Here is a 286659-nt window from a genome sequence, read left to right on the forward strand (position 1 = left end):
TAGTGGCCTGAGTGGCATTCGGAATGCTGAGTTCAGGGCTGCCAACAGACAGTCACCTGGGTGCAGAGCAGTAAGTGGACTAATTCATGTGTGTGTGTGTGTGTGTGTGTGAACAAATGGTCAGCTGCAATATCGCTGGAACTACTGAACAGGTGCTGTGGGGTTTACTATCTGCTGGTAGAGAGACTGAGCCTTTTAGGAACTGACCATACAGCCATCTAATAGCCTTATTGCTGCATGCAGGCTTGACTGGGACTATTCTTATGTGCACCAATTTTACAACTGGGCCCCAACACTACCTGGCTGAAGAGTTGGCTCTAAAGACTGTCTCGTTACAGCTGCTATTTTGAGACCGTTACATATTGCTTATGCTAAGAGTTACCTCTTAGAGGACATTGAACCATATCCTTGCCATTCTCCTAGAGTGCATTCTAGACTAGCTATAGTACTATTATTCGCATTGCAGTTAATGCTTATATGTGCTGTTTATTGCTAATTCATGAGTTAATCCCAGTGTAATGGTACAGAACTCTATTCTAAGTTACTTTGGCATAGTGATTATACTGTCTAGTGGACTGTGTCTGAGCCTACTTTCTGTGTGTTTATTTATGCTCAAACCACCATTTATTCTAACCCATACCAATACATTTAATTTAGTTAATTTACCACTAAACATTCTCTTTGTGTTCTTATGGGTGCTTTAAGTAACTTTCATTCAACCAGATGTGTTAAGAGGGGCTTAGGTTGTTCTTGGAGTCAGGCACTTTATGGTTCATACACACTGATGTATTGTAGGCATAAAATATTAGCCATATTAGCCAACTCCAAGTTTTGTTTTTCAAGTTTGAAGAGCTACAGTTGGAGCATGCAACCTATCTTAGAAGGGAAAAGCTGTATGGCCCCGTTCTCGTAAAATTGCAGATGTTTCATTGCATTGGTATTTACCCTTGCATGCTCACGTGACATGTTCGCGGTCGGGAAAATACACTGTACACTGAGTTGCTGTGCGTATGAGGCCATTTTTAGCCTAGCAACTAATCAGATTCTAGCTTAGCTGACATTCCTCAGGTCAACTCAAATCTTATTGAGCAGTAATACAAATATCACTCTGTGCCAGTGGTTCTACATTAGGCCATGTGCGTCCTTTTCCTCTGAACCAGATTATAAAAATAAATACTTAAAAACAAATGTATGTTATTGTGAATGTATCCCTTACTATCAGTGTATGCTTAGCAAAATTAAGTATTAAAGCAACTGCTAACTGTAATCTGGTTACTGAGTAATTAAATCACCTGTTTGGGTTGGTCATTGCTTCTTCTGACCCATTGACTTTCCTTTTTCCTTTCACGCCATCAACTCCAGTGCTCTGCTTACCTGCCATCTCTTCCACACCTACAAAATACAAATATCTTATTAATGAAAAACTGAAGAAACAAAGAAAACCTCCCTTATGCTGTGTACACACAATAGGAATAAAATCCGATGGAATTTTTAGTCGGAATTCCGATGAAGCGGACTTCCATCAGTCTTGCATACACACTGTCAGACAAAATTCCGACCCTCCAAAATGCGGTGACGTAAAACACTACGACGAGCCGAGGAAAATGAAGTTCAATGTCGAAATTCCGATTGTGTATACGCGGCAGGGCTCAAGTCCTGCGGGAACGCGTGGGAACGGAGTCCCTGCACTTTTTTCACAGCAGGAACGCAGTTCCCTTTGCAGTACTAGAGCAGCCGAACCGCCCGAGCCAATCCTTCACAAAGCAGCGATGCCCAGCTCGAGTCACTGTCAGGGGCAGGCGAATTTAGAAAGAACTTGCTTAAAATTTCTTTCTAAATCCCACGATAACTCGCGGCAGACCTCCGCAATGTCTCCTGGGAACAATGACAAAAGCTCCCAGGAGACATTGCGGCATCGAGGAAGTGACGGAATACCCGCACACTACCCAATGAATCCATATACAGGAAGCGGCCAGTAACATAAAGGATTACTAAGGTACAGTGGATCAAAAAAAAAAAAAAAACATGCGGTTTAGTAATTATGCATTTGAGCCTATTATTTTTTCATTTTTTTTGGTGGGGAAGTGGATCTTGGGTGGAAGTTCCCACACTTTTTTCCCCAGGACTTGACCCCTGATACGCGGCATTAGTCATACATCTTTCTGAGATGACAAAGAGAGACCTCTAAAGTAAGGAAACAGCCCTAGCATACCCCATATCATGGACTAAGAAGAATGAATGTGCAAGAAATTGTTGGAAACCTCTGGCTTTTTTAGCACAAGCTGGCCCAGGATTGGTGGGTCAGAATATCTGGTGAGTGAGATGTGAAGGTGGGGCAATTCACGTGGAGAGGAGATACTTGATGGTTATGTGATGGAGGACACCATGTTTGGACACCTAGCCTACATTCACACTACAGCGTTTTGAACCACAGGCAGATTTGACAGCAATCTGCCCGTGAGTTGAAAGCGCAGATCGCGGAAATCCGTATAGCGGGAAGCATGTCGCCCAAAACACGTTCCTGAACTTTTTTAGGCGACATGCTTTTCGCGATGCAGATTGTCGCACATTTTATTGCGCGACTATCGTGGTAGACCCTCACCACGATTTGAGGTGTCATTCAAATAAATGGCATCTCGAATGCAAGTACTGCAATTTGTCATTCACACATCGGCCATACACCAAGCATTGTCTGAGCCAGGACGCAGCAGAATACACCTAACCGAATGTGTGAAAGGGGCCTTTTTAAATGAAAGGGTCTAGCTGTGGGAAAGAGTGGAGGATTAGGCAAGTACATTTTTTTTGGTGTTGTTTCCCTAGACCTCAACAAATAATTAACCAATACAAGGGATCATTATTTAGTTGCCCAGAGTTGGCTTCAGGTTCCTATTTAATGTATGTAAGAAAAACAACCATCTATGTTGCAAATAACAACAAATCAAATCATTGCTTTTACATACACAGCAGAAAAGGGACAGTTGGAACCTGGTAGCTGTGGTCAGTAGAGGTCATAAAGGCAGACACAATAAGGGCTTGAATGCAAAATGCAGCGTATGATAGACATGCAGTTAATTTTAATACAAATCAAAATTTGGACAAAATATTTATTATTCGGATGTATCTGAATCTCCAATTCACAATATTAACGCATTTCAAAGAATCCAAAATAAGTTATAAGTAAAGAAACATATTCATTCGTATTCATTCTTATGCTGCGTACAGACGATCGGACATTCTGACAACAAAACCGTGGATACATTTCCAATGGATGTTGGCTCAAACTTGTCTTGAATACACACGGTCGCACAAATGTTGTCGGAAATTCCGAACGTCAAGAACGCTGTGACGTACAACACGTACGACGGCACTAGGAAAGGGAAGTTCAATTTCAGCCTTATGCTTTTCAGTCTATTACAGTGTGACGAATGTACTATCTCCATTACGAACGCTAGTTTTACCTGACTGAGCACTTCCATCTCGTACTTGATTCAGAGCATGCGTGGAATTTTGTGCGTCTGAATTGTTCACACACGATCAGAATTTACGAGAACGGATTTTGTTGTCGGAAAATTTGATAACCAGCTCTCAGATTTTTGTTGTCGGAAATTCCGACAACAAATGTCTGATGGGGCCTACACACAGTCGTAATTTCCGACCAAAAGCTCCCATCGAACATTTGTTGTCGGAAATTCAGAGCGTGTGTACGCGGCATTATAATTCAGGTGACATGATGCAAACATTTGGGCCTTTTTAAATGTTTGACGCATCCGAAAAAACGTAATAAAGAACGAATGATCCAAATTGACTTAGATTCATTTGTTTTTATTCTAGTGAGTGTACCGTGAATTATAAAACATGCACTACATGATGCATATGAAACTGAATAAATAGTTGTAATAAATAGTTACAGGAAGGTATAAAAGTTAAATAAGATTATTCCTACTTATTGTGGATGGAGTTGAATCCATCAGAATCTTTGAATGATAACAAAACAAATGAATCAGAATATTCTGAAATTAGCTTCTAAAAAATACTAATTGATTCAGTACAATGAATATATGAAACTAATCCGATTATACAAAATGAATTTCGAAAACGAGTCATTCTAACATAACAAATATGACTAAACTAAATTATTAACTTAACAAATCAATCTAAAAAAGGAAAATTTATATGAAATACTTACCGTAATTTTCCTTTCCTGATGGACTCCATGGCAGCCTACGTGTGGGTTAATCCCGCCTCTCATACCTCATAGGACCCTACTCCCATAAAGCTTTGCTTCTCCCAATAGACTGTGTTCCGTAATATAGCCTACTCCAGCAAAGGGGAGGGAACTCCGGCTGCCATGGAGTCCATCAGGAAAGGAAAATTACGGTAAGTATTTCATATAAATTTTCCTTTTTCCTGACAGACTCCATGGCAGCCTACGTGTGGGAAATGACTAGCCAAACACACCCGGGTGGGCAATTGCTGGTTAACAAAAAGGTTTAATTGACATTGTCAACAGATAAAACATGCAAACCAAAATTAACCGACGACAAAGAAGCCGGTTCTACGCAATAGTGCGTCACAAAAGTATTTAAAGACGACCAGGAAGCTGCTTTGCAGATGACTTCCGGAGAAACATGTCGGGCAGCCGCCCATGATGTCGAGATGCTCCGAGTGGAGTGAGCAGTTACCGCTTCAGGAGGAGCCAACCCTTTTGCCTTATAAGCCCTGTGAATTGCTTGGACGATCCATGTTGAAATGGTTCTGGAAGAAGCCCGCATCCCTTTGTTCTTCCCATGAAAAGACACGAACAAATGATCCATTTTGCGGAAGGGTGCTGTAGCTTCCAAATATTGTTTCAGGACTTTCCCAACATCCAGAGGATGAACAATAGAGTCCTCAGAGGAACGAAAAGTGGGGAGGACAATTTCTTGGTTTTCGTGAAAAACTGATGTTACCTTGGGCTTGGACCCCAGCATCGGGACCAACACAACACGGTCTGGAAAGAAAGTGAGAAATGGTTCTTTGAATCCTAGGGAACCAATTTCAGAGACTCTTTTGGCAGATGTTATGGCAACAAGAAAGACAACCTTGAGGGAAAGATCTTTAATAGATAGATGAACCAGATTTTGTTCTTCTGAGAAAAAGTCCAAAACCAATGGGAGGTCCCATTTGGAGAACCTTGGTCTTCTTAGAGGTCTCAGCCTCATAGCTCCTTTGAAGAACTGTCTGACAAGGACGTGTTTAGCCCAGGATATTCCTGTGAAGGCAGACATCGCTGACACTTGAACTCTCAGGGAACTGACTGACAATGGTAGATCTAGCCCTGTCTGGAGAAAACCCAAAACATCTTGAACTCTGGGATCCTTAGGTGAACCGTTCATGGAGGAGGTGTAAACCGAAAATTTAGACCATATTCTTTGATAGATCCTGTTGGTACTTGGTCTCCTAGCACTTAGTAAGGTAGATAATGCTTGACTTGGACAACCTAGTTCTTCCAACCTTTCCCTCTCAAGAACCAGACCATTAGATGTAGATGGTCCGGGCAAGGGTGAGGGGTCGCTCCCTGCAACAGGAGATCTGGTCTGATCGGGAGTGGAACTGGATCCCGGAAGCTCAGCTGGCATAACAATGGAAACCAGGGCCTGTTGGGCCAGTAAGGAATTATTGCCACTACCTCGACTTCCTCCCACCTGAGTCTCGATAGGAACCGGAGAACGACCGGGACTGGAGGGAAGGCATAGGCTCTGTGGAACATCCACTGGTCTGTTAGGGCATCCACCCCGAACGCCTGGGGACAGCGACTTCTCGTAAAGAATTTCTCCAGTTTGAAGTTGCATGGGGATGCAAACAGGTCTACTTCCGGCACAAACCCTAGTGATAGGATCCAGCTGAATACTTCGCTGTGGAGAGACCACTCGTTGTTGTTGAGTGTCGTCCTCGATAGGAAATCTGCTTGTAGATTCTGATCCCCGGGGAGAAAAACTGCTGTCAGATCTGTCAGATATGTCTGAGCCCAGGACATGATCGGCTCTATCTCCTTCAGTAGAGAAAGACTGCGAGTGCCTCCCTGTCTCTTTATGTATGACACCGCTGTCGTATTGTCCATCCTTAGGAGGACTGACGACCCCTTGGTTAGATGAGAAAAGGCTTGAAGGGCACAGAAGGCTGCACGGAGTTCCAGGACATTGGAAACCACCTTCCGAGGTGACCAGTCCCACTTCCCTTGAGCTACTTCCTTTAGGCAAAGAGCACCCCAGCCTTTGCTGCTGGCGTCGGATGTAATTGTGACCCAAGAGACAGGGGTTATTGAAAGACAGTTGAGGAGATTCTCTCGTAGAAGCCACCAGAAAAGACTTTCCCGCATTGACCAGGTTATCCGAAACCAAGTGAGGCTTTGAGAAAAGGAGAGTCCAGTGCTAGTCGAATCCTGTCCCGAACTATTGGGATTTTTTCCAAGGGTAAGGAAATGGTGCTCTGGACCGTGTCGAATTGGGCACCGAGGAAAACAAGAGACTGTGTGGGATCTAGATGACTTTTCTCTTTGTTCAGAAGCCAACCAAACTCGGTTAGAGTAAGGATGACTTGGGCCCGATGTGTCAGTAGTTGTTCTTTGCTCTGTGAAAGTAACAGCAGGTCGTCCAAATAATGGTGAAGACGAATGCCTTTTGTCCTGATCAAGGCCACGACGGCCAGTAAGAGCTTTGAAAACACTCGAGGCGATGTTGTAAGCCCGAACGGGAGACAAGTAAATTGGAGATGAGTACTGCCCACTGCAAAGCGAAGGTACTTCTGAAACTCTATCGCTACTGGGACATGAAAGTAGGCGTCTTTCAAGTCGATAGATATCAACCAATCGCCCGGTAGAATCGTCTGGCGTATTGTGAGTAAGGACTCCATCTTGAACTTCTCTTTTTTGATGAAGGTGTTCAGGTGTGTCAGGTCTATCACTGGCCTCCAGGAGCCAGTCTTCTTTAGGACCATAAACAGAGGTGAGTACATTCCTTGAAATTTTTCTGCCGTTGGAACGTGTATGGCGGCACCCTGGGCCAAAAGAGTGTTTGTGTATGTTAGAAGAATCTGTTTTTTCTCTTCTGAGCAGGGTAGATTTGTGGGAATAAATTGGAGTATAGGTGGACTGACAAATGTCCAGGAGTGTCCCGTGGATACTGTCTTGATTGTCCAAAAGTCTTTGATTGAGGCTGCCCAGACATGGCGGAATTGCAGAAGTCGAGCTCCAACTTGATCCGTCTGAGCCGACCCTATATCAAAAGGACTTAGAGGTGTCACGGTTACCAGAAGATGCCCCTTTTGCGGACTTCTGACCAGAAGGCTGGTTTCTTCTCCAGTTCTTCCTGAACTCTCTACCAGGTTTGTACCGACGAGCCTCCCTTGAGCGATCCTGGTCTTGTCTGGGAAAAAACTTTCTTTGATTGAAGGGACGGCGATCCTGGGGAAGGAACCCCGACTTACCCCCTGTGGCACGGGTGATAGCACTATCAAGTTTGTTCCCAAACAGGGAGGACCCCTGAAAGGGAATCCGACACCATGCCTGCTTGGAGGCTGGATCGGCTACCCAAGGACGAAGCCATAGGGCACGTTTAGCTGTGACAGAAGAGAGCATGACCCGTGGCTGTCCACTCATCAGTAATCATTTCTCCAAGTTCCCCTAGGAGAGGAAAACTGGGACGCTCCTTTTTGAGGTGCTTGAAATATTTTCTCTGTTTGGAAGGCGCTTCAACCGGATCTTCCCACTTTAATGCGGCTTTAACGGCTTTAACTAGATTTGGAACAAGAGAGAAATCAAATCCTGCAGAATTGACAATACTTTCTACTTCACTAGTAGAAGACAGACTTGGTGAACGATTACGCTGAGAAGGACCCGGTAATTCAGAATCATCCTGAATATGGATTGGAGCTGGGACAATTGGAGAAGGAAAGCTACAATTGGGAACAGGTTTGTTCAGAGATTCCTGAACCACTTTTCTGACCAGAGCCTCCACCTGTTGATCATGATTTTCTCTTTCACCAGCAGCACAAGCATAACAGGGATCACAGAAGGATTTGCCTTCTGGAACTTGAGCTCTGCACCCCCAGCAGAATCTCCTATCAGAATGGCTGGAATGACGGTGGGAATGACGGTCAGATGTGGTTTTAGTTTTATCACTGTGATGTTTAGAAGGTGATCTTGGATGTCTAGAACTTGATCTGGAGTGACGATGTTGCGATCTAGAAACAACAGTTTCTTCATGTACTGAGGGCTGTAGATCAGACCTAGAAGGGCTGATGGTAGGGAAATAATTAAAAATTGCACCTAAAACCCAACAGACAGGTAGAGGAAATAAAAATTCCATCCTACCTGCGGCGTGCGGGTTGGCCACTGGGGGGCGGTGACACATCCATAATAGGCAGGGATACACACTGTAATTGATGCATATAGAGAAAACATGACCATAAGGGTGAGGCATTCAAAGAAGGCAACAGTATGGATATAAAGCAGAGTGCCAATAGGCACCTACCTTAAACGACAAGCGATGTGCCTGGAAGCAGAAACAGCATGCGTCAGGAGATCCCAACAACATGCTGAGACTGACAGCTTTTTAAAAGCTGCCGCTTCCTGATGATGTCACCGCGCCCCGCCGTGTACTCTGTGCGCCTGCGCAGTGTCCGGCGTGACTGAAAGTACCTCGCGCGCATGCGCGAACAGCGGTACTAGCCGTAACTGCGCATGCGCGAACCGGAGGGGGCTCGCACACGCGCAGTAGACTCAGGGGAGAGAGGCTGGAACGCAGGTGCGCTCCAGCCGCCATAACCAGGAAGGGCACTAGCGCAGACAAACAACAAACATAAACAGGCTGCCAATAACAAATGCAGATAATACGATACCAAAAACGATCCGTCCAGTCTGGGAACCATGAGGCTCAGAGATGCACCATCTGGGATACCGTCTGTGGGGGAAGGCCTCCTGCTAATAGCTGGGACGTTTGGCCACAATACTGCTTGCCTGCCAATGGCTGGTTCAAAAGCTTTACAAGGCATTGGAGTTTTGAATACTGCCTCTATCCACCCGGCTAATAGCTGGGACTTGTTGGACTCCAGAAACTGAGATCTCCCATGAGTGCAACGACCAGGACTGGAACTTCGAGAAATCTTCATATTTAAAAAGGTAAGACTACCTAGGTCCTAGGAGGAGGACAAAAAAGGAACACAGTCTATTGGGAGAAGCAAAGCTTTATGGGAGTAGGGTCCTATGAGGTATGAGAGGCGGGATTAACCCACACGTAGGCTGCCATGGAGTCTGTCAGGAAACAATTTTTTTCGTCATGCACATCTCTAGCGTGTGACAAGAAAGGGCTGTGTCTTAATTGCTTTGCCTGTAATCCAAACGTGTCTCAATGGGACCGGCTGCACTAGAAGAAACACAAAGCGGTTAAATTCCCTCCTCTGAGCTGTCATCCACACTACTCCATTAAAGTCAATAGGAGATGTCTGACATGCATAAAACATGCTTTTGCAGTGTTTCTGGCAATGCCAGGTTATGGAATGCTTCCAGGAGACCGATAGCTAATACCAACCCTTTTACCCCAAGCATAGTACACAGACACGATGTTGAGGTAAAATCCAAAGGAATGTCTGTTTATTGAACAGAAATACCGTTTTTTATACACTTCAAATGTAGATCAGTCACCACATGAACAATAAAACCAAATATTACCCAAAACACCACACAGTGGTTAGATAACAAGCTAAAGTTGACACAAGGCTAATCCCATTAGGCCTCGTACAGACCATCGAACATGTCCGATGAAAACGGTCCACCGACCGTTTTCATCGGACATGTCCGCTCGGAGATTTCGGTCTGATGGCTGTACACACCATCAAACCGAAATCCCAGCGGTGACGTGGCGGTGACGTTGAAGCTGCCACGTCACCAAACCAGGAAGTAAGATACTTCCACGCATGCGTCGAATCCATTCGACGCATGCGGGAGATATCTGTCCGCTGGTTAGGTGTACTAACCAGCGGACATGTCCGCCGGACAGCTTTCCAGCAGACATGTTTCATGCTAAGAAACATTTGTCCGCTGGAAATCTGTCCGCTAGCCTGTACACACGATCGGATCTGTCCCCTGAAACTGGTCCGCGGACCAGTTTCAGCGGACATGTCCGGTCGTGTGTACAAGGCCTTATAAGATCCTTCAAGAGTTAGCCAATTTAACCACAGACTCGATTAACTCAATTAACAATTGGAATTTACACCTAGGAGGCACACAATAGGAGAGACACACATAACATAAATGGTGATCCCACCCCACCTTAGACTGGCCGACAACAGTCTATGAGACCAATTCATACAATGTTCCAGCAGTCTCATACAGTGGAATCAATTTGTCTCTATATATTTCTTGAGGGAGAGTGTGATCAACATTTCTGTCCCAAGTGAAGCAGCCTCTCAAACTCATTCTGCAGTAGAGCCATCATATTCCCTCTGACCATTAACCTGTACAAGATTATTATTACACCTTTCCATCCACTCCAGAAGGAAAGCTTTATTTTCCTTATTCAGAAAATGTATTCAAGTCTCGCTCTCAGCGTTCATCACAATGTTGTCCATCTTTGGAGAATGATCTGCTCTCTAATGGACCATAAGTGGGTCGGAGGCTTGCCCCTAGTCTTTTCCAAAAGCCCCTGTCCTGGTTGGGTCTATCACACCAGGTTTAAAATATTTTCTAGTAGCTCCCTGAAACTTTTTATTCATGCAATAACATTAAAGCCAATTTTACAGAAAACTGTTAGAAGTACTATATTTGGGTGTATGGCCCTTTAAAGAGTTTCTGTATTACACTTTTTTTCCCCTCTTGGGTACCATTACACATACCTCCAAATTGTCCCTTATATGGAGGAACTGTCCCACTTTTGGAACCAAACCCCCCTTTCTTTCTTGGTTGTGCCCATTTTTGACCTGATGTAAGGTCCTCTATAAAAAAAATATGTATAATTTACCTATAAAATGTGTTTTACTTCACTAAACATTTTATCCAACCTTTAAGATCTTGAAAACCCAAAATAACAGAAAAGTAGTGATAACAAAATTGAGTTAAATCAATCATTTTTTTTAGTACATGTTACTGGTTATTTGTCTATATTCTTTGTTCTATAATATGTCCCTCTTTCCCATCTTACAAAGCTGGGAGATATGCCGTAACCGTTACACACAAAACTTCTTCTGCTGCTACACAGAAAACTGGAACTAGAATAAACACAAACGTCACACGGAACATTATGCAATCCTACCTTAAATGCTCTTCAACAAAGGCTTAATTCCAAATCCTCTCGTACTACAATGAATTGGCTCATGGTTTATATACTCCAGATTTGGCTATGAAGTGATGAATCCAGCTCCTCCCTTTCTAAGGATGGGTTAATATTAATGAAAGGAACCAGCCCCGCCTTACTCCCAGTGCACATTAACCAGGAATTACATCACAATGTCCTCTGTATTCTGTACTGCTGATAACTTCAAAATACTCACCACACGTGTGAAAATTAACTTGAGAAAACATTTACTTAGAACAGACGGAGAGGTTGTCAAAAGGACAAATGGGGCCCACAAACATTTCAAACATTTCAATCTGATCTTTCAACATACCAGCAATTGAATTTCTTTAAATTTTCAGATGTTTTTTTCGGGGTCCTCAAATTCTTTAACCACTTCAATCCAGAGCACTTCCTGTCCAGGCCAATTTTCAGCTTTCAGTGCTGTCATAATTTGACAATTGCGCGGTCATGCAACACTGTACCCAAACTAAATTTTTATATTTTTTTTCACACAAATAGAGCTTTCTTTTGTTGGTGTTTAATCACCACTGGGTTTTTTTTTTTTGCAGACAGTCCAAGGTACTTAGTAAAAGGCATGGATATGTATCACGTACATATATGTCGGCAGAATGGCACGGGCAGGCAAAGCAACGTCCCAGGCCTAGGGTAGCACTTTGCAGGGGGACAGCATGAAAAGAGTTCCTGCCATTGATGCTGTTCCAGTGGCGAACCGTGAGGCTGGCCATGCAGGCTTGGTCCCCCAAAGCGCCCGTGCTTTGGGGCAACAATATGTCGATTATTTTATGGGTACGGGGGCAATTCCAATGCCAGATCTTGGCTGAATAAATTCATTTTTTTGCAAAGAAAAAGTCTGTTATTTTTCTTTGTTTGATTATTTTCTAATTTGGGTTTATTTTAGCTTTCTCCTAGGTTATCATAGTGCCATGTTTATTTTCCTGTACTAAATACCCATCATTGTCAATGTAAACACTACAAATCTAGATTTGTTCTTTTAGGCAGCATTGATATAATAATAATAATAATCCACATATTGTTGAGTATCCAAAAATATTTATTGTTTCACATTGAAAATGTGTCATTTTTTATTTTTCTTTATCCCAAAAATATCTTGTTTGATTTATTTTTTATTTTTTTATTATCAAGATATATATTTTTGGCTAGAAATATTTGCCAACATAATTATTATTATTTTTTTTTAAATCATTTTTTTTTTCTAGATATCTTTTTTATTTTTTTTCTGAGAATCCTAAAATTAAATTTTTTTGGGTTAAAACGCATGAACAATGACCAACTTTTTAGCATTTGTCATTGTTCATGCGTTTTAGCCAGAAAACTAGAGATATAGAGCATATAAAAACACATAAAACATTAAAAGTATGTTTCTTTTTTTAAACCCTCCCCAGAACATCCATTACATTTGTTAGTCTTCGCTCCACCGTTTTTGTTTTTTCTCTCATCTGTTCCAAACATATATTGATGTCCTCTATGTCAGCCCTGCAGGCCAACATCTCTCCAATTAACAGCTGGGTGCTGTATGTGTCCAAGCCGTCACCAGCCCGAAAAGCTCCTGAAATTTGTAAACAAACCATGTATTAAAAATATGCAGGCCTACATCTATTACCTGAAGCTGTGGTGTATGACACTGACCTGATGTGGTGGCAGTTTCCACTTCATCCAGATCCCGCGGGAGTGGGGCTTGGGTATGATGTGTGAGGTTTCGCTGCTCCTGTCTGGAAGCTTGATTGCACCCTATGAGATTGTAAAAAAGGGAAACATGATTCAAAAAGATCAGAGGCCTGAAAGAGGAATATGAATCATTCTTTTTATAAAGTGTGGTACAATTGTCTGTTTTTACAATCCTTCTAAGCTGAACACAGGATTGTATCCATTACCAAAGCTGCTACATTTCTCTATCTTTGGTCAAGTTTCCTACATGGAAAACAACCAAGTATCTACTGGATCACCTGTGTGTGACACCCTAAAAAGGTTGTTCTTGTGGCCAATCTTTGTGCTACTGAGTCCTCATGTGTAACTAACTGCTGAGCATACTCTCCTTTTACTGTATATTGACTTAAGTTGGATTATTTAAATCTAGTTAAGAACATATCTACTTTAAATAAAAAATTGGTCTCACATAAATAGATCAAGATGTCTCAAGTTTCATGTTTGTGGGCACAATAATTGGTCGTATGAGTTGTCGTTCATTCGCTCACTATTAATAAAATACGATCTTTTTGTCTGATACAGTGTAAACTCCCATTTGTCCATGCCTAAATAGGCATGATGACATTTCCTAAACACTGTATCAGACAAAAAGATCGTATTTTATTATTAGTGAGCGAATGAATGACGACTCATACGACCAATTATTGTGCCCACAAACATGAAACTTGAGACATCTTGAACTGTATGTACAACCTGAAAGAAAAAGCGCATGCCGCACAATAATAAAATACTAATCTGAGTACACAGGAAAATTTCTTACTTCTTCTAATGAGTCTTTTAATCTTCTGCATTTGCTCCGGCTCCCTTCGTTTTAGGTCAGACCATCTTTTGCGGAGCTGTTCTTTTGACCTGCGCATCCCAAGTTTTTTGTGGAGACTTTTTGCCACTTTTTCCATGATTTGGGCCTTCACCTTGTTGGGAAATTTGTAAGGGCCATGTTTTCCATCGTAATCCTCCCTCCTTAATATTTCCACCATTTCCACCATCTCCTCAAACACCATATTTGTGACCTTGTACCTCCTGCTCCTGGATCTGGTGTGTGCTACCGCCTGGCCTCGCTCCTGGCTTGAGGTTGCCACTTGCTCTACGTCCTCCATGTTGTATTGCATTAAACGAGCAAGAAGGGGCAAGAAAGGTACTAGAAAGAACGTCAGGGGCGGGGAAACGTGCAGAGCTTCACGCATGCGCAGTGTATAAAGGGATACCGCGTGAGTGAAAACGGCGTTCACAGTCTGTGGAAGAAGGTGGAAGAAACGACCGAGTACAATGACGTTACGTAACTTGATTTTATGAGTTTGTGGCCTAGATATGGGGAGAAAGCTTAGTAGTAGAGGCTTGACTGACATTAGCTTTTTTTGATTAATTTTGACTAAAAATAATGGAGGCCTTCAGAGAACAGGAGTTCTTTACAGAATTTGTTCAAAGGTGGAGGGATCTCCCTATATTGTGGCAAACTAAAAGCAAACTTAATAAAAACAAAGAGACCAGGAAGAAAGCACTGGAGACCCTGCTTGTATTTGTAAAGACAAGGGTCCCCAACGCAACAATCAAGACTGTGAGCAAGAAATTTTTGACCATTAGGGGCACCTACAGGACCCAACGCTCACAAGTCCTGGCCTCAATAAGATCTGGAGCTGCAGCTGACAGTATCTATAGGCCAAACCTGTGGTACTATAGTCAGCTCCAGTTCCTGGATGACCACCTGGAGTCCAGGAAATCCCTTTCTACCCTCCAGCCTTCCCTGCAGGCAAGAGCAGCCAACCTCAGAGGAAGAGCCGGAGTTCCTGGAGGAGCCTCATTGTGACCCATGGAGCCAGGTATTGCATTTTGCTAACAATTTTTGTGAATCAAAGTGATGTCAAATTGATGTTACTAGTGCTTTACTGACCACCAATGTTGGGGGGTGTAACTTTCACTTCCCTTGACCACCATTTTAAGTGGGGTCGGGGGTTATTACATTTCCCTGTCACTGATGGTCAATTTGGGGGAGGGTTTAATAGTACTGACACCAGTGCTGGGGAATATTGTTGTATTCACTGACACCAATGCTGGGGGATTAATATTACTGCTACTGACATGAATGCTAGGCATACCTCCCAACATTTTGAGATGGGAATGAGGGACACCTATTAGCAAATGTATGTAGGGATAGGACAAGACCCCCTTTAAAGGAGAATTAACCAAAAAAAAGGTTAATTAAATCCACAAGTGCTTTTTTTTGCCACTGCTATTCCTTTTATATTGGCTTTAAAACTTACAAATGCAGCCATTTAGAAATTGGATGAAAGGTTTAACACTAGGAAACACTTTTTGAAGGATAAATAGTGTATTTTATATACAACTAATATAGATCAGACCAAAATGAGGGGGGAAGAGGGACATTGCTCCAAATCAGGGACAGTCCCTCGATATCAGGGAGAGTTGGGAGCTATGATGCTAGGTATTATTGTACTCCAGCTTCTTCAATGTGCATTGTGATACGCTGCAAAAATTGCCTTGGTACAGAACAAATATTCTTGGATGACAAATGATATTTTGGCAGGTAGTTGATGTGTGATTTATGAATTTCAGAGTTTTGTTTCCAATTTGAAAACCACTGATAAAATGTGGCAGAGCCTATAAAAGTCATGTGAGTTGATGTTAATGTAACCTGCGTCTCCTCGCTCAAGGAGAGGGTGTGGAATCGGGTAATATTTACAGTAGATAAAGATGTGAATGCGGTAACGTGAAATTTCCATTCATCACAGACTGTCCAGCCCAGACCTATTCCCTCTCCTTCCTTCACCTCTGATAGTAAAGCACCAGAAGAGTTTACATTTCACTGCATGACATCACTGGGGTGACCTCATCCCTGCACTCTCCCGCTTCATTTGTGATCGTTATGGCAGAAATCCAAGGTCATAGTTCCTCTGTGTGAAGTAATACTGGATGAGTCTGGACATGTTCAGAGCTCTGTCTATCTATCTGTCCATCTATCTATCTATCTATCTATCTATCTATCTATCTATCGATCTAGTATCTAAATATTTAACAACTGCGATGCTTAAAATAAAACTTCTTCTGTTATTATTGTTATACAGGATTTATATAGCGCCAATAGTTTGCACAGTGCTTTACAACATGGGGGCAGACAGTACAGTTACATTACAATTGAATACAGGAGGAATCAGAAGGCCCTGCTCCTTAGAGCTTACAATCTAAAGGGGAGGGGCAAGTGATACAAAAGAGCTGATGAGAAAATTAAAGAATTGAAGTCTTATGTAGAAAATTCTCCAGTAATCGGTGTAAAATGCAGTGATAGGTGTTCCATTTTCCATCACCATATACAGATGTAGCGCCTGGCTACTTTCATAGCAGGTGCTGCTCTAAATTTAGAGGGTGGTCAGAGAGTTAGTTGCCTCTGACTGTGTTTATTTGGCCAAATTTAGGGCCTCTGTTCTAGCTTTGACTGTACTGTGTCTGTACAATGTCGTTGTCTGAGGAGCCTCATATCCCCAGATCGACAGGTGGCAACAGTAAAGTCAGGGTAGTGTGAATACTTCTCCTCGGCAGCCAATCAGGAGGGTTGATCACCTCACTGTGCATGCTGGTGAGGGGTATTTAGGGGGCAGACATTATTGGTTCTGGGTCGTCTTTGCCGCCACCCGCCTGGGCAGTTGTCCCACCACCCCCGTGTGTGGCCCTCCTGGCCGGGGTGTGTGTGTTGCAGTGTTCCTGGCTCCGTTGGTCCGGAGAAAATGATCTCCCTTGTGGGCTCAGTGGGTAGACTGAGTCTGCAGCTACAAACTCCGGTGCTGTCCGTCCCGTGGGAGGAAGCCGATTGATGGAGAACCAGGCTTGAGGCCTATGCACAGGTGACTCTATTGAACTGAACTGTTCCGTGGAACTACTGGTCCCAGCAACACTATGCAATCAGTCTAGGTGTATGAAAAGCAGTACAAAGTTCTGAGCATCAGCCCTCTCACCACACGAGGTCCAGACAGATGGATGTCTCCGCTCCACAGGATCTCAGTCTGTTTGCTGCGACCACACTGTCACGCTGTTCTGTTTCACAGACGACTGGGAGTCTTCAGTTACCTCCTTCAAGGGTCTCTGGTTCGACCACACTGCTGCTCCAGCACGCTGTGGTATAAAGCAGAATCAAAGGGCTGCTGTTCTGCTCCGCACGATGTAGGCCAGAGCTCTATGGAACCCACACACAAACAGAGCTCTGCTGGCAGGCCATGCGTCCCAGGAACAAGAGACCCAAGATGGCCACCTTAGGGCCTTTTATCTCCTACCCAACATGCACTTCAGCCCCGAGTGTTCATGGGTAGGTCATTTGCATAATATTTCACCATGTTCTTGAAAACAAAAATAAATGAAGTCCATTTCAGGTTTTAGCCACTGCTAGCTCATATTTGGGCTTAAATATTTGGGCTTAAATTTCGGCTCGTGTTATAGTAGATTGATTCAGTGATCCGCCTATCACACGAGCCGGTCTAGGAGGGTAGGATCTTGTTACACGGAGCCGCTGAACAACAGACCTAGCTCCGTAACACACAGTGGGAGATGTCCACTGTGTGCGTGTGAGGAGGAGATGGCAGTGGCTAAAACCTGAAATGGACTTCATTTATTTTTGTTTTCAAGAACATGGTGAAATATTATGAAAATGACCTACCCATGAACACTCTGGGCTGAAGTGCATGTTGGGTAGGAGATAAAAGGCCCTAAGGTGGCCATTTGGATGATCTGTACCACTGGGGGGGGGGGGGGGTTTGTGTCCTGGGGACACCTAAGAAATCAATATCATTGTTGTGGCTGCTGGTTGTTTCCAGTTCCAAATGTTCCGTTATAGTGATTATTGAGCTGGCCGATTTTGGCCCCCAAAAAAAATGCAATTTAAAAAAAAAACCTGATTCACGCTTCGAATCAAGTTTTTTTTTCCTGATGGACACCATGCCGATCCTAAGTTTTTAGGCGAGGTCGCAGCTTCGGCCTAGTCCGCCGTGATCCTGATTCAAGTTTCAAATCAATTTTTTCCCCAGCACTAAGCAGGGGCGTCCCTAGGGGGGGGCCAGAGGGGGCCCTGACCCCCCCAACATCATGCTGTGCCCCACCATGTGCCCCCCCACATGTATTTTGCTCCCTGAGAGGGAGAGCGTCCCCAGTCAGCTCTGCGGGAGATTCCTCCCCCTCCCTGTGCTCGCCGACACTGCATAATGCAAGCGCTCACACAACCAGATATTTTAGCCTGGGCCGTGTTTAAGTATGTGCACTGCAGACTGCAGTACACTGTAATCACTGAACTACATTATCTCCATCCATTCTCCCCCCCCATCTGTCTCCCTCCCCCTCTCCTGTTCTTTCAAAACATTCACAATTTACTTTCACTTTCAGTTAGGCAGATAATATACAGTGCAATTTTTTTTCCTGCATCCACAGATTGCAGGAAAGAAACTTGCATGATTCCCCCATCAACAGACAGTGCTGACAGGGGAATATCCCTCCTGCCCAGCAATTATATTCTCCCGACAAACAGTGATTATATCACTAGTGACTATACAGCAACCACTAGTGATAATTATAAGAGAATCTGCTCATTAATGGTTCAAATCTCAGCCAGTTTCTGCTGAACCAGCTGAGATTTAAACTGTCTATGGCTGGTTTTAGCTCTTAGGCAGCCCATACATTGATTAGCACTGTGGAGTGTCGGCTTCCTGGCGTGATCGGGCATGTGGGATTTCAAACACACCCAACCCCATCTCTATTGGTTGTAGACAGTTGAGCTCCCTGCAGGTTGCTTAGTAGCAGTGGATCTTCTCTGACATGCTGATCGGGATGCAATCCAGGTGATGCTCCCAGTCAAATCCTAGTCATAAATATCAGTGATTTTATTGATCAAAGCCCACACTTTACAGGCATAGAGCCCACATGGCTGCGGAACATACGTTTGATTATATATATATACAGGGCTCAAAATTTCAAGTCCTGAGCTACTAGCCAGGCCTCAAGAGTTACTCGCCACCAGTTGCCCCACCTAATTCATACACTGCCCTGCGCCTAATTGCACCCGTAAACACGCCCTCATAGATTATCTAATGGAATGACAATGTTTTATGCAGAATCAAGTTACAAAATTAAATATTACCAACAACAACTTTAACAAAATGGGACAGGGCACTGTGCGCAGACCAGAGGGACAGGGCACTGGGGGCAGACCAGAGGGAAAGGGCACTGGGGGCAGACCAGAGGGACAGGGCACTAGAACTGGGTCTCTTCCCCATTCTCTCTCTGTCTCCTCTGCAACTCCCATCCATCCTCTCTCTCTCTCCCATTCATATCATCATCAGGAGCCCGTGTGTGCGGCTCCACGCTTGCATGTCCCCACTTCCCCCTTTTATTCAGGCTGGCAGAGAGGAGAGGAGCTGCAGCACAGCGGGAGGGAGTACAATCCAGCGCTGAGATCCACACAACTGCACAGCCATTGACACCATAGCACAGCACACACTGACAGCGCACAGCACACACTGACAGCGCACAGCGCACACTGACACTGCACAACACACATTGAGACCAGTCTGTTCACAGTGCTCAGGCTAAACTGTTGGACACTTACATAGAGCACAAGGAGAAGAAAACGGCACAAACTAGAAGGCTGCCGCTCTCATGTCAGGGCAACTTTCAGTGAGCGCTTCACCGGAGTGGTAATTTTTGCAATCCTCCACCTCACTCATTACTTTCTGCTCTCCAGCTACATTGGTCGGGGCCCGGGGGAGGGGGGAGGCTCAGATAGGTCATACTGTTAGGTCCCATGGCTTAATGAGAATTGTAAGTAGAGCACCTGTGTACTGCTCTGCCTGTGCGCGACTACTTTTCCCGAGCATGCACCTTTCCTCTTCGGCCGCCAATCTCTTCGGGACTCTAAGTGTAGGCACAGATTGGAGGGAGATTGGTCATGCAGCCCTGTCATCACTCGCCCCCAGCTTAAATCCACTCGCCAAATGCTAGTAAATTTTGAGGGCTGATATATATATATATATATATAGTTGTACTCTTGATGCTAATAAATACTGTGTTTATTAGATCTGACTGGGAGCATCACCTGGATCACATGCCGATCAGCATGTCAACAGAGAAGGGTATACAGCATTACTGCTGCTAGGTGACCAGCTGGGGGCTCTGCTCTCTATAACCAATAGTGCCAGCCTTCCCCTGCGTGCATCCATAATGTCACCAGCACTAGGTCCTAATAGACTGCCGCCGCTGCCAAGGAGACAGACGCCAGACCAGCGCTGTAAATAGCAGGGACAGGACAGCTGGGGATCCCCACTGTGGCAGAACACCAGGGCCCGGTGGCAAGACAACCTTTGCAACCCTAATAGTTCTCCCACTGCTTTGGACCCTTATATTTTATTGGTGTGCTGGTGACATATATCTCTTGTTTTCTGCCACCCTGGGGGGCCCCAGTATAGTAGGAAGGGAGCTCACTGCAGAACATGTGAAAGGGCCCGTTGTGGGATCGTAGTAAAGGGCCCCAGGATATATATATATATATATATATATATATATATATATATATATATATAATTGCATTTTATAGTTGGCCCCCCTACTTTTGTCCCTGTCCCCCCATGTGCCCCCCCTAAATATGAAAGCTGGAGACGCCACTGGCACTAAGTGATTATACCATATATAAGTGTACACTGCTCTCTACCATCTGGGATCCATCTTTCTGGTAAGCCTATTGTCTGTGTAGCACTACACCCGAAGGAGCTGCTAGTTTGATTTGGGTGGCATGTTACCTCCGATTCTCCGCCGTCTAGGGTACTGGATGAGAGCTGTAATAAAGTCAATGTCCACATTGTAGATGTCTTTTTCTGTGCTTCATTACCCAACGGGGTACAAATGGTAAAAGTATTAGTAGGTAAGATGATAGAAGAAGTGTTAGGTAATGGATTCAGGCGTATAACAGGGTTTCGGAAACAGTCCTGCTTCCAACGACAACTTGCGTCACCACTCTAGCCAGAGTGGGTATAGTGCATCTGGATAGGCCGCTCTCACCGGTCTAGCAGTCAGAGTATAACTCGGAACTTTAGAAAAAACAGAGCTGGGGCTTTACAGACAGCTAAAAAGATTATTGGCTTTATAAAGCTGGCTCTGTCAAATGGCATTGACCCCAGAACTATGCAAACACCAACACATGGGAGGTCAATCAGCCACAGCTCTACTGTCAGGTCACCTGAGGCCAGGTGACAGATGCACACTGTTGGGGTCAGGAGTGCACCACTGTGGTAGTGGACCCTACAGCTTACTGCTGCGGATGGAACCCTGGGTGGTACAGGAATGCAAGTCCACTGGGGCACCAATACGGATCCCACAGGGAGCTAGAGCATAAGATTCCCCAGGGGGCGGAGTCTAAGATCCAGCTGGTGTTCACCAGAACCTCTAGTGGTGAGGATGGACTACGCTGCAGCTGACTCCAGGTCGCGGCCCCCAGGGTCTCCGAGCACATGCACACGGTAGGGCTATAGGAGGATAAGCTCAAGGTCGGGGCGACTAGCAGACAAGGATAAACGGAGAACAAGCCAAAAGTCAGGATCACAAGCAGGCAGGGATAGTCGAGAACACGCCGAGGGGTCAGGGTCAGGGTCACAAGCAGGCAGGGATAGTGGGGAACACGCCAAGATCGGTAACAGAGACAAACGTAGAGCACACGGCAAGGAGGAAACAGGAAACCAAACACACAATAGCTTAATGAATGAATGAATGAATGAATGAAAAATTTATAGAGCGCAACACATGCGAACTGAATCGCTTCTGGGCGCTAGTTGTCTGTGACTCATGACCTCAAAAGAGCAGAGTTTTGATCCGTCTTCTGAAAATCAGGTGGTTTTCCTCCAACCGAATGCTGGTTGGTAAAGCGTTCCATAGTCTAGGACCCTGGAAAGCAAACCTTCTTTCTCCTTTGGACTTGTATTTAGTTTTTGGTATCCTGACCAGATTTTGGTCGGTGGATCGCAAAACGCGATTCGAATTGTGAGGTTCTATCTTGTCGCAAAGATATTGCGGAGCCTTCCCATGGATGCACTTATGTGTCAGGCAGAGTGCTTTAAATGCAATTCTGTCTTTTACTGGCAGCCAGTGAAGGGTTCTCAGCGAAGGTGAGATTGATTCCCATTTTTTTTTCCCAGTCACCAGTCTGGCGGCCGTATTCTGTACGACTTGCAGGCGGGAGATTTGGTACTTTGGGAGTCCGAGGTACAGTGCGTTGGCATAGTCCAGTCTGGAGTTTATGATTGTTCCCACCACGACTGCTACGTCTTCTTTAGGGATAAATGGAATAAGTCTGCGTAGTAGGCGCAACAGATAGTGCGCTCCGCTGACTACTGACCCTATTTGTGCGTCCATTGTCATGAAGGTGTCAAAGATGACCCCGAGACTTTTGACTTTGGAGCTAGGGTTGATGATTTGCCCCAGAATGGGCGGTGGAGTCCAAGTTGTTACCACTTGACTCTTTCGGCTGGCCTGAAACACAAGGAGTTCTGTTTTAGAACTGTTGAGTTTAAGATGGCTATTGGTCATCCAGTTGTCAATCAAAGCAAGACATTTCTCTAAACTTGGATGATGATTCTTTTTGTTGCAGATGCGAAAATACAGTTGCGTATCGTCTGCATAAGAGTGATAAAGTAGTTCTTGGCTACTGATAATATCAAAGAGAGGGCGCAGATAGATGTTGAAAAGCACCGGTGACAGGGGGGATCCTTGGGGGACTCCACGTGACACTGTGCGCCTCTCAGACGTGAAAGAACCCAATTTAACTGTTTGTGAACAATGTTGATCAGCACGGCTGGCTTGCAGTGCACAGGTTAATATAGAGTTCCCTGATAGGGCCTGGGGTGAAGCCATGCCAGAGGAGAGATTACTTAAGCAGCCAGGTGAGAGTGGCTGGCCCCTAAAGCTGAACACATAAGGAGAGGTAAGCTGACTAGGGTGACCAGGTGTCCAGGATTGCCCGGGACAGTCCCGCATTTTGCAGGTCTGTCCCGGGCACCTTCATTCCAGGACAATACAGTGTCCCGGAATGAAACTGACACAGCTAACCCCGGGCCAATCTGATGCCCCCAAGAAAGGCTGTCACATCACCGCTTTACTCACTGACAGTACTTGCCCTGGTCGGGAATGCCTGGAAGAGCACAATCCCTGCCCCCTGCTTGTGATTGTAGAAATCATAAATCCCACCTCTTGTGTCCAATCACTGTGCTGTGATTCGTTACAGCACAAGCTGATTTTTGGAAAGGGAGGGTGTCCCTGAATGGTAGTTTGGAAATGTGGTCACCCTAAAGCTGACAGACAAACATTACTGCATAATCATGACTATAGTATAACAGATGTCCAACTGAACCAACCTTACCCTTAAAACCACCCAACCTTCTTCCCATTAACTGGAGACCACACCATCTTTGTTGGGTAAAATATATAGGCCGTAGCAGCCTGCTTTTATTAAAGGTAATAATAATTTAACATTTTCTTAAAGTACGGTAAAACACACCTGTCACACTAACTGAACTGACGTTGGTCTCCGCAGGCAAAAGGCCTCTAACTGTAAACACTAAGTATATATATAAACATATATATACATATAAATAACTTCTCTATAGCACTGCGGTCTCTCGTGCACTTCTGCCTGGCCTCAAGCCGATGCTGGCTCAAAGACCCTCCCGACCGCAGTGCTCCATATTCATTCCCTCCAGTTAACCTCCGTTATCTGGGCACCAACATATCCACTGTCACCGACAGGTCTTAAAACACTTCTTTTAAACGGCTCTTTCTTCACCCGCAGAGACCAAACCACGCTGCCACGACAAAAAAATTCTGCAACCTATGGATGACAAAAGCACACACAAACAACACCAAACACCACAATACAGACATACACCTCGGCAAACATAAACGAAAAACAAAATTAGGGGAGGGTGGGTGGGAACTTTCCTCCGCGCTGTGCTTACCCAGGGGGCGGGGACTTAACCTTTTATAGACTCCTCTCTCCGCCCCCCCCGCCCCCTGGACGGCCAATCATTAATTTTTGTTCCCCTGTTCACATAGTCATGTGCCCTCCTTCGATTCCCTGCGGTCCTAGCTCCGGGCTGTCTTGACTATAGTATAACAGATGTCCAACTGAACCAACCTTACCCTTAAAACCACCCAACCTTCTTCCCATTAACTGGAGACCACACCATCTTTGTTGGGTAAAATATATAGGCCGTAGCAGCCTGCTTTTATTAAAGGTAATAATAACCGGACCCGTTCACTGATTTCCCTGTCGCCTTCTGCGGGCCAGGGAGGGTGCCCCCAGCCCCGACCGCTGATGGTACCCGCGACCTCTCCATCCGTCCCATCAAGAACCAAACTGCAGGTCGCGGAGGTTGCAGGCCCTGCAGTCGCGTTTCTCGGCCTCCCACGCTGAGGCCCCGCACCCCGTGGGGGGAGGGGCCCGCTGGCTCGGACTCCACACACCGGGCAGGGGTAGGGGCCGCCCCAGGGCTGACAGAGCGGCCGCCCGCCGAGCCCCGTCCACGAGGGGGGTTTCCACCCGGTCCCCCCCTTTCCGGTAATGCTGCCCGTTTTGCGGGGGGGCCCGGAGGGGCCCGCAAAGGGGGACTCCCAATTTAACGGTGGGCTCTAGGAGATGCATCGGGGGAGAAGCGCTCCGGGGGATGGGACCTCCGAGCTTGTCCCGATTCCCGCCCCCTCTCAGTATCTGACGCCGTCGGCCCCCCAAGAATCGGCCGCAGCTGCTCCTGCAGCCAATCCGGGCCATGGATCGCCGCCTCGGCTTGAAGTTGGGCCCAGATGCTGGCTAAATCAGACATGACTCCTTCCCTAGCAACTTTCCTCCGCGCTGTGCTTACCCAGGGGGCGGGGACTTAACCTTTTATAGACTCCTCTCTCCGCCCCCCCCCGCCCCCTGGACGGCCAATCATTAATTTTTGTTCCCCTGTTCACATAGTCATGTGCCCTCCTTCGATTCCCTGCGGTCCTAGCTCCGGGCTGTCTTGACATCTACCTCTTGAGAAACCCTAGTTGAGAATAGCAGGTAAAGTGTTGTCAGACAGGTCTGTCTATCGTCCCCCCACCGATGGAGCACCAGCTACCTCTGCTTCCTACCCATCAAAAAAAAAGTAAAAATTTACAATTTAAATTTTTTTTTATTGTTTTTGTTATCCAAGATTGAATAGGATACAGAAATCTCCACAGTCACATGTCTGGTGGAGAGGACATGTGGCAATATCTGTGGTTTTTAGAGGAGACGATTCACACACAGATTGGAGACGATTCACACACAGATTTTTCTATAGCAGGAACTGATGCCTGTGTCGTGAGATGACCTTAGGACCTTAGTCAGAGGAGTGAAAAACAGAAATGAAACAGATCTCTTCCTTTTTTTTATATGGTCACACTATCTGGAAGGGCTAACATGATCTCTATGATGTCATAGCTGTAACATTGCATATAAAGTGGATTTAAAAAGCCTACACACCCCTGTTAAAATGTCAAGTTTCTGTGATGTGAAAAAAAGAGAAATCATTTCAGATTGTCACCTATAAACTGTACAACTCAATTGAACAACAAACTAAAATCTTTAAGGTAGAGGGAAGTACTTTACTGTTAAAAAAAAAAGGTAGAGGGAAGTAAAAATAAAAAATAAAATAATATGGTTGCATACGTGTTCACACTCTTAAACTAATACTTTGTTGAAGCACCTTTTGATTTTATTACAGCACTCAGTCTTTTTGGGTATGAGGCCCCGTACACACGACAGAGTTTCTCGGCAGAATTCACCGAGAAACTCGGTCAAAACCCGGATTCTGCCGAGAAACTCTGTCGTCTGTACAGTTTTGGATCGATGGAGCCGCCGAGGAGCTCGACGAGAAAATAGAGAACATGTTCTCTATTTTCTCGTTGTTCTATGGGAGAAGGCGGCCCGCCGAGCTCCTCGGCGGCTTCATCCCAAAACTCGACGAGGCAAGCACGTCGAGTTCCTCTGTCGTGTGTACGGGGCCTGAGTCTATCAGCATGGCACATCTTGACTTGGCAATATTTGCCCTCTCTTCTTTGCAAAAACACTCCAAATCTGTCAGATTGTGAGGCCATCTCCTGTGCACAGCCCTCTTCAGATCACCCCACACACAGATTTTCAATATAGGATCTGGGCTCTGGCTGAGCAATTCCAAAACGTTAATCTTCTTCTGGTGAAGCCATTCCTTTCTTTATTTGGATGTCTGCTTTGGGTTGTTGTCATGCTGAAAGATGACGTTCCTCTTCATGTTCAGCTTTCTGGCAGAAGCCTGAAGGTTTTGTGACAATATTGACTGGTATTTGGAACTGTTAATAATTCACTCTACCTTGACTAAGGCCCCTGTTCCAGCTGAAAAAAAAAACAGTATCAAAACACGATGCTGCCACCACCAGGATTCACGGTGAGTATGGTTTTATTTTGGTGATGTGTAGTGTTGTTTTGTGCTAAACATATCTTTTGGAATTATGGCCATAAAGTTCAATCTTGGTTTCATAACACCATAACACATTTTCCCACATGCTTTTGGGAAACTGTAGATGAGTTTTTGCAAAATTTATCTAGGCTTGGATGTTTTTCCTTTGTAAAAAAAAAGGCTTCCGTCTTGCCACTCTACCCCATAGCCCAGACATTTAAAGAATATGGGAGATTGTTGTCACATGTACCACACAGCCAGTACAGTACCTCAACATTAAACCATTAGTCCACCCCCGTCAGACCCAATTTTTACTTGAAATTCTAGGATTTTGTCTTACACACAATTATTTTGAATCTAATGGAGATTTCTATATCCAAACTCAGGGGACAGCTATAGGGGCTAATTTTGCCCCCAGCTACGCAAATTTAACCTTGGGCCATTGGGAACATCATCATCACATATTACGCAATAACCCATATGCGTCCCATATCGTTTTCTATGGGCGATACATAGATGATGTTGTAATTATTTGGGACGGTCCAGAGTCCTCCATCCCCACATTTGTCCAGCATTGTAATAACAATAGCATGAGGCTATCATTTACTTCAGTCTCCGACAGTGACAAATTGATCTTTCTGGATTTAGAACTTTTCCACCATAACGAATAATTCTGTGCTACCAACTACACTAAACCCACTTCAGGAAACTCCTATTTACATTTTAACAGCTGTCACCACCCACGGTGGGTGAAAAACATCCCCAAAAGCCAGTTCTGCCAGCTTAAGCACAACTGTATGCGTGAATAGGACTACAACACCCAGGGTCAAATACTTAAAACTAAATTTAGGAATAAAGGTTATCCAGACCAGATTGTTGATGATGCATTCAGCCGCCATTACCTTAACAATAACGTTAGGACCACCAGAGAGGAAAATAAGACCGATATCAATAAGGACATTATACAACCTGTCAGATTTGTGACCCAATTTCATAATAAATTTAAATGAATGGAGAAAATATTTACAAAACATTGGTTGATTTTGAATGAAGCCCTCCCACCTTAAATCTACTCTAAGTGATAGACCCTTGGTGACTTATAGATGGTCAAAAATATAAAAACCCAAATAGCCCCCAGTAAAATAAAACCTTTACACCCCACAACAAGTGTTCCTCTTATGTTCTTCAACATCAAAGGCATGTACCAGTGCAAGAAGCCCCTCTGCCTCACGTGCGCCCATGTCATGCACAGGCAGAGGGACTTCTCCCAAAAAGGAAAACAATACACCATTCCGGACTTTTTGTGGACCAGAATACGTTGTATACTGCCTTACATGCCCATGTGGACTACTTTATGTAGGCCACACTATACGTGCACTCCACAAACACTTTGGAGAACACCGCAACCTGGTTGAGAAAGGTTCCGACAAGCATAGTGTGCCTAGACACTTTAAGGAATGTCATAAAAAACTCTCCTCAGGATTGCGTATTTGGATTATTGAGTCAATCCCCCACATCGCTGCTGAACGCTATAAGAGATTGTGTGAGAGAGAAAACTACTGGATATACACTCTAGATACTTTATCACCAGGAGGCCTCAATGAGGGCATTGAAATGAAAGGGGTTATAAAGGTACAATTTTTCCCTAAATAGCTTCCTTTACCTTAGTGCAGTCCTCCTTCACTTACCTCATCCTTCGATTTTTGCTTTTAAATGTTCTATTTTATTCTTAGAAATCCTCACTTCCCCTCTGCCTGTAACTCCACACAGTAATGCAAGGCTTTCTCCCTGGTGTGAAGTGTCATGCTCGCCCCCTCCCTTGACGCGCTCTACATTGCAGATAGAGAAAGAAGCTGTGTGTTAGTGGGTGTCCTGACTCTCCTGCTCACCCCCTAGATAGATAGATAGACAGACAGATAGATACGCAGATAGATTTATAATTAAACAGACAGATAGATAGATAGATAGATAATTAGATAGATAGATAGATAGATAGATAGATAGATAGAGGGACACGATAGAGAGAGAGAGACACACACAGATAGATAGATAGATAGATAGATAGATAGATAGATAGATAGATAGATAGATAGATAGATAGATAGATAGATAGACAAATAGATAGATAGACAAATAGATAGATAGACGGATAGAAAGAGAGACAGACAGAGAGAGAGAGAGAGAGGCAGACAGAGTGTCATGAAATACCTCAGCCACCAGATGGCGCTAGCGGCACATCGGCGCGCGCGGGGCACACGCAATCGCGGCAACGGCGCGCACGGGCACGCGCACCGGCGGCAACGGCGCGCACGGGCACGCGCACCGGCGGCAACGGCGCACGGGCACGTGCAAACGGCAATTCGGCGCCAAAACAAGGTACTTAAGGCGTCCTGGGAGTCTGGCCCCTTGCTGTCCGGTCTGAAGTGTTTCCTGAACCTGCCAGTACCTGTTACCCCTGCTTGAATCCTAATCCTGATACCCGGCTTGCTCCTGTTGATCCTGTCTTCCGCCTGCCCTGACCTTTTGGCTTGCTCCGACCATCCCTCTGCCTCATCCCTGGTACTCTGCCGCCCGCCTGTTACTGACCCGGCTTGACGACCCCTCTACCATCCTGACCTCCCTGCGCCTGATCGGCTGGTCCAGCTTCTCTCCGGCTTCTGGGACTTGCACTGTCTTCTGGGACTTGTTGCTGCTTGATCTTCCAGACCTCTTCCCACCGGTCTGCTACTTGCCAGGCTGCACCTGCCTTCCAGAGACTCCATCAGATCCTGCAGAAGCAACCAACAGCCCCTGCATCAGCGTCTCTCCAGGCGCTTGTGCGACTCTGCATTTCCGTTCCCCCTGTCTACTCTATCAGGGGTCCCGGAATCAGAGGAGTAACGGCTGCCACTTCCTGCACGTCGGGCTCACCCTCTGAGGTACGTGACAGTACCGGACAGCCATGTCCGAGCCCGCGCAGGGAGTGGATCCTATGCAGGAACTTTGCCGCCATCTTGAGGGACTGACCCAGGCCGTCCGAACCTTACAAGAAGGCTACACGCGTTTGGAGAATCGTGTCCAGGCTCTATCTACTCCCACCACCGCTGCAGCGGCTTCTGGGGCATCTGCTTCCCCATCCGTGATCATGCTACCGCCCGAACCCAAAGTCCCTATGCCCGAGAGGTTCGCGGGTGAACGTAGTAGATACCGGGCCTTCCGCAATGCTTGCGAACTGTACTTTGCTCTGCAGCCACGGACCTTTTCGTTAGAAGCCACTAAAGTGGGTTTCGCCATCTCACTGCTGTCTGGCGAACCGCAAGCTTGGGCCCATCGCCTCCTGGAAAACAAAGATCCATCACTTGACAATGTTACTACCTTTTTCCAAGCCATGTCTCTGCTGTATGAGGACCCTCACCAGGCCGCCTCCGCGGAGGCCGCTTTGCACGCCCTGCAACAGGGTCGCAGACCAGCAGAGGACTATGTGTCCGAGTTTCGCAGATGGAGCTCAGACACAACCTGGAATGACTCGGCCCTCTGCTACCAATTCCGCCTTGGTCTTTCTGAGCCACTGAAGGACGAACTGGCCCGGGTAGGAGTTCCAGGGACCCTGGAGGCATTAATTAACCTGACCATCCAGATCGATCGGCGCCTGAGGGAGCGCCGAACGGAAAGGACCACTACCCCATCTCGTCCGGTCTGGATGCTGCCACGGGTGCCTCCCGTTTCCAGTATAGTTCCTCCGGTTCCTTCAGCCTCATCTATTCCTGACACCTCAGAGCCCATGCAGTTGGGTCTCCTCCGTCCTTCCCTGACGCCCGAAGAACGACAACGCCGCAGGGTCAACAACTTATGCCTGTATTGCGGAGAGGCCGGGCACTACGTGAAGACCTGTCCTGCCAAACTTCGTAAGTGTCTGTCCATGTCTTCCGTTCACCTACCTGTTCTGCCAAGTAATTCCGCTCATCTGGCTATTCCTATTCTCTTCCAGCTTCCAGGAGAGTCCATCCAAGTCAGCGCTATAATTGACTCAGGGGCCTGCAGCTGCTTTTTGGACCAGTCTTTCGCCATCAAGCATCGGATCCCTCTTCGTCCCAGGACTACTGGACTCTCTGTTTACCTAGCGGATGGCTCGGTGCTAAAATCCGGACCAGTCACCCGAGAAACCCAGCCTCTACCCACCACCATTGCTGAAAATCACCATGAATTGCTATGCCTAGATGTGATTCACTCTCCCCTGTTTCCTGTCATACTGGGGGTACCATGGCTTCAAATTCACAACCCACAGATTGACTGGACCACGGGCAAGGTCAGCTTCGGTTCTCTGTTCTGCCGACAGCACTGCTTACAAGTGTCACCTCCTCCTCTGCCTTTACTTTGTATGGACTTCGACATCGAGACCCGTCAATCTGTTCCAGAAGCTTACCACGACTACCTGGATGTTTTCAGCAAGAAGGGGGCTGAGACCCTTCCACCACACAGGGCCTACGATTGCCCCATTGAACTCCTTCCAGGTGCTGAAGTTCCCTTCGGAAGGATCTTTCCCTTAACAGGACTTGAACTAGAGACTTTAAAAACATACATCGATGAAAGTCTGAGGAAGGGGTTCATCCGCCCATCCACATCACCCGCGGGAGCAGGCATCTTTTTTGTGGAAAAAAAAGACCATTCCCTTCGCCCTTGTGTGGACTATCGGGAACTTAATAAGATAACAATTAAGAACCGGTACCCTCTCCCCTTGGTGCCTGAACTGTTTCAACGTCTTGGGTCCGCGGTTGTCTTTACCAAACTAGACCTCCGTGGGGCCTACAACTTAGTCCGCATACGTGAAGGGGATGAGTGGAAAACCGCTTTTCGTACCCGTTTCGGGCACTTCGAATATTTAGTCATGCCCTTCGGGCTCTGTAACGCCCCAGCAACGTTCCAACACTTCGTGAATGACATTTTTAGAGACTACCTGGACCTCTTTGTCATCATTTATCTGGACGATATCCTGATCTTCTCCCCTTCTCTGGAAAAACACCGGCTACACGTCAGGAATGTACTTGAGCGTCTCCGAACCCACGGACTGTATGCCAAACCCGATAAATGCGAGTTCGAACGCTCAAGTATACAGTTCCTGGGGCTTATAATTTCCATAAAAGGCGTTGAGATGGACCCCCAGAAGGTCTCAGCGATTCTCGACTGGCCAGCACCTACGGACCGAAAGGGCGTTCAGCGATTTGTCGGCTTCTCAAATTTTTATAGGAAATTCATCAGAGCTTTCTCCAGCATCATTGCTCCTATAACGGATTTGACCAAACAGACTGCTCGTTTCCGCTGGACTACAGAAGCCCAAACAGCCTTTGAAACCCTGAAGAACTTGTTTACTTCGGCATCCATTCTCAGACACCCCGACGCGAGTTTGCCATACATTCTTGAGGTGGATGCGTCTGAAACCGCGGTTGGGGCAGTTCTTTCGCAGAGACAGGGCCCCAAGGCTCTGTTACACCCCGTTGCTTACTTCTCCCGTAAGTTGTCTGAAGCAGAAAGAAATTATGACGTCGGGGACCGAGAGTTGTTGGCAATAAAGGCCGCTCTGGAGGAGTGGCGTTACCTCCTGGAGGGCGCAGCGCACCCAATTTTAATTTACACTGACCACAAGAATCTCGAGTACCTGAAGGTGGCCAAGAGACTTAAACCACGCCAGGCCAGATGGGCACTTTTTTTTACGAGATTCTCTTTTCATATCACATACAGGCCAGGGTCAAAAAACACCAAGCCGGATGCTCTTTCCCGCATGTACGGAGATTCAGGGTCTCTCAGTCCCCCTGACACCATCTTGTCATCTGGGAACTTTCTATTGTTACAAAGGGACTTATTACCGCAAATCAGGCAAGCCTCTGCTGGAATTTTCCCTTTATCTGGTTCGGAGCTGCAGTCCAGGGACGGTTTGCTATGGCATCAGGACAAGATCTTCGTGCCCGAGAGTCTACGAATTGATGTTCTGAGCTCTTGTCACGATCATGAGTTGGCCGGTCACTTTGGGATACAAAAGACCTCGGAACTTTTGCAACGCACCTTTTGGTGGCCTCAACTTCTGAAGGACTGCAAGGACTATGTGGAGTCTTGCACCACGTGCATTCGCAACAAGGGAAGCAAGCTTAGAGCCTGGGGACTCCTTAAACCGTTATCAGTGCCAGAGAGACCATGGAGAATGATCTCCATGGATTTCATTGTGGAACTTCCCCCATCAGAAGGCTTCACCACTATCTTTGTGGTCGTGGACAGGCTCTCAAAGATGGCACACTTTGTCCCTTTGAAGGGCACACCCTCTGCCCCGGAAACAGCCAAAGTTTTCATCAGGGAAATTGTTAGGCTTCACGGCGTCCCAGCGGACATCGTGTCCGATCGGGGGGTGCAGTTCACGTCTAGGTTCTGGAGGGCACTCTGCAGTAGTCTCAAAATCGGTCTCTCCTTTTCATCAGCATACCACCCACAGTCAAATGGGCAGACGGAGAGAACAAATCAAACTCTTGAGCAGTATCTCCGCTGCTTCTCCTCGTTCTCTCAAGAAGATTGGGTGTCCCTGCTGCCCTTAGCGGAATTCGCTTACAATAATTCTATTCACTCCGCCACCAAACAGTCACCCTTTTATGCCAACTACGGGTTTCATCCTCTGTTCCTGTCTAATTCTATTCCGGAGAGTACGGTACCCGCTGTCCAGGATACTCTAAACTTTTTCAACACAAATAACAGGATCCTGCAGGAGACAATGACTAAGACACAGGAACGCAATAAAGAGATCTTTGACAGGGGAAGAAGAGGAGAACTCAATCTGGAACCTGGAACCAAAGTTTATTTGTCCACTCTGAATCTAAGACTTGCATGTCCCACGAAGAAGCTAGGCCCTAAATTTGTGGGCCCCTTCTCTGTTAAAAGAAAGATAAATGAGGTAGCCTACGAACTTGATTTACCAGAAACCTTTCGAATTCATCCAGTCTTCCATGTTGCTTTGCTCAAGCCGGATGTTCCCAATCCCTTTCCTGAACGAGATACTGGTCCCCCAGAACCGGTATTAGTCAATGGGGAAGAAGAATTTGAGGTAGAATCCATCCTTGATTGCAGGAGGAGACGCAACCAAATTCAGTTCCTCGTTAAATGGAAGGGGTATGGGCCCGAGGAGAATTCATGGGAACCAGAGGACAACATACATGCTGAGAGACTAATCCAATCATTTAAGGACTCGCATCCACTGGAGATGTCTCGATTGGGCATCCGGAGGCTGCCCATTGGAGGGGGGCAATGTCATGAAATACCTCAGCCACCAGATGGCGCTAGCGGCACATCGGCGCGCGCGGGGCACACGCAATCGCGGCAACGGCGCGCACGGGCACGCGCACCGGCGGCAACGGCGCGCACGGGCACGCGCACCGGCGGCAACGGCGCACGGGCACGTGCAAACGGCAATTCGGCGCCAAAACAAGGTACTTAAGGCGTCCTGGGAGTCTGGCCCCTTGCTGTCCGGTCTGAAGTGTTTCCTGAACCTGCCAGTACCTGTTACCCCTGCTTGAATCCTAATCCTGATACCCGGCTTGCTCCTGTTGATCCTGTCTTCCGCCTGCCCTGACCTTTTGGCTTGCTCCGACCATCCCTCTGCCTCATCCCTGGTACTCTGCCGCCCGCCTGTTACTGACCCGGCTTGACGACCCCTCTACCATCCTGACCTCCCTGCGCCTGATCGGCTGGTCCAGCTTCTCTCCGGCTTCTGGGACTTGCACTGTCTTCTGGGACTTGTTGCTGCTTGATCTTCCAGACCTCTTCCCACCGGTCTGCTACTTGCCAGGCTGCACCTGCCTTCCAGAGACTCCATCAGATCCTGCAGAAGCAACCAACAGCCCCTGCATCAGCGTCTCTCCAGGCGCTTGTGCGACTCTGCATTTCCGTTCCCCCTGTCTACTCTATCAGGGGTCCCGGAATCAGAGGAGTAACGGCTGCCACTTCCTGCACGTCGGGCTCACCCTCTGAGGTACGTGACACAGAGAGAGAGACAGATAGATAATTAGATAGATAGATAGATAGATAGATAGATAGATAGATAGATAGATAGATAAATAGATAGATATGTAGCGCCCCCTTGCTTTCAGCATGGGCACTACGCTAAAGTTAGTGGGAATGGGAGAGTTACTTTGCTCCCATTCGTGGTTTGTCTAAATTTGGGACTTTTGTCATTCCAGGAATGTCCACTGGGTCAGTCTGTGGTCAAGGGGTGCAATACCACCTCTTGCCGGCAGTTGGCGCCAGAGGGGTTCTGGCAGAGCAAGTTTTCCCCAGCAGCCAATTAGAGGAGTTTTCCCTCGCAGGGCATGCTGGGGGAGAGTATATCTGTGACAGAGGTCATGTGTTGAAAAATCTTTGCGGGGTCCCCGTTCCAGGTGCGGTATCCACCTTCAGGGTACGCGCATCCATGGACCCCGCCAGCGCGGCCCACCTGGCCAAAGCTGAAAAATTTATCGAACCTCATCCTGGGAAAAAAAGGCACCCCAGTGTTTCGCTGGGTTCCATAACCTGTTGAGAGAATCCCAGTCTGGGATCGGGCGTCCGGACCACTGACAGGTATGCTTGCTGTCATCCGGGGGCCTATATAGGAAAAGTCAACTGGGAGGATTCGCTCTCTTTATTCACCTAAGTCCTTTATTGAAATTGGCCTGTGGCAGAGGCCCTAGAGCCGGGTCTGTGAGAGAGGCCTGTTCCTCCCAGCTAGTTCAGAGTGACACTTCGGCTGCCAGGCCTATTATAGGGGTCTGTCCGGGGGCACTTTACCCACTCCAAGCAGAGTGGCGACGAGTTACAAGATTGGTGTTATGCAGAGCAGTATTGATTGCTCCATTTGATATCCAGGCCTGATACCGCAATGTTCTCTTCTCTTTCCTTCATCAACCTTGACCTTCCCAATTCATGTTGATGTTGGCTATGTTTGGCCTGGACAATAAAGCATTGGAAACCCTTTTATTGACTGTCTGGACCTTCGCTCTCTATCGCTGTTCTCACAACTACACCCCTAGACACCGCCAGGGTAACTTAGAAGGCCGATCCCAAAATCAACCAGCGGCTCCTTCGGGGGTGAGCGCTACAGATAGATAGATAGATAGATAGATAGATAGATAGATAGATAGATAATTAAACAGATAGATAGATAGATAGATAGATAGATAGATAGATAGATAGATAGATAGATAGATAGATAGATAGATAGATAGATAGATAATTGGATAGATAGATAGATATAGATAGAGCTATAGATAGATAGATAGATAGATAGAGCTATAGATAGATCGATAAACAGACAGATAGATATAGATAGATAATTAGATAGATAGATAGCGAGACAGATAGATAGAGATATAGAGAAGGACCCAATGAGAGTGTAGAGTGACTGGAGAGGTGCAGTTCAGAGCGCCATAGAGCATCAAAAAACCCTGCAAATGAAACATCTTGCCTGCAATCATGGGATTGCATTGGCATGACGCTTCAATCGTTCACTGTGCCCGGTGCCCGCCCCGAACACAGTGCACTTAAAGGACATTTAAGAAATAGCAAGATGGAAAAACTACATGAATGGTATACTGTATGAGTCCCAACATCACATTAAAAACATCTATACCTGCAACCATAATAGTTACCAATAGATGGCAATCATGCTTAAGAAGAGTATTCAAAAGACACAATGGGGGTTATTTACGAAAGGAATATCCACTTTGCACTACAAGTGCAAACTAAAAGTGAAAAGTGAACTTAAAATTGTACTGAAAGTGTGATTGGAAGTGCAGTCGCTGTAGAAGGGGAAAATGCAAGGGGGAAAAAAAAACAGCATTTTAGTTTGCATATGATTGATAACAAAATCAGCAGAGCTTCCCCTCATTTCAGATCTACCCCTAGATAGATTTACAGCGACTGCACTTCCAAGTGCAATTTCAAGTGCACTTTGCACTTGTAGTGCAAAGTGGATTTGCCTTTCATAAATAACCCCCAGTGTTTCTATAACAGAGAACTGAATCTGTATTCTGTGGGACTGCTCTGTAAATGTACAAAATCCTGGGTTGTTATTACATAGTGTACCTAATATGCCGAAAGTATTGACATACATTTATCTTTAATCCCTTCCCTTCTTTTGTGCTATGATTTTTTGTTAACAGAGGTTAGAGAGTTGGGCCCTTGAGGCTTCTTGGATTGGTCTTTTCTTTCACTGTCCTGGCCTCCTTATCCCTGCGGTCTTCCTACGGGCTGGACGGGGGTCTTGGTGGGGGTGTAATTTGTGTACCATATGTGCGTGTTTCTGGTCCTGGTATTTTCTGCAAGGTGGGTGTTTTATTCTTCCTTTCATCCATTTTTTTTCTCTTCTTTGCTTCTTCCGTTGTCCTCCCTCTCCTCAGCTGAATCTGGACAGTATTATTAATGTGTCTTTTTATATTTATGCAAGGTTTGAACATTCTAATATCTTAGACATCTATACAGCTCCAATTAATGTCCCGAGGAATCGGATAAACTTGCAAAACATGTACACATGAGCGATTATGTCTAGTATAGAATAACATCCTTTCTGATTGTCACGGAATGCCCGTGAGACGTCTGGCGCATAGATGTGCGCATATAGGTTTGCCCATACAACGGCTATCAGGCGCACGCATGCGCTCCGGAGTCCGCAATTGCGTGTGCACACAATACAAGGCACTTTTACACCTTCCTGCCCAAGCCAATTTTCAGCTTTCAGCACTGTCGCAATTTGAATGACAATTGCGTGGCCATACTACACTCTACCCAAACAAATTTTTTATAATTTTGTTCTCACAAATAGAGCTTTCTTTTGGTGGTATTTGATCACCTCTGCGTTTTTTTATTTTTTTTGCGCAAAAAAGAGAGATTTTTTATTTTTTTTGCCATTTCATAGGTGTGCACAGTTTTAAGGCTTGACATATTCGACATCTATCAACTTGACACAGTCTTATCTTTTATATCTTACCCAAAAAATACGTAGTATATTGTGTTTGTGTACAGTAGAATTCATTGCAGTGTATTTATTACTGAAGATATGCATTTGATAAACAGTAGGTGGATTGAGAAAGAGTTAGGCCGGCTTATCTACAGATAAGCGGTGTAGGTGTAAATATGCGCCAGCGCGCTTTTGTTCCGTACCCACAGAAGAAGATACGCCTGAAAATAGGCTTTTTCCGAACGACGCAACTTTTCTAAGCCGGGCGCATATTTAGGCGCGACGCATCTTCCGCTTGCATTGATTTCCTATTTAAATATGCAAAATTACGGAGATACGGCGATTCGCGAATGAAAGTGCGCCCGACGTAGGCTAAGCCCGGTGCGCGCAAGTGTTACGTCAGGCCTAAAGTTATTCCACCAAAAAGGTGGAATAACTTTGCACCAGGACACAGGTCAGCTGGAGAGCAGCTCCAGCAGCAGCGTTACGGACGAGCTGAGCAAGCCGAGCACCCACACTTGCAGGACAACACATCTGTGTGCCAACATGCCAGGGGCAGGCGTGGTCTTAGCACTACTAATGGGTCCACGGACTCGTAGGAGTTACGGGAGCGGATTTACCGAACGCGCATTAATGTCTTTGCCATGGGGGAATCAGAGGTGTATCGCATCTACAGATTCAGCCGTGAAGCCATCCTGGATTTAACCAGAACCCTGCAGGATGACATCACCAGCAAGACACATCGTACACATGCAGTGCAGCCACTGGTCAAGGTATTAGCAACACTGCATTTCCTTGCCAGTGGATCTTTTCAGCGCACAAGTGGAGCTGTGGCTGCGATGTCACAAACCACCATGAGCAGATGTGTGCACCAGGTTGTCCCCGCAATCCTCAGACGCATGTCCCACCACTTCATCAGACCCACCCAGCAGCATCTGCAGCAGAAGGCAATGGAGGATTTCTATAGAATTGACAGATTCCCACGCACCGTGGGGGCCATTGATTGCACACATGTGGCACTACGGCCCCCCGTGAGACAGAGCACATATACCGCAATCGGAAGCACTGGCATTCCATCAATGTACAGGTGATGGCCGATGCCCAATGCCTCATATGGCAAGTCCGTGCCAAACACCCAGGATCCAGCCATAACAGCTTCATATACCGTCAAAGCGACATCCCAACAGATTTTGACCAGAACATTTATGGGGACAGCTGGCTGGTTGGTGAGTGACATGGGTGTCAGGCAGGACTGTCCCCCCCCATGATGCAGACATCACAAGGGGCACATGCATGACTAACATCCTCCTGTCTTTTGCCTTCCAGGTGACTCTGCATATGCACTTGGACCCCATCTCATGACTCCATAACGGACTCCCCAAACCCCAGGAGAGCGAAGATACAATGAAGCACACGCACGTACCCGTGGAGTGGTGGAACGCACCTTTGGCCTCCTGAAGTCCCGTTTCCGATGCCTGGATAAGTCTGGGGGTACCCTGTTGTATGCCCCAAACTTTGTGTGCCAGATCATCGGGGCATGTTGCATTCTGCACAACTACGCCGTGAGAAAGGGCCTGCAGATTGATCTACGTGATGACCTGACCCCTGAGCTACACAATCCCCCCCTAACTGAGGATAACCCGTCTGCTGTGGGAGCCGCAATCAGAAGACGCCTCACAGAAGAGATATTTTCACGTTAAAAACACACATTAATCATGGCACAAGTAGAATGCATGCATGCACACCACTGGGGTCCCTAGCACAGACACATTTCATCCTCATCTAATTGGATTAGACCAAAGTACACCGCACGGGACTTTGGAGCAGCAACGCCATGCCAAGGCTCCAATTATGTCACTGTACATTCATACACCTTTCACACGGCAGAGGGTGACACCCCTTTGCCAGCAGGAGTGACACCCTCCCCCCCCCATTCACACACCAGTCACACTGAAGAAGCACTCCTCACCGTGTGATGGCAGAAATCAAAGGAATTCATCACCTGAGCAAAAAAATAAATTAAAAAGCTCATCACCTGAGCAAAAAAAAAAGGCTTTTATTTAGCCTTCCTTTGGCTGCGCCTGGTGGCAGATGATTGGCTCCTCAGCTGCCTGGGCGGAGCCTGGGGTGGTGGGGGGGGGGTGGTTGATCGGGAGGTGGCTCATCTGCAGGTGGCCCACTCCTGCCAGGTGACGGCTGCCTGGCCTCCACAGCAGCGGCTATCCTGCTGAGGAAGAGGTTTGTCTGGGCCTGCATCCTCAATTGTCTGGTGAGGTTAGCCCTCTCAGTCCGCTGCCTCCGTCTCCCCTCCTCCTGTATGGCAGCCTGTACCGTAGTGGTATTAGCCTTTACTGCCTCACTAAGGCAATCCACCTTGGTTACAAGGTTGGCCGTGGTGGCCTGCAGGTCAACCATGCAGGTGTTTACTGCCGAGCTGTTACAGCTCACCTCTTCAACTGCCTCCCTCAGATGACCAGCATCCTCAGAAATCTTACGCAGATGGACGGCAATATCCCCCATATGTCGGGTCTGCATGGTTTGATCCAGGGCTATCTGGTCCTGGACATCGCCATCTACACCCCTGGTCTTCCTGGTCGCCTTCCTGGGGCCAGAAGAGGCGACTGAGCGGGTGTACGGGGAGGTCCTGGAGGTGGTTGCCCTGCTGGTTGGTGAGGGAGAGGGCTTCCTATCATGGGGGTGGAGGTGGTAGAGGGCCCAACCATGAACATGGTCTCCTCGATAATCAGCCCGATCTGGGCAAGGTCCACTGATTCATCCAGCACCACCTCTAAAGGCGTGGTGTGGACAGTCCCCTCCACCACAGTATCTTGGGGGTCTTCCTGTGGCTCCTCAGATGATGTGGTGGGCCGGCCCCCGACACCAGATGTGCCCGCCCCCTCCTGCACATCTGTGGATGACATAAAGCAGTCACATGTAGGAGGACCCACACACTTGTCACATGTTCCCTTCCCCCACCCACACATGCTACACACCAGATAGGAAATATAAAACACACTTACCTGTCCTCAAGCCCTCTTGCCGGGAATCAAACCCCTCAATACCCTCCACCTGCTCCCTGTGCAGACACCGGGCGATCCGCTCCTCCTCCGGGGTCAACTCGACAGCACAGGGTGGTCCACCCCCAGTGCCAGTCCTGTGCTTATTAATTTTTGCGACCTTCTCCCGCACCTGAAGCCGCATATCATTTATCTTTTTTAAGATGTGCTTGCCAAGGCGGGGGACATTGTCAAGGGCATTGACCCTAGTGGCAATGGTGTCAAAGATCTCCTGCTTCCTGGCACGTGTGGTATTCCGGCTTTCAGGGCCATGGAGGGACTCATGAAACTCCTCCATCCCTGCGATAATAATAGCCCTCTCCTGGGCAGTAACATTTTTTTTTCTATGGGTGACAGGAGCAGCCACGGGAGCAGCCATCATAAAGGTAAATTAAGAAGCCAGGGGCAAAATTACCAAGCTCGGGGGGGGGGGGGGAGCAGGATGTAATTTTGCGTCGGACGGACGCATGTCTGGCCGTATTTATACGCTCGACGCAAGCCAATAGGCCGGCGTACAACAGGAAGTTCGGCCGACCTAGATGCGCGCATGCGCACAAGAAAGCGCTCCGGCTAAAACATCACTGCACATGCTCCGTTGTAGTTAGGCCGGGCGTAAACCACTGCACCACGCTCAGACAATCATTTGCATAGGTTGACACCCACTTCCACTTACACCGGCTTAAGCCTCCAACTTTAGGTTCGGTCGGCGCACATTGGCACGCAAATGGTTTCTGAATCATCAACTTTGCTCTCCGGCTTATCCCGGCGTAGTGCAAATACGTTGCGTTAGGCCGGCCCAAATATGCGCCCATCTAGCTGAATCTACCTCAAGTGCGCAAATATCATGCAGCCTTAAAAATTGCAACTGCCGCCAATTTATTTTCCAGGGTCTCTGCTTTCACAAAATATATATTTGACATTTTAAAGTAATTTTCCAAGCAAAAATCCAGATTTTAACGTGTAAAAAAATCAAACCACGCCCTGATAGAAAATGGGTTAAAATAAAAAAACTACAACACACACCTAGACTTTCATGTAATTTATCACACTTTTATTTATTTATTGACCTGGTTAAATCATTACTAACACTGCAATTCTCTCTTTTCAATGTCATAGGATATTTTTTTGTGGAACAATGATTGCCAATAATCTGGGGAAATTATATCTTATCTCCGCACAGGTCAAAGTTGGCAAAAACAATCATTTATGTGTGGCAGTAGTGGGGTGAAATGAGTTTTCAAACAGGAGTGCTCTCTGTGTCACTCACAGCATTTTATGGTAATAATTACAGCAGTGGGAACAATAAGTGAATTCTCGGTATGGGCTCAGATGTCTTCACCTTACATAAGTAGTTCAGGAACTCCAGTGACCCATATCTGCCACTTGTCAGTTGCCTCTGACTGCTCTACACAGTTCTCTGATGCCAACAACTGGAAATGATTCCTTTAATGTTTTGCAGCATTTCACAATTTAGGTCTCATGTCCACTGGGCGTTTAGCCCCGCTGCGTGAGATCCTGGCGTTTTAGCTGTGGGTGGAAGGTACAAGGTGTACTGTAAAACTGCTGCTGCTAGACAGGGCTGGGTAGTGCACAGAGTGTTACTAATGTTTAGGGCAGTATGCGCCCAGGGACAAATGGCCAAAATGCAGACTGCTTATGTTCCGGGCATTCAGCTTTGGGCATATACTGCCCTAAATGCGAGTAGCACTTGGTGCACCATCTAACCCCATCCAGCTGCATATAGTGGGGGAAAATAATTATTTGATCCTCTGCAGATTTTGTAATTTTGCCCACTGAATGAATGAAGGGTCTATATTTTTTATCATAGTGTAGCGTTCCCTTACTTTCAGTATGGGCACTACGCTAAAGTTAATACGGTAGGGAATGGGAGAGTTACTTTGCTCCCATTCACTATTTGTTTAAATTTTGGGACTTCTGTCATTCCAGAAATGTCCACTGGGTCAGTCTGTGGTCCAGGGATGCAATGTCATCCCTGGCCAGCAGTTGGCTCCAGAGGGGTTCTGGCAGAGTAAGTTTCTCCAGCAGCCAATCAAAGGAGTTTTTCCCTCACGGGCCGTGCTGGAGAGGAGTACCGTACTTATCGGCGTATACACACACTTTTTTGCCCTGAAAATCAGGGCAAAATCGTGGGTGCGCGTTATACGCCGATACCCGCTTTCCCACGCCGAGTTTGAATACTGCGCCGGCATATACCGAGCGCAGTACACTCGTGTATAGTCGGGCAGTCTCGGCTCCTCTCGCGCTCACGTCCTGGACGTACAGGACATGAGCGCGAGAGTACGCCGCAGAAGGACGCCGGACCCGACGAAGAGGACACCCGAAGCCGCAGACAGACGCCGGACCCGACGAGGCCGCCGATGGACGCCGCGCAAGACACCAAAACTGTAAGTACAAAAATCTTTTTTCCACAGGAATGCGGGTCCACTTTAGGGGTGCTCGCTATACGCCGGAGCGCGCAATACCCCAATAAATACAGTATATCTGTGACAGGTGTCATGTGATCTAAAATCTTCGCGGGGTCCCCGTTCCAGGTGCGGCATCCAGCGTGCATCCATGGACCCCGCCGGCGTGTCCCACCTGGCCATAATTGCAGTCTACTTGGAACCTCATCCGGAGGTACAAGGGGACCCCAGTGACCTACTGGGTTCCCGGTTCTACTGAAAGGATCCCAGGCTGGGTGCCGTTCGATTGGGGAGTCGGTTTGAGGGGGACCCGGAGGCAGGTCGTCCAACAGAGCCTGAACAAACCAATTGGGGTCCCGGCGACCAGAGTGCTGACAGGTATGTTTGCTGTCATCTGGTGACCAACGCAGAAATCTACTGGGAGGATTCACTCAATTTTCTACCTAGTTCCGTTATTGTAATTGGCCTGTGGCAGAGGCCCTAGAGCCAGGCCTATAGACGGGCCTGTTCCTCCCAGAAATCCTAAGTGACATCTTGGCTGTCAGGCTCATAGAAACGGGTCTGTCCAGGGGCACTTTACCCACTCGGTTGGAGTGGCGACGAGTTACAAGTTGGTACTATACAGGGCAGTACTGACTGCTCCATTTAATATCCAGGCCTGATACTGCAAGGTTTTTCCTCTCTCTCTATTCATCAACCTCGACCTTCCCAATTTATGTTGATGTTGGCTGTGTTGGCCTGGAAAATAAAGCATTGGAAAACCTTTTGTTCACTGTCTGGACCTTCGCTTACTGTTTGTCTTTGCCACTGCACCCCTGGGCCATATTAAGGTAACTCAATATGCCGATCCCAAAAACAAACCAGCGGCTCCTTCGGGGGTAGCGCTACAATAGGTATATTTTAAATGATAGGGACAGAATATCAACCAAAAATCCAGAAAAAACACACAATATAAATTTTCACCTTAATGCATCCAATACATTAAGGTGAAAAAACATCTGACAAATTCCGGCCCCCCCAGCCCCCTGTTTTACTTACCTGAGCCCTGGAATGTCCCAGGACGAGGACGCGCACCAGTGTATCAAAGTATTATAACAAAAGGGTCAGCTCTCATGATCAGCCTAATCCCCATAGACTTGGGTAGAATGTCGGGAGACATTTGCCGGTACAAATAATCCGGCTGACATTCTACCCGCGTGTATGTCGACAATCCCCCTCAGTGGGGGAGATTGCGGTATTAACCTCACATGGTTAGTACAGCTTCTCCGACTGGCACTGTCAGTTTTTTTTAGTGCAACCCTGATGTTGCATTAAAAAAACTGTAGTGTGTACTAGGCTTTATTTAGACCACTTTCACACTGGGGCGTTTTTTTAGGGGCTTTGGTGTTAACCCCTTGACGACCGAGGACGTCCATGGACGTCCTCGGCTTTGTGCGGTGATATCTGAATGATGCCTGCAGCTACAGGCATCATTCAGATATCGCCGTCTTCAGCCGCCGATTCTGTGCATGATAAGAACGATCAAAGCGGCAGTTCCGCCTCTTGATCGTTCTTATAGGCTGCGGGAGGGGACGTCCCCCCCCCTCCCGGCGCCATACAGTGCTTCTCCGGGCTCTTCCTTGCCATCGGTGGCCCGGAGGGCAAATCGGCTGGCGCAAGCTGGGAAAGCATAGAGATGACTAGTGACCAGATGGTCACCAGTCATCTCTATGACCGTCGGAGGTCGGGCGCGATGTTATGACTTCACGCCGGTACCCGGAAGTAAACAAAGCCGCAATCGTGGCTGTCGGCATTAGATCGGTGAATTTTTTTCACGATCTAATGCTTGTAAGCCTGGAGGAGAGATGTGAGGTCTTATTGACCCCGCATCTCTCCATAAAGAGGACATGTCACATTGATTCCTATTACAAGGGATGTTTACATTCCTTGTAATAGGAATAAAAGTGATCAAAAAAAAAATGTAAAAAAGAGTGTAAAAATTAAGTAAAATTAAAATAAAATTAAAATTTAAAATGTCCCTGTCCCCGGTAGCTCGCGCTTAGAAGCAAACACGCATGCAAGTCCCGCCCACATATGTAAACGCCGTTCAAACATGTGAGGTATCGTCACGTGCGTTAGAGCGTGTGCAACAATTCTAGCACTAGACCTCCTCTATAACTCGAAAATAGTAACCTGTAAAAAAAATTAAAGCGTCGCCTATGGAGATTACCGAAGTTTGGCGCCATTCCATGAGTGTGCGCAATTTTAAAGCGTGACATGTTAGGTATCTATTTACTCGGCGTAACATCATCTTTCACATTATACAAAAAAATTGGGCTAACTTTACTGTTTTGTTATTTTTTTAATTCATGAAACCGTATTTTTTTCCCAAAAAAAGGCGTTTGAACAATTATTGCGCAAATAACGTGTGAGAAAAAAAGTTGCAATGACTGCCATTTTATTCCCTAGGGTGTCTGCTAAAAAAATAGATATAATGTTTGGGGGTTCTGATTAATTTTCTAGCAATTTTTTTTTGATTTTTACATGAAGGAGAGAAGTGCAAAAATAGGCCCGGTGGTCAAGTGGTTAAATAAAAGCCTGTAAAGCACCTGAAAGAAGCCTCATCTGAAATCCCAATGTGAAAGCCTGAGTGCTTTCAGAGCCCTTTCACACTGCCAGTGCCTGAAAAACGCTGGTAAAGCACCGCTAAGACCCCTTTCACACTGGGGCATTTTTCAGGCGCTTTGGGTTTTAAAAAAAGCTCCCTCAATGGGAAGGGGGCTTTAAGAGCGGTGTATTCACTGCTCCTAAAGCGCTGCAAAGATGCTGCTTGCAGGACTTTTTTTTGACGCCCTGCCAGCACAGCGCCTCAGTGTGAAAGCACTCAGTCTTTCACATTGGGATTGCAGGTGCACCTTCTTTCAGGCGCTTTTTTTAACGCTAAATCGCCTGAAAAACACGCGTGTGAAAGGGGTCTTAAATCTGCAGATATGGCCATCCTTGAAATGACAAAGCAATGTGTGGGACATAGAAATGACACAACATACTTTGTTAACTTTATTACCTCATTGAATGAACCCAATGACTTCAATGTAAGAGATAAGAGCTCCTAAATAACCCTGCTGTGAGCAATTCTATAGTTAACCGGGAATTTACCTGGATCTACACACAGATTGTACCAGGAATTCTTATACTTTTTCTAAGGAATAGCCTGCCATAGCAAAAAACTGCTGTACATGTACCATTTAAAGTGGTTCTAAAGCCAGGTGTCTTATGGTGGTGCAGGGAGAGTAGGAGGAGCCAAGAGCACCAGCATGGGGACCCCAGAGGAGGAGGTTTGGGGCTGGTCTGTGCGATACCACAGAGCAGGTAAGTATAAAATGTTTGTTATTTTTTTAATATATATATATATATATATATATATATATATATATATATATATATATATATAGTTGTATTCAAAATTATTCAACCCCCACTGAAATTTATTGTTTTGCCAAGTTTGACATTGATTTTGATCATTCAGTAATCCTGCTTACAATTAAATCAAAGAGGCACGTGTAGGTCAGACAAATATAACATAACATTTATAATGAAATAACCACAAATGTCTTTTCTGTGCTCACATCATTATCAGTTTTATTCAACCCCCAAGTGACATTCAATCTTAGTACAACATCCTTTTACAGTTATAACAGCTTTTAAACGTGAAGCATAGCTTGACACAAGTGTCTTGCAGCGATCTACGGGTATCTTCGCCCATTCGTCATGGGCAAAAGCCTCCAGTTCAGTCACATTCTTAGGCTTGCGCACTGCAACTGCTTTCTTTAAGTCCCACCAGAGGTTCTCAATCGGATTTAAGTCTGGTGACTGCGATGGCCACTCCAAAATGTTCCAGCCTTTAATCTGCAACCATGCTCTAGTGGACTTGGAGGTATGCTTGGGATCATTGTCCTGTTGAAAGGTCCAACGTCTCCCAAGCCTCAGGTTTGTGACGGACTGCATCACATTGTCATCCAATATCTCCTGGTACTGAAGAGAATTCATGGTACCTTGCACACGCTGAAGCTTCCCTGTACCTGCAGAAGCAAAACAGCCCCAAAGCATGATTGACCCCCCGCCATGCTTCACAGTAGGCAAGGTGTTCTTTTCATCATAGGCCTTGTTCTTCCTCCTCCAAACATAGCGTTGATCCATGGGCCCAAACACTTCTAATTTTGTTTCATCAGTCCAAAGAACACAATCCCAAAACTTGTGGTTTGTCCACATGATTTTTGCATACTGCAGTCGACTCTTATTCTTTGGAGACAGCAAGGGGGTGCGCCTGGGAGTTCTGGCATGGAGGCCTTCATTACGCAGTGTGCGCCGTATTGTCTTAGCAGAAACTTCAGTACCCACATCTGACAAATCTTTTCTCAGTTCCTCAGCAGTCACACGGGGACTTTTCTCCACTCTACGCTTCAGGTAGCGCACAGCAGTCGAAGTCAGCATCTTTTTTCTGCCACGACCAGGTAGCGTTTCAACAGTGCCCTTTGCCTTGAATTTGCGAATGATGCTTCCTATGGTGTCTCTTGGTATGTTTAACATCTTTGCAATCTTCTTATAGCCATTGCCCTTCCTGTGAAGAGTAATCACCTCTTCTCTTGTCTTCCCGGACCATTCTCTTGACTTCACCATGTTTGTAACCACACCAGTAAATGTCTAGAAGGAGCTGAGTATCACAGTCATTTTAAAGCTGCCTGATTGGTGCTAATTAGGCTTTATTGCTGCTCCCTGACATCCACAGGTGTTTTCAATACCTGATTGAAAACACTTCAATGAACCTCTGTTCTTCAGAGTGGTAGTCTTTAAGGGGTTGAATAATTGTGTAAATGAAGAATTCACAAAATAAACATTTACTACTGTATTACAAAACCAATTGATGTCATTTTAGTTGCATATGGTTCTTTAAGAAGTCCTTGTAGGATTTAATTCTGAATACAATTACAAATGTACACTAAATTCCCTAAAACCCTTTACAGCATTGGGGGGTTGAATAATTTTGAACACAACTGTATATATATATATTAGCCTTTACAATCACTTTAAAGGGGAGTTTCAGCCTTTTTATGTTTATTAAAAGTCAGCTACAAAAAGTGTAGCTGCTGACTTTTAATAAACAGACACTTACCAGCTCCACGGTCCAGCGACGCGACCCCCCTCCGGCCGGCGCCTCCATTCATAGTTTGGGCACCCGGCCGTAACAGCTTTCGGCTTCACGGCCGGGCACTCACTGCGCATGCTCGAGTCGCGCTGCGCTCTATGAATGGACAGACGATCTCCTGGGACCGGTCAAGTCTCCCTGGAGATCGCCTAAAGGGAGGGGCCACCTAAGGCGAGAAGAGAAGTCGCCGGGGCGGTCCCTGGGCGGAAGGAGGAAGTGGGACAAGAAGTCCCACTCCTACATAAGCCCCCCTTCCCAAAAATGACATGCCAGATGTGGCATAAGGGGGCGAGGAGTGCTTAAAGTGGAAGTTCCACTTATGGGTGGAACTCCACTTTAGGTAGATCAATGTTAGCATTAACATAATCAAATTTTTAAATGTTGTTTTTAGTCTTTTTTTAATCTGCAACCTTCAGTAATACAATACCAGGTGATCGCGGCTCTTGCCTCCCAGATGTGCTCCTGCCCTGTCACACTGTTACATGGAGATCACACGCCAACGTGCCAAGTTCATTGTTGTTACTCTTAAGGTGGCCATACACATACAGTAGATTTATGAATGAACGTTTGTATGAAAATTCTGATCAGTACATCCAATGACTTGACATCGAAGTATTTCAAAATGTTGTTTGCTTCTAACATTCAATGTTGGAATAAATGTAATTTCTCAGTTCGTTTCAGAACTTTTATTTATCTTGCTCCTTCAAATTTTCTTGTCACTGCAGTAGAAAACGGTTGTTGATTTTATCCCACTGAAATTTTTCTAGTGCCTGGCCAGTTTTACTCTAGACATGTCTTGACTGGAGTTGGGCTTTACATAAAAACTCCAGCCAAAAAAAAGGTTTTCCCATGTATCGGGGCAGTGAGTGAGTGAGTGAAAAACTTGTATAGCACTACATATGCGAACTGAATCGCCTCAAGGCGCTTGGCATCCATTTCCATTCTATTTATCCTTCAGAATAAGTAGGTCTTGAGTTTTTTTCTGAAGGCCTGGTGATCAATTTCCATTTGGATATTAGTCAGTAATGCGTTCCACAGTCGAGGTCCTTGGACTGCAAATCTTCGTTCTCCTTTGGTCTTGTAGCAGGCTTTGGGGATTTGCAGTAGTTTCTGGTTAGTAGATCGAAGAACGCGATTGGGGTTTTGGTATTTTATTTTCTCAAGTAAATATTGGGGGGCACTACCGTGTACACATTTGAGCGTCAGGCAGAGGGCTTTAAATGTGACTCGGTCCTTTATGGCCAGCCAATGGAGGGATCTCAGGGACGGGGTGATTGGTTCGCAGGGTTTTTTCCCTGTCACCAGTCGTGACGCCGTGTTCTGGACACCTTGGAGACGGGCAATCTGGTATTTTGGGAGTCCAAGGTAGAGAGAATTTGCATAATCTAGTCTGGAATTAATAATTGTCCCTACCACTACTACTGTATCCTCTTTCGGGATGAAGGGAACAAGTCTACGTAGTAGACGTAGAAGATGGTGAGATCCGCTAACTACTGATCCTATTTGTGCATCCATTGTCAAAAATTACTCTAAGGCTTTTGACTTTGGTGCTTGGGGTGATGGTTTGTCCCAAGATTGGTGGTGGTGACCAAGTAGTTCTGGCCAGTCTCTTTCGTTTTGCATGGAGTAGGAGTTCGGTTTTTGCTCCGTTGAGTTTGAGATGACTCTCTGTCATCCAGTTGTCTATCTGTGTGAGGCATTGTTCTAATACGGGGTATTGGTCCTTTTTGTTGCCGATTCGAAAATAAAGTTGCGTGTCGTCCGCGTAGGAGAGATAGAGTAGGTCTTGGTTACTAATAATTTTTAGGAGTGGGCGGAGGTAAATGTTGAATAGTACGGGCGATAAGGGCGATCCTTGGGGGACTCCGCATGACACGATACGTGTCTTAGACGTGAAAGGTCCTAGTTTCACTGTCTGGGATCGGTTTTCCAGAAATGATGAAAACCAGGGTTGATCCGAGTCTGCAACTCTGGCTACCTCTGTGCAGTGCCTGCTTGTTCTGTTCAGGGGAGAGGAGAAAGCTGTTTACTCTGATCCTCCACTCCACCAGCAAACGGGGCTCCCCTACAATCCAGCGGTGGGCTGTTCCTGACACCCTCACATCCAGAGCAGGTCTATGGGCATGATGATGTCAGGAATAGTCCACCCAATGCTGTATCCTGGCCTAGGCCAACAAGGCCCAGGCCTAGCACAGCACGTTGCAGGGGGGCAGCACAAAAAAGAGTCCCCGGCTTGCGTTATGTCTAGCGCCCCCATAAAGTGGCCGCACTGCTTCCAGTATGCGGGCGGTCGGAATTCCACAACTGTTGGGGGGGGGGGGGGCGCTTCTAATTTTGACTGTCCTATCATCCTGGACCACAAACCTTCCTCACTGTGCTATATGTTTCTGCTGCCCCATCTACTTAAAGTAGAACTATAGGCAACACTTTTTTTTTCATTTTGGATAGAGTAAGGGAGGGTTATAGCCTCTGTCAGTTTATTTTTTACCATCCCTGCCCCATTGCGGAGATTTCCCTTCACTTTCTGCCCCATAGCCAAATAGGAATGGAGAGGAAATCTATGCAAATTAGGGGAATCCATTGCCCCCCCAGGCCCTCAGAACTAGTGTACCCACTTGAAAATTTCAGGGCGGGCCTTAGACAACACGGGGTGTGGCCTTGACAAGAAGGGGTGGGTCATATTTAAATTAGGGGGTGCACAAGTTTAGTCAGGCCTAGGGCAGCACAAAACCTAAATACCCTACTGAGTCCACCACAAAGACCACTAGACCGCGGGAAAGAAGGAACCGCAGAGACTGGACTGGTACACAAGTAGGGATGATCGGAGAATTAAATAAGACAAAAACGAGCAGTTAACCTGTGTAGTACGAGGACAGCCTCACTGCAAAGGACAACTTTGGGTTTTAAGGGTTTTCACAAATTATCTGCAAATTCTAAACACAGGATGCAAGAATTATGTACACATGTTATAATGTTTACATTTTCTAAGAAATTCTGCCTAAAGGCTCAATTCCAGGTCCCCCATTTACCCTTTTCCAACCCCATTTTTACCAAAAAATCTATAAACATGCCTTTTTTTGTGTCTTTGGTTTGGTCGTTTGACAATTGGCTGATCTTGAATGCTGCAAAAAATGACACTACATCATAAGTTAATGCAAGTGACAGGATGGCAGGTAGAAAGCTGGCCTTACACTGATCAAACCTTAACTCAGTTCAGAAGGGACCTGTCAAATTTTGATCAGTGTGTGGCGGTTCAGGCTAGAAGTTGTTTACTTTCTTCGATCAGCAGCTGGAGCCAATTTGCAGCTGCTGATCAATGTAGACCAGAACAAAATTGAGTCAGCCTTAAAGTGTTACTAAACCCAAGACCCTGCATTTACTATATCTGGTCTCCCACAGTACACAGAACATGGAAATGCAATTATTTTAGTAAATATAAAATGCCAAATACCCTTTCTCATCAGCAGTATAAAGCAGTCTTGTGACTTCTATCAGTGTCTGGTTAAAGCTTGTAGGAGGAGTTTTCATTCTCCTCTGACTCTACCATGAGGCTGCTGGACCCTTGACCCTGTCTGGACAGTGCTGTTGGTCCTGTGCTGATCACATGCACCCCACCAAGAAAAAAAACTCCCTAGCAATACGCACCAAACTGAGCATGTGCAGAGTCCCCCCAAGGCTCTGTTCTATCAGCAGATGGATTGAGGACAGTAAAGAGGGGGAGGATCAGAGAAGACAAGATCAAACAGCCTTTTTACACAATGCGCAGGATTAACCTCTTAGGTGTTACAGTAAGTATAACAAGCATGCTTTACTGCATATACAGACTGATTTTATTGTTGTGGGTTTAGTCACACTTTAACTTACAGTATTTGAACTGTGTATTTAGCTATTTTCTGGAATTTCCCTTTACTGTAGATTTATTTAATCTATATTTAATAAAAATATCTGCAGCCACTTTGATGTTTGAGATACAGTAGTGCTAAGATGTGTAGGGTTTCATGTACAGATTTATTTGTTATCCTGCTCCCATCGTTCAAACGTAGTCACTTCTTACCAAAATTTCTGCTACATCTGATCCTATAGCTAAGGTAATATATTGCAGCACTGTGCTGCATGTAGGCTAGTGCAGTCTATATTCTCCACTGCAGGTAATGCTGGACCGCAGCGGTAATCGAGAGGAACTCGATTACCGATGCGTTAGAAACTATGGTTTTCTATCCTAGGTCACAGGGAGGCAGCTATAATATTGGATTCTGGTGCCCTGTGTGACTTCAGCAGCCATCTTGGTTGAGGGCATGGCCTATTTAAGGCCTTCACTCCCTGTATTGGAGGCAATCTTGTGTATGGCTAAAGTAGGGACAGGTCTGGCAGGCAAAGTGCTTAGCGTCAGGAAGAGGTTCTAGAGGGGTAGGGAAAGTGCAGTGCAAGCCTACCTGGAAACCTCCCCACTTGGGTACAGAACCCCTAGAGACTGACGCTGTTGGCACACTTGAGTCCTACTTCTGAAACGTGGCTGTTACCTGCTGCGAATGCTCCCTTTCGGGTTGCCTTCCTTTATTGCCAAACTTCTGTTACAATACATACAGTAACTGCAGGACCAAAGCATTGGCCAGGCCACATCTTTGAGGGGCAAAGCTCATTTGCATTTCTTTTCTGGCAGTGGGTGAGTAATACAGCCAGAGCTCATGAAGGAGGGGATGGAATGAATAACTAAGCCTTCATCCTCCTCCTTCACCCAGGCACAGACTAGCGCAATTGCAGATCATCTGCAACTGCAAATGCTTCCTTGTCTTCAACATCTAATACAACTGTAGCCCTGCAAACTTTAACTGAGGAATCGGCTGAATTATTTGGGCACACCTTCACTTGCAGGAGAATGTGCATTTTTTTCTGATGTTGGCAGACCATACCTGGGTGATCAAATTCAACAAGGCAGGATGTTGTCCAGGGAAGGCTTGTAGAAGAAATGCAGCCACCCTTACACAATGTGCAGTGTCTCACTGCAATATTTCTATTTTGCATAGGTCTCTGACCTAATCCACTTTATTATTTCAAGGTAATGCCCTGCCGTCTCATCTCTTGTCATGTTCTTTCATCACACTAGACCACTTGAGTGTTGATTGTGATCTATTTAAATGTATAATTTCTTATTGCAAAAGTGGCCTTTTTGTACTCATTTTTTATTTCTCCCTCTGTAAATGCAGCCCCCTAAAAGGCTTACGTGATGCTCAGTGTGTCTCTGTAACATTTCTGCTTTGTATCTCTGACATGATCCAAAGCAATTTTTAATTCTTACTAATAAAATCATTATCTCTGCCTGTTCAAAAGTGGCCTGCTAAAAAGTATGACATGATGTGCAACATGTCTTTGCAATACCTCTTCCTCTTATTCAAAATAATCTACTGCAATTTTTATTTTACATTCTTTAACTGTCTTGTCTCTCCCTTTTATGTTCATGTTCAATTAAGCTGCTTACATACTCTTCAGCCACCGTGCTCTATGTCTGACTATTGTCTTTGAAATGGTTGTGTAATACAGTATTTATTTCTTTATAACATTTGCTTTATCTCTGGGAATGTGTGTTTGGGGTTTTTATAGTGTTTTTGTCAACTTCGTATTGAAACAATACAGTGTGGCAATGCACTAAACAAAAAATCACATGCTATTCTAAGAAACATGTTTTGCCAGTATTACAAAGTCCAGGGATTTGTCTAAGTTTTATTCGAAGTGTTAATCTTCCAATAGATTTTAGATCTGTTCTGTCTGCTACTTCCGCTGCTCAATTCTGGCCTGTCATGGACCTTGGAATGCAGAAGTGTTCCTTCTTGAAAGCTGTTACACAGTGGGGGGTCTTCTTCCCTGTCTTAAAGCTCCAGACGGCTCCATTGTTCTGTGTCTGGCTATTGTGTACATTGATTGCCCCCTGGGGCTTCCGTCTCATTACACATAACAGTCCCTCCATTCAAGCTATCGGACCAATCCCTGCTGACTTATTTTCAAGTCCTCCATTTGCATGGCTAAGAGGACTACATGTACTTTACAACTGACCAATAGGAAAGCGATTGTTGGGGGCGGGATGTTCCAAATTCTGTTTAAAAGTGTGTTGTGTACTTCCAATAAAGTCTTCCTGTTTGAACTTACATACAGCCTGCCTGGTGTTTGTTCTAATGGATCCCGAACGGCACATAGCTGTAGTTCGGATCCCGGAAGCCTTGGATGACCGAACCATCAGATGTTGCGATCTGCAAGCTGACTCAATAGTAGCAGAGGAGTGTCGGGAGAGCGTAAGCGAGCGAGCAAGGGTCTCGTTACATGGCCTATTGCTGATTTTTTTTTCTGTCGAGTTACAATTAATTAGATGGGTGTGCGTCTGTTCTATGTAAGCTAAGGAGTCGTGTATAATTAATACAGTTTTTGTGATGCCAGAATACAGTGTTGTTCTGCAGAATTGTACTGTCCAGTAACCCATGTATAACGTAAGGTATCTCTGAAGCACTATGGATTAGTGTTTTTACCATAGATGAACTTGATGTCTTTGAAAACAAACAAAATCAATTTCTTGTGTTGTTGTATTATATACTCCAACACAATGCATTTAGGTTAGCTAGCTCCCACTACCTCCAAGTACAAAGTTCTTCTATGGGTACCTGGGGAGTAGCAAGTGGGACATAATTTCCCAGGCAGATCTCTTGATGTACCTGTGCCATTATTTATCATAACACAGGTACATCAATGACATCTGTCTCATTTGTACTGGGAGTAAAACCCAGTTGAATCAATAATGAATGATAATGATTTCACTTTGAAGATTATGTGTGATTTTGATCTGATGTCTCTACCTTTACCCTTAGCTTCTTTAGCAAGGCAGTGGTCATCTTGGAGGTGTGTTTGGGGTCATTATCATGTTAGAATACTGCCCTGGGGCCCAGTCTCCGAAGAGAGGGGATCATGCTCTGCTTCAGTATGTCACAGTACATGTTGGCATTCATGGTTCCCTCAATTAATTTTAGTTTCCCAGTGCCGGCAGCACTCATGCAGCCCCAGACCATGACACTCCCATCACCATGCTTGACTGTAGGCAAGAAACACTTGTCTTTGTACTCCTCACCTGGTTGCCGCCACACATGCATGACAACATCTGAACCAAATAAGTTTATCTTGGTATCATCGGACCACAGGACATGGTTCCAATATTCCATGTCCTTAGTCTGCTTGTCTTTAGCAAACTGTTTGTGGGCTTTCTTGTGCATCATCTTTAGAAAAGGCTTGATGCAGTGTGCGGCGTATGGTCTGAGCACTGACAGGCTAACCCCCCACCCCTTCAACCTCTGCAGCAATGCTGGTAGCACTCATACGTTTATTTCCCAAAGACAGCCTCTGGATATGACGCTGAGCTTGTGCACTCAAGTTCTTTGGTAGACCATGGCATGGCCTGTTCTATGTGAAACCTGTCCTGTTAAACAGCTGTATGGTCTTGGCCACCGTGTTGCAACTCAGTTTCAGGGTCTTGGCAATCTTCTTATAACCTAGGCCATCTTTATGTAGAGCAACAATTCTCTTTTTAAGATCCTCAGAGAGTTCTTTGCCATGAGGTGCCATGTTGAACTTCCAGTGACCAGTATGAGAGAGTGAGAGCGATAACACCCAATTTAATCCACCTGCTCCCCATTCACACCTGAGACTCTGTAACACTAACGAGTCACATGACACCGGGGAGGAAAATGGCTAATTGGGCCCAATTTGGAAATTTTCACTTAGTGGTGTACTCACTTTTGTTGTCGGTGGTTTAAACATTAACGGCTCTGTGTCGAGTTATTTTGAGGGGATAGCAAATATACACTGTTATACAAGCTGTACACTCACTACTTTACTTTGTAACAAAGTGTCATTTCTTCAGTGTTGTCACATGAAAAGATATAGTAAAATATTTACAAAAATGTGAGGGGTGTACTCACTTTTGTCTGTGATGACAGCTATTAGGTCAAAGGCAATGGTAAAGCTGTGGCCAAAAGTTTTGAGAATGACACAAGTATTACTTTTCACAAAGTCCGCTGCCTCCGTTTTTATGATGGCAATTTTCATTTACTCCAGAATGTTATAAAGAGTGATCAGATGAATTTGCAATGAAGCCCCTCTTTGCCATGAAAATGAACTTAATCCATTAAAAAACGCTTTAAGACAAATATTTGCAAAGGTTTCACTTTACCAGGTAATTTTCTCCAGTGGCAGTGTCACTGATCGTCTGTTCCCTGATATAGGGAAAGACGATCAATGACATCACAAGTCCAGACCTGCCCCCCTACAGTTAGAAACACATATGAGGTTACATATAACCTCTACAGGGCCCCCTAGTGGTTAACTCCTAAACTGCAATTGTCATTTTCACAGTAATCAATGCATTTTTATAGCACTTTTTGCTGTGAAAATGACAATGGTCCCAAAAATGTGTCAAAATTGTCCGATGTGTCCGTCATAATGTCGCAGTCACAAAAAAAATCGCTGATCATCACTAGTAAAAAAAAAAAAATATTAATAAAAATGCCATAAAACTATCCCCTATTTTGTAAACGCTATAAATTTTGCGTAAACCAATCGTTAAACGCTTATTGCGATTTTTTTACAATAAATAGGTAGAATATGTATCGGCCTAAACTGAGGAAAAAAAACGTTTATTTATATGTTTTTTGGGGATATTTATTATAGCAAAAAGGTAAAAAATATTGCATTTTTTTTTTTAAATGTTGCTCTATTTTTGTTTATAGCTCAAAAAATAAAAACCGCAGAGGTGATCAAATACCACCAAAAGAAATCTCTATTTATGGGAAAAAAAGGACACCAATTTTGTTTGGGAGCCACGTCGCAGTACCGCGCAATAGTCAGTTAAAGCGACGCAGTGCCGAATCACGAAAAAGGGGCAAGGTCCTTTAGCTGCATAATGGTCCGGGTCTTAAGTGGTTAAAGTAACCTATTTAGAAAATAAAAAACAAACCTTTACAACACCTTTAAGCCAAATAGACTGTTCACTTTGCAAAAGAAGTTTCACTTTACCAGGTCATTTTCTCCAGAGCTTAATGAATGAGATGAAGCCCTGCTGACTTGCATCATCCAATCATGTGCAAGCAAAAATGCTGTTTTTAAATTTTCCTGGCACGTAATTGGGGATTCTTTGCAAAGTAAAACTTCACTAAATGCACAAACTGTTAGTGCTATATAAATCCTGTATAATAATAATAATAGCTACAGGGTCACTTTAAAGTAAAAGTGTAATAAACCTTAGAATATGTGCTCTGAAAATACACTATACTTTTCGTTGAATGACATGTATGTTGATGTTTGGTCATTTTCTTTGTATAAAACCACATTTACACCCATAAGCAAAAATATGTCATGTAAAACACATTTTTGCTGCCACACTTCAATGTGCCTCTAAGCTTTAGGATAATGAAAACGACTCATGTGTGAATATAGCATAAGGAAGCATTCTGAGGGGCAGACCTGGGATCTCCTAGCTAGCAGATTCAGAGGCTCAGGATTAGGTGTTCCCAGCCCAGAGTATGAAGACATATAGCTAGATTCAGGTAGAGTTAGGTCGGCTTATCAGTAGATACGCCGACCTAACTCTGAATCTGCGCCGACCTAGGTTTAAGTGTATTCTCAAACAGAGATACACTTAAACCTATCTAAGAAACGACGGCTAGCGCCGTCCTATCTTAGGGTGCAATATTTTGGCTGGCCGCTAGGTGGCGCTTCCATTGCGATCGGCGTATAATATGTAAATCACTAGATACGCCTATTCAAGAACGTACGCCCGGCCGACGCAGTACAGATACGCTGTTTACGTAACGCTTTATCAGGCCCAAAGTTATTCCATCAAATAGTTGGAATAGTAATGTTAAAGTATGGCCGCCGTTCCCGCTTCGAAATTCGAAAATTTTACATCGTTTGCGTAAGTCGTCCGTGAATAGGGATTTACGTCATTTACGTCCACGTCGAAATCAATAGGTCTGTGCGGCGTACTTAGCCGCAATGCACACTGGGAAATGTAGGCGCACAGCACAGCACATAAAACGTCAATCACGTCGGGTCAAAGCATATTAACATAAAACACGCCCCCTCACCCGAATTTGAATTAGGCGTGCTTGCGCCCGCCGCATTTACGCTACGCCGCCGTAAGTTAGGAGGCAAGTACTTTGAGAATACAGTACTTGCCTCTCTGACTTAGCGTAAATACGCTAAGCTACGCCGCTTTACAGTTAAGGCAATCTCTGTGAATCTAGCTAACAGTCAGAGAACTAAACATTAAACCAGTCTTAAATGCTAGGAAAGACATTTTTTTTTTATTTTACTGCCAACAATACAATTTAGTTCAGAACTGAAATTACGTAAAAAAAAACTAACAAAGGATGTAGCAGCAAAATAATCTTTCTTTTGGAATCAAATTATCAAGTAATCAAAAACATTTATTAAATAAGAGGTATATGATGTTCTCAGTGTACAAAATATGTTGTCAAAAAAAAAAAAAAAAGGCACCAGGGTTAATGTATGTTAGAACGGAAAATACAGACAACAAACATTTTATCAAAACATTTTTGCCCTCAGGAGTGGAAAATCGTCGTACGAAACACATCTCTCATTCATTTATCTATGTCTTTGGCAACTTTTCTGCAGCCAATATACTCTGAACAAATCTGCAATGCTAAAGGAGACCTCCAGACAAACCACAGCACTCAATGATAAATATACAGCATACATAACCAGAACCGCTTTTATTGTACTTTGCACTGTTTAGTAGAAATGTAATGCCATTTTATTTGCATATAACAACTCCAAAAGCCGCTTACTGACGGGTACTTTTTCTACGAAGCATGGACACAGCGAGTCACTGTGACAAGGTGAACTGTTAATGGATAAGTGTACTATTGTGGAAAAAAGCAAATTACATACCGTATTTTCCGGCGTATAAGACGACTGGGCGTATAAGACGACCCCCTAATTTTCCAGGAAAAATGTTGGTTTTGGGATATACTCACTGTATAAGACTACCCCCTTCTGGTAACCAGAACCGCTGACAGAAACAGGCTTTTTCAAATCTCACTGTGCCATTACATTACATTCCTCACTGTGTCATTACATTACATTCCTCACTGTGCCATTACATTACATGCCCCCACTGTGCCATCACTTGCCCCTCACTGTGCCATCACTTGCCCCTCACTGTACCATCACGTATCCCTCACTGTGCCATCACTTGCCCCTCACTGTGCCATCACTTGCCCCTCACTGTACCATCACTTACCCCTCACTGTACCATCACTTGCCCCCACTGTGCCTGAACTTGCCCCCCAGTGCAATCACTGCAAACACTCACTTTTTTCTCAATAGACTTGCAGGCGTTGACAGTCTCCGTGCTGCGAGCGTCAATGATTTGAAAGCCGCGCCATCTCTTCAGAGTGTTCTGTGATAGGCGGAACACAAATTTTCCCAGCAGCGCCTCTGTTCTGTGTTCCGCCTATCACGGACGTCTTCTCATCTCGTCCGAGGATGAGAAGGCATCTGTGATAGGCGGAACACAAATTTTCCCAGCAGCGCCTCTGTTCTGTGTTCCGCCTATCACGGACATCTTCTCATCTCGTCCGAGGATGAGAAGGCATCTGTGATAGGAGGAACACAGAACAGAGGCGCTGCTGGGAAGATTTGTGTTCCGCCTATCACAGGACACTCTGAAGAGAAGGAGCGTCTTTTAAATCATTGGCGCTCTCGCAGCACGGAGACCGTCCCCGGCGTATAAGACGACCCCCGACTTTGGATGCATTTTCTTGCATCCAAAAAGTCGTCTGAGGTCTCGTACACACCACCGGATCTATCCGCTGGGATTTATCCGCAGATCAGTTCCAGCGGATAGATCCTGTGGTGTGTATGGCCCAGCGGATATTTATCCGTGGATATTTTTCAGGCCGATGAATTTCCAGCGGATAAAAATTTCTTAGCATGCTAAGAAATCTATCCGCTGGAATCCTGTCCAGCGGTTTGATCCGGTGGTCTGTACAGACTCACCGGATCAATCCGCCTGATCCCGTCCCTCGCATGCGTCGCAATGATTCGACGCATGCGTGAAAGTCTTTACCTTCCAGCGTCGCGCACGGCGACGGCGCGACACGTCACCGCGGATGGATTCCGCGTGGATTTCGATCTGATGGTTAGTACAACCATCAGATCAAAATCCGCCAGAGGATTTATCCGCGGGAACGGTCCCCGGAGGACCGTTTCTAGCGGATAATCCTCTCGTGTGTACGGGGCCTTATACGCTGGAAAATACGGTAATCATTTAGAATCCTCATTGCTATCTTTGTGTTGATGTGTGGCCTGCAGTACACTTCAGTGTAGAATGCAGACACCTGACTGTAAACAAAGCAACCTTTTTACTGATCTGTCTGTGATGACAGCTATTAGGTCAAAGTTAATAGTACAGCTGTGGCCAAAAGTTTTTGCATGTGTGCGCTATAATCTGCTTTGTACTGTCTTTGGTCTTATAGCAGCACCATCTTAGATGTATAGCATTTTTAGGGTGTGCCCCCCAAGTATATGTTTTTGCAAAAGTTTTGAGAATGACACAAGTATTACATTTCCATAAAGTCTGCTGCCTCTGTTTTTATGATGGCAATTTGCATATAATATACTCCAGAATGTTATAAAGAGTGATCAGATGAATTGAAATGAATTGCAAAGTCCCTCTTTGCCATGAAAATGAACTTCATCCCATAAAAAAAACATTTTCATTGCATTTGTGAAGAAGGCTTCAGGGCGCCCAAGAAAGTCCAGCCACCGCCAGGACCGTCTCCTACAGTTGATTCAGATGTGGGATTGGGGCACCACCAGAACAGAGTTTGCTCAGGAATGGCGGCAGGTAGGTGTGAGGGCATCTGTATGCACAGTGAGGAAAGAATTGTAGAGGATGGCCTGGTGTCAACAAGGGCAGCAAAGAAGCCACTTCTCTCCATGAAAAACATCAGAGACAGGCTGATATTCTGCAAAAGGTCCAGGGATTGGACTGCTGAGGACTGGGGTAAAGTCATTTTCTCTGATGAATCCCCTTTCCGATGGTTTGGGGCATGCAGAAAAAAACCTTGTCCAGAGAACAAAAGGAGAGCACTGCCATCAGTCCTTTGTCTGGCCAACACCACAGTGTGTGGGGTTGCTTCTCAGCCAAGGGAGTGGGGGGCTCACTCACAATTTTGCCTAAGAACACAGCAATAAATAAAAAATGGTACAAAAACATCCTCCGAGAGCAACTTCTCCCAACCATCCAAGAACAGTTTGGTGATGAACAATGCCATTTCCAGCATGATGGAGCACCTTGCTATAAGGAAAAAAGCAATAACTAAGTGGCTTGGGGAACAAAACATTAAAATGTTGTGGCCATGACCAGAAAACTCCCCAGACCTTCATCCCATTGAGAACTTGTGGTCAATCCACAAGTGTCAGTGAAGATGTGGCCCAGAAGTTGGCTGACAGCATGTCAGGGCCCCGGGGGAATTGCAGAGGTCTTAAAAAAGAAGGGTCAACACTGAAAAAAATGGACTCTTTGCATAAACCTAATGTAATTGCCAATAAAAGCATTTGACACGTACAGTATGAAATTCTTGTAATTATACTTCAGTATACCATAGAAACATCTAACAAAAAGGTTTTAAAAACACTGAAGCAGCAGACTTTGTGAAATTAATATTTATGTCATTCTTAAAACTTTTTGGTCACGTCTGTATAAGTTACTGGGTATTAGACATGTGCACTGCCAAAAAAATCGTTTTTTTTCGTTTGTTATTTTCGTTTTTTTATTTTTTCGTAAATTCGGGAAATTCGAAAAATTCGTTTTCCGTTTTTGTTTCATTCGTTTATTTTTTGCAGAAATTCAGAAAAAAAAAAAACGTTTTTTTCATTTTATTCGTTTTTTTGCGTAAATTCGGGAAAGCAAAAAACGCAAAAAACGGAAAAAACGAAAAAAACGAATGAAACGAAAAAGAAAAAAAAAAATCGGAAATTTGGAAATTTACGAATTTTTGACATTTGGAATTTTTCAGTTTTCGAATTTTTAAATTTTTCAGTTTTCGAATTCATTAATTTTTTAATTTTCGAATTTTTAAATTTTCAAATTTTCGACATTTCGAATTTTTAAAATTTCGAAATTTCGATTTTCGACATTTCGAATTTTTCAAAATGCCACATTTTTCGAAATTTCGAATTTTTCAATTTTCGAATTTTTTAACTTTCAAATTTTTCAATTTTCGAATTTTTGAATTTTTCAGTTTTCGAATCTTTGATTTTTGAAATTTTCAATTTTCTAAGTTTCGATTTTCAAATTTTTCAATTTTCTAAATTTCGAAATACGAAAATATTTGGAAATACGAAAAATCGGAAATACGAAATTTGAAAATTTAGAAAATTAAAAAATTCGAAATTTCGAAAATTAAAAAATTCGAAATTTCGAAAATTTTAAAGTTCGAAATTCAAAAAATTTTAAAATTCGAAAATTGAAACATTCCAAATTCCAAAAATTCGAAATTTGATACATTCGAAATTTGAACAATTTGAAATCTGAAAAATTTGAAATTGGAAAAGTGAAAAATTCTAAAATTCTAAAATTGAAAAATGTGAAATTTGAAAAATGTGAAATTTGAAAAATGTGAAATTTAAAAAATTTGAAATTTGAAAAATTTGAAATTTGAAAATTCGAAAATTTCGAAAATTGAAAAATGCGAAAATTCTAAAATCCGAAAAATTTTCGTATTTCCGAATTTTCGAAATTCGAATTTCCGAAATTCGTAAATACGAAAATTCGTAAATAAAAAAAATCTTAAAAAATAAAATAGAAAAAGTGCAGCGCAAAACTCAAATATATAAATGATACTGGTATACTCAAACACCAATACCATAAGTGTGAATATAAATATGCAGAAAAAAAAAAAAAAAAAAAAAAAAAAAAAATATATATATATATATATATATATATATATATAAAAAATTAAATACAATTCAAACAAACAGTCCAAAAGTCCATAAGTGTCAGAAGATGAGTGAATTAAACGAAAATAAATCTCCACCACGTGACAATCCACCAAAATTTTGAAGTGATCCCTCCACCGTTGTAGATGGCTACTCTCACCTTCATATATGGACCACTGAGTTAACAGATGGTCAATAAAGCAAATCAAATAGGCAGGTCATGAACAGGAACCAGGCTGATGTATTAGATCCTCATAAGACAACCAAACCGCAAAGGACAGGTGCATGTAAAGAGATAATCACATACTAAGTGCTCACTGTTGCAATGTGTGGATTTATTCTTTAAAAGAAGCAAAAGTCAGGCTACTCACATTTGGCCAGACAAAAAACGGCATGAAGTAACAATCTTTAGGAATGAACAGCAGATGAGCGACGTGATGTTTCAGGCTCCTAAACCACCGGACGCGTTACGTTATATCAACTTCCTCAGCGGGGAAGCGCCCCGCTGAGGAAGTTGATATAACGTAACGCGTCCGGTGGTTTAGGAGCCTGAAACATCACGTCGCTCATCTGCTGTTCATTCCTAAAGATTGTTACTTCATGCCGTTTTTTGTCTGGCCAAATGTGAGTAGCCTGACTTTTGCTTCTTTTAAAGAATAAATCCACACATTGCAACAGTGAGCACTTAGTATGTGATTATCTCTTTACATGCACCTGTCCTTTGCGGTTTGGTTGTCTTATGAGGATCTAATACATCAGCCTGGTTCCTGTTCATGACCTGCCTATTTGATTTGCTTTATTGACCATCTGTTAACTCAGTGGTCCATATATGAAGGTGAGAGTAGCCATCTACAACGGTGGAGGGATCACTTCAAAATTTTGGTGGATTGTCACGTGGTGGAGATTTATTTTCGTTTAATTCACTCATCTTCTGACACTTATGGACTTTTGGACTGTTTGTTTGAATTGTATTTAATTTTTTATATATATATATATATATATATATATATATTTTTTTTTTTTTTTTTTTTTTTTTCTGCATATTTATATTCACACTTATGGTATTGGTGTTTGAGTATACCAGTATCATTTATATATTTGAGTTTTGCGCTGCACTTTTTCTATTTTATTTTTTACTTGCTTAGGATTTTTGCGAATTTCCCTTAGTGTTCAGCTGGCATTACCAGTGATCTGAACCCTGGGGGTCTGTATCACATAAATACACTTTTAATATCATAATTTTTTGATCTATATATTTGCGCTGATTGCACCTTGTTTTTTATAAAAAAAATCTTAAATTCGAAAATTCGTAAATTCGGAAAATTCGAAAATTCAAAATTTTTGGAAGTCCGAAAATTCGTAAAAAAAAAATCGTAAATACGAAAATTCGTAATTAACGAATTTCTGAATTTTCGTAAAAAAACTAATTAGAAACAAAACGAATTGCACATGTCTACTGGGTATCTCCTGATATATTATAAAAGCTAAAGTGCACTTATCCTTTAAGAGTAGGAAGTAATTGTCCGTGTCTCTTAACCACTGCAGCAAATTCAATGTATTCTTACAGTGGAAACTCCCGTGTATTATCCAGTGCAAATTTACACAGTTGCTAAGAATTGATTTTTACATTTCAATGCAGATACAAATAAAGCTATAACGTATGCATAGATATAAAAGTTTTCTGGAAACTGGAATTCACTTTTAATAAATGTCAAACTTCAAAATGATGTTCACAACAACAGGTGGGTTCAGCATTGGAGCAGCAAAGAGAGAGCTCTGTATTTGAATTGGTACAGTAGGTTGGCAGGAACATTGTCCATAGAGCTGGTCCCCATGAGATCTTTGGCTTCGTAATACAATCCAAGTCAGTAAACTTCGAGCTATTCCTGACATGTCAGGCAGGGTAACGCTATCTCCACTCATGTGGATCCCAGCTGTATACTGACCAAAGAGTGGTAGAACCCCTTTATCTGCAGCAGTTGTTGATGTGTTCCCAGTTCTACGACCTTCCCGTTTTGGATAACAGCGATTTTGTCTGCGTTCTGAATGGTGGAGAGTCGATGGGCGATCACTATACAGGTGCGACCCTCTCGAGCTTTATCCAGAGCTTCCTGTACAATCTGGGGGGAAAGAGCACATGCACTGAGTACGGGGTCGAATGACAATTTGCCAGGGGTAGCCGAATCCTGGGCTGTTCCTGAATCCCGCACCGCTCTCCCAGCCTTTTCATGGCTACCCTAGAGCTTCCGGTGGCCCACTCAGCCTCTTCGCAGCCACCCATTCAGTTCACGGCGTGACTGGGGGGCAGAGACTAGATGTCAGCTGGCTGAGTGAGAAATGTGAAGTGGGAGGGGCTGGAGGAGACCCTATTTCCTGATTTTGGCATAGGTGTCACTGCTGCGGAGACACAGTGAGTACCATAAGGGGTTTTAATACCGTACGAGCGCTAAGTATCTGTGGGTTAGGGGTGCAAATTACTTGTCTTGCCTTGGGTGCTGACAACCCATGCTACAAAAATAATTTTACTGTTAGGGGTCCCCACAACCTGGGAAATGTTATCAAGGGGTCACGGCGCTAGAAAGGTTGAGAACCACTGGTTTAAAGGGAATCTGTCATGGAGGCCAAACATTCATATGCATAATACTAATAAAAAAACACAGGGGACCTAAAATGTTCAAATCCCTTGACTCCCATTCTTATCTACCAGCATCTTCATCTTGTAGCTTCACCAGTAAGGGGAGTGTACAGGCAAAAAAGTTCAACAAACCTCCAATCTTGGTTTTCATATTTGACAGTAGGTTGGTGTTTATATTAAAGCCCTGTACACACGATCGGTTTGTCTGATGAAAACAGACCGATTGACCGGTTTCATCGGACAAACCGAGTGTGGGCCCCATCGGTTTGTACTTAGTGGGGGGGGGATCTATACTGTGGGATGGGGGTCTGCACTGAGGGGGTTTGCACTGAGGGGGGGTGTCTGTAGTAATGGGGGGTCTGCACTGAGGGGGGTGTCTTTAACTGAGAGGGGTCTCCACTGAGGGGGGTGTCTGTACTGCTGAGGGGGGTCTGCACTGAGGTGGGGGTGTCTGTACTGATGGGGGGTCTGCACTGAGATGGGGGTGTCTGTACTGATGGAGCGGTCTGCACTGAGGTGGTGTCTGTATTGAGGGAGGGAGGTTTATACTGAGGGATGGGGTCTATATTGATGGAGGGGGGTCTGTACTGAGGGAGGGGGATCTATACTGCGGGAGGGGGGTCTGTACTGTAGGGGGGACTATAGTTGGTGGGGGTGACACCATTTTTTTTTGCACCGGGTGACACCAACCCTAGTGACGCCACTAGTCAATACGGACCTACATTTTTTGAGAACAGTCAAGAGTACTGCAAAAATGTACTGCTTTACCTTTTCGCTCTCAGTGTCCAGAGCAGATGTGGCCTCATCCAGCAGCAGGATTTTAGGCCTTCGGATAAGGGCACGTGCTATGGCGATCCTCTGCTTCTGACCTCCAGACAGCTGTGTGCCCTTGTCTCCAACACGAGTGTTGTATTTCTGTAGAAAGGCAACCCATAATTAGAGATGCAGACTGTAATTATGCACATAACAATCACAACACACATGTTAATGCACACATTTTTTCGACTTTGATAAAAAAAAAAAAAAATCTTTATTTTTCTAATTATTATTTATTATAGGATGAACTCGTGACTCTCTGAAAATCATGCTAGGCTTTCAAATAAGAAAGCCCAGTACTAATGCTATGATTTCTGGCAGAAAATGGTAGCGGGGTGATGTGAGTTTTCATTGAGGAGTGTTCTCTGTGTCGCTCAGTGTACCCATTCATGGTTATATAATTACAGAAGTGGGGGCAATAAGCAAATTCTCTATATGGGCTCAGACCCTTTGACCTTACAATAACCACTTAAGCCCCGGACCAAAATGCAGCTAAAGGCCCAGGCCAGGTTTTGCGATTCGGCACTGCGTCGCTTTAACAGACAATTGCGCGGTCGTGCAACGTGGCTCCCAAACAAAATTGACGTCCTTTTTCTTCCCACAAATAGAGCTTTCTTTTGGTGGTATTTGATCACCTTTGCATTTTTTTTTGCGCTATAATCAAAAATTGAGCGACAATTTTGAAAAAAATTCAATATTTTTTACTTTTTGCTGTAATAAATATCCCCCAAAAACATATATAACATTTTTTTTCCTCAGTTTAGGGCGATACCTATTCTTCTACCTATTTTTGGTAAAAAAATCGCAATAAGCGTTTATCGATTGGTTTGCGCAAAATTTATAGCGTTTACAAAATAGGGGATAGTTTTATTGCATTTTTATTATTATTATTTTTTTTTTTTTTACTACTAATGGCGGCGATCAGCGATTTTTTTCGTGACTGCGACATTATGGCGGACACTTCGGACAATTTTGACACATTTTTGGGACCATTGTCATTTTCACAGCAAAAAATGCATTTAAATTGCATTGTTTATTGTGAAAATGACAGTTGCAGTTTGGGAGTTAACCACAGGGGGCGCTGAAGGAGTTATGTTTCACCTAGTGTGTGTTTACAACTGTAGGGGGGTGTGGCTGTAGGTCTGACGTCATCGATTGTGTCTCCCTATAAAAGGGATCACACGATCGATGCAGCCGCCACAGTGAAGCACGGGGAAGCCGTGTTTACATACGGCTCTCCCCGTTCTTCAGCTCCGGGGAGCGATCGCAAGGGGGCGGCTAGAAACGAATAGCCGCGCCCTCATCCCGGATCGCTCCCACACATGTACCGGGGGGGGGGGTCCCGATCGGACCCCCGACCCGCGGAAAGGCAGGGACGTACATGTACGCCCATCTGCCTGTACGTGCAATTCTGTGGACATATATATACATGCGGCGGTCGTTAAGTGGATAAGTAGCTCAGAAAGCAAGGTCCATAAAGGACATGGATGAGCGAGTTTGGGGTGGAGGAACTTGACTGGCCTGCACAGAGTCCTGACCTCAACCTGATAGAACATTTTTGGGATGAATTAGAGCGGAGACTGCAAGCCAGGCCTTCTCATCCAACATCAGTGCCTGACCTCACAAAGGCGCTTCTGGAAGAATGGTCAAACATTCCCACAGACACACTCTTAAACCTTGTTGACAGCATTGCCAAAAGAGTTGCCACGGACAAATTGCGGAACACGCATTTGAGATGCCATTCATTTGAATGACATCTCAAATCCCAGTGCAGGTCTGCCGCAGTTGTCGTACGATAAATCACACTGCAATTGCGACAACCCGCATCGCGAGAAGCATGTCGCCCAAGTAGCTCCTGAACTTTTTTTGGGCGACATGCCTCCAGCGACGCGGGTTGCCGTGATTGCACCGCAATTTATCGTGCGACAATCGCAACAGGCCCACACGAGGTGTCATTCAAATGAATGGTATCTCCAATGAGAGTCCCACGATTTGTCATTCACACATCAGCGTTTTCAAATCGCAGGGGAAGATTCGCGGCATATCTGCCCCGCGATTCAAAACGCTGAAGTGTGACGGCAGCCTTAAAGTTTACAATGTTATGTCATATGGTGGTCATGACCATCAGACAATAAGACAGTACAGAGCTGAGACTTACATCAGGGAGAGACTCGATGAAGGTCTGGATATTGGCCTCCTTGGCCGCCTGTTCAATCTCTTCTGGTGACACCGTTCGGCTGTTGTCGCCATAAGCAATGTTCTCTGCTATGCTGCAGTCAAACAGCATTGGCTCCTGGGATACGATACCCATCTGTGCCCGCAGCCACTGGATATTCAAAGCCTTCACATCAGAACCATCTATGCACTGCAAGAGAAACACAAGGATAGCTGTCACACACTGGATCGCGGCTTTACAATGCAAGGCATCACTCAGATTTCATACAATTCATGCTGCTGAACGATCTCTATCACATACATTCAATATTAGGACTGAAGAGACCTTTTATCTCCACAACAGAGTTCTTATTATTGAATTTTGCTTTGTAAATGCTGTTATGAAAACACAAGACTTAGGCCCCATACACACGATAGAATCCATCCGCTGAAAAATCCCAGCGAATGGGTTTCAGCGGATAGATCCTATGGTGTGTACACTCCAGCGGATCTGTTTCCGCGGATATTTCTCCCCTGGGATGGATTCCAGCAGATCGAATATTTGCTGACATGCTAAACAAATCTATCTGCTGGAATCCATCCCAACGGATGGATCCGCTGGTCTGTATAGACTCACCGTCCGAAGGGATCCCCCGCATGCGTCGTAATGATTCGACGCATGCGTGGAATTCCTTATATGACAGCGTCGCGCACGTCGCCGCGTCATAATCGTGGCGATGGCGCGCCACGTCATCGCCAGAGGATTTCGGCGCGGATTTCAATGCGATGGTGAGTACACTCCATCGCATGGAAATCCGCTGAAATCCTCGAGAGGATTTATCCGCGGAAACGGTCCGCTGGACCGTATTCGCGGATAAATCCTCTCGTGTGTATGGGGCCTTAGGCCCCGTACACACGACCGAACATGTCTGCTGAAACTGGTCCGCGGACCAGTTTCAGCAGACATGTTCGGTCGTGTGTACGGCCGATCGGACAGGATTCCAGCGTACATTTGCCCGCCGGACCGTTTTCGAGCGGGCAAATGTTTCTAAACTTGCTGCTGCCGAGTATACCGAGCGTGTGTACGAGGCTTTCAGGTTCCTCGTCAAGAATCTGCCCAGAATCTAGACAAAAAAAAAAAAAGAGAACATGTTCTTTATTTTCTCGTCGTGAGATTCTCTGCAGTGTTTTCCTGCCGAGATACCTGAGCGTCTGTAAGTACCTGTCGCCGTGGAAACCCGCGCATGCTCGAAATGACTTTGATGCATGCGCAGTAGCTTCCTAGGCATAGGTAGAATGCAGCAAGATGGAGGCAACGACATTGAATGTGACGAGTGCATGCTTGTCGTACGCAATGACGTCACCGCGTTCTTGCCATTTTTTTCCTGACGAGATTCTGGCCCGTGTGTACAGGGCTTAACAGTTGAAGGTTTTACATCTTGTGTGGACATTGCAATTTCTACAGACTTTCTCCCTGGACAACGAACTTAGAGGTAACGTGCAAAACCCAAATCTAACCAGCATCTCCTTTGGGGGTAGTGCTACGTGTCTAATAATGAGGGCACCCTAATAACTGTTTGTCATTCTATACTTGGCATTCCTATCGGTGACATAAGAAGAGGCGACCTATCCTCTGAGTTTAAGTGAACCTCGTCTCCCATATATTTTTTTGCTAAAAATGAGCCAATACACGCACAACAAAGCTATAATCAACAAGGACATGATATAACCAAAACAATACTGGTATGACAAACAGAAAAGGTAAAAAAACAACACAAGGAAATGGGAAAGGTCATTAAAGGATTTTAACCTCTTCCATACCGGGCTTTTATACACAAACATCCATACCAGGCCTATTCTGGCACTTCTCTCCTACATGTACAAATCATAATTTTTTTGCTAGAAATTTACGCTGTACCCCCAAACATTATATGTGTTTTTTTAGCAGACACCCTAGGGAATAAAACGACGGTCATTTCAACGTTTCATCTTGTACGGTATTTGCGCAATCATTTTTCAAACGCCTTTTTTTGGGAAAAAAATGTTTCATGAATTAAAAAAATAACAAAACAGTAAAGGTAGCCCAATTTTTTTGTAAAATATGAAAGATTAGGTTACACCGAGTAAATAGATACCTAACATGTCACGCTTTAAAATTGCGCACACTCATGGAATGGCGCCAAACTTCGGTACTTAAAAATCTCCATAGGCAACGCTTTGAATTTTTTTACTGGTTACCAGTTTAGATTTACAGAGGAGATCTAGTGCTAGAATTGTTGCTGCCACTCTAACGCACGCGGCGATACCTCACATATGTGGTTTAAACGGCATTTACATATGTCGGCGGGACTTGCGTGTGTGTTCGCTTCTGCGCGCGAGCTACCGGGGACAGGGGCGTTTTAATTTTTTTTTATTATTATTATTTATTTATTTTACATATTTATTTATTTGTTTACACTTTATTTTATTTATTTTTTTAACGACGTAATCAACGGAAAATTCGACGCTGGCCCGACATCCATACTTAACATAGGATACGCCTCATTATAGCAGGGGTAACTTTACGCCAGAAAAAGCCGAACGTTAATGACGTAAAAAAATGCGCCGGGCGGACCTACGTTTCTGATTTGGCGTATCTACCTATTTTGCATATTCCTCGCGTAAATCGACGGAAGCGCCACCTAGCGGCCAGCGTAAATATGCAACTAAGATACGACGGCGTAAGAGACTTATGCCAGTCGGATATTAGCCAAATTCCAGCATATCTTGTTTTCTGAACACAGAAAAAAGATACGCCGGAGCAGGTCAGACGCCACCCTTTGCTTGCTTTTATTTGACCCTCGGAGCACTATTTCCACTGATATGAGGCATTATTCCTGCCACTGACACCAATAATGACACACCATTTCTTTCCCTGACACCAACAGTGGGGCATTATTGCTCCTACTGATACCAATGATGGGGCACCATTCCTCCCACTGACACCAACAATGGGGCACAATTCCTCCCACTGTCATCAACAATGGGGCACCATTCCTCCCACTGACACCAACAATCAGGCACTATTCAACCCACTGACTCAAACAATGGGGCACCATTCATCCCACTGACACCAACAATGGGGCACTATTCCTCCCACTGACACCAACAATGTGGCACTATTCCTCCCACTGACACCAACAATGTGGCACTATTCTTCCCACTGACACCAACAATGTGGCACTATTCCTCCCACTGACACCAACAATGTGGCACTATTCCTCCCACTGACACCAACAATGTGGCACTATTCCTCCCACTGACGCCAACAATGTGGCACTATTTCTCCCACTGACACCAACAATGTGGCACTATTTCTCCCACTGACACCAACAATGTGGTACTATTCCTCCCACTGATACCAATTATGGGGCACCATTCCTCCACCTGACACCAACAATGGGGCTATATTTCCCCCACTAACACCAATGATGGGGCACCATTCCTCCACCTGACACCAACAATGGGGCTATATTTCTCCCACTGACACCAATGATGGGGCACCATTCCTTCAACTGACACCAACAGCAGGGCACTTTTCCTCCCACTGATACCTATGATGGGACACCAGTTTTCCCACTGACACCAACAATGAACTGGCCCTTTTTTTTTATTTTATTTAAAGACTCCTGGCTTATAAATATCAAGTATCAATTTTAAATGATCCAATGTGATCTGTAAAGTCTCTTTATTGTCAAAATATGGCTGCATATTTACCACATCTCCATTGAATGGATCATAGAATCTCTCCAAGAGTTGGACAGTGGTACTCTTCCCGCAGCCACTGCTGCCCACTAGTGCCAAGGTTTGCCCCTTGGTCACATTGACGTCCAGTCCTTGGAGTACGGGCACATCTGGTCGAGTTGGATAATTGAACTGGACTCCCCGGAATGTAATATTTCCATCACAGTCTGACTGTAACCAAAATGAATGTTTTTCATGTCAGTAAACGAATATAAATCGGTAAGATGTATATAAATTGTATATACCATATAACATGAGGCAGGCAATTACATACAGATTCTATGAGTGATACTCCTATCTCCTTTGTAACACTACTACGGGTATTTATCACCAGCTGCGAGTTTCCTACTTCTCTCTCTCTCTGTGTATGTGTATATATATATATATATATATATATATATATATACACACACACACACTGTATATATATATTGTATAATTCCCTAACCTTGTGATTGTTCAATGTTGGAAAAAGTAGTTCACCATGTCTATTATTCGTATTGTTCTTTATCTTCCTGACAGTAAACTAGAACTACAGGAATATCAGTGTTGCCAACCTACCAGATTGAAATTTACTGGCACGACACCCGAAATTTACTGGCACTGCCAACGTTTTTACTGGCAGTTACTAAATTAAATTTTTAGGTGCAAATTTCAGTATTTAGGCTACAAACAAGTATGCTAGACAAATAGCAATGTGATTTAAGGTAGATATTAAGGTAAAAAAACATATTTTTGTTATTTTCGATATAATAAGGGCAAATTATTTAGTCACAGCACCCCCTGCCTCCATCCCCCTCTGGCACCAACACCCCCTGCCTTCACCCCCCTCTACGGTGCCACAATCTCCCCCTGCCTCTAATCTCCCCCTGCCTCCAATCTCCCCCTGCCTCCAATCTCCCCCTGCCTCCAATCACCCCCTTCCTTCAATCACCCCCTGCCTCCAATCTCCCCCTGCCTCCAATCTCCCCCTGCCTCTAATCTCCCCCTGCCTCCAATGACCCCCTTCCTTCAATCACCCCCTTCCTCCAATCACCCCCTTCCTCCAATCTCCCTCTGCCTCCAATCACCCCCTTCCTTCAATCACCCCATTCCTCCAATCTCCCTCTGCCTCCAATCTCCCTCTGCCTCCAATCTTCCCCAGGCCCCCTGCCTCCAAACACCCCCTGCCTCCATCATCCCCTGCATCCATCCCCCTCTGCGGTGCCACCAACAACCCCTGTCTCCATCCCCCACCCTCTGCGGTGCCACCATCCCCCTCTGCGATGCCTCCAATCACCCCCTGCCTCCAATCTCCCCCTGCCTCCAATCTCCCCCTGCCTCCATTGCCTCCTGCCTCCATCCCCCTCTGCGGTGCCACCAACACCCCATGCCTCCAATCTCCCCCTGCCTCCAATCTCCCCCTGCCTCCTGCCTCCATCCCCCTCTGTGGTGCCACCGCAGCCACCATCACCTCCTGCCTCCAATCTCCCCCTGTCTCCAATCTCCATGCGCAGTTCCAAGCCGAACCAATCTCGGTTCATTTTACTGGCACATTCCCGCAGCCGCGGACATTTACGAATGGGGGGAAAAAAGTGCCCGTTTTTACGAACTGTCAGTAAAAATACGGACGGTTGGCAACACTGAGGAATATATAAGAGACTCCCATTTAATTCAGTTATATATTCAGGGCACTTTTTTGTTAGCCAGTGTCCCAATCTGCTGTAAACGGCAGTATAACCCAATAGTTTCTGAATTCTTGTGTCCCTCAATGGATGACGGTAAAACATATACTGCAACTGTTATTGCACAATACACATTGATTATTGGTTTATTGTCATCCTACAAGCTCGAGCATATAAATCACCATGTTTAATACAATGATAAAAATAAACTGTTAACTAAAAAAATAAGAATCTCACATACAGGAGCGTGTCCAGCAGTACTATAGCTGTCTATGAGAGGCTCTCTCTCCACCATGCTGAATATGTGAGCGGCTGATATCTTGGCTTTGGCGTAGTCTGGAGCGAAGGAACTGGTCTGACCCAAAGCCATGGCTCCAAACACAATGGCGGAGAACACCCTGCGGAGAAGGAAACATTTTTCTTGAGCAAATCTGTGGGAAACTCAGCACAGCACACATATTTGGAAAGCGTCAAGGGAAACGCCAAAAATAATTGAATCTGTCATCCATAAAAGAACCTAAAATAATTTTCAGCAGGGTATAGATCAGCAGCAATTGAAAGTAACACTTTAGACTTAAAGGGGCAGATTCTCGTAGAATCGCGCAAAACTGTGCGGGCGTAACGTATCTCCTTTACGTTACGCCGCCGCAAGTTTTCCAGGCAAGTGCTTTATTCACAAAGCACTCGCCTGTAAAGTTGCGGCGGCGTAGCGTAAATCACCCGGCGCAAGCCCGCCTAATTCAAATTAGGCGGGTAGGGGGCGTATAGCATTTAAATTAAGCGCGTTCCCGCGCCGAACGTACTGCGCTTGCGACGTCCGAAAAATATCCCAGGGTGCATTGCTCCAAATGACATCGCAAGGACGTCATTGGTTTCGACGTGAACGTAAATGGCGTCCAGCCCCATTCACGGACGACTTACGCAAACAACGTACATTTTTAAATTTCGACGCGGGAACGACGGCCATACTTAACATCGATTGCGCCTCATATACCCAGGGGCAACTTTACGCCGGGACAAGCCTAACGTAAACGTCATAACTTTACTGCGTCGGCTGCGCGTACGTTTGGGAATTTGCGTATCTAGTTAATTTGCATACTCGACGGGGAAAACGACGGAGGCGACACCCAGCGGACAAAAAAAAAATTGCATTTAAGATCCGACGGCGTAAGAGCCTTACGCCTGTCGGATCTAATGGATATCTATGCGTAACTGATTCTTAGAATCAGTCGCAAAGATACGATGGCCCAGATTAGGACTTACGACGGCGTACATGGCGTTGCTTTTGAATCTTAATACATTCTATGCATTAAGATAAAAAGCCTTCTGTGTGCAGCAGCCCCCCTAATACTTACCTCAGGTCCATCTAAATCCAGCAAGGTTGTAGGAATGTCCCAGCTGCCCCAGACTCCCCTCCTCATTGGCAGAGACAGCAGCACAGCGTCATTGGCTCTCGCTGCTGTCAATCAAAGTCAGTCAGCCAATGAGAAGAGGAAGGGGGTGGGGCCGGGCCAGAGCTCCATGTCTGAATGGCCGCAGGGAGCTGTGACTCAGCTTGGGTGTACCCCATAGCAAGTTACTTGCTGTGGGGGCACTCAACAGGAGGTAGAAGCCAGGAGAACTGAAGAACGACCTGAGAAGAGGAGGATGTGGGCTTCTCTGTGCAAAACCATTACACAGAGCAGGTAAGTGTAACATGTTTGTTATTTTTACAAAAAACAAAACGTTACTATCACTTTAAGTCATCCTCTGCAGCACATTTGGTTTGTGGTAAAATGTGAAATAAGGGGTATCCTAAGTCATTGTTGTGGAGCAAATATGCGGATCAGGAAAGTCAGCGGCAAGCCGCTTGCTATGGGGCACTCGTGTAAACTTGTTCATGAGCCACACTGTGAAAGGGGGGCGTTGTAAATTTAATTGAAGCATGTTTCATTTAAAGTCCCAAAGCCCCCCCCCTTGTTTTCTCTCAGAATTAGGGATGGAGGTAGGGACTATTTTGTCCTTTACCTCAATCAAAGTCCCAACCCCCCTCCTCTTCACTGTTTGTGCCCGTTGACATTAGTTTGGCCCTGCCCCCGCTCCCTCCTCACTGGCTGTGATTGGCAGCATCGGGAGCCAATGACTCCCACTCTGAGACTATGAGGAGGGAGAGAGTGGAAGGAGTCACTACTCTCGTGCACAGGGCTGGATTGAGATTGGGCTCAGGTAAGTATAAGGAAGGGGGGGGGAGGGGGAGCTGCACTCAGAAGGTTTTTTACCCTAATGCAAAGAATGCATTAGGGTAATGCCACTTTAAACCAACCTCAAACCAAAGTCATATGCCGCGTACACACGATCGGAATTTCCGACAACAAAACCTTGTTTTTTTTTCCGACGGATGTTCGCTCAAACTTGTGTTGACGCGGTCGCACAAATGTTGCTCGGAAATTCCGAACGTCAAGAACGCGGTGACGTACAACACTACGACGAGTCGAGAAAAATTAAGTACAATGATTCCGAGCATGCGTAGAATTTTTGTGCGTCGGAATTGGATATACACGATCGGAATTTCCGACAACTTTTGTTTTCGGAAAATTTGAGAACCAGCTCTCAAATTTTTGTTGTTCGGAAATTCCGACAGCAAATGTCCGATGGAGCTACACACGGTCGGATTTTCCGACAACAAGCTCACATCTAACATTTGTTGTCGGAAATTCAGACCGCGTGTACACGGCATTACAGTGTATTTTCCTCAATAATAATCCATCTCCTTAAACCAAGTAGCAGAGGAGACATCTCCAGAGAGTTTGGTTAGCAGTCATAAATTACACAGATTACTGAACATTAATCAGAAGGCAAAATGTTTCATAGACATTAATAAGAAATACTTACAAGAATACATCTTCAATATTCATGTGATTATTCGCCACAAGCCATGCACCAAATCGGAAGCACCCGGCGTAAGCAAAGTACATGATGGCCTGAGAGAGCCCAAATGTCACTCCATGGATGTGAGCCTTTTTAATGGCATTTCTAGGAAAAAAGATTACGTTTTAATAACTTTTACAATAAACATTTCCCAATAGTAACATTCTTTGAAAATATACAGGACAACGAGCTTAGGCTTCGACATAGATAGAAAAGATTCGACATTATAGAGACATGAAGAAGAGTCGACATAGATAGAAAAGATTCGACATAGAGAGAAAAGATTCGACATAGAGAGAAAAGATTCGACATAGAGAGAAAAGATTCGACATAGAGAGAAAAGATTCGACATAGAGAGACATGAAGCTTCGACATAGAGAGACATGAAGCTTCGACATAGAGAGACATGGGGGCAGATTCATCAAGAGATCCGCCGTCGTATCTGTGAGAGCCGACGGTCGGATCTATAAGGGCTGATTAATAGAATCAGATTCCTCATAGATCTCCCTTAGATCCGACTGGTGTAAGTGACTTACAGCAGTCGAATCTTAGGCTGCAATCTACCGCCGCCCGCTAGGTGTCGTCACTTTTTTTTACGCGTCGGATATGCAAATGAGTAGAACCGCCGATTCAAGTCCGTACGCCCGCCCGTCGCTTTTTTTTAACGCCGTTTGCGTTCAGCTTTTTCCGGCGGATAGCTACCCCTGCTATATGAGGGGTAGCTAATGTTAAGTATGGCCGTCGTTCCGATCCGTTACGATCCGACGATGCAATTTTCGAGGTAAGTGCTTGATGAATACTGCACTAGCCTCGCTAAATTGCACCGGCGGATCGTAAAACACGTAGATCGAGCGGATCTAAAGATCCGCTGATCTACATGAATCTGGCCCACTAAGATTTGACATAGAGAGACATGAAGATTCGACATAGAGAAACATGAAGATTCGACATAGAGAAACATGAAGATTCGACATAGAGAGACATGAAGAGTTGAAATTTTTTTAAATTTTTTTTTAAAGATTCTTTTTTTCTTAGAACATTCGACAGACACCATAAGCCTTCAATGACAGATTCGACCTTAATTTGGATTTTCAGACAAATGCATTTTTTTAACGAAAAACAAAATAAATAAAAACAAATTTCGGGAGTAACTAATTAAATTTAGACGAAAACAAAATTACGAAACAAAATATTTCAGTGTGCTCCCAAATCACCCTGCTCATTGGAATGAATGGGCAGCGATCCGAAGCACCTGAAAAGCGCTTCGGAAGAACCACAACACAGGAGTTTTTAATCCCTTCTTTGGGGGTTAAAATTGCCCCACTAGTGGCCAAAAAGCCCCGCTTATACATCGGTAAAGTGAACGCGGCCACGGCCCCAGTGTGAAAGGGGTCTTAAAAAGGTTTTAAAGCTTCCTGTTTTTTCACCTTAATGCATCTTATGCATTAAGGTGAAAAAAAAAAAACAATGCTTCAGGCCCCCCAGCCCCCCCTTTTATTTACCTGAGCCCTAGAAAGTCCCGCAACCTTTAGTACCCCTTTAAGCTTTGCCAATAAAACCTGGAAGCGGATTGGTTTTTATGCAGAAGTGAGCCTGATTTTGAACTCTAGCTCTAGTAAATTAACCCCACTGGCCAGCTTAGCCCAATGTAAGCATGCATATGTGATACTTGATCGGCCTCCATAGAAGCTGCAAATGACTGTAGTAGCCCAAGCTACTACAGTGATGGCCACAATCTTCTGGCTGCCATGCGTTGCCTTTCTGCATTGTAACCACAAGAGGTCGCTTACTCTGAACGACTGCCATTTAGAGATCACCTTGCATTTTTCTCACTAAATGCAAAGAGTTCTCTGATTGGATGAGGTGGAGATCATGATGTCACTGCCCCTTCTCTTCACTACACCCAGGCAGAGAACACCGTCATTGAGAAAAATATATTTTCTGAATGTTGGCCGTGCCGAGCCCCCCCTGTGCTTACTATGCAGAAGGGCTGCCAGTCGGCACGGCACCTGGAAGATATTGGAAATGTAGTAGCTCAGGCTACCACTGTGATTTACAACTTCCACAGAGGCAGATCAGGTATCACTTATGTAGATTACATTGGGCCAAGCTGGGCCAGCTAGTAGTTTGGCTTTTCGATAAAGAGAAGTAAGTAAAGCGCAGTAATCCAGACCAATCAAAATTCATCTTTCCTTGATCTGATACTTTAATTGGAAAGTTGATTGTATTCTATTACTTGTATTGTTTTTTTTGTTTTTATTATATACTTGTTTACGTATCTTCACACATCGATCTGCTCTCTGCACTACCTTATTGAATAATCCCCGAAAAAAAGGATTTGCTGATAGCAATAAGCTTGGGTGTCCTCCAACCTCATCTCTAGCTGAACTCCAGACGTGCAAATTTTTTTTGCTGCGGGACACTCTAGCAAAGAGGTTGGCGGTGTGGCGGAATTACCCGGCCCGCAGCTCACTGGAGTAAAGAAAAAAAACACGAATCCGGCTAGAGTTGAGTTTGGAGGATACCCAAGCTCCTCTCTATTTACTGATATGAAAGGTGACACATTTGGAGACTGCGGCTCTGCCAGACACACATATCATATTTTCTTACTTGTAGGGTCCCACCAGTTTCTCATCGTACAAAGCCTCAAAGGTCCTCTCCCGTGTTAGAGAAACAACAGTACGGATATTTTCTACAGCATCAGTGGCAATCTGAGAAGAAGGGAAACAAAATGATATTTATTAGACAATGGGTCACCAGAGACTGAGGAGACACTTGAGCCTGTCTTTATCTCTGTCCATCTAGTCCTGCGATTTACACATTCACACTGTCTGATTTTTTTTGCTACAGGTCTTGTCTCCTCAGATGTCCAATATTCGTGGGTTATGGGCGGGTCACTTTTGATACAGAACTGCTCGTCCTGCATGTTACAGGCAGGGCCGTTTGAAGGAATTTGGGGGCCCCAAGCAAAATGGGGGACCCCAAGCACCCCCCCTGCACGCAAAGCCTACGTTAGCGCTTCACTAATTTTTTACACCCATGTTCTTACTCCTCCCTCCCACCCCCCCAGTCCCTATGTTTTTCTATTCTCACCTCCCCTTCTTCCCTGTAGGCTGCTGCTGTAGCGTGGCCAAGCTTCTGTTACTCCTGTCAGATAGTGCCTGGGCCGGACTGAAAGGAAGTGAGCACTCAGTGTGCACTTCCTGTCATTACGGCCGGGAACAGGAAACTGAATCTTCTGTACCACGCGCGGTACCCAGCCGGACTGACAGGACTCCATGAGGAAGGAAGAGGAGCTCGGCCACGCTACAGCCTGGGAAGGGGAAGTTGGGGGCCCCAGGCCAGCTCGGGGCCCCAAGTAATTGTTTGTTTTGCCGGTCCTGTGCGACGGGCCTGGTTACAGGATGACGTCAGAGAAAGACCTACACTACTGTATATTACCCAAAAGTATTGGGACGCCTGCCTTTACACGCACTTGAACTTTAATGAGATCCCAGTCTTAGTCCGTAGGGTTCAATATTGAGTTGCCCCACCCTTTGCAGCTCTTCTTGGAAGGCTGTCCACAAGGTTTAGGAGTGTGTCTATGGGAATGTTTGACCATTCTTCCAGAAGTGCATTTGTGAGGTCAGGCACTGATGTTGGACGAGAAGTCTCCGCTCTAATTCATCCCAAAGGTGTTCTATCAGGTTAAGGTCAGAACTCAATTTCCTCCACCCCAAACTCGCTCATCCATGTTTTTATGGACCTTGCTTTTTGCGCTGGTCCAAATCATTTGGTGGAGAGGGGATTATGGTGTGGGGTTGTTTTTCAGGGGTTGGGCTTGGCCCCTTAGTTCCAGTGAAGGGATCTCTTAAGATGTCAGCATACCAAGACATTTTGGACCATTTCATGCTCCCAACTTTGTGGGAACAGTTTGGGGACGGTCCCTTTCTGTTCCAACATGACTGTGCACCAGTGCACAAAGCAAGGTCCATAAAGACATGGATGAGCGAGTTTGGGGTGGAGGAACTTGACTGGCCTGTACAGAGTCCTGACCCCAACCCGATAAAACACCTTTTGAATGAATGAGAGTGGAGACTGAGAGCCAGGCCTTCACTTCCAACACCAGTGCCTGACCTCACAAATGTGCTTTCGAAGAACAGTCAAACATTCCCATAGACACACTCCTAAACCTTGTGGACAGCCTTCCCAGAAGAGTTGAATCTGTTATAGCTGCAAACGGTGGGCCAACTCAATATTGAACCCTACGGACTAAGACTGGGATGCCATTAAAGTTCATGTGTGTGTAAAGGCAGGTGTCCCAATACTTTTGGTAATATAGTGTACATGTCTGTCTGCAGTCAGCTTAACACTGTAAGCATGTTTGCAGGAGATGAGTGCATACCCGCAACAGTGTCCTGCATTTTCCAATTACAGTCTGGGGTGGCCTGGATGTATTGTTGCTACAGAACCTGGCTGTGTTGTCTGCCAGGGGTTTCTGGATTACAAAATTGGCCGGCCAGAGTTTCAAGTCCTTTGGCATGTAAAGCAGTTCACATCTTGATTATTATTATTATTATATACTTGAATTGTGTATTTAGTTGTTTGTCTGGAGTTTAGATTCAAGAGATCCCTGCTTTCTTGTCCTAATGAAGAACACTTGTACTATTTAGTCTATAAGGCTTCATTCACACGTGTGGCAAGGGGTCAGTAAAACCAGGCGGTTGAGCTTTACCACCCCCTAAGCACCAGCGCACTCTGGCGCTCAGGCTGTTTACATGTTGCAGCAAATGCGGTGCGGTGGCATAAAAGGGGTTTTCCACCCATTTTTTACGTTTATTAAAAGTCAGCAGCTACAAAAAGTGTAGCTGCTGGCTTTTAATAAACTGACACTTACCTGCTCCTGCATTCCAGCCACGCGCCGGCCGGGGGTCCGCTCCTCTCCCCCCCTCCCCGGCCGGCGTCTTCATTGTCACTGTGGGCACCCGGCCGTGACAGCTTTCGGCTTCACGGCCGGGCACCCACTGTGCATGCGCGAGCGGCACTGCGCATGCACGCGCGGCCCGGCGCTGCGCTGCTTGATTGGACAGGCGATCGCCTGGGACCTGTCACGTGTCCCAGGCGATCGCCTACAGGGAGGGGCTGCCAAAAGGCGATATGACGTATCGCCTTTGCAGCCCCTCGGCGGAAGGAGGAAGTGGGACAGGAAGTCCCCTTCTCCTGAAGCCCCCACTCCCCCCCCAAAAAAATTACATGCCAAATGTGGCATGTAAGGGGGAGAGGAGTGGGTTAAGAGGAAGTTCCATTTTTGGGTGGAACTCCTCTTTAAAGCGCTGATCAAGCCGAATAATTTTTTTTTTAAAAGTCAGCAGCTACAAACACCGTAGCTGCTGACTTTTAATAAGGACACTTACCTGTCCAGGGAGCCTGCGATGTCGGCCCCCAGAGGAAGATGGGTCCATCGGATCAGGTGCCGGCGCCGCCATCCTAACTAAGGGAAACAGGCAGTGAAGCCTTGCAGCTTCACTGCCCGTTTCCTACTGCGCATGCACGAGTCGTGCGTCGCTTTGTGAATGGCCGACTGTCTTCTGGGAGACACACAGGTCCCAGAAGACAGCGGGCCCCATTTCCCAGGAGACAACGCGAGGGAGGAAGAAAACGAAGAGCTCCGCGGAGAAGGAAATGGCAGATTAGGAAGACTGTCTAGCAACAGGCTTTTCTGGTAAGTAAAACATTAAAAAAAAATTCAAATGTTTTTTTACAGATTTTAAAGTGGATGTCCACACAAAAATGGAACCTCCGCTTTTTGGAACCCTCCCCCCTCCAGTGTCACATTTGGCACCTTTCAGGGGGGAGTGCAGAGACCTGTATAATACAGGTATTTGCACCCACTTCCGGGCATAGACTCGCGCCGGGGTCACACCACTTCCCGCCCCCCCTGCTGTCTTCTGGGAAACACTCAGGTCCCAGAAGACAGCGGGGACCAGTGAGGATGCGCAGCGCAACTCGCGCATGCGCAGTAGGGAACCGGGAATTGAAGCCGCAATGCTTCACTTCCTGATTCCCTTACCGAGGATAGAGACGGGGGCAGCCGAGAGACGAGCAATTGATCGGCTTCGGCTGCCAAAATCGCGGGCACCCTGGACAGGTAAGTGTCCATTTATTAAAAGTCAGCAGCTGCAGTATTTGTAGCTGCTGGCTTTTAATATTTTTTTTTAGGCAGACCTCTGCTTTAAGGAGAATGTTTTTTTTTTAGAGTGGACCTCCACTTAAACGGGGCAAATCAAATCAGTGAGGAGATGACATATGGCCTCTTCACCACCTGTCAAGCGTCCTCTGAAAAGCGAGCCACTAGTGGGGGCAGCAAGGGCTACCGCACATATAAACGAGCCTGAAGCCCTACTCATTTGCATCCACAATCATGGGCGTCCGCTCCATAGGGCAAAGGGGGGCAATTGACCCCCCCCTGGAAAATCGAGAAGGTGTTGAAGAGTCTCGCGGCTGTGGGCTGTCTGAGCAGTCCCGGGCCGGATGTCACACAGACAGAGCGAGCAGAGTGAAGCCGCCTCCCCCTCCAGTGTTTATGTGTACACAGGGGAAGGGAACATGCTGTGCCCATGCCGTGCTGATGGCTGATCTGAGGTACTGAATGGGATGGGGGAGGGGGGTTCGTCTGTGCTGAAGGGGGGGTTTGTGCTGAATGGGGGTCCATCTGTGCTGAAGGGGGGGATGTGCTGAAGGGGGGTCCATCTGTGCTGAATGGAGGGTTTGTGCAGAATGGGGGGCCTGTGCTGAAGGGGGGGGTCTGTGCTGAAGGGGGGTCCATCTGTGCTGAATGGAGGGGTTTGTGCAGAATGGGGGGCCTGTGCTGAAGGGGGGTCCATCTGTGCTGAAGGGGGATCTGTACATTCTCTAGGCTATATTTATATGGGCATGGAGTAAAGCTGAATTATCTCAAGAGCAATTTCACACTGCCAGCTGGCCGCGTTATCGGTAAAGCGCGCTTTACCATTGTTTTAGCTGTGCTAACAGGGTGCTTTTAACCCCTGCTAGCGTTTGAAGAAAGGGTTAAATGCGACTGTGTATTGCCACTGCGGAAGCGCCCCCCCCCCCCCCCTGAAAAAATTTCAGCGGACGCCCATGTCCACAATTACTATTATCAGTGGCCTTTCTGAACCAGACCCAACTCACTTTTCCAGCAACTTCCAGCTCCTCTTTGTCCTTCTTCGCATGGCCAGCAAATGTCTTCATTTCAATGAGAGCCGAGACAGCAATGACCGGCACAATCGCCAAAATAAGAAGAGTCAACTGCCACCCGTAAATAAAAGATATTATAGTGGCAGTGCCCAGGTTTGCGATGTTCTGAGCCAGCAACGCCAGCCTGCTTCCGGTAGCCTGGAAGAGATTGACACATTGAATTAGATTTAGGTCACAGTGAAACTCCAATCTTGATGGTGCTCAACCTGGTGGCCCTCCAGCTGTTGTGGAACTACAAATCCCATCATGCCTCTGCCTTTGGGAGTCATGCTTGTCAATGTCAGCCTTGCAATGCCTCATGGGACTTGTAGTTTGGAATAGTTTGAGGGCTACAGGTTGAGCACCCATGATGTACAGTATATACATTACATTGCACGCATTTTCGGCAACTTTTACAAGAGATTCTCATCTGCTTCTGTTCTGTAGATACTGAGACAATTAGTGCAACTGCTAAGCTCTTTCTCAGGTTTGTGAATAAAGGAAATCTTATTGATTTGAGTTGCTAATGCCAGGAATAATATTTTTTCTGCCCGAACTGGCCTTAAAATATGATACGTTATGATTTTGTATGTTAGCAGTAAATAAAAAATTATTTTTTCTTCTATTATATCCAGTGTTAATTTCATCGACTAAAACTAAAATGCTGACTAAAACGACTTACGCCTCATACACACGACGAGGAATTTTGTGCGAAGGGCGTTGCCCGTGAGCATAGGTGTGCCCAGCCTATTGCATTAGGGTGTGCCCCCCACAACTCAAACATATGTGTGGGTATGTGTGCTGTGTATATATATATTCAGACACACACACTCTTGTAAAGAGTTTACATCTTATGGCAGAATTGGTCAGAGGGGGAGAGAGAGGGGGTAAAAGGAAAATAGAGGGGGGTGAGAGATAGGGGTGAGAGAGATGGGGGGTCAGAGAAAGAGAGAGGAGGTAAGAGAGGGTGAGAGAGAGAGGGGTAAGAGAGAGAGAGGGTGAGGGGAGGTAAGAAAGAGGGGGGTTATGGGGGTGAGAGAGAGAGGGTGAGGGAGGTAAGAGAGAGAGGGGGGTAAGGGGGTGAGAGAGAGAGGGTGAGGGGGGTAAGAGAGAGGGGGTTATGGGGGTTAGAGAAGGAGGGTGAGGGGGGTCAGAGAGAGAGAGAGAGAGAGAGAGGATGGGGTAAGAGAGATATGGATTACCTGAAGATATGGATTAATCTGGGTATGTAGTGCGTGATAGGGCACAGTGGGCCCCCTTTCCCTCGGGTCCCATTCGCCCTGCACACTTCTGTACACTGGATGATACACTGGGTGGCACTAGTGCATGGGGGGATTAGGGTGTGCCCAGGCACACCTGGCACCCCCCCTGCGCACGCCTATGCCCGTGAACTTGTTCTGCATACAGACGGCAGAACTTTTTCAGCCAACATACACAAAACTGTGTGGTTTTTCTGCTCTTTAGCGCCACCCTTTGGGCAACTTTTGCTAATGTTGTCTTATGGTTAGCATTGGTTCAGAGCATGCGTGTTTGTACTTTGGATTTTAGTTTGACGGACTTGTGTACACACGATCAGATAATCTGACAGCACATATTTGTTGTTGGAAAATTTGAGAGCATGCTATGCAACATTTGTTGTCGGAAATTCCAACAACAATTGTCCAATGGAGCGTACACACGGTCGAATTATCCTACAAAAACCCTGCCAACACACAATTGTTGTCGGAAAATCCGATCATGTGTAGGGGGGGCCTTTAAACATTAAAGTCGACTAAATGAATACTATTTTAGTTGACTAAAATACGAATAAAACTAAAAACAATTGAGATGACTAAAATACGACCAAAACTAAAATGGCATTTTAGTCAAAAGACTAAAGCCTGGTACACACGATCGAATTTTCCGCAGACAAAGCGGAGGACTTTTGTCCAAAGGGCGTTGGCTACAATTTTCTTATTCAATTTTCATTAGATTTACCTTCAACTGTGTAGTAGAAGGGCCTGCCTGGTTGCACACAAATTGAAAGCGTTTAGATTTGACCTCATATTGCCGTACATACTCGAGCCGACCCGAATATAAGCCGAGGCACCGAATTTTACCACAAAAAACTGGGAAAACGTATTGACTCGAATATAAGCCTAGGGTGTCCATCTGCATGCCTCACTGTGTCCATGTTCATGCCTCACTGTGCCCATGCCTCACTGTGCCCATGACTAGACTGATGTTTAACATAGGAGTCTATGGAAGGGGTGCCCGGATTTGAAAAAGCATTGCTCCCCAGCCTTAGGTCCCCCAGACAACACACTTTTCACACTTATAGAGGAGAAATAGGGCTACATGTGTACCAAGTTCCGGGTCCAGGGGACTTACGAGCGGCCGGTACCGGGTACCCAAAGTCACCAGAGAAATTACCATTTAACATGGGAGTCTATAAAAAGGGGTGCCCGGCTTTAAAAAATCAGTGCTCCCCAGCCTTAGGTCCCCCAGACAATACTCTTTGCACACTTGTAAAGGAGAAATGGGGCTATATGTGTGCCAAGTTCCGAGTCCAGGGGACCTACGACCGGCCGGTACCCGGTCCCCAAAGTCATCAGAGAAATTACCATTTAACATGGGAGTCTATGGAAGGGGTGCCCGGCTTTGAAAAAATCAGTGCTCCCAAATCTTAGGTCTCCCAGACAACAAACTTTGCACACCTATAGAGGAGAAATGGGGCTACATGTGTACCAAGTTCCGGGTCCAGGGGACCTACGATCGGCCGGTACCCGGTCCCCAAAGTCATCAGAGAAATTACCATTTAACATGGGAGTCTGTGGAAGGGGTGCCTGGCTTTGAAAAATCAGTGCTCCCAAATCTTAGGTCTCCCAGACAACAAACTTTGCACACCTATAGAGGAGAAATGGGGCTACATGTGTGCCAAGTTTCGGGTCCAGGGGACCTACGACCGGCCAGTACCGGGTCCCCAAAATTACCAGAGAAATTACCATTTAACATGGGAGTCTATGGAAGGGGTGCCTGGTTTTGAAAAATCAGTGCTCCTACGGCCGGCCAGTACCGGGTCCACAAAGTCTGGGAGATCAGACGCAAAAAAAAAACGCTGAAAAACTTGGCTTATACTCGAGTATATACGGTATATGGTTTTGGTAAATCTAAAGGAAATCTGCAGAAGAAAATGGTATAATGTATGGCCAGCCTTAGTCGCCTTAAATGTACTGGAGATATAGGCGACCAAATAGGACTAAAACTAAAACAATTAGAAGAAGACTAATATGGGACTAAAACTAAAATGCCATTTTAGTCCTAGGACTAAAACGAAATCGAAATTTGCTGCCAAAATTAACATTGATTTTATCCCTATTTCCAGGCAGAGGTGATAAAATAGACAACAATGTAAAACAATGTAATAACAATGTAATAACCCACCCCATGAACTTGAGAAGCGTCTGTAGCCAGCCTTGTGGTCAGGGCTCCGGTGCTGTTCTTTTTGTCATCAAACCATCCAATTTCCTACAATGTATGGAGGAAACAACAACTTCCATTTAAAGAACTCCAAATGTGATAATAGACAGACACTGATTATACAAGGATGCAAATAAAACAAGTCACAGGGCCGGATTCAGATACATTGGAGTATCTTTCCACCTGGCGGAACGTATCTTAGATACGTTACGCCGCTGTAACTTTGGGCGCAAGTTCCGTATTCAGAAAGAACTTGCGCCCTAAGTTACGGCGGCGTAACGTATGTGGGCCGGCGTAAGCCCGCCTAATTCAAATGGGGATGTTGGGGGCGTGTTTTATTTAAATTTGCTTTGACCCCGCGTATTTTACGTTTTTTTTTTAACAGCGCATGCGCCGTTCGTAAAAAAATCCCAGTGCACATGCTCGAAAATCCGCCGCAAAACGTCATTACCTTCAACGTGAACGTAAATTACGTCCAGCCCTATTCGCGAACAAATAAAACACGCCCACCTCTTCACAATTTGAATTAGGCGCGCTTACCCCGGCAGATTTACGCTACGCCGCCGTAACTTAGGGCGCAGGTTCTTGATGAATACAGAACCTGCCTCACTAAGTTATGGCGGCGTAGCGTATCGGAGATATGCTACGCCCGCAGAAAAATAAGCCATTCTACCTGAATCTACCCCCATAGCTTCAGAAGCATAAGTTAAATCCGAAGTCCTAGTTCCCTGTCACTTTAAATGTTTGTTTTGGGCCAAGCTGCCCTATTAACAAGCGGTTCAGTTGCTCTGCGTGCCGTGATGAACTGTAGTATCATCAGCTCGCTCTTGAACACAGCGCCACTTACTGTATGCAGCTGGTGCTACTACAGTATTCTTATGGGATGAATCACTTAGTAATGCAAATAGTTCACTTGGGCCAGCTTGGCTCAAACAAACTGACATGACAGGGAATCTGAACTCTGGAGAGAAGCCCAATACTTATCTTGAATAAAGTCGTCCTTTAAGGGCCCAGATTGGTGCATTACGGTACCGTGCAGTAAAATGTAGTAGTGCTGCAGTGCATTGTGGTGCCATTCATTTTGATACAATAGTGGGAAAGGCACCTGCACTCCAGATCACCACAATACACCTACCATGCGTTGTGTTGCATCTCAATGATCTGCGTTAAAGAAAGGGTCGGGGGAGATTTTCTGTGGGTTAAGGTGTGCTGCCAGTTTTTTTGGGGGGGATTGAAAGTTCAATAGCAGCTAATAAGTAACAAAAACTGGCGACACATTGTCATTTTTCAGGACGGACCTCTCAATGGTTTCAGGAGGCATCAAAAGAACTTTCCATTACCTGTCTTAGCATTGCTTTGAAGGTCATCAGCCTGAGTCTCATTGTCAGAATCTCTCCCGATTTTCCAAATGTAAATCCCTGTAATGGGGAGAAACAATCTACTTAGTCTGTATGGAACTGCTTTTATCTTTACATGTCAGTTTTTATTGCTGTCTGTGCCCCCGTCAGGAAGATTCACCTTCTCTTTTTTATCCTGAATATTAGGGTTGTCCCGATACTAGTATCGGTATCGGGACCGATTCCGAGTATTTGCGGGAGTACTCGTACTCCCGCAAATACCCCCGATACCGAAATAGAATACTTCCCCCCCCCCCCCGCCGCCGTCGACGCATCCCGCCGCTATGCCGCATCCCCGCTTGGTTAATACGGGCGGGGAACATTACAGCTTTCATTTGAATAGCTGTAGTCTTTCCCGCCGTGCCACGTATAGACACTCCCCCTTGCTCGGGTGAACTGTCCAATCCCGAGCAAGGGGGAGTGTCTATACGGGGGGGGGGGAACATGGCTGCATATGGGGGGGACATGGCTGCATATGGGGGGGACATGGCTGCATATGGGGGGGACATGGCTGCATATGGGGGGGGGACATGGCTGGATATGGGGGGGACATGGCTGCATATATGGGGGGAACATGGCTGCATCTGTGGGGGGACATGGCTGCATCTGTGGGGGGACATGGCTGCATATATGGGGGGGACATGGCTGCATATATGGGGGGGACATGGCTGTATTTGTGGGACACACGGCTGCATTTGGGGACACATTTAAAAAAAAGTATCGGTATTCGGTATCGGCGAGTACTTGAAAAAAAGTATCGGTACTTGTACTCAGTCCTAAAAAAGTGGTATCGGGACAACCCTATATCATCAAAAGCAAAAGAAAAACCAACATTTTGGGTTGACATCAGAACATTATTAGAGGGGGAAAAGGTCCAATGGGGACACTAGTTCTGGTGAAGACAAGGGATTCCTTCACTGTGGGGGATCTCCTCTAACTTCTTGTTTTGGCTATGGGACAGAAAGTGACGCAAAATCTCCCCAATGGAACACAGAGGGAGAAAAAAAAACAGACAGGGGTTATAACCCTTCCTTACTCTATCCAAAATGAAAAAAAAAAGTGTTGCCTTTAGTTACACTTCAGGATTTCATACACTTTATAACGCTTGTTTTCCTCAATACCAGGAGGGAGCAAAATCTCATCCAATCTGCCAGTATATAACTACAGTGGAACCTTGGTTTACAAGTGACACGGTTTACAAGCGTTTTGAAAGATTGCGGTTGCGGTTGTTGTCTGAGCAGGATTCAAGCCTCTGCGGTGTGCAGTACCGCATTTGGCCTGAGGTGCGGGGCGCCAGTGACACTCGGAACGGTTCGGAGCCGCCTCAGAAATACTTGGTGTAACAGAATGGCCCGTGACACCCAGAGACTTTTGAAGGATACGGGGTACATCTGTGCCAGCTTCACCAATGACTCTTGGGTCTAGGATCATCCTATGTCCCTTATGCCTCGTACACACGACCGAACATGTCCGCTGAAACTGGTCCAGCGACATGTTCGGTCGTGTGTACGGCCGACTGGACAATTGTCCGGCGGATCGGACAGGTTTCCAGCGGACAAATGTTTCTTAGCATGCTAAGAAACATGTCCGCTGGAAGCCTGTCCGTCGGACATGTTCGGTCGTCTGTACGACTCACCGGACATGTCCGCTCGGCCGAAAGCCCTCACATGCGTCAAAGTGATTCGACGCATGCATGGAAGCATTGACCTTCCAGTGTCGCGCACGTCGCCGCATCATCGGCGCGGCGACGGCGCGGCCACGTCACCGCGTATCCTGTTCGCCCGGATTTCTGTTTGATGGTGTGTACAACCATCAGACAGAAATATCCGAGCGGACATGTCCGATGAAAATGGTCCGCGGACCGTTTTCATCGGACATGTCCCCTCGTGTGTACGGGGCCTTAGGGGCATAGGATGACTAAGAACTGATATCGCGGATTACAAGAGATGGGACATTAATGATAATTCATGTATTGCAGGATCTTGACATATTACAGGTGATTTATTCTGACCCCAACAGGTCAATGAGGCCGCGTACACATGACCGAAATTGTCAGATGAAAACGGTCCGCGGACATGTCTGCTTGGAGCTTTTGGTCTGATGTGTGTACACACCATCGACCAAAATCCCCGCGGGCAGAGAACGCGGTGACGTAGACGACACCGACGTTCTCAAACCTGGAAGTGCAATGCTTCCAAGCATGCGTCTAATCAATTCGACGCATGCGCGGGATTTCGGTCCGATGGTTAGACGTACTAACCAGCGGACATGTCTGATTAGTCATACTAACCAGCGGACATGTCCGACGGACAGGTTTCCAGCGGACAAGTTTCTAAGCATGCTTAGAAACTTTTGTCAGCTGGAACTTTTGTCCACTGGAAAACTGTCCGCTAGGCCCTACACACGATCGGACATGTCCGCGGAAACTGGTCCGCGGACCAGTTTCAGCGGACATGTTCGGTCGTGTGTACGCGGCCTGAGAGTGTCTCATTCAATGTATAACATAGACTGTTGAGGTGCTAATTAAGTCTGCTACTGTTAAGATGTTAATTGATGGTAATCACATCCAGCTACCTGGCTGTAGTGATGAAAGCTGTGATTGCATTCTATTGTCTATTGTGTTAATTAGGTCTGCTCTTAAGATATTTCATTGTGTATGCTAATGACACTGTTTTGTGTGAAAAGTATATTGATAATAGATGTGGAATGTGACTTGTCAGCTGTAGTAATTAACTCCTCTAGATGCGGTGCCAGAATGTCTGTCTGGGATGTGGATTGAGGGAGGAACTCGTTAAGCACCCATTGTGTGATGTTTTGGGTGGAGAGTTTCATTGTCCCTGTGATTACTGTAGCATGCTTGTAACTGTATATAACAAGGCTGAGTTACCATTAAAGCATTCATTCGTTTGAACCAGAGACAGAGTGTGTGTCTCGTCATTCTGGGGAATGGAATGGGTCCTGTCTGCTGGATTGTGGATTGTCGGATAAGCTGTCGTGGGTTGGTGGAATGGAAGATCGTAAACGGTGTTAACCCCTGACCGTTACACTTGGAAATACGCGGAAGCACTCAGAAATACTCAGTTCCCGAGTATTTCCGAGCGTGAGGGTTTCCAAGTTCAGCCGAGCTGTGTCCGAGTATTTCCGAGTCTCTCTGGCACCCCACACCTCTGGCCACATGCGGTATTGCATGCAGTAGAAGTCAATGCGGAACTAATTATCTTTGTTTGCATTGATTTCTCTATGGAAACTCGCTTTGATATGCGAGTGCTTTGGATAACACGCATTCTTCTAGAACGGATTATGCTCGTAATCCAAGGTTCCACTGTATATATGTGACATTTCTGTCAACTGTCTTCATTGAAATATACATTATATTACCAAAAGTATTGGGACGCCTGCCTTTACACGCATATGAACTTTAATTATTATTATTTTTATTTCCGGTACTTATATAGCGCTGTCAATATTACGCAGCGCTTTACATATACATTGTACATTCACATCAGTCCCTACCCTCAAGGAGCTTACAACCGAAGGTCCCTAACACACATTCATATACTAGGGACAATTTTAGATAGAAGCAAATTAACCTACCAGCATGTCTTTGGAGTTAATGGCATCCCAGTCTTAGTCCGTAGGGTCCGGTGTTGAGTTGGCCCACCCTTTGCAGCTAAAAAAAACAGCTTTGACTCTTCTGGGAAGGCTGTCCACAAGGTTTAGGAGTGTGTCTATGGGAATGTTTGATCATTTTTCCAGAGGCGCATTTGTGAGGTCAGGCACTGATATTGGACGAGAAGGCCTGGCTCGCAGTGTCCTCTCTAATTCATTCAACAGGTGTTCGATTGGGTTGAGGTCAGGACTCTGTGCAGGCCAGTCAAGTTCCTCCACCCTAAACTCGCTCATTTATGTCTTTATGGACCTTGCTTTGTACACTGGTGGGCAGTCATGTTGGAACTGGAAGGGACCATCCCCAAACGGTTCCCACAAAGTAAGGAGCATGAAATTGTCCAAAATGTCTTTTTATGCTGACGCCTTAAGTTGTCCCTTCACTGGAACTAAGGGGCCAAGCCCAACCCCTGAAACCCCACACCACAATCCCCCCTCCACCAAATGATTTGAACCAGTGCACAAAGCAAGGTCCGTAAAGACATGGATGAGCGAGTTTCGGGTGGAGGAACTTGACTGTCCTGACCTCAACCCGATAGAACACCTTTGGGATGAATTAGAGCGGAGAATGTGAGCCAGGCCTTCTCTTCCACATCAGTGCCTGACCTCACAAATGCGCTTCTGGAAGAATAGTTAAACATTCCCATAGACACACTCCTAAACCTTGTGGACAGCCGTCCCAGAAGAGTTGAAGATGTTACAGCTGCAAAGGGTGGGCCAACTCAATATTGAACCCTACGGACTAAGACTGGGATGCCATTAAAGTTCATGCGCGTGTAAAGGCAGGCGTCCCAATACTTTTGGTAATATAGTGTATATTGTTTGCTGTACACCTTGAAAACCTTAAAAAAAAATTGAAAATAGTATTAAAAATTGCCAAAACTAGAACTCACCTCTAAAGCCGCTCATATGTGGATCGAAATTCGGTCAGTTCAGGCGGTGGTCAGTTGTAAAGAAGTCGATCCACCAACTGACATCTGTACAGCCAGCCTGTTAGATTTTCCCTGCTTGATCAGAGACAGCGGCTGTAGCCGGCAGTGCTGATTAGTGAATTCTGATGGTGGGGAGGCTTCCCCTCAGTCAGTGGGGAGGATTCCCCCATCCACATGGATGGGCGAATTGAGTCACTTTTTGGCATTCAACCTCTGTAAAATGGGGGAGCAGGTACCTGTCAAAATCAGGTACCCCCCCTAAAAAATATCAAATATAAAGGAGGAGGAGGGGGTTGAGGGAGAGTGGAACTTTCCCTTTTGGATGCAGTTCTTCTTTAACCTCTTAACTTTAGGTGGACGTCATATGACGTCCTTGGGTTGAAGTGGGGATATCCTAATGATGCCAGCATTAGACATTTGTTTAGATTTCGGATTTCTGAATTTCCGAATTTTTTTATTTATAATTTTCGAGAAAAAAACGAATAAAACCAAAACAACAAATTTTTCGGCAGTGCACATGTCTAGCCTGCATCCAGATTACGTTTTTTTTTTTTTCAGCCGGCAATTTCCTCACATGAAAAAGCAATCATAGCGGCTGTTCCCACATCAGGAGATGCATGGCGTGTTTACCTGAAGGAAAAATGTGATAAAGGAAACTCCTCCAAGAACCAGGAACAGCACGCAATACAGGTTACTTCTGGATCTCACTTCATTGGGGTCTTCATATGTAAATACCTAAAAAATAATTTCACACGATTAGCTAATTATTTTAAGATTAAGGGTTTGATTCACTAATGTTTACCGCATGCAATAAGGGTATCATGTTAGTCATTTGCATAAAATATCGAATGCGGTAAGTTAAGTACAATTCACCAAAAAAATATAAAGAAATTAAGATTTTGTGGTAAACAACGAAAAAAAAAAAATAGTCTGTAAATATCACAAAGAGTAGTGCGGTAATCTGTTAAATCCAATTCACAAGGGAAACTGGAACTCAAAAAAGGTGCAATATTTAACACCACCCTTCGGGTGGCAGTAACCAGTGCGGCATCAGAAAGAGGGGCCTATTCAAACCCTCAGAAAGATGCATTAAACCCACCAAGAGCCTAATTGAACCCACAGAACACCCACAGGAAGGGGCACTATTCTACCCACAGAACACCCACAGGTAGGGGCACTATTCTACCCACAGAACACCCACAGGAAGGGGCACTATTCTACCCACAGAACACCCACAGGAAGGGGCACTATTCTACCCACAGAACACCCACAGGAAGGGGCACTATTCCACCCACAGAACACCCACAGGAAGGGGCACTATTCTACCCACAGAACACCCACAGGAAGGGGCACTATTCCACCCACAGAACACCCACAGGAAGGGGCACTATTCTACCCACAGAACACTCACAGGAAGGTCACTATTCTATCCACAGAACACCCACAGGAAGGGGCACTATTCTACCCACAGAACACCTACAGGAAGGGGCACTATTCTACCCACAGAACACCCACAGGAAGGGGCACTATTCCACCCACAGAACACCCACAGGAAGGGGCACTATTCCACCCACAGAACACCCACAGGAAGGGGCACTATTCCACCCACAGAACACCCACAGGAAGGGGCACTATTCCACCCACAGGACACCCACAGGAAGGGGCACTATTCCACCCACAGGAAGGGGCACTATTCTACCCACAAAACACCCACAGGTAGGGGCACTATTCTACCCACAGAACACCCACAGGAAGGGGCACTATTCTAACCACAGAACACCCACAGGTAGGGGCACTATTCTACCCACAGAACACCCACAGGAAGGGGCACTATTCTATCCACAGAACACCCACAGGAAGGGGCACTATTCCACCCACAGAACACTCACAGGAAGGGGTACCATTCCACCCACAGAACACCCACAGGAAGGGGTACCATTCCACCCACAGAACACCCACAGGAAGGGGCACTATTCCACCCACAGGAAGGGGCACTATTCTACCCACAGAACACCCACAGGAAGGGGCACTATTCCACCCACAGGAAGGTCACTATTCTATCCACAGAACACCCACAGGAAGGTCACTATTCTACCCACAGAACACCCACAGGAAGGGGCACTATTCTACCCACAGAACACCCACAGGAAGGTCACTATTCTATCCACAGAACACCCACAGGAAGGGGCACTATTCTACCCACAGAACACCCACAGGTAGGGGCACTATTCTACCCACAGAACACCCACAGGAAGGGGCACTATTCTACCCACAGAACACCCACAGGAAGGTCACTATTCTACCCAAAGAACACCCACAGGAAGGGGCACTATTCTACCCACAGAACACCCACAGGAAGGGGCACTATTCTACCCACAGAACACCCACAGGAAGGGGCACTATTCTACCCACAGAACACCCACAGGAAGGGGCACTATTCTATCCACAGAACACCCACAGGAAGGGGCACTATTCCACCCACAGAACACTCACAGGAAGGGGTACCATTCCACCCACAGAACACCCACAGGAAGGGGTACCATTCCACCCACAGAACACCCACAGGAAGGGGCACTATTCCACCCACAGGAAGGGGCACTATTCTACCCACAGAACACCCACAGGAAGGGGCACTATTCCACCCACAGGAAGGTCACTATTCTATCCACAGAACACCCACAGGAAGGTCACTATTCTACCCACAGAACACCCACAGGAAGGGGCACTATTCTACCCACAGAACACCCACAGGAAGGTCACTATTCTATCCACAGAACACCCACAGGAAGGGGCACTATTCTACCCACAGAACACCCACAGGTAGGGGCACTATTCTACCCACAGAACACCCACAGGAAGGGGCACTATTCTACCCACAGAACACCCACAGGAAGGTCACTATTCTACCCAAAGAACACCCACAGGAAGGGGCACTATTCTACCCACAGAACACCCACAGGAAGGGGCACTATTCTACCCACAGAACACCCACAGGAAGGGGCACTATTCTACCCACAGAACACCCACAGGTAGGGGCACTATTCCACCCACAGAACACCCACAGGTAGGGGCACTATTCCACCCACAGAACACCCAGGCTGGCAAATGCATTACAACTCAACCTATGCAAACCCTTGTGTTGTGGTGCAGTATTTTCAGGTGTGAATGGACCCTAAAGGTCCTTTCATACCAAAGTATATGGCGGAAATGCATGCGCCATAACGTGCACTGTCACACATTGTAGCACGCTAACCTAAAGTATGCCATTCATTTACCATTAGCCACAACACCGAAAGGTCACTCCTGCAGGATTGTTTTCACCACAGTGCAGTGATGCACTCTAACGCAGGAGCATTGTCCATTTACATTGGGGTGTTACAATTACTAAAGTTCTGCGTTAATACTAACAATAACCAAACAAATAACAAACTGAAACCTACTTCAATTCATTCATAAAAAAAAAAAAAATTACTTAAAATATTAAAATCTGTACGCACCGTGACAATTTTGGAGAATATAATGGCAAAAGCTGGCTGGGTAGCACCATTGATAGCCGCACAGATTATTCCCACCACAAAGTAAGGCCATTCAGGTTTATTCAGCCTCATAATCTTCAAGAACGATACCGGTGGAAGCTTTTCAATCTGAAAAAAAAAAAAAAAACGTTGAAATTCTTACTGAATAATTTACTTCCAAGATGCATTAAGTGACCTTATGCAGGGGCATAAGCAGTGGCGGCCACTCCTAAGGAGCTCAGCGGCGCCCCCCCCCCCCCCGCCGAATCCATGCGGCCGGCCCCTAATCTCCATGCAGGGCGCCGGATGGATTCCAATGTTTTTTTAGAAGCACATGATTAGAGCCTGGGGCTCTAATTGGCTACAAAAAGGGTGGGATCTGGGCGCACAGTACTGCGCCCTGAGGTCATCCACTTGTGTGACAAAAGCGAATAAATATTCACTAATGTCTTTTTGCTCTCCTCCCGGCCAATCAGGAAGTGGGTCCTGAGACCCAATTGACTGGTAGTCCTGACACTCGATTGGCCTGGGAGGAGAGGCGACCGTCCATGACTCAGGAGGAGATGCAGGGGGAAGCCGCCTGAGCCGTGACCTGGATGGGGTAAGTGCGGGGCTGGGGGATGGCCTGGTGGGTGACAGGCGAGTGAAGCGGCGATCGAGCTACAGAGAGGGGTAAGGGGGCAAGGTTTGTTTGCCGCCCCCCCAAAAAATTGAGCACCAGCTGCCACTGGGCATAACAGAATCATTATGGCTTAACCACTGTGCAGCACTACTAAAAACAAACATTTTGTATAGTTACTGAGCAAACATGGTTGCCACAATGAACATAAACAATTACAAACTAAACACAGCCTGAGGGCTTTCACACTGAGGCGATATGCTGGCAGGAGAGAAAAAAATCTCCTGCAAGCAGCATCTTTGGAGCGGTGAGAGGAGCGGTATGTATACCGCTCCTTCACCGCTCCTTCCCATTTAAAACAATGGGAAACCGTGGTAATGCCACCCGCAATGCGCCTCTGCAGAGGCGCATTGCGGGCGGTATTAACCCTTTATCGGCCGCTAGCGGGGGTTAGTACCGTACCGCTAGCGGCCGAATCCTGCGGCAATTCCGACGGTATAGCGCCGCTATTTTTAGCGCCGCTATACCGCCACCGCACCTCCCGCCCCAGTGTGAAAGGGGCCTTAGTGAGCGTGGCATGACTAAAAATGCACTACATAATATTGTGAAATGGAAATATATTGCAATAAATAGTTAGAGTAAGCTAAAATATTTAAATAAGATGATTCCTACTTATTGGCGAATTATATATAAAAAAGGGGAAAAAAAGGTATTTATTATTTTCTTTTATATCTATACAAAATATATATAAAATATAAATATTAATTTCCATTTTAAACGGAATGTTTTTTTTTTACAAGGTGATCGCTTACAATCACTTTAACTTAAAGTGGAGGTCCACCCTAACAAAAAAATTAACATTACATTGACTCCTTTAAATCTCTTAAAAATCATTGAAAAAATAAATGTTTTTTACTTACCAGAAACGCCTGTTGCTAGGCAGTCATCCTAATCTGCCACTTCCTACTTCGTGGAGCTCCTCGGTCACTTCCTTCCTCACCTATGTCTTCCGGGACCTGTGTGTGTCCCAGAAGACAAGCTGGCCATTCACGAAGCGCCGGGCGACTCGCGCATGCGCAATAGGAAATGGGTAGTGAAGCCACAAGGCTCCACTTCCGGTTTCCCTTAGTCGGAATGGCGGCGCCGGCACCCTATCCGATGGATGGATCGGCCAACATTGCAGGTTCCCTGGACAGGTAAGTGTCCTTATTAAAAGTCAGCAGCTACAGTGTTTGTAGCTGCTGACTTTAAAAAAAAAAAAAAAAAAATTACCGGGCGGAACACCACTTTAACAAATTAATCAGAGACTAAACAAAGCACATTTTTTTCCCATCTTGCACATCTTTAAATGAGAAGTCCAGCCTGAGCTCGTTTGGCTGGGCTTCTCTTATGGATCACAGGAGTGCAATTCGTTTTGCCCTCCTATAACCTGTCCGCTCTCTACCGACGTCACTGCAATCAGTCCAGGCACCACGACCAGGGCCGCCATCAGGGGGGTACAGGCAGTACACCTGTAAGGGGCCCGGAGGTCCCCAGGGCCCAGGATTTTTAGGGGTCCGGAGGTCTTTATTAAAGGCCCAATTTTTTTTAGAGGTCTCCAGGGCCCAGGATTTGCAACCCCCCCTTTTTTTGTATTTTTTTATAAAAAAAAATGTAATATATTTTTATTTTATTTTTTATTAAAGGGACAATTTTTTTTTTTTAGGGGTCAGGCAGTCACCAGGGGCCCGGAGATCCCTGGATGTCAACCCCCTTTTTTTTATTTAAAAAAAATCTTTTTTTTATATATATTTTTTTATTTCTTTTATTTTTATATATATATATATATATATATATATATATATATACCCCTTTTTTAAAAATATATATATATATATATATTTTATTTCTTTTCATTAAAGGGCCCAAATGTCCCCCTTTTTTTTATATATGTTTTTCTTTATTTGTTCTTTTTAAATTTGTGGCACCCCCCCCCCCCCCCGCTTCTCAATTTCAGATGGCAGCACCCCCCCCCCCCCGGTTCTCGGCTCCAGGGGGCCCATGACTTAAGCTGTGTAAGGGGCCCCATAATTCCTGATGGCGGCCCTGACCACGACATCCCAACAATAAAGTCTGGATCTGCCAGGTGCCTGGACTGATGCCTGTCTCAGCCTCTCAGCAAACCGCTCAGAGACTGAGATAGTTGCTCCCCACTCCTCCACAGCTCAGCGGGCCACAGCGGAGAGCTGCTGATTGACAGTCAGCAGCTCTCTGCTCAGGGAGCTGTGAGAACCGAGCCAGCAGCTGTGTTCGATCGCTCGGTTTTCAGTGCAAAGGAGACGGGGGACAGATGCAGCATCGGACCGATGTAAGTAGGAAACTCTAAAGAAAAATACTTCTCTTTTAAAAGGCAATTCTAGGCAACATGTGTAGGCATTCAATATGCTCATCTATCACTGCATTTATACTAGAAGGTTTATTCAACTCTCTGCCCTGTGCTATTCACTATAGCAAGAATACAGCTGCACCACACATGGTCACTGGGCATTTACTTTCTAAAGAACATGCTTTGCCCATTTCCTCTATCTATGCACCAAACATCCAAAGTTCCAAGGCAGGTAAATGAGACATTTTTTTTTATTACTATTTGCTTTTGGGTTTAACACCGCTTTATAAATAAATGGCAAGAGTAGACATTGCCACGTGTAGCTGTCCTTGGAGATCCAGGATATCTAGTTCATCTAGTTTTAGACCAAGCACCCTATGATACATGTGATAAATGTGAAAGCCTGATACAGCCAGGACTAGATTTGTTCCATCATAACTTAGTCCGCCCCTGCACCTCTCCTTACATCGCTTCCATTAATGCCACATGGTGCTCACCTCCTCTGTATCATCTTCAATTGCCATCTTCTCGTCCTTCACAGATTGTTTCTTGAAGCTGCTTTGCCGACTGGACTTCCTCCGTGTTATCTTTGTATCGCTCGGTTTGCGGTCATCGTCAATCTCCTCGTAAGTATTCTCGTCTCCTTTCTCCGCTTCTAATGTCTGAGAATAACACCAATGATATCAGCAGGCAACTTGGAAAATTTGTGAATAAGCTACAATGTGACAAAAAGTTTGTGTGTGAAAAGAGAGAAAGAGTGAGGAAAGAAGAGAGAAAGTATAAGGGAGAAAAAAGGAGAATAACAGAGAAAGAGAGAGAAAGGGAAAGTAGAGGAAGGAAAGGAGAGAGAGAAGAGAAGGGAGATGAAAGGACGAAGAGATTGATGGGGGAAGAGAGATCGAAAGGACAGGAAGGAGAACTAGTGAGAAAGGAAAGGAGAAGCAGGAATGGAGAAAGAGAGGAGAAGGAAGAGCAAAGGAAGAAAAGAATGATAGGGGAAGAGCGATCGAAGGAGAGGAAAGAGAACCAGAGAGAAAGGAAAGGAGATGCAGGAATGGAGAAGAGAGAAGGGAGAGCAAAGGAAGAATAGAATGATGTGGGAAGAGAGATCAAAGGAGAGAAAAGAGAACCCGAGAGACAGAAAGGGGAGGCAGGGAAGGATGGAGAAAAGACAAGAGAGAGCAAAGGAAGAAGAGAATGAAGGAGAAAGGAGAGACGAGAAGGGATATGAAAGGAAGAAGAGAAGGGATAGCAAAGGAAGAATAGAATGACAGGGAAGAGAAAGTGAAGGACAAGAAACACACCCAGAGAGAAAAGAAATGAGAGGCAATAAAGGAGAAAGGAGAGCAAAGGAAGAAAAGAATAACTAGGGAAGAGAGAGCAAAGAGAAAGGGAAAAGAGAGGAAGGTGAGAGAAAGAGAAGGGAGAGAGAAGGAAGAAGAGAATGATGGTGGAAGAGAGAGGGAAGGAGGGGAAAGAGAACCTGAGAGAAAGCAAAGATGAGACAAGAAAGGAGAAACAAAAGAGAAGGGAGAGCAAAGAAAGAAGAGAATGGTGGGGGAAGAGAGATCGAAGGAGGGGAAAGAGAACCTGAGACAGAAAGGGGAGGCAAGAAAAGGAAGGAGAAAAGAGAAGAGAAAGTAAACGAAGAGAATGAAGGAGAAGGAGAGAAAGGGAAAAAAGAGTCAGGAAAGGGGGGAAGAGAATGGATATGAAAGGAAAAAGGGAAGATAAAGGAAAGGACAAGAAAGACATCCAGAGAGAAAAAGAGAGGCAACAAAAGAGAAATAAAGGAGAAAGAAGAGAATGTGATAATGAAAATATAAATTTACTATTGTTTGTATGTGTGCCAGTAGCACTGCGCAGCCTCTTGGAACTAGATACAAATGAAAATATGTCCAATATTTCACAGATATGCCACAGTTGGGCTTTGTTGACATGTGTGGTTAGGGGCAGTAAAACCAACATTATTTGCATCCTGGAATACAACTTCCACTTACTTGCATGGTGACCAGGTTGTAATAAACTCCATTAGTTATCTTCATCAGTTCACTATGAGTTCCTCGTTCACAAATGACGCCATCATTGAATCCAGCAATAAGGTCAGCGTTTCGTACTGTGGACAAGCGGTGGGCTATGACAATGGTTGTCCGGCCTTCTCTAGCCTGGGATAAAAGATGAATATTTTGTATTATTCCCAAAATCATTTTTGCCTGTTATGAATTATCACGTTTATAGCTGTAGATGCTGTTTGTTTAAGATTTTATCTCTCGATACTGTTTTTGCTATTATTCCCAATTATCTCATGGCAAAACTTTAAGACTACCGACCATTTCCATTACAGTCCAAGAGTTCATTTAGGTTTAAAGGGATTGTAAAGGCAGACATGTTTTTTATCTTTATGCAGTCTATGCATTAAGATGTGTGTAGCAGCCCCCCCCCCTCCCCCCAACAGCCCTCCCTAATACTTACCTTTATCCAGCGATGTTGCAACGAGTGTTTCAGCTGCCAAGAACTCCCCTCCTCATTGGTTGAGACAGCTTGCGTGGCGCGATTAGCTCCCGCTGCTGTCAATCAAAGTTAGTCAGCCAATCAGGAGAGAGAGGGGGTGGGGGTCGGATCACAGCTCGTGTCTGAATAGAGCTGTGACTCAGGTGCCCCCCATAGCAAGCAGCTTGCTGTGGGGTCACTCAACCGGAGGGGGGGTCAGAAGCACCTAAGCAGGACCCACGAAGAGGAGGATTTGGGCTGCTCTATGCAAAACCACTGCAACAGAGCAGTTAAAGTATAACATGTTTGTTATTTTAAAAAAAAAACATGAGACATTACAATCACTTTAAAGATGAATTCCAGATATGGATATTTTATACATAGTTTACAATTGGTCCAGCTTGGACCAATGTAACACGTATCGCCCAGGCGACACGAGTCTCTGATTTTGTGTGCGTGATTTTGCAGCGATTTGTGACAACAAAATTCACAACATCACACAGCCTTTTGGGGTGCCATGAGAAATAATGGCATCTCAAACGTGTCCCATATTTTGCACGATTCTGAATCCCATTGATTCCACCCACGATTCAAATTGTCCAGGCGTAAATGGAGCCTAAAGTGATGTAAACCCAGTGAAGTGAATAACCTCAGATGATACACAGGGATGAAACAAATATCCCTACATAAGTTTTACATGTATGTCTGCTGTCTTCAGCTTTCCACATTCTTAAGAAAGTGTACATAGTGTTAGAAATGTTTCTTCCTCTTACAGCAGTGGGAGGGGAGTCTGGGCATACACTGTGTGTAAGCTGATTGAAGGAAAGGACCCCCCCCCCTCCATATAGACAGAGGAACAAAGAAACTTACAGAGCTGTGCTGTGAATAGACAAGTTCCCTGCTTATCTGTCTCTAAGTTCCCTCCCCCGACACAAATTTCCAGCTGCTTTTATCTCCTGTGTCAGAGAACTTGTCAGGCGTTCTCATGCTGATAACAGAGGAACAGAGCATCAGAAAGACATGGGACTTAGGGCTTTGGAGAGCGATAAGTAAACACTACAGATAAATGTGCCCAGGTCAAATTTTATGAATGGAGTTTACATCCACTTTAAGCATTGGAGAGTGCTGAACAGTGCATGAAAGAGCATGTGGGACTTCCAAAAGGAAAGAGTCTGATCGGAATACAGAAAGTATATGAATGAATACCTTATCCAGGGCTGCCTGCACCTTGGCTTCACTCTCTGTGTCCAAAGCGGAAGTGGCTTCATCAGAAGGAGAATTTTGGGGTTTGCGGACCAGCGCCCGAGCTGATGGCGATCCTCTGCTTCTGACCTCCGCTCAGCTGAAGTCCCTCTCTCCCCACAAGTGTGTCCAATTACTGGGAATGCACACAATCACCATATTATATAATGATTCAAATTATACATGTATTGTTAATAAAGATTTCACTGTCATAGGCATTATCATAGAGGATTAATTCATCACTATTGAATATCTGGTGAAGGTAACATTTACTGCTTCATAAATACTAACCTTAAAGGGACACTTAAGGTACATGTTTTTTCACCTTAATGCATCCTATGCATTAAGGTGAAAAATCATCCGACAATACCGGCCCCCCCAGCCCCCCCATTTTACTTACCTGAGCCCGTTCACCTGCGGCGCTAGCCCCCGACGTCCTCTTCGCCGCTCAGTCTGGTCGTTGATTGGTTAGAGGTGGATGGATTGAAAGCAGCGCAGCCATTGCTCGCGGCTGCTGTCAATCACATCTCAATGACGCGGTGTGCGGGGGGTGGGCCCGAGTGATACAGTTAGCAGCTATAGCCGCTGGCTGTATCGCAGAAGGGCGCCCGCAAGAACTTACCACCATGTGAGCTCGCTCGCATGAAGGTGGAAAGTTCTTGCAGGCAGGACTAGAGACAGCCGCAGAGGGACCCCAGAAGCCGTGGATCTGGCCACTCTGTGTAAAACAAGCTGCACAGTGGAGGTAAGTATAACATGTTTTTATTTATTTTAATCTCTTACAACCCCTTTAAAGTGATTGTAAAGGTTTTTTTATTTTTTTAAATAACAAACATGTCATACTTACCTCCACTGTGCAGTTCATTTTGGCACAGAGCGGCCCCCATACACCTGTTTCTGGGGATCCCACGGCGGCTCCTTACCGCATTAGATAACCCCCTCTGGGAAGCTCTCTCCCGAGGGGGTTACCTTGCGGTCGTGCTCCTGTGTCCATGTCTATGGACCCCGAGTGTATGGCAGACAGCACAGCCAGTTTCTTGACCTCAGTGCATGCTATTCTGCAGTAAAGCAGTACAGTTTGTTATGGACTTACCCCTACTGGATATTGGACTGTAGGCGCTGCAGAAACCCAATGTGGTTCAACCCAGTGGGCCCACCTTTTCTAGGCGTATTTACTAGGGTTGCTCGATTAATCGTTAATTTCTTTGATCGATTAAAATAATTTTGATCGAGGACGATCCGCGGAGTGAGCGCGGTCTCGCCCATAAGAAAGGCCGCGGCTTCGGCCTAGCTCCGGAGCTGTGGCCATCTTGGTCCACCCGGCAGCAGCCGAGTAGCGGCGCGCTGACGTCATCATCAAAAACTAATCCAACACAAACATTTTAATCAGTAACAGCCCTAGTATTTACACAGCTAGACAGCAATGTGCAAAGTAGAGCACTGATTGGCTCATAGTGAAGACTCTCGCCCCTTCCAATGCTGTGCATTTAATTACAGAAGGTTACATCAAGACTGATGCAAATATGACTGCTATTGATATGTAAAAACTAAAAATAATAAACTGAAAGGAATCTCAGAGGAGAACTATACAAATATGAATACTGCCCTGTTGTATTGTAACTATATTGTTGTGCTATATACTGTAAATCCTGTATAATAAATGATAATAATATTGCCACATATTCTCCTCCCAATAAAAGGAATAAAGAACTTACATCTGGCAGCTTCATGATGAAGCTGGTATGCGTTGGCTTCTTGGGTGGCTCTTATGATTTCCTCCATTGTGACATCCTCATCCTCACGCCCATACCGGATATTCTCGGCAATGGTGGTATCGAACAGGATCGGCTCCTGGCAAGACCACACCAATAATCTCCCTTAAGTATCCTCAAGTTTAAGTTCCGAATGTCTTGCCCATCTATTGTGATCTGCAGGGATAAAGCACAAAGTAAAAAAAAAAATATTAAAAAAATTATAAATAATTTTTACTAATAATATTTTCTTTTCACTTTCGAGAGAGTTAGAACCAAGTAAAGCAATATTCATTACAGATACCCATGTGGTGATGAGTGCAAGTCAGTCTTGCTATATTGTGTATTCAGTATTGTGCTATATTAAATACAAATCTATAAATCTCATGAGCATATAAAGAAAGTTGAAGTTATATTCTTCAGGAATGGCTGAATTTAGCAGCAGTAGTTTTCTGAATAACATTAACAGTATATGGATTATTTGCAGTTGGATTTACTAAACTGAAGGGTGAAGCAATGCATATTTTTTTTGTCAAAGCTTAACTTGTTCCCGACTGCACTATAGCCAAAAGACAGCTACAGCGCGTTCGCCCATGGACATCCTCCTTGAACCCCCGCCCCCGGGGCGCACATTGGGGAGCGCTCAGTGACTGCCGTGTCCCTTGACACAGCTGATCACAGAACACGGTAAAAGGGCCAATCACAACAGCCCTTTACCTAAGGTGACCAGATTTTTTAAATTAAAACTAGGGACATATTTTTTTTTTTTATAGTAATGGCGGCAATCAAGCGACTCTCTGCCCGTTGCCCCCCACCTCACAGCCTGTCAAGTCTCACTCTCTGGGCCTCAGCTGGGTGGGGGAGCGGAGGAAGATCACTCCGCCAAGGATGGCAAGGAAATAAGAAGGCAGGCGGCCTGGCCGAGACTTAAGCCAAGGCAGAAGGAACAGCGGAGCTGAATGGCCATGCACCCGAAATAGAAGAAATAGTCCCCCCGCTTCCGACCAGCACATGATAAACAGAAAGGGGCCACAGATAATGGAAAAAAATACACCCCCCTGCTCCGCCATTCCTACTAGCTTAGGGGGGTTGTATTTTTTTTTAAATTCAGATTTTTTTTTTATTCTGCACTGACTGTCTTTGAAATTGCCCCAGCCCCTGTCTAATTCAATCCGGGGACAAAACCGGGGACAGACTTGGTCAGTGTCCTTAATCCGGGGACTGTCCCTTGAACCGGGGGATCTCTGATCATCCTACCTTTACCTATGTGCTCAGTTGTGTCCAATCACAGCTAATCACATGTAAAAAGACTTGTCGGTTATTGTCAGTCCTCAGTTCAGTGCAGCCTCACCAGCACACATCAGATGAAGAAAAAAGTTACTTATTTGCTAAAAAAAAAAAAAACCCAGTGATGATTCAATACCACCTAAATAAACCTCTTTCTGTCTCAAAAAAATTATAACAAAGTCATGTGGGTACATGGTAGCATGACCACGCAATTGTCAATCAAAGTCAGACAGCACTGGAAGCTGAATATTTGGCCTGGGCAGGAAGGGGTGAAAGTGTCCTGTATTGAAGTGGTTAGTTGAACAAGCTGAAGCCAGAAGCTTATTGTCTACCATGCACAGCTGCACAAGATTATGCCACTTTGCAGTTTTAGTAAATCAACACCTTTATGTTTGTTTGTTCATATTGGTCTTAAAAAAAAAAAAAATCAGCTTCAGTAGATACGCCATGCGTATCCCTTTTGAGGATCTGGCTCCATATTCTCAATGCCAGGAGCTGTTAAGAATGATTTCTATACTGCACTGCACTGGTGAAATTCTTACAGATCACAAACTGCTAGAACCAGGAAACCTAGATATATTGTCTTTAAGGCCCCGTACACAAGACCAAACATGTCCGATGAAACTGGTCCGCGGACCAGTTTCATCGGACATGTTCGGTCGTGTGTACGGCCTAGCGGACAGGTTTCCTGGCCTAGCGGACAGGTTTCCAGCGGACAAAAGTTTCTTAGCATGCTTAGAAACTTGTGCGCTGGAAACTTGTCCGTCGGACATGTCCGCTGGTTAGTACGTCTAACCTGCGGACCGAAATCCCGCGCATGCGTCAAATTGATTCGACGCATGCGTGGAAGCATTGCACTTCCGCGGACCGTTTTCATCGGACATGTCTCCTCGTGTGTACAGGGCCTTAGGCTTACTGAGTCTGAGCTTGTCATAGACTTGATGATATACTGAGGACCACTTGGGGAAACTATGAGAAAACAAATTCACCCTTCCACTACCTCTTATTCCTTCATCCCATCCCATCCACAACCATGTCCTTCTGCTCCCCTCCACTCTTTGTCCCAACCCTTTCTAACCTGAATATTCATTACAGTAGCCTGTGATAGACTCACCTGGGACAGAGGCTTTTGGAGGGGACTGAATGCTAGCCTCTTGCCTACCAATTATGGGCCCTGGCATTTGAGGGAGCTATAAGCATTTAGGAAAATATTCTGTTATGTAATGCAAAAGGCCATGATGGTCTCTGCCAGTGTGGGACTCATAGCAGATGCATGTGAAAGGAATGCTAATAATGAGATCTAGAAAGCCCTGGGTCTCCTGTTGTCTACTAGTCTGGAGGGTCTTTCACCCATTGTTAATTGTGCTCATTACCACACCTTTGTCTCCTAGCAAACTATTGGGGGATGTGTTTCTACTTATGTGTATTGTAAGTTGTGAGTTAGGAGATGGCAAGGCTGACCTGAAAGGTCATATCTGAGTCACCTAGTCTGGGTAAATGATTTGGTAATTAGCTCATGTTAACCACTTGGGATCCACGCTATGGACGAAAGACGTCCACAGCGCGGCTCTCAAGTGCCGGGTGGACGTCCCTGGACGTCCTGTTGTTGTTGTTCCCCGTGCGCGCCGCTGGGGGCGCGCGCAGCGGGGAAACAACGTTTACTAGTAAAAAAATACAAAAACATAAATCTATCCCCTATTTTGTAGGCGCTATAACTTTTGCGTAAACCAATCAATATACGCTTATTGCGATTTTTTTTAACAAAAATATGTAGAAGAATACGTATCGGCCTAAACCGAGAGAAGTTTTTATTTTTTTAAAAAAAAAATGGGATATTATTATAACAAAAAGTAAAAAATATTGTGTTTTTTTTCAAAATTTTCAGTTTTTTTATGTTTATAGCGCAAAAAACAAAAATCGCAGAGGTGATCAAATACCACCAAAAGAAAGCTCTATTTGTGGGGAAGAAAGGATAAAAATATAATTTGGGAACAGTGTTGTATGACCGCGCAATTGTCATTCAAAATGCGTCAGCGCTGAAAGCTGAAAATTGGTCTGGGCACGAAGGGGGTTTAAGTGCCCAGTAATGGAGTGGTTAATTAGGTTTTTGGTTACAGTTTGTATGGTCATCCTGATGTATATATTTGTGTGAGATCTCAAATGAATCCGTTCTTATTCCAGCTTGCAGTCAAACAAGTCCTGCCATGTTCCTGGTTGTAATATGCGGCTAATATCTAATATCTATATTCAGATTGGAGGAAGCGGTATATGACCAAAGCACTCAAGCGGGTGGGACATTTTGTTACATTTAAATAGTGGCAGAGGGCTTGTGAGCTTTCAGAAAACCTTTTTTTATACTACACTTTTGTGACTTTTGGTAATACTAAGAAATGTATTTGCAACAATTTGTAGCATATTTTGTTCTGCATGAGAAAATAAGTAAATTGTGTTCTTACCACGCCTTCCGCCGGATCGTAAAACCTCTGGATGAGCTGGACTGTCGTGCTCTTTCCACAACCACTACTGCCAACAAGTGCCACTGTTTTACCACTGGGGACTGTGAGGTTCAACCCTTTAAGAATCTTTAACAACAAAGATGACTAATTAGTCTGTATGTTAAGTAGAATCATGATATTCTCAACACACACGTTCCTGAAAATGGCTGTTAGGTATCAGTGGGTGCTGCAGCGACCTTTGGCTGGAAACCGTAGACCAGGGGTAGGCAACATGGGGCCCTCCAGCTGTTGTGGAACTATATTTCCCATGAGGCATTGCAAGGCTGGCAGTTACAATTACTTCCAGAGGCATGATGGGACTTGTAGTTCTACAACAGCTGGAGGACCTCAGGTTGCCTACACCTGTCATAGACATTTGAAGCAGAACATGTCACCAGCACACCATGGATTCTTCAAACTGGTCCAAACCTTTATTCAGTGGTCACATCATATTTACACAGGCAACATTTTGGGGCTACGCAGGGCTCCTTCCTGCCTAATGAGGGGGCCTGCAAGCCTCAGAAGCGAGATCAGCTGGAATGGACGGTGGAATGGACGGTGGAATGGACGGTGGGCTGCCCCCCCCCCCCCCCCCCGAAATGTGCTAAACATGGCAGCGGAGGGAGAACACAAGCAGTGTTTGCCCTTTTGGGTAGAGCTACTAAGCTGCAATATATCACTCTTTGGTCTTGGGTCTAGATCAACCTTTTGAAGCACGAGGGCCACAATGAGGGGAGCGGGCGAATGCCAGGTATGTGTCTGCTCTGCTTATGCAAAGGGGACAAGGACAAAGCCCACAAAACTCTTTTTTTTTTTTTTTGCGTATTGGAGGTAGGACACAAGTCAGTTTATATCTGACACTCCTTAGAGGTGAATGGAGACTCCAATTGGGTCGGACTGACCGTGTGAAAGGGCCCCAGGCTGCTTTTACACTAATGCGCTGCGGTTTACCCACACCACGTGTGCAACGCAATGTACCTTTGGCTTTCCTGCACTTTGCAATAGACTTCTATTATATTCTGCAGGTTTGCTGCACTTTCAGAAAGCTCACCAAACTCGAAGGTAATAACAGAAGTCTATGGCTCAGTGCAGGTAAACTGCAGGCGTAATGCTCTGCATCTGCAGATCAGTTTGAAAGCAGCCCAGTATACACTGTAGAACAGATATGCCCATATATACACTATGGGGCAGATTCTCGTAGAATGGCGAAACTTAGGGCGGGCGTAACGTATCTCATTTACGTTACACCGCCTCAAGTTTTTCAGGCAAGTGCTTTATTCACAAAGAACTTGCCTGTAAATTTGCGGCGGCGTAGCGTAAATCACCCGGCGCAAGCCCGCCTAATTCAAATTAGGCGGGTAGGGGGCGTGTAGCATTTAAATTAAGAGCGTTCCCGCGCCGAACGTACTGCGCATGCGCCGTCCGTAAAATATCCCAGGGTGCATTGCTCCAAATGATATCGCAAGGACGTCATTGGTTTCGACGTGAACATAAATGGCGTCCAGCCCCATTCACGGACGACTTGCGCAATCGACGTAAATTAATAAATTTCGACGCGGGAACAACGGCCATACTTAACATTGATTGCGCCTCATAGACCCAAGGGAAACTTTACGCCGGGAAAAGCCTAACGTAAACGTCGTAACGTTACTGCGTCGGCCGCGTAACTAGCTAATTTGCATACTCGACGGGGAAAACGACGAAAGCGTCACCTAGCAGGCAAAAAAAAAAATGCATTTAAGATCCGACGGCGTAAGAGCCTTACGCCTGTCGGATCTAATGGATATCTATGCGTAACTGATTCTAAGAATCAGTCGCATAGATACGACGGCCCAGATTAGGACTTATGATGGCGTACATGGCGTTGCGCCGTCGTAAGCCCTTTGAGAATCTGGGCTTGTGATTTTAGTAATAAACTTACCTTTAAACACAGTATTCTATTCCATCAGAGAGCAGGAGGTCGCGGGCCACATCAGAGGGCTCCGCGGGCCACATCAGAGGGCTCAGCGGGCCACTGGTTGGGCACCCCTGGTTTAGATGAACTTTAAGTAACTTGTATAGCTTTAACACTAAAAAATGATTTACCATCCAGATTTTGTCTATTTATATCGGCTGTGCTTATATATTCTCATTTACAGATACACTTGGGAGTTCACATTAAATAACGTTATCTTTACAGTGTTTGCACAGTGTAACAAACAGTGAACGTTGTGACCTTTGCAACGCAGGTAGTTACACAACAACAATATTCTATGATTACCACAAGTCCCAAAGAGACTGTACAATGCGTACAGATGATAAAATAGATAATACACGCATTCTTCTGATCACTAAAGGTGCACTTTGCTCAAAATCACTATAAATGGGAAATAAAAATTTACAACCAAGGGATCAGAAAAAAATAGTGTGAATAATCAAAAATACTTTTAATATTATTATTGCTGTACAAAACAGAAATATTGTCTGGAAGATGGGCATGATTTGAATGGCTACTAATGCTCGAAATGTTGTATTCTGATATTCAGTTAATACATGTAATGACAGTGGTCCGTATATAGAAAAAAGAGCCTGGGGCCACCTCAGATGTGCCTCTGGCAAGGGGAAAGTCGATTTTAGCTATCTCGGTACCTCAAGGATTTAGACAAAGGTATAGCAGAATGGCACCGCTGGGCGAAACCCTATACGGGTAAGTCTTCCTCTTTAACCACTTGAGTGGACCACCGCACGACAATATACGTCGACAAGATGGCACGTAGGTCGCGCGGCGCGCTCGCGACCCGGTCCTCTCCACTGTGACCATCCCCACGGAAACAGTGGACCCGATCGACGCCGGTGTCCCGCGATCGGGTCACAGAGAGGAAGAACGAGGAGAGGCAAGAATAAACAAACCTCTCCCCGTGTAGCTGTCACTGATCGTCTGTTCCCTGTGTTAGGAAGCTTGATCTCTGTAATGGGGTTATCACATTTTGTAAAAAGCAGGGCCACCATCAGGAATTATGGGGCCCCTTACACAGCTTCAGGCATGGGCCCCACGAATTGAGAAGCGGGGGGTGCCGCCGCTAATTGAGAAGCGGGAAGGGGCGTAAATTGAGAAGTGGGAGGTGCCAATTGGGGGGGTTGCCCTGGGGACCTCTGGTCCCCTTACAAAAAAAAAATATATATATATATATAAAAGGGGGGGGTAGACATCCAGGGGCCCTGGGGACCTCTGGGTCCTTTAATAAAAAAAAATGTTTTATAAAAAAAAAAAGGGGGGGTTGTCATCTGGGCCCCTGGGGACCTCTGGGCCCTATAATAAAAAATAAAAAAATATATAAAAAAATAAAACCTCTGGGACCTCTGGGCCCTTTAATAAAATATATATATATATATATATATATATATATATATATATATATATATATATATATATATAAAAAAATTTATTAAAAAAAAAGGGGGGAGTGCCATCCGGGCCCCTCACAGGTGTACTGCCTGTACCCCCCTGATGGCGGCCCTGGTAAGAAGCCATCTGTTCACATTTGAGAAACACCTTTTGTCAGCACTGGAGCACTTTGAAAGTGATATTGATTGCGAAGAACCAAGCACTTTATCACAGCGATGGACTTTCTCAGTTTATTGATTATGATTCATTTGTATGAGTTTTTTATCATATATATTGCATGTTTGCACCTAACACATCAGCACTAGCACTATATTTTGTATTATATTATATTATATTGTGTTAGGTTGATTCATATATCATTCATATGACTTATACATTATCCACATGATTTAAAGGAACAGCGCACTTATTTTTTATCTGTAGTACAGTATATTAATCCAGTATCCCAGGGTTTTAGGTTGCAGCAGTTCACGGTGACATTAGGGTTCAGTGCGAAATATATATATATTTTTCATTATTATAGTCTTTAGATATCCTACAAAAGAATACAGTAATTCTAACAAGAAGAGCAATAGAAGAGCCATTTCACCAACCTGTATATCCGGCCTTGATGGATAGGTAAACATTACATTTGTGAATTGAACGTCTCCAATAATCTTATCTGGTTTAAATCCTGCTTGAGAGAAGCTGTCTATTTTTGGTTTCTGCAGGAAATAATAAAAATCAGCCTTCATATCAAAAAGGCATTTGCAAGGCAAGTGTTTTTTAATATAAAATGTCCTTATAGTAATACAACTAGACTTTAGATTTAAGCAGAACTACAGCCAAAAACAAAAAGATAAGATCGCCTACTCACATTCATACATACACATACTACAGCCAATTTAAAACACAAGCCAATTACCTACTAGAATGTCTTTGGAAAGTGGGAGGAAACCCATGCAGGCACAGGGAGGACAGGCAAACTCCAGGCAGGTAGTGCCATGGTTGGGATTTAAACCAACAATCCCAATTCTGCTAGGCAGAAGTGCTAACCATTTAGCCACTGTGCTGTACAAACCAATTGAAAGATAAAATAACACCTTTTGCTGCAATATTCAACTTAAATTCAGAGATTTCCACTGTAGTACTTGTTTATGCCTCTAGATGTGCTCAGTCTGCTGTCCAGCATCATTCAACCAACTTCCTCTAAGCCCGGGTAGTCTCTGACCCACCACAGCTTGTGACTGGACAGTGAAAGTAGAAGCAGAACAGTGATGAATTCATCTCACTGCCACTCTGCTTTCTCTTCCTGTCAGCATGTGTCTTGTTAGTATAAGGTTGATTTACTAAAACTGGAGAGTGAAAAATGTGGCGCAGCTGTGCATGATAGCCAATCAGCTTCTAACTTCAGCTTGTTCGCTTAAAGTTATTTTTTTTTTAAATAACAAACATGTTATACTTACCTCCACTGTGCAGCTCATTTTGCACAGAGTGGGCCCAAACCTGGTCTTCTGGGGTCCCTTGGCGGCTGTCTCAGCTCCTCCCCACAAGAACTAACCTCCTTCATGGGAGCTCTCTCCCATGGGGGTTAGTTCTTGCGGGCGCACTTCCGTGACAAAGCCGGCGGCTCACTGTATAACTTGGCCCGCCCCCGCATCATTGGATGTGATTGACAGCAGCACGAGCCAATGGCTGTGCTACTGTTAATCAATCCACTCTAGCCAATCAACGGCCAGACTGAGCGGAGAAAAGGACGTCGGGGGCGAGCGCAGCAGGTAAATGGTCTCAGGTAAGTAAAACTGGGGGGGGGCCGTAATTGTCAGATGTTTTTTTACCTTAATGCATAGGATGCATTAAGGTGAAAAAACATGAGCCTTTTGTCAATGAATGAAAATGAAATGAAAATGTGAGAGAGGGAGGTTTACCCACGTGAACTTCCGGTTTCGTTGGAGCTCCGCCTGTGTAGAGCCTGCCTGTGCTTCTGCTCCCAGCAAAGAAGGTAGAAAGTAGTGACCGTAGCGTGGTTAGCAATTAGCACTGTGCATTATTACAGGTCTCCTCAGACCGTCCAGAGCACTCAATGTTGTACATTACAGACCTCCTCTCAGACCACCTGGAAGAGCATTGTGTACATTACAGGCCTCTCAGACCACTGTCCAGAGCACTGTTTGCATTGCAGGCCTCCTCAGACCACCATCTGGAGCACTGTGCACATTACAGGCCTCTCAGACCACCATCCAGAGCACTGTGTGCATTACAGGCCCCGGCTCAGACCACCATCCAGAGCACTGTTTCAATCACAGGCCTCCTCAGACCGTCCAGAGCACTGTGTAAATTACATGCCTCTTCAGACCATGCCTAGAGCACTGTGTGCATTACAGGCCTCTCAGACCACGTCCAGAGCACTATGAGCATCACAGGCCACTCAGACCACCGTCCAGAGCACTGTGTACATTACAGGCCTCTCAGATGACCATCCAGAGCACTGTGCATTACAGGCATCCTCAGCCCATCCAGAGCCGCTAAATCTGTGTCTGTGCGTTTGTTCAAACCTTAATACCATAAATAATAATATATTCGATTTTTTGTACTCCAGGAGTATAAAATGAGTTTGGAAATTCTACAGAAATGCTTAAATAATGCATTACAATTTACCTAAACCCATTAGATTTAAGTCGACTAAAATGTACTGCAGATTTTAGTCAACTAAATACGACTAAAAACAATTGAAGATGACTAAAAAGGGACTAAAAATAAAATGGCATTTTAGTCAAAAGACTATATCTAAAACAAAATCGAAATTTGACTGAAATTAACACTGATGTACAGGAACTGCAAAAGGTTGATACCAGGTCAAATTCAGGTACTTCTTGCAACTGCTTGCATTTTCAAAATGCATTTAATGATGTATTAATGATTTAATTTATGAAGCTGCATTCATTTGTGTCTATTATATCTGCCTAGAGTTCAACAACAAAATTAATTGTAAAATACAGTCATGGATGGAAGGATTAGGCCTAAATAGCTAAGCTATCACGCTTGTTTAAAGCCCCCCCCCTTTCAAAAATGTAAAGTCAGCAGCTACACATACTGTAGCTGCTGACTTTTAATATTGGCACACTTACCTATCCTGGAGTCCAGCAATGTTGGCACCCCAGCCGATGTTTTCATCGGCTGTCAGATGCTGCCATCGCCATTGCCGGTAAGGGTCCCTAGGGCGCTGCGCTTTCTCACAGGAAGGGGCTAAACTTGTGACATGCAAAAAGGTGTATATACAATAATGCGCAAACCAAATATTAGGTGTGAATCAGGCTGCCAACATACCATATGGATATAAGGTGAAAAATTGTGGAAAAGAAAATGTAGCGCCCAAAAATATAAAAGGACCCCTAAAAAAGGGTGGAATTGATGTGTACCCTGAAGGTAAGTGGCTTAAAGTCTAAGCCTAGTACCTCTAAATACACAATAGTGAAATTGTGAAATTAATTGATACAAATCCGTGCTATAAGGATCAACAAGTAAGTATAAAAATGTGAAATACTTGTAGTGTAATCACCATACATGTGTAGAAAAAATTGTATTATATACAACAATGTGATATGAAGATAAACTGGATGTTTAGTAATAAAAAGAAGCAGAGTCGGTTGTAAAGACAATCTTCCAATGGCAACACTCAACTATTGATCAGGTGTGCCTCAGATTTGAAGGCATACACCCAATCCTGCAAATACGAAAAGTCTGCTGGAGAGTGTGGAGTCTAGATTGCACATATAAACTTCCAGTGTTGGGTGGAGCAGAAATCCTCAATATCAGAAATCTTCAGTGTCGGACAAATAAATAAATAAATGGGTGGGTACCCTTACCAGAGCTGGTGGACCCTCTCAACCACCATACGGTGGGAGGGTCATCAAGGCTCGTAAAGACCGATTGTCTGGGTCCAGGGGTCCTCACTCCGCGTGTCCAATCCAGAAATGGTTACTGAAGCACTTGTTCTTCCAAGATAGATAGCTGGGATCGGTTGATCGATAGTGGCTCAAAACACCCAAAGTGGTAAAAGAAAAAATAGAGGTGCTCCTCGTAGTGTAAAAACATTTAATAAAAAGGCATTGCAAATACACACACGTGGCAAAGAATGCAATAAAATATAAAAAACTTCAAATGGCCACACATGAGAAAAGTCACTCTGCTAGCAATCAAAACGAAAAAATAGCAAAAGTAAGAATACAGCAGCAAACTCCCACCTTGGATAAAGGTGTAGGGAGTATTCCAACAAAGTTGAGAGTGCAATGGGGATGCAGTGGAGTAATCACCCCTGCAATCCACTGCATCCCCATTGCACTCTCAACTTTGTTGGAATACTCCCTACACCTTTATCCAAGGTGGGAGTTTGCTGCTGTATTCTTACTTTTGCTATTTTTTCGTTTTGATTGCTAGCAGAGTGACTTTTCTCATGTGTGGCCATTTGAAGTTTTTTATATTTTATTGCATTCTTTGCCACGTGTGTGTATTTGCAATGCCTTTTTATTAAATGTTTTTACACTACGAGGAGCACCTCTATTTTTTCTTTTACCACTTTGGGTGTTTTGAGCCACTATCGATCAACCGATCCCAGCTATCTATCTTGGAAGAACAAGTGCTTCAGTAACCATTTCTGGATTGGACACGCGGAGTGAGGACCCCTGGACCCAGACAATCGGTCTTTACGAGCCTTGATGACCCTCCCACCGTATGGTGGTTGAGAGGGTCCACCAGCTCTGGTAAGGGTACCCACCCATTTATTTATTTATTTGTCCGACACTGAAGATTTCTGATATTGAGGATTTCTGCTCCACCCAACACTGGAAGTTTATATGTGCAATCTAGACTCCACAGTCTCCAGCAGACTTTTCGTATTTGCAGGATTGGGTGTATGCCTTCAAATCTGAGGCACACCTGATCAATAGTGGAGTGTTGCCATTGGAAGATTGTCTTTACAACTGACTCTGCTTTTTTTATTACTAAACATCCAGTTTATCTTCATATCACATTGTTGTATATAATACAATTTTTTCTACACATGTATGGTGATTACACTACAAGTATTTCACATTTTTATACTTACTTGTTGATCCTTATAGCACGGATTTGTATCAATTAATTTCACAATTTCACTATTGTGTATTTAGAGGTACTAGGCTTAGACTTTAAGCCACTTACCTTCAGGGTACACATCAATTCCACCCTTTTTTAGGGGTCCTTTTATAAACTTGTGACATACCTTGCCACGGCGAGGTCCGCCAGAAGTAGTGACAGGGTACCTGTCAAAGACAGGTGCCCGCTCCCCCCCAAAGGTGCCAAATGTGGCACCAGAGGGGGGGAGGAATCAGATAAGCGGAAGTTCCACTTTTGGGTTGAACTCTGCTTTAACCTGCCATCAAAGTCTTTCTTTTTAGCAATGTGACTGTTATGTTCATTTTCTATCACTTCTGAAAATAACTGTCATTAGAGCAAATAACAGTTTTTATAGCTTAGTGAATTCTGCCTGTTTTCTTTTGATTCTGACCCATGTTTGTTAAAGTGCAATGACATTTTAAAACTTTTACTTATGCAATCTTACTGACTACAATAGGCAACAACTGACAACACATGCTCAGGTCTCATTCACAGAATGCATGGCGTTAACGTGCAAGGTAACTTCATCACAATGTGAATAGGCCCTAAGGCAGGGGTCAGAAACCAGTAGATCGCGACCTACCAGTAGATCACGGACAGGTGACTGGTAGATTGCAGTCTGGGCATTTCAGAGCATCAAACAGTGTGCATCGCAGAGGGACTACATGTAAAGTTGGAGCTGTAGTAGGGATCAAGTGCCGCATAAGCCAATGCCACCTTTGTAGTGCTTGCTCCTGTCCCATGGGGAGTGATACCAACTACACTCCATCTCTTTTCCCAGCTAGCGGTCTCCAGAGTGGTGCCAGCAGCAGGAAAGAAGAGATCTTTAGGTCAGTGTGAGGTAATACACTGGGCATAATAGTATAAGGCTGCTTTCACACTGATGCACTGCTGTATACCCACACCGCGGGTGCAGCACAGTGCATCTGCAACTTTTCTGGGTTTGCTGCACTTAGCCATAGACTTCTATTATATGCCGCATGCAGGAGTTTTGATGCACTTTTAGAAAGTGCGCACACCTGCAGGATATAATAGAAGCCTAAGGCTAACCCAGGAAAGTTGCAGATGCACTGCGCTGCAGTGTGGGTAAACAGCAGCGCATCAGCGTGAAAGCAGCCTTATAGGGGGCTCAGAACAGTAAGGGTTCATTCACAGGTGCAGCAGGTGATCTGAGTGTGTTTGACAGGTGCTGAGGAGGTGATATGTTGCCTCCTCACCACTTGATTTAAACCCATGATTACCATGCAATGCACGTGATCGCTACACGGTAGTACAGCAATTAGAGGTTTCAGTTAGGTGTGAGGAGGCGCCACTGCCGGTGATCTTTGACTTCTCCCATGTTGTTCAGGTAGCTCTCCCCCACTTTAAGGTTGCCTACAAATGTACAAAGGAATTGTATTGATTGGCAAATGCAGCTTGCTTACAGGTTAAACAAATACTTACATTATCTATAATATTGAAAACTGCATATGCCGCTCCTCTAGCATTGGAAAAGGCTTCAATATTAGGTGAAGCTTGGCCGACACTAAAAGCTCCAATGATGACTGCAAAGAATACCTAAGCAAAGTAAAAATAAAAGTGCATGTAAAACATAACAATGAATTTCTTCTATTAAAAGTGTTCTATTATTATTATAAAGGATTTATATAATGCCAACAGTTTGTGCAGCACTTTACAATATAAATGGAGACAATACAGCAACAATAGAAAAGGCCCTCAACGAGGTAATACCCATAGAGCAATGGCAGACTATCTGGTCTCAGGCAGCAAAGAGCTCACTTTGTACACTATATAAGGAAAATACATATAAGGTTCTCCTGTTTTGGTATATGACCCCTGATGTGCTTCATACTATATACCCGGCTAGCTCCGACCGATGTTGGTGGTGTCAGGGAGACAGAGGCTCCCTCTACCATATTTACTGGAGCTGCCCATTGATAGTCCCCTACTGGACCGAGGTGCAACAACTGTTGGGCTGCCTCCTAGACGCACAGATCCCCTTGTCCCTCAAATTCCTCCTCCTGGGCCTATCTCTCCTGATAACCTCTGTGCCTTGTAGAAAGCTAACGCGCCATATCCTCACAGCTGCCCGCTGCCTTATAGCTCTAAATTGGAAAAAAATGCTCTCCCCCTGACCCGGGGACTTTGCACGCTAGAATCAAAGATGTGGAGCTGATGGAGAGAATGACTGCCAGGATACAGGACAGATTGGAAGCCCACGACATGATCTGGGGGCCTTGGCGCCTTCAGGAGGACCCGCCGTGATCAGGTAAACAAGCTAACTCGATGACCTTTCCCTCTTCTCCCCTCTCTACCCCCCATCCTATTTCTTTTCTCTCCCTTCTTTCCTCCTTCCTCTTTTTGTGGGTACCCCTGAGACCCCCTCCATGTTCAACGTTTTGCAGTGCACTTATGCATATTGATGTGTAATGGCATTCTCGTCTTCAGCTTTGTATTAGCTATTGCCAAGATACATGTAGATGGCCCGTATTACTTATTACTTGAATACATGCAACACAGGCAGATGCGTGCCTTATTTTTCTGTCTATCCTTATGCTGTGTCATATGTTCCTGTATGCAATTTAATTTTTTCAATAAAAAGTTATTTGAGAAAAAAAATCAGGAGATATCCATTACCATTTACCACCAAATGAAAGTCCAACTTGTCCTGAAAAAAACATGGTATAATCCACCTGGGCGCATAAAGTAGTTGTGATGATATATACGGTTTTACTAACACATGTCAAAACTGCAAAATTGGACTTAGGCATTAACAATTTTTTGGCCCTTAGGCACAAAGGGGTTAAAGAGGGTGAGTCTTGATATGTAGATATTTTTACGTGCCCTATTAAGTCTGAAATGATTATAACTGTGTGAGCTTATGCAATATGTATATTTGCTCCACCTCTTTATTTAGTTATATGCCTGAGCCGGACACTTCAGCTTCTGTCAGGGGTCACCTGAAGTCTGACAGTCGCTGTCTATTTAGCTGCCTGACCCTTCACACTATGTCCCATCCTCTGAGTGTGCAGAGGACGGGGGTCAAACAGTTGACAGGAAAGATAGTGACTGGTTATCTTGTCACCGCATCAACAAGTCATTACTTACTGTTAGCACGCTCCCAATGGTATATTGTTCTTGTATGACTAGCGTGGTTCCATACCAGAATGCCAAAGAGTAAGCCGCGTATATCATTAGGAAAGCGAATCCTATAGACACATTGGCCGTAACTGCTTTCCTGATACCTATCTTTTTGGCTTCTTCTAAATTCTTTCTATACCTGGAAGACACATTCAATTCCAATTAAGCCAGGCTTTCACAATAAATCACATGTACCTTTAGCCCGAACATACGAGTAATAATGTACTTCCCCCCTTAGTTGTATGTTGGTTAAAAAAAATGCACATTGGCCAATACATAGCGACTTCATAAATTGCCTTTTTGCATTAAAGTATAACTAAAGGCAAAATGTGTTTTTTGTTTTGGAGAGAGTGGAGAGGTATTAGAACACTTGTCAGTTTTTATTGCTGTCTGTGCCCTCATTATGGAGATTCACCTTCTCTATTTGTCCTGTTTGTTGAAAGTAAAAGAAAATCCCAACTTTTGGGTTTTGTCCCCAGAAAAGTAATAGCGGGAAAATCTTCCAATGGGGACACTAGTTCTGTTTCTTGGGTGTCCCCAAGAAATTCCCTTAATTTCCATGGATTTCCTCTCACTTCCTGTTTGGCTATGGGACAGGAAGTGAAGGTAAAACTCCGCAATGGACCTTGCTGTTTATGGTGATTATGGATTATGGTGTGGGGTGGTTTTTCAGGAATTGGGCATGGCTACACTTTGGAGGTAACCATGGATTTTCGGGCTAGAATTATTGGTCTTACTCTGGCACGAGAAGTAATATGTAACGTATATAACAACGTTTTTGTATGTAGGCACCCACCACGTGTGTGTTTACGTTTGTGTGTTTATGTACGTGTATGTGGGGGTTGGGCTCAATAATTGGCGGGGGGGGGGGGGGGTAGGTGCTTGGGTGTAATTTTAGTTTTTAATCACTTTTTTGTTTACTAAACTAATTTTTTTTATCACATAGAAAACCAAAAGTTCCCTATGTGATTCTGTTGTTACAGGTTTTCTTTAATGAGAAATCAGCTGTCTATTAGACTCCTAGGCCCAGATTCACGTAGATCGGCGCATCTTTGAGCGGGCGTAACGTATCCTATTTATGTTACGCCTCCGCAACTTAGACGGGCAAGTGCAGTATTCTCAAAGCACTTGCTCCCTAAGTTTCGGCGGCGTAGCGTAAATAGGCCGGCGTAAGCCCGCCTAATTCAAATGTGGAACAGGGGGGCGTGTTTTATGTAAATGTTATGTGACCTGACGTGATTGACATTTTTAACGAATGGCGCATGCGCCGCCCGTGGACATATCCCAGTGTGCATTGCTCCAAAGTACGCCGCAAGGACGTATTGGTTTCGACGTGAAGGTAAATTACGTCCAGCCCCATTCACGGATGACTTACGCAAACAACGTAAAATTTTATCAAAATTCGACGCGGTAACGACGTCCATACTTAACATTGGTACGCCGCATGTACGCCTCATATAGCAGGGGTAACTTTACGCCGGGAAAAGCCTAACGTAAACGGCGTATCTGTACTGCGTCGGCCGGGCGTACGTTCGTAAATTCGCGTATCTAGCTGATTTACATATTTCTAGGCGTAAATCAGCGTACACGCCCCTAGCGGCCAGCGTAAATATGCAGTTAAGATCCAACGGCGTAAGAGACTTACGTCGGTCGGATCTAATAGAAATCTATGCGTAACTGATTCTAAGAATCAGGCCCATAGATACGACGGCTCAGACTCAGAGATACGACGGCGTATCTGGAGATACACCGTCGTATCTCCTTTTAGAATCTGGGCCCAAATGTCTCAGCTGCCTTTCATTAGCTTCTTGTCTGTTCAAATATGAATGATGTAAACAAGCGAACAATTTTTATGGCATTTCCTTACTTTTTCACATATTTGTATGCATTAGTCTTTTTTATTATCATTACATAGCCAGACAAAAGGGACTAACCTTTCCGTTTCTTTTTCCTGTCCACCAAAGGCTATGACAGTCCGAATGGCAGCCAGAACCTCCTCCGCCACAGATCCAGCTTTGGCATACGCCGTCAGCTCTTTGTTAGTGAATGCAGACAAAATCTGTAAAGGAGCAGAAAACAGGGCTAGCTGAGTCAAAGGGGTTGAAAGGCAAATAGACTGTGCACTTTGCAAAGTGCAGTTGCTCCACAGCTTAGTAAATGAGCAAAAGCTCTGCTGACTTCCATCGACCAATCACGTGCAAGAAAAAATGCTGTTTTTTATTTTATTTTTCTTGCATGTGATTGGGCATTCTTTGCAAAGTGAAGCTTTACCTTATTTACTACCGTATTTATCGCGGTATAACGCGCTCTGGCGTATACCGCGCACCCCCAAAGTGGCAGCCAATCCTGTGGGAAAAAAAGATTTTTTGGTTTTTTGTACTTACAGTTTTGGTGTCTTGCGCGGCGTCCATCTGCGGCCTCGTCGGGTCCGGCGTCCTTCTGCGGCCTCGTCGGGTCCGGCGTCCTTCTGCGGCTTCGGGTGTCCTCTTCGGCGGGTCGGGCGTCTATCTTCGGCGGGTCCGGTGTCCATCTTCGGCGGGTCCGGCGTCCTTCTGCGGCGTCCTCCCGCTCGTTTCCCGCCACGACTTTGAATACTGCGCCCGCATATAGCGAGCGCAGTACACTCGTGAATCTTCGGTCAGGCTCGGGCGCCTCTCGTACTGACGTCCTGTACGCTCAGGACGTCAGGACGTCAGTACGAGAGGCGCCGAGACTGCCCGAAGATTCACGAGTGTACTGCGCTCGCTATATGCGGGCGCAGTATTCAAACTCGTGGCGGGAAAGCGGGTATCGGCGTATATCGCGCACCCACGATTTTGCCCTGATTTTCAGGGCAAAATAGTGCGCGGTATACGCCGATAAATACGGTAAGTTCTGGATCAACTGCACTTGCAGAGCTACCTGTTCACAGTCTTTTACAAATTATGTTTAGTTCTACTTTAACAAGCAATTCCATCTCATGTCATGTTATTTACAAATGTGTCAGATCCTCAGTGATTACAGTGCATCCGGAAAGTATTCACAGCGCTTCACTTTTTCCACACTTTGTTATGTTACAGCTTTATTCCAAAATAAATTAAATTCATTATTTTCCTCAAAATTCTTCAAACATTACCGCATAATGACAACGTGAAAGAAGTTTGTTTGAAATCTTTGCAAATTTATTAAAAATAAAAAATTAAAAAATCCCATGTACAGAAGTATTTACAGCCTTTGTCCAATACTTTGTTGAAGCACCTTTGGCACCAATTACAGCCTCAAGTCTTTCTGAATATGATGCTACAAGCTTGGCACACCTATTTTTGGGCAGTTTCTCCCATTCTTCTTTGCAGGACCTCTCAAGCTCCATCAGGTTGGATGGGGAGCGTCGGTGCTCAGCCATTTTCAGACCTTTCCAGAGATGTTCATTCGGGTTCAAGTCTGGGCTCTGGCTGGACTACACAAGGGCATTCACAGAGTTATCCCATAGCCACTCCTTTGTTATCTTGGCTGTGTGCTTAGGGTCGTTGTCCTGTTGGAAGATAAACCTTTGCCCTGTCTGAGGCCCAGAGTGCTCTGGAGCAGGTTTTCATCAAGGATGTCTCTGTATATTTCGGCATTTATCTTTCCCTCGATCCTGACTAGTCCTAATTCCTGCCTCAAAAAAAACATCCCACAGCATGACACTGACACCACCATGCTTCACTGTAGGGATTGAATTGGCCAAGTAATGAGCAATGCCTGGTTTCCTCCAGACATGACTCTTGCCATTCAGGCCAGAGTTCAATCTTTGTTTCATCAGACCAGAGAATTTTGTTTCTCAAGGTCTGAGAGTCCTTCAGGTGCCTTTTGGTAAACCCCAGATGGGCTGTCATGTGCCTTTTTCTCAGGATAGGCTTCCGTCTGGCCACTCTACCATACAGGTATTGATTGGTGGAGTGCTGCAGAGATGGTTGTTCTTCTGGTAGGTTCTTCTCTCTCCACAGAGAAAAGCTGGAGCTCTGTCAGAGTCACCATGGGGTTCTTGGTACCCTCCCTGACTAAGGCCCTTATTCCCTGATCGCTCGATTTGGCCGGGGGCGGCCCGTTCTAGGAAGAGACCTGGTGGTTCCAAACTTCTTCTATTTACAGATGATGAATGCCACTGTGCTCATTCGAACCTTTAATGATGCAAAACAATTTTGTACCCTTCCCCAGATCTGTGCTTCGACACAATCCTGTCTCGGAGGTCTACAGACAATTCCTTGGACTTCGTGGCTTGGTTTGTGCTCTGACATGCACTGTTAATGGTGGGCCCTTATACAGACGGGTGCGTGCCTTTCCAAATCATGTCCAATCAACTGAATTTATCACAGGTGGACTCCAATCAACTTGTAGAAACATCTGAAGGATGATCAGTGGAAACAGGATGCACCTGAGCTCAATTTTGAGTGTCATGGCAAAGGCTGTAAATACTTATGTACATGGGATTTTTTTCATTTTTTATTTTTAATACATTTTCAAAGTTTTCAAACTTATTTCACATTATCATTATGGGGTATTATTTGAAGAATTTTGAGGAAAATAATGAATTTAATCCATTTTGGAATAAGGCTGTAACATAACAAAATGTGGAAAAAGCGAAGCGCTGTGAATACTTTCCCGCTGCACTGTATATGTTTTTTTAACAAAATGAACCTGTAGGTAGACAGAAAATAAATGACATGACAAGGACCCATTTGTATTGCTATTTGCAGCCCTGGAACCATGCCCACCACCCAGAACTGTAAAGAGAGAACAGAAGGATTCTTACCTTTGCCCACACCGCCGCTGAGACACCCATGACAGGACTAATGGCCAGAATAACCAGAGTCAGCTTCCAACCTTTCACAAACCCGATAACAAAACCCGTCACAAAGGTGGTTAAGGCCTGGATAAGCATAGCGATTTTTTCACCAATTCCTTCATTAATTTTTTGGACATCACTAAAATAAACACATGAGAAAAAAAGTGATAAGCAGGCGTGTGTAAGTGAAAGATGCGCTGTGTGTGTCAATGGATGCACATAGCCCAGCTCGGGATCAAGCCTGCATGTCTTCCCCCATAGCAGACAGACTTGGCCCCGGTATGGAAGCGGTTAACCCCTTGCCGAACGCTTCACGCATTTATATGTCGGCAGAATGGCTTGGCTGGACAAAGCAACATACCCGTAAGTTGCTTTGAAAAGCCCGCCGTGCGGGAGCGTGCCAGCGTGAGCTCCGTGACCATGCCCGCGAGACCCGCAGACTCGATGTCCGCCGGTGTCCCGCGATCGTGTCACGGAGCTGCAGAATGGGGGGATGCCTGTGTAAACAAGGCAACTCCCCGTTCTGCATTGTGACAGGACACTGATCTTCTGCTCCCTGTCATCGGGAGCAGCGATCAATGTCATGTCACAGGTAGCCCCCCACACAGTTAGAATCACTCCCTAGGACACACTTAACCCCTTCCTCGCCCCCTAGTGGTTAACCCCTTCCCTGCCAGTGTCATTTACACAGTAATCAGTGCATTTTTATAGCTCTTATTGATGTATAAATAACAATGGTTCCAAAATAGCATCAAAAGTGTCCAATGTGTCCGCCATAATGTCGCAGTCATGATAAAAAAATTTAAGATCACCGCCATTTCTAATAAAAAAAATGCCATAAAACTATCTTCTATTTTGTAGACGGTATAACTTTTGCGAAAACCAATCAATATACGCTTATTGCGTTTTTTGTTTTTTTTTATCAAAAATATGTAGAAGAATACATATCGGCCTAAGCTGAGGAAAAAAATCTTTTTTTTTATATATTTTTTGGGGATATTTATTATAGCAAAAAGTAAAAAATATTGCTTTTTTTTCAAAATTGTCGCTCTTTTTTTGTTAATAGCGCAAGAGGTGATCAGATACCACCAAAAGAAAGCTCTATTTGTAGGGAAAAAAGAATGTCAATTTTGTTTGGGAGCCACGTCGCGCGACCGCGCAATTGTCACTTAAACTCCCTGGCGGTATGATTCTTTCAGATTTTTGGTGCTGAAAGCGGTACCATTATTTTGCACGGAAATTTGGCGTTTTATATTGTAGGCCTGTAATTCTTAGTAATAACAAACTTAAATCTGTCCAAACAAGAGTCTAGTAGACATCCCGGATATGATAAAGTTTGAAACACAAAATCATAAATGATAATATAATAAATAATTCTTACAAATAATAATATAATTATAATAAAAATTATTGAATAATGTAATCAAATCAAAAACACAGAAATTTGCTCAGTTGCAGAATTGTCGCTGTCATTACGTTTAGTGTTTGATGATGAATTTTCCCACAAATCGCTATCGCTCAATTCTGCAAGTGATTCTAATTTATTATCGCTGTTTTCTAGCTGCTCTAAAACCACTTTTGACATACAGGGGCACTTTTTGGTTGCTATGGACAATCTCCAGTTTCCAGGCAGAAAGAACAGTATACTGTATCTATACTGTGTTTTTCATTTTTGGAATTTGCCGCCGAACTCCGCTCCCATGGGTCGCGGCACTCGCAGGGAACGGAGCTCGGCACTCGGCAGTCACCAGGACATCGCAGGATCCAGGGACAAGGTAAGTAACTTTCCCTGTGTCCTGCAATGCAATTACGAGTCTGGCTCTGGGTTACCACTTTTGGTATGAAAAATTCACCCTGAGCCAGACTCGGGAATACCGCCAGTGAGGTTAAAGCGACGCAATGCCAAATCGCAAAAAATGGACCAGTCATTGGGCAGCCAAATCCTCCGGGGCTGAATTGGTTAACCACTTAAGGACCAGAACAATATGCTGCCTAAAGACCCAAGGTGTTTTTACAGTTCGGGACTGCGTCGCTTTAACAGACAATTGCGCGGTCGTGCGACGTGGCTCCCAAACAAAATTGGCGTCCTTTTTTCCCCACAAATAGAGCTTTCTTTTGGTGGTATTTGATCACCTGGGCGGTTTTTATTTTTTGCGCTATAAACAAAAATAGAGCAACAATTTTGAAAAAAATGCAACATTCTGCATTTTTTACCCTACTGGCTTTATTTCATTTTTTTTTTATGAAGAAATAAATGAAAGTACAGGTACATAATTGTAAGAAAGCTGCAGAACTGAATACGATCGGTTTGTACTCACTCGCTCAATCTTGTGTTCAGCTCTCCCGCATCGTTCACATCAAACCAACCAACCTCCTGTCGCAGCACTGCATGGAAAAAGTTCTTCCTGATCTTCCTTATCTGATGTCCAGCGGCCAGAGTCCAGAAAGCGATCTGAATGTAGGCGGCTAAGAGAACACCAAAACCTAATCCGCTGTAGTAGTAGGCATACCTGAAGAAGAGAAATTGGCACAATGTGCTTTGCTTTAATTTTCTTTGCTGAATTCTCCTTGATGGCCCTTTCATGTTGATCAGTTCTGACAGGTTTAAAATTATTTTCCAAAGCATTGAAACAGAGGGGGCTCTAGGCTTTGTGAGGCCTTAGGCAAAACTTGACATGGGGCCCCACTCTTGCCCATGATGGGAAAAAAATTTAAGGACAAGAGCCTCTTCCCCACAACCCTGGCCGGTGGTTGTGGGGGTTTGTGGGCAATGGGCTTTTTGGAATCTGGAAGCCCCCTTTAACAAGGCGGCCCCCCAGATCCTGCTCTTTAATAACTAAGGGGCAGGGCCACCCGGTGATGTCACCTGTTGAACCCGCCCTCTTGTGACGTCATTGACTGAGGGCATGCTGGGTCATTGACGTCACAAGGGGTGGTGTCACCGATGTTCACTGGTTGTTAGGGATTCTGACGGGCCCCCGTTCCTGAGTCAGGGCTCTTAACGCTGCCTGAGTACAGCAGCGTTAAGGTCCCCTGTCCCTCAAAACTGGGGTAATGCATTAGGTAAGTTAGGCGGCCGCGAGGCCCTTGTGAATGCGAGGCCTTAGGCGACCGCCTAATTTGCCTAATTAAAGAGCCGCCTCTGCATTGAAACTGCACTGCATGAGTAATTCACTTTCATTGCAAAATCTGTTACTGGTGCATTTTCTGAAATTTTCTTTTACAGTATATATTTATATCAAATTAAAAAAAAATGTGGTATATATTTGTTTGGTGGATAGAGTGTTGAGGGTTTTAAATCACCATTAGATATACAGTATATCAATGTTGGGGAGATTGAAAATAATATTTAATTTTCTTTCTTTCTTTCTTTCTTTCTTTCTTTCTTTCTTTCTTTCTTTCTTCTTTTTTCTTTCTTTTTCTTTTCTTTCTTTTCTTTCTTTCTTTCTTTCTAGTTTGACTTTTTTTTATCAATGTTTATCTTCTTTCGTTCTTTTATGTCTAATTTCTTTCTTTTTTTTTTTTTTTTTTTTTTTTCAAAAAAGTTTTTATTTAACATATCCAAAATGATATATACAAAACATCAGGTAGGTATTACATCATGTATATACATCAATGAATTCTACAGTGATCCAGATAATAGTGTAACCATCAGCAGTCTATGCATGTCCTGAATCCCCGGCTCTACCCTGTAACTCAGAATTGTCTTCTTTTTGCTTTGCTTTTCTGTTTTTACAGTAGAAAACATACAATTAACCCCCCCTCCCCCCTAAACATGTCCTTTAGGAGAGGGAAGTAACCAATCCCCCATACTAGCTCATTATGAAATACTTACCTCAGAACGAGGCATTGGTAACTTAACTGGTCCACGCCGAGGTAGACGACATGTTGCCTCGGCGTGTCTTCCTGGTATCGCGGCTCCAGCGCTCTGAGTGGCTGGAGCCGCGATGTCGTCACTTCCGTGCGTGCACGCGGGATACTTCTTTCCAGCAAGGTCTGGCAGCTGCCAGGCCTTAAAGGGGTTGTAAAGGAAATGTTTTTTTTCATAATAAGCATCCTTTACCTGCAGACATTCCTCTTTTCACTTCCTCATTGTTCAATTTTGCTCAGAAGTTGCTCTATTTCTGTTCACTTCCTGTTTGTCTGATTGTTACTCACCACCGTAGTGGGAGGCTTTACTGGCGCGGTGGTCAGTGACGTGCTCACCCCCTCCTGGGAACTACATCTGTGCAGCAGGACGCTCTCTACGTGTTAGAGACTTCAAGGAGGTGTGAATTACTGGGCGTGCCGCAATTCATACTGGGAAATGTAGTTCTTACACGCCGCAAACCAGGAAGTGAATGAGAGAATAGAAACTAGAACGCCGGAGGTGATATAGATGAAGGAATTTAATAGGTATTTACTTGTTTTTTAACAGAATCATTACACTATTCTGTCTGTCTACCTTGCAGACATTAATTTTAGCCCAAATTTTTTTTTCCTTTACAAATCCTTTAAGCCAAAAATCCCCTGTGCGCATGCGCCGCTGCATTCAGCTGGCTCATTGCGAGGGGAATATCTACTAAACTGTAAAGGTTTAGGAGATTTTTTTTTAACCTACAGGTAAGCCTTAAGCCTCGTACACACGACCGAGGAACTCGACGGGCGAAACACATCGTTTTCCTCGTCAAGTTCCTTGTTAGGCGGTCGAGGAACTCGACAAGGCAAGTTTCTCCATTCCCGTTGAGGAAAAAGAAGAAGCTCTCTTTTTGGCTCGACGGGATCCTCGACAGTTTCCTCGTCGAAAAATGTACACACGACCGGTTTCCTCAGCAAAAAAAAAATCCCAGCAAGTTTCTTGCTGGTTTTTGCCGAGAAACTCGGTCGTGTGTACGAGGCCTGATTATAGGCTTACCTGTAGGTAAAAGTTACAAAATTACCTATACAACCGCTTTAAGGGTTCCAACGTTTATTTTAGAAACCATGGGCAATGGAATATAGCTTTCTTTTTTAAGAAAATGTACCTAAAATGCTTTTTTTAGAACCTGCTTTACAGAAAATAGGATGAAAACGAAACGGGTACAGATGGAGGAATAATGCCTCGTACACACGATCGGAATTTCCGATGGAAAAAGTCAGGCAGACTTCTCCCATTGGAAATTCCGACCGTGTGTATGCCCCATTGGATTTTTTCCACTGGAAATTCTGAGCAATTGCGTCGGAGTTTAGATAGAGAACATGTTCTCTTTTACTCTGTCGGAATTCCGATGGGATTTTGGCCGGTCAAAAGTGTACATGGCTTTAGAAATGCAGAAGCATCAGTTATTACAGATGTAATCATTTACAAAACGCTATATACAGTATAGTGTATATGTTCTGCAAATATTTTATTTTTCTGAAGAAAGCCTTCTGTGTATTACAAGGAAAATTCTTCTTTATTTTTCGAGACGGAATCCTAGTATCAACAGAAAAAGAATGGCAGGAAATCTGTTCCTGCCGTCTACGAAGCTGTTCCTGGAACGCCCCTCAGATGTACCTGCCTGCCCGAGCATTGTAGATCTGTTAACTCCTTCAAGACCACAACCTTTTTACACCAAGTCAGATTTCAGAATACAGTAAAACTTTGGTTTGAGAGTAACTTGGTTTGAGAGCGTTTTGCAAGGCAAGCAAAATGTTTTAATCCATTTTGCCTTGATATACAAGCGATGTCTTGATATAAGAGTAGCGTCATGTCACAACTGAGTATAAAAAAGAAGAGAGGAGCCTCTAAGTGTAGTAATATGGTTACATTTAATGAAGGTACAACATTTAACAACATATTGCTACACTTATGCCGCATACACACGATCATTTTTCGGCATGAAAAAAAAACGACGTTTTTAAAAACGTCATTTAAAATGATCGTGTGGGGGCTACACATAATTTTTCGGCTTCTGAAAAACAACAAAAAAAAAATTCGAACATGCTGCACTTTTTAACGTCGTTTTAAAAAATGTCATTTTTCGGGTTGTAAAAAATGATCATGTGTGGGCTAAAACGACACTTTAAACCCGCGCATGCTCAGAAGCAAGTTATGAGATGGGAGCCCTCGTTCTGGTAGAACTACCGTTCATAATGGAGTAAGCACATTCATCACGCTGCAACAGACAGAAAAGCGCGAATCGTCTTTTACTAACACGGAATCAGCTAAAGCAGCCCAAAGGCGAATAGAACTTCCCCTTTAGAGCGCCGTCGTACGTGTTGTACGTCACCGCGCTTTGTTCATCATCTTTTAACAATGATGGTGTGTGGGCAACGTCGTTTTTAATGATGAAGTTGGAAAAACTTCGTTTTTTGGACATGCTGAAAAACAACGTTTTTTTTCATGCCGAAAAATGATCGTGTGTACGCGGTATTAGAGGTGCCTCTCTTCTGTTTTATACCCTGTAAAAAAATGCTTTGATATACAAGTGCTTTGGATTACAAGCATGTTTCTGGAACAAATTATGCTTGCAAACCAAGGTTTTACTTTATTAATCTCAATGGGAAATTATTAAAATAAATTTTTTACCAAAACAGTTTGGGGAGGTGCTGATTTTGTGCCAAATATTTTTTGGGGTTTCTAACCTGAACTTGAGCTCCCGAATAGCGATGATCTAAGATTCAGGCTCAAACTGAGAGAAACTATCACATGACAGCAGGTCATCAGTCCAATCAGCTTTGGCCAGGGAATTCACCGCCCTCTGGGTGTACCTTTCAAAGGGGCAGGAATGCTGGTGACATCAATGATCTAACATGGCCACATAGCTATATCTGGACAATGCCACTGATCAAATATAGCCATGTGGTCATATTAGGTTGGTGATGTCACCAGCATCCTCACCCTTAAAGGGGAGTTCCACCCACAATTTCACTTTTTAAATATAAATACCCCTGTAATACACAAGCTTAATGTATTCTAGTAAAGTTAGTCTGTAAACTAAGGTCCATTTTGTTAGGTTGTTACAGCATTTAGATTAGTTTATAATCTAGAAATAGACCGTGGCCATCTTAAGTGTGGACATCATGAAGCCAGACTGTATGACTTCCTGGATTTCAGCTTTGCATATCTCGCACATGCTCAGTGCACAAGCAATGTAATAGGTTTCAGTCAGGTTTGCAAGGACTACTGGGAAACATGATGCCTATCCCAGAAACCCTTGCGAATAGCCTAGGCAAATAAGGAGGAGGAAGTAATGAAGGACTACAAAATAAAGGTATTTACAAGCAACAAATTAAATAAAAATTGTCCATTCTGAACACCATGAGATTAGAGCATGCAGCACAGACAAACATAAAAAAATGGGTGGAACTCCACTTTAAGCCTCGTACACACGATCGGATATTCTGACAACAACTGTGTGATGGAAGGGTTTTGACGTATAATCCGACCGTCTGTATGCTCCATCAGACAATTGTTGTCAGAATTTCCGACAACAAATGTGGGATAGCATGCTCTCAAATTGTCTGACAACAAATATGTTCCGTCGGATTATCCTATCATGTGTACACAAGTTCGTCGGACTAAAATCCAAAGTACAAACACGCATGATCCTAACCAATGCTAACCATCAGACAACATTAGCAGAAGTTGCCCAAAGGGTGGCGCTAAAGAGCTGAAAAACAACGTAGTTTGGTGTATGTTGGCTGAAAAAGTTCTGCCGTATGTGTGCATACCAAGTTCACGGCCAACGCCCTTTGGACAAAATTCCACGGATTTGTCCGATGGAAGTCCGATCGTGTGTATGAGGCTTTAGTTACCTGTGGTTGCGGGGCAGGAAATTCCTCAGCTGCAGAAGATTGGGCCACCGATCTGCTATCATGTGACAGCATCCTGCGGGACCCAGTTTGTCCCGAAAATTAGCTCATTACTATTTCTGGGCTTATCACTGGTCCCTAGTTGTCCCTGACAGCTGCCATTTCTAGTAATGAGATCGGTGGGGTCCCTGTGCAGCTCACAACCACTGCTTTATAGTCTGGCTCTGTGGCTCATGACAGCTTTCATACAACTGTCATGAATCACTCGTTAGGTGCTCTGCGAAGTTTAAAGGGGTTGTAAAGGAAAAAAAAAATTCCCCTAAATAGCTTCCTTTACCTTAGTGCAGTCCTCATTCACTTACCTCATCCTTCCATTTTGCTTTTAAATGTCCTTATTTCTTCTGAGAAATCCTCACTTCCTGTTCCTCTGCCTGTAACTCCACGCAGTAATGCAAGGCTTTCTCCCTGGTGTGGAGAAAGCCTCTTGAGGGGGGAGGGGCGAGCAGGAGTGTCAGGACGCCCACTAACACACAGCTCCTTTCTCTATCTGCAAAGTAGAGAGTGTTCTGACTTGCCTGCTCGCCCCCTCCCCCCTCAAGAGGCTTTCTCCACACCAGGGAGAAAGCCTTGCATTACTGTGTGGAGTTACAGACAGAGGAACAGGAAGTGAGGATTTCTCAGAAGAAATAAGGACATTTAAAAGCAAAATGGAAGGATGAGGTAAGTGAAGGAGGACTGCACTAAGGTAAAGGAAGCTATTTAGGGGATTTTTTTCCCCCTTTACAACCCCTTTAATACTTCCTTATTAAACAAAGACACATGAGGTGTATGTAAATGGCACCATCAGTACATTGGCATCCCATACTTATTGATGTCATCCAGGGGGTATGCTCTCTGCTCGCCATCCTCTCTACGAACGTCTTAGAATTAGATGGGCACCAACTGGCAATGCAAACAGCGAGCATGGGACTGGCTTGGAATGCTGTCATTCCCTCTCCCAGTCTCAGTGCTGCTGTACACGAGGCTGATATCCAAACAGATTTAGGTACTTATCCTAGTTGCCTGTCAAAATAAACTTGATTTATGTTTTACTGAACCCATAACTGAATTAAACAGCAGCTCTGTATTTTCTCGAACTATAGTTTTAAGTGTTCTGGTTATATTAATACACAGGAAGCAACCAATTTTATATGCTTTACAATGTTTTAGCCTAGCAACACACAAAGTAGTGATGTTTATGAACCACTGAAATACAGGCCAAAGCATGTTTCCCCTGACCAGTCAGAAATTAGCTTTTCAAATTGAATTCCAGACATGGCTAGATTATACATACACTATATCACCAAAAGTATTGGGACACCTGCCTTTTCCCACACATAAACTTTAATGACATCCCAGTCTTAGTCTGTAGGGTTCAATATTGAGTTGGCCCACCCTGTGCAGCTATAACAACTTCAACTCTTCTGGGAAGGCTGTCCACAAGGTTTAGGAGTGTGTCTATAGGAATGTTTGACCATTCTTCCAGAAGCACATTTGTAAGATCAGGCTCTGATGTTGGACAAGAAGGCCTGGCTTGCAGTCTCCACTCTAATTCATCCCAAAGGTGTTCTATCAGGTTATAGTTGTGCAGGCCAGTCAAGTTCTTCCACCCCAAACTCGCTCATCCATGTCTTTATGGACCTTGCTTTGTGCACTGATGTGCAGTCATGTTGGAACAGGAAGGGTCAACCCAAAATTGTACCCAGAAAGTTGGGAGCATGAAATTGTCCATAATGTCTTGGTATGCTGACATCTTAAGAGTTCCCTTCACTGGAACTAAGGGGCCAACCCAACCCCTGAAAAACAACCCCACACCACAACCCCCCCCCCCCCCCCTTCACCAAATAAGTTAGGCCAATGCACAAAGCAAGGTCCATAAAGACATGGATGAGTGATGAGGAACTTGACTGTCCTGACCTCAACCCGATAGAACACCTTTGGGACTGCGAACCAGGTCTTCTCAACCAACATCAGTGCCCCAACCTCAGAAATGCGCTTCGGGAAGAATGGTCAAAACATTCCCATAGACACACTCCTAAACCTTGTGGACAGCCTCCCAGAAGAGTTGAAGCTGTTATAGCTGCAAAGGGTGGGCCAACTCAATATTGAACCTTAAAGTGGTTGTATAGTCAAAATGTTGACTTTACATATATTTGTGCATGTCATTATTTAAAATCGTTTGCTGGTAGCTTTTTTTTTTTTAACCCTGTTTCATTGCGAAGTTATCAGTGCATTATCAGAGTGGGGACATGTACACCGCATGCGCCGGATCCCCGTTCATTCGGCAAGCAGAGCCTCTGCCGGATAAATTCTTTGTTTATGTCGGGGCTGCCGTCATTTCCCCATGTAGACGTCAGCCCCCGACATCCGGCGATGCTTCGTGCGAATCCAAGAGCATGATGGTTAGCACGTAGAAGAGGCTTGAATATTGTGACCATATTGGGCACACGCGGGATTACAGAAACGAGGAGGAACTCGTGGGCGGAAATTGTAATTGAATGAGACGCGGAAGACCACAAACGAAATGGCGCGGGCTTACTACAGGAATTACACTCCACAAGACCAACAGTTTATACAGTAAGGCTATCAATGTAGATATACATATAGCGATCAATCAAAGTAGTACTAGATGGTCTTTAAGAATATTTAAATTGTAGCGATTGTACTGGAGGGTTTACTACCGCTTTAAAGCGGGAGGTTCACCCTAAAAACTACTTTCTACCATGCCATGCAGCATACTAGCGTCAGCTACAGTATGCCTTTATTTATTTTTCTTTATCGTACATCACGGGACACAGAGCGGCATTCATTACTATATGGGTTATATGGAGTACCTTCAGGTGTAGACACTGGCAATCTCAAACAGGAAATGCCCCTCCCTATATAACCCCCTCCCATAGGAGGAGTACCTCAGTTTTTCCGCCAGTGTCTTAGGTGTTAGTCATGGTTTAGCTTGCCTCCACATCCTTGGGATTAGGTGAGCTAACCGGTTCTGTCCAAAAAAGCCTCAGCGCTAAAGTGGTCAGTAACCGGACCCCAAACCCTTGGGGTATAGCCCATAATGCTTTTCTTTTTAGAGAGCTGGACCCTGGGCCCAGAACTTAGAAACCTTTGGGTGCCTAATGTTTCTGTTGCCAGAGTGCTATATGGGCCCAGGACAGTGGATCCTTCATAGGAAACCCAGGGCCTGAAGGTCTAGACATCCCCACCGAGATGGGGGAAGATTGGGCCTCTTGCTTGCAAAGTCCTGCGGCATGGAGCAGGTAAGTGAGGGGAAAACTTGCGGAACTTGGTTCTTAGCAGGTTTTTTCTGGGGGGTCACAGGGGACATGCCTAAAGTTATGCACTGCATCTGGCAAACTAGTCACATATCATAAAGATAGGATGGCTCTATATGTATTATTCCCCATAAGATGTGACTCTCCCTTGTAGTGTTGGAAAAGCATTGAGTGGGGCCTGTGTTATATAAAAATATATGTGTGTGTCAGAGAGCTGTGCTTACCTGCAAGCCTCCAGGCGATGCTCCATTCAGTCTTCCTCCTCACGGCCTGCAAAGCAGGCAAAACGCTGACCTCCTCATGGCTGCAGTTTGCTGGAGCAGAGAGGTCCCTTCCTCCCAACCCCACCCCCCCCCTGTCGGGAGGGGCATTTCCTGTTTGAGATTGCTGGGGGGGAAGGGCGGGTCAGTGGCTTAAGGAAGGGGCGGCCCTTCCTTGTTTGTTCCATATAGCTCATTCAATACTTTGGAACTGAGGAGGAAAGACCAGAACGGCAAGCACGGGGCGCCGAGGACACACAGTGGCCAGAAAGAATATTGCAGTCTTCAGAAAGACTGTTTTCAAGCCTAGGAATAGGCTGTTTCTTTTCCATCTCATAGTTTTTCTTGCAATACTACTCAGGGGGAAAGAATGTTTTTTTTTTCCCTAAATTTGAAAAAAAAAAAAAAAAAAAAGATTTTTTTTTGAAAAAAAAAAAAAAAAAGAGAAGTGTCATCTAGGGGAGAGGAAGCATTTTTTATCCCCCAAACAGGTGTTTGGGCATTTAACTATTTATAAGTCCCAGGTACCAATAAGTAGCAGGTGTACCTCGGTATTGTACCATGGCATCAAAAAACAAGGGTACAAGAGGTGGGGATTCCCCCAGAGAGTCTGAGGTCTCGGACAATGCTATGCCGCTGCTTTCCCCACAGGGAGCCTTGGGGCCATCGGGATCTGGGGCTGGAGCTGACGCGGGTCAGTCCAACCCTAAGATGGTCACGGAGGAGGTATTACTCACCTCTTTAAAAGAGATGCAGAAAAGCATGGGTAAAATGATAGCCGCAGCTATGCGGGGCAGTAAGCGGAATAGATCTCCGTCGCACCGAGCGCGGACCCTCAGAAGAGGAGGTCCTTTCCTCAGGGGAATTGGACGACCTCTTGGACAAGGACCAAGTAGGTTCAGGGATCGAAAGATCCGGATACAGAGGAGTCTGGGGCAGTCTCCCTGAGGGAGAGCTGGTGGATTCAAGGATTGTCGGACTTGGTCCATAGGGCATTCAACTTGCCAGTACCAGATCTCCAGGTATCGACGGTTTCAGCTTTGGGTTCACTGAGGGCGCCTCAAACACAATGCTGTGTTTCCGATCCATCCTCTATTAGAGGGAGTTTTGTTCCAAGATTGGAACAAGCCAGATAAGATCTTCTTACCACCTAAGAAGTTCTCTGTCCTATATCCTATGGAAGAAAAATTTTCCAAAAGATGGGCTACTCCTGCAGTGGACGCAGCCATCTCATGTGTTAACAAATCGTTAACATGCCCTGTAGAAAACATACAGGTGTTCAAGGATCCAGTTGATAAGCGCTTGGAAGCACTACTTAAGAACTCCTTCACTACTGCAGGGGCAGTAGTACAGCCAGCTGTGGCTGCGATTGGGGTCGCTCAAGCATTATCGGATCAATTTAAGCAGATGCTTAAACTTATTCCTGCCCAGCAGGCAGAAGAATTTTCGGATGTCCCTAGGGCCATATGTTTTACGGTAGACGCAATCAAGGATTCTATCCAGCAAGCGTCACGTTTATCGTTATCCCTTATCCATATGAGAAGACTCTTATGGTTAAAAAGCTGGGAGGCTGAGCCCCCATGCAAGAAGCTCCTGGTAGGGTTCCCCTTCCATGGAGGACGACTCTTCGGAGAAGACCTAGATAAATACATTCAGACCATTTCAAACGGCAAGAGTACTCTCTTGCCAACTAAGAAGAAGGTTCAGGGGCCTGCGTTTAAACGACAGTATTCCCCTGGGCAGGGGCCCTCTAATGCCAAGCAGTATCGACGGCCTCCTGCAAAAGCAAACTTCGGCTTCAACAGCAAATCACAAGGACAGGCTGTTAGAGGCAAAAGGCAGTGGTTTCGCAAACCAGCAAAACCAGCCCCCAAGCCAACCTTATGAAGGGGCGCCCCCACCCACGAAGGTGGGGGGAAGGCTGCGACTCTTTTCAGAGATTTGGGAAGCCAGCATTCCCGACGAGTGGGTACGGTCTTCCGTGGCCACAGGCTACAAATTAGATTTCCTAAGGTTCCTCCTCCTCATTTCCAGGAGTCGAGGATTCCAAACGATCCGCCTCGGATTCCGGCCAGCCTGGAACAGGGGCTGGGTTTCTACTCCAACCTATTCATCATCCCCAATGGAGATGTCAGGCCAATTTTGGACCTAAAGATGGTAAATGCGTATCTAAAGATCCGCTCATTTCGGATGGAATCCGTGCGGTCAGCAGCTGCCACACTCCAGAAGGACGACTTCATGGCGTCCATAGACATAAAGGATGCCTACCTTCATGTTCCAATTTATCAGCCACATCAAAGATATCTACGCTTCATGGTGGCTTCGCGTCACTTCCAATTCGTGGCGCTTCCCTTCGGGTTGGCTACGGCCCCCGGGTGTTCACGAAGGTCCTAGCTCCGATCCTAGCCAAGCTAAGGATCCAAGGGGTCACGATCCTAGCATACCTGGACGACCTCCTAGTCATAGACCACTCGTCTCCCGGCTTGGAGCGAGCAGTGGCCCTCACGGTCCAATACCTCGAGAGGTTCGGCTGGGTCCTAAATCGAGAAAAGTCAGCTTTCCAGCCCACAAGGCAGTTGGAATATCTCGGCATGAGATTAGACACAGAACAACAAGGAGTGTTCCTACCTCTGAGGAAGGTAAAAGCCATCAAGGAATTAATCCTACTGGTTCTAAGCAAGAAAGAACGACTATTCGCCTATGTATGAGGTTACTAGGCAAGATGGTGGCCACATTCGAGGCGGTACCATACGCCCCAGAGCCACACTCGCATCCTACAGGCAGCCATCCTGTCAGCATGGAGCAGAAGGCCACAGGCCTTGGATATCCCGTTGCCCGCTCTCATCAAGAGTCCGACAAAGTCTGTGTTGGTGGTTAGACCCTCAGAATCTACTGAAAGGGAAGTCTTTCAGCCCAGTGGCTTGGAAGATAGTGACCACAGACGCCAGCCTGACGGGCTGGGGAGCAATTTTGGATGGTTGCACTCGCCAAGGTACTTGGGCAAAGCCAGAGAAGCAGTTGCCCATCAACATCTTGGAGCTCAGAGCTGCTCGACTAGCCCTCAGGGCTTGGACGTCAAAATTGCAGGGGTTCCCGGTGAGAATTCAATCAGACAATGCCACGGCCGTGGCATACATAAATCACCAAGGGGGAACCAGGAGTCCAGCCGCTCAGAGAGAGGTGAGCTTGATTCTCCTATGGGCAGAGGCTCATGTGCCCTGCATATCGGCAATATTCATTCCAGGAGTGGACAACTTTCAGGCGGACTTCTTAAGCCGCCAGACTCTATGGCCGGTGGGAATGGTCTCTGCATCCACAAGTCTTTCAAGCACTCTGCCAAAGATGGGGAGTGCCGGACGTGGATATCATGGCATCGAGACTCAACAAGAAACTAGACAGGTTCATATCCCGCTCAAGGGATCCGATGGCCTGCGGAAACCGATGCGTTGGTTTGCCCTTGGCATCAGTTCAAACTTCTTTATGCGTTTCCCCCGCTCCAGTTACTACCCCGCCTGCTGCGCAGGATCCGGGTGGAGCACATACCAGTCATCCTGGTAGCTCCAGCATGGCCCAGAAGGGCATGGTACTCACTAATCTTAAGGATGGTAGTGGGAGACCCTTGGACTCTTCCTCTACGGCCAGACCTGCTATCGCAAGGTCCGATCCTCCACCCTGCCTTACGGCATCTAAATTTGACGGCCTGGAAGCTGAATCCCTGATTCTCAGGGGTAGAGGTCTGTCTCAGAAAGTAATCTCTACCCTAATCAGAGCCAGGAAACCGGTCTCTAGGGTGATTTATTACAGGGTCTGGAAGGCCTATGTAGGCTGGTGTGAGTCCAAGCGATGGCTTTCTCGCAAATTTACCATCGATAGAGTATTAAGTTTTCTCCAGCTAGGAGTGGATAAAGGATTGGCATTAAGCACAATCAAAGGACAGATTTCTGCTCTGTCAGTGTGGTTTCAGCGGCCGCTGGCCACCCACTCGCTGGTTAAGACCTTCCTTCAAGGGGTCTTACGTATTAGACCTCCAGTTAAATCCCCGCTTTGTCCGTGGGATTTAAATCTTGTTCTGTCAAGTTTACAGAAACAACCGTTTGAGCCGTTGGCTGATATTCCTTTGGTTCTACTGACAAGGAAGTTAGTATTTTTGGTTGCCATAGTTTCCGCAAGAAGAGTTTCGGAGCTGGCGGCCTTATCCTGTAAGGAACCATATCTTGTTTTTTCATAAGGACAGGGTCGTTCTCCGCCCTCATCCTTCCTTCCTACCGAAGGTCATATCCAGTTTTCATTTGAACCAGGATTTGGTATTACCATCCTTCTTCCCTAAACCTACTTCCAGAAAGGAAGGGTTGCTGCATACCTTGGATATTGTCAGGGCCATGAAGGCCTATCTTAAAGCTACAAAGAAGATCCGGAAAACAGATGTGCTGTTCATTCTACCGGATGGGCCCAAGAAGGGGCAGGCAGCTGCAAAGTCCACCATTTCTAGGTGGATTAAGCAATTAATCACTCAGGCCTACGGCTTGAAAGGGTTGCCTCCTCCAGTATCATTAAAGGCTCATTCTACTAGAGCCATGGGCGCCTCCTGGGCAGCACACCACCAGATCTCTATGGCTCAAGTTTGCAAGGCGGCAACCTGGTCTTCTGTCCACACGTTTACAAAATTCTACAAGTTGGACGTAAGAAGGAATACTGATACTGCCTTCGGGCAGGCAGTGCTGCAGGCTGCAGTTTGAGACCCTCGGATTCCGGGGCTCCTCTTTTTTGAGTTAAATTTAAAATTTAAAAATTATTTTTCTCAACTAAGTTGGATTTATTATGATTTGAGTATATCTCTAAATTAAATCCTTTTGTCTTGGAGATGTTCTCCCTCCCCTCATTGTAAGCATTGCTTTGGGACATCCCATATAGTAATGAATGCCGCTCTGTGTCCCGTGATGTACGATAAAGAAAAAGAGATTTTTAATACAGCTTACCTGTAAAATCTTTTTCTTGGAGTACATCACGGGACACAGAGCTCCCACCCCTCTTTTTTGAGGACCATTTTGGGAGGCATACTGCTTGCTACAAAACTGAGGTACTCCTCCTATGGGAGGGGGTTATATAGGGAGGGGCATTTCCTGTTTGAGATTGCCAGTGTCTACACCTGAAGGTACTCCATATAACCCATATAGTAATGAATGCCGCTCTGTGTCCCGTGATGTACTCCAAGAAAAAGATTTTACAGGTAAGCTGTATTAAAAATCTCTTTTTTTTGCGCTGTACTCACAGTGTTATCCAATAGTTTCGTTTTAGACACCCGCGGGGAATAGGCGTTCCTATCAAGAGGGGAACATAATTGACGGCCGGCTATGGCGCGTCACGCTTCCCGAAAATAGCCGGAGTAGGTCTCGGCTCTTCACGGCGCTATACGGCGCCTGCGCACAGACTAGGAGCTGACTGCGCAGGCGCCGTGAAGAGCCAAGTCCTATTTCGGCTATTTCTGGGAAGCGTGACGCGCCATAGCTAGCCGTCAATCATGTTCCCCTCTTGATAGGAACGCCTACTCCTCGAGGGAGTCTGAAACGGATTAAACAGTGAGTACAGCGGAAAAAAATAAAATAAATGCATACTGTAGCTGATGCTAGTATGCTGCATGGCATGATAGACAAAACATTTTTTTTTTTAGGGTGAACCCCCGCTTTAAGGACTAAGGGGCATATTCTTAAAGATCTGAGGCAGCGGAACGTATGTCCTTTTACGTTACGCCGCCACAAGTTTAAGTGGCAAGTGCCTGATTCCCAAACCACTTACCTGTAAACTTGCGGCGGCGTCGCGTAAAGTCCACCCGCGCAAGCCCTCCTAATTCAAATGATCCTGGTAGGGGGCGTGGATCATTTAAATTAGGCGCGCTCCCGCGCCGATCGTAATGCGCATGCTCCGTCGGGTAAATTACCCGACGTGCATTGCGCTAAATGACGTCTCACGGACGCGTCACGCTTCCCGAAAATAGCCGGAGTAGGTCTCGGCTCTTCACGGCGCTATACGGCGCCTGCGCACAGACTAGGAGCTGACTGCGCAGGCGCCGTGAAGAGCCAAGTCCTATTTCGGCTATTTCTGGGAAGCGTGACGCGCCATAGCTAGCCGTCAATCATGTTCCCCTCTTGATAGGAACGCCTACTCCTCGAGGGAGTCTGAAACGGATTAAACAGTGAGTACAGCGGAAAAAAATAAAATAAATGCATACTGTAGCTGATGCTAGTATGCTGCATGGCATGATAGACAAAACATTTTTTTTTTTAGGGTGAACCCCCGCTTTAAGGACTAAGGGGCATATTCTTAAAGATCTGAGGCAGCGGAACGTATGTCCTTTTACGTTACGCCGCCACAAGTTTAAGTGGCAAGTGCCTGATTCCCAAACCACTTACCTGTAAACTTGCGGCGGCGTCGCGTAAAGTCCACCCGCGCAAGCCCTCCTAATTCAAATGATCCTGGTAGGGGGCGTGGATCATTTAAATTAGGCGCGCTCCCGCGCCGATCGTAATGCGCATGCTCCGTCGGGTAAATTACCCGACGTGCATTGCGCTAAATGACGTCTCACGGACGTCATTTGTTTTGACTGTAACGTAAATGGCGTCCAGCGCCATTCACGGACGACTTACGCAAATGACGTTAAATTTTCTAATTTCGACGCGGGATCGACGGCCATACTTAACATTGAGTACGCCACCTAGGGGGCATGTTTATCTTTACGCCGCGTATCGCTTACGGAAACGACGTTAAAACACTACGGCGGGCAAGCGTACATTAGAGAATCGGCGTGACTAGTCATTTGCATATTCTACGCTGACCGCCACCTAGCGGTCAGCGTAAATATTGCAGCCTAAGATACAACGGCGCAGGCCGTCGTATCTTAGGCATGTTTAAGTGTATCTCAGTTTGAGAATACACTTAAACATAGGATCGGACTTACGTCGGCGTATCTGCTGATACGCCGGCGTAAATTATTTGAGAATATGGCCCTAAGTCTGGGATGCCATTAAAGGTCATGTGCTTGTGAAGGTAGGTGTCCCAATACTTTTGGTAATATAGTCTAGTTACATTGGTCCTGCTTCGATCAATGAACTCCATACCTGGCCGATGCCCCGAATGGCTCCCCTGCCAAGTGGTTGACCTCCTGTATTCGAAATGCAGCAGGGCAGCCGCTCAGCATGGGTCCCAGAATCAAGAGGATATCATTGGAGTAGCAGTGTACACTTCAGTGATTTACAACTTTCAGAGGCATCAGCCAAGTATAGTATATACATAGATACATGGGTCCAGGCTAAACCCATCTAACTATATAGAATATAGACATGCCTGGAACTATTCTTTAATTGTTTATAGAATGTCGGAAAAATGAAAGGTGCATTTTATTAGAAGCTACAGCAAACACCCCACAAAAACCATTTCATATTTTCTCCTTTTATAAATGAATTCCAGTGACAGTTTATATTGCTCTAAAAAACGTATAAACTACTTACGTTGTCATATTATCCTGCAGTGTGGCTGAAGCCTGTATGATCTCATCCACTGTCAAGACACAGAAGAGACAAATATGTTGGACCCCTAATTATATCATCACATTTTATGTAAGCATGCATGTACATAATGTTTTAAGCATATATATATATGCTTATTACCACCTACGCCCATATAAAACGTTGTTTTGGATAGAGTAGGTATAGGCCCCTAACAGATCATTTGTTGCTGGCTATGTCCCATTGGGACCCCCTGAAGATACATCAGGAAAAGAGAAGAATCTCTCCGAAGTGAATGGAATTCTCCCCTTAAAGAGTAACCCCACTTTTGTTAAGAAAGCAACAATTAGGGATGAGCTGAACACCCCCCAGTTTGGTTCACAGAGGGACATGCGAACAGGCAAAAAATGTGTTCGAACACCGTTAAAGTCTATGGGACACGAACATGAAAAATCAAAAGTGCTAATTTTAAAGGTTAATATGCAAGTTATTGTCATAAAAAGTGCAATGGGAAACCTGCGTTGCGCCAGAGGGGGGCGGGTCACCCATACACGTCACTGGGTAGCCCCGGCGATTCCCCTTGCGTCTCTGGCCCAGCTCTCAGCTATATAAGAGCTGTCAGGCTGGATCGTGTGTGTCGCATCCTCGCTGGAGATCATCGCTGGAGAACGAGAATGGATTACATCGCTGGAATCTTTTTTTTATTTTTAATAAAGGACTTGTCCCAAGCCGTCTCCTGTCGTTTTTAATATTTTGACACTTTTTTTTGTGAAATGGTAAGGGGTACACAATGTACCCCTTACCAATTCACATGGGGGGGGCAGGATCTGGAGGTCCACTTTGTTAAAGGGGGCTTCCAGATTGCGATAAGCCCCCCGCCCGCAAACCCCCACAGCCACCATGTTAAGGGCATGTGGCCTGGTACGGTTCGGGGGAGGGCGCTCTCTTGTCCCCCCCTCTTTTCCTGCGGCCTGCTAGGTTGCGTGATCGGATAAGGGTCTGGTATGGATTTTTGGGGGGAGCCCCACGCCATTTTTTTTTTAATTTTGGCGCGGGGTTGATATGCGGAAGTAACTCTTCTGCCTCTTCTTCCACCGCAGAGGATCTTCAGGCTCGTCCTACGTTGCCGTGTCTTCTTGTGAATAAGCCGCGCTGCCTTCTGGGAACTGTGTGTATCCCAGGAGGCAGCCGTCCATTCACAAAGCGCTGTGCGAGACGCGCATGCGCAGTAGGAAACGGGCAGTGAAGCCCTTAGTAAGAATGGAGGCGCCAGGACCGAGGGATCGCCTGCGATCGCTGTCGGGGGACCGACATCGCGGGCGGCTAGGACAGGTAAGTATCCTTATTTAAAGTCAGCAGCTACACTATTAGTAGCTGCTGACTTTAAAAAAAAATTGCGGGTGGAATCCCGCTTTAATATCTATACCAGACCTGAAGGGCCTTGGGAGTTTTAAATTACTTTTTTTCCTTTAGAAATGTCATTTTGTGCAGGGACTTTTATAAACACGGGAAACATGTGCTACTTTACAGGCATATTACAGACACCCCTCAGGTACGGAATTTAAAGGAATATTTCACTTTAAGCAGTATTAAAATCACTCCTTTCGAAAAAACTGCAGTTTTTAAAACTTTTCTTTGCATTGATACATGTCCCCTGGGGCAGGACCCGGGTCCCCAAACACTTTTTATGACAATAACTTGCATATTGACCTTTAAAATTAGCACTTTAGATTTCTCCCATAGACTTTTAAAGGATGTTCCGCGGCTTTTTGAATTTGCCGCGAACACCCTAAATTGTTCACTGTTCGGAAAACAGGCAAACAGTCACCGTTTGAGTCAAACTCATGTATGACCCGAACATAAAGCTCATCCCTAGCAACAATCCCATCTGGATGATCCATGCACATTGCAGGGAGTGTAACAAACTTCGTAGCAGGTAGTATACCTTTTGTAGTTGTGAAGAAATTGCTCTTCGTTTTCTCTGACTACATACTAATTTTGACGGGAAGGGTCTGGTTGTTTGTACATTTTTCATCCATCCGTTGACAGATGGAAAACGGACATCAATGCATCTCAATGCATCTCAATGGAAAAAACGGATGTTAATGGATGATCATCCAGTTACGTCCAGGGCCGGCCCTATGATGGGACCGGGTGGTACCATGGGTACCAGGCAGCACTTTTAGGGGGGCAGCATACTGATGCCCGCCAGCCCGTTCCGCCAGCTCCGCTACCCAAATAAAATTGATGTCCTTTTTTTTCCCATAAATAGAGCTTTCTTTTGGTGATATTTGATCACCTCTGCGGTTTTTATTTTTTGTGCTATAAATATATATATTTTTTAACTTTTTGCTATAATAAATATCCCCAAAATTTAGAAAAATAAACTATTTTCTTCAGTTTAGGCCAATATGTATTCTTCTACATATTTTTGATACAAAAAAAAAACACAATTAGCGTACATTGATTAGTTTGCGCAAAAGACATTGTGGCCGCCAGCAATTCACAGGTCCCTTTATACTCCTGGATACATGTATAGAGCCATGACAGGTCCTTTTATACGCCTATATGCATGTATAGAGCCATGACAGGTCCTCTTTATACATCTATAGAGCCATGACAGGTCCTCTTTATACGCCTATATACATGTATAGAGCCACGACAGGTCCTCTTTATACTCCTATATACATTTATAGAGCCATGGCAGGTCCTCTTTATATTCCTATATACATTTATAGAGCCATGACAGGTCCTCTTTATACTCCTATATACATTTATAGAGCCATGACAGGTCCTCTTTATACTCCTATATACATTTATAGAGCAATGACAGGTCCTCTTTATACTCCTATATACATTTATAGAGCCATGACAGGTCCTCTTTATACTCCTATATACATTTATAGAGCCATGGCAGGTCCTCTTTATATTCCTTTACATGTAAAGAGTAATGACAGGTCCTCTATATACATGTATAGAGCCATGACAGGTCCTCGTTATACCCCTTTATACATGTATAGAGCAATGACAGGTCCTCTTTATACTCCTTTATACATGTATAGAGCCATGACAGGCCCTCGTTATACTCCTTTATACATGTATAGAGCAATGACAGGTCCTCTTTATACTCCTTTATACATGTATAGAGCCATGACGGGTCCCCTTTAGTTATCATGATATAAAATAATGAATGTGGGGGCCTTTTGGTTGGCGTGATTTTTTTTCTGGGGGAGGGGGGGGGGCAGAGTTTCATTCTTGGTCCCAGGCAGCACAATGTCTTGGGCCGGTACTGGTTACGTCCGTTTCCATCCGTTTCCTTCAACATCTGTTTTCTGGAATGGATGAAAGCCCTGTTTTCCTTCTGTTTGAAAACCGTATCGGACAAAAAACAGATGTAAAAGGACAAATGATGAAACGATGAAAAAGCTAAAAAGTTTGTCCGATGGAGCATACACACGGTTGGATTGTCCACAAAAACAGGTTCGTCAGACATATGTTGTCAAAAAGTCTGATCACGTGTACGGGCCTTTAGAGAGATCTAAGCACAAACAAAAGATGTGGCTGCCTAAGCAACCACATTATTGTCAGTGTTCAGTAAAATGTTCCCTTACATTAGTGGTCATTGGCAGACACATCGGCGGTCAGTAAAGTCAGTAAAGTGCTCCTTACATTAGTGATCACTAAAGTACCCCTATACCAGGCATGTCCAAAATCCGGCCCGCGGGCCGATTGCGGCCCTTGGTCCGGTTTAATGTGGCCCCCCTGGTAATTTGGATATATATATCTTTTGCGGCCCCCTGGGCCACTAAAGATATATACTGTATTTATCGGTGCTACCTCAGAGGGGACAGGGAGGGGGCAGAACGAGCGCCGTCAGATTACGAATCTCCTGTTTACTCAGTGGCATCTGTACTAGAAAGTCCTGTCTCCTGGGCTGCCATTGGATGACGTTCTGTCTATCATAGGAGGCGGGACTTTGTATTAAAGAGGCCGCCGAGTAAATGGGAGATTTTCCTTTATGTAATCTGTTGGCGCTCGTCCCATCACCCCCATGTCCCCTCCGAGGCTGTAGATGGGAATGGATGAGGCTGCACTGATGGCAATGGTGAGACTGCACTGATGGCAATGGGGAGGCTGCACTGACGGCAATGGGGAGGCTGCACTGGTGGCAATGAGGAGGCTGCATTCATGGCAATGGGGAAGCTGCATTCATGGCAATGGTGAGGCTGCATATCGATGCAAATGTAATTTTAATGAAAAGAACTGTGAAGAAAAATAAAGGTCAGTGCCTATCGAGGCACTGACCTTTATATTGCTTCACAGTTCTTTTCATTAAAATTACATTTTTTTCCTGAAACTTCCCTCTTAAAGTGAAGGTGCTTGTTATACACCAATAAATACAGTATATCCCAATAACACGCCCAAGCTCATCCTTAGTCCTGAGCGGGGGTAGGGGATTCGTTGGGGCCACAAAAGCGAGAGAATTCTTGTTGAGCAGTGCTCTGACAAACACACTTGAACCAAATTTTTAATGGGTCAAAGAATGTCAGGCAAAATGGTCGGCCCTCACGCATGTTCACTTCATCAAATCTGGCCCTCTTTGAAACAAGTTTGGACACCCCTGCCCTATACTTTAGTGGTCAGTGGAGAAGGCCCCCCTTGGATCAATGGAAGAAGGACATTGCTGGATATTGGTGGTCATTTGCAGAAGGGCCCACTTACACTGATGGTCAGTGAAGTGCCCCTTACATTAGTGGTCAGTGAAGTACCCCTAGACGTAATTGGTCAGTGGAGAACGGGTCCCCTTAGATCGGTGGTCAGTGGAAGGACCACCTTACTGTATAATGGTGGTCCTTGGCAGAAGGCTGCCTTGCAATGGTGGTTATAAGAAGAAGGGTGCCATTATATTGGTGGCCAGTGGGAAGAAACCTCCTTACATCAGTGTTCAGTGAGAATATTGCCCCCCTCCTTATAGATGGCCAAAGCAAGCATTGGCGTCAGTGGTTTCTTACTTTAGAGCAGGACTTGACAAATTTGCTTGGAATCTAGGAGCCAGCTAAAAAAGTAAGGAGCCAGGAACGCGCCCCATCCCGCCGAGCTTGCGTGCAGAAGTGAACGCATATGTGAGTAGCGCCTGCATATGAAAGCGGTGTTCAAACCACACATGTGAGGTATCGCAGCGATTGGTAGAGCGAGAGCAATAATTCTAGCCCTAGACCTCCCCTGTAACTCATAACATGCAACCTGTAGAATTTTTTAAACGTCGCCTATGGCCATTTTAAAGGGTAAAAGTTATTGTCGTTATTCCACGAGCGGACACAATTTTGAACCGTGACATGTTGGGTATCAATTTACTCGGCGTAACATTATCTTTCACAATATAAAAAAAAATGGGGTAACTTTACTGCCGAGCTTGCGTGCAGAAGTGAACGCATACGTGAGTAGCGCCTGCATATGAAAGCGGTGTTCAAACCACACATGTGAGATATCGCCGCGATCGGTATAGCGAGAGCAATTATTCTAGCCCTAGATCTCCACTGTAACTCAAAACATGCAAACTGTAGAATTTTTTAAACGTCGCCTATGGAGAATTTTAAGGGTAAAAGTTTGTCGCCATTCCACGAGCGGGCACAAATTTCAATCGTGACATGATGGGTATCAATTTATTCGGCGTAACATTATCTTTCACAATATAAAAACAAATTGGGCTAACTTTACTGTTGTCTTATTTTTTTAACTCAAAAAAGTGTATTTTTTCCCAAAAAAATTGCGCTTGTAAGACTGCTGCGCAAATACGGTGTGACAGAAAGTATTGCAACGACCAACATTTTATTCTCTAGGGTGTTAGAATAAAAAATATATATAATGTTTGGGGGTTCTAATTAATGGGAAGGAGATGGGCGGGCAGTGAAAACAGGCAGGGGAATATCCATTACCATTGCTGGTTGTCTTGTCATACCAAAGGCCACCACAAGAGGCCGCCAGATTCCATAAGGAAGCATAGGACTGCAGGAGGCCGCAAAGGCGCGGCCTCAATTACCAGCCGGCGTGGCCCAACGCGATCGCGCACGGAGACAGGATACCCCAGCTGTGCAGCCCCAGGCGCCAGTTTGCTAATTCTAGTCGCAAATGCGACCTGGCGCCCGGGGTTTGTCGAACCCTGCTTTAGAGAAAAGAAAGTGCTTGTTGTTTAAGAAACACCCAGCAAGCTCTGGAGAAACCTTAGGGTTCCACAGAACCCTGGTTAGGAACAGAGGTTACAAGGTTGCAGACAGTCTCTCTGTCACCGATCAAAGGTGCTGTCACATGGGGTAAGTCACATGCTCCTTTATACCTGGAAGTACCAAGTGTTTTCTTTCACTCTTGGTGGCTGAGCAGGGCGGGGGAGAAGAGAAAGAAAGGTAAGTGTGTTTTGCCAGGGGAGGGGGCATTAAAGAGAACCTGTTGCTTTGGTTTGGATTAACACTACAATGTATGTATCACATCGCAATAAACTTACATGTCATATTTTGTCCAAAAGAGACAAAGCTGTCTGTCATCTCCCCAAACACCAGCATCATGAGTGGTAAGGCGGCTCCATGTATGAGGGCTGCTAAAGTTCCAAGCAGCATCAATAATTTGTCTGTGGCTCCAGAGTATCGGAACTGAAAAAGAACATTCAGACAGTCATCTTTCTTCCTTCATGTAAAGGGAGGTGAATTTTCAATATAATTCTGCAACAGATAGTAAAGGGTTAATTCTCTTACCTGTTACAATTAAAGGGGAACTGCAGTCTGCTCACAGAATTTGTAATAAAAACAACGGCCCGGATTCACAAAGCACTTGCGCCAACGTATCTCGAGATACGCCGCATAAGTGCAAATATGCGCCGTCGTATCTATGCGCCGGACTCAGAAACTAAGATACGCCTGAAAATAGGCTTCATCCGACCGACGTAACTTTCCTACGTCGGCGTAGAGTGGGCGCATATTCACGCTGGACGTATTTGGCGCACCCATTGATTTTCTATTCACATATGCAAATGAGGGAGATACGCCGATTCACGAACGTACGTCCGTCCGACGCAGTGCGCGTAAAGTTATACGTCCGGCGTAAAGTTATGCCCCATAAAGGAGGTGTAACTCAGCAGCATCCATGCAAATGGCTGCACCAGGGAACACAAGCCGACGTATTTTACGTAGTTTACGTAGGACGTGAATATGACTAGGCGTAGGTTACGTTCACGCCGTAGGCAGTGATCTGGCGTATCTTAGGGAGTAGTTCCGACGTGATTCTGAGCATGCGCACTGGATGCGTCCACGGGACGGCGCATGCGCCGTTCACTATACGTATCTGTCTGAGACTCAGCCCATCATTTGCATGGGGTCACGCCTCATTTGCATGGCTCACGCCCACTTCCACATACGCCGGCTTACGCCTAGGAAACCCAGCGCAGATTTGGCAGCACTGGTTTTGTGAATCCAGTGCTTGCCTCTCTGCGCTGCGTCGGCGTAGCGTAAAGGAGATACGCTACGGCGGCATAAATATGCGCCGATGTATGTGAATCCGGGCCATCTTTGCCATTCTGAAGCTTTCTTCCAACCACTTTGCATATTGTTTTCTTTATACTGTGATTCTGTACTCGCGAAATATGCTGCAGAAATCTCCCTCCACTGAGCCTGGCTGCAACCATTTTAACTGTGGGCAGCGGAAGCTGCTGCCTGTTCACTTCCTAGATTTACACAGACACACAACTCCAGCTCTGCAGCTCTCATTGGCCCTCTTATGATTCACCCTCCCTTACTGGCAAACTCCCACGGGTGATTGAGAGAGCTGTGCATGATGTCAAAGGCCTAGGCATTTTACCAGACAGGAAACAGGAAGTAGGCTGTATAAGGTATTTACTGGCAGAATATTTTTTTTTTACTATCCAAAGTTAAAACAACAAGAGCAGAAGATTTAATAGATGAAAAGTTTAAAAAATTACTTTAGGTCCGCTTTAATGTATTATTTTATCTGTTCCTATCAAAAAAATTGATTCCTTCTCAAGAATGGTTATTTTATTTCCACCAAAAAATGCCATCTTTCCTACTCTCCATCATAAACAGCTTATAGCATCTTGTAATTAAAGAAAATTTGTTCTCCGAAAAAAAGTTAGACTGTCACTGCTGACCTCTTCAACTGAAAATGCTAGGTGCCTGGCTGGATGGGGATTGAGTGGCTTCAATACTTTCACTGACCAGGAGACGTATGCAGATCAGGGACTCTTGCTTGTGCTTTATACCTGTTGCCGGTTAAGCCAGTGACCCGGATTCAGATAGAGATACGACGGCGTATCTCCTGATACGCCGTCGTATCTCTGAGTTCCGACGGTCGGATCTATGCGCCTGATTCATAGAATCAGGTTCCGCATAGATCTCCCTAAGATCCGACAGGTGTAAGTGACTTACACCGTCGGATCTTATGCTGCAATCTCCCGCTGGCCGCTAGGTGGCGTTTCGTTTTTTTGTACGCGACGAATATGCAAATGAGGAGTTCCGCCGATTCAGAAACGAACGCCCGCCTGTCGTTTTTTTTTTACGTCGCTAGCGTTCGGCTTTTTCCGGCGCATAGTTACCCCTGCTATGTGAGGGGTATCCTATGTTAAGTATGGCCGTCATTCCCGCGCCGAGTTTTGAATTTTTACGTCGTTTGCGTAAGTCGATTCAGAATACGGCCGGACGCAAGTTACGCTCACGCCGAAACCAATGACGTCCTAGCGACGTCATTTGGAGCAATGCACGCTGGGAAAAATCGCGGACGGCGCATGCGCTGTTGGATCGGCGCGGGGACGCCCCTGATTTAAATTGTAGGCGCCCCCTAGCCACGGAATTTGAATTCCGCCGGGGGATTTATGATACGCCGCCGCAAGTTTTGAGGTAAGTGCTTTCTGAATACAGCACTAGCCTCAAAAACTTGCGCCGGCGGATCGTAAATCAGATAGATTACGCGGATCTAAAGATCCGCTAATTTATCTGAATCTACCCCAGTATTTTTAAATAGAGGTCAGAAATGGCAGCCCCCTAGAAGCTAAAGACTGAACCCTGAACTGACTATTAAATATAAAATACTACAGAAGTCAAAAACACTGTAAATTTACCTATTCCATGTATTACATTTACAACCACTCAAAGGTAAAGCCTAACTCCAGCCATAACGTTGTATTTGTTTTGTATATGGCAGGAGAGGTTTAGTGTTTCTGACAGCATTAGGGGTGCCTCCTTAATCCATGCGCCTGGCCCCTAATCTTCATGCAGGGCACCGGACACATGGATTTCAATGGGATTTTTTTTTTTTAAGCACATGATTAGAGCCTGAAGCTCTAATTGGCTTAAAAAAAGGATGGGCTTGGGGCGTAGAACACTGTGCCCTGAGCCCACCCAATTGTGTGACATTAGCATATTAATATCCGCTAATGTCTTCCTGCTTTTCCTCCTGGCTAATCAGGAAGCGGGTTCTATGACCCGATTGCCCAGGGAGTCTTAGGACTCCTAGCTAATCAGATCTGAGGACGCGTTTCCTGTTCGCCCGGGAGGAGAAGCAACGGCCCTGTCAGCAACAGCCTCTTCCTGGAGCCCTACCCCGGATTCAACTCGCCATCGGTCTCTTCCTGGCACCACGGTAAGGCCATGAATTGCGCGCCTAGTAAATCAGCCTCATTATCTCTTGCTGGTTTCATGCAGAACAAAAAATTATAATATCTTTTTTTTCAACTTAAATGGGTTGCTTTTCAGATATACGTGTTCAAATGCTTTCAAAAAGCAGAGATTGAATGTAATCCGGTCAGTGATTATGAAGATAAATGGAAATAAATGGCCCCCTGCAGACGTGCGTTTCCATCACAGATCTAAAAAGCTCCTAATATTAATGATGAAAGGAAATTCAGTGCAATTACTCTAATTAGATCAGACATTCTGAGTGCTATTTTACAGGCTTCCTGGAAGTTAAATGACCTATATTTATGAGATCGGCTGACAGTGTCCTCGTGTCACTTTTATTGCTGTATTTAAAGGGGATGTCAACCTAAAAGCAACACGTTATTTGCTTCTACAGAATTCAAAGAATACTTCATTTGGGCCAGCTTGGTTAAAAAAAAAAAAAAATCTTATCATACCAAAAACGTCTGGCTGCTGGGGATACTGTTAGCGCTGGTTCATGCTATAAATTGCATGTAAATCGTACAGAAACTGCATCGCATTCCTGTGCAATTTACATGCGATTCAGTGCGGTGCAATTTGAGCCAATTCATTTTGAATGCGCCGCACCGTAACTGTGTTGCATGGTCATTTTATACCATCGATCCAGTGCGGGCAAACTGCACTCCGTTTGTTATCCCTTTGAGGTGCCATTAATTTTGTAATGACACCCGCAGCGGGTCGCAAACAGTGCGATTTCAGGGATCACTGCGTTTCCCGCACTGCAAATGTGTGAACAGGGGTTAGTCAACATACTGTAAGGCTGGGTTTCTGGTCAGTGTGTACACCACTCATAAAGTGCCTCAAAGAAGCTGCTTGCAGCACTTTTTTTAATGTCCTGCCAGCGCAGCACCCCAAGGAGAAAGCACTCAGGCTTTCACACTGGGATTGCAGAGGAGGCATTTTTCAGGCGTTTTACAGACGTTTTTTTTGGTGCTAAAGCACCTGAAAAACGCCCCACATATGAAAGGGGTCTAATACTGTTGGACCGACAGCACAGTACAGAGTAATAGACCTCTGAATGCTTTGGAGGGCTCTCTTAAGACCCGTACAGACCAGGGATGTCCCGATACCGATACCAAGCATTTCCCGAGTACTTGTACTCAGGGGAAATGCTCCGATGCTTCACCCAATACTTGTACAGTCAGGTATCGGGTGGTGGGGGGGGTTACAAGTCTTCTCTGTGTTGTCTCCCCCCCCTGATGTCTTCTCCCCCGTGCCGTCTTGTTCCCCCGTGATGTCTTCTCCCCGTCCGTGCCGCTCTCCCCCTGTGATATCTTCTCCCCGTCCGTGCCGCTCTCCCCCCCGTGATGTCTTCTCCCCATCCATGACGCTCCCCCTTCGTGCCGCTCCCCCCGTGATGTCTTCTCCCTGTCCGTGCCGCTCTCCCCCCCCCCGTGATGTGTTCTCCCCCTCCGTGCTGTCTTCTCCCCGTCCGTGCCGTTCTCCCCCTCCGTGCCGCTCTTCCCCGTGATGTGTTCTCCCCGTCCGTGCCGTCTTCTCCCCATCCATGCCGCTCTCCCCCCCTCAATATGTCAGGATGGAGAGCAGAGGTAGGAGCCGCTAAACCCGACTCCTACCTTTTCTGAATTGACAGAGTCAGTGATTACTGACTCTGTCCATTCATATAACTGAAACATCGTAACTTGTGTTTACGATGCTTCAGTTTATGAATGGAGAGGAGCTTCTCTCCATTCATTTCAGCTGAGGCTGTAGAGAAAGGGACTGGGGAATATGTGTCCCTAGTCCCTTTCTCTGTCTTAAAGGGGAGATGTCAGAGGTCTGTTAAGACCCCTGATATCTCACCAAAGCCCCCCAACAGGGCTAATTAAAAAAAAGAAAAAAAAATTTGCAATAAATAATTAAAAAATAAAATGTAAATAATTAGAAAAAAAACACACACTGACAAACCACTACCCCCCCCCCCCCTCTAAAAAAAAAAATCACTGTAAAAAAAAATGTGTAAAAAAAAAAAAAAATACTGTCACATGACATTAAAAAAAAGTATCGGTATTCGGTATCGGTGAGTACTTGAAAAAAAGTACTCGGTCTCAAAAAAGTGGTATCGGGACAACCCTAGTACAGACGATACGTAAATCGAAAAATTTCACCCGACGAACGATCTGCCAATTTTCAAATCGTTAGTATGGTGATTTCGACAGTCGATTCCGGTTTTTCGTCCGGCAAAAGCTGGATGTGCAGACTATAAAATTTTTGTGTCAGATGTGAACTCGACGTCCGATTTTCGGACAAAAAAAAAAAATCGAATGCTCAGAAACGAAAGAATACATACAAAACTATTCAACACATTACATCACTTCTGAAGTTGTATTCTGTCGTATGAGAATTTTCATATGGCGAGTAACCTCTTCACTTTCGACATGAGACTAACATGCAACAAAAAACTGACAAACGGTCATCCGAAAATCTGATCGTGTGTACGAGGTTTTACTGACAGAGTCCTGACAGACAGATTCAGGTATTATCAACTAATAAGTGCAGAGAAGGGCAACCAAACTGATAAGAGGCATGGAGGAGCTCAGCTATGAGGAAAGATTAGAGGAACTGAATTTATTCTCTCATGTACAAATATATAAGTGGTCCATATAGTGAACTTGGTGTTGAGTTATTCACTTTACGGTCAACACGAAGGGGGCACTCTTTACATCTGGAGGAAAGGAGATTTCATCTCCAAATACGGAAAGGTTTCTTCACAGTAAGAGCTCTGAACATAGGTGTGTGCAGCCTATTGCATTAGGGTGTGCACCCCAAAGCTCAAACACACTACCGATCACACACCATGTTCATTCAGAAAGGGAAGGGGCTGATAAATACATATTTACCGGCCCCTTCCCTCACTCATCCTAAAACATCTCTGCAGCAACAGCCGGCAGAAGAGGAGTCGGTGGTGCTGCAAAGGGAAGCTTGAGGTGCTGCAGAGGGAAGGAGTGGGGAGCCAGGGCGGAAGGGGGAACCTGTGCTGCATAGTATGATTAGGGTGTGCCTGGGCACATACATACTATAACTGGGTACTAATATTTATAGGTAAAGGTGATCCTGGGGAAATCTGATCAGGAAGGAATTTTTTCCCCTGCTGTAGCAAATTGGATCTGCTGGAGTTTTTCACCTTCCTCTGGATCAACTGTGGGTATAGAATTGGGTATATGGGATTGTATGATATTATATATATATATATATATATATATATATATATATATATATATATATATATATATATATATATATATATATATATATATATATATATATATATTAATGGTTGAACTTGTGTCTTTTTTCAACCTGATTATGTAACTAAATGGAGGTCTTCCATATAGATGTGTATTTAGGTTCATCTAACTGTGGAAGGAATATCAGCCCCTTTTAAAAAATTCTCTTTCTGCAATCAACATCATTACCCCAGAGGTTCTGAGAAACGGCCTCAAGCTAAATATATCAATGTTCTCACCTTGGATAGAATGACCCATTAACAGACCACCATCCCAGGTGCCGGCACTTACCATGGTAAAAGGGCTGACCATTTTCGGCTTTTCAGCTTTTTCTTTTCCTTTGTCTTTGTCTTTGGATTTTGAAAAAAGTCCTTTCTTTTTCCTGCAAAAGAAACGCAGATGAATGGCCAATTTATTCAAAAGGTTCTCATTTTCTTGTACGTGAGCACCAAACATGCACACATTTTGGTGGCGGCCCCTCCAGCACATTCTTATTTTCCTTTTGCTCTCCTGATACTTAGTTCAGCCACCAGAACCAAAGGCATGAAGACCTGTGTAAGCTCCAAGTCACAATTTGGAGCTTACACAGGGCTGGGATCGGGGCGGACTGACCATTCGGCCACTCAGGCACTGCCCGAGGGCCCCATGCCACTAGGGGGCCCCATAAGGGTTGCCAGCCTCAATAAAACCAGGGACGGTATGTAAAAATCTGTGTTTTTTTACATCTGTCCCTGAAATGTCCCTTACCGATATCCTTTTGGTCTTAAAATCCCAAGATTATAGATGGCCCACCTCTCCAGTACCTTCTCAGTGTGTGTTTGTATACTGTGTGTGTATATTGTGCGTCTGAGTGTGTATACAGTACTGTGTGGCCCCATAATCTATTGCCTGGGGGCCCCATAATCTCCTTTTGCCCGGGGGCCCCATAATCTCCTATTGCCCGGGGGCCCTATGAGTTGTCAATCTGCCCCTGGCTGGGATTACTTCCCTCATCTTCGTGTGAAAGGTCAATCACCCATCACCAGCGTTCTCAGCTGGTGATAGGTGAAGTCATACCCATACCCATAAGTACTGAGTATCTTTTTACGCTCCTGACAGCAAAACATTGTGGAGGACAGGGGGCAGGGGGGGGGGGGGGGGGTTGGCGAATGGCTCTCCAGCTGTTGCGGAACTACACATCCCACAGACATGACTAGGCATGATGGAAATTGTAGTTCCTGAACAACTGGAGGGCCATCGTTTGGAAACCCCTGTATAGGCTAATGGTAGGGCCACCATTAAAGAAAAACTTACGACGGCGTATCTCTCAGTATAGCCCAAGACAGCGTCTTCTCTTTATTCATAGACTGAAACGTTGTAAACACAGGGGGCGAGCAGGAGTGTCAGAACACCCACTAACACACAGCTCCTTTCTCTATCTGCAACGTAGAGAACGTCCTGACTCTCCAGTAGTCCAAGGGAGGAAGCGAGCACGACACTCCACACCAGGAAGAAAGCCTTGCATTACTGTGTGGAGTTACAGACAGAAGAACAGGAAGTGAGGATTTCTCAGAAGAAATAAGGACATTTAAAAGCAAAATGGAAGGATGAGGTAAGTGGAGGAGGACTGCACTAAGGTAAAGGAAGCTATTTAGGGGATTTTTTTTTACCTTTACAACCCCTTTAAGCTGACTTTTACAGAAAAGATTAGATTCTATCATAGGTGATCTAAAAATGTCTGTGCAATGTAAAAAAAAAAAAAGCAGAAGACTGTGTTATGGAAGTGGAATAGTTCTGGACGCACTAAGGCCATGTTGGGTAATGTTTTGACAACTGTTTATACAATGCACTTGATAGGATTCAGCTTCATATCCTGGCTGATGTAGGAAAACCTACACACAAGAGTCCCTATGTATTTGTTTTCATCTCAAAAAAATTCCATTAACGAGTATTAATGATGCTCCTTCTCAGCATCTCCACTTCCTGCTTAGTAGACTTACAATTTGTTCCTTCACCTCAGTAGTTCTTGGCATGTTCGGCACCAAAACAAAGTAAAATGAAAACATTCCCTGACCTAACCTTGTTAACCACTTCAGCCCCGGAAGGATTTACTCACTTCCTGACCGGGCCACTTTTTTTCAATTCGGCACTGTGTCGCTTTATCTGACAATTGCGCGTCGTGCGACGTGGCTCCCAAACAAAATTGATGTGCTTTTTTTCCCACAAATAGAGCTTTCTTTTGGTTGTATTAAATCACCTCAGCGGTTTTTTATTTTTTGCGCTATTAACAAATAAGGAGCGACAATCTTGAAAAAAAAAAAACATTTTTACTTTCTGCCATAAAACATTTAATAAAAAAAAAAGTAAAAAAGAAAAAAAAATATTCATCAATTTAGGCATATATGTATTCTGCTACATGTTTTTGGTAAAAAAAAATCGCAATAAGCGTATATTGATTGGTTTGCACAAAAGTTATCGCGTCTACAAAATAAGAGATAGATGTATGGTATTTCTATTATTATTATTTTTTTTTTACAAGTAATGGTGGCGATCAGGCCCGTCACTACAGGACAGGCAAAACAAACAATTGCTTGGGGCCCCCCGAGCTGGCCTGGGGCCCCCAACTTCCCCTTCCCAGGCTGTAGCGTGGCCGAGCTACTCTTCCTTCCTCCTGTCTGTTCCCGGCCGGACTGACAGGAAGTGCACACTGAGGCGCGTATCTTTGTGCGGGGGTAACGTATCCTATTTACGTTACGCCTCCGCAACTTTGACAGGCAAGTGGCGTATTCTCAAACCAAAGTTGCGGTGGCGTAGCTTAAATAGGCCGGCGTAAGCCCGCCTAATTCAAATGTGGTAGATCTGGGCGTGTGTTATTTAAATTTGATGTGACCCCACGTAAATGACGCTTTTTACGAACGGCGCATGCGCCGTCCGTAAAAGTATCCCAGTGCGCATGCTCCAAATTAACCCGCAAGAAGCCAATGCTTTCGACATGAACGTAAATGACGCCCAGCCCTATTCGCGAACGACTTACGCAAACAACGTAAACATTTCTAAATTCGACGCGGGAACGACGTCCATACTTAACATTGGTACGCCGCATGTACGCCTCATATAGCAGGAGTAACTTTACGCCGGGAAAAGCCTAACGTAAACGGCGTATCTGTACTGCGTCGGCTGGGCGTACGTTCGTGAATTTGAGTATCTAGCTGATTTACATATTTCTAGGCGTAAATCAGCGTACACGCCCCTAGCGGCCAGCGTAAATATGCAGTTAAGATACGACGGCGTAAGAGACTTACGCCGGTCGGATCTAATACAAATCTATGCGTAACTGATTCTAAGAATCAGGCGCATAGATACGACGGCTCGGACTCAGAGTTACGACGGCGTATCTGGAGATACGCCGGCGTAACTCGTACGTGAATTCGGGCCTGAGTGCTCACTTCCTTTCAGTCCGGCCAGGAACACAGGAAACTGAATCTCCTGTGCCGCGCGGTACCTGGCCCGGGCACTATCTGATTGGGAACTGGGGGCCCATAATCATAGAACACCGGACTGACAGGAGGAAGAGGAGCTCGGCCACACTACAGCTGCAGCCTACAGGGAAGGTGAGAATAGAAAAACATAGGGACTAGGGAGGGGGGGGAGGAGTAAGAACATGGGTGTAAAAAATTAGTGTAGCGCTAACGTAGGCTTTGCGTGCGGGGGGGGTGCTTGGGGGCCCCCATTTTGCCTGGGGCCCCCAAATTCATTCAAACGTCCCTGGTGGCGATCAGTGATTTTTAGCAGGACTGCAACATTGAGGCAGACATATCGGACACCTAACTTTTTTGACTCTTTTTTCAGAAACCAGAGACATTATTATAGGAATTAGTGCTAAAAATATGCACTGTTATTGTACTAATGACGCTGGCAGGGGATGGGTTAACATCAGGGGCGATCAAGGAGGTAAATGTGTTCCCTAAGTGTGTGTTCTAACTGTATGGGGGACGGTGTGACTGGGGAAACACACAGATCCGTCTTCCTGCATAGCAGAAAGACAGGATCTGTGAGATCTCCCCTGTCAGAACAGAGATTTTCCTTGTTTACACAGGTAGATCCCCGTTCTGTCACTGTGGGAAACGATCTCAAGTGGCTGGCGGACATCAAGTCCGCTGGACCTGCTGATTGGCTCCCCCGCTGGCCATTGGGAGCGCACGTGCGCCCACGAAAGTGAGTTCCTGTGCAGTTTGCAGTAACGATCCACCTTGCTGCAGTACAATGATGGTGGCTGGTCGGGAATCGGTTAAACAGACTCTAACCAAGGCTTACCACTAAACTGTTCACTTTATCTTATCCACTCCACACCCATTCACCTTTAACCTTAATTCCTCCATCACATGGGCCTTGCTGCTGACTTGCAATCCACGGTGGACCGCTTTGTCAGCAGCAGCGAGCCCGCATTTAGCAGGTGATCGGGAGGAGATATGCCACCTCCCACTTGCCTGTTTGAAGAAGAATTTCACATTGAAAACCCCCTTCACCACACCACAACCACATCTATTGGACTTGGTTGCATCAGAGATGTAGCGTGACCCCCATTCACCTCTATAGAACACTGGTAGGCGGTATCGTCTGCCGACCACAATATGGCCTAGATTTTTGTCAAAACAATATGCATGTGGCATAAGGTGACCAGATTTTTCAAATGAAATCCGTGGACATTTTTTTTACTAGTAATGGCGGTAATCGGCGACTCTCTGCCCGTCGCCGCCACCCGCCCGCCTCACAGCCTGTCAAGTCTTAAGCCTCATACACATGATCGTATTTTCCGCAGACAAAGCGTAGGACTTTTGTCCGAATGGCGTTGGCCATGAACTTGTCTTGCCTTCCATCGGCAAATAATTGTCGGCCAGCAAACACGAAACTATGTGTTTTTTCAGCTCTTTAGCGTCACCCTTTGGGCAACTTCTGCTAATGTTATGGTGAGCATTGCTTCCTTAGCATGCGTGTTTGTACTTTGGAGTTTTGTCCGACGATCGGATAATCCGACAATGCACATTTGTTGGCGGACAATTTTAAAGCATGCTATCCAACATTTGTTGGCGTAAAATCCGACAACAATTTCCGAGAACAGCCTGTCATCACACAATTCCCGTTGGATAATCTGAACGTGTGTACGAGGCATAACTCTCCGGGCCCCCGGCTACTACTGGGTGGGGAGCGGAGGAAGATCACTCCACCAGGGAAGGCAAGGAGATAAGCAGGCAGGTGGCTGACCGGGACTTGAGCCAAGGCAGAAGAACATGCGAGCGGAGCTGAATGGGCATGCATCCGAAACTGAAGATATATTCCCCCCTGCTCCGACCAGCACATGATCAGCAGAAAGGGGAACTATTTTTTTCATTCTGCACTGATTGGACCAGATTCTCATAGAATCGGCGTTGGCGTAGTGTAAGCCATTTACACTACGCCGCCGCAAATTACTGGAGCAAGGACCGTATTCTCCAAGCACTTGCTCCGTAATTTGCGGCGGCGTAGTGTAAATGGCCCGGCGTAAGGCCGCGTAATTCAAAGGGGGTGGCTTGAATTTAAATTAAGCGCTCCCCCGCGCCAATCGAACTGCGCATGCACCGGGCAGAAAAATAGCCCAGTGTGCATGCTCCAGCTCACGACGGAAAACGTCAATGACGCCGACGTGAGCGTCATTGACGTAAAGTCGTATTCGCGGACGACTTAGGAAAACAACGTAAACGACGGAAAAAGACGACGACGCCACCATACTTCACATGGCATACGACGGACCTACGTAAACTTACCCCTCATATAGCAGGGGTAAGTTTACGCTTACGTAAACGTCGTAAATTCACTGCGTCGTCCGTGCGTACGCTCGGGAATCTCGCGTAAATAGCTAATTTGCATAGACGACGGGGAAAACGACGAGGCGACACCTAGCGGCGGGAAAAAAAATTGCATTTAAGATCTGACAGCGTAAGAGCCTTACGCCTGTCAGATCTAAGGGATATCTATGCGTAACTGATTCTAAGAATCAGTCGCATAGATATGACGGCCCAGATTATGACTTACGACGGCGCAAATGGTGTTGCGCCGTCGTAAGCCCTTTGAGAATCTGGGCCACTGTCTTTAAAATTACCCCAGCCCCAGCACATGATCATCAGAAAGGGGCACAGATAATGGAAAAAAACACCCCCCCCCTGCACTGACTGTCTTTAAAATGGACCCTGTTCAGATCCAATCCGGGGACAAAACTGGGGACAGACTTGGTTCAGGGACAGTGTCCTCAATCCGGGGACTGTCCCTGGAAACCAGGGATGTCCACTCACCCTAATGTGGCAGCCATTGACTATTTTTTTCAGGCAAGATAAAAATGTGCCTCAAGTGCCCGTTTTTGTTGCCTGAGCGTGCCCATGTGAAAGAGGCCTCACTGCTAAAGCCTGGTAGACACGATGAGGATATCGGACGAATGATCGTACATTTTTTTTTTTTTAATTTGTATGCTAGTCTCCATATTGAAAATGAAGAGGTTACTAAATTTACGAAAATTCTAGTAAAACAGGAAAAAAATGTGATGTAATGTATTGTATTTTGGGAGGAAAACTATTAATTAAACTAAAAAATCGTACGATCTGGTATCGTATGAGGAAAGTTTTCATGTTTGAATAATTCCAGACAAAAATTGTGTTCTAACAATTAGATTATAGTCTAGTGGTTCTCAACCTCAGTCCTCAAGTACCCCCAACATGCCATGTTTTGGGAATTTCCATGAGATAAAATAGCTCTTATCAATACCATGTCATTTAAAATTTGGCGTGGAGTTCCCCCTCATGATTCATACCAAACACAGTGTCTGAAATTGGCGGGAATCCAAGTCGGATCCCCGTTCATTGTAAGTCTCGACGTATGTCGTCTTTTTCCCTTCCCGGCGAGCCAGCTCGGCGCTGGCTCCGGCGACGGGGTTCGTAGGTGGCCAATCTCGCCGAGAAAAGCAGCGAGATTGACACAATATCGCGGTCACCTACTGTATAGCATTATAATATATGGTATTAGACTAATGGTACATACAATAGCATTAAAACTGCTAAAGCAGGTACAGTTAGGGGGCATGTCACACCCTCCTCCACACTTGTCCAGTAGGCAGGGTATGGGTGGGTGGTGGGGAGGGGAGAGAAGGAAGTGGTGTTCATCTGGGGAGAACTCTGTCATGCTTACTCAGTTATAATTTTTTTTTACAGGTAAGTTATAATGCCGCGTACACACGATCGGTTCATCCGATGAAAACGGACCGATGGATTTTTTCATCAGATATCCGATGAAGCTGACTTTCATCAGTCTTGCCTACACACCATCAGTTAAAAATCCGTTTGTGTCAGAACGCAGTGTTGTAAAACACTACGACGTGCTGAGAAAAAAGAAGTTCAATGCTTCTGAGCATGCGTCGACTTGATTCTGAGCATGCGTGGATTTTTAACCGATGGACTTGCCCACAGACGATCGTTTTTTTTTCTTCGGTTTTTTAACCATCTGATAATTTTAAAACAAGTTCTAAGTTTTTTCACTGATGGGAAAAAAAACGATGGGGCGCACACCCGATCGGTTCGTCCGATGAAAACGGTCCATCAGACCGTTTTCATCAGACGAACCGATCGTGTGTATGCAGCATAAGTGGATTTGGAGACATGTAGAGCAAAATACTGTATTTATCGGCGTATACTGCGCACTTTTTTGCCCTGAAAATCAGGGAAAAATCATGGGTGCGCGATATACGCTGATACCCGCTTCCCGCGCCGAGTTTGAACCACTGCAGTACACTCTGGTATAGTCGGGCAGGCTCGGCTCCTCTAGCAGTCACTTCCTGGACGTACAGGACGCACAGGACGTGACCGCGAGAGGAGCCGAGCCTGCCCGACTATACCCGAGTGTACTGCGCTCGGTATATGCCGGCGCAGTGGCTCAAACTCGGCGCGGGAAGCGGGGATCGAGCGGCGGAGGACACCACGATGGCCGCAGAAGGACTGCGGACCCGACGAGGAGGACACCACCGAAGCCGCAGACGGACGCCAGATCTGACGAGGCCGCCGATGGACGCCGCGCAAGACACCAAAACTGTAAGTACCAAAATGTTTTTTTTTTACAGGAATGCGTGTCCACATTTTATGCCGGAGCGCGCAATACCCCGATAAATACGGTAAATAAATACAGGTGCTCCGTGTCGCAATAAAGTTTGCATGCCTTTCATATAAGTTGGCGCTAATGTACCATTTACACATAATCCTAATATTATGTCTCTACAGGCAGGATGGATATAAATCAAAAGAAAAAAAAAAAAAAATTATTTTATTTAAATCAGATTTTGTTTGATTTAAATCGTTTTATTTTTTACTTTTATCAAACTGATTTTGTTTAAATGCTTTTGGAGTAAAAATCTATCTAAAGATAGTTTTCAATTTAAGGTACATTAATAATTTAGTTTATTCAGCATGAAATGGAGCTTAGGTATGTAGCATGAGGCTGCATATTCTGCAATATTTACATTTTTGGTAAATGTATTCAATGAATCCAAGCTCTGCAAGCTGAGAGAACATGCACTGCATTGATGCATTCACACAATTTCACAGTAACCATGAGATTAAACAAAGTTCAGGAATATTCCTTTATCCAATTGTTTTGTAAATCTATGTACACTACAAACTGTATGATTGAATCGGTTCTGATATCGCTGCTTTCCTAACCACACAGTTTAATATTCTAAATAGGAAAACTTAAGCCCAAGTTCACACTGGGCTACGGAAGTTCAGCTGCACAACAATTTATTTTGTACGTATGATGACCATATTTATGTGCCAGAAGCTCCTACACCCACAAATACGTTACCTAATTTTTACTGCTACTAAAATACCAACCCAATCACATCATTCCCTGCCTCGAAGCAGCTTCCAGTCTGATCTCCCCAACATGCATTGCAATCAAACAGTTTGGCTGTTGCAAGAAACCCAAGTAAGCACACCCATAGCTAGATTCTGAAAGACCGCCGCATCTTTAAGGCGGCGTAGCGTAACGTATTTACGCTACGCCGCCTTAAGTTACTGTAAATACTGTATTCACAAAGTACTTGCCTCCTAACTTACGGTGGCGTAGCGTAAATGTGGCCGGCGTAAGCGCGCCTAATTCAAATTAGGCTGAAGGGGCGTGATTTATGTTATGTTAATGGGGTTGACCTGACCTGATTGACGTTTTTTACGAACGGCGCATGCGCCGTCCGTGTACATATGCCAGTGTGCATTGCGGCAAAGTACGTATTGGTTTCGACGTGGACGTAAATTACGTCCAGCCCTATTCACGGACGACTTACGCAAACGGCGTAAAATTTTCAAATTTCGACGCAGGAATGACGGCCAAACATTACTAGTCCAGCTATTTGATGGAATAACTTTACGCCTGAAAATGCCTTACGTAAACAGCGTATCTTTACTGCGACGGGCACACGTACGTTCGTGGATAGGCGTATCCAGGGCCGCCATCAGGAATTATGGGGCCCCTTACACAGCTTCAGTCATGGGCCCCCTGGAGCAGAGAACCGGGGGGGGGGGGGGGGGGGTGCTGCCGTCTGAAATTGAAATTGAGAACCGGGAGGGGGGGCTGCCGCGAAATGAGAATCGGAGGGGGGCCCTTTACAAATTATTAATAAAAATTTTAAATTAAATTTTTTTTATAAAAAAATATATAAAATAAATAAATAAACATTTATAAAAAAAAAGGGGGGGGTTGCCATCCAGGGCCCTGGGGACCTCTAGGCCCTTTAATAAAAAAAAAAAAAAACATCTCCGGGGGCCCTGGAGACCTCATATATATATATATATCAAAAAAGGAATAAAAAGAAATAAAAAAATATATAAAAAAATGTATTTATTTTTCTATAAAAAAAGGGGTGTTTTCATCCCGGGCCCTGGGCATCTCCGGGCCCCTGGGGACCCCCGTACCCCTAAGAAAAAAAAATTGGCCCTTTAATAAAAAATAAAAAATATATATATTAGAAAAAATATATATTTGTTATAAAAAATAAATAAAAAAAAGGGGGGTTGCCATCCGGGGCCCTGGGGGCCTTCGGACCCCTGGGGACCTCCGGACCTCTAAAAAAAAAAAAAATGTCCCTTTAATAAAAAATAAAATAAAAATATATTAAAAAAATATATATATATTTGTCATAATTTTTTTTTTTTTAAAGGGGGTTGCCATCCGGGCCCCTGCTGGCCCGGGGCCCACTACAACAGGGCCAGTTGTACTGGCTTATCAGCGGCCCTGGGCGTATCTATGCATTTACATATTCTACGCCAAACTCAACGGAAATATTGCACCCTAAGATACGACGGCGCAAGCCGTCGTATCTTAGATATGTTTAAGTGTATCTCAGTTTGAGAATACACTTAAACTTAGGACGGCGCAGATTCCGAGTTAGGTCGGCGTATCTACTGATACGCCGGCCTAACTCTTTCTGAATCTAGCTACCAATCTCCGTGTAGATGTCATCCTCGCAGGGGATTGAAACCAAAATCCCAGCGCTCCAAACCAATAGTTCTATCCCATTACCTGTCATGTTGCCATTACTGCACAAAAGTAAACTAAATTGAAAACAGTCCACTGAAATTGTTATTTAATAAAGTCCTGTGTCACAAAGGCACCCCCGAGGTGAAGGGGGTTAAGCTGTATTTTTTAAACTCTGCGGGGCTCCTTCCCATTTGCAGCACAACAACCGGCCCTCCCGCAGTTCAGGATAAAGGTTTGATTTCTGATAAAATTCACATCCTAGACTGAGCAGAAAAACAACATTTGACAGATGAAAGCCGGACGCTCAGTAGGCAGATTGTGTCCACAGAATGAGTGTAATGCCTACCTGTGGATCCAATACAAATATTGTAGCTGTTATGCCTGTCAAAGGATTTTTATTTCTTCCCCACCTTATAAAAGTGACATCTGTGTCCTTCTCTGATTCAGCAAAGAACCTTCTTATGGATCGCCTGCTTAATGGACTGGGCAGCAATGGACTGGGCAGCAATGGACTGGGCAGCAATGGACTGGGCAGCACTCATGTAAAAGGGACCAAAGAGGTCCCTTGCCAGCAGACATAGGTGTGCACCCCAAAGCTCAAATACACGTGTCTTTCCCTGCAACCTCGGCTTCACTGGACAGTGAATGAATGGGAAGTGCTCTGTGCTGAGTGACTTTCTGTTTATTCACAAATTGAAGCATAGTAAACACAGTTTACTATTATTAAGCTATGAATGAACACAGTGAGTGAGTGTATTCACTGTGTTCATCTAGAAAAGAAAGGTGCTGGTAAATGGCTAGGGGGAGAGGAGAAGAGGTAAGCTAGCAGCACTGCGAGGCAGGGGAGGGGGGTGCTTGCAGCACAGCTGATTGGCTCCTAGTACTGTCCTGCCCTCCCCCAGTCTGAGTGCTACTTGATAGGAAATGCTATATGCCAATTTTAACAGGTGACAATTAATGAAGTATTGTGAAAGGCAGTGTTAATCCCCTCACCCGTGCCCTCCTCTCTGACTTTTCCATCAAGATCAATAATACAATTATTAGTCCCTCCCCTCACACCAGGGTGCTAGGTGTAATCCTGGACTCTGAGGCCGCGTACACACGGTCGGACTAAACCGATGAAAATGGACCTAAGTTCAGTTTCATTGGTCCAAACCAACCGTGTGTACGGCCCATCGGTCTTTTTTCCGTCGGACAAAAATTATAGAACTTGCTTAACCACTTAAGCCCCGGACCAATATGAGGCCTAAAGACCCAAGGTGTTTTTACAGTTCGGGACTGCGTCGCTTTAACAGACAATTGCGCGGTCGTGCGACGTGGCTCCAAAAACATATATCAATTTTTTTTTTCCCTCAGTTTAGGCCAATACGTATTCTTCTACCTATTTTTGGTAAAAAAAATCGCAATAATCGTTTATCGGTTGGTTTGCGCAAAATTTATAGCGTTTACAAAATAGGGGATAGTTTTATTGCATTTTTATTTTTTTTATTTTTTTTACTACTAATGGCGGTGATCAGCGTTTTTTTTCGTGACTGCGACATTATGGCGGACACTTCGGACAATTTTGACACATTTTTGGGACCATTGTCAATTTCACAGCAAAAAATGCATTTAAATTGCATTGTTTATTGTGAAAATGACAGTTGCAGTTTGGGAGTTAACCACAGGGGGCGCTGTAGGAGTTAGGGTTCACTTTGTGTGTGTTTACTACTGTAGGGGGGTGTGGCTGTAGGTGTGACGTCATCGATCGTGTCTCCCCTATAAAGGGGATGACACGATCGATACGCCGCCACAGTGAAGCACGGGGAAGCCGTGTTTACACACGGCTCTCCTCGTTCTTCAGCTCCGGGGACCGATCGCCGCACTCGAGCGGCGATCGGGTCCGCGGGACCCGCGGTCCCGGAGCTTCGGACCGGTGACCCGATGGCCCACTGACCGATAGGTCCAAACCGATGGTTAGTACACAAGAGCATCGGTTCAAGTCGACGCATGCTTGGAAGCATTGAACTTCGTTTTTTTCAGCACGTCGTGTGTTTTACGTCACCGCGTTCTGACCCGAACGGATTTTGTGTACACACATCAGGCCACTTCAGCGGTGGACCAATGAAAACGGTTCGTCGGACCATTCTCATTGGATGAACCGGTCGTGTTTACGGGGCCTGACCCGTCCTTTCAGACCTAAATCCAGGGCTTTTTTTCAGGGGGAACTTGGGGGAACTCAGACCCTTTGGCACTGTATAAATCCTGTAGAATAATAATAATAATAATAATAATAATAATAATAATCTATAGATTGCAGGTGGGAGGGGTTAAAGCTGCTATTTGCCAGTTTTCATATCAGCAGACTTTAGCAGAGGTAATATACTGTATTTTCACATTTATAGATATCCAGTAGCGGCCCATGCATTGTGGCACGCTTTTAGGACGCCGGACACATGGATTCCTATAGTGGGTCAGGTTTTTTTTCAGGTTTTTTTTTTTTAAGCACCTGATTAGAGCCAGATGCTCTAATAGGCTCTAATAGGCTTCAAAATTGGGTGGGCACACTACAGTGCCTCCCCGCCAATCAGGAGGCAGGTCAGTGAGACCTGTTTCCCGATTGGCCAAAGCACCAGGCGATCCTATTGGATGCCTAGCGTTGTGGAAGAGGAAACACTGTAGACCCGCCGCTGCCTGGAGGACCCAGCCAGCGGCGGGACTGCCCACCCATCACATAGTAAGTGACAGACCTGGGGGGGAGGTTAGCTGGCTGACAGTGCCTCGAGTCCCACAGCCGCCAATGGTGCAAGGGGGCATCAATGTCGCTCCGCTGCGCCAGACGGAGGGGGTTAGCACTGGTTGCTTGCACCCCCCCCCCCAGAAGAAAAGCCCACCAGCCGCAACTGTAGATATCCCAATTGTGAATCAAGCAGTTTAATAAAGCTGTGCAGACACCAGGGTTCTTGAAATGGAGCAGCACTGAAACAACCAAAATGCATGATAGGATTTTGCCTTTAATAACAAAGATTAGGAGAAACATTTTGTTATTCTTCACTTAAAGTGTAATTAAACCCAGGATCCTGAATTCACTATATATGGTCTCCCACAGTACACAGAACATGGAAATGCAATTATTTTAGTAAATATAAACTGATAAATACCTTTTCTCATCAGCCGTATATGGCAGTCCTGTGACTTCTATCAATGTCTGCTTAAAGCTTGCAGGAAGAATTTTCATTCTACTATGACTGTCCTATGAGGCTGCAGGCCCCCTGACCCTCTGTCTGGACAGTGCTGGTTGGCCCTGTGCTGATCACATGCACTCTCCCAAGAAGAAAAAAAATAAAAACCTCTCTAGCACAACACACCAAACTGAGCATGTGCACAATTACTCCAAATGCTCTGTTATCTTAGGAGATGGATTGGGGACAGTGGAAGAAGAGGAGGATGAGAAAAGACAGCATCAAACAGCCACAGTGAGTATAAGGCTTCATTTCCATGGACGTTTTTACAGCCACTTTCTTTAGCCTTTTTTACAGCTTAAAAACGCCTGTCCATGTTTTTTTTTTTGTATTTTTTTTATTTTTTTTTTATTTTTTTGAGCTGGAGCTCAAAAACGCAGCGGTAGCGTTTTTGAGCGTTTTTACGCGTTTTTGAGCGTTTTTTAATGTCTGGCGTTTTTACAGCTCTACTCTGGAGCTTCAGAACGCACTGGTCCTGGTTTTTTTTTGCAGCTTAAAAACGGCTCAGCCATCTACAGCTCAAAAACGTCATGGTGGGCATGAGGCCATAGACTAACATAGAGAGCTGTTTTTAAGCTGCAAAAAACGCTCAGAAAAGTGGCTGTAAAAACGTCCATGGAAATGAAGCCTAACAAGTATACTTTACTGCATATACAGACTGATTTTACTGTTGTGGGTTTAGTAACCCTTTAACTTTTTAATTCCTAAAAATATAAAACCTTAAATATAAAACCTTACATACATGGAGAATCCTGAACCCTCAGACTAAAGATTACACATACTTCTCCAATATACACCAAAAGTATTCCAGAATTGACTACCTCCTCCTCTCACAGCCTGACCTTCCACTTCTGACGGACTCAATAATTGAACCTATGACTTTCTCAGATCATCACCCAGTGACCATGACTCTGACTTTCCCAGAAAAGAACAAAATAACCAAGACCTGGAGACTCAACACAGCGGTACTGAAAAACCCCTCTGACACATTAGAGTTTAAGAAGACATTAAACGATTACTTTATGCGCAACGAAAATGACGATACTTCACTGACTACACAATGGGAAGCTCACAAATGTGTCATAAGGGGAGAGTTTATTAAAAAACTGACAAGCATAAAAAAAGAACAACAATCTAAAATAAGATCCCTGTTAGAACGCATCCACCAGTTAGAACTTACACACAAGCGAACCTTGGCAATTTCTACACTCGACGAGCTAACGCACACTAGGGCACTCCTGTCTGATGAGCTAAACATGAAAATTAAAAGACAGTATATATTGAGACACAGGATATACTACGAGCAAGGAAATAAATGCGGCAGATTACTTGCAAAAGCAGTTCAAAACAAGAAAACCGCTCACACCATTCATCAGATAGGGGACAAACAAGGCGTGATGCGTTCCTCGAATGACGAGATTGCAAAACAGTTCGAACTTTATTACCAAAACCTCTACAACATTCCTTCCAATCCTAAATGCCCGCAGAAATCAGATAAAAGAGCGAAACTTATACAAGACTTCCTAGAACAATATGGCCCTCCCCAAATTTCAGGGAATGCTGCAAAATAACTAGAAAATCCCATCTCAGGCCCAGAATTCGACAGAGCTATCAAAGAAATGAAGATAGGCAAGGCCCCAGGCCCGGACGGCCTACCCTTACAATACTATAAAACTTTCACTGAAATACTGAAACCGAGGTTCTTAAAGACGTTCCAATCTCTTCACTCAGAACAACACCCCCCCCAAACAACTTTTAGAAGCACATATTACGGTAATACCCAAAGAAGGTAAAGACGCGACCCAGGTTACCAATTACAGGCCTATCTCTTTAATAAACGTAGACGTGAAAATCTATGCTAAAATCCTTGCAAATAGGATCTTACCCTTATTAACTTCTTTGGTTTCCTTAGATCAAGTTGGATTTATCCCGGGTAGGGAGGGTCGCGATAATACAATAAAAGCTCTTAACATAAACCATTGGCTAACCTCTAAGCGGAAACAAGGCTTCTTCTTGTCCCTAGACGCCAAAAAGGCGTTCGATAGAGTGGCATGGGATTTTATCGATGCAGTACTAAAACATATAGTTTTTTTGCCCCAAATGAGATCATATATTAAAGTCCTGTATTCTAATCCAACAGCAAGAGTCAGGGTCAATGGCCACCTATCGAACGCCTTCAACCTTCGCAACGGAACCAGACAGGGATGTACCCTATCTCCACTATTATTTGTTCTAACACTTGAACCCCTGCTTAATAAAATTAGATCAAATAGAGACATTGTGGGAATCGAGATTCAGGACAAAACATATAAAATAGCAGCCTTCGCGGACGATATGCTTCTTTTTCTCTCGAATCCTCATATTTCCATACCTAACCTTCTAAAAGATCTAGATCACTTCCATTTACTGTCAAATTTCAAAATCAACCACTCCAAATCCAACGCCCTCAACATCTCATTACCCAATGATAAGGTAGAACTATGCAAGAAAAACTTCCCATTTAGGTGGGCCAGCCACAGTATCACATATTTAGGAATTGAAATCTCATCAAACATGAAAGACCTGGGGGCGTGTCCAAGATGGCGACGTGAGCGGTCGCATCCTCCGTGAGCTCCGCCGGCTTCTCGCTACTTACCCGCTTCCAAGCCTTGCAGCCGCCTGATCACCCGCTCGCTACCAGCTGGATGAGGCGGGGGACCCCCCGGGCGCAGTCCGGAAAAGGCAAGAGGCTCAAATTCCCTCCGCAGCCGGAGATATCACCGCCCGCTTCTCCGGCCTTCCACGTGGAGCCGCGCGCCACGCGCTCTTCCCGCATGGCGGCCCAGCCGCCTATGGACGCCTCGGATCCTCGGCCGTCCTGGCTCCCGGAGGTGATGGCGGCTATAGCCACATGCCAGTCCACCCTGACGACGAAAATTGAGGAGGTACAGATGGACGTAGGCCTTATCCGGCAGGATATGGATAAGCTCCGATCCAGGGTCACGGAGACGGAACAGCGCATCGGGCTGCTGGAGGATGACTCTATGGAGCAATCGGCGTCCCTCCGCACCCTCCATACTAAAGTGAAGGCCTTGGAATCCAGGGCGGAGGACGCCGAGAATAGAAACCGGAGAAATAACCTCCGCATCATCGGCCTCCCGGAGGGGGTCGAGGGCAAAGATCCGACGGCCTACGTGGAGGACCTGCTGCGCTCCGTCCTCCCGGACGCGCGCTTCTCCCCCCATTACACCGCAGAGAGGGCGCATCGGGTCCCCCCTAAGCAGGGACCCCCGGGAGCCCCCCCGAGGACATTCATACTGCGGCTGCTTAACTTTAGGGACAGGGATGAAGTCCTCCGCGCAGCCAGGCAGCAGGGGGAGATCCGCTTTGAGAACACCAGGCTGATGATATTCCCCGACTACTCCGTCGAAACCCAGAGGCAGCGCAAGTCCTTCGACCAGGTCAAGGGAGCGATGAGGGCCCGGAACATCAAGTATAGTGTCCTCTTCCCGGCCAGACTCCGTGTGCAGGATGGTGAGTCCCTCCGTTTCTTCAACACCCCGAGGGAGGCCTCTGCCTGGCTTGACACCCTACCTCCGCACGGCTGATGAGGCACCCGTGAGTATTTGCCCTCGCCCTGGATTTGTACTTTGTTCCTCTCGGATGGGACTCCCGGCCCAGTTCCTGGTGCCCGGCCTCCCCCCCATGGTTCCCTTTGCCCCCTCCCTGGAGGTACCCTGTCCGATGCCCCTCTGACCCTGTCTTTCCCTCCCCGTGTTCTTCGGGGTGAATGATTTCCGTTCCCCAGCCTCACCCTCTATTGACACTGCCATGGACTCCCTGTTGGGGACCCCTGTACCTGTGGGTTCATTGGGTGGTGGGGCTGTTCATCCTTGGGGGATTTGCTGGGTGGTTGTCCCACCGAGAGACGTTTTGTTTTTTTCTTTTGGTTTTTTATTTGTAACGCAAAGTTTTGTGCCCCTGATTACCTCAGGAGACTGCTCTGGAAAAGCCTTCTCATTTGCAGCCTGATTGTGCCCTTCACCTCGGGGGGGGGGGTTTCCTTTTTGTTTCTTTTCCCCCCCACCTTTTTTTTTTTTTTTTTTTTTTTTTTTTGTTTTGTCTCCCGCTTCTTTTATTTGGGGGGAGGGCTGCAATGGCTGGAAATCGCCATCCTGGCGCTGGGGCATGGAGGTTGTCTTTTTTGCTCCTTGAACTACTACCCTTCATGTTCTCCTGCCCCTTCTGCCTGATAACCCTTCTTCGAGAGGCCGGGAGTGGAGGGGCGTCGTGCTCAAGCGGACACCCCCTGGACTGACTGGTGGGCTTAGCCTCGCCGCTTGCACATTTGCCCCCCTTTTTGCAGCCAGCGTGCTGAGTTGGGTTTGGGGAGTGGAAGCTCTTCCTAGTTTTGGGGGAATGAGCGGGGTGGGGGGGGGGGACTGTTGCCCTTCATGGGCTGATGTTATTATGGGTATTCGCCCCTTTTATTTCATCATTTTGTTTTTGGTTTTTGTTTTATTTACTGTTCAGATGTTTTATTGACTATATATGGTACAGCTTAAAGTTTAGATTTGGAGTGTTTGATTCGTCTCGGGTCCTGCCGGCAGACTCCATGGAGCCTCCCTTCTTTGGTCCGCCAAATTTCCCTCCCGCTGATTACAATGACGGCACTTAACATTATGTCATGGAACACCAGGGGCCTTAATTCTCCGGTTAAGAGGTCACTGGTGTTCCAATTCATTAGATCTCATGCCCCTCACGTTTGCATTCTTCAGGAGACCCACCTTGTGGGCAGTAGAACCTTGGCTCTTAAAAAGCCGTGGGTGGCCAGCCACTATCACTCCACGTACTCCACCTTTGCTAGGGGAGTGAGTGTCCTGGTTAATAAATCCCTACCCTTCAAGCTCCTCGACCTGGCGCTGGACCCAGACGGCAGGTATGTGGTCATCAACGCTAGAATCCATTCCCAGACTTGGTCCATTGTCGGTCTCTACCTCCCCCCCCCAGCCTCCCTTGTACTGTTGAACAAGATAACTGCCATCCTTGCTGACTTTGCCTCAGACCACATGATTTTGTTGGGAGACTTCAATATGGCCCCTGAACCGGGCGTGGACAGGATGGCTGGTGTGGGCCCCTCATCCCCGGGACTACTCTCCTGGGCCGAGGCCTATGGCTTGACTGACGTCTGGAGGTGGAAACACCCTCAGGAGCGGGCCTACACCTGTCACTCTGCCTCGCACGCTTCCTTCTCCCGCATAGATTTGGCCTTCGCTGGTCAGTCGGTCCTGTCTAGGGTCAAAGAGGTCAAGATACTTCCCCGGGGGATTTCGGACCATGCCCCCCTGTTGGTGTGCTTGGGTGATGCGGGGAACCCTGCCAGGCTATGGAGACTCTCGAGATTTTGGATCTCGGACCGCGATGTGGAATCTCAATTTACAGGGGTCCTGGACGGGTTCTGGGCCACTAACCCGGCCTCGGCCTCCTTGAATGTGGTCTGGGACGCCTTTAAGGCTTTTGCCAGGGGTCAGTATCAGACCATCATAGCGCGGGTTAGGAGGGAGAGGCGCTCTGCGCTGGTTGCGGCTGAAGATGCCGCTGCGGCGCAGGAGGCGCTTTACGTCCGCTCCCGGGAACCCCAACACTACGTTCGGCTCCAATCCCTGACAACGGAAGTCATGTCCCTTCGTGCCTCCCTGACTCAAAAAAAACTGTTAGCCCAATCCCAACGTATATTTGAGCAGGGTGAGAGATCGGGTAGGCTCCTGGCCTGGCTCTCTAGGGAGCGCTCGGGGGGCATGTCTGTCCCCCAGATCGCTGGTTCGGATGGGGGTCTCCTATACACCTCGGAGGACATTAACCACACCTTTGCTACGTACTATCGTCGCCTCTACAAATCGCAGGTGACCTTTGCGGATGACGAGTTGACCCTTTACCTTGACGAGGTCGATGTCCCTGTCCTGACCGACAAATACAGAGACTCCCTGGACAGACCTATCTCCCTTGACGAAATCCTTACGGCGCTTAAGACTATGCAGCCGGGTAAGACTCCTGGCCCTGACGGTCTCCCTGTTGAACTTTATAAACAATATCCTGACGTACTAGCTACTAGGCTGCGGGAGATGCTGGTGGCGGCTGAGCTTTTGGGTTCCCTCCCCGACTCCATGGGCGATGCAGTAATTGTTGTTATCCCGAAACCGGGTAAGGATCCCTCCCTGTGCCCCTCCTACAGGCCCATTTCATTATTAAATGTTGATGCCAAGCTGCTGGCTAAGGTCCTTGCTATTCGCTTGAACACGGTTATCACGGCCCTGGTTCACCCCGATCAAACGGGTTTCATGCCGGGCAGGGGTACTGACATCAATTTGAGGAGACTATTTTCCCACATAGCCAGGGCGGACGACAGGGGTCAGACACTGGTGGCCTCCCTCGATGCCGAGAAGGCTTTCGACTCGGTAGAGTGGAGGTACCTGTGGGCAGTTCTCGCCAAATTTGGCTTTGGTCCTAGATTCATCTCCTGGGTTCAGCTCCTTTATAAGGCTCCCCGGGCCAGAGTCTGTACCAACGCTTGCCTTTCGGACCCTTTTCCGCTGGAGCGGGGCACGAGGCAGGGCTGCCCCCTCTCTCCGGGGCTCTTTGCACTGGCCATAGAACCCCTGGCGGCCCTCATTAGGGCAGATGAGGGCATACGGGGAATACGGGTTGGTCCTCTCCATGAAAAAATCTCCCTATATGCGGATGACGCCCTGTTATACTTGGCTGATTCGGCTGACTCCCTAGGTAAAGCCTTGGCCCAGTTTGACCGCTTTGCCGGCTTCTCCGGAGTCCGTATAAACTGGGACAAGTCGGAGCTTTTCTCCCTCCACCCCTCCCCTATCGACTCTAACGCCCGGTCGCAGCTTAAGTGGGTTCAGGAAATCAAGTACCTGGGGATAAAGATCACGGTGGAGTTGGGGGACTTTGTGACGCGTAACCTTCAGCCCCTGATGAAACAGGTCACTGCCAACTTCGCGGCGTGGCGCTCACTCCCGCTAACACCGGTGGGCAGAATTAACCTCATTAAGATGGTGCTTCTGCCCAAATTTTTGTATTACTTCAGGAACACCCCGGTCCATCTTTGCAGAGCCTTCTTCAAAAAACTTGAGAGTCAGGTGGGGACATTTGTCTGGGCGGGTAGAGCTCCTAGGATAGCTAAAAAAACTCTGTATTTGCCCCTTTCGGGTGGTGGCTTATCGCTCCCGAACTTCCAACTGTACTATTGGGCGGCTGTCCTGGTCACCGTCCGGTGGTGGTTTGCCCAACCCAAACAGAATCCGGCGGTGACGTTGGAGGCCGCCATTTTGGGCTCATATGCCGCCCTGAGCAACCTTGCATTCAGGGGTTGTCGTGCGGCCCTCTCGGTAACGGTCCCGATGAAAACAACGCTTAGAGCCTGGAGGGACGCTAGGGTGATCTACGCGAGGCCCTCGCATATCTCCCCGCATTTACCTCTCTGGGGCAACCCCCTGTTACCCCACCTGTACTCCCTTCCTGACCCTTCGGTTTGGGCCAGCAAGGGGATCACTACTCTGAAACATATCGTATCCAACGGCGCGCTTATGACCTTTAGGGAATTGAGGGACAAATATTCTATCCCTGCACATTGGACATTCAGATACTGCCAACTTAGACATGCGTACGCTGCCCAATTTCCGGACTCGCTGACGCTCCAATCTGACTCGATCGAGAGGCTCTTGACCTCGCGGACCATGGGGCGACCCCTCTCCACCCTTTACCTCTACTTGACAGTTGCATATGACTCCGGGTCGACTCGCTCTTTCGAAAGGTGGAAGGCTGATATACCTGACCTGGATGATGAAAAGTGGGAGGAATGTGTTTCCACGTTCATCCCGTCACTTATAGCAGCTAGGGACAGGTTCATACAAATTAAGTTCCTTCATCAGGCTTACTACACTCCCCAGAGGTTGGCCCGCATCTACCCCCAGACGGACCCCCTTTGTCCGCGATGCAGGGTTCAGGAGGGCTCATTTTGGCACATGGTGTGGGCATGCCCCGAGATTCAGATTTACTGGGGCCGGGTGGCTGGGATCCTGGGTTCGGTGTCTCAGCTGCAGGTCCCGATTGACCCCTTGGTTCTCCTTTTGAGCCATCTGGAGGAGACGCAGGGTGACAGGTACTCTAAACTGTTTCTCACCTTCTCCCTCTTCTATGCCAGGAGGGAAATCCTTCTTAAATGGAAGGCAGCTGACCCACCTACGGTGGAGTCTTGGACCCAGTCTATCAACAACGTTCTACCACTTTACAGGATCACTTATGAAAGTAGACAGTGCCCAGCAAAGTTTGACAAGGTGTGGTCTGGATGGATTGACGCCAGGGGTTAATGTTGGGTTTTGGTCTGAATAATATGCTGTACCTGAATACTTGGTGATGTGTTATGTGATCAGTGACGTGTGACTTCCACTCGCTCTGCTTTGCACTCTCCCCCCCTGCCCCTTCCCCCCCCTCCCCTCCGAGGGGAGCCTGTTTTTTATCCTACTCCCACTTCTTTTCCCTCAGGTGACCCTTGGGGGGGCGGGGGCCGAGTATGAATCCTGGTATGGATATTTGTCTTCTCCCTTGGGGTTCGGGGGAGGGTTGGCTGGGTGTGGGATATGATGTTTCTCCCCCTGATATGGTATTGCACTTAGTAATTTTATCTTGCTCTAAGTTCCTGAGGCGATTCTGTAACTTTTCTTTTGTATCTTACTGTACCTATATTTATCTGTGACAATGTAAACCTGCTTTGTTTTCTCAATAAAACATCTCTGTTAAAAAAACATGAAAGACCTCTTCCGTCTCAACTTCGAACCCATTCTAAGAGAAACACAGGAAGATTTGAAAAGATGGAACGCCCTAAATGTATCCTGGTTTGGTCGAGCCTCCCTGATAAAAATTACCATCCTGCCAAGGTTTCTCTATATTATGCAGACAATCCCAATCAAAATCCCCTTATCATTTTTCGCCGCATTTAGAAAAGCGTGCTCCTTATTCATTTGGAGGGGTAAATCCCCTAGAATCAAATTCTCGCGACTAATTTTACCCAAAAGCAGAGGTGGAATAGCCCTACCCGACCTTAGGAAGTACCATCAAGCTGCCCTACTGACGAGAATTGTAGACTGGAATATACATCACACAGTGAAAGACTGGGTCTCCCTAGAACAAGCGCAATACCCTCATGAGCTAAAAACTTTACCATGGATCAATCCCAAGTATCACCCAAACTTCCTAAAAACACATCCACTTATTGGACCCACACTCGAAAGCTTCCGTAATACTTTTAAAGTCAAAAATCAGTCTCCATGGCTAAGCCCCCTTACGCCGCTACGACACAACCCTGACTTTCCCCCAGGCATGGAAAAATCGTTTCCAACACATCAATGGCCATACAAAGAGATCCTGGCAAAACACTTTGTTAAAAATGGGAAATTCCTCTCTAGAGAGGACATCTTAAATGATATCAAACAGTCCCTCTTATCTCAGTGGAATTATATTCAAATTAGACACTTTTTAACCAACAACGAGAACGTCCTTCACTGGAAAAGGCCCCTCACTTCGCTGGAAAATCTCTGCACTAAAACATCCCCACACAGACATATTATCTCGACTGTTTACAACTCTCTATTTGAAGACGACAATGACTTCTCCAGCTCATCCTGTAAAGCATGGGAAAGAGATCTCGACATAGAATTGACTGAAGATGACTGGGAGACAATTTATTTTCACGCACACAAAGGATCACTAAATGTGGCCACACAAGAAAGTGGCTTCAAGATCATCACCAGATGGTATAGAACCCCTACAATTCTTCATAAAATTTCACCCCTGGTGTCTGACAGATGTTGGAGATGTAAAAGAGAGGAGGGCATATGCTACACGTTTGGTGGTCATGTCCTCTAATTCAGTCCTTCTGGGTATCGGTACATGAAACAGTTAAATGAGTTACATCGTCAAACCTAAGCTTTACCCCGGCCCAGTATCTCTTACATTTCAGTTCTTTGCCTAAAAATCAGTATTTGAAATCACTTCCCATGTTCATGATTAATGCAGCACGGCACTGTATCCCTTCCCACTGGCGGTCTTCTAACACTCCAACGAAAGCTGAGTGGTTCAGGAGAATAAATAGCATGGAAAAAGTTGAGGAACTCATTAGTATTTCCCAAGAAAGAATTACTAAATTCTATGCAACCTGGTCTAACTGGTCAACATTCAAAGACTCTCAACATTACAAATCTATTATAAAATAAAGGTATAGATAGGAGTAGATATTGAAACATTTCAGGACTTATAACTTTTTTTTTTTTTTCCCCTTCCTTTCCCTCCCCCCATCCTCCCCCTGTCCCCATCCCCCCCCCCCCCCTTCACAAACTTGCTTGATTTAGCAACTATATTCTCTCATCTTAGTTCTAAAATGAAGGCACTTTTGCTACATATATGCCTATATGGAATTGATTATTTGCCACCTCTTTATGATTGTTAATTTGTTGATGTATACAATCCTTCACAGTTATTGTGCTTCTGTAAGTGTACAATGTATTATGCTTTATTATTCACCCAATAAAGATTCTTTGTGAAAAAAAACAAAAAAAAAACCTTACATGATTGGTGTAGCTAATGTAAAAAAAAAATATTGTAGCTTACAATTATTTTGTACAATGAAAGATTCCGAAGGACATGAGCAACATGTGTACGCCGTGTCTTTCCCAAGGGATGGGCTGATGTGTGCTATGGCAGTCCCAGTGCTATAACTGAATCTTTATTCCCCTGGTACCTGACTGATTATGCAGCAGAACAATCATGCTTTTCCATTCCTCTAGCTCAGTGGTGGTCATATCTAGAGTTCCTTACACAGGGGTGTAGAAAGTGATTAGAACCTCAAAAAAGTAAAATTTACACTTCATACACATTGTTTATGTTAAAGTAAATGTAAAGTCCTATTTTATTTGTTTAATCTTTTTATTGATTTTCAATAATCTTTTTAAATGTTTATTGGCTAAAAACAACAGATGCAGCCAACATTGGCCCAGATTCAAGAAGCAATTGCGCCCGTGTAACCATAAGTTACACGGCGCAATTGCTTACTTGCTCCGGTGTAACGAGTGCTCCTGATTCAGGAACCTCGTTACACCGACTGCAGCCTAAAATCTGCGCGGCATAAGGCACTTATGCCTCGCAGATTTTAGGCTGCATTTTTGTGCTTGCCGCTAGGGGGCGCTCCCATTGTGATCAGCGTGTAGTATGCAAATTGCATACTACCAACTGATTCACAAACTTGCGCGGCCCCCGTGCAAGCCAGGTACGGAGTTTCCGTACGGCAACTTTAGCGCAAGGCTGCCCTTTCTAATAGCAGGGGCAGCCAATGCTAAAGTATAGCCGGCCTTCCCGCGCCGTGAAATTTGAATTTCACGGCGTTTGCGTAAGTGCTTCGTGAATGGCGCTGGACGCCATTCACGTTCACTTTGAAGCAAATGACGTCCTTGCGACGTCATTTGCCGCAATGCACGTCGGGAAAGTTTCCCGACGGAGCATGCGCTGTACGCTCGGCGCGGGAGCGCGCCTAATTTAAATGATTCCCGCCCCCGGCGGGATCATTTAACTTGCGCGCGCTTACGCCGGGCAAATTTGCCGGCGCGCCCTCGCAGTTCACGGAGCTACTGCTCCGTGAATCGAGGGCAACGCAAAATATTTGCGGGGGCGCAGGGCAAAATCGTTGCCCTGCTCCCCCGCAAATATCGCGCAAGCTAAGCTGAATCTGGGCCATTGTCAGGGAAAAGGATTACCCCTTCAAGACTAATGCCCCGTACACACGAGTGGAATTTCCGTCGGAAAAAAAGTTGGATGGTTTTTCCGACGGAATTCTGCTCAAGCTTGGCTTGCATACACACGGTCACACAAAAGTTCTCTGAACTTTTGAGCGTTAAGAACGCAGTGACGTACAACACTACGACGAGGCGAGAAAAAGAAGTTCAATGCTTCCGAGCGTGCGCCGAATTGTTACCGAGCATGCGTTTTTTTTTTTCCCGTTGGAATTCCATACAGACAAACGGATTTTCCGCCAGGAATTTTTTTTCCATCGGAAAAATGGAGAACCTGCTCTCTATCTAAGTCCGTTGGAAATTTTGACAGAAAAAGTCCGATGGGGCATACACACGGTCGGAATATCTGGCCAAAAGCTCCCATCTGACTTTTTCCATCGGAAAATCCGATCGTGTGTACGCGGCATTACATGTAAAGAACAATATAAATCAGTTAAAACGGTAATCAAAATAAAGGAATAGTAATCAAGATTAGTTTGACAATAAAAAAGAATCACTTTTAATAGTTCATTAATTTTATTGGCGGGCTAATTTTAAAAACTTTACCGATATTGGTATGGATATTATTTTTATTAATATTGATATGGGTTGTCATTTTTTTTTCATTAGATCTTTATTGTTCTTTTTATGTTAACCCTAAAGAAGGGTGAGTCCTTTCCTTTAAAAGAAAAAAAAACACATTGGCCTGGATTCACGTAGAACCGTGTATCTTTTTGCGGGCGTAACGTATCCTATTTACGTTACGCCTCAGCAACTTTGTCAGGCAAGTGCCGTATTCTCAAACCAAAGTTGCGGCGGCGTAGCGTAAATAGGCCGGCGTGAGCTCGCCTAATTCAAATGTGGTAGATGTGGGCGTGTGTTATGTAAATCTAATGTGACCCCACGTAAATGACGCTTTTTACGAACGGCGCATGCGCCGTCCGTGAAAGTATCCCAGTGCGCATGCTCCAAATTAACCCGCTTTCGACGTGAACGTAAATGACACCCAGCCGTATTCGCGAACGACTTACGCAAACGACGTGAAACGTGAAAAATCTGACGCTGGCCCGACGTCCATACTTAACATTGGTACGCCTCATGTACGCCTCATATAGCAGGGGTAACTACGCCTGGGAAAAGCCTAGCGTAAACAGCGTATCTGTACTGCGTCGGCCGGGCGTACATTCGTGAATTGGCGTATCTAGCTGATTTACATATTTCTAGGCGTAAATCAGCTTACACGCCCCTAGCAGCCAGCGTAAATATGCAGTTAAGATACGACGGCGTAAGAGACTTACGCCGGTCGCATCTAATACAAATCTATGCGTAACTGATACTAAGAATCAGGCGCATAGATACGACGGCTCGGACTCAGAGTTACGACGGCGTATCTGCATATACGCCGACGTAACTCGTACGTGAATCCGGGCCTCTGGCTATATCTGTTGTTTTTAACCAATAAACATTTTTTTTAAATTCCTAGCGAGATTAACATTTGTATGAACTACATACCCAAAAGTCCAGCGGCGTACCCATACGGGAAGTGGTTAACGGGTGACCAGAGTGAACAGTGGTTTATGGGATTTATGCTGTACAGCCGATAGGGAAAATTTGGTGCAATTTTTGGAATCAGTGGGTCAAATATACCCAGGAACATGTCTAACACTCGAGGCACCAAAATGTGTGTTGGCCTCTGAATTCTCAGCCATCAGGGGTGACCTTCAGGCCCCTACAATCTGTTGACTGACCTCCCCTGCTCCGGGTTTTCCATGGGGGACTATCCGTCCAAATAATTCTGCACCTTTATCAATGCTAATCAGTAATAGTTGTGTAGATGCCAAACAAGCAACAGGACATGGGTGGAACAAATGCCAGCACTAAATGACAGCTTCTTACAAACACTTTGATAGATACTGTAGGTCCTCTAGGTCTAACTTGATAGAAGGAGGACATTATTGTGCATGATAAAAAAAGTAAGAATAATTGAATTTGGTACTTTTTTTTTTTTTTTTTTTTTCGGTCACTTAGGGCCTATTATTTTTTCAAGAAATGTCTAGTTTTCTTTTAATCCATAGTGACTGGGACCACATTATATTATCAGGAATCTGTGTTATTAAATATCATGGAAAGTACACTGTCAGTAATAGATAAAAATGCCAGAGTGGAGCTATATATAGACACATGACATTTTGTCACAGAGGCCGTACCAGGATTTTATTGCTTTTTATCAGCGGCGCACCATTTCATTTCCGCAATTTTATTTTTAGTCACATTTAAGAGATAGCTCTCCCTTTCACAATCACATTGTCATGGGTGGTGCTGTCCTTTCCATGTACCGTATTTATCGGCGTATACCGCGCACTTTTTTGCCCTGAAAATCAGTCGGCCAGTCTCGGCTCCTCTCGCGCTGACGTCCTGGACATACAGGACGTCAGCGCGAGAGTAGCCGAGTCTGCCCGACCATACGCGAGTGTACTGCGCTCTGTATATGTCGGCGCAGTATTCAAACTCTGCGCGGGAAACGAGCGGGGAGGACGCGAGGACGCCGCAGAAGGACGCCGGACCCGACGAGGAGGACACCCGAAGCCGCAGACGGACGCCGGACCCGACGAGGCCGCCGATGGACGACGTGCAAGACACCAAAAGTGTAAGTACAAAAAAATCTTTTTTCCACAGGAATTTTGGGCAACTTTAGGGGTGTGCGCTATACGCGGGAGCGCGCTATACCCCAATAAATACGGTATTTAAAGGCTCAGTCCAACCAAAACATACACTCACTGGCCACTTTATTAGGTACACCTTGCTAGTACCAGGTTGACCCCCCTTTTGCCTTCAGAACTGTCTTTATTCTTCGTGGCCTTAGATTCAACGAGGTGTTGGAAACATTCCCCAGTGATTTTGGTCCATAGTGACATAATAGCATAAAAGACCGAAATATTGGACGTTTTTCTTTGTTTCTGTTATAAAATTTTATTTTCTCCTTCACTGATAGGCACTGATGAGGCTGCACTAACGGGCACTGATGAGGCGGCACTGATGGCCACTGATGAGGAGGCACTAATATGCAGCACTGATAGGCGGCACTGATATGCGGCACTGATAGGTGCCACTGATGGGCACTGATAGGTGGCACTGATTCGCATATGTGATGGGCACAGACAGGTGTTACTAATGGACACTTTCATGGTCACTGACTGGCATCTGATGGGCAGTGATTGACAGATGTGGTGGTCACCTCTGATGGGGGCTGAGCTGATAACCAATGTGCTGATTATCAGCGCAGACCCCCCCCCTCGCTGTCAGGAAAGCCGCCAATCGTCTCTCTCTGTCAGCGCGAACTGAGGAAAGCCATTTACTGGAACTTCCTGGTTACCGCTGTGACCAATAACAGCTGATCATTTGTATAGAGCAGGGACATGCAATTAGCGGACCTCCAGCTGTTGCAGAACTACAATTCCCATGAGGCATAGCAAGACTCTGACAGGCAGAGGCATGATGGGACTTGTAGTTTTGCAACAGCTGGAGGTCCGCTAATTGCATATCCCTGGTATAGAGCCTATGTCATAGGCTCTTTACCACGATCGTAGATGCATTGTGTTGGAGCGACACACAGCACCACCGATAGTCGCGCTGGATCTATGTTTGTCCCAAGCATGTTTAAGTCCAATTGCGGTTGAGTCACTGCCTCTGACGGAAGTCTATTCCAAGCATCAACAATAATAAATTCTAAGATTAGGTTTGAACTTTCCTCCTGTTAGTTTGAGGTCATGTCCTCATTGTTCTTGACCCTTCATATGGAAAATTTTGCCTTCCTGAACATTTTTTACACCCTTCATGTATTTAAAGGTTTCATTCACGTCTCCCCTTTGCTAGTGATCCCTTTAGTGATAACCAAAGATCTATATGGGGCAATCAGGACCTCCATTCTCTTTCTGGTGATCCCTCTACTGATAACTAAAGATCTATATAGGGGAATTTACTAAAACTGGAGAGTGCTAAATCTGGTGCACATCTGCATAATAACCAATCAGCTTCCAGGTTTTATTATCAAGCCATAAAGGGGTTTTCCACCTTTTTTTTAAGTTTATTAAAAGTCAGCAGCTACAAAAAGTGTAGCTGCTGGCTTTTAATAAACTGACACTTACCTGCTCCATGGCTCCAGCGACGCGCCGGCTGGGGCTCCGCTCCTCGCCCCCCCTCTTAGTGTGGGCACCCGGCAGTGACAGCTTTCGGCTTCACGGCCGGGCACCCACTGCGCATGCGCGAGCGGCAGTGCGCATGCGCGAGTAGTGCGGCGCCGTCCGATCGGACAGGCGCTCGCCTACAGGGAGGGGCTGTGAAAAGGCGATTAAGCTAAACGCACGGGGGGCGACAATGGGCACAGTGGCGACAATTAAAGGGCATAGTGGTGACAATTGGCACAGTGGCTGTGTTTGATGGCATGGCACAGTGGTGACAATTGATGCCACAGTGGCTGCGTTTGATGGCATGGCACAGTGGCTGCGTTTATTGGCATTGCACAGTGGTGCGAATTGATGGCACAGTGGCTGCGTTTGATGGCATGGCATAGTGACTGCATTTGATGGCATGGAACAGTGGTGACAATTCATGGCACAGTGGCTGCGTTTGATGGCATGGCATAGTGACTGCATTTGATGGCATGGCACAGTGGTGCAAATTGATGGCACAGTGGCTGCATTTGATGGCATGGAACAGTGGTGACATTTGATGGCACAGTGGCTGCGTTTGATGGGCACAGTGAGGCTGCATTTTTTTTTTTTTTCGTTTGCGCCCCCCCCCCCAAAATTTTGAGCACCAGCCGCCACTGACAGGGAGTATTTTCAAAGTCGGACCAACATGTGTCGGACCAGTTAAGACGGCTCTCATAGGGAAACATTGATTTTCACACGTCATGCGACATGAGCTCCCAATGTCGGAGCGTTTGTCGGACAAGTGTGAACCCGGCCTGAAGGGATGGGGTGGCAACCCTACATTGCACAAGAGCTGTCGTCTAGCTATCTAGCTGTCGTTTAGCCCTTGTCAAAGTCGCTCAAATCCTTATGTTTGCTCATTCTTTCTGCTTCCACAACATTAACTTCAGAGACAACATGTTCACTTGCTGCCTAAAAAATTTCACCCACTTTTAGGTGCCATTGTAAACAGATAATCAATGTTATTCGCTTTACCGGTCAGTGGTACTAATGATAGATAGATAGCAGATAGATAGATTTATGACCCTTTTGCTGATATCCTACAGAAACAGGCAGTACTGTAACACACACTTTGTATGTCAAAGTCTAGTTTTTGCTCCAGGTTTATAGATATTTACTTTAAAGCTCTTCTGATTTATTGCACTGATATATCGTTCTCTAACACTGTACCTAAGCATGTTGTTCCATGCATGTGAAAAAGTACATGTTCAGGAAAAGTCCAAAGTCCCAATGTAATAAACTTCCTACGGCTCAGACCAACAAGAAACACAGTCATCTATATTTCACTCCTGGACTGGCGTACACTTTACACTGGACACATAATTATAATAATCAAGAAATAAAATGTAATGGTCAGATGAGCAATATATTATGCGTATTCTCTAACCCCCTTTCATGGCCAGGCCATTTATTGCGATACGGCACTGCGTGGTCGTGTGACACTATAGCCAAATACCGTTTTCGTCATTTTTTCCCCACAGATAGAGCTTTCTTTTGGTGGTATTAATTTTTTGTGCTATAATCAAAAAAAAGACCAAAAATATATATATATATTTCTAACTTTCTGCTATAAAAAAAAAAAAATGAAAAAAAAAAAACGAATTTCTTCATCAATTTAGGCCAATATGTATTCTGCGACATAGTTTTGGTAAAAAAAATCCCAATAAGCATATATTGATTGGTTTGCGCAAAAGTTACATGGGATGGATTTATGGAATTTCATATTTTTTTTTTTTACTAGTAATGATTAGCGACTTATAGCGGGACTGCGACATTGCAGGGGACAAATCGGACACAACGTTTTTGGGGACCAGTGACACTAATACGGTGATCTGTGCTGAAAATATACACTGACACTGGCAGGGAAAGGGTTAACATCAGGGTCGATCAAAGGGTTAAAGGGGGGTGCTTGTACTGTGGGGAGGCAGAGATCTGTATTCCTGCTTAGCAGAAACACAGGATCACTACCTTCCCCTCTCATAGAACTGCCATCTGTGTTGTTTAAATAGGCAGACCACCATTCTGCTTCTCTCTGGAACGATCGCCGGTGCTCGTTGGCCCCTCGCTGTGTCCAATCCACTAGCAACGCATACGTGCCCCAGACCCGGAATTGCAGGATAACAGACAGGTGCGTGATCCAGCGTAGAGGAGCCGATTTGCTGCCGTGTATATACTATATACGGTCAGAAAGCCGTTAACCACTTCAATACCGGACACTTTCACCCCCTTCCTGCCCAGGCCAATTTTCAGCTTGCTGCGCTGTTACACTTTGAATGACACTCAGTCATGCATTACTGTACCCAAATGAAATTGTTATCATCTTTATGAGACAGATAGAGCTTTTGGTGGTATTTAATCACCACTGTTTTTTTATATATATATATATATATATATATATATATATATATATATATATATATATATATATATATATATATATATATATATATATATGTATATATATATTAAATATTATAAATATAAAAATACTGAAAATTTTAAAAGAAGAACACGTTTTTTTTTTGTTTTGGTTATAAAACATTGCAAATAAATAACCTTTCTTCATAAGTTTAGAACAAAATGTATCCTGTTACATTTCTTTGGTAAAAATAACCCAAATCAGTATATACCGTATTTATCGGCGTATACCGCGCACTTTTTTGCCCTGAAAGTCAGGGCAAAATCGTGGGTGCGCGGTATACGCCGATACCCACTTTCCCGCGCCGAGTTTTGAATACTGCACCGACATATACCGAGCACAGTACACTCGGGTATAGTCGGCCAGTCTCGGCTCCATCCGCGCTCACGTCCTGGGCGTACAAGACGTGAGCGCGAGAGTTGCCGAGCCTGCCCGACAATACACGAGTGTACTGCGCTCTGTATATGTCGGCGCAGTATTCAAACTCGGCGCAGGAAACGAGCGGGGAGGACGCGAGGACGCCGCAGAAGGACGCCGGACCCGATGAAGAGGACACCCGAAGCCCGCAGACGGACCCCGGACCCGACGAAGAGGACACCCGAAGCCGCAAAAGGACGCCGGACCCGACGAAGAGGACACCCGAAGCCGCAGACGGATGCCGGACCCGACGAGGCCGCCAATGGACGCCGCGCAAGACACCAAAACTGTAAGTACAAAAAAAACTTTTTTTCCACAGGATTTGGGGCCACTTTAGGGGTGCGCGGTATACGCGGGAGCGCGTTATACCGCGATAAATACGGTACTATTTATTTTGTGTGAAAGCCTTATGCCGCGTACACACGATCATTTTTCGGCATTAAAAAAACGACGTTTTTCGGCATGTAGAAAAAATTTTGTTTTTTCTAACTTCATCACTAGCAAAGCGCAGTGACGTACAAAACGTACGACGGCACTATAAAGGGGAAGTTCCATGCGGATGACGCCACCCTTGGGGCTGCTTTAGCGGATTCCGTGTTAGTAAAAGACGATTTGAGCTTTTCTGTCTGTTACAGCGTGATGAATGTGCTTACTCCATTATGAACGGTAGTTTTACCAGAACGAGCGCTCCCGTCTCATAACTTGCTTCTGAGCATGCACAGGTTTTTAACGTCGTTTTAGCCCACACACGATCATTTTTTTACAACCCGAAAAACGACATAATTTAAAACGTTGTTAAAAAATGCAGCATGTTCGTAAAAAAAAAATGTGTCTATTAAAATTTAAATTCCGATGCGGCTAAGCAGACACTTGATTGTTATCACAAGCAGTGGGAGGGGACAACCCCCCTCCAGCCACTCTACTCTGGCTTTTCCGTCCCCCCAGCTGGCCAGAGACCCGAACAAACCCAGAATCGGCTTTGATCAGGTCTCGGATCTAGTAACCAGGGAAGCGACGCCATGACATCACTTCCGGTTTACTGGAGCCTTAAAGGTTATCAATATGTCAATATTCAAAATAGCAAAACTTGGCATTTTGAATACTTTTAAGTGCAAAGCATGGATTTGGGGTCTTCTAGAACCCAGATCCCTCCAAAAAAATACCTGACACGTGACTATTGCTGTCACAAGGAATGTTTACATTCCTTATGACAGCAATAAAAGTGATAAAAAAAAAAAATGAAAAGGGACAGTGTAAAAATAAATAAATAAATACAAATTTTTCTTTTTAAAGCATCCCATTTCTTCGTGCTCACGCGCAGACGCGAACGCCCACGTAAGCCACGCCCGCAAATGTAAACAGTGTTCAACCACACATGTGAGGTATCGCCACGATCATTAGAGCGAGAGCAATAATTCTAGCTCTAGACTCTGTACCTCGTTGACCGTTAAAATGTTATAAAACTTCACCTATGGAGATTTTTAAGTACGATAGTTTGTAGCCATTGCACGAGTGTGCGTAATATTAAAGCGTGACATGTTAGGTATCTACTTACTCGGCGCAACATCATCTTTCACATTATACAAAAAATTGTGCTAACTACTTTTTTTTTTATTATTCATGAAAGTGTATTTTTTCCCCCCCAAAAAACGCTGCACAAATACAGTATGATATAAAATATTACAATAACCACTATTTTATTCTCTAGGGTCTCTGCTAAATAAATAAATATAAATATATATCTATAGGGGCAGATCCACAAAGACCTACCCCGGCGCAGCGTATCAGAGATACGATACGCCGCCGTAACTTACTTCTCTTTGGTTCGAATCCATAAAGATTTTGCGCCGTAAGTTACGGCGGCGTAGTGTATCTCTCGCGGCGTAACGGCGCCTTATTCAAATCGGCGAGTAGGGGAGCGTGTTTCATCTAAATGAAGCGCGTCCCCCCGCCGAACGAACTGCGCATGCGCCGTTCCTAAATTTCCCGCCGTGCATTGCGCTAAATGACGTCGCAAGGACGTCATTGTTTTGACGTGGATGTAAATTACGTCCAGCCCGATTCACGGACGACTTACGCAAGTGAATTTTTTTTTTAAATTATACGCGGGAACGACGGCCATACTTAACATTGCATACGCCATCAAATAGCAGGTTTAACTATACGCCGGAAAAAGCCGACTAGAGACGGCGTTAAAAAATGCGACGGCCGCTCGTAGGTTCGTGGAGCCTGCGCCGTTCATTAGGAGCGTCAAAAACGTGGGGTCACTATTATTTAGCATAGAACACGCCCCCTACCAGCCTATTTTGAGTTAGGCGGGCTTACGCCGGCCCATATACGCTACGCCGCCGTAACTTCGGGCGCAAGTTCTTTGTGAATACGGGACTTGCCTCTCAAAGTTACGGCGGCGTAGCGTATACGAGATACGCTACGCCCGCCTAAACTTACGGCAATCTTTCTGAATCCGGCCCTTGGTTTTTAAGTGGTTAATACTTTTTTTTCCTAGTGAACAAGGACATTCAATGTAGGTCATTTGTTTAATAGTTACATTTTTGTAATCCATTAGGATCTGTGGGCCAGATTCACAGAAGAAATACGCCGGAGTATCTACTGATACTCCGGCGTATTTTCAAATTTCCCGCGTCGTATCTTTAGTTTGAATCCTCAAACCAAGATACAATGGCTTTTGGCTTCGATCCGACAGGCGTACGGCTTCGTACGCCTTCGGATCGTAGGTGTAATACTTCGGCGCCCGCTGGGTGGAGTTTGCGTCGTTTTCCGCTTCGGGTATGCTAATTAGCTGTTTACGGCGATTCAAAAAGGTACGCGCGGCCGTCGCATTCTCTTACATCGTCGCTAGTCGGCTTTTTCCGGCGTATAGTTAAAGCTGCTATTTTTTGGCTTATATTTAGACTTGCCATGTTAAAGTATGGCCGTCATTCCCGCGTCAAATTTTACATTTTTTTTTTGCGTAAGTCGTCCGTGAATAGGAAAGGACGTAACGCACGTCGCCGTTCAAAAAATCACGTCGGTGCGACGTCATTTCGTGCAAAGCACGGCGGGAAATTTCAAAACGGAGCATGCGCAGTACGTTCGGCGCGGGAACGCGCCTAATTTAAATGATCCACGCCCCATTTGAATTAAGCGGGCTTGCGCCGGAGGGATTTACGCTACGCCGCCTGTAAGTTTACAGTTGGGTTGTCCAGATACCGATACCAGTATCGGTATCGGGACCGATACCGAGTATTTGCGGGAGTACTCGTACTCGCGCAAATACCCCCGATACCTAAATAGAATACTTCCCCCCCTTTCCACCCCCCCGCCGCTCCTGCCACATCGTGCCGCCGCATCGAGGGACATGGCTAGAGGGACATTGCTGCATATGTGAGGGACATGGCTGCATATGTGAGGGACATGGCTAGAGGGACATTGCTGCATATGTGAGGGACATGGCTGCATATGTGAGGGACATGGCTAGAGGGACATTGCTGCATATGTGAGGGACATGGCTGCATATGTGAGGGACATGGCTAGAGGGACATTGCTGCATATGTGAGGGACATGGCTGCATATGTGAGGGACATGGCTAGAGGGACATTGCTGCATATGTGAGGGACATGGCTAGAGGGACATGGCTGCATATGTGAGGGACATGGCTAGAGGGACATTGCTGCATATGTGAGGGACATGGCTAGAGGGACATGGCTGCATATGTGAGGGACATGGATAGAGGGACATGGCTGCATATGTGGGGGACATGGCTGCATATGGGGGGGACATGGCTGCATTTGGGGACACATTTAAAAAAAGTATCGGTATTCGGTATCGGCGACTACTTGAAAAAAAGTATCGGTACTTGTACTCGGTCCTAAAAAAGTGGTATCGGGACAACCCTAGTTTACAGGCAAGTGCTTTGTGAATCAAACACTTGCCCGTAAAACTTGCGGCGGTGTAACGTAAATGCAATACGTTACGCCGCCGGAATTCTACCTGAATCTGGCCCTGTGTCTCCTTGGCGGACAGAAGAGGAGCAGACTTGCCGACTATCAGAAGGACCAGCATTTGAAAATGTAACCAGAATTTTTTACTACAATCACATTTATTGTTTTTATTGCGCAGTTACCTTTTGGCGTTGGGGTCAGCAATGTTCACAGTGACATCCCCATTAACTTGATCCTTCCCCTCAATGTCATTGGCTTCAACTTTCTTATCTTTGGCCATGATGGAATCCTGTCTGAAAAAGAAAAGTTGGCGCAATGTCAAACAAACTTTGTATTAGCAAACATAATCTATTCATTTTAGAGATCAGGAGTGATGACCATGTTACAAACTGGTAGCTTCTCTTTTGCACACTTTAAAGTTGCAACAGTTAAAAAAAAAAACAACAACAACAAACAAAAGCAATAAAAATAAAGCAAAAGTCACAGGCATTATTCTTCTATGATACAGCAAATATGAGTCTGTTCACTCCACTGGATATTCCTATACATCCACTTTAAGGCAATGGTGCTAGGAATGTCATATGGAATGATGTTTAGAGTGCAAAGATAATAATGATGTATTACCCGAATCACGGCAAATCGCAGGACGCCCCGATCGCAGTGTGATTTTCGCCCAACGAATTTGTGGAATGCCTGTTGCCCAAAAAGAAAACTTCTTTTGGGCGGCAGGCGTCCCACTATTCTGTTTGCGTGATTTTACCGCGATTTGTCGGGCGACAACTTCTTTTGGGTATTGGGGTGCCTTTGGAAGTGTTAAGGATCGCATGGGCGTCCCGCGATTCTGCCCAGTATCTGGGATGCCAAGATGTGAGCAGAGCTTAAAGTTGATTTAATATGACATCACATTCAGTTTAAAGGTCACCATCAATGCAGCCTTACCAGTGCCCATCAATGCAGCCTCACCAGTGCCCTTCAATGCAGCCTCACCATTGCCCTTCAATGCAGCCTCGCCATTGCCCATCAATGCAGACTCACCAGTGCCCATCAATGCAGCCTCGCCAGTGCCCATCAATGCAGCCTCGCCAGTGCCCATCAATGCAGCCTCGCCAGTGCCCATCAATGCAGCCTCACCAGTTCCCATCAATCCAGCCTCGCCAGAGCCCATCAATGCAGCCTCACCAGTGCCCATCAATGCAGCCTAAACAGTGCCCATCAATGCAGCCTCGCCAGAGCCCATCAATGCAGCCTCACCAGTGCCAATCAATGCAGCCTCTCCAGTGCCCATCAATGCAGCCTCGCCAGTGCCCATCAATGCAGCCTTACCAGTGCCCATCAATGCAGCCTCGCCAGAGCCCATCAATGCATCCTCAGTGGTGCCCATCAATGCAGCCTCTCCAGTGCCCATCAATACAGCCTCGCCAGTGCCCATCATTGCAGCCTCACCAGAGCACGGGATCGCAGGGATGAGAGCGGGCCAGATCACACAGAGCAGGGATCTCCCGCTGCGACACAGCTTGGACACAACCAAGCAGCCACTGCCAAACAGAGCCCCGCCTCCTATGATAGGCAGCACATTGGTCCAATGTCAGTGCAGAAGCCGGAACTTACCCCATCTTGGTGGCGGGTTTTCTACATGAAAAAAAACAAAGAAAATACAATGTAACATTAATGTTACATTGTATTTTTCAAATAAGCTTTTAAAAAAAGGGCTTATTCACACTGCAGCTCTTGCGGCTTCACTGCACATTTCCTACTGCGCATGCGTGAGTTGGCACTAAGCTTGGTGAATGGGCGGCTGTCTTCTGGGAGACTCACAGTTCCCAGAAGACAGCGCACCCCATTTCCCAGGAGGCAACGTGAGGAGGAGAAGAGAGAAGATCACCGCGGACAAGGAAGTGGCAGATTAGGACGATCTGCAACAGTCATTTCTGGTAAGTACAGTATATAAAAAAATGTATATATATATTTTATTTTATTTTATTCAAATTTTTTGGAGACTTTTTTGACAATTTCTTTTTTTAAGGGTGGACCTCCGCTTTAAAAAAAAAATGGTGTTGTGTTGCTCAGAAAACAAAATGCATACATATACTGTACACAACAAGTTGTAGTATCATTCATCTTATCACATATTTGTTGTACATTTTGAAGCGCTGGAATTGTGGTATCACTTACATATTCAAATATTTTTTGCATATGTATGTACTTTGTTTTCTTTTTCCACATATAGAGAAGCACAACACTGTATTTATGGTTTGATGTGAGAACACATATACAGTGTTTTCAGCAGCTCAGAGGGTTCACGTGAGATATCGGTAGGTTTCTGATCTATTGGCAGCGAAGGAGTGATTATTTACAGCGGGTACAATACGTACTGAACGCGTCACCATTTATCTAGGTAAATATATTTTTTAAAGGTGCTATTGACATTTTCACCACATGTTGGTAACAACCCATACAATCCATACACACTAAGAAACCAAAACAAATACGTTCAGAAATGAAGTTATGTGTAATAAAACGGAATGACACAGGGAAAAGTATTGAACACGCTAACTAAAATGTATTTATCGTGTATACTCGAGTATAAGCCGAGATGCCCCCCTACGGCTTATAATCGAGTCAGTGTACCTGGAAATATCGAGAGGCTGCGGGCGTCCATCGTTCAAAACTCGCGGTCTCCTCTTGTCCCTTCCGTGATAGGCGGAACTCTGTCTGCTGAGAAACGCCTATCACAAACATTCTCTCATCCTCACCCATCCCATCAGACACTGGGCCAGATTCACATAGAGATACAACAGTGTATCTCCTGATACGCCGTCGTATCTCAGAGTAGCGTCGGTCGTATCTATGCGACTGATTCATAGAATCAGTTACGCATAGATATGCCTAAGATCCGACAGGTGTAACTGTGTTACACCGTCGGATCTTAACTGCAATTTTAAAATGGCCGCTGGGGGAGTTCTCGCTGATTTACGTTGAGAATATGTAAATCAGCGAGATACGCCAATTCACGAACGTACGCGGGCCCGACGCAGTCACTTTACGCCGTTTACGTAAGGGTTTTCCCGGCGTGTAGTTACCCCTGCTTCTATGAGACGCAGCCAATGTTAAGTATGGGCGTCGTTCCCGCGTCGAATTTTGAAATTTTACGTCGTTTGCGTACGTCGATTCACAAACCCGCTGGACACAAGTTACGCTCACGCCGAAACCATTGACGTCCTAGCGACGTCATTGGGAGCAATTTCCCTGCCTGGAAAATTTCCGGACGGTGCATGCGCTATTCGATCGGCGCAGGGACGCGCCTGATTTGAATAGTACACTCCCCCTAGCCGCGGAATTTGAATTCCACCGGGGGATTTACGATACGCCGCCGCAAGTTTTGAGGTAAGTGTTTTGTGAATTACTCACTTGCCTCAAAAAATTGCGGCGGCGGATCTTAAACCACATAGGTTACGCGGATCTAAAGATCCGCTAACCTATGTGAATCTGGCCCACTGTGTTCAGTGTTCTGTCAATCACAGACACCTTTTCATCCTCGGACGTCCGTGATTGGCGGAACACTGAACACAGTGTCTGCTGGGAAACCGAGTCCGAGGATGAGAGAACGTCCGTGATAGGCGGAACTGTATCAGCTGCCTATCACGGAAGGGACCAGGAGGAGACCGCGAGTTTTAAACATTGAATGGACGCCTGCAGCCTCTCAATTTCAGGTACAGTGATGATGGGTACAGTGACAATGGGCACAGTGACGACTGGCACAGTGACAATGGGCACACTGACGATGGGCACAGTGAGAATGGGCACAGTGACGACGGGCACAGTGAGGATTTTCACAGTGAGGATGGGCACAATGACGATGGGCACAGTGAGGATTGGCACAGTGACAATTGGCACAGTGATGTTGCAATGGGCATAGTGAGGCATGCAAATGGGCTGTTGACCCTCTTTTCTGCTTACAGTGGCTGCTGCATCCTCACCCTCGGCTTATACTCAAGTCAATACGTTTCCCTATTTTTTTGTGGTAAAATTAGGTACTTCGGCTTAGTCTCCATTCAATTCTAGGCGACAAAACGCCCGACGCCGGACACTTGTGCCGCTAGAGGGGGAAATTCCCATTGCTGTCTATGGAGATGGTTCACATCTCATAGACGCCGTACGCCTGTCGCCTGAAAAAAAGTCCTGGACCCTTTTTTTCAGGCGACATTGGCGTTCGCCCATTGACAGCAATGGGAAGAATTTTAAAGAAAAAAAAAAGATACACTATCCGCGGCAAAATTTCTCATCTGACCAGACTGTATTCTCCCAGAATTTCACAGGCTTGTCTAAATGTTATGCAGCAAACTTTAAACAAGATTCTGAACAAGCATTCATATGTTTAGACATCCTTCTGTAACCAATGGCATCAGTATGTTTTGCAACAATAAGGTTGCAAAAGTCTTGAGAGAGCTCTTTGCTTTTACCCATCATGGCATGTTTCTTGTGTGACACCTTGGTAATGAGACACCTTGTTTAGGCCAATAGTTGAGACGGAACCATCTGATATTAATTTGCACTGACAAGGGACAGGATTGCTTTCCAATTACTGAGAGATTTCAGCTGGTGTCTTGGCTTTCAATGCCTTTTTGCAACTCCCTTTCTTCATGTGTTCAATAAGTTTCCCTGTGTCATTCAATTTTATTACACATAACTCCATTTTTGAACTTATTTGTTTTGGTGTCTTTGTATGTATGGGTTGTTACCGACATGTGGTGACAATTTCAGTTCAATAGCACATTTAGAAATATATTTGCCTAGAAAAATGCTGACATGTTCAATACTTATTTTACTCGCTTTATATTAAATCTCCATAAACTGTTAGGACTGAAAAGTGATTTTGAAGGTGCTGCTAACCAAGGTGTCATTGCCACCAGAAGTCCCTGCACCCCAAAAATAACGTACCAAATATTATAAACACAGAATAACATCACATTCATGCCAGTCCCTGTCCCCCAAAGAGCTTCCAGAGTGGTTACACTACTGCACAATTATACAGGAAGAAAGGGAAGGTATGGATAGAAGGAAAGGAAGAAAAAAAGAAAGGGAAAGGTAAAAGAAAGAAAGAAAGGGAAAGGTAGAAGAAAGAAAGAAAGAGAAAATGAGAAGAATGGAAGAAAGGAGGAAAGGAGACGAATGGAAGAAGGGAGAAGAATGGAGGGAAGGAAAGAAAGGAAGAAAAAGAGAAGAATTTAGGGAAGGAACGAAAGGAGAGGAATGGAGGAAAGGAGAAGAATGGGGGGAAGGAAAGAAAAGAGGAAAGGAGAAGAATGGAGGGAAGGAAAAGAATGGGGGGAAGGAAAGAAAATAGGAAAGGAGAAGAATGGAGGGAAGGAAAAGAATGGGGGGAAGGAAAGAAAAGAGGAAAGGAGAAGAATGGAGGGAAGAAAAGACAAAAAGAAAAGGAGAAGAATGGAAGGAAAGAAAGAAAGAAAGAAAGAAAGAAAGAAAGAAAGAGAAAAGGAGGAGAATAGAGTAAAGGAAAGAAAGAAGGAAAGAAGAAGAATTGAGGGAAAGAAAGAAAGAAAGAAAGAAAGAAAGAAAGAAAGAAAGAAAGAAAGAAAGAAAGAAAAAGAGAAGAATAGAGGAAAGGAAAGAAAGGAGGAAAGGAGAAGAATGGAGGGAAGGAGAAGAATGGAGGGAAGGAAAGAGAGGAGGAATGGAGGGAAGGAGAAGAATGGAGGGAAGGAAAGAGAGGAGGAAAGGAGAAGAATGGAGGGAAGGAGAAGAATGGAGGGAAGGAAAGAGAGGAGGAAAGAAGAAGAATGGAGGGAAGGAGAAGAATGGAGGGAAGGAAAGAGAGGAGGAAAGGAGAAGAATGGAGGGAAGGAGAAGAATGGAGGGAAGGAAAGAGAGGAGGAAAGGAGAAGAATAGAGTGAAGGAATGACAAAGGAAAGTAGAAGAATATAGGAAAGGAAAGAAAGGAGAAGAATGGAGGGAAGGAGAAGAATGGAGGGAAGGAAAGAGAGGAGGAAAGGAGAAGAATGGAGGGAAGGAGAAGAATGGAGGGAAGGAAAGAGAGGAGGAAAGGAGAAGAATGGAGGGAAGGAGAAGAATGGAGGGAAGGAAAGAGAGGAGGAAAGGAGAAGAATGGAGGGAAGGAGAAGAATGGAGGGAAGGAAAGAGAGGAGGAAAGGAGAAGAATGGAGGGAAGGAGAAGAATGGAGGGAAGGAAAGAGAGGAGGAAAGGAGAAGAATGGAGGGAAGGAGAAGAATGGAGGGAAGGAAAGAGAGGAGGAAAGGAGAAGAATGGAGTGAAGGAATGACAAAAGGAAAGTAGAAGAATATAGGAAAGGAAAGAAAGGAGAAGAATGGAGGGAAGGAAAGGAGAGGAATGGAGGAAAGGAAAAATGGACAAGAATTTAAGGAATGAAAGAAAGGAGGGAAGGAAAGAAAGTAGGTAAGGAGAGGAATGGAGAATAATTTAGAGAAGGAAAGAAACGAAGAAAGGAGAAGAATGAAGGGAAGTAAAGAAAGAAGGAAAGGAGAAGAATTGAGGGAAGGAAAGAAAGGAGGCGAGGAATAGAGTACGTTAAAAAAAAAAAAAAAGGAGAGGAATGGAGGGAAGGAGAAGAAGTGAAGGAAGGAAAGAAAAGAGTAAAGGAGAGGAATGGAGGGAAGGAGAAGAAGCGAGGCAAGGAAAGAAAAGAGTAAAGGAGAGGAATGGAGGGAAGGACGGAAAGGAGAAAAAGGGAGGGAAGGAAAGAAAGGAGAGAAGACAGTAGAAGAAAGTAAGGGAATTTTTTACATAATTACAGATAAAAACTTGCAGGTACAAACTTCCATAACACAGGTAATTACCACTTCCACAGCAAAACAATAATATCAACTTCCTGATTCTGCAAGCACAACAGTCCCTTCTTCGCCAACTGTGTACACATGCTGGATTTTTTCGTCGGATATCCGATGAAGCTGACTTTCATCAGTCTTGCCTAAACACCATCAGTCAAAAATCTGACAGTGCCAAAACGCGGTGACGTAAAACACAACGATGTGCAGAGAAAAATGAAGTTCAATGCTTCCGAGCATGCGTCGACTTGATTCTGAACATGCGTGGATTTTTGACCGATGGAGTTCCACACAGAAGATTGTTTTTTTCTATCGTTTTTTTTATCCATAGGAAACATTTAAAACATGTTTTATTTTTTTTCACCGATGGAAAACAAACCAATGGGGCACACACGCGATCGCTTTGTCCAATGAAAACGGTCCATCGGTCTGTGTCAGGGCTTTACAGTAGCGATTATTTGCTCTTTTCGTACTTATTTAAGTTTTTTTAACCCCATTATGTTACTAAACATCTCAGGTCTGGGTCACACCTCTGTGTGTTTTTTGGTGCTTTTTGGAGAAACACACTACAGTTCATGTACATGTTTTCCTATGGGACATGTTTACATCCATGATTTTTTCAGCTGCTGCGTGTTCGGAAAGTGCAAGGAGTTTTTTTTTTACACAAAACAGTGCTATTCTGGTTCAATAGACTTCAATGGAGAAGCTGCAGAAAAGCATGTAATGCGTCTTTGCGGCAATTTTGTGTTTTTTAATCTGCCCAAATTGGCCCCTTGTCAACATGCATTTTCTCCTATGTATTCCTTACACTAAATTCTGCTATGATCACTAACATCCAGTCAAAATCCAGAAAAGTAACAGCAAGGATGGGAATTAAAAAATAATGCCCGTCTCCAGGCTAGTGTATGAGATATGTAAATAACCTGTCACTCACAGCAAGGGGGAAGAACAGACACAAGTTTTCTCCTGTTTGTCCCATTTATCTCACTGAACAATAAAAGAGGATTGCTCAGAGCTGGATTAACTCTTTGTGGCAGGACTGGGCACAGATAATAGGAAATCTTTTACTCTACATTGTGACAGCAAGAAAAAAAAAAAAAAAATTCGGGTTTACATCCACATTGCAAGTCCACAGTGAAAGACATTGATATGAAGTTCAATAATATCCAATATTGTGACTGTATAACAGCGCTCCAAACAATAAAGGGCAGCACAGTGGTGTAGTGGTTAGCACTTTCACCATCCGCCTGGAGTTTGCATGTTCTCCCTGTGCCTGTGGGGGTTTCCTCCATGTACTCCAGTTTCCTCCAGGTACTCCAGTTTCCTCCCACACTCCAAAAACATGCTGGCCCTAAAAAATTGGCCCTAGTCAAGCGTGTCAGGACCCTTTGGTGTAAGACTGCGCTATATCAAGAATACCTCTCAACTCAATAAGGTGACTTCAAACTTATCCCCCCCCCGGAGTGGAAAAAGCAGCTGAACCACCTCATTAATAGTCTCTGTGGACACCCCAGGTAAATCCAATGATGCTTTCCTTGGTTTAAAATTAAAAAGAGGCTGGATAATGTAGTATCATTAAGACATGGGCCCGGATTCACATACCTCGGCGCATATTTATGCCGGCGTAGCGTATCGAATATACGCTACGCCGACGCAGCGCAGAGAGGCAAGCACCGAATTCACAAAGCCTCCGCTGCCCAAACCGCGCTGGGTATCCGCTGAGGCAGCGCACAGAGGCAAGCACAGTATTCACAAAGCACTCGCCCCCAGTCGCTCTCAAATCTACGCTGGGTTTCCTCAGCGTAAGCCAGCGTAGGTGGAAGTGGGCGTGAGCCATGCTAATGAGGCGTGACCCCATGTAAATGAAGGACTGAGCGTCATAAAGTTACGAATAACGTACGGCGCATGCGCCGTCCCGTGGACGCATCCCAGTGCGCATGCTCAGAATCACGTCAGAACTACTCCCTTAGATATGACGGATCACTGCCTACGACGTGAACGTAACCTACGCCTAGTCCTATTCACATAGTACGTAAACAACGTAAAATACGACGGCTGTGTTCCCTGGTCCATACCTTAACATGACTTGCGCTTCCAATATGGGGAATAACTTTACGCCGGACGTAGGACTTACGCAAAGCGCGTATATTATGCGCCGGGCGCAAGTACGTTCGTGAATCGGCGTATCTCCCTCATTTGCATAGGTGCATAGGAAATCAATGGGAGTACCACTTGCGGCCAGCGTAAATATGCGCCAACGATATGCTGGCATAGGAAAGTTACGTCAGTCGGATGAAGCCTATTTTCAGGCGTATCTAGTTTTGTGGGCACGGCGCATAGATACGACGGCACATATTTACACTTACGCGGCGTATTTCGAGATACGTCAGCGTAAGTGTTTCGTGAATCCGGGCCATGATGTTTATTGGAGAGAAAAACATCAGGTTACTCACACTTTCAGCTTCCAGCGCACCAAACTACAGCAAACACAATAAAATCGAATGCAATAGGCTTGAAAACTTGTGTAACAGTATCTGCTCCAAAGAGCATGTGCGCTGACTCCTCCACCGTCCTGGCCCCTCCCCTACGCATAGTGAGTGACACAGGGCTTGTCACGTGTCTTCCTCAGGTTGTGCCACTATTGTCACATGATAAATCACATTGTAATCGTGGCAAACCGCATTGCGCAAAGCTTGTCACCCAAAAAACGATTAGGAGCTTCCTTTGGGCGACAACCTTTGCGCAATATAGTTTGCCATGACTGCAGCGCGATTTATCACTTCCACGCAACGTTTTTAGACACCTTTAATAATGAATGGCATCTAAAAATTCGCATAGTGTGATTCGTCATTTTAGCAGAGCGTTTTTTTTAAATCGCCAATTCTGCCCCTGATTCAAAACTCCCAGGTGTGAAGGAAGTCTAAGAAGCGTCCAGTCTAATCTCCCTACATACAACAGTCTAGGGCAGGCGAGGGCAAACTCAGCCCCCCAGCTGTTTTGAAACTACAAGTCCCATGATACATTGCAAGACCCTGACAATCACAGGCATGACTCCTAGAGGCAGAGGCATGATGGGATTTGCAGTTTCACCACAGCTGGAGGGCCGAGATTGCCGACCCCTGGTCTAGGGCCAATCTGGAGTGACATGAAAGCTATGACAACCAATATGCTAGAACAGGATTTCTCAGCCAGGGTTCCATGGAACGCTAAAGTTCCTTCAGAGGTTGCTTGGGGTTCCTTAAAAAAAATGAAAAGCCAGCAGCTACACATACTGCAGCTTAGTGGCGGCTGGTGCTCAACATTTTTGGGGGGGGCAAACGAAAAAAGAAAAAAATTGCAGCCTCACTGTGCCCATCAAATGCAGCCACTGTGCCATCAATTGTCACCACTGTGCCATGCCATCAAACGCAGCCACTGTGCCATGCCATCAAATGCAGCCACTGTGCCATCAATTGTCACCACTGTGCCATGCCATCAATCGCAGCCACTGTGCCATCAATTGTCACCACTGTGCCATGCCATCAAACGCAGCCACTGTGCCATCAATTCGCACCACTGTGCCATGCCATCAAACGCAGTCACTGTGCCATGCCATCAAACGCAGTCACTGTGCCATGCCATCAAACACAGCCACTGTGCCATGCCATCAAACACAGCCACTGTGCCATCAATTGTCACCACTGTGCCATGCCATCAAACGCAGCCACTGTGCCCCTCAATTGTCACCACTGTGCCCTTTAATTGTCTCCACTGTGCCCATTGTTGTCACTGTGCCCTTTAATTGTTGCCACTGTGCCCATTGTCACCACTGTGCCCATTGATGCCACTGTGCCCTTTGTCACCACTGTGCCCATTGATGCCACTGTGCCCTTTGTCACCACTGTGCCCATTGATGCCACTGTGCCCTTTGTCACCACTGTGCCCATTGATGCCACTGTGCCCTTTGTCGCCTCTGTGCCCATTGTCGCCGCTGTGCCCTGTAAAATGCACTTACCTTACTCCTTCCACGTCCCTCCCTCGATGTCTTCTCCCACCTTGGTGACGCTTCAGCCAATCAGGTTACCGAGAACCAGAATCTGGGAACCTGATTGGCTGAGATGGCCGTCAGTCTTATCCAAGGAACGCACCCCCCGTACGTTCCAAGGATAAGACATCCGGGAGCCGAGGGCTGTACTCGAAAAGCCTATCAGAGCCGCTGGCACTGATAGGCACTTCCGCACAGCCAACCAGCTGCCGTTATTCAGGTGGCCGGCGCTCAAGTTCCGGCCATCTCTGAATAGACCAGCGGCAACTGGCAAAAATAACATACATTCATGCAATGCATGAATGTATGTTATTAGACTCAGTGGCGGTGCGAGAGCCAGAGGGGGTGGCGCTCCAGCGCCCTCTATGGACGAACCGCCACTGCTGCCTCTCAGATAAGTTCCCACTGACACCATTGATCTTTTTAGCCACCTGTAAGGGGGTAATTCTTCCCAATGTCCACAAGTGTAAGGATCATTCTTCCAACTGACCATCACACTAATGTATCAGGGGCTGTAGATATAGTCATTTTTAGCAGGGGTTCCCTGAGATCAGAAAGTTATTTCAAGGGTTCTATCCAGAGCTTTTTCCTCAGAAAATAGGTGCAGGAACTCAACCACGACCCCATTCAGTTTTCACAAACAGTAGAAAGGTCTTAAAGGGGCATTAAATACCAGTATTGCATTACATACAGAGTACAGAGTTCAGGGGGTTACACACAGAGTGTAGAGTTGTCACTTGTAAACACAAAAACCGGACTTCTGTGTTTACAGGTGATTGTGGTGAGCAGGCATCCCAAGCGTCTGAGCCAGAGGTGGTGGAACTGAGTTCCCCCAAGTTCCCCCTGAAAAAAAGCCCTGGTTACATAGTTAGTCAGGTTGAAAAAAGACACAAGTCCATCCAGTTCAACCACAAAAAATAAACAAACAAAATAAAAAACACTATCTATCTGTCTTTCTTTCTTTCTTTCTTTCTTTCTTTCTTTCTTTCTTTCTTTCTTTCTATCTATCTATCTATCTATCTATCTATCTATCTGTCTATGTGCAGTATATATACAGTAAAACCTTAGATCAGGGGTGCCCAACCTTTTAAAGCGTGAGGGCCACTTAAGCGACGTGGTAATCGGTCGCGGGCCACAATAAACAGAACGGGCAGATGGCAGGTCCATGTCTGCTCTGCATATGCTGAGCGGACACAGCCCACTATACGCTGCTCTGCATCTATGGGTCAATTTGAAAGCAGCCCAGTAACCACTGTGGAACAGATATGCCTATATATATATATATATATACATATGTACTGTGATTTTTAGTAATGAACTGTCCTTCAATAACAGTACTCTATTCTATCCCAGATCAGGAGGTCGTGGGCCACATCAGAGGGCTCCCTGGGCCACATCAGAGGGCTCCGCGGGCCACATCAGAGGGCTCCCTGGGCCACATCAGAGGGCTCCGCGGGCCACATCAGAGGGCTCCCTGGGCCACATCAGAGGGCTCCGCGGGCCACATCAGAGGGCTCCCTGGGCCACATCAGAGGGCTCCGCGGGCCACATCAGAGGGCTCCCTGGGCCACATCAGAGGGCTCCGCGGGCCACATCAGAGGGCTCCCCGGGCCACATCAGAGGGCTCCGCAGGCCACATCAGAGGGCTCCCCGGGCCACATCAGAGGGCTCCGCGGGCCACATCAGAGGGCTCCCCGGTCCACATCAGAGGGCTCCGCGGGCCACATCAGAGGGCTCCCTGGGCCACATCAGAGGGCTCCACGGGCCACATCAGAGGGCTCCCTGGGCCACATCAGAGGGCTCCGCGGGCCACATCAGAGGGCTCCCCGGGCCACATCAGAGGGCTCCCCGGGCCACATCAGAGGTTTCCCCGGGCCACATCAGAGGGCTCCGCGGGCCACATCAGAGGGCTCCGTGGGCCACATCAAAGGGCTCCCCGGGCCACATCAGAGGGTTCCCCGGGCCACATCAGAGGGTTCCCCGGCCACAGGTTGGGCACCCCTGCCTTAGATTGTGAGCATAATTCGTTCCAGAAGCATGCTTGTAATCCAAAGCACTTGTATATCAAAGCAAATTTCCCCATTAGAAACAATTGAAACCCAAAAGATTTGTTCCACAACCATTTATCCATAAGTCCTTCAGTTTACAGTCCATATAAAAAGATTATAGCAATGTGATGGGTTGTGTAACCATAAAATGTCCATCCACAATTGGAAGCCTCCACAAGGGGATTCGGCCACTTTCACACGAGCAGACCATTTAGATCCACCTGTCAGTTTTTTTCTGCGGACCTGAACAGGAGCTCCATACAAGTCTATGGAGCATCGGATGTCTGCAGTGACCATGTCCGCTGACATCCGATCCGATCCGCTAAAATCAGTGAGCAGAGAGGGACCTGTCATCCGCCAGCTCAACGGAGATCAACGGAGAGAGAGATCCCCCGCTGAGCTGGCAGACGCCTCTGACGGATCCGCGTCGTGTGAATGAGCAGGAGGAAAACTTATCTTAGAAATGATTATTTTACAGAAAGAGTAGTTGATGATTGGAATGAACAGTCAGCAGTAAGTGGATTCAAACATGTTTGGGACAGACATAGATCTATAGAAGTGTCTCCATGTGGATGAAAAATAAAGATTATTCCTAAAACTGCGTGCTTGTGATTCAATCTTCCATTGAACCTTTTATATACCTGGAAGAAAGATATAAATGTATTTTCTTTCTTTTTTCTTCATCCACATCAAGAAAACTTCTGAGTATAGATATATAGAATAAAATAAGGAAGAAGAAAGAAAGAAAGAAAGAAAGAAAGAAAGAAAGAAAGAAAGAAAGAAAGAAAGAAAAAACAAAGAAAGAGAAAAGAAAGAAAGAAAGAGAAAAGAAAGAAAGAAAGAAAGAAAGAAAGAAAGAGAAAGAAAGAAAGAAAGAAAGACAATATATCTATCTATCTATCTCTCCTTCTCTACTCATATAAATATACAAGGGGAAGGGGTATTCATAAAGTTAATGGGAAAATCGGATCTCACACAATGTCAGTTTATTATAGTCAGACCCCATGGACATGTCAGAAGTCCCATCATGTAGAAATCCTCTGCCTGTCATAGAAGATCAGTAAGTGTGTCACTGACCTGTGCAGTGGCGGTGCAGTGCTGTCAGTGTACAGTCCTCCGGTGTGGATCCTCCGGTGTGTCCGGTGTATAGAGGAGGAGAGGAGTGTGATGATGAGAGTCACAGATCGGGCTGTCAGCGGAGAGTATGGGGAAAGCAGGCGGCTCCTCCCCCCTGTCATAGATAGAGATGGATGGCTGGGATCGGGCTGTGATTGGCTGTGTATGGGAAGGTTGTACAGATGAGGAGGGGACAGCGAGTGTCATAGATCAGCCCTCCTCCTCCTCCTACACATAACACTCACTTACATCATTCTGCCCTTCTAACCTCTCCGATCCCCCTCCTGTCTGTGTGTGAATGACGTCATAACATCCTGTGTCAGTGCTGATATCACTCCCCACCATTCATATCCCTGCCCAGGGTGATCACCTCTAGGGGTCCCCATACACCTGACTATATCACCAAATGGTCCCTATACAATCTTCTTTACATTTACCAGAATTGATTTACAGTAATATGAGCTTCTATCTAATCAACTGGATCTAATTACTGTACACACACGGTGACCCTTGTACTACATAGTTGTTGGTAGATTTAAAGATAGCCAGAACTATGGGATGCGTGCACTTACCTAATCAAACTGTATCCAATCAGAAAGGCCATTGCACTACAATCTTTATTTCTTCCTTTCCGTCTCTGCTTTTTTTTCTCATTCTTTCTTCCTTTCTTTCTTTTTTTCTCTTCCTTCCTTTCTCTTTCTTTCGTGCTTCCTTCATTTCTCTCTTACTTTTTCTTTCTTTCGTTCTTCCTTTCCTTTTCTTCCTTCCTTTCCTTCTCTACCTTCCTTCCTTCCTTTCCTTCTCTTCCATCCTTTCCTTCTCTTCCTTCCTTCCTTTCCTACTCTTCATTCCTTCCTTCCTTCCTTTCCCTCTCATCTTTCCTTTCCTTCTCTCCCTTCATTCCTTTCCTTCTCTACCTTCCTTTCCTTCTCTTCATTCCTTCCGTCATTTCCTTCTCTTCCTTCCTTTCCTTCTCTTCCTTCCTGACTTTACTTCTCTTCCTTCCTTCCTTTCCTACTCTTCATTCCTTCCTTCCTTCCTTCCTTTCCCTCTCATCTTTCCTTTCCTTCTCTCCCTTCATTCCTTTCCTTCTCTACCTTCATTTCCTTCTCTTCATTCCTTCCTTCATTTCCTTCTCTTCCTTTCTTCTTCTTTAACTCTTCCTTCTTTTCTCTTCCTTTCCTTCTCTTCCGTTCTTTCCTTCTCTACCTTCCTTTCCTTCTCTTCATTCCTTCCGTCATTTCCTTCTCTTCCTTCCTTTCTTCTTCTTTAACTCTTCCTTCTTTTCTCTTCCTTTCCTTCTCTTCCGTTCTTTCCTTCTCTACCTTCCTTTCCTTCTCTTCATTCCTTCCTTCCTTTCCCTCTCTTCTTTCCTTTCCTTCTCTCCCTTCATTCCTTTCCTTCATTCCTTCCTTCATTTCCTTCTCTTCCTTCCTTTCTTCTTCTTTAACTCTTCCTTCTTTTCTCTTCTTTCCTTCCTTTCTCTTCCTTTCCTTCTCTTCCGTTCTTTCCTTCTCTACCTTCCTTTTCTTCTCTTCCTTCCTTCTCTTTTCTTCCATTCTTCCTTCCTTCCCTTCTTTTCCTTCTCTTCCTTCCTTTCCTTCTTTTCCTTCTCTTCCTTCCTTTCTTCTTCTTTAACTCTTCCTTCTTTTCTCTTCCTTTCCTTCTATTCCGTTCTTTCCTTCTCTACCTTCCTTTCCTTCTCTTCATTCCTTCCTTCCTTTCCCTCTCTTCTTTCCTTTCCTTCTCTCTCTTCATTCCTTTCCTTCTCTATCCTTTCCTTCTCTTCATTCCTTCCTTCATTTCCTTCTCTTCCTTCCTTTCTTCTTCTTTAACTCTTCCTTCTTTTCTCTTCTTTCCTTCCTTTCTCTTCCTTTCCTTCTCTTCCGTTCTTTCCTTCTCTACCTTCCTTTTCTTCTCTTCCTTCCTTCTCTTTTCTTTCATTCTTCCTTCCTTTCTCTTCCTTCCTTCTTTTCATTCTCTTCCTTCCTTTCCTTCTTTTCCTTCTCTTCCTTCCTTTCCTTCTATTCCTTCCTTCCATTTTCTTTCATTCTTCCTTTCTCTTCCTTCCTTCCTTCCTTCATTCATTCCTTCCTTCGTTCCTTCTTTTTCTTCTCTTCCTTGCTTTCCTTCTCTTCCTTCTTTTTCTTCTCTCTCTCCCTTCCTTCCTTTTTCTTTTGTTCTTCCTTCCTTCCTCTCCTTCTCTTCCTTCCTTTCCTTCTCTTCCTTTCCTTCTCTTCCTTCCTTTTCTTTCTTTCGTTCTTCCTTCCTTTCTATTCCTTACTTCCTTACTTCCTTTCCTTCTCTTCCTTCCTTCTTTTTTCTTTGGTTCTTCCTTCCTTTCCTTTCCTTCTCTTCCTTCCTTTCCTTCTCTTCCTTCCTTCATTTCATTCTCTTCCTTCCTTTTCTTTCCTTCTCTTCCTTCCTTTCTTTCTCTTCCTTCCTTCATTTCCATCTCTTCTTTCCTTTCCTTTATTTTCCTTCCTTTCTTCCTTCTTTTTATTTAGTGTGCAGTGACTGGGTGAAGTTCATTTGCTTAAAGAGGTATTAAACCCAAAAGCTAACATTTAGTATATTGCAGCTTACTGATTCTTATACCGCATACACACGATCGGAATTTCCAACAAGAAAAGTTTGATGTGAGATTTTGGTCGGAAATTCCAATCGTGTGTATGCTCCATCTGACTTTTCCTGTCGGAATTTCCAACAGCAAAAATTTGAGAAGACCGGAGAAAAGACTGGACAGCCGCACATTCCACGAAACTCTTAAAATTTGAGAGCTGGTTGTGTTCTTGTCGGAAATTGTGATCGTCTGTATGCAATTCCGACGCGCAAAAAAAACACGCATGCTCGGAATCAAGTCGACGCATGCTCAGAATCATTGAACTTCATTTTTCTCGGCTCGTTGTGTTGTACGTCACCGCGTTCTTGGCGGTCAAAATTTGGTGTGACCGTGTGTATGCGACACAAGTTTGAGCCAAGATTCTCTCGGAAAAAAATCCACGGTTTTCTTGTCGGAATTTCCGATCGCGTGTACACTACATTAGGCTTCATGTACACGGGATGTTTGAAAACCTCTTCTGAAAGCTGGAACTTCACAGTTAGTAACCAAAGTTTAAAAACGTCAGTTTTGCCACTTTTACATGCCCCGTTGAGCAGCGTTTATGAGCGTTTTTGTTTAGAAGCGTTTTTTCCAGATAACAGATTGTACTGATCGGTATACCCTCCCAGAAAAAATCTCTCTTTCTCTCTCATAAGTCTGTTGGTTTTCAACAGAACAGGCTGTCCCGTAGATGTACAGTATCATTTATTAAACCCTTTACAACTGACAGGGGTGCTTACAATCAGAGGCAGCTCTTTAATTAGGCTGTCGCCTAAGGCCTCGCACTCGCAGGGGCCTCGCGGCCGCCTAATTTACCGAATGCTTTACCCCAGTTTTGAGGGACAGGGGACTTTAACGCTGCTGTGCTCAGGCAACGTTAAGAGTCCTGACTCAGGATTGGAGCCGCCAGCAACCCTAACAACCAGTGAATATCGGTGGGCAGCACAGTGGTGTAGTGGTTATCACTTTCACCTAGCAGCAAAGGGGTCGCTGGTTTGAATCCCGACCACGACACCATCTGCTTGGAGTTTGCATGTTCTTCCCTGTGTCTGCGTGGGTTTCCTCTGGGTACTCCGGTTTCCTCCCACACTCCAAAGACATGCTGGTAGGCTAATTGAATCCTGGCCAAATTGGCCCAGTATATATATGTATATATTAGGGCTGTGACTGATTAAAATTTTTGTGTTCGATTAATCGTTTTTTTTTTTAATCGATTAATCGACTAATTTCGATTAATTAACGCACATACAGATACAACTACTTTTAGCTGATCTCCTTGCATTGCAACTCTGCATTAGCCACTGGTAAATGTGGTGGGGGCAGTATGGGGGCAGATGTGTATATTCTTGCAGTATGGGGGCAGATGTGTATATTACAGCATCTGCCCCCATGCTGTAATATACACATCTGCCCCCATGCTGTAATGTACACATCTGACCCCATACTGTAATATACACATCTGCCCCCATACTGCAAGAATATACACATCTGCCCCCATACTGCAAGAATATACACATCTGCCCCCCATACTGCCCCCACCACATTTACCAGTGGCTAATGCAGAGTTGCAATGCAAGGAGATCAGCTAAAAGTAGTTGTGTGGCAGATGTGTACATTACAGCATGGGGCAGATGTGTATATTCTTGCAGTTTGGGGGCAGATGTGTATATTACAGCATGGGGGCAGATGTGTACATTACAGCATGGGGCAGATGTGTACATTACAGCATGGGGCAGATGTGTACATTACAGCATGGGGGCAGATGTGTACATTACAGCATCTGCCTCCATGCTGTAATATACACATCTGCCCCCATGCTTTAATATACACATCTGCCTCCCATACTGCAAGAATATACACATCTGCCCCCATGTGTACATTACAGCATGGGGGCAGATGTGTATATTCTTGCAGTATGGGGGCAGATGTGTATATTACAGCATGGGGGCAGATGTGTACATTACAGCATGGGGGCAGATGTGTACATTACAGTATGGGGGCAGATGTGTACATTACAGCATGGGGGCAGATGTTTACATTACAGCATCTGCCCCCATGCTTTAATATACACATCTGTCCCCATACTCCAGGAATATATAAATCTGCCCCATAATGTTACCACACACAGATGGTTGTCCTTTCTTACCTGACTATCAGGCAGGCAGACCCATCTGCAGAGTAGCCGATGGACACACGTGCGCAAGGGAAGAAGATACAAGCAGGCGGGCAGGTGATGATGACGTCAGCGCGCCGCGGCTCCGGAGCTAGGCCGAAGCCGCGGCCTTTCCTATGGGCGAGACCGCGGAGCTCACTCCGCGGATCGTCATCGATCAAAATAATTTTAATCGACCAAAGAAATTAACGATTAATCGACCAATTAATCGTTAATTTCCGCAGCCCTAGTATATATGTGTGTACGACTGTGTGTCCCCAGCGTGTCAAGATCCTATGGGGTAAAATGACCGCACCAGCCAGGAAGACACTGGGGTAGAATGGTAGAATGGCGGTAGAATGGCGTATGTTTGTGCGGGCGTAACGTATCCTATTTACGTTACGCCTCCGCAACTTTTTCAGGCAAGTGCCGTATTCTCAAAAGAAAGTTGCGGCGGCGTAGCGTAAATAGGCCGGCGTAAGCCCGCCTAATTCAAATTGTGAAGAGGTGGGCGTGTGTTATGTAAATTAACCATGACCCGACGTGATTGATGTTTTTCACGAACGGCGCATGCGCTGTCCGTGGAATTTCCCAGTGTGCATTGCTCCGAAGTACGCCACAAGGACATATTGGTTATGACGTGAATGTAAATGACATCCAGCCCCATTCACGGACGACTTACGCAAACAACGTAAATTTTTCAAAATTCGACGCGGGAACGACGTCCATACTTAACATTGGTACGCTGCATATACGCCTCATATAGCAGGGGTAACTTTACGCCGGGAAAAGCCTAATGTAAACTGCGTAACTGTACTGCGACGGCCGGGCGTACATTCGTGAATTTGCGTATCTAGCTGATTTACATATTCGAGGCGTAAATCAGTGTACACGCCCCTAGCGGCCAGCGTAAATTTGCAGTTAAGATCCAATGGCGTAAGAGACTTATGCCGGTCGGATCTAATAGAAATCTATGCGTAACTGATTCTATGAATCAGGCGCATAGATACGACCGGCCAGACTCAGAGATACGACGGCGTATCTGGAGATACGGCGGCGTATCTGGAGATACGCTGTCGTATCTCCTTTCTGAATCTGGCCCACTGGCTGCAAAAAAGCGCCTAGAGGCGATTCAGTTCGCATATGTAGCGCTATACAAGTCATTCATTCATTCACCCCACCCCTTGTGACGTCAATGACCCAGCATGCCCTCAGTCAATGACGTCACAAGGGGGCGGGTTCACCAGGTGACATCATCGGGTGGCCCCCGCCCCTTAGTTATTAAAGAGCAGGATCTGGAGGCCGCCTTGTTGAAGGGGGCTTTTAGATTCTGATAAGCCCCCTGCCCGCATACCTCTACAACCACCGGCCAGGGTTGTGGGGAAGAGGCTCTTGTCCTTGAAATATTTTTCCCATCATGGGTATGAGTGGGGCCCCATGCCAAGTTTTGCCTAAGGCCTCACAAAGCCTAGAGCCGCCTCTGCTTACAATGATCAGCTTATAATGATCAGGGCCCTCTGATTTCTCCTGTATTGAATTGTATTGTAACTGTTCTGTCTGCCCTCATGTTGTAAAGCGCTGCGCAAACTGTTGGCGCTATATAAATCTTGTATTATAATAATTAATGTAAAACCTTTATCCCAAAAACTTGCTATCATTTCTTGTGTAGCTGCAGTGTTAGCTGGTGTTCAGCTTCAATTTGACAATGCTGCTGTCCGAAGGTGCCCCTGTGCCCTTTCTCTCTTTCAAAGTGTGGGCACGCTAATACAGGAGGCGTGTTATTGGCCCGATCACCAGGTGAAAACAGATGAGGGGAAAGAAGCCAAAGAAAAGAAAACGAATGCAGCCACCACATCTAATGACTGCTAAGCTGCAAGCCGTTTTGGGTTTAATGTCGCTTTAAGCATCGCATGGATAAGAAGAGTTGACCTACCCAGCAGCTTCTGGTCAGACTGGGAAATGAAATCATGTCTGTGGGGACCAGCAGACGCCTGCCATCAGCCGCTGGGAAGGGGGGGGGGGGGGACACATGGCGCGGGCAAGGAAGAAAATCCATCTCTATCACTACAGGTCCCCCAGGAGCTGTCTTCTCTCCCTTACCCCCCTCCTCTCTATAATAGTTATTTGCCTGGCAGAGCAGACCCTTTAGATTTATCAATTACTGGTGAGTTAAGCCAGACAGAGACATAAAACGAGAGACTATAAATAACTGGCACACAATTAAATATGCCAATAATTACTGGGCCAGATTCACAAAAGAGATACGACGGCGTATCTCCTGATACGCCGTCGTATCTCTGAGATACGATTGTCATATCTATGCGGCTGATTCGTACAATCAGTTCCGCATAGATAGCCCTAAGATCCGACAGGTGTAATTGACTTACACCATCGGATCTTAGGATGCAATTCTAGGCCGGCCGCTAGGTGGCGATTCCATTGCGGCCGGCGTAGAATATGCAAATGACTAGTTACGGCGATTCACGAACGTATGCTTTACCCGTCGCTCTAAATTTCCGTCGTTTCCGTCGAGATACGCAGCATAAAACTAAGGCTGCCCTCTAGGTGGCCTAGCCAATGTTAAGTATGGCCGTCGTTCCCGCGTCAAAATTTTAAAATTCACGTTGTTTGCATAAGTCGTCCGTGAATGGCGCTGGACGCCATTTACGTTAACGTCGAAACAAATGACGTCCTTGCGACGTCATTTAGCACAATGCGCGTCGGGTAATTTGACGGACGGAGCATGCGCAGTACGTTCGGCGCGGGAACGCGCCTAATTTAAATGTGCACGCCCCATTTGAATTAGGCGGGCTTGCGCCGAGCGGATTTACGTTACACCGCCGCAAGTTTACAGGTAAGTGCTTTGTGAATCAGGCACTTCCGCTGTAAACCTGCGGCGGTGTAACGTAAATGGTATACGTTACGCCGCCGCAGCGTAACGTATTTGTCTGTGAATCTGGCCCACCATTTCTAGTTCTGTCTTCACCAGCAATCCTTAGACCCTTGTGATTTGTTGTCTTCACAGGCGTTCTGTACATCCATGTGCACACAGTCCCTTTCATGTCTATTGGGAAGCAGCGGCTGTACTGGGCCCAATGTGACAGCCGTGTGAGTGTGTGGCACCGAATGCCGACAGTGTACGTTGGTGGTCACATACCTGCACCCATACAGCTGTCAAATTGGGACCAGAAGCTTCATCCCAACAGACATAAACTGGACTGCCTGCATGCAGATGCATGAAACACCTGTGCACCCCAAGCAGGTGAAAACCTGGCCACCTATAGAGCAGAGCGGGCCTGTGCTCGGTCCGTGTCCACCACTCTGCAGAAACTGAGGAGACACCATAGGTGTTGAGCTGTGCAATTTTCCCCTCCCGCTTGGCTGCAGAGAAAGGGACTGAAGAATCTCTGTCCTCAGTCTCTTTCTCTATCTCAAAAGTGAGACATCAGAGGTCTGTGTAAACCCCTGAAATTTCACCAAAGCCCCCCAATGGGGCTCCTAATAAATTGTAAAAAAAAAAAAGTTATAATAAAAAAATAATATAAATTAACTACTGACATTGTCCACTGCTCTACTGCCATATATATATATAGATATAGACTATATATATATATATATATATACTGTATATATATATATATATATATATATATATATATATATATATGTGTTTATATACACATGCACGTGTGTTTGAGCTTTGAGGTGCACACCCAAATGCCATAGGCTGCGCACACCTATGGGAGACACAGACCTGTTCTCCACCTTCTCTGCTCTGGTCAGCAGGGGATTAGCGGACAGATCCCTAAGGGCAGTGGCGTTGCGTCCATAAGGGCGCACGGGACCCGCCCCCTCTCTCCTGCCACCCTCTGCTATATCACTAATAGATATATTGATACATTGCATCAATCTATCTATGGCCGCGGCTGCCAACCCCTATTCAAGTGCCCGGCGCCGTTTCGGGCGCTGGGCGCCTGAAGTACAGCGGCGGAGGCTGTTTTTGAAGCACCTGATTAGAGCCTCTTGGGCTCCTCATCTATACGAGGTTACACTGCAATTCTCATCACTGCCATCCAGGCTTTCCACCATCACTTTCTATGGTCTCACTGCTGAGTCACTACCCTCCTTACCCTTACCTCATGTCATACCCTGAATGGTAACCCTCTGGTCATCTGTCTCCACTCCTGCACCCTCTCCACCAGCATGGGCCTCTTGCCCCTCACCCTCACCTCTTAGCATCCCCCTTTTGGCTCTTTACTTTTTACTTCTCCCACAGAGGTGCCTCATGTTCCCATGCCTGCCCCGGTTGTCGCTTGCGTCGTCTCCATGCCAGCCACAACTCGTTTTGTTATAAAGTTTTGCAAACGGGTAATTTTTCTCCTTCATTGATGTACGCCGAAGAGGATGCACTGATGCGCACCGATAGGCTGCACTGATGGGCTGCACTGATGGTGGCACTGGTGGGCACTGCTAGGCGGCACTGGTGGGCACTGAGAGGCGGCACTGGTGGACACTGAGAGGCAGCATTGGTGGGCACTGAGAGGTGACACTGAGATGTGGCACTGATGGGTGGCACTGAAGGGCAATGATAGGTGGCACTGGTGGGCACTGAGAATTGGCACTGATAGGTGGCAGTGATGGGCACTGATAGGTGGCAATGATGGGCACTGATTAGCACTGGTAGGTGAGACTGATAGGCAGCACTGCTAGGTGGCCCTGATGAGGCATCGATTGGCACCACTGGTGGGCATTGATAGGTGGCACTCGTGGGCATTGATAGGTGGCACTTTATTGCACAGGCAGGAGGCATTGGCAGGCGCTACTGGTGGGCACTGATGAGGCGGATGTGCCTCTTCCACTGGGGACCGATGTCCCTTACACAAAAGCCGGTGATCTGTCAGCGTGAGGGAAAAAAAATGATTACTGAGCTTTGTTTACATCACGTGATCAGCTGTCCACGTGATAAGGGGCCGGGACCGGCCCCTTACTCGGATCTGTGATCACAGCGTGCGCCTCGTGCGCCATGCAGGGGGCACGTGCAAAGGGGAGGACGTCTATTGACGGCCTCCCGGAAATTCAGGTCCGCGCTGTAGACGTCATTCGGCTATAGCGTAGACGTCAAGTGGTTAAATTTAGAATATTTTTTAAAGTGAACCTGTAAAGTGGGAAATATCTAGAAGTAGACCTAAAAGGTTAAAGGTAGTGAGAGGCGCCCCATACTTTTATATAGTACTGAATAGTGGTGCAAACATGAGTGTAGAGCCCTAAAACCGATACATTGTTTATAATTCCTAGGTTTAGATATGAAAGTCTGAATCTGCTGTGTTTCACCCGAGGTCCCGTCACTTCCTCCCACAATCCCGCCCCTCAGACCACCATGATTCATATGAGCTGCACATGATGTTTGCACGCAGCTCTGACCCGATAGCGTGCGAAACTTCTACTAGTGACATTCTATCAATGTTATCTTACAAATGACGACTCCACTTCATGTAATTATGAAATCATCGATTACAAAGTGAATACATACATTGAAAGATATATATGTAGTGTTCACTGTATAGTAAATGTAAGTCCTGCCTGAAATAACTGTGTATTATAAACAATTGTCATTTTTCACCTATTTTTATACTTTGTTGCATATTATTAGCACTGATGATATTGCCTCTTACTCCAGCAACTACTGAAAGGGATTTCTCAGTGTGAGTTTCCTATTGGCTGCAACAGCAGACATGCCTGTACAATGTGGGTCAGCATGACAGCTGGCAGTGTTCATTGGCAGAGCATGTGATAGGGTGACAACACGGGAGCACAGTTAGGAGACAGGGACAGGGTGTTGTCACCTACAATGTTTTAGTTGTGGGTGGAGCTTGATGGGGTGATCCTGCCTAGGGTTGTCACCTGTCCAAGATTCGCCCAGACAGTTTGGGTTTGGAACAATTAGCTAGATTCAGAGAGACTTAGGCTGGCGTATCAGTAGATACGCCAGCCTAAGTCAGAATTTGCGTCAGCGCTAATTTAAGCGTATTCTGGTAACCAGATACGCTTAAATTAGGCTCAGATACGAGCGGCGTAAGTGTCTTACACCCTCTTATCCTAAAGTGTAATTTTTAGGCTGACCGCTAGGTGGCGCTTTCATTGCAGTCAGCGCAGAATATGTAAATCAGTAGATACGCCTATTCACGAACGTACGCCCGGCCGACGCAGTACAGATACGCCGTTTATGTAACGCATTAGCAGGCCTAAAGTTATTCCATCAAATAGATGGAATAGTAATGTTAAGTATGGCCGCCGTTCCCGCGTCGAAATTCGAAAATTTTACGCCGTTTGCGTAAGTCGTCCGTGAATAGGGATTTACTTCATTTATGTCCACGTCGAAATCAATAGGCCCGTGCGGCGTACGTTGCCGTAATGCACACTGGGAAATGTAGGCGGACGGCGCATGTGCCGTTCCAGAAAAACATCAATAACGTCAGGTCAAGCCCCATTACCATAAAACACGCCCCCTCAGCTAAATTTAAATTAGACGCCATTACGCCCGCGCGATTTACGCTACGCCACCGTAACTTAGCAGGCAAGTACTTTGAGAATCATGTACTTGCCTCGCTAACTTACGGCGGCGTAGTGTAAACAAGCTACACTACGCCGCCGCAAAGTTACGGCAAGCTAGGTGAATCTAGCTAAATGTGTCCGGGTTTCAAACTGCCTGAAACCCAGACACATTATTTAGGCTTGACTATGGCTTCCCAACACTGTTGCTGACTGCAGTTGTCTAAGCTGAGAGTGTCTGTTACACTACCCAAAGCCAGCACTAAATTTGAAGTCCAGCAGCCTCAGCTACATCTGGATGAGAGGTGCTGACTGGCAAGGGGTGAGTGAGCTTACCATCCATCCCAGTCTGTGACTGAAGTCTCCACCTTCTCTCTCCTGCCTCTGAGTGAGTACACTAAGGTAAATCAGAGTTCTCAGAGCACCCCCCTTATATCACAGTTCCCCTTTACACCAGAGGCCACAGTGTTCCCCCTTACATCAGAGTCCTCAGTGTTCCCCCTTACATCAGAGTCCTCAGTGTTCCCCCTTAAATCAGGGTTCCCAGAGCATCCCTTATGTTCGAGTCCCCAGAGTTCTCCCTTACATCAGAGTCTGCAGAGTCCCACCTTATACTTAAAGGGTCACTAAAAGGAAAACATTTGTTTTGCTGAAATGACTGTTTACAGGGTATAGAGACATAATAGTTAACTGATTCCTTTTAAAAATGATTAAAAATAGATAAAAACCAATCATATAATGTGCCTACAGTTTAGTTTAGTTTTTGCTGCTGTTTCCTGGTTCTCTGATGTACAGAGCCAGAGAGCCAATAGAGGGCAGTGAAGGTTTTGCAAAACGAAACTGGATTGGTGCTGAGGGGTTTTAGACACACCTCCTTGATTAGTCACCACAGTGAGAAATCTCCCAGTACTGTGGTGATCAGGAAACAGACAACCAGGAAGTGTCCAGAACAGAGAGGAATTACAGCAACATCAAAGCAAAAACGAACAATGAGGACATGAAACCAGTACTGCAGTAAGGTAAAGGAAGCTATTTAGCGAAAAAAAAAATTCATTTAGTGACCCTTTAAGGGAACTCTGCGGATTCACATGTAAAAGGGGAACTCTGTTGACTCTGATGTAAAGGCGGACTCTTGTGATTAACATTAATATGATTAGAAATGTTATTTAATTGCAAAGTATATGTATAGTTTATACTAAAAAAAATGAGAAAAGATGGCAACCCTAATCCTGCCTCTGGATTTTTATGTCTTGGATATTACTACAGTGAGATGTCTTTGTCATAGATTTTTTTTTTTTTTTTCAAAATAACCTTGGTGTTTCTGTTTACCTTTTTTGGAAACCCCTCAAAATGGCAAAGAGGTGTTTAACCTGTGGCCCTCCAGCTGTTGCAGAACTACAAGTACCATGATGCATCGCAAGGCTGACAATTACAAACATGACTCCCACAGGCAGAGGCATGATTGTACTTGAAGCTCTGCAACAGCTGGAGGGGCACAGGTTGAGCACCCATACATGCCGGGTGCTTTAATGCCCCATCTTCTACCAGGGACTAAAATGTCAGTTGTGGGTGGAATGACAATTTGAAAATGGAAGGTGACATTAAAAAGAAGGACAATGTTCTTCATGTTTGTAAACTGTTTTACTGCCCATAAATTATGGCCAGTTGGCATTTTGAAAGGGAAATTAATTTATGTTCAAGCACTCAGTGACACTTTCCTTGTCATAGATGCATATGAGATACACTATGTCACCAAATGTATTGGGACACCTGACTTGACACGCACATGAACTTTAATGACATCCAAGTGCCATATTGCATTGGCCACCCTTTGCAGTTACAACAGGAAGGCTGTCCACAAGGTTTAGGAGTGTGTCTATGGGAATGTCTGACCATTCTTCCAGAAGCACCTTTTTGAGGTCAGGCACTGATTTTGGATAAGAAGGCCTGGCTTGCAGTCTCCGCTCAAATTCATCCCAAAGCTATTCTATCTGGTTGAGGCCAGGACTCTGTGCAGGCCAGTCACAAAACCCCTGAAAAACAACCCACACCATAATCCCCTCTCCACCAAATGATTTGGACCAGTGCACAAAGCAAGGTCCATAAAGACATGGATGAGCGAGTTTGGGGTGGAGGAACTTGACTGGCCTTAACCCGATAGAACACCTTTGGGATGAATTAGTGTGGAGACTGCGACCCAGGCCTTCTCATCCACATCAGTGCCTGACCTCACACATGTTCTTCTGGAAGAATGCTCAAAAATTCCCATAGACACACTCCTAAACCTTGTGGACAGCCTTCCCAGAAGAGTTGAACTGTTATAGCTGCGAAGGGTGGGCCAACTCAATATTGAACCCTACGGACTAAGACTGGGATGTAACCACTTGCTTACTGGGCACATAAACCCCCTTCACAATTGCGCGGTCGTACGACATGGCTCCCAAACAAAATTGACGTCCTTTTTTCCCCACAAATAGAGCTTTATTTTGGTGGTATTTGATCACCTCTGCGGTTTTTATTTTTTGAGTTATAAACAAAAAAAGAGCGTCAATTTAAAAAAAATATATATATTTTTTACTTGTTGCTATAATAAATATCCCAATTTTTTTTTTGAATTTTTTTTTTTTTTCTCAGTTAAGGCCGATACGTATTTTTCGACGTATTTTTGTAAAACAATTTAAAAACGCAATAAGCGACTGGTTTGCGCAAAAGTTATAGCGCCTACAAAATGGGGAACAGAATTATGATTTTTTTTTTTATGATTTTTTTTTTTACTAGTAATGGCGGCGATCTGCGATTTTTATTGAGACTGCGATATTGCGGCGGACGTATGGGACACTTTTGACACAAATTTGGGACCATTCACATTTATACAGCGATCAGTGCTATAAAAATGCACTAATTACTGTATAAATGTGACTGGCAGGGAAGGGGTTAACACTAGGGGGTGAGGAAGGGGTTAAATGTGTACCCTGGGTGTGTTCTAACTGTGTGGGGGGAGGGGGGGTGACTGGGGGAGGTGACCGATGCTGTGTCCTAATGTACAAGGGACACAGATCGGTCTCCTCTCCTCTGACAGCACGTGGAGCTCTGTGTTTACACACAGAGCTCCACGTCCCTGCTGTGTTCCCGCCGATCGCGTGTACCCGGCGGACATCGCGGCCGCCAGGTACACGCATCGGCTCTTCGGCGATGCACCGAGACAGTGTTTACCCGCTGTGCGCCCCCCAGTGGCGCGCGCGGGTAATGCACATAAAAAGACGTCTTTTGTCTATAGCGCGGGTCTCAAGTGGTTAAAGTTCATGTGCATGTAAAGGCAGGTGTCCCAATACTTTTGGTAATATAGAGTATCTACAGTATATCTTTCCTTCTTTTTTTTTCTCAGGAGGAGAACTAGCAGTGACATAATGATTAGAAGAATGGAGCTAGAGAGGATGGGGTTAGAGCCTGGCATTTCTATGGCTATGCTCCAGACAGAGGACAGCAGCCATGCAGTAGTATCATTCTTCGGAGGTGCTTTCCGCAAGCTGTTCCCCAGTGAGCAGTACAAAGATAATGTGTCCGACTGCACTTGGATGACAAGGAGAGGAGAGCATCTCCAAAGGAAAGGCAGAAGTGGGAGAGCAATGATGTGAGGGAAGAAGGAGCAGGGTGACGTCACCCTGTACAGCTGGCATCCGCTGCCATCTGGAGCTGTAAGAACAAACAACACTATGACTACACCCATATCCAGCAGTCTGAGCCATACTGTGCCCAAGCTCTTTGTGCTGCAACCCTTCCAATACAGTCTAGTGTAAATTCCCTCGTCTGAATTGCCCAGCCTGGTAGATTAACAGTAACAGTTCATTTTTTTTCTCTGTGGGGAGACGCTGTGAACACAACACAACGTCTCACCCGTAGGGATGTAGTCCCAAGGGAGGGGGCGAGCACGCTGACTAACCACCAGCCAGAACGGCTCGGATGATGGGGGCAAGCTTACTGAGGAGGAACAGGAAGTGAGAAATTCGAAGAAAAAAAACATTTAGAAGGGAAATCGAAGGAAAAGGTAAGTGAATCAACAATGCACTAGCTTAAAGGAACCTATTTAGAAAATAAAAAACAAACCTTTACAACCCCTTTGATGCACTTTAACCGCTTGAGGACCGCCGCACGCAGATATACGTCTGCAGAATGGCACGGCTGGGCATAAAGGCATACATGTACGTCCGTTTAAGAGCCCAGTCGTGGGGGCGCGCTCGCGACCCAGTCCTCTTCTCTGTGACCGTCCCCGCGGGAACAGCGGACCCGATTGCCGCTGGTGTCCCGCGATCGGGTCACAGAGAGGAAGAACGGGGAGAGGTAAGTGTAAACAAACCTCTCCCCGTGCTTCCTAGTGTGGCTGTCTCTAATCGTCTGTTCCCTGTCATAGGGAACGACGATCAGTGATGTCACAAGCACAGCCACGCCCCCCCACAGTAAGAATCACTCCCTTAGGGCACACTTAACCCCTACAGCCCCCCCCCCCCTGGTTTACCCATTCACTGCCAGTGTAATTTTTACAATAACCAATGCATTTTTGTAGCACTATTCGCTGTAAAAATAACAATGGTCCCAAAATAGTGTCCAATGTGTCCGCCATAATTTCGCAGTCATGATAAAAAATCGCTGATCGCCGCCATTACTATAAAAAAAATATATTAATAAAAATGCAATAAAACTATCCCCTGTATGGTAGATGCTATAAATTTTGCGCAAACCAATCAATAAACGCTTATCGGCCTAAACTGAGGAAATTTTTTTTTTTATATATACATTTTTTGGGGACATTTATTATAGAGCAAATAGTAACAAATATTGATTTTTTTTTCTAAATTGTCGCTCTATTTTTGTTTATAGCGGAAAAAATAAAAACGGCAGAGGTGATCAAATACCACTAAAATAAAGATCTATTTGTGGGGAAAAAAGGACGTCAATTTTGTTTGGGAGCAACGTTGCACGACCGCGCAATTGTCAGTTAAAACGACGCAGTGCCGAATCGCAAAAAGTGACCTGGTCTTTAAGCTGCATAATGGTCCGGGGGGTAAAGTGGTTAAGGGGAAAGGGGGGGGAGGGGAGATGGAAAAAGAAGGGGAAAAAGGAGAGAAAGAAAAAGAGGTGTTTTATAGAAACGGAATATAACTAATAGCATCGTTCAAGCCCTGGTGGCTGAGTTGCCCGAAGCTTAAAGATCCATTTGGTTTCAACTTGGAAGATTTTTTGATCAAAGTTGTCACCACGAGTTGGAGGGTGCGCTCTAGCAAGTACCTGAAATTTTAAAGAGTCTGTCTTGTAATCATGAATTTCCACAAAAGGTTTAGGTATAGTTTTTCAGTGATTCCTCGATGTATATCTGTGGTGTGTATCCTTAATGCGTCTCCAAAAATTCCATTTGGTTTTGCCCACATAATAGCTTCCACAGCCACATATGAGCAGGTATACGATGCCAATGGTATTGCAGTTGACAAAGTGATACATACTTAGATTTTCACCCGTGGGTAGGTTTTTTTCCCTGTTTGAATGAATTTGCAGAAATGTTCAGAAATCGCATTGGCTGCATTGGAAGGTTCCCCATGGTAGGGGGCCGCAAGGATCTTTATTCTCCTTGGAAGAGAAGTGGCTCGACACCAAGATGTCACGTAATGATTGGTTACGTTTAAACACTAAATGTGGTTTGGGTTCTACAAATTTCTTCAAAGCAGGGTAATTGTTTAAAAAGTGCCAGTGGGTATTTCGAATATTCTTAATAGCTCTTGGCACTGGTTATTGTACTTGGTAATGGGACGTATACCTTGTGAATTAGAGGGCTCCACTGTCTCTCCTTGGAATACTAGAAGATCTCATGGGTTATCCTTGGCATTCTTGAAGGCCCTTTTAAGGGGATTTTTTACTGTACCCCCCAGTCCAAAAAGCGTTCCTGCAGGTGGGAGGCTTGTGTTTTAATGTCCTCCTCATTACTGCAGTTCCGCTTTTCGAACAGGCATTGGCCTTTAGGGATGGAGTTTATCAAGTGAGATGGGTGAGAACTTGTAAAACACAACCATATGAATAAATGAGGACAGTCTTCCAAACAGAAACAGTAGTGGCTAAACCCCACAGCTGAAGACCATGGGGCAAGTTTTTGGGTACCTGGTTACCCTGCGCCATTGTGCAACTATTGGTTCTTAGTGCAGCATTTAACACACAGTGTCAGCTATCAATCTAAGGTCACTACTCACATGTGCCTAGGACAGCTGCCTCCTCCAAGTTCCCTCCAGACCTAAACCAGTGAGTGAGATTGGGCCTCTCAGGACCAGATCCCTTATGGTGGGGTTCTGCACTGCTCTCCAGTGTCTCAGACTATTTATTCACACTCCAGCCCCCTACTGGACACTTCCCCTTCAGGTACAGGATGTACCACTGCCTGAGAGGTAGCCCAATATGTGTTCAAGGAAGAATGCCCTGCTGTAAGGCTCATGTCAGAAAAGACCTTCAGTACGGGAGGATTTATGATTGACAAGCTGACTTTTTTCTAAATAAATTAGGCCTGGATCACAGAGGACTACCATACATCCTGTGTGGATGCTACTGATAAAACTTATACATTTTATATGTTTAACTAAGAAAAGGATGAAATCTTTTTTATTTTCTCTCTTATTCTTGCTGCTGCTCCTAAAGTCAATATTTCTGACTAGTGTTGCTCACGAATATTCGTATTGCGAATATTCGGCTCGAATATGGCATATTCGAGTATTCGCGAATATCTCGAATTTCGCGGCCAATATTTGCTATTCCGAATATAAAAAAAAAATTTGCGAAATTTCGCTAATGCGAATTTATTGCGAACATTTTGCGTTTTTTTTTTTTTTTTTCTGATTGGCTCTGATGCAAAAGAAGGGCGGAGAAAGTATTCTCGAATATTCGGAAATCGAATATTCGGAATATTTTATCAAAAAAAAAATGTTGTGAAATATTTTGACAACTGTGGTAGGAGAACTCTGATTGGCTCTGATGAAAAAGAAGGGCGGAGAAAGTATTCGCGAATATTCTGAAATCGAATATTGGTGATATTTTATCGAAATTTCGCTAATGCGAATGAAAAATTGATTGCGAGATTTTGACAACTCTGATTGGCTCTGATGCAAAAAAAGGGTGGAGAAAGTATTCGCGAATATTCGATTTCCGAATATTCGCAAATACTTTCTCCACCCTTCTTTTGCATCAGAGCCAATCAGAGTTCTCCTACCACAGTTGTCAAAATATTTCACAACATTTTTTTTTTTGATAAAATATTCCGAATATTCGATTTCCGAATATTCGAGAATACTTTCTCCGCCCTTCTTTTGCATCAGAGCCAATCAGAAAAAAAAAAAAAAAAAAAATTTGCAAAATGTTCGCAATAAATTCGCATTAGCGAAATTTCGCAATTTTTTTTTTTTAAAAAATATCACGAATATTCGATTTTAGCGAATATTTCACGAATATTCGGCTATATATTCGTGATATATCGCGAAATCGAATATGGCGTATTCCGCTCAACACTATTTCTGACTCCTGGCACCTCTCTTCCTTTTTCTCCATACCCTAAAAGACAACTTTGTGTCTCAGCAAGGCGCAGAATCGAAGGAACTTCCTGATATTCACAACAAGCACATCTCACGGGTAGTGGATTTTTGTACAGAACAGCTCCCAAGTTGCAGCCCTCAGGTAGACCAATTGTTTATTTTTTAAATAGGGATGCACTGATACCATTTTTACAATGAGTACTGATACTTGTGTTTTAGTACTTGCCGATACAAATTACTGATTCCTACCGCAACGGTTTTATTTACACTTCAGTTGTCATTTAAAAGATAACTGCTGCCATAATCCTGGTATTTAACGTCAAAGTAATGACGTACATTTACAGTTAGGTGGTCGGGAAGTGGTTTGTGAAGCCTCGTACACACGTTCAGTCCATCCGATGAGAACGGTCTGATGGACCGTTGTCGTCGGTTAACCGATGAAGCCGACTGATGGTCCGTCGCGCCTACACACCATCGGTTAAAAAAATGATCGTGTCAGAACGCGGTGACGTAAAACACAACGACGTTCTGAAAAAAAACTAAGTTCAATGCTTCCAAGCATGCGTTGACGTGATTCTGAGAATGCGTGGATTTTTAACCGATGGTTGTGCCTACTAACGATCGTTTTTTTTCCCATCGGTTAGGAATCCATCGGTTAAATTTAAAGCAAGTTGGCTTTTTTTTAACCTATGGTTAAATAACCTATGGGGCCCACACACGATCGGTTTTGACCGATGAAAACGGTCCATCAGACCGTTGTCCTCTGGTTAACCTATCGTGTGTACGAGGCCTAAGGCCTTGTACACACGGTTGGACAAAACCGATGAGAATGGTCCGACGGACTGTTTTCATCGGTTCACCGCTGAAGTGGCCTGATGGTCTGATGTGTGTACACACCATCGTTCCAAAACCTGATCGGGTCAGAACGCGGTGACGTCACACGACGTGCTGAATAAAACTAAGTTCAATGCTTCCAAGCATGCGTCGACTTGATTCTGAGCATGCACAGGTTTTGAACCAATGCTTTTCTGTACTAACTATCGGTTTGGACCGATCGGGCAGTGGTCCATCGGTTCGGTTTTGAAGCATGTTTTAAAATTTTGGACCGAAGGACAACAGACCGATGGGCTATACACACGGTCGGTTTGGACCGATGACACTGAACCTCGGTCCATTCTTATCGGTTTTGTCCGACCGTGTGTACGGGGCCTAAAGGTAACTTTTTTTTGTTTGCTAAATAAAAAAAGAGAAAAAAGAGGTTTATACTTATTGTTTTTCTCAACTAAGCACACACTACTGCCTGCATCATGCCTGAGCGAAGGGCAGATAGATTCCAGGAAATACTGTAAATGCTACATGAATCATCTGCCATTACTCACCAGAAATTCTAGAGGGGGTTTCAAAGTGATTTCTCAACAAAATAAATCATGAAGACATGGATGGATGGGTGAGTTTGCTTTGAATATTAAAAATGAATTGAACCGCATCGATTTTTGGTGTTCAGATGCAGTGTAGTTTAGACATGTGCAGAACGAAAAAAAAATTGTTTTGTTACGTATCATTTTAATTCATTTGTTTAGTTAAATTTGTTTTATTCGTTTTCGGAATTTGCTTTGTTTATTCGTTTTTCAAATCAATTTAAAAACTTTTCAAATCAATTTCGAATAGTTTTCAAATTCGAATTGTTTCCCAATTTCCAAAAAGAATAAAATAGAAGAGAATAAAAAAAAAATATATATATATATATATTTTTCAAATATATTTCTTTATTTTCTGTTTAATTGTGTTCCCTTTGGAAATTGGAAAACAATTAGAATTCAAAAAGTTTTCGAATTTGAAAACAATTCGAAAAGTTTTCGAATTCGAAAAGTTTTCCAATTTCCAAAAATAATAAAATAGAATTGAAAATAAAGGAATAGATTACATTTAAATTTTCTATTCTATTCCTTTATTTTCTATTCTATTTTATTCTCTTTAGAAATTGGAAAACTATTTGAATTCAAAAAGTTTTCGAATTCGAATTTGAAAACGATTAGAAAAGTTTTCGAATTTGAAAACGATTAGAAAAGTATTCAAATTTGAAAACTATTGGAATCTAATCGAATTTTTACACATTTTCACCTTCAAATTTTCAACTCACTAGATTTTCTTGCTCACATATATAGGGACCCACCTGTCCCTTCCGTGGGGTGCAGTACATAGGGCGGAGTGTCCTCACAGGCACGTAAGCCTTATTTGTCTGCTGCACCGGCGCCTGACAGTTACAGTTTAGTGGTAAGTGTCTTTTTTTCTTTCTTTCTTTTCTTGTCTGATTTAGATATACATTCAATATGTCTGATTAATTTAATGCATTTCGATAACCTTTATGGTTTAATATATATACCTCCTATCTATGCCTTCCCAAGACATGGAAGCACCGCTCCACATAAATGCAACTGTACATACAGCCTGAAGTGTGTTTTAATGTAATATTTAATTTGTAATAATTTATGTTGAGGATCAAAAGTGTATATCCAATGATTGTGTAAACCTCATTGTATGTATATTTTTCACTTTTTCCCCCCCCTCTTCTTTTCTTTCTTTTTATTCAGTTTATGTATTGAATTATATCAAATATTCTATTTGTGTATATTTTTTTCTATCAATACCCTCTGGGCCAGATTCTCAGAGCAAGTACGCCGGCGTATCTACTGATATACCAGCGTACTTTCAAATTTGCCGCGTAGGTGCAATACTTTGGCACCCGCTGGGTGGAGTTCGTGTCGTTTTCCGCGTCGGGTATGCCAATTAGCTTTTTCCGTGGATCCACGAAAGTACGCGCGGCCATCGCATTCTCTTACGTCGTCGCTAGTCGGCTTTTCCCGGCGTATAGTTAAAGCTGCTATTTCGTGGCGTATAGATAGACTTGCCATGTTAAAGTATGGCCGTCAATCCCGCGTCGAATTTTGAATTTTTTTTTTTGCGTAAGTCGTCCGTGAATAGGAAAGGACGTAACTCATGTCTAAGTTCAAAAAATGACGTCGGTGCGACGTCATTTCCGCGCAAAGCACGGCGGGAAATTTTGAAGCGGAGCATGCGCATTTCAATCAGCGCGGGGACGCGCTTCATTTAAATGAATCACGCCCCCTACCCGCCCAATTTGAAATGCGCGCCGAGAAATACACTACGCCGCCGTAACTTACGGCGCGAAATCTTCCTGGCCCTCTGTTTTTAGAGTTCATATGATATTTCATTCCTTGTGCCCCTTTCAAAGGCCCTGATGAAGCGGAATTCCGCGAAACGCGTAGGCCCTACTATCGTCTCTGCTTGGGAATCAAACACCATTTGAAACTTCCAAACTGTAAGTGATTTTACTTCATAGAGAGAGAAAATAACCGCTCAGTAGTCTTCAAAGAACCTCCTCACTGGAACCAAACCATGGGTGCCGGGAATGCAATAGTGATGCAAAAATACGAAGGAAACTTGAACAGCCGCACTCCAAAAAAATTATTTTAATTAAAATCGATCACAAAATGAACATGCCACAGCAAAAAATAAAATAAAAATTGGAACAAAAGCTAACATTTCGCACTGTAGCTTCAGTGCTTGGTCATAGCTAGTACTAACTATGACTAAGCACTGAAGCTACAGTGCGAAACGTTAGCTTTTGTTCCAATTTTTTTGCTGTGGCATGTTCATTTTGTGATCGATTTTAATTAAAAGAACATTTTTGGAGTGCGGCTGTCCAAGTTTCCTTTGTGATTTTACTTCATGTTTTGATTTTATGGTATTACTGCCCATTGCCAGAAAAATAAAAGTTGTTTATTTTTCTAGTATTTCTATATGTATTTACTCCTCCAAGGCACATACAAAGTCCCACCCCATTCAACCTTTTCTTGAAACATAGTCGCATATTGGAATCGAAAAGTATGCAAAAACGTTTCTAATTCCGTCTGATTTTCTTTCGTTATTTCGGATTCATTTAAATTCGATACTACTCTAATTCGAAAATTCGGACACACCTGAGTTTCCGAATAACGAAAATTAGTTTGAACGAAAGGAACCGCACATGTCTAGTATAGTTCTGCTTTAATGCAGAGAATGCATTAGGGTAAAAAACCTTTTGGGCTAGATTCAGCATTGAATTACGCCGGCGTATCTATAGATACGCCGCGTAAATTCAAAACTGCGCCGGCGTATCTTCTTTCTGTATTCAGAAAGCAAGATACGCCAACATTAGCCTAAGATGCGACTGGCGTAAGTCTCTTACACCGTCATATCTTAGGGTGCATATTTACGCTGGCCGCTAGGTGGTGCTTCCGTCGTTTTCAGCGTAGAATATGCAAATGACCTAGATACGCCGATTCACAAATTTACGTACGCACGGTGCTATTTTTTTACTTCGTTTACGTTAGGCTTTTTCGGCGTGAGGTTGCTCCTGCTATTATGATGCGTACGCAATGTTAAGTATGGACGTCGTTCCCTCGTCGAATTTTGAATTTTTTACGTTGTTTGCCTAAGTCGTTCGCGAATAGGGCTGGACGTAATTTACGTTCACGTCGAAACCAATGACGTCCTTGCGGCGTACTTTGGAGCAATGCACACTGGGAAATTCCACGGACGGCACATGCGCCGTTCGGGAAAAACGTCAATCACGTCAGGTCACCAAGAATTAACATAAAACACGCCCCCTCATCCTCATTTGAATTACGCGCGCTTACGCCGGCCCCATTTACGCTACGTCGCCATAACTTAGGAGGCAAGTGCTTTGTGAATACAGCACTTGCCTCTCTAACTTACGGCGGCGTAGCGTAAATACGATATGCTGCGCCGCCGTAACAATGCGCGCCCCTACCTGAATCTAGCCCTTTGAGTTTAGAACCACTTATGAAATATAAATGAGCCAGCAGCCTAGACATAAATTCTGACAACAGGATTTGATAAAAAAAAAAAAAACTAAAAAAAAAACTGTCCAATTAATTAACTCAGAAGACCTAGTAGTTGTCATATGTTTACTTCCCGCATTTGCCTCGGCACCATCTTTTATGTCTCCGAATTATTATCTGATGACACTTAGTAACATATTACAGTAGAATACAATATATTGCAAAGTAAACGCTCGCCGTGTTTTTTAAACCATGTGACAGTATATAAACTGTACTTTAAAACTTAACCCTTAAAACAAGGTGTGGGTTGGTTGCACAGTCAGCAGAAGTTGAGCAATATACACAAGATAACCTGACATTGAGGTCCGCTCTGGAACTTTGCCAAATATGGAGATAGTACAGTTGTTTTTTTCAATGTCCCGTGCAGAGTTGTCTATAGATTTCCTCTTGACTAAAACTTCCTTTGCCAAATATAGAGCTAGCACCAATGTATTTTATCTTCAGTGTCACGTGCAGAGTTGTCATTTAGGTAGATAGACTTCCTCGCAACTTAAAGCCGAACTCCAGGTTTACATTCATTTTTAATAATTTGTTTAATATTCTTTTTTTATTTTCTGATATATAGGCAGTTACATGTTACACCAATCATAATCATTACAACTTCATATATATATAACATATACTTCATACCCCTATGTTACTCAAAAATAAAAGAGAGCCAATAGCAGAGAAGAAATCCATGGTATGTACTTCCATATTTACCTTTAACTCCTTACCCACGTTCCTTCCCTTCCTATTCTCCTGCAGTCTGGGTTCCCTTGACACTAATTTTACCTTAGAACATGCATCTCCTACCTATTATCTAACCCCCTAAGGTCCCCCTACCCAAAAACAAACCCCCCCCCCTTCCCTAACAAACCACCTGACGGGAGGTCTGCCCCATGTCTATTTTATACCAGGCTCTTTCCATGTCTCCTTGTTTACTTCAATTTCCAAGAGAAATACCGAACTCTTTCCATGTCTCCTAATTTACTTCAATTTCCAAGAGAAATAATTTGGACCAAGTTAGATCAGATTAACTATTTGTTTTACTAACTGATGCGGCCATTGCCATCACCATATAAACTGTTTTTAGCATTAGGATTAGACGGCTCCTCAGTCCCTTCCATCCGGTGGTTCAGAAGAGACCCACAAACAGGGCATGTTGCCCAAGGTGTAAAATTCAAGCTCCGCCTCCTACATGATGGCAAAAATTACTCACAGTTCATTCCAGTCACGTACCCAACAGTGGGCAAATCCCGCAAACACAGACGCGGAGCAAACCCTGTGGAGATCTGGGATGTTATATATACGTCCCTTCTCAGGATTCCAGACAGTCTGACAATAGCACCTGACAAAGGACACAGATTCCAGCTCTGTGAGCAAGCCTGAACAAGTTTTAGAAAACAAACTAACTTAACAGCCTTGGTCTCTTTAGTAGCGGTCTTTAGGTGCATGAGGTGGGCATATCCTGGCGACTACACCAACTTGTGGACAGGGTCTACTCACCCTGCACACGGTTGTACCTTTTTCCTGTGGAGCACGCCCATCAATTACTGGGACCAGGCGGAAACTGCAGTCATGTCAACAATCTAACATGAAGGCTATTCTACGACTTACAGATGAGCCATCCTACTGTGTGCAGTAAAAGTGCAGAATTCATCTGAAATCTGGGTCACTACCCACTGTACCCTTAGTAGATGTTGCATCAAGAGGGACGTGCTGAGCTTGTGCCCATTCCACCAGTCCAGTGTACCTCTAAGTAACTCCCAGTCCTGCCGAGCACCTAGCACAGACCTCATGCATGCTCATTAACTCCTACCTTCCCATATCTCCTGACCAGGCCAGAGATCTCCGTAATGCAGGTTCAGTTCTGGTTGCTATTGAAGAATGACTACTAGGGAGGGACCCCTTCGTTTCCAGGGGACCTGTTTCTTTACCAGGTACCACGTCTAATAAGGGCTGCTTGGTGTCTTAAACTTGTTCTTGGTTACTCTTAGCAATTACACTCCTTCTCCTTGTCTTGCTGAGCTAACCCCTTTGATACCCCTTTGTGCTTTACAGACCATGGTTCTTTAGATATGCTAGAACCAACATGCACCTCTTTGAATAACTTTAAACAAGGTTCAAAATGGAAAATGTAACTTTGCTGAACAGATTGCAGCATGACAGTTAAATATGAACTACATCCTTGTCCCTAATCTGACTCCAGTTGTGTGGCTGCCCAGGCATACCTCCATGATCTGATAGTCCATTTTGGTATTCTCCTTGGCTTGGATGTTTTTTGAAAATCCCAGTGCCTTCAGCGGACTGCAAGACGAAGCAGTCTTAGACAATATTCCAATTGCACACCTTCCTGGAGAAACGGCCTATAAATGCAAAAATGGGTGCTGAAGCGATCACCAGCTGGGAATTGGAACAACAATCATACGAACATATTTGCCAGCACACCATGGACCGTGGATTGCTAGCAATCCTTGTGATGGTTTCACTGCAATACATTTTTGGACGTTCTGTACGATCCATGGTGTGCTGGCGAATATTTTCATATGCAAGATGAAGCAGTCACAGTTCAACCCCACCCCATCTATCAATCTTCCTTGTGAAGAGGGAGAGGAATGCTGCTATTGAGCACAGCACTGGATCAAGATCGGACTCTGGCAAGTATAGGGGGGGGGGGGGGGCAATAAAACATCATAAGGATCTTACACTATGAGGAGTTATTTTTCAAATATTGCATGTTTGCATACCCTGATCCTGTAGCACTGGAGGCTTAGTAGGAGGCAAGTTGTAGAAGTATCCAGTGGACATTGTGGTGAAACAGCCCCCCCCCCCCCCAAGAGACCTAAGAGCACAGCGGACTCCTTTTTATCATAAGGTAGAGGAGTCCAACTTACCTGATGGCTGCGGAACCATATAGTCCCAATTGAGGTGGATACACAGCCACCATTGAGCACGGAGCACAAGAGCACTTTAATAGACTTTGTTCACACATGTTATCTTACATGTCACTTATATGTCACTTAATTAATTTAATGTATATATTTGTCATCACCAGTCACTATTTATTTATTTAATTTTCCAACAAAATTGGTCAAATAAGTCCTATAATCACATTTATATGTTTATTGATTAATGTAGCATTGTTTTTATTTTTAATTAATATAACACTAATTGCTTTTCAGGTATGTTAGCAGTCCAGATACAGATACAGGAGTAATTGCACATTGTTAATTAGTTATATCCAAGGTGTGGAAAGGCAAGCGCAGTTTCGATTTTTTTTCTAAACACAATAGAATACCATTTTTTTTTTGTAAAATATAAAAGATGATGTTATGCTGAAAAAAATAGATACCTAACATTTCACGCTTTCAAATTGCGTCCGCCTCTAAAATGGCCTCAAACTACGGCACATAAAATTCTCCATAGGTGACGCTTTAAACACCTTTACAGGCTACTTTCATTTTCTGTGGTTCAATCACTGCTTACATATGTGTGCAGAAGTAATGTATGCGTTCGCATTTGTGAGTAAGCTCAGGTTAACAGGGGCGCTTAAATTTTCTTTCTTTGTTATTATTTATTTTATCCGAAACTTTTTTTTTTCACTTTCTCAAATTGTTTTAATTATCATTAATATTATTTAATTAACTAATTATTACCGTATATACTCGAGTATAAGCTGACCCGAATATAAGCCGAGGCACCTAATTTTACACAAAAAACAGGGAAAACTTATTGCCTCGAGTATAAGCCTAGGGTGGGAAATGCAGCAGCTACTGTAAGTGCGAAAGAGGGTCAACATTTCCCATTTGCAGCATCACTGTGCCCATTTGCAGCCTCACTGTGCACATCTGCAGCTTTACTGTGCCCATTTGCAGCCTCATGTACCTGATCTCCCGCTGTGTCATGCAGTCTTAACTGCAGTCGGCGGCCGTCCACTGTAACAAAGCCCCTCCTTGTTCGTGATAGACAGAACACTGATTGAGTTTCCTAGCAGTGAGTCAGTGTTCCGTCTATCACGGATGAGGAGGAGGCGGGGCTTTGTTACAGTCGACGGCCGCCGACTGTGGTTAAGACTGCACGACACAGTGGGAGACTCGAGTATAACCCAAGGGGTGCTTTTTCAGAATAAAAAAAAGTGCTGAAAAAGTCGGCTTACACTCGAGTATATACGGTAACTTTGTTGCTATCACAGGAGGATGAACAACATCCCTGGTGAGAGCATGGTCTGTGACATGTCCTCTTTATGGGGAGATCTGGGGTCTATTAGACCCCAAATCTCTCCTCCAGCCACCAATGTAGCCGATCAGACACATATCTATCTGATCGGCTGCTTCCCTGGCCAGTAACAGTCGGCAAGTGGTTAGGTATTTACAAACAAGACACATTGATTGGTCTATGCCACCAATGTGGGCAATAACTGAAGTTCACTTAAATTTTAGAAAGACGTAAATCCTCAAACCCTGTACGAAGAGCCGCAGGCTTCAACATTTTTCTTCCACCTTCATTTACTGAGGATGTCCTTTAGCCATTTATATGTAAAAGCTCTAGCCACATATTATCAAGCTACACATTATAGCTTCAGCCCCATACAAAGGAATCTGGAATTCCAATAATTTGTGTGCTGCAGAATTTGTATACAAAGAACCTGCCACAAGCGTGTTTTACCAGGAAACAGTAAGACTGGACGACTTTCCTCAGGTCACCAATGTCTTTGGTTGACACATGTATGTACCGTTTCCCCCAAAATAAGCCTGGGTCTTATATTAATTTTGGCAACTAAAGACACAGTAGGGCTTATTTTCGGGGTAGGTCTTACCATAGGCGTGCGCACAGGGTGTGCCAGGTATGCCTAGGCACACCCTAATCACCCTGTGTGGTGCAGATTGCACTGAAATATACTGTGTCAAACATGCACTAACGCACAGAAAAATACTGCATTAAATGGCACGTAACACACTGAAATATACAACGTTAAACATGCAGTAATGTACTGAAATATACTGCATTAAACATGCAGTAACGCACTGGAATATACTGCGTTAAACATGCACTAATGCACAGAAATATGCTGCATTAAACATGCAGTAACGCACTGGAATATACTGCGTTTAAACGTGCAGTAACGCACAGAAATAGACCCCTGATATTTCACCAAAAATAAATAAAATAACAAATAAAAAAATAAAAACTACTGACACTGTCCACCGCTCTGCTGACACCATCCACTGCCCTATTGACACCGTCCACGGCTCTGCTGACACCATCAGTATACTGTTTATACACATGCAAATATGTTTGATCTTTGGGGTGCACACCCTAATGCAATAGGCTGCGCACACCTATGGGTCTTACCATGTAATGTGCTTTCTTCTCTCCCCCTCTCTCTACCTGCCTGTCAGGAATCCCCAGTGTGAACTGAGTTAAAATGCTTGTAAAATCCTATAATTCACTCTATTACAGTATATATAATGTACAATGTGTGTGTTTCTGTAATATAATTGTGCCAAATACCTTTTGTTATAGCACCGTTCTGCGCTTCTGTGACCAGCCGGAGCTCTCTTCCCCGCAATTATATTACAGAAACACACACATTGTACATTATATACTACTGTAATAGAGTGAATTATAGGATTTTACAAGCATTTTAAACTATAGCTTATTTTCAGGGTTGAGTGGACGTGCTGACGTCATCGCGATCCAGGGTGAACGGGCGTTCGCTATTGCCGGCCGGCTTGTTGACATGATATGCTGATTTTATTACTTCTTATGTAAGTGTGTTTTTTACCTAATAAATATTGCCTATTTATGCTGATTTACACTATGGTGAGCCTCTCTTATTCCAGCTACAATCCTTTATGAGACACTATTCACTAAGACATCTAGTGATCCAGGCATTCCATATTGAAGAGGTTGCTGAACGGGGAGTCCTTGGAAAAGCCCCTGGCTGGGGTTTACAGCCGCAAGCTCCATTTGCTTGCTGTTTGGTAAGCGCGCATTTTTTATGGCGATTTCACGCTTGATGGTGGCGGAGCGCTTTTTGGATGTCACAGAGTCTTCACAAGATTCTTATGATTTATGAACTTTAATATTTACACCCTTTGGGCCAGATCCACGTAGATCGGCGTAATTTTAAGCAGGCATAGCGTATCATAGTTACGCTACACCGCCACTACTTTGAGAGGCAAGTGCTGTATTCACAAAGCACTTGCGTCTAAAGTTACGGCGGCGTAGTGTAAATGTGTCAGCGTAAGGGCGCGGAATTCGAATGACAAAGATGTGGGCGTGTTTTATGTTTATTCAACTTAACCCCACATCTTCTCCTTTCCACATCTTCATAAGATAGTAGGGCATTGTTCTGTAGTTCACCATAGGCGTGAGCAGGGGGTGTGCTAGATGTGCTTGTGCACACCCTAATCACTATGTACAGTTTCGATTCCCACTATTGCCCGGGCTTCCCTCACGTTGGCGCCCCCACCCTGCAGTTCTGCTGGCTTCCCTCCTCCTCTCCCCCCAGCTGCACCAGGGGATGTTTCAGGATGGAGAGTGGGGGAAGGAGCTAGTAAATATGTCATTTAACTGCACCTTTTCTAAATGAACACAGTGAACATACTCACTCACTGTGCTCATTCATAACTGAAGCCTAGTAAACTGTTTACTAGACTTCTGTTTGTGAATGAACAGAAAGCCGCTCAGCCAGGGGTGGACTGACAACTCATGGGGCCCACGGGCAATAGGATATTATGCGGCCCCCGGGCAATAGGAGATTATGGTGCCACACAGTATACACATACAGTATACATACACAGTATACACACACAGTATACACACAATGGGTCAGATTCACAGCGGAGATACGACGGAGTATCTCAGATACTCCGTATCTCTGTTTCTATCTATGCGACTGATTCATAGAATCAGTTACGCATAGTTAGCCCTAAGAAACGACAGGTGTAATTGTTTTAGGATGCAATACCGCGGCCGCCGCTGGGTGGAGTTCGCGTCGTATTCCAGCGTCGGGTATGCAAATTAGCAGTTACGGCGATCCACGACGGTTTTTCGCGTTCGCTGCGTCTCCGCTACTCTAGTTTCCCGTCGCAATTTTAGTCGTCGTTTGACCTGCCCTAACTTTAGACAGCACACGTATGTGCTGTTTAAAGTATGGCCCTCGTTCCCGTGTCGAAATTAAAAAATTCACGTCATTTGCGTAAGACGTCCGAGAATACGGAAGTACGCTATGCACATCGCCGTTCGAAAAAAATGACGTCAGTTCGCGCAAAGCACGGCGGGAATTTCGAAACGGAGCATGCGCAGTAGGTCCGGCGCCGGAGAGCGCCTAATTTAAATAGCACACGCCCCTTTAAATTACGCGGACTTACGCCGGAGGCCGCCAGCGTAGGTTTTCATTGCAAGTGCTTTGTGAATCAGGCACTTGCGATGAAAACTTGCGGCGGTCTAACGTATCTACGATACGTTACGCCGCCGCACTTCTACGTGAATCTAGCCCACTATACACACACAGTATACATACACACAAAATACACATACACACACTGAAAAGGTACTGGAGAGGCGGGGCAGCTATAATCTTGAGATTTTATTAAAAACACAGATTTTTACATACTGTCCCTGGTTTTACTGAGGTTGACCCTGATGGGGCCCCCTAGTGGCATGGGGCCCTCGGGCAGTGCCCGAATGGTTAGTCCGCCCCTGTGCTCAGCACAGAGCACTTACCATTCATTCACTGTCCCATGAAGCTGAGGCTGCAGAAAAAGGCATGCGTTTTTGAGCTTTGGGGTGCACACCCTAATGCCATAGGCTTGCGCACACCCATGAGTCCACAGAGATAGCTGGGAACAATACTAACTGATAACAATGCAGCAGAGGCACAGATCCCAGGAAGTTAGAAGTTCATGTGATTTCTGGCTAGATCCCTTTTTTGCACTAATCAAACAGATATAAAAATAACACTTTCAATTATATATTTAACAGACCACAATGGAGCAAATAAGAAAGTTTAATTGTTAGGATTTACATAGACTTTACCTCCTGCGAATCCCCACTGGTTAGATGCAAAAATTTCCAGTTGTACATATTTATAACACCAATTGCACAAAATTCTCATCATTGTACAATTGCTAGAGACTGAACCTGAGACCACATTAAAGGATTTTGTTTTTTTACGGAATTTACAGAAAGTAGCTGCTGTACATAGATTACACCCCATGGTCACAGGACAATTGCTTTTCCTTTTAAATGTTGATTCTGGCCGCATCTTACAAATGGAATGGAACAAAAACAATGTCTATTTTGAGCTGTGATGCTAGAATAACAAACATCAAAAATAGTAATATTAGTTATCTCAAATATTCCCGAAATGCTATGAAACATTTGTCATTTTATTAAGAACTCAAAGGGGATATGCTTTACATACTGTATATATTGTACATTCACATCAGTCCCTGCCCCCAAAGAGCTTACAATCTTAGGGCCAGATTCAGGTACCTGCGCCGCGGCGTAACGTATCCCGTTTACGTTACACCGCCGCAAGTTTTCAGCGTAAGTGCTTGATTCACAAAGCACTTGCCTGTAAACTTACGGCGGTGTAACGTAAAGGCGTCCGGCGCAAGCCCGCCTAATTCAAATGGGGCGTGTACCATTTAAATTAGGCACGCTCCCGCGCCGGACGTACTGCGCATGCTCCGTTTTGAAATTCCTGCCGTGCTTTGCGCGAAGTGACATCATTTTTTTGAACGGCGACGTGCGTAATGTACTTTCGTATTCCCGGACGTCTTACGCAAAAAAAAAAATTGAAATTCGACGCGGGAACGACGGCCATACTTTAACATGGCTCGTCTAAAGTTAAGCCATGTAAAAGCAGGCTTAACTTTGCGAAGGGAAAAAATGACTAGCGACGACGTAACGAACGCAAAAGTGCATTTGCATACTCGACGCTGGAAAACGACGCAAACTCCACCCAGCGGCGGCCGAAGTATTGCAGCCTAAGATCCGAAGGTGTACGAAGCCGTAAGCCTGTCGGATCTTAGCCAAAAGCTGTCGTATCTTGTTTGTGAATCACAAATTATAAGATTACGACGCGGCAAATTTGAAAATACGTATCAGTAGATACTCCGGCGTATCTGTTCTGTGAATCTGGCCCATAGATCCCTAACTCACATTCATACCAGTGTTAATTTTGGCAGCAAATTTTGATTTAGTTTAAGTCTAATGCCGCGTACACACGATCATTTTTCGGCATGTAGAAAAAACAAAGTTTTTCCAACTTCATCATTAAAACGACGTTGCCCACACACCATCGTTTTAAAAAAATGCTCTAGCAAAGCGCGGTGACGTACAACACATACGACGGCACTATAAAGGGGAAGTTCCATGCGGATGACACCACCCTTGGGGCTGCTTTAGCTGATTCCGTGTTAGTAAAAGACGATTCGCGCTTTTCGGTCTGTTACAGCGTGATGAATGTGCTATCTCCATTATAAACGGTAGTTTTACCAGAACGAGCGCTCCCGTCTCATAACTTGCTTCTGAGCATGCGCTGGTTTTTAACGTTGTTTTAGCCCACACACGATCATTTTCTACAACCCGAAAAACGACATTGTTTAAAACGTCGTTAAAAAATGCAGCATGCTCGAAAAAATGTTTTTTCGGTTTTCAGAACCCGAAAAATTATGTGAAGCCCACACATGACATTTTTTTAAAACAACGTTTTTTTTCATGGGGAAAAATGATCGTGTGTACGCGGCATTAGTCTTAGGACTAAAATGGCATTTTAATTTTAGTGCCATTTTAGTCTTCTGCAATTGTTTTAGTTTTAGTCCTGTTTAGTCGACTAAATCTCCCGTAGATTTTAGTAGACTAAAATGTCCTACGTTTTAGTCAACTAAAATCCGCAGTACATTTTAGTAGACTAAAACTAATTTTAGTCGTCTAAAATCTAATGGGTGTAATTAAATTGTAATGCATTAGTTAACATTCCTCTAAAATTTCTAAACTCATTATATACTGCTGGAGTGAAGATTTGAATACCGTATTTATCTTGCTATAACGCGCCCCGGAAAAAAAAAATACTTACAGTTTGCATGCCCCTCATCGGTGTCTTGCCCGTCGTCCATCACGTCCTGCCCGTTGTCCATCGCGTCCATCGGCGGCCTCATCCGGTCCGGCGTCCTTCTGCGGCCATCGTGGTGTCCTCCCTGCTCGATCCCCGCTTCCCGCGCTGTGTTTGAACCACTGCGCCGACGTATACCGAGCGCAGTACACTCGGGTATAGTCGGGCAGGCTCGGCTCCTCTCGCGTAAAGGACGTACAGGACGCACAGGACGTGACCGCAAGAGGAGCCGAGCCTGCCCGACTATACCCGAGTGTACTGCGCTCGGTATATGTCGGTGCAGCGGGAAGCGGGTATCGGCGTATATTGCGCACCCACGATTTTCAGGGCAAAAAAGTGCCATACATACACATATTAGGGGCAATTTAGACAAGAACCAATTAACCTTCCAGCATGTCTTTGGAAAATGGGAGAAAACCCACACAGGGACAGGGAAAACATGCAAACTCCAGGCAGGTGGTGCCGTGGTTGGGATTTGAATCAACGACCCTAGTGGTGCTAGGTGAAAGTGCTAACCACTTAGCCACTGTGCTGCCCCAAACGATTTTCCTTTCTAATGTTCAGAGATATGTTTTCAATGTGCCGTTCATTGGTTCATCACTGTGAACCGCATTGTTCTGTACTGTATAGCACCCATTGTATTCACAGTGAAGCACCAACAGTTTATGCAGTGCTTTACAAAATAAAAAGAGGCAGTACAGTTACAATACAAAAGGATTCAGGGAGCGCTGCTTGTGAAAGCTTGTGATCCAAAAGGGTGCTACAAAAGGTAATAGCTGTGGGGGATAGGCAGATGGTGAAGGTGGAAGTACGGTTTTCAGGAGGAAGCATTATAGACTTGCCTGAAGAGATGAAGGGTAGAAAATAGCCAGACAAATTGAGTTAAGGATTTCCAAAGGATGGGAGATGCTTTGGAGAAGTCCTGGAGGTAAGTTGTGACGGATAGTGATCAGAAGGTCTTGGGAGGAGCACTACAGATGGACAGGGTGGGCAAAGGTGTTGGTCATAACTAGTAAACAACAGTGTATAATTCCAGGATATAAAATGCTCAGAGGACATACAGAAGACCGACAGCTAACCCCTAATCAGTGTAAATTCTGCAAGAACGGGGGGGAGATGGTTCGGAATTTAAGGGGGGAGGATAAAGTTATGGGGGGGAGGGGGGGTTAGGTGGGGGCGCATGGGACACGAAGAGAGTGATTTAGTAAACACTAAGTAAGCACGCAGATAAGTGCACAGGGGGAGGTATTCCCCCCCCCTTTTATTTTTATTTTTTTTAAGTTGTTTTTTCTTTCGCCCCCCATTATTTTCTTTTTTAGGGGGTGAAGAGATAAGGGCAAAGGTCCCTAGCACCAAGTCACAGGCAGGATTGTGATTAATATCACGGAATAGTGATGTAGTTTGGGTATAGTTTTGGGGAGGGGGGGGAGGGAATAGGGTACAGGGTACATTCTAGATGTGGAGATTTTTTTTTTATTTTTTTTTTTATTTTACTATGTTTTTTTTATGGATATAGGAGGTGGGGTGTAAGGGGGGGGGAGGGAGGGGGTAGGGTAAAGGGGGGGCATTCCGAACTTCTACCTCAGCCGATAGTAGGGGAGGAAGGGAGGAAAGAGGGGGGGGGGGGTGGTTTGAGGAGGGAGAGATAAGGAACACTGTCACGGATTCAATCAATGAGTGGAAGATTCATATAAGGTTGAAAGGTAGACATGGGAGAAGTGTAATTGACGAGGAACACGAGGGGGGTATTATAATTATAATTATATAATATAAATAATATGAATGATAGGCCAGACAAGAAAGAGGATAGGGACGGACTGTGGTGAGGGCAGTGAGGGGGCACATGATATCTGTAGTACAGAGTAAGGCAACTTCGAATTCATAATACATAATATATAATACATGCGTTTACTATAGTGCCTGTCGTCCTTTTTTTTTCTTTTTTTAAGAAGTAGTTGTCCAGTGTATAATAGCTGTATAACATATTGTATTTTTCAAGTGGCAGGCAGAGAACAAATACTAGTTGACAGTATCGGTGTGACCTACTATGGTCTTAGATACAGGGTTAAAGCGACGAAATAGAAGGGGGGGGAGGGGTGGCTGTATAGAATAAAGAGGTAGAGTGCCGGACCGGGGACTGGGTGAGACTTTCCGCGGTGCTTTCACACTTTCCCCAATAAGCGTCTCTCCTCCATTTGGAGTGAAGTCGGAGACGCTGGGATTTTTTTTTTTTTTTTGTCCTCCTGTTTTTTTTTCCTTTTTTCATTTCTCTTTTTTTTTTTTTTTTTTTTTTTGCCTCTCGGATATCTGGACGGAGGACTTGGATCCGAGTTATAGTGGGGGGGGGGGGGGTTTTTTACTCTCCAGCTTGTTGTCGCCGCTGTGTCTCTCATTCCGCCTCCCTTTGAAATAGAGCTCCGAGGTCCGGGGAGAAAGGGATAGAGGCCGGGAAGTCGGGTATTTAATGTTACTAAATAAAGCGCTTCGAAATGAATAGAATAAATATAACATCGTATAATGTGAAAGGGCTAAATATCCCAGAAAAAAGAACGAAATTACTGCTGGAACTAGGGAGATTAAAATCACAAATCGTGTTTATACAGGAGACACACTTTAGAAGAGACAAGATCCCAAAATGGAAGAACCAGAGATTCCCAGTGGTTTATATGGGGGCGTCCCAATCGTCGAAAGCAAATGGGGTAGCAATTTTATTAGCCAAAAATATAAAATGGAAAGAATCCAAGGTGGTGACAGATAAAGAAGGAAGGTTCCTGCTGATAAAGGGGACAATAAATGATCAACAGGTCACGTTGGTAAATATCTACCTTCCTAATACTGACCCAGTAGCTACTCTGAGTAAATTTGCAGAACTGATAAAAGAAAACAAAGAAGGAGCTCTGATACTAGGAGGAGATATGAATATGCTATTGGACCCTACTCTGGATTCTTCCAGGGGATCCTATGGCATATCTAACTCCAAACTGAGGCAAGCAAGAAATACGCTGTATGACCTACAGCTAGTAGATAGCTGGAGGTCTCAGCATGCCCATGAAAGGGATTACAGTTTTTTCTCCCATAAACACAAAACCTATACACGAATTGATTATATTTTTTTGGATCGAGCAGTTTTGATGAATTTAAGGGAATCCTCAATTGGTTCAATCACAATTTCAGACCATGCCCCAGTCAGCTGTAGCGTCGACTGGGGAGTTCTAGGACCTAGGATCTGGAACTGGAGGATCAACGAATCCTTAATTAAAGACCCACACTATGAGGAGAGGATAAGCCAGGAAATAGCTTCATTTTTTGAAAGGAACAACGACGACGAAACATCCCCACTTTGTAAGTGGGAAGCACATAAATGTTATTTGAGGGGTATACTTATCTCAATGGGAGCCCATAGGAAGAGAAAATTAGGAGCAAAATTGGATACCTTGTTGGGGGAAATTAAGATAGCGGAAAATGAACATAAGAAAGAGCAAAAAATAACAAACGAGAATAGACTGATGGCCCTGAGAGAGAAGCTTAATCTATTACTGATGGACAAGGCGAAAGCCAAATTGAATAGATGCAGAAGGGCGTATTATGAATTCGGCAACAAACCCACTAAGATGCTAGCAAATGCTTTAAGAGAGTCAAGAGCCAGGAAACACATAGAGAAAATAAAAACACAGGGAGATAATTTAGTGTGTTCCTCACAATTAATAGCGAAAGCATTTAGAGATTATTACAAAGGCTTGTACCAACTAAATAACCAAACATCCGCAGAGGAAAGACAGAAGAGAGAAGAGAAAATAAAAGAATACCTAGAGAAATCAGGGATGCCCAGAATCCCAAGGGAAAGCATAGGGAGTATGGAGATCCCGATTACATTAGAAGAATGCCAAGAGGCATTAAAGGAAATGAAACCAGGTAAATCACCAGGGCCAGATGGATACACGCTTCTATATTACAAAACATTTCAGGACAAATTAATACCGAAATTCCTAGATGCCTTTAACTCACTGAAAGAAGGAGGCACGATGAGACGAGAAACAATAGAGGCCCATATAGCGGTTATTCCTAAAGAAGGAAAAGACCCGTCAGCATGTGCGAGTTATCGACCGATATCTTTGCTGAATATAGATCTAAAAATATTTTCAAAGATAATTGCTAACAGATTAGTACGATACATCCCTCCTCTCATACATCCGGACCAGGTAGGGTTTGTTCCTGGAAGGGAAGGGAGAGAGAACACGCAAAGAGTGCTAAGTACCATTTACTTGGCCCAATTTTATCATATGCCAGTAGCACTCATTTCAACAGACGCGGAGAAAGCCTTCGACAGGGTGGATTGGATATTCTTGAACGCAACCTTGAAATTCATAGGGCTTGGGGTGGGCATGCAGAATTGGATTTCCAGCCTTTACTCTTGCCCTTCTGCGAGAGTGAAGGTAAATGAGGCTCTTTCGGACTCATTCTCAATCTGGAACGGGACTAGACAGGGCTGCCCGCTCTCTCCGATTATCTTTATTTTAACACTGGAGCCACTGCTGAGGACAATTCGATCAAACCCAGATATAAGAGGTTTTCAGATCAAAGGAACTGAGTATAAAGTAGCGGCTTTCGCAGATGATCTTTTGTTCTCAGTGGTGGCTCCAGAATTATCACTGCCCCCCTTGATGAAGGAAATAGGGGAATTTGGAGACCTTTCTAATTTCAAGGTAAACTACGGCAAATCTGAGGCGATGGGGATAGAAGTAAACAAAAAAATAAAAGATCAACTAATAGTGAATTTCCCCTTCAAGTGGTCGGATTCCCACATACTGTATTTAGGGACAAAAATATCCAAAAACTTAAATAGAATTTTCGAGTTAAATTTCGCTCCGATAGTAAGGCAAATTAAATCTGACTTTATAAGATGGGAAAAAGAGACCTACTCTTGGTTTGGGAGGATTAGCATCCTAAAAATGAACGTGTTACCAAGACTACTTTACCTATTCCAAACCCTACCGGTAAAGATCCCTTCGAGCTTTCTTAGAGACTTAAGAGCAAGGTTCGCAAAGTTTATATGGGCAGGAAAAACGGCAAGATTACGCAGGGAAATTTTAACGTTACCCAAGGAGAGGGGAGGAGTGGGCTTCCCGGACCCTGTGGGATACTACGAAGCAACACATATGTCTAGGGTGGTAGAATGGTGTAATCGGGAGAATCATAGACCATTCTTAGGTTTAGAGCAAAAAATCACAATTATCCCGCTTGAAGGCATGATCTGGATACAAGAAGCAGAAATCCCAGGGGAGGTTAAGAAACATCCCACATTAGGCGCAACTTTACGTGTCATGAAAAACTTATTTAGGAGAACTAAGCTTGCGACAAACCAAAGCCCACTGACCCCGGTACTGGGAAATCCTAAATTTCAGCCAGGGTTGCTAGACCCACACTTTAAGACATTAAAAAGATTAGGCTGGAGTAGAGTAATACACTTTGAGGGTGATAGTTCAAGGGCAAGAAGAGAGGAAAGGGATGAGGCCATAAGAAAAGAGTTAGACGTAATGAGACAAAATCAACTAAAGACGGCCATTAAAGCATTAAAAATAGGACCGCTCAGGGACCTTACAGGATTTGAGGAAATATGTCTGAAGGGTGAGGAGTTGAGACATGGCCTTTCAGTGATGTATAGCATGTGGGTGGAGACAGAAGCACCAAGGGAGTTGCCGTTTATACGTACCTGGGAAAGAGAGTTGGAGGTCGTGTTTTCAGAGAATCAGATAAAAAAGATTTTTAACTTTACACATAAAGCCTCATTGGCGACCAGATATCAAGAGGGAGGGTATAAAATTCTAACCAGATGGTACAAAACTCCCGTAGCATTAAATCGGATATTCCCGGAAGTTTCAGATAGATGTTGGCGATGTGGTAAAGAGGAGGGCACAATGCTACATGTTTTTTGGTCCTGTGTAAAGTTAAAAGACTTTTGGAAAATGGTCAGGGATATAGTTAAAGATATCTTGGAGGTGGATCTGGGAACTGACCCGGCCACATACCTCTTATTGGATTTACCAATTTCTTTGGCCAGGTTTAAAAGGTCCCTGATTAGACACCTATTGGTTGCAGCAAGGGCATGTATTCCAATTCTATGGAAAAGTGCAAACACCCCAAATAAACAACAATGGCTAGGTAGAATATCAGAAATTCAACAGATGGAGAAACTTACCATGGGTATAAGAGAACAAGAGGATAAGTACAGACTGATATGGACACCCTATATAAGATATAGAGAGGGAGATCTTTGAGAGAATAGGGAGGAGGGATGCACCGGCGACAATAACCTGGAGAGGTTCCCTTATTTTTATTTTTTTTTTTTTTTTTTTGGGGGTAGGGTGGATGGGAGGTGGGGGGGGGGATATACCTATGGGTTATTCAGGAACTATAGTTACTACTGTAAATCTTTATAGAAAGAATTCAAGAAGCAGAGAAGCTGAGTATATTGAGTTATGTGGTAACATATAGAAGCCATACTGTTGTGTAAATGTATTAACATGATGTGGATAACTTTGAAAAAATAATAAAATAGAGAATTTTGAAAAGAAGGTCTTGGGAGGAACAGAGTGTACAGTTTGAATAATTTTACAAGCTGAAGATGGTGATGTAGTTGGGGCACAGTTGCAAATGGCTTTGTATGTTGTCGTTGGTATTTTGGATTTTATATGTTGGGTGAGCGAATGCCAGTGGATAGATTGGCAAAGAGGGGAGGCGGCCACTGCACATTTGGTAGAGTGGATGAGTCTAGTAGCAGCACTCGTGAGGTGTACACCTGCGTAAGGGTAGGCCAACTAGAAAATAATTATAATTGTAGGAATGAGAGATTACAAGGGAGTGAATATGTAGCTTTGTGGTGTTTGTTAAAAAAGTGGTGAATTTTGGAAATATTATGGATATTAAGGCTGCAAGATTTGGAAACTGAAGGACAGATCAGGGTCCAGAGTTACACCAAGCACCCTGGCATGAGCAGAGGAATTAATAGTTGGGCTAATAATCTAGATGTGGAAGTCAAGGCAGGGGACACAGAGGGGAAGAAAATGCTATGAGCTCAGTTTGAGAAAGTGGTATGACATCCATACTGACATGTCTGTTAGTAAACTTATGAATGGGTAAAAAGGAAGAGGGGAAGTGGAAAATTTGTGCTAGGTGCAACATGTAAGTGAATGAATGAATAAAATTATCCTTAACGGATGTTCTGCTGCTAAACACCACAACCCTGATATAAGGTGCAACAAAATATATACAAAAAGTGTAGCGCTGGAAAAAGAATAATGTGAAACCATATAATCCAATAAAAAAAACAATGAAAAAAAGTATAAAAACAAGCAGTGATCAAAAGTCAATCAATAGTGATGAATAAATTACATGAGTGATTATTCCCAAGGGGAAGAACTTCAACCAGTTCAAATGAACATCCAGTGATATAAGGAAAAATGTGTAGAATCCAATATGTGAAGACACCTGCCACCAAAAGACAGATTCAAGATTTACCGACTAGCCAGTGACCGCCCTTCACAGGGGGGTCAAACAGGCTTAGTAGAATGATGGGACTTTATAGTGCTCACTATTTTTTGATAAGTCACTTTTTTAGCGCAACTCCATTCCTTCTTTTCATAGTATTTTTTGTTTGTATAAACATTTTGAGTTTGCAGCTGTTTGTATTGTTATAGATAAGCGCACTTTTTTTTTTTTCACTTTTTGCATATATTGTCCGTATACACACTTGGTGCAGCTATCTTCGGGTTCATCATAGAGCTCCATTAAGAACCTTGAAAAAATCAATCAAAATTAATTTTTGTCATGGATGTTTTTCAATTCAGGGCAACCCGTGTGGTTAACTCTGAAGGAGTTTTTGAGGCTTTCAAGGAAGGTGATAACGATCAAGGAGGCCTTTTTATGAGGCTAAAAAACTTGACCATCTCAGAACTCCATACACAGTGGGATGTTGTCTTTTTAGACACTTATATCAAAAACCAAATGGTTCCTAGAAGCCTGAGGTGGGAGATTGCCCCCCATAAGGGAGATGATGATTTGGAGGGATGGTACAAACATTTTGATGATTGTGGTCTCAGTTTATTGAAATTTTTGGGGGATCGTAAGACCGCAAAATTAAAACGGTTAGATGATGAAATTAAACTTATTCAAGAAAAACTAACCCCTTTCATGTCCAGTGAGGAATATTCCGAAAGATCCAAAAATCTGTTACGGATCCTGGACAAGGAAGAAAAGGAACAAAAAATCAAAAAAAAGAAAAAATTTAACAGAGACTTTGTTGACTACCAAAATAACACTGTGTTTGAATGGCAAAGAAAATTACTGGCTGAGGCCAGTGGTATGGCGGCTCCAGCCATGGATGTAACCATTCCAAACCCTATTGCCCACCCTGTCGTTATCCCTAAAGGACACCCTGGGAGAGTCAGTGCTGCTCGCACCAAAACTAACCACACCCCCAAGGGCCAACTTAGGTCTAAAAAACCTGTGGTCACTTATGGTTCCAATCCTGTGAGAGGGATCAATCAGCGTGGCCAAACTGGCCCACCGCTTAGTTACTACTCTCATCCATGGGGACATAACACGGTGGCACCACTCGCTGCACCTGCTCCTCATAATCGAGGTTTGTACAGTGTTCCACCTCCTGGTTATCTTCCAAATTATAGTGTGAATCAGGCCCAACCACCCAGTATGAACCACACTCCCCAATACAACATTGGATCACATCCTAATGTGACACAGAGACAGAGAGATATGGGTATTACACATTATACAGGGACCTTTGAACCTGATTATAGTGTCTCTACCCAAAACAGCTTCCTCGCAAATAAAAAATCCATTGCTAGGACCACATGGACACCACCCACCATCCTCGGACAAACCATCGCACCAAGCAAAAAAATCAAAAGTCTCGGAGTCATCTTCGACTCCGACATGACGATGGATGCACAAATAGGATCAGTCGTCAGCAGCTCTCATCATCTGCTCCGCATGCTACGTAGACTCATCCCCTTTATCCCGAAAGAAGACACGGCAGTAGTTGTCGGAACAATCATCAACTCACGACTCGACTACGCAAACTCCCTCTACTTAGGGCTACCAAAATACCAGATGGCGCGTCTACAAGTCGTCCAGAACACGGCAGCCAGACTGGTAACAGGTAAAAAGCCGTGGGAATCAGTCGCCCCAGTCTTGAGGTCCCTCCACTGGCTGTCCGTACAGGACCGGGTGACATTCAAGACGCTCTGCCTCACCCACAAATGTTCACAGGGAAAAGCTCCTCAATACTTATGCGAGAAAATAAAACCGTACGTCACCAAGCGCATGCTTCGGTCAACCAACCAAAACCTTCTCCAAATTCCTAAATCCCGCTACAAATCGAAAGGAGAACGAAGATTCTCGGGCCAAGGACCACGGCTCTGGAATGCTCTACCCACGACCATCCGCTTGGAAGAAAACCATCGGGCATTCAGGAAAAAGCTAAAGACCCACCTCTTCTGAAAGATCTGTACTACTCTGGATGACAAGCGCCTTGAGGCGATTAAGTTCGCATTTGCTGCGCTATACAAGTTACTCACTCACTCACTCACTCACTCCCTTTGGGGGACTTTGAGAATTTTGAGGGAGATAAGTTTTTCCCCATCCCTACTACCAGTCAGGCCCAAACCTCAGGAATTTACGAGTTGGGCTACCCGAATCAGCCAATCATTCAGTCCCAGTCCAATTGGGGTTTTCCCAGGGCCGGACAGGGAACCAAAAGACTGGCAGAATTAAAAGAGGGACTAGAGGGGGACGACATACTCAGTCCAAAAAGGCCCAAAACGTAATAGGGACGGGTATTTTTAACCTCAGTTCTCATACGCTAACCCATTCCGAACTATGTGTGCTTGACAAGGGTTTGAAATTTGCTCCACCTAAAAACATTAGCAAATTTAAAACATATATGGACGTTCACAAGTTTGTGCGCAAACTCAACATCCAGCGTTATATGTCTTCTAACCCTTTCAACCCCTCCAATACATTAGCCTCCAACTATGTTCATTCAGGTTTGAGTAATGCATCCACCTACAATCCTCCTGGTCACATGCCTGCCTCCTTGAGAGTGTTTAAAGATTTAGTTCTTAAAGACCTGGAGAATCTTAGTGTGAAAAAAGTGAGATGTAAAAAACTATTGGAGGAAGGCATTAAGTCATTGTGTGACAATAAGAATATTGTGATACGCCCCGCCGACAAGGGGGGGGGGTATAGTGGTTTTAAATAAAGTAGATTATTTGACAGAAATGCAGCGTATCCTCAGTGATGAAGATACATATACTCGCCTCCCGCTCAACCCGGGTGACAAGTACAAAAAATCTCTTGTCAAACTGGTTAATAAAGGTTACCGTCTGAATATTTTAAATAATAAAGAGAAGGCCTTTTTGGTACCCAAGGCTCCACGGGTGCCTATCATGTATTATTTGCCCAAGGTGCACAAAGACCCCATTTGCCCCCCGGGACGCCCGATAGTCAGCGGTATAGATTCCGTGACGTCCCGGGTGGGCAAATACATTGATTTTTTCTTACAACCCTTGGTAAGAAATATGCCGTCCTTTTTGAAAGACACCAGACAGGTCATCAATATCCTGACTGAATTGATACCACCCCCAGGTCTTTTTCTTGTGACAGCTGACGTCACGTCACTTTATACTGTGATTCCGCATGACCTGGGTCTTGAGGCAGTAGGTTATTTATTGGATAGGGATTCCGAGCTCCCTGAAGCCCAGATTGCATTCATCATGGAACTACTACAATTTGCAGCTTCCCATAACTTTTTCTGGCATGATGGCCATTTCTACCGGCAGGATAGGGGAGTTGCTATGGGGGCCAAATATGCCCCCAGCTTGGCCAATTTATTTATGGCCAAGTGGGAGGAGGATGTCGTCGATGTTGCCTCTAGGCCCCACATTATGTTGTGGGCCAGATACATCGACGACATCCTCCTCCTATGGAGAGGCTCTGAAGAGGAGTTATCTGAGTTTATGTCTTTCCTCAATGTTAACAACAGAGGCATAGTCCTCAAGTACGAGGCCAGTAGAGACAGTATTAATTTTCTAGATCTGTCCATCTCTGTGAAGGAAGGAAGGTTTAGTACTTCCACTCACTTTAAAACCACAGATAGGAATTCTTTTATCCCACATGACAGCTGCCACCATGCCTCATGGCTTGGAGCAGTCCCCAAGGGACAATTCCTTAGATTAAAACGGAATTGTAGTGAGCAGAGCACTTTTTCTGAACAGGCTAGTGTTCTTACACAGCGCTTTTTGGAAAAGGGATATGGCCGGGATTCTCTTGTGGAGACTCTGGATTTCGTCACAGGCACCAGGCGAGAGGACCTTCTCCAGACTAAGCCCAAAGTTGACCAATTGGCCAACTACAAAGCCCCCTTCATTACAGATTTCTCTTGTCAACATGCCAGTGTCAGACACATTGTGTCTAGGCACTGGCATGTACTCAGAAGTGACAAGACTCTGAATGCCATTCTCCCTGATAAGCCGAGAGTGGTATTCAGGGGGTCCACATCCCTTAAAGACAAATTGTCACCAAATGTCTTGGATCCTCCAAAAAAAAATCCAATCAATGTTTTTGTCGGGTCTTGTGGGTTTCTTTAAATGTGGGAGATGTCAGGTTTGTGCTGTCAACACAGTGGTTCCTAAGAGAACCTCGAGTTTTTCCTCTAGGCATTCACCTAAGACTTTTCCCATTGAGTCATTCATTACTTGCTCCAGTACAGGTGTTATTTATTTACTACAATGTCCCTGTGGCCTTCAATACGTGGGCAGGACAAAGCGTTCACTCCAAATACGCCTGAATGAACATATAACCAACATTACGAATGGCTACCTCGACCATTCAGTGTCCAAACATTTTTTGATGGCCCACAATCAAGATCCCAAGGGCATTGTATGCATTGGGATAGACAAGTTTCAGCCGCACTGGAGAGGCAGTGACCTTGTAAGGAGCATCTCAAGAACTGAAATGTTGTGGGTTCACACACTAAAATGTTATGAACCGCATGGTTTAAACATCGAAGTGGATGTGAACTGCTTCATCGACAACTCCTAGTCTGAATTCAAATCTTTGGTGTAATATGCCTCAGTTTGACTTCCTTCCTTGGTTTATACTCTTAATGCCAATTATATCTGCCCTGACCAGTCGCTGTTGGTGACAGCATAGGCGGCCCTTCCTATTTAGCAGGTCAAATACGATTGTCATTGGGGTCTACAACATAATACATATGGTCTTTGTGTGTTTTTTATGTACGTTTTATGCATTTTTTATGGATTTTGCATAATATACTGTAGATATTCTTATATTCTATATTTATACATTTTATATTTTTATATTGTGTACACTGTTTTTGCATTTCGGCGAGGCATTGATTATTGCCCGTACGTAATGTATTGTATTGTGGACGCAGGTCTCGGGTGCCCCGAGTAGCCATCTTGTTCTTATGAGTTTCATTACAAGATTTAATTAAGCACATTATTTTTAAATTATTTTTAATTTGATTTTTTGATTATACATGCTCGATTTGTATTTTGCTTGTATATTCTTCCATCTTCCAAGTGGGTGACATGGTGATTTTTGCTAGATCTATTCGCCATCAGTTTGACAATGTGAAATACTGAGACAATTTGCAACAACATCTGTTCTACGGTAGGTTGGTGTGATAATCAAATACACCACAGTTCACATTTTTGGTTTTTCTTTGTGCTTTACCAAAACTTATGGCTCAGTAATTAAGAGCGCATCATGTTGTCACCATTTTTTATGTTTCCCCACTTCTCCTGTTTGAGTTGCATGATTACTATTTTGCAACCCTTATTAAAAACCTTTGTGTACCTGGATATTGTTTTCGGGGTTTTTTGGTTACTTGGGGGGCTGCCTGATTGGCTTGTGTGGCCTCCCAGCTTGTTACCCAAATCACCGAACATCTCCAGGCTGTTTTTATATGTTTTTTCATTTGCCCTTTTCTTTTCCCTGAGTTAAGATGGCGGACGGGGGATCACCTGAGACGTGCGCCCATTACTGGCCTAGCCGGCTCCGCCTCTTTACATGTATTTAAACGGTGACGCAGGATGCCTCCTCACTACCCGTGAACAAGTCTTAGCAGACGAAACGTCGGGAGGAGACGTACTGACGTCACCGAATTTGAGGACTACACGTTCTACTACCGGCCGGATCCTTTTTGCTGTTTTAAAGTCATTTGATGTAAGTGTACTACGTTTTTGCTCAATAAATGCCATAAACGTTATCACACCATTGTGAGTTTCTCCTCCATGACCGCTGATTGTCTGGTGCATCCTGGTGAATTCGAGGACTGTATTTGGGAGAAGTTCTCTGCAGTGGCTGCCCACATCCCCCCTGTGTTTTCAATCTATCTTATTTACAACTCTGGTAAGGGTCAGTGTGTATATTGGTGGTGGTTTGCATGTCACACTGTCCGTTTGCCAGTCACCAGGGCAGTTGTTGTTGTGTGATTACCTGACAATATCACACTATCTAGTTTTATTTCTTTGTTTGATTTCTGGATGTTCCACTGATCCACTGCTGGGAAGATTTTATCAAGATCCTGATCTCCTGATCTCCTGTGCAGCCCAGGTGTTTGGCTAATCTGCTTGGCTTGATCCTTCGGATCTGAAGATCTGGTAAGGGTCAGCATATTCAGGGAACAGTGATCCAGAATTTTTCACTCGTTGTGATTATAAATGAAAATTTGATTATACACGGAACTTTCACAGAGTTTATATTTAATGAAAGAAGTTTTTTTCTTTTCTCTTTGGGACTTTATAGTGCTCACTATTTTTTGATAAGTCACTTTTTTAGCGCAACTCCATTCCTTCTTTTCATAGTATTTTTTGTTTGTATAAACATTTTGAGTTTGCAGCTGTTTGTATTGTTATAGATAAGCGCACTTTTTTTTTTTTTTTTTTTTTTTTCACTTTTTGCTTAGTAGAATGATGGCCCTCGCAGGAATGTTATGGAATCCTCCCGTCTGTAGTCAAGGGGTTCAGATCCACGGTTCCCAAACAGAGTCAGGGTGTGATCCACAGAACACTTCAGGAGTGAGGCGTGTAAACATCCGGTGGTGCGAGGTTAATGGTGCCAAATGGAAAAAAGGAAAAATAGACTTCCCATAGTGTAGGCGTTCCAAAGAATTTATTAAAACAAGTACAAAAGGTACAAAAATGCGTCCTCTCAATAGAGGATAAAAACAAATGATCTTTGCAAGAATAGGATAAAAGCTCTGTGGTGTGTCAGCCTGCCAATGCAGTTCACGCATGCGCAGTACGTGTGCGTGACGCCCTACGACCGTTTTGTCACAACTGACGTCATCAGTAAATTTATGAAGCATTGGAAGACTAAAGGGATAAGCTGGAAAGAAATGGATTTGTGTATTATCATTGTAGAGATTGTAATGGAATCCATAGGAGGTGTTCAAATTAACCAAGCTTTTATAGAGAATAAAAGAGAATATAGAGAATCAAAGAGCTGATAACAAAGCCTTGAGAGACCCCAAGGTAAAAAGAAGAGAATGATATAGAGTTTCAGGTGACAATGAGGGTGCACTGAAATAGGTAGGAGGAGAACCAATAGAGAGCAGAGTCTTTAAGGACAAGGCAGTGGATTTTTTTGCCAAGGAGATGCTGGTCAATTGCATGAAAAACTGTATCATAATCATCCTTAAAGAGGAATTCCAGTGCGCCAACAATGGATGGAATTTTTAGGTGGTGATGTCACTCATAGGCTTACTATGGGGCATCCGATGTTGGATGTCCCGCCTCCCCCTTGAAACCGGCCACTGGGAGCTGATCACATGACCGGACCAGAGCCCTTTGAGAATAGGTAAGCATAAGAATCTTCCTTCTACAGGGTGGTTATAATATGAGGGAGCCATTTTAAATTTAGTTAGCCTAGAGACTTTCACTTTAACAAGTCTTGGAAAAATATTGTGTGTTTTAATGATAAATTAGCTATTTTTGATTGATTTAAACAAAAGTAACAAATAATTGCATAACTTGTATGTCTTACATATGCGAACTGACACCTTAAAAGTGCTAATGCTAGAAGAGTATTTGTTCTGAAAATACACTGCAATGTGGTATTTGCCGAACAAATCTACCTGCTTTCTCATTCTGTCTTGAGTCTCAAAAAACTGAACTGACTGTTCTCTCTGAAATAGCAGCCTATGAAATAGGCAAAAAATCAGTCTAGCAAATATGTGCATTTTTCTGTCTCAGGAAAAAAAAACATATTTTTACATTTCACACAAAATCCGCTTGATCTCTCCCTATAAAATTACATCCTACCATAAAAGGAACTTTTCAACAAATCTGTACACATCTTCTGTCTCAGACATTTGCCGACACTCTCTCTCAAAAATACAGAATTATCAGGAAGAATTAAAAACTGTGCTGCAAATAAGTACAATGTTTCTGTCTATAGTCTCAGAAAAAGGCACTATAATTTTCAGATAAATTCTTCCTGCTCTGTCCCTCTCAAATTTTAGCCTAGCAACAATGGAATTGATACTGCAAAAAAAGGTCTCTCCCAATTTCATTGTGGTGTAGTGAAAATGGTCATGTTGTGCAGCGTGTCACTGCAACATTTTTGGCTCTTGAATCTATGGAAGGAAAGTAAACAGTAACCAGTAACCAAATAGATTTAGTGGATTCACTAGCGCTGGCTTAACCTGTCCTCTGAAACTCTTCCAAGATGTAAATCACAGTACAATCTATTTGGTAATTGCTTATCTAAGTCCATTTAATCACAATCAAAATTCGTAAGCCCCGATGAAGGGGAGTGTGTTTTGCCTTTGAAATGCATTGGCTTTTTTTCTGCTTCAAATCAATTTCATCATTAAAAACCTTGGACATTTGTTTGGCGCTCTCATTGGATTGTATGTACTGTATGTGGATTCTCAACTCTAGGTCCTTTCCCTGTTAATGGAGGGAGTTCCCATTTTGTTGAGTTCTGCCAAACCAGAGACAATTTCTGTGATCCTAAAGCCTCATACACACGGTCTGACTTCAAACAAACTTTTCAGTGGATTTTTGTTTGAAGGACGTTGGCCGTGGACTTGGTATGCATACACACGGCAGGACTTTTTCAGCAAACTTTCCCAAAATCACATGGTTTTTCAGCTCTTTACCGCTACCATTTGGTCAACTTCTGCTATTGTTGGTTGATTTTAACATTGATTCTGAGCATATGTATTTGTACTTTGGACAAAAGTCCGATGGACTTCTGTACACACGATAGGACTTTGCATCGTAGGACTTTTGTTGCCGAAAAGTTTGTCTGTTTGCAGAGTGAACTTTTGTCCCATGAAAACCGAAAAAGTTTTTCATCTGATTTTTTAAAAACCTGCTAAATTTGAAGTTTGTTGTCAAAAAGTCTGACCGTGTGTATGGGGCTTTATAAAATCTAATTCCAGTGTCCCGTTTGTTCTTGTGTTTATTTCTAAGATGCTGACAGGGATTATCCCCTTTCCGTACTCAATTCAAAATTAAAACAGTTTTGGATGGAGTTAAGCTTTAGCAAAAAAAAAGAAAAGAATATATGTTCTGTTTAACCACTTAAGGACCGCCTCCTGCACATATATGTCGGCAGAATGGCACAGCTGGGCACATGTACGTACAGGTACGTCCTGTGCTAGTACCCAGCCGCGGGTCGTGGGCGCGCACCCGCGGGGCGCTTCCGCGTCCCGGTCCGAAGCTCCATGACCGGGACTGCGGGACTCGTGGGCCCAATCGCCGCTGGAGTCCGGCGATCGGGCCCCGGAGCGGAAGAACGGGGAGAGCCGTGTGTAAACACGGCTTCCCCGTTCTTCACTGTGGCGGCAGCATCGATCGTGTCATCCCTTTTATAGGGGGACACAATCGATGACATCACACCTACAGCCACACCCCCCTACAGTTATAAACACACTTCAGGTCACACATAACCCCATCAGCGCCCCCTGTGGTTAACTCCCAAACTGCAATTGTCATTTTCACAATAAACAATGCATTTTAAATGCATTTTTTGCTGTGAAAATGACAATGGTCCCAAAAATGTGTCAAAATTGTCTGAAGTGTCCGCCATAATGTCGCAGTCACGGAAAAAATATCTGATCGCCGTCATTAGTAGTAAAAAAATAATAATTAATAAAAATGCAATAAAACTACCCCCTATTTTGTAAACGCTATAAATTTTGCGCAAACCAACCGATAAACGCTTATTGCGATTTTTTTTACCAAAAATAGGTAGAAGAATACGTATCGGCCTAAACTGAGGAATTTTTTTTTTTTATATATTTTTGGGGGATATTTATTATAGCAAAAAGTAAAAAACATTGCATTTTTTTCAAAATTGTGTCTCTATTTTTGTTTATAGCGCAAAAAATAAAAACCGCAGAGGTGATCAAATACCACCAAAAGAAAGCTCTATTTGTGGGAAAAAAAGGACGGCAATTTTGTTTGGGAGCCACGTCGCAAGACCGCGCAATTGTCAGTTAAAGCGACTCAGTGCCGAATCGCAAAAAGGGGCAAGGTCCTTTAGCTGCATTTTGGTCCGGGTCTTAAGATTAAAAACTCAAGGTTTGTTTCATTTACACAATTGTGGGTTGAGCTTAAGACGAGGTGTATGGCCAATATGTCATGCCATACAGAAAATTTGAATGGAATGCTCATTAAACAGCAGACCAACAAGCAAATAAAAGTATATATAACACAAGTCCAGACAGGTGTACAGGGAGTGAAGGTTGAAGAATTGTTTGAGTGGAATTACAATAGGCAATTGGCAGAGTAAATTATAAACACCGGTAGATATCTGCCCAATTGGAATTCAATGGGATTCATCTTAAATTGTAGTTGTTTTCACCCTGTTTGGATAAATGTGTACCATATGAATACAACTGCAGGTGAATGACCACTGAATCCTACATGTACAGTACAGTGAAGATTCAAATAGTCTGCAGGCATTTTTTTTTCTTTTTCTGAGAATCCCTTAAAGGTATTAAGCCGGTTTAGATGATCAAATCTCTTTCAATCTATGCAACAAAGTACAGCACCATAGGTGCCCAGGGGACAACACCTCCCTGCCCCCCTAAAGTCCAGCATCCTTAATAAGCATGTGTGACTTGTGTTATTTCAAACATAATATCCTTAGCTCTTAATTGTTCCTATTTTAAGACCCGATACCTGTGCCCCCCCTCATCTTTTGGATGTATTGACATATCATTTTTTATTTAATTTAACCTATAGATGACTACACACTACACTTGTTATTTCAAAGCTCTAGTAATATATTGGGTCTAATCGATCATGTACATTTCATGAATTTTTATTGGTAAATTTTTATGGGAGGCGTGATTAGGGGTGTGTCCACTGCCTATATACTTTGCAATGAAAGGTGCCCCTCTTTCCCTTTTAGAGAGCAGTGCCAATTCTATACAGTGGCAAGAAAAATTACCCCCTTGAAATCCTTTTGAATTAACTGTTTTTCTGCAGCAATTTGCCATAAATGTGATCTGATCCTCATCAGGGTCACAACAACAGACAAACACAATATGCTCAAGCTAATAACACACAAAACAAATCTAATTTCTTGTGTTTTTATTGAACACACCCATTAAACATTCACAGTGCTGGAGAAATAAGTATGTGATCCCATAAACTGATTACTTTAATGAAATCTAATTGGAGTCAGTAGCTTGCACACCTGGAGTCCTTCAAAAGTCGCTGAGTATCACGGGCCATTTCATTACATCTCTCCCCTTTCGGTGGGAGACTAACACAGGAGGCGACTTGCCGCTTCACTTTCTGGTTCCCTACTGCGCCCCTGCTGTCTTCTGGGACCTGTGTGTCTTCCAGAAGACAGCGGGGGGGGACGGAGTAGGCACCGGACGTGGCGTAGGTCACCTGGATTACACAGGTATCTGCTCCCTCCTCCCCCCTGAAAGGTGCCAAATGTGACACCAGAGGGGGGGATGATTCCAAAAAGCAGAAGTTCAATTTTTGGGTGGAACTCCGCTTTAAAGTCATTCCTGCCAAAGAAGATTCAACCAGCTATTACCTCAAGGTTTTACTTACTTTTTCCTCCAACATTGTGAATGTTTAATGGGTGTGATCAATAAAGATCTGAGAATTTAGAATTGTTTGTGTGTTATCAGCTTAAGAACATTGGGCCAGATTCAGGTACATTTACGTTGCTCCGCGGCAAGTTTACAGCGTAAGTGCCTGATTCACAAAGCTCTTACCTGTAAACTTGCGGCGGTGTAACGTAAATCCGCTCGGTGCAAGCCCGCCTAATTCAAATGGGGCGGGCACCATTTAAATTAGGCGCGTTCCCGCGCCGAACGTACTGCGCATGCTCCATTGGGAAAATTACCCGACGTGCATTGCGCTAAATGACGTTGCACGGACATCATTTGTTTAGACGTTAACTTAAATGGCGTCCAGCGCCATTCACAGACGTCTTACGCAAACAACGTGATTTTTTAAATTTCGACGCGGGAACGACGGCCATACTTAACATTGCTTAGAACACCTAGGAGGCAGCCCTAACTTTACGACGCGTATCGCTACGGAAACAACGTAAATTTAGATCGACGGGCATCGCGGACGTTCGTGAATCGCCGTAACTAGTCATTTGCATATTCTACGCCGACCGCAATGGCCTCGCCACCTAGCGGCCGGCCTAGAATTACATCCTAAGATCCAAAGGTGTAAGTCAATTACACCTGTCGGATCTTAGGGCTATCTATGCGGAACTGATTCTATGAATCAGTCGCATTGTTAGGACGGGCGGATCACAGAGATACGACGGCGTATCAGGAGATACGCCGTCGTATCTCTTTTGTGAATCTGGCCCATTGTGCTTGTCTATTGTTGAGACTTAAATGAGGATCAGATCACATTTTATGGCGAATTACTGCAGAAAATCAGGTAATTTTAAGGGTTCACATACTTTTTCATGCCACTGTACATTCAAATACAATGCAAGGTGTCCCTCCTTCTCATCTCAGTAAAATGTCAGGTATGAAATATCTGCTCCTAGAAATCACCAGTACAGCTTGTATGTAAAGTATGTATATGCTGACTCACTCAGGTGTGAATAAGGCGGCATTTATACCTTTAATATCTCTAGGGGGAAAAAGCTGCTTCTGTTAATGAGTAACATATGGCAGTAAAGTATATAGAATACAACATACACCGTTTTCGGAAGAAGAGATTGGACAGCTGTGGGAGGGGTTATTTCAGTTACCATATTGGGCATGGATGTAAATGTGTTGCTATATTAGGCTGGGAAACTGTAACCTTATCAGAGCATCATTATATTAGGTAATGATGACTGATGTTTGTATGGAGATATTTCCTTATAAAGTGAAAGGTACTGTACAGTCACACCCTCATAGTGGAAGCATTTTTTCCTTAAAGTGTAGCTTCACTTTTGTTGAGATAAAAACAATCTTCTCTGGTTGATTAGTGTATAATTCAGGGTTTTTAACAAACTTAGTAACATATTCTTTTTATTTCAGCATTTCCTTTTCAGACGTATTCTGAATGGAAGATCCTGGTTCATTAATATCTCCTGGTGCATTCTCAGTGTTCTTATAAGGACAGCTGCAGTGTCTGCATCCCTTTAGAGGTATTTAACCCTTGGTGAGCTTTTCACCAAAACTGAATTTACAAGGGGGGTCTAAAATCTGACTGCGGACTCCTAGGAAAATCAGTGCGAAATTACATTTGTGGGCGTTCTGTACACCGATAATGTACAGAAGACCTTTTGACTGCAATATTGCATTGTAATTTACAGAAAAATACAGAAGCTGAAGATTAAGAAAGGAAAGGAAAGGTGAATATTTTTAGAACATTAAGGCCTCATGCACACTGGACGTGTTTACAGCTGCTGTTTTTGAATTCAGGCATTTTTTTCTGCAGCCAGTAAATGCCCCAGCATGTTATCCTATGTGTCCATGCACACATAAGCGTTTTTGCCAGGAACGTTTTCTGGCTGGAAAAAACTCCCAAAATTAGTGGGTCTCTCTCTCCTCTCCTCTCTCTCGTTCTCTCTCCCTCTCCCCCCTCCTCTCTCTGTCTCTCTCCCTCCCCCCTCTCTCTCTCTCCTCCCCTCTCTCTCTTTCTTTCCTCTCTCCCCCCTCTCTCTCCCTCCTCTCTCTCCTCCTCTCTCTCTCTTTCTCTCTCCCCCTCTCTCTCTCCTTTCCTCCCCCTCTCTCTTTCCCCTCTCTCTTTCCCCTCTCTCTCCTCTCCCCCTCTCTCTCTTTCTCTCCTCTCCCCCCTCTCTCTCTCACCTCTTTCTCTTCTCCCCCCTCTTTTTCCTCTCTCCCCCTCTCTCTTCTTCTCTCTCCCTCCTCCCCTCTCTCTCTCTCTCTCCCTCCCCCTCTCTCTTTCTCTCTCCTCTCCTCCCCACTCTCTCTTTCTTTCCTCTCTCTCCCTCTCCCCCTCTCTCCTCTCTCTCTCCCTCCTCTCTCTCCCTCCTCTCCCTCTCTCCTGTCTCTGTTTTTCTCTCCCCCTCTCTCTCTCTCTCTCTCTCCCCCTCCATTTAATCTCCCCCTCTTCCCTCTCTCTTTCCCCCCTCTCTCTCTTTCTCTCCTCTCCCCCCTCTCTCTCCCCTCTCTCTCTCTTTCTCTCATCTTCCCCTCTCCCCTCTCTCTCTCCTTCCTCTCTCCCCTCTCTCTCTCTTTCTCTCCTCTCCCCTCTCTCCTCTTCCCCCTCTCTCTCTCCCCCTCTTTCTCCTCCCTCTCTCGCCCCCTCTCTCTCCTCCCTCTCTCGCCCCCTCTCTCTCCTCCCTCTCTTGCCCTCTCTCTCTCGCCCCTCTCTCTCCTCCCTCTCTCGCCCCCTCTCTCTCCTCCCTCTCTCGCCCCCTCTCTCTCCTCCCTCTCTCGCCCCCTCTCTCTCCTCCCTCTATCGCCCCCTCTCTCTCCTCCCTCTCTCGCCCCCTCTCTCTCCTCCCTCTTTCGCCCTCTCTCTCTCCTCCCTCTCTCGCCCCCTCTCTCTCCTCCCTCTTTTGCCCCCTCTCTCTCCTCCCTCTCTCGCCCCCTCTCTCTCCTCCCTCTTTTGCCCTCTCTCTCTCCCTCCCTCTCTCCCTCTCTCGCCCTCTCTCTCTCCCCCCTCTCTCTCTTTCTCTCCCCCTCTCTCATCTTCCCTCTCTCTCTCCTCCCTCTCTCATCTTCCCCCTCTCTCTCCTCCCTCTCTCGCCCCCTCTCTCTCCTCCCTCTCTCGCCCCCTCTCTCTCCTCCCTCTCTCGCCCCCTCTCTCTCCTCCCTCTCTCTCTCCTCCCTCTCTCGCCCCCTCTCTCTCCTCCCTCTCTCGCCCTCTCTCTCTTTCTCTCCCCCTCTCTCCTCTTCCCCCTCTCTCTCCTCCCTCTCTCGCCCTCTCTCTCTCCTCCCTCTCTCGCCCTCTCTCTCTCCTCCCTCTCTTGCCCCCTTTCTCTCCTCCCTCTCTCGCCCCCTCTCTCGCCCCCTCTCTCTCCTCCCTCTCTCTCTCTCGCCCCCTCTCTCTCCTCCCTCTATCGCCCCCTCTCTCTCCTCCCTCTCTCGCCCTCTCTCTCTCCTCCCTCTCTCGCCCCCTCTCTCTCCTTCCTCTTTTGCCCTTTCTCTCTCCCTCTCTCTCTCTCTCTCTCTCCCCCCTCTCTCTCTTTCTCTCCCCCTCTCTCCTCTTCCCCCTCTCTCTCTCCCTCTCTCGCCCTCTCTCTCTCCTCCCTCTCTCTCCTCCCTCCCTCGCCCCCTCTCTCTCCTCCCTCTCTCGCCCCCTCTCTCTCCTCCCTCTCTCCTCCCTCTCTCGCCCCCTCTCTCTCCTCCCTCTCTCGCCCCCTCTCTCTCCTCCCTCTATCGCCCCCTCTCTCTCCTCCCTCTCTCGCCCCCTCTCTCTCGTCTCCCTCTCTCTCTTTCTCTCCCCCTCTCTCCTCTTCCCCCTCTCTCTCCTCCCTCTCTCGCCCTCTCTCTCTCCTCCCTCGCCCCCTCTCTCTCGCCCCCTCTCTCTCCTCCCTCTATCACCCCCTCTCTCTCCTCCCTCTCTCGCCCTCTCTCTCCTCCCTCTCTCGCCCCCTCTCTCTCCTCCCTCTCTCGCCCTCTCTCTCTCCTCCCTCTCTCGCCCCCTCTCTCTCCTCCCTCTTTTGCCCTCTCTCTCCCTCTCTCTCGCCCTCTCTCGCCCTCTCTCTCTCCCCCCTCTCTCTCTTTCTCTCCCCCTCTCTCCTCTTCCCCCTCTCTCTCTCCCCCCTCTCTCTCCCTCTCCCCCCCCCCTATGATCAGTTGGAGAGCAGATTACTGACATTAACTGCTTTTAATGGGAAAGAACACAGCCTAATGACTTCAAACAATTTCAAGTTGAGAAGTAAATAAAAGGTCATTGTAAACACCATCCCAGTGAGCACACGGAACCCACAATGATACGGATAAGACTTGTGGTGTCCCCAGATGACCTGTATGTTCAACCCGCAGGCCTTGCTGTGCTGTTTTCAAGAAACGCCTCCAATAGAATCCTGGCTCTTGCCTGCATAACACTTTACTTTTACTACTTTATTAATTATTCACTCTCATCATTTACCTTGGCTTAGAGAATACAGAACTGCTTGTGAAAATGACTCCTTGCTGGATATTTAGGTCAATCATTAATAAACATTCTGAACCCTTTCACCTTATTTATAGCACCGGTAAAAACAACCAGGTAGAGCCAACACTCAACTTCCCCTGTGGAAGACAATGGAGGGTTAGGACACCATGAGAATGTTTTGCTGCAGGGGCAATGTACTCTCTCCATTGCTCTGTTCTCTCTATGTTGTTAAAGGGTAACTCCACTTTTGTGGGGGAAAAAATAGCAAATAAAAAACAAAAATAACATATTATATACAGGAGCCAGATTGTAATTGAATGTTATTAAAAAATACCATTCTTTTTCAATCTCCAGTGTTGTAATTTTTTGTAAAATTTGATGCAATATGGCAACCTGGAGGTGTTCCACACACCCATAGGTGTGCACAGCCTATTGCATTACCCTAAAGCTCAAACACACACTCCTATGAATAAATATAAAGGGCCAGATTCTCGTACAGCGGCGTATCTTTGCGCGGGCGTAACGTATCCGATTTACGTTACGCCTCCGCAACTTAGACAGGCAAGTGCTGTATTCTCAAAGCACTTGCTCCGTAAGTTGCGGCGGCGTAGCGTAAATCGGCCGGCGTAAGCGCGCCTAATTCAAATTTGGAACAGGGGGGCGTGTGTTATGTAAAATAACCATGACCCGACGTGATTGACGTTTTTCACGAACGGCGCATGGGCCGTCCGTAGACATATCCCAGTGTGCATTGCTCCAAATACGCCGCAAGGACGTATTGGTTTCGACGTGAACGTAAATTACGTCCAGCCCCATTCACGGACAACTTACGCAAACGACGTAAGTTGTAAGTGGAACGACGGCCATACTTAACATTGGTACGCCGCATATACGCCTCATATAGCAGGTGTAACCATTCGCCAGGAAAAGCCTAACGTAAACGGCGTATCTGTACTGTGTCCGCCGGGCGTACGTTCGTGAATTTGCGTATTTAGCTGATTTACATATTTCTAAGCGTAAATCAGCTTACACGCCCCTAGCGCCCAGCGTAAATATGCAGTTACGATCCGACGGCGTAAGAGACTTATGCCTTTCGGATCTAAGGTTGCATTCACACCTGAGCGTAGCGTTTTGCAGCATTTTTTACAGCGTTTTGTCGCGATATTTTCAGCGTTTTTTACCGCGATTTGCCGCGCTTTTTGCGGCGTTTTTTATCGCGTTTTGTCACGAATTTGGACAGAAAACAGAAACAGAAAAACGCCCAAATCTGCCTAAAAAAAGTCCCAGAACTTGTTTGAGCTTCAGGCGTTTTTGAACTTCTGGCTTCAGGCGTTTTGGAGTGGAGATGTGAACCATCTCAATAGAGAATAATACCTTTTTTCCCCTCCAGTATTTTGTAACTTCAGGCTTCAAGCTACAAAACGCCCAGGTGTGAATGGGGTCTAATAGAAATCTATGCGTAACTGATTCTAAGAATCAGGCGCATAGATACGACGGCACAACTCAGAGATACGATGGCGTATCTGGAGATACGCCGTCGTATCTCCTTTGTGAATCTGGGCCAAAGTGTATTAACACATGGACAGTAGCTTTTTATTTTTATTTTTACAATTTTTTTAGAACCCCCGATGGAGGGCTTTGGTGAAATATCAGGGGTCTAAACAGACCCCTGATCTCTCATTTTTGAAACAGAGAAAGGGACTGAGGACAAAGATTGCCTAGTCCCTTTTAGTTAATGAATGAGAAGTGGTCTGTGCTGAGCAGTTTTCTGTTCATTCACAAACTGAAGCAATAGTAAACACAGGGCAGCAGGGAGAATCTGGGCCACACAGGGAGATTAGGGTGTGCCCAGGCACCCCTGGCACACCCTGTGCGCACACCTATGCACACGCTATTGTAAATTCCTGCTTGTGTAATTGGCTCACTGATTTTTCCAGAAGTCTGCACTAAGATACAAGTCAGATTGTAGGCATCCCCTGCAACAAAATTTTATTTTTTTGCGAGATACTCCCAGAGTTAATCACATCTATGGCTCAGATCACACCAATGCGTTTTTTTATGCTTTTTGAAGAAATGCAGGACATTTTTTTAACATAGGTTCCTATAAAATACGTTCACATTAATGCATTTTTGTGCCTCTGTGTCTTTGGAAGGTGGCGGGGCTTTTTTTAAACGCAAAACGTTGCTTTTTTTTGCTTTTTTGTTTCAATAGACTTCACTGGAGAATTGGAAAAAAAGTATGTAGGGTGTTTTTACTTCAATGTTACCGTGATTTGCGTTTTACATTTTTTAATCTGCCCAACAACAGATTTGCCCCCCAAAAAGCACAAAAAATTCAAATTCGCTAAAAAATTGCAGTAAAACACTGTAAAGAGCACTGCGGAAATGCTCAAAAGCAGACAGCATAGGTGTGAATGGAACCTAAAGGGATGTAGACCCTGAGTTCTCATTAGAATTCTGCAAGTGCTGATTAATAATGAAAAAGTCACTCCCATTTAGATTCACTTTGCACACAACATACAGTGTTCTGCTTCTGTCATCTAAGCACTGAAAGTGTGATCTCCATAACTGATCCAGTTGCGGTGAGATAGCTTAACTTACAGTCACCGTAGCTTGGCAGACAGTGGCTCAATCCAAATGACATCTTGCAGATACAAAAGGTTTAAACCAAAACTTGTGAAAATCGTAACAGATGTATATTTTGTATAGGTTGATGATAGGTTAAAAAATCATAGTGTGCCTAGCCTCAGCAGAATATAGTACATGTAATGAATGAAGGCTAAAGCATAAAGAAAGGTGAGACTGACTACATAGAGCATCCCCTATCTATGGAGTGAGTTAAAGAAACAAATATTAAAAGGCAAACAAACAACAATGCATGTTTAACTTGATAAACAGCTTTTTCTTCAAAACAAAAACAGGTAAAACTCTGCAACAAAGTTGCTATTGTCACACAACTGGGTGGGCTCAGGGCGAAGTGCTCTGCGCCCTAAGCCCACCCTTTTTTGAAGCCTATTACGCCCATTGGCTCTAATCATGTGCTTAACAAAACAAAAAAACAATTGGAATCCATGCGTCCCGCGCCCCACATGTAGATTAGGGGGTCAGACGCCTGGCGGTGCCAGTGCGCCCCTAATGAACGGGCTGCCACTGGTACAGACTTATTTTACTGTTGTGGGCTTAGTAACACTTTAAAGATGGTTGGAATTACTTGAAAGCTGTTATGTGCATTGCCAGCAGAAGAGTTCTTTGTATCTAGATTTTTGCGTCTCATTTAATGTAATTACATTTCCTATAAAAATTGAGAAAGAATGAATAATCAGCTATTTTCAATTAACACACTGGGCAGTCAAGCTGAAGAACCGTTGAACTGATTATCGTCTTTTAGACTGCTAATTTGGATTTCCATTTTTGATTGACTTCTATAACAACAAATATCTCAATGTACAGTATTTAATCTATTTCAATCAATGAAACTGATGGTAGTTTACTGGTCAATCAAATTCATTAATGGTGGGTTGCCTTTGTTCTTTGTTCCTTTCAGTCAATTAGTTGATCAAAAGCTGGTTGAATGTAGCTCAGATGGTCGAAGAATCGCTGTGTGTATGGACAGCATTAGTGTGATATGGGGAACTGGTGAAAATCTGCTGTGCTATAAGAAACATCGAAAGATATTATTTGACAAAAAAAAAGCATTTCCTAAAAAATGGCGTTGAACTTTCTGTGCCTTGAGTTTCTAACTACCATTCTCACCAGATTTGGAGTACGATTTGGTGATGGCAATATTGGTGATTAGTAGGGATGTTCCGATACCGATACTAGTATGCATACTTGTACTCGGGGGAAAGGCTCCGATGCCTCACCCGATACCTGGGCAGGCAGGGGAGTTGCAAGTCTTCTCCCCCCGTGCTGTCTTTTCCCTTGCTGTATTTTCCCTGTGCTGTCCTCTCCCCCGTGCTGTCTTTTACCCCTGCTGCCTTTTACCCCGTGTTGTCTTTTACCCCTGCTATCTTTTCGTGCCGTCTTCTCCCCCCGTCCGTGCAGTCTTCTCCCCCCGTCCGTGCAATCTTCTCCCCCCGTCCGTGCAGTCTTCTCCCCCGTCCGTGCAGTCTTCTCCCTCCATCCGTGCAGTCTTCTCCCCCCATCCATGCAGTCTTCTCCCTCCATCCGTGCAGTCTTCTCCCTCCATCCGTGCAGTCTTCTCCCCCCGTCCGTGCAGTCTTCTCCCCCATCCGTGAAGTCTTCTCCCTCCATCCGTGCAGTCTTCTCCCTCCATCCGTGCAGTCTTCTCCCCCCGTCCGTGCAGTCTTCTCCCTCCATCCGTGAAGTCTTCTCCCTCCATCCGTGCAGTCTTCTCCCTCCATCCGTGCAGTCTTCTCCCCCATCCGTGAAGTCTTCTCCCTCCATCCGTGCAGTCTTCTCCCCCCGTCCGTGCAGTCTTCTCCCCCATCCGTGCAGTCTTCTCCCCCATCCGTGAAGTCTTCTCCCTCCATCCGTGCAGTCTTCTCCCCCCGTCCGTGCAGTCTTCTCCCTCCAACCGTGCAGTCTTCTCCCCCCGTCCGTGCAGTCTTCTCCCCCCATCCGTGAAGTCTTCTCCCTCCATCCGTGCAGTCTTCTCCCTCCATCCGTGCAGTCTTCTCCCTCCAACCGTGCAGTCTTCTCCCCCCGTCTGTGCAGTCTTCTCCCCCATCCGTGCAGTCTTCTCCCCCATCCGTGAAGTCTTCTCCCTCCATCCGTGCAGTCTTCTCCCCCCGTCCGTGCAGTCTTCTCCCTCCAACCGTGCAGTCTTCTCCCCCCGTCCGTGCAGTCTTCTCCCCCCGTCCGTGCAGTCTTCTCCCTCCATCCGTGCAGTCTTCTCCCTCCATCCGTGCAGTCTTCTCCCTCCATCCGTGCAGTCTTCTCCCTCCATCCGTGCAGTCTTCTCCCTCCATCCGTGCAGTCTTCTCCCTCCATCCGTGCAATCTTCTCCCTCCATCCGTGCAATCTTCTCCCTCCATCCGTGCAATCTTCTCCCTCCATCCGTGCAATCTTCTCCCCCCTCAATTTGTCAGGATGGAGAGCGGCGGTAGGAGCCGCTAAACCCGGCTCCTACCTTTTTCTGAATGAACAGAGTCAGTGATCACAGACTCTGTTCATTCATATAAATGAGCATCGTAACCTGTGTTTACGATGCTTCAGTTTATGAATGGAGAGGAGCTTCTCTCCATTCTTAGCTGAGGCTGCTGAGAAAGGGACTGGGGAATCTGTGTCCTTAGTCCCTTTCTCTGTCTTAAAGGGGAGATGTCAGAGGTCTGTTAAGACCCCTGATATCTCTCCAAAGACCCCCAACAGGGCTGATTAAAAAAAAAAAATATTGCAATAAATATGTTTTTTAAAAAATAAATAAAAATAAAATGTAAATAAAAAAAAAAAAAAACACACTGACAATCCACTCCCCCCCCCCCCCCTAAAAAAAAAAGTATCGGTACTTGTACTCGGTCTCAAAAAAGTGGTATCGGGACAACCCTAGTGATTAGTTTCCTGTTTGACTTATTTTTGGGCACGGCTTTCACAGTACAGGTCCTCTTTAAACTATAATTTGGTTCCCAAAGGTAGGATCAATGACATTGGAATTTTTAGCCATTCAAGATGATTTGTAAAGATCCCAGTTTTTGTAATTTTTTGGATTCTGGAGATCCATACCTCTATTAGGCTATAATAATTTTTTTATTTACCGTATATACTCGAGTATAAGCCGAGTTTTTCAGCACATTTTTTTGTGCTGAAAATGCCCCCCTCGGCTTATACTTGAGTCACCTTTTTGCGCCTGATCTCCCGGAATTTGGGGACCTGGTACTCGCCGGCCGTAGGAGCCCTGGACCCGGAACTTGGCACACGTGTAGCCCAATTTCTCCTCTATAAGTTTGTTGTCTGGGAGACCTACGGCTGGGGAGCACCGATTTTTCAAAGCCAGGCAACCTTTCCATAGACTCCCATGTTAAACGTCAGTCTAGTCATGGACACAGTGAGGCATGGGCATAGTGAGGCATGGGCACAGTGAGGCATGGACACAGTGAGGCATGGGCACAGTGAGGCATGGACACAGTAAGGCTTGGACACAGTGAGGCATGGGCACAGTGAGGCATGGACACAGTGAGGCAGGGGCACAGTGAGGCATGGACACAGTAAGGCTTGGACACAGTGAGACATGGACACAGTGAGGCAAAGTGAGGCACAGTGAGGTATGCAGATGGACACCCTAGGCTTATACTTGAGTCAATAAGTTTTCCCATTTTTTTGTGGTAAAATGAGGTGCCTCGGCTTATATTTGGGTCGGCTTATACTCGAGTATATACTGTGCTCTCAGACTTCCAGCATGAAGCACACATGTCTATTGATTTACAGCTGAGAAAGAGATAAGCTATGTGCTATCATTACATAAACATTTTTTTTTCACATCAGCATACATCTGGAGATACAATATGAAGGAATAGATTAGCATTATACTATTAGTTAACCCAAAAGGCATATTTTAGGTATAGGTGGACCCAGAGGCGTGGCTTAAATCGTGTCGGACCTGCCCCCCCCAAACTACCACCTGCCACTTCCACTACACGCCAAGATACTCCCGGTGGGATTGTATGTAAAATAGAAAACCCAGAAGGCCCAGCATAGGTCCGCCCGGAATAAGCGAGCCCTCTGAGTTCCAGCCCACTACTTTCACCCGGCAGCTCAGTGTGCCCTGTCTGTCTCCACCTTGTGCATGTGCATGGCTGAGCAGGGTGAGGAGGGAGGGGCTGTGCCAGGGGGCTGAGTAGAGACTGCACTACTGGGGAAAGGACTTACCCTGCCTAGGGGGAAATGGAAACTTAGGATGGGCCTGGGCGTGCCCCTGCCCAGCTGGCCTGTGCCCTCTTTGTTTACTAAAATCTATATGCAGGGTGACTCGTCAAGCTTTTCCCCAGCGACACAGACACTGTAAAACAGAGGTAGGCAAGCTTTGAGAGGTGGAGATCTAATAGAACAACATGAAAGAGATCAAAGATCACTGGGGCCTTCCTTTATTTGCAGATCCGCCACACTGCAGCAACACAGTTCAGCCTCAGCAATATAGTTGTTCAACTTTCTTCACTGGAACGCTTACTGACTGACTCCTCTCACACCAAACTAGTCTCCACATACTAATGGTCCCTTTTACACTCTACAACTCATAGGCTCAGCATGAGAAAAAAAGCAATATCTAGCAAGTGGACATTGATGGTCAGACTTTCAGGCCAAGGAAGTATTTTTAAAAAAAATTATATTTAATAGCATATAAATACATAAACAATATTACAAAATGATTTAACAAAAAATGACCACTGTATATTCCTCAGAAGTCGCCAACGCACGTTTCGCCGTGGGGCTTCTTCAGGACGAAGACGAGGAATGCATGTTTAGCAGTAAAATAGAACTTTATATGAAAAATGGTCCTTCAACGGAAATATCCATGAGGCATATATGACATATGTAGAGATAGAAAGCAGCAAAGTCAGCGATGAACTTTGGTAGAAGTTTTTTCAAGAAAGCCAGGAATCTTTTCAGTAGCCACTAAGGGTTAAACACAATGGTCCGTGGGTTTAAGGGTTGATCACCCCAACCAAAAAACTACAGCTCAAATGCACTATTCTGAATGGTCTCAGGCTTGCTGGGACAACAGACAGTGGCAGGATAGCAAAACATATAGATCCAAGGAACGCCTTAGCCAACGGTGCCGTCTATAGGCAGCAGTAATGCAGTCCAAATAAAGGCCACAGGGCAGCATGTAGTGCTCACGTCTGTGTCCCAGGGTGTATACAAAGGCAACACGTTTTGTTTTGTGTTGCCTTTGTGTACACCCTGGGACACAGACGTGAGCACTACATGCTGCCCTGTGGCCTTTATTTGGACTGCATTACTGCTGCCTATAGACGGCACCGTTGGCTAAGGCGTTCCTTGGATCTATATGTTTTGCTATCCTGCCACTGTCTGTTGTCCCAGCAAGCCTGAGACCATTCAGAATAGTGCATTTGAGCTGTAGTTTTTTGGTTGGGGTGATCAACCCTTAAACCCACGGACCATTGTGTTTAACCCTTAGTGGCTACTGAAAAGATTCCTGGCTTTCTTGAAAAAACTTCTACCAAAGTTCATCGCTGACTTTGCTGCTTTCTATCTCTACATATGTCATATATGCCTCATGGATATTTCCGTTGAAGGACCATTTGTCATATAAAGTTCTGTTTTACTGCTAAACATGCATTCCTCGTCTTCGTCCTGAAGAAGCCCCACGGCGAAACGTGCGTTGGCGACTTCTGAGGAATATACAGTGGTCATTTTTTGTTAAATCATTTTGTAATATTGTTTATGTATTTATATGCTATTAAATATATATTTTTTTAAAAATACTTCCTTGGCCTGAAAGTCTGACCATCAATGTCCACTTGCTAGATATTGCTTTTTTTCTCATACTACTACAGATGTGGCCCATGTGAGTGCTATCCATACGTTTCTCCTTTTCCTTTCTTTTTGCTCCACTTATTTCTCTCCCTCTTCTCCCTTTTTTCTCTCTTTTCATTTCTTTTCCCTCCTTCCTCTTTTCACCTCTCCCCCTCTTTTTTTTGAATCATAGGCTCAGCAGTACAGCCAATAGCTGGAGAGCTGACATCCCTGATCTGACAGAGGACATCTGGCAGGAGGTTCTTCCCCTTCAGGTTCCCTCGGTCATTTCTTCCTGTCACAAGGTGATACACACTAAACTGCTATACAGATCTTACTTTACACCATGTTTACTGTTCGAACTTAAAAGACTATGCCCCTGATGCGGCATGGCTGATGGCACGTTTTTTCACTTGATGTGGGACTGTGCGTCGATTAGGAAGTTCTGGTCTGAGGTCACGGCCTTTATTAGCTCCCTAACACAGATACCCAATATATGTAATCCCTTGAGGTGTTTACTGGGCTATATTGATGATGACGGTATATCTAAGAGTGTGCAAACTTTTATGCGTATAGTATTGTTTTATGCTAAGAAATCGATAACCTTCCACTGGAAGTCTCAATCCTCGCCTACCATAGCCTTTTGGCTTACTACCATTAATCATGCTACACCGCTATATAAGCTGACATATGAAGCCAGAGGGTGCCCGAAAAAATTCTTAAAGGTTTGGGGCTCCTGGGTTAGCTCCGAGAGTAGCATACCATCTGCTCCTTGAAATCTGAATGAAGCTCCTACCCCTTCGAACGGTCGTGATTGGGCAAATTGACATGTGATTATTGGGTTGCTATGTATCTACTCAATGTTTATCAGCTACCAGATTTTTGTAATGGAATGAGCGATGTTCACTCCAGATATGTGTTTGGTGTCTGTTGTGTGTTTTGTACTAAAAATCAATCAAAATTTTACCTTTAAAAAAAAAAAAGATCACTGGCGCTTGCATCCCTTTTTAACTAGCAAGGCCTAATGAAATAGTAAGGAAAACTTAAAAAAAAATAAAAGAACCAACGTCACTGGAAAAATATAAACTTGGCCTACCTTAAAAAGGGATAGTGTCAGTCAGTAGAGCAGTAGACACTGGGGTAGATTCAGGTAGGGGCGCGCACTGCTACGGCGGTGCAGCGTACCGTTTTTACGCTACGCCTCCGTAAATTACTTGAGCAACGTTTTATTCACGAAGCATTTGCTCCGTAATTTGCGGCGGCGTTTCGTAAAAGGGGCCGGCGTAAGCACGCGTAATTTAAATGATCCTGTAGGGGGAGTGGATCATTTAAATTAGGCGCGTTCCCGCGCCAAACGTACTGCGCATGCTCCGTCGGGAAAATTTCCCGCCGTGCATTGCGGTAAATGACGTCGCAAGGACGTCATTTGCTTTGAAGTGAACGTAAATGGCGTTCAGCGCCATTCACGATTCACTTACGCAAACAACGTAAATTTCGAAAATTGCGACGCGGGAACGACGTGTATACTTACCATTGGCTGCGCCTCCTAATAGCAGGAGGAGCCTTACGACGAAAGCGACGAACGCAAACGACGTAAAACACGACCGCCGGGCGCGCGTACGTTTGTGAATCGGCGTGAGTATGCAATTTGCATACTCTATGCTGACAACTACGGGAACGCCACCTAGTGGCCAGCGTCAGAATGCAGCCTAAGATACGACGGCATAAGAGCCTTATGCCAGTGGTATCTTAGGCTACAGTCGGCGTATCGAGCTGTCAGTAGAGCAGTGGACGGTGTCAGTAGAGCAGTGGACGGTGTCAGTAGACCAGTGGACAGTGTCAGTAGAGCAGAGGACGGTGTCAGTAGAGGAGTGGACGGTGCCAGTAGACCAGTGGATGGTGTCAGTAGAGCAGTGGACAGTGTCAGTAGAGCAGTGGACAGTGTCAGTAGAGCAGTGGACAGTGTCAGTAGAGCAGAGGACGGTGTCAGTAGAGCAGAGGACGGTGTCAGTAGAGCAGAGGATGGTGTCAGTAGAGCAGTGGACAGTGTCAGTAGCAGAGGACGGTGTCAGTAGAGCAGAGGACGGTGTCAGTAGAGCAGTGGACGGTGTCAGTAGAGCAGAGGACGGTGTCAGTAGAGCAGAGGATGGTGTCAGTAGAGCAGTGGACAGTGTCAGTAGCAGAGGACGGTGTCAGTAGAGCAGAGGACGGTGTCAGTAGAGCAGTGGACGGTGTCAGTAGAGCAGAGGACGGTGTCAGTAGAGCAGAGGACGGTGTCAGTAGAGCAGAGGACGGTGTCAGTAGAGCAGAGGACGGTGTCAGTAGAGCAGAGGACGGTGTCAGTAGAGCAGAGGATGGTGTCAGTAGAGCAGTGGATGGTGCAAAAGATTACCCACTTGCATACGTTTGTATTTGTCAAGAAGGGTGGTTGAGGTAGCGCGATTTATATTTTTCTTATTATGCTGGCCATACACGGTTAGAAAACAAGGAAAAAGAATGTCCCTTGACTCCCAGTCATATCAAAGTGGTAGAGATAAACAGGCAAGGTTTGGCAAAAATTTCACAGACAGAGCGGTTCTCCTACCAAGACAAAACTTTGAATGAGAAATAGTAAGACAAGCGGAATGTGATGTACATGGACGTCACCTTGCAGCTGAGAACGTTCTAACTAGAATTCTCAAAATCTGTTAGGAAAGGGAAGGAAGAAGAGTAGGAAAAGAAGGGGGAAGGAGAGAGAGCGGAGAGCACCCCAGATAGCTCCACTCCAAGCTTCAGTTACCCATCTACAGATATAGGCCCGGATTCACATACATCGGCGCATATTTATGCCGGCGTAGCGTATCTAATATACGCTACGCCGACGTAGCGCAGAGAGGCAAGCACTGGATTCATAAAGCCAGTGCTGCCAAATCTGCGCTGGGCTCCCTCGGCGTAAGCCGTCGTAAGTGGAAGTGGGCGTGAGCCATGCTAATGAGGCGTGACCCCATGCAAATGATGGGCCAAGCGTCATAGAAGTACTTAAAACGAACGGCGCATGCGCCGTCCCGTGGACGTATCCCAGTGCGCATGCTCAGAATCACGTCGAAACTACTCCCTAAGATACGACGGATCACTGCCTACGACGTGAACGTAACCTACGCCCAGCCCTATTCACGAACGACGTAAAATACGACGGCTGTGTTCCCTGGTCCATACGTTTGCATGAGTTGCGCCTCATATATGGGGAATAACTTTACGCCGGGCGCACGACTTACGTAAACCGCGTATATTATCATGTGTACGCGGCTTAAGACGCCATTAAAGTTCATGTGCGTGTAAAGGCAGGTGTCCCAATACTTTTAATAATATAATGTATATTAGAGCATGCTGCAAAAAGATAATGGAATGGAATCTGTTTCCAAGGTTTGCATCAGAGAACTTGCCTGGAATGGGTCACTCGAGTTTCTGAGCTACTTATTGTAAGGTCAAAGGATCTGAACCCATATAGAGAATTTGCTTATGGCTCCCACTTCTGTAATTACATTACCATGAATGGGTACACTGAGCGACACAGAGAACACTCCTCAATGAAAACTCACATCACCCCGCTACCAATGCACACAGTGTAACTGAAAACACACCTATCATTCCGGAAACTTTGACCCATGCGGAGATAAGATATCATTCCCCAGTTTATTGACCATCTTTGTTCTACTAAAAAAAAAAAAAATTCTTGGAAGAAAAGGAAGAAGAGAACTGCGTGTCTGTAATGATCTCGCCAGGTCAGTAAATAAAGTATGATAAATGATGTGAATCTAGGTGTGTCTTGTTTTTTTTTTTTTTTTTAGCATTTAGGCCAAACAGAATGGGACAAGAGTTGGAAATGAAGCAGTGTAAAGGAGCCCTGTACTGAGGAAGTATAACAGTATAACAGTCCACAATAAATCAAGACAAAAATTTCCATTTAGTATAAACAAAGCAATCAAATTTCTCACACTTTCTGAAGTGTATCCAAAATAGTGACTCACTTTTCACATGTCAATGATTTCAAAGCAAGTGGATGTATTTCCCATGGTGACCACAAAGGGGAGCTCATTTCATATTTCATATTGCGAATATGAAATGAGCTCCCCTTTGTGGTCACCATGGGAAATGCATCCACTTGCTTTGAAATCATTGACATGTGAAAAGTGAGTCACTATTTTGGATACACTTCAGAAAGTGTGAGAAATTAGATTTTTGATTGCTTTAATACTAAATGGAATGTTTTGTCTTGATTTATTGTAGATTGTGATACTACAGTATTCCCTGAGGAAGAATGTTTTTTTCATTTGAAACGCGCCTTTACTGCCACCAGTTGATCTGGGGGTTTTGTATTAGATGATGGATAGTGGCCCATATTCTCGTAGATCGGCGCATATTTAGTCAGGCGTAGCGCATCTCAGATGCGCACCGCCGGCTTAACTTGGAGAGAGCCGGACCATATTCCTGGACCACATGCGTCCTACGCTGCGCTCGCCTAACTTAAATGTGTCGGCGTAAGCAGGCGCAAGTGACGGTAGGAGGGATGTGGGCGTGAAGCATTCTAATGAACCGTGACCCCATGCAAATAATGTCCAGACCGAACAGAGCATGCGCCGGACGTGCCCCGCCCTCTGCGCATGCCCAAAACAACAATAGGCGTACATCTCCGCTGAGTTGGGCCGGCCCAGTGCATAAAAGCCTCAGCACATCCGCCCAACTAGTGCAAAGTGACTCCATTGGATTTATTTTGGTGTTTGGAGATTACACTTTGCTGCTATGCCTGGACCGAAAGAAAAACGGAAAAAAAACTACAGCCATGCTGAGAGGGCCATTATCGTCTCAGCCATTGAGCGATTTGATTCCAGGCTCCATGGTGCAGATAGTGCCAGCACTAGTAAAATAAAAAAGGAGGAGATCCTAAAAAAAGTGGCTGCCCAGGTCAATGCCTTAGGCCATGAGGTGAGGACCCCCCAGGACATTGTGAAGAAAATGAATGACCTGCGGGGTGTGGTCAGAAATAAGATGGCCATCATTTCAAAACATGCCAGGGGCACTGGAGGTGGGCCACCCTGTCTGATCAGGCTCACAGAGGAGGAGGAAGTGATTGCCCGCTGCCTTCGGAGGGAGCAGGTGGAGGGCCTGGAGGGCCATGACTCAAGTGAGCCGCCCATGAGGACAGGTAAGTGTGTTTTATCTTCTATCTGGTGTGTAGCATGTTTGGGGGGGGGGGACATGTGACAAGTGTGTGGGTCCACCAACATGTTAATGTTTTGTGTCATCCACAGGTGTGCAGGAGGGAGTTGGGCCGTCTAATGCTGCCAGTGGCCGTCACACACCATCCCCCGAGCAGCCTGCTTCAGTGGCTGACCCCCTGGGAAGCCAACAGGCTTTGGTGGAGGGGAGTGGGCAGTCCTCCGCGCAGGAGGTGGTTGAGGAGGAGATCGGCCATGAGGAGGTGGTCCATGAAGAGGTGGTCCACAGCGAGCAGGAGGTCTTCTTATTTTTAGATGACTCGCATGTGGTGGCAGGACCATCCCAAAGCCACCGCATCTCCAGCCCCTCAGGGTCTTCCAACACCTTCTCCAGTCCCTCCCGTCCCATCCCCCTCATCACCAGCCCCTCAAGGTCCTCCCCCTATTCAAGGGCCCCAGCCACTCCTGTCCCCAGGAAGGCGACCCACAAAACAAGGGGTGTGGCAGGAATGCTGCACGAAAAGCTGGCCAAGCAGCAGGACCAGCAAAGCCGCCATATGGGGGACATTGTGGAGGAATTGAGGTGCCTGAACAACAGCCTGTCCTCCTCTGGAGCAGTGCCGGATGCTCTCCAGGATGTGGCTGGAAACTCTGCAGCCACAATCACCAGCCTGGGTGAGCTGCAGAACACCACGGCAGAACTAGTGGGGGAGGTAATGTGCCTGCGGATGGCTGTTCAGGCCCAGACTGCTTCCCAGGAGGCCCTGCTCACCCGCATAGCGGTGGCTTTAGAGGGAAGATCAGGCAGCCAGGGAAGCACCTGGGGATGCTCATCCACCTGGGGATGCTCCTCTACCCCCAAATGAGGCTCCCCCCAGGCAAGTGAGGGCCAGGAACCTGGGCACCAGGCGCAGCCCGCGCCGGGGCCAGTGATTTTTTAATTTAATATTATATTTGCTCTGATTAAGAGTTTTATTATTATTTGTGCTCTGATTAAGAGTTTTATTATTATTTGTGCTCTGATTAAGCTTTTTTTTTTTTTGGGTGCTGCACAAAGTAGTGCATAGTACAGTGTGAATGGTGTGTGAATGTGGGGGGGGGGTGACACTCCTGCCAGTAAGGGGTGTCACCCTCGGTCGCTGTGGATTAGTTCTCCCCAGGTCCGTGTGAAAGGTGTATGTATGGACAGCAACATCATTGGGGCCTTGACGCGGCGTTGCTGCTCCTTCGTACCGTGCGGTGTACTTCGGTCTAATCCAATGGGATGTGCATGTGGGGTGTGTGTGCTAGGGACCACAGTGGTGTGCATGCGTGCATTTTCATTGTGCCATGTTTAATGTGTATTTTTAACGTTCAAAGATTCGGTCCACGAGACATCTCCTGATTGCTGATCCCTCAGAAGACGTGGTACCCTCGGTTAGGGGGGGAATGTCTGGTTGGGGGGTCAGGTCATCACGTAGGTCAATCTCCAGGCCCTTTCTCACTGCAAAGTTGTGCAGCACACAACATGCAGCGATGATCTGGCACACAAAGTTTGGGGAATACAACAGGGTACCCCCAGTATTATCCAGGCATCTGAAACGGGACTTCAGGATGCCAAATGTGCACTCCACCACTGCACGGGTGCGTATGTGTGCAGCATTGTAGTTTTCCTCTCCTGGGGTTTGGGGGTTCCGGAATGGGGTCATCATATGGGGTCCCAGTGCATATGCAGAGTCACCTGGAAGGGAAAAGACAGGAGGATGTTAGTCATGCATGTGCCCCTCGTGATGTCTGCATCGTGGGGGGGACAGTCATACCTGACACCCATGTCACTCACCAACCAGCCAGCTGTCCCCATACACGTTCTCTTCAAATTGTCTTGGGATGTCGCTTTGACGGTATATAAAGCTGTCATGGCTGGATCCTGGGTGTTTGGCACGGACGTGCCATATGAGGCCTTGGGCATCGGCTATCACCTGTACATTGATGGAATGCCAATGCTTCCTGTTGCGGTAAATGTGCTCTGTCTCATGGGGGGGCTGTATTGCCACATGGGTGCAATCAATGGCCCCGATGGTGCGTGGGAATCCGGCAATTTGGCAGAACTCACGCATTACCTTCAGCCGCTGGACCTCCTGGGTGGGTCTGATGATGTGGTGGGACATGCGTCTCAGGATTGCGGGGACAACCTGGTGCACACATCTGCTCATGCTGGTTTGTGATTTCCCAACCACGTCTCCAGTGGCAAGGAAATGCAATGTTGCCAGGACCTTCACCAGTGGCTGCACTGCATGTGAGCGGTGTGTTGGGCTGGTGATGTCATCCTGCAGGGCTCTGGTAATTTCCAGGATGGCATGAGGGGTGAATCTGAAACGGCGATACACCTCCAAATCACCCATGCCAAAGAGGCTAATGCGCTGTGGGTATATCCTCTCACGTGCCCTCCTACGTGCCCTCCTCCTTCTACGCGCCTCTGCCTCTGCACACACTAGTAGTGCCAAGACCACGCCTGCCCCTGGCATGTTGGCGAACGAATGTGTTGTCCCAGAAGTGTGGTTGCTCAGCTCGTCCGGGATGGTGCTGTATTTGCTTTCAAGCTGACTTACTCAGGTCTGGAGCAAAGTTAACCAAGCTTTATGACAGGCGTCTCAAACTGGCGGCCCTCCAGCTGTTGCAAAACTACAAGTCCAATGAGGCATTGCAAGAATGACAGTTACCAGCATGACTCCCACAGGCAGAGGCATGATGGGACTTGTAGTTTTACAACAGCTGGAGGGCCACCAGTTTGAGACCCTTGCTTTATGAGGAGTAACTTTCAGCCGGCCATTCGTCTTACGCGCACAGCGAGTAGCCTACGCCGATCGCGCGTAGGTTCGGGAATCCGCTTAAGTACATCATTTGCACATTTGAATACTAATTCTATGGCCGCGTAGGATGCCATCAGCAGAAATATGCGCCTACGCTGCGTAAACTTAAATGAGTTAGGACGGACGGGAGAAGCCTTGTTTCTGGCGGATCTGGTTCTGTGACTGCGGCGCATAGATAGGACGGCGCATCTTTACACTTACGCCGCGCATCTCCATATACGCCGGCGGAACTTCTTTGAGAATATGGCCCAGTATCACTAGATAATCCAGATTTCATAAATTTCCATGCATTTAAATGTTTGAACATCATGATATTATCAAATTATCTTGAGCATGTATTTATCTTGTGTATAATAAATTGTTTATTTTTCAATATACATATATATTATTTTCTTATTTTGTTTGTTGCCTAAAAAATCCCATCCTAAGGCGTTATTTAAATTTTTCTCAATTGTACAAGGTATGATGGCAACTACATGTCCCTCTACATGAGCCGGCCTTTTTTATGAATGTTCTTTAATGGCATTCCTGGATAGGAATCCACGATTACCGCGATTTTGTGCCTAGTGGTCAAAACGTTCCTATCCTGAACACAATTCTTCTGACAATCAGGAGAGGGAGGTGGAATGGCGACAAACTTTTACCCTTAAAAATCTCTATAGGCAACGTTTAAAAAGTTGTACATGTTGCATGTTTTGAGTTGCAGAGAAGGTCTAGGGCTAGAATTACAGTAAAACCTTGGTTTGAGAGGAACTTGGTTTGAGAGTGTTTTTCAAGACAAGCAAAATGTTTTAATAAATTTTGCCTTGATATACAAGCGATGTCTTGATATACAAGCAGCGTCATGTCACAACTGAGTATAAAAGAGAAGAGAGGAGACTCTAAGTGTAGAAATATGGTTACATTTAATGAAGGTACAACATTTAGAAACATATTGCTCACTTAGAGGTGCCTCTCTTCTCTTTTATACCCTGTAAAAAAAGTGCTTTGGATTACAAGCATGTTTCTGGAACGAATTATGCTCGCAAACCAAGGTTTTACTGTATTTCTCTTGCTCTACTGATTGCGGCGATACCTCACATGTGTGGTTTGAACACAGTTTTCATATGCGGGCGCTGTTCACGTATGCGTTCACTTCTGCACGCGAGCTTCGGAGCTTGGCTTATTTATTTTGACGTTTATTTTTATTTTTTTACACTGTTCTTTTAAAAAAATAAAAATTTGGCCACTTTTATCCCTTGTAATAGAAAAAAAAAAAAAAGCATGACAGGTGCTCTTAAATATGAGATCTGGGGTCAAAGAGACCTCATATTTACACTAAAATGCAATAAAAAAAGAAAAATCTTCCCCTCACTCGTCTCCATACCAAGCAGGAGAAACGTCACGATCGCCTCCGCCGCTGCCATTGGCTCCGGTAAACGGTGGAGGAGGGCAGGGGAGAGCCCTCTCCCGCCACTGATAAAAGTGATCTTGCGGCGAATCTGCCGCAAAGGCCACTATTATCGGAAACCGGACCACCTGCTGAAGAAGAATATACTAGGGTTATGACAGCTAGCTGCTGCCATAACAAAGATATCCTTCTTCAAAGTGCTGACGTATATCGGCGGTCCGGAAGTGGTTAAAGTGGAGGTTCACCCAAAAAAATCAATTTTTAACATTAGATTGAGGCTAATTACGGGAAGCAGAATCGGGTGTTTTTTTTTTAAATCAATGCAGTACTTACCGTTTTAGAGATAGATGTTCTCCGCCGCTTCCGGGTATGGGCTGCGGCACTGGGCGTTCCTATTTGATTGACAGCCTTCCAACGGTCGCATACAGCGCGTCACGAGTTCCCAAAAGTAGCCGAACGTCGGTGCGCAGGCGCCGTATAGAGCCGCACCGACGTTCGGCAACTCGTGACGTGCTGTATGCGCCTGTCAGAAGGCTGTCAATAAAATAGGAACGCCCAGTCCTGAAGATCATACTCGGAAGCCACAGAGAACATCTATTTCTAAAAGGGCAGGTACTGCATTGATTAAAAAAAAAAAAAAACACCCGATTCTGCTTCACATAATTAGCCTCAAACTAATGTTAAAAAAAAAATTTTCGGGTGAACCCACGCTTTAAGCTAAAAACCTGGAAGCCGATTGGTTTCTATGCACAGCTGCACCAGATTTTGCACACTCCAATTTTAGTAAAACAACCCCATTGAGTTGCAATTTTTTATGTTGTACAATATTTGTGCAACTGTTAATTAAATCTATAATCTAAAATATATGATCAGGAAAAAAAAACACCAACATGAATTTTAGTGCACACCAACACAATATAATACCCACAGTATATACTATATATATTTACACAGCAGGATGTAAGCTGTTGCAGAACTACAAGTCTCACGAGGCTTTCTAAGGCTGACGGTTACAAGCATGACTCCCAAAGGCATAGGAGTGATGGGACTTGTAGTTCTGCAACAGCTGGAGGGCCACAGGTTGAGCACCCCCATGCTTTAGGGCTTATGCACACAGATGCATTTGTATGTACAGTGTTAAAATCGATTAGAATATACAGCAGCTGTATGCAGATCTGATCAGCACTTACATATGTATGTTTGCACTGAATGCAAATACAAGTACTGCTCAGATGTGTGTACAGCGATTGCGTATTTCCGCCTGTCATTGATTCTGACATTCTGCTATGACTCCTGGGTGCCAAAGTAAATCCATTTTTTACACTGTATGGGCAAAGCGTTTGTGCACATGAGCTGAGTAATGTCATTACTACAGAAATACTACATATAAAAATAATACTTATATAATTAATTCTGTGCAATATACTGAAGGACAGCAAACAGAAAGAATGACAACTACATTGTTTTCTGTTTAAGATGCTTTATTGTTTTAATAACAGTAAAATCAAATCAGCTACAGATAGCCCTCTTCTGAAAAAGCAGCATTGAGTTGGTTCTATAATGAATAAAATACATTCAGTTGCAAAGTCACCATTGGCTAATCTGAGGTCATAGAGAAATGAAGCAATGACATGATATAATATGATGATGTCATCACAGTGACATCTAGTGGTTGAATTGCATTACACCAAGACACAGTGTTGCTGATATTTTTAGGACAGAATTCAGCAACCTTTTTACATGGAATCCCTGTAATAGATCCCTAATAGTGTAAAACAATGGATCTATGTGGCCCAGTGCATACAAGGTAAAAGATCTAATTTTACTACTCGCAGAGAAAATGGTTTTAAGTGTGCCGTTATATGTGAACACGGCCTGCATTTATATCTATCGAAATCCAAGAGCAGTGCAAACAAAGGTAAGGGAGGTGTAAAGAGCAGTAAAGCCACAGCAATCAGATAACTTTTGTAATACCCACCTAAGAAATCACATCCCTTCCACTGCTCTGGTAAAATAATGGGAGAATGACCCAATCTACAGAAACCAGTCCCGACTCCCTCTGTTAGCGGGTCATGTGATTAAAGCCTAGGCATTAGTCATGTGGTCTCTTCCAAAATATCTTTGAGACTGATTCTCAGGCAGAGTTAGCCAATCCACAGCCCCGCCAAATCAGTCCCTCCCACGTCTGTCAGAGGCCATAAGGCCCATCACCAAAGAGAGCCAATGGGGCGGATATGAAGATGACAGACAAGTATTTCACAATTTCCTAATTTACAGAAACACCTAAAATCTCATTGATATCGGCCACTGCTCTTTACCAACATCCGTATTCTTTGTAGGTTGATTATGCAAAAGACCTTGTCAAAAAAATCTATCATAAAAGAAGAATGGCAGTGGCCAGTGCTGATCTCTCCTGAAAATGTCACTTGTCTGGCTGACCCTTTTTTTTTTTTTTTTAAATGGAACCACAAATTCAAAATGACTATATAAATAGTAAGTTCTTATTTTACTCTTCTATTAAGGTTAATTATTATCCTTATTATGGAGCCAGTCACTATGAAAGTACTGAAGCCTGGGGCCACGATAACAGCCAGGATATTACAATTTCAGGAGTTGTTCATTAGTTGCTATTTGCCTTAAAGCGGAGGTTCACCCGTACAATATACTTTTTCCCCATTAGATGGATGCTCGTTTTGTCTAGGGGAATCGGCTAGTTGTTTTAAAATATGAGCTGTACTTACGGTTTACGAGATGCATCCTCTCCGTCGCTTCCGGGTATGGGCTGCGGGAGTGGGCGTTCCTTCTTGATTGACAGTCTTCCGAGAGCCGCACCGACGTTCGGCTTCTTCGGCTACTAGTGACGCGATGGATGCGACCGTCGAAAGCCTCTCGGAAGACTGTCAATCAAGAAGGAACGCCCGCTTCCGAAGACCCATACCCTCGAAAACGGTAAGTACAGCTCATATTTT

The 286659-nt window shown here is 45.1% G+C and overlaps 1 protein-coding gene and 1 long non-coding RNA gene across 2 annotated transcripts in view; both read right to left on the reverse strand.

The window, feature by feature from the left end:
* Positions 1-64673: 64673 nt before the first annotated feature.
* LOC120939954 (ATP-dependent translocase ABCB1-like) lies at positions 64674-208453 on the reverse strand. Its single transcript, XM_040352424.1, is given in 32 exon segments — positions 64674-65253; positions 66537-66683; positions 68743-68949; positions 72495-72692; positions 74427-74583; positions 77057-77197; positions 79703-79803; positions 84263-84466; positions 87731-87814; positions 89107-89184; positions 94392-94496; positions 97259-97405; positions 100758-100922; positions 102261-102425; positions 103957-104058; positions 104060-104128; positions 105708-105728; positions 105730-105849; positions 105851-105877; positions 105879-105920; positions 109487-109612; positions 113504-113614; positions 119487-119600; positions 121152-121323; positions 123119-123243; positions 125956-126127; positions 128307-128498; positions 144823-144871; positions 151319-151463; positions 158054-158144; positions 194488-194598; positions 208278-208453. Coding segments are annotated over 32 exon segments (4050 nt in total). The 5' UTR covers positions 208439-208453; the 3' UTR covers positions 64674-65052.
* Positions 208454-285153: 76700 nt separating this feature from the next.
* The window catches only part of LOC120939955, a 1945-nt gene continuing 439 nt past the window's right edge, over positions 285154-286659 (reverse strand). The window contains exon 2 of the long non-coding RNA XR_005749382.1: positions 285154-286325. This is a non-coding gene — a long non-coding RNA (uncharacterized LOC120939955). The remainder of the gene's footprint in view (positions 286326-286659) is intronic.

This window comes from Rana temporaria, chromosome 5 (assembly GCF_905171775.1).
Source record: "Rana temporaria chromosome 5, aRanTem1.1, whole genome shotgun sequence".
In the NCBI taxonomy this organism is placed as follows: domain Eukaryota; kingdom Metazoa; phylum Chordata; class Amphibia; order Anura; family Ranidae; genus Rana; species Rana temporaria.